This window comes from Podarcis bocagei (assembly GCF_964188305.1).
Source record: "Podarcis bocagei genome assembly, chromosome: 4".
Taxonomy (NCBI): domain Eukaryota; kingdom Metazoa; phylum Chordata; class Lepidosauria; order Squamata; family Lacertidae; genus Podarcis; species Podarcis bocagei.
In genome coordinates, this window is record NC_138128.1 from 41,920,290 (window position 1) to 42,151,698 (window position 231,409).

Sequence of the window (231,409 nt, forward strand, 5' to 3'; positions counted from 1 at the left end):
ACCCAGGAAATTTAAGGGACATCATGAATAAGGGACAGCAGCGGGACACGGTGCTGGGATAAGGGACTGTCCCGCCAAATAAGGGACACTTGACAGCTATGGTGGGGTGTGTGTGTGTGCATGCATACACACATGGTTGGGCTGCATGTGTGGTTGTGGTGTGTAAGGGATACCCCCAACGATTTCTCATGTTTGCAAAATTGCTCATGGCAACCCCTGTTATATCAACACAGAAGCACTGTAAGGTAGGGTAAGCTGAAAGAGTGTGGCTGAACCAAAGTCACTGTGGCTTAGTGAGAATTTGAACTATGATCACCCTGACCAAAGTCCAAAACTTTAATACACCCCACTAGACTCTTTTGAAGCTCATATTCATATTTGAATGCCAAATTGGATCCTCAGGCCACAATCCAATTAGAGTTCCAGGGAACATGTTATGTGAAAACTCCATTAAAACAAATGGGAAGGCTATTTAGTAGCTCTGTTCATTTTAGACAGTGCAGCTAATTAACAGAAATTCCTGCTATATTGGTACTCCAGTCTATATATTAATGGCTCCTCTTTTTTACAATCAATTCAATCTTTCCAAGCTCCAGGGTCTCTTACTTGGGTCCCTGAGGTCTACAGGAGACATTGAAACTTCCAAATTAACATTCCAAAATTCAGAACAGAAAAAAATTCTGTAAAACCATCAAAGATTACTTCGAAGAGTGAGTAAATACCCTACAACTCCCATCACTGCTGACCACTGGCCCTGTTGGCTGAGGATGGTGGGAACTGTAGTTCAGTAACATCTGGCACCCCAAGATTGGGAAAGGCTGCCTTAGACTAAGCAAACATTCCAGTTCATATGAAAAGAACAGAAGAACAAAGGAAATTATCCCAATTGGAAATGCTAGCCATTAACAGAACCACTTCACTTGTTTTATTCAAGCTATCCATTACAGATGCACATTAGTGCTCTAATTGCTCCCAATACATTTTAAAATGCCTTCCTCTTTTTAGAATTAGTTAATCCCAATGGAACATCTCTTTGGGCATAAAAAGAGAGAGGAGGAATCTTTTACATGTAACTATGGATTTTGCTCAGCTAAGCTTCTCATAGAAGCAGCATCAATGCTTTGTTCAAAAGACCTAGGTTTATAAATAAGCCATTTTTTTCCTGCTTGAGAAAAAATGAAGGATCTAGTGACCAACCTAGATATTTACAGAGTCCTGTGTGCATCATCCCCTTGTAATATCTGACTTTGAGCACCAACATATTGTGCATATGTTGACCAGGAGTCCTTAAGTCTTCTTTTTGCTCTGCAGCTGGGGAGTGTAGCAGCCAACAGCAACCAAACAAAGGATGTGGTGCAAAGGCAACAACCTTATAGAACAATTTTCCTGAACCTGGAGCTCTCTAAACATTTTGGACTCCAACTCCCATCAGCCACAGTCATCACGGCCAATGGAAAGGAACAACCACAGACTAGAGAAAGCTATTCTAGAGCAGTGTTTCCCAACCTTTTTTGGGCAAAGGCACACTTGTTTGATGAAAAAATCTCAAGGCACACCACCATTACAGCCCCATGACGTCAGCGCGCAGCGTCACGCCGGGAGGGACGCACGAAAGTGTAAGTTTCAATTTTTCCCCTCCCCCTTGCCGGGGAACCTCCAAGCTTTGGGGGGGGGAGGAGGCAGCAAAGCGAGGCAGGAAGGAGAGCGCGGCTTGGCTGGGTGAGCTTTGGCAGGGGCAGGGAATGAGAGCCGCGAGGCGGGCGCTGCGGACGGAGGCGCTGCCCGCCGAGCTCTCAGGCAGCCAGGCAGGCAGACGGCGAGAGCCCCGCGCTGGGCGGCCTCTCCTTGCCGCCGCCGCCCCGCCTCTCGCCGCCCGACTCGCCCGCCTCCCTCCAGGCAACATCTCGCGGCACACCAGGCAACATCTCGCGGCACATCAGGCAACATCTCGCGGCACACTAGTGTGCCACGGAACAGTGGTTGGGAAACACTGTTCTAGAGGACCCTGATGTGCTTCCTTCCTCCAGTCTGATCATCAGCCTCTCCTTGTTGGCACAGAATTGCATAGCCAGGTTCAACAATGCTTTTTATTTACATGTTTGCCATGTTCACATATAAAGGGGTGTGTATAGTTAAAGCTATGGTTTTCCCAGTAGTGATGTATGGAAGTGAGAGCTGGACCATAAAGAAGGCTGATCGCTGAAGAATTGATGCTTTTGAGTTATGGTGCTGGAGGAGACTCTTGAGAGTCCCATGGACTGCAAGAAGATCCAACCTATCCATTCTTAAGGAAATCAGCCCTGAGTGCTCACTGGACGGACAGATCGTGAAGCTGAGGCTCCAATACTTTGGCCACCTCATGAGAAGAGAAGACTCCCTGGAAAAGACCCTGATGTTGGGAAAGATGGAGGGCACAAGGAGAAGGGGATGACAGAGGACAAGATGGTTGGACAGTATTCTCGAAGCTACCAGCATGAGTTCAACGAAACTGTGGGAGGCAGTGGAAGACAGAAGTGCCTGGCGTGCTCTGGTCCATGGGGTCACGAAGAGTCAGACACGACTAAACGACTAAACAACAACAACAAATTGTTTTTTCTTTTTAAAATGAAATGGAGGATGCAGGTGATGGAAAATAAGTTCGCTCCATTTCCTGCCTTTCCCCACTGGATATTGAGCACCTCATGCCAGTGTTTTATCATCCTCTCTGGCTCTCGGTCCAGTGTGGATTCCAATTCAAGATATTGGATGTGGCTTTCAAGACCTTTCATGGCTTGGGGTTAGGTATGAAACAACAGATGAACTGAAAAGCGTAGCCATCCTTCAAATTTTACCCTTCTCTGGGCTTCCTGTTCTGCCTGCGCCAGGCATGGAGGTCTCCCTCAACATTGCAGGGAGAAACAGACAGAGATAAACAAAGAACGATGGGGAAACTCATTTTTTGAATTCCTCTGGGTGGGAGAGGAATGGGCTCTCACCTGCGGATTGTCCGGAGGTCTGGCACCCGCTTCCCTATGGAATGCGAGGGCAGGCAAAGGCACTGAGTGCATGGAGCACTCCAACTGCCATGACCCCACCACCACCACCCATTCCTGGAAGCAGAGGATATCCTGCTAATTGGGTTTTAATTGGAGTAAAGTACAGGCGCATGCTAGAGGCAATGAGAAGACAAACTGCGGAACATCTCGGCTACAAGGATTTAAAGGTTGGAAATGAGATAAGGTTTCATTCGGTGCCAAAGACAGTGGGGAAAGGGGATCCTACTGTTGTTTTTTCAAAGTGTTCCTTCTACATTTCTGATTTGGCAACCCTTGCCAGAATGGTTTAAAATAACACATGCTTAAGTAGAAGTTCAGGAGAAGGGAATGTATTTGCTTTTCTGCAACATGAAGAAGCATGATTGCTGCACAGGGAGCCATTTCATGCCACACATAAGACTAATTGTTCCATGTGGGATAAGTCTGAGTGTACATCAATCAACATCACTTACTGGGTTTCTCAGTGTTTGACAGTTTATTCCCCCGTTGTTCCTTATTACATTCATATATTTTGAAAGGCAATGTTTGAGCCCTACATTCTCTGCCAGGAGAACTGTTATAAAAGAGCTGCTAGATCTACCCCCCCATTCTATTTATTTATTTATTTATTTCACATATTTTACTGGCCTTACAACCAATGGTTCCCAGGGCATTCTCAATAAAAAAAGCAGAATGCTATAAAATCCTAACAAATAAAAAATGAATAACAACAATAATAATAATAATAATAATAATAATAATAATAATAATAATAATAATAATAATAATAATAATAATAATTTATTATTTATACCCTGCCCATCTGGCTGGGCCTCCCCAGCCACTCTGGGCGGCTTCCATAAAAACCAAAAATACAGTAAAATGTCACACGTTAAAAACTTCCCTGAACAGGGCTGCCTTAAGATGTCTCCTGAATGTCAGGTAGTTGTTTATCGCTTTGACATCTGCTGGAAGGGTGTTCCACAGGGCGGGCGCCACTACCGAGAAGGCCCTCTGCCTGGTTCCCTGTAGCTTTACAGATTATGCCAGCAGCTTGATGTTGCAATTCTATACTCACTTGCCTGGGATTAAATCCCACTAAATTCAGTGGAGCTTATTTCTGATTAGACACAGACAGGTACAGCATTGCAAAAAATACAAAAGTCAAAATTCCATTTCTGCCCAAGATTGCCAGGTGGCCAGAAAAAGAACAGTTGGCTGTGTTCACAGCATACATTTAAAGCACATTTAAAGCACCTCAACAGAATCCTGAAAACTGTAGTTTGCTAAGGGTGCTAGAGACTGCAGCTCTCTGGGGCAAACTACAGTTCCCAGGGTTCAGGGTGTGTGTGTGTGTGTGTGTGTGTGTGTGTGTGTGTGCTTTAATTGTATGGGACATATGCAGCTTAGCCAGCTCCTCTGCCTGTAACAAAGGTTTAATGTGCAGACATTATAATTTGTTAATTGATGATCTAACTGCTGCTACCTCTATCCTATATCCCCCTCCCCATTGCTTAGCTGTCAGAAGACTTATCTACTATTGCAACATATGAAAAAAAGCTACCTTCAGCAGGTGGAAAGAAGAGAATAAACACTTAGATACTGGGGGTCTGTACCTGGAATTGTTTGCATGAAGTTCCCATCCCAGCAGACTCTGATGGAGCCTTTCCCCACCCCCTTCCCCCTTTTAGTTTTGATTATATTCACTTTAACTGTAATAATAATAGTAATAATTAATACCTTTTTTTAAAAAAAAGTCCTTATATCCCCACAAAGGACAGCTACAGGACGAAGCCTAACAGTTGGCAACACCATTTCTACCAAAGAACCAAAGCAAAATCTAAGCACAGAATGAGCAAGGCTGTTGGATGCATTACATCCATTACATTATTATACCACCCCTGGAATAATGGTTTAATCTCACAGCAGTCTGCCCCCACCCCACCCTTCTCCCCAAGGAAGCCATTTATAATCTGGGCTAGGTGATAAATACATTATATAACACATGGTACTTTGCTGGATGGATGACAGTTCGCCATATATGGGCAAAGGTCTGAACGCCCTCTTGTGGCCAAATGGTTATTGCCATGCCTGTGTTGATGTCCCACTGTGTAGAAATTTGCAAAGCCTGTTTTCAACGTTTAAAAGGTGTTCCGTACCAGAATAGTTATTCAGCGTCAGAACACTTCTGTAAATATTTTGTTAAAATAAAATACCAAAAATATTCTAAAATCTTCCTTTAAAAGTACAGTATCTGCTTTATGTGTGTGTGTGTGTGTGTGTGTGTGTGTGTGTGTGTGTGTGTACACATGCACACATCACTTACATATGCACATAGGCATATCTTGTCTATTAAATCTTGTGACAGCCACAGCAAGATGCTCTATGCATTTTCTCTGAGTAATTGGACATTATGCTCTTGTCAACAGACAATGGAGACTTCAGACTGAATTGCAGAAAAGAGACTATCCCAAGGTTTTGAGCTTCCCCGCCTCTAGGTATGGCCTAATTCCCTCAATCAGAATGAAATATTACAGGTGCTATGATGAACTAAATCTGATGTTCTGCTTTATGCTTGTTTTGGATCACTGTCTCAGGGACTGAATTGGTCTGTTGCTGTACAGTGCTGCTTCCTATAAAAACAGTGAGCAATCTATAGCGACTGTGGCGTTTCACACACACACACAAAACATACAGGCGCGCGCACACACACACACATTTTGCAACCTCCATTCTGGTAGCAGCGATTAAACAGAAGGGTGAATTCCCTGTGGAAAATATTTTTATGGGGTTCTTAAGTGACTGACAGGAGAGTCAATGACAGATCAGGCTTGGATAGGTTGCTGTACTATCTCAGAGATAATACTAAATGTCCTTTCCCAAAATTCTCCCCAGCATTTTTAAAGCTAATTTTATTCTATGCTGTGGAACCACTGTTTGAAACACATGTCTAAATAATGCACAGAGTCTTTGCTATCTGCCGGGAAACTTCAGATTTTACATGAATTCTACTGATCTGCCTATGTCCATACCCAAAATAGCACCTTTGCTTGAAAATCAAAGCACACTATGGAACCTCTTTGTCAAAGCTCTCACCCATGTCTGGTCTTGCCTGGCAGCCTCATACATTCATTGAACAGGAGAAGGGATAAGATGGGGCCTCTTGAGTTTCCCTGGGGAATTGCTGGGAGAGGATGAGTCTTCAGCCTTTCAGCAACCCTGAGATGTTTCTACCAAGAATAGCTGTGGAACCTCTCAAATCAAGAGTGACTTTATAAACACTTGCCAGTTCTTGCAGACAAGTCACCAAGGCTTCATGGTTCAGAGAACTGAAAGCAAGAGACTAGTCTAAAAGAGAGAGTGCAACTGTATGCATGTCTTGCTTGTGGGCTTCCTATAAGCATCTTGTAGGCCACTGCGAGAACAGAAGGTTGGGCTGCACAGGCCTTAGTCTGATCTAGCAGGGCAGGTGGGCATCATCAACCAAACCCACAAGCCATGTTTGGGCCCAGATCTAAAATGCGAACAGTAACCTGGTGAGCTCTAATTCCAACACAACCTCCCCCCAAAAGGAAAGTTGGAGAGAAGACATGAAATGGCTGCTGAATTTATATAATGATATGGCTTTTTGAACAAGACAGTGGATACATGGATCCACTATCCATTTGAAGCTGCCTGGCACTTACTCTTAGTTTACCCCAACCAGTAGGAGGGACATTCTGGAACTGGTTCATAAGTGGCTGTTCAGATAGCCCTCTAAGTGCACCAGCTGAAACTAATTGGTTAAAAACAAGGCAAAGCTGATACCTCAAATTCTAATACTGTAATTAAGCAGCTCCCAGGCAAGCCATATACAAGCAATTTTGCCCAAAAAGTGGGTGGTAGGTTCATCACAGAAGGCAGATGTTGGCTCATTTGCTAATGCTGTATACTAATTAATGTTCATATATGCCAGCCATGTTGCGCTATACATAAAAATTAGCTGGCTAGAAATATAAGGAGCTTACACAAAGGGACCACAAGAAGTTAAAGGCCTCTTACCAATCCTCCAAATTTTCAAGCAGGCATGGTTGGGAGCAGGGGTGAAAGAGAGTCCATACATTGCTAACAGGGCCATTGAACGGTAGGGACCTATGTTTTCACAAGGTTATAGTTTGATCTTGACAATAGCGTCTTCTCAACTCACCCTCAGTCACTGGACAGGGAACAAATTCAATTCACATTTAAAGGCAAACCTGCAGAATCTGCTCTTTTCAAAACAATATGTGATCCAAAATACAGTTGTCCTTCAAAAATTCACACTTCTCTGAATTTTGCAGGGAGTTCGCCTGCTGTGTACAAAATGCATATACTAGGGTAAATTGTGTATAAAAATATATTCATGGAAATAACATCATATTAGGAGAAATTGCATGCAAAATATGAGCTGCTGAATTTTCATGAGAACTTTTTTAAAAAAGCCACAAATGATATGGAAATGTGGAGAATGTAACAAGACGGTGAAAAATAAAAAGCTGGGAACAACCAACATGGTCAGATTCACCCTTCCCTATCATTGGAGCACACATTCACAACTTAATGAATGTTCTGTCACATACCTGTATGTCAGTCCATTTATTATATGGAATAATTCACAATTCTCACAAAAGCCAGAAGGTCCTGAGATTTCCCTCTAATATCAGCCTTGACCAACATGCTGAAATCCTCCAACATGTCCGGGACAAGGGCAAGAATCATTTGCACAATTTCCCCACTACCAGCAACAGCTTGTATTTGTGGAGGATTAAATTATTTCTCCCCTCTCAACAATTAGCTGCGGCAAAGTCTAAGACCCTCCTGATATTTAGTACAGTGGTGTACAGTGGTACCTCGGGTTACATACACCTCAGGTTACATACGCTTCAGGTTACAGACTCCGCTAACCCAGAAATAGTACCTCGGGTTAAGAACTTTGCTTCAGGATGAGAACAGAAATCGTGCGGTGGCAGCGGGAGGCCCCATTAGCTAAAGTGGTGCTTCAGGTTAAGAACAGTTTCAGGTTAATAACGGACCTCCGGAACGAATTAAGTACGTAACCAGAGGTACCACTGTACTGAGGGAACATAGTAAGCTGCCTTATACCGAGTCAGACCATAGGTCCATCTAGTCAGTATTGTCTGTACCAGAGGCACCAGCTTACGCAGGCAATTGGGGGTGGGGGGCAACATCACATGTATGATGTTGTGACGTCCCAATGTCACGCGCATGGCATCAGGATGTCAGGAGGAGATGGTGGCTCCTCCTCCTCTAGGCGCTGCCGGCCACCATGGTCAGCTCCACACTTTGCCTCCATACGAAGGTGGGAGGCAAAATGGTTTGGCCCCCTGGAGCTGGCTCCCCTGCTTTCTACTGACTGGCCATGGCTCTCCAGAGTTCCAGGCTGAAGTTTCTTCCAGGCCTACTTGGAAATGCCAGGAATTGAAACTGGGCCTTTCTTCAGGCAAAGCAGATAAAAGACAATTGTGTTTTAAGTCAGAGGTGTCCGAGGACAGAGAGACATGCAAAATGGGGCAGGGGGTGGGCTGGAGGGAAAGGGGGAAGAATGCTATGTTGACTAGGGTCAGATTCATTTTTGGACAAATGAGGCTGCAATGCAAACTGTACCCAATAAAACTGGGCAAAGCTGGTGGCTAGAATGGGCTTCCGTCTGATGTGGGCTGTACCATGGCACAGAGGGAGGGGCCAGGGAAGTGTGTGTGGCATCTCTCTCTCTCTCTCTTGATTTCTATGAGGAAGTTCAGCTCTGTTTCCTTTCCCTCTCTCTGCACAATTTGAAACAGGAAGCTGAGTGAGCAGCTGCTTCTGCTTCTGAGCACTACACACAGACAGCTCTGGGATCTCCACACAAGTTGCCGGTTGGGTGGTTATCGTTATTTTTAAATTAACATTTGTTTTCATTTCGTTTCGGGACGGGCTCCTTCCCTCGCGAGTCAAGGCATGGATCAGTGCTGGTACCACGGAACCATCACCCGCTCAAGAGCTGAGGACCTGCTCTCTAAAGTAGGCAAGGATGGAAGCTTCCTTGTGCGGGCCAGTGAGTCCATCCCCTCAGCATACGCCCTGTGCTTGCTGTAAGTATGGCTTGTGCCTCCACTGTACTCAGCGGCTCTTCTCCTCCTTCTGCAGCAAGGCGTGCATGGAGCTAAAAGTACGGTCTGATCTCTCTGTATGTGACAGGTGATGCCTGTGCTCAACTGGAGGCAGCAAAAGAACTTGGGTGCATGGCTGGCATGGCAGAATAAGCTACATGAGAAGAGTTGCTACACATGAGCAGATTTAAAGAGAGACAGTGGCAAAAGTGCAATTTCTTAAACAATTATGTAGGTAGGAGTAAGGTTTCATCTTGTTGCACCTATGGTTTGCCTTGTTTTGTTTTTTAAAAAGGTTTCCATTAATTCACTGAGGCTGCAGTCCTTTACGGTAAGCGCCATTGAACTCAATGAAATTTACTTCTGAGTAGGCGTGCACAGGATTGGACTGATAATTTGGAGTCCACCAGTTCATTCTCTCCCTCTTTGTCTCTCTAGTTGATATAACGATAACAGGTGTGTTGTTGTTGTTTTGCATAAGGGGTACTACAAACATGCTGGCTTTCTGAATAACTCCTCAGACATATTTAGAGGATGTACGTAGTCTTGGAGGCTACTGCAGTGCAGAGGCATAGCATGAGGGGTGTTGTGGGTGCTGCAGCCCCGGCCGTAATTTTGAGAGGGGCGCCTTGGCTGTGGCACTTGTGCCCGGCGCAGGTCTGCCCCCAGGTCAGGCCTGACCGGATAGCGCACAGCAGGATGAGATTGGGCAACAGTCTCCTACCCTGAACTCTGGCAGTGTGGGCATACGCTCCACTGCTGCTGCAGTGCACAACTGGGAAGATGTGAAGGGAACATCTGTTTACCTCATGATCATCCATAAAAACGTAAGAGCAGCCTCCTGGCTCAGGCCAATGGCCCATTTAGGCCAGCATCCTGTTCTCACAGTGACCAGCCAGATGCCTGCGAGAAGCCCGCAAGCAGGACCTGAGTGCAATCCATTTATTTGTCCCATCAGCACCATGCATTTAAAGCACTCTTGTGCCGCTTTAAACAGCTGCGGCTTCCCCCAAAGAAGACTGGAAACTATCGTTTGTTAAGGGTGCTGAGAGTTGTTAGGAAACGCCTCACAGTGCTACAATTCTCACCACCCTTAGCAAACTACAGTTCCCTGGATTCTTGAGGGGGGAGGGAGCCAAGTCTATCAAAGAGGCATGAGAATGCATTAAATGAATGTTTTGGATACTGACCCTACAGTGGGACTGGGAGATCAGCTATATGGACTGTGCAACTGTCTGTTGCTGTCAGGGATGCAAAGTAGTTGAGACCAGCAAAAGGCTGAAGCATGGAGATGAATCACAGGCACTTCCAATTAGAGTTGCAGAGACAGACACTTCCCAAGCCAAGTTTGTGGTTGTAGAGGTAAAACATGGCTTAACATGAATGGGACATTTTGCAAAATTCAGGAAGTTTGAATTAAGAATTTCTTGGACCTTAGAAACTGGGAGGTAGCACCTCAGAAGTTTGGAGAGAAATCTCCAATCATAAAGAAATATGAATATTATTTGATGGTATAGACTGACAGCTCATCAGCTGCTCCGTGAAGGGCCTGTTTGCAGTCACCTAGATGACCCACCTTTGATCTCTCCTATTCTTTTCATATCCTTAATTCAGAAGCTACTCACAGCAAAGAACATGCATCAATTTCTCCTGGTCAGTTTCTGAGCTGGAATTTAGCTGGACTGGAAGCCGTTTAGAAGTGAGTCTACACTGTTGCTTTGGGAATCTTGAGATCAGTCAGTAGATTTGTTCCCTGCTGCAGATGCCTATTGGCTTCCACTATGCTCTGCTACGTAAAACAAATATTAGAAAAATACCACAAGCTTTCTTTCATCCGTATGAAACACAACACTGTAGCATTGGGGAAGTGGAGAAAACACTATCTTAAATGTCAGCATAACCACATCTCCTTAGAGCTGCCACTTACAGATTGCCAAAGAAGAGGAAATGCATTACAAGAAAAAGAAGAAAAAGGATGAATGAGGACACAGATTTGCATAAAATGTGCACATGCTAATTTGTGTGCATAAATGCAAATTTAGAAATAATTGTTATGATAAAACTACAAATATATCTTACCACGGTGGGGGGAAATGGTGATGAGGTGTCTAGTCTACTGTCCAAGTGAGGAACTTCAAGGTCCCTGCTCTCCTTCCTTATGGCTATTTAACTTTAAATTGCACTTGGACTGGGCTCTCTTTCATGGAGTGGAATGTCGTCTGCAAAGTGCCCCCCCATGCCTTCTAAAACCCACCTGCACAAATGTAGAAGCCTAAAAGTATTCCTGTTTAAAAAAAAGGAAAACTGGGCTTCTCAGGAAACCATACTTGTGTTTTGCAGTACAGCCATAGCCATGCATTGAAACAAAAATTTCCAGTCAAGATATGAAAAAAAGAAGGCCGAAATTAGCAGCCGAAAACCATTTATAGACTCCAGAACATAAGCATATGATCTACAAATTGCTTGACGCATCAACACTTCTTGGCATGCTAACATTTAAATGTGGAGACCCTGCTTTAGGTATCTATGTTTAAAAAACTTGATCCAATGAGCAGTATATTAGTGAGGTCCTGAAATGTTAGAGGGCATATTGGGGGTTGTAAGTAATTCATTTTTTAAAAAATCCTGTAAACTAAAAGACTTAGAATCATAGAATCATAGAATCATAGAGTTGGAAGAGACCACAAGGGCCATCGAGTCCAACCCCCTGCCAAGCAGGAAACACCATCAGAGCACTCCTGACATGGTTGTCAAGCCTCTGCTTAAAGACCTCCAAAGTAGGAGACTCCACCACACTCCTTGGCAGCAAATTCCACTGTCGAACAGCTCTTACTGTCAGGAAGTTCTTCCTAATGTTGAGGTGGAATCTTCTTTCTTGTAGTTTGGCTCCATTGCTCCGTGTCCGCTTCTCTGGAGCAGCAGAAAACAACCTTTCTCCCTCCTCTATGTGACATCCTTTTATATATTTGAACATGGCTATCATATCACCCCTTAACCTCCTCTTCTCCAGGCTAAACATGCCCAGCTCCCTTAGCCGTTCCTCATAAGGCATCGTTTCCAGGCCTTTGACCATTTGACCACTTATCCTATGCATGTTTCTTCAGAAGCAAGTCCCACCAAGTTCAATGGGGCTTACTTTCTAAAAGCAATTTTTGGCATTCAGGGGGTACCCCCATCAGCTATATTATGGAGGGAGTACTTCTGGTAAATAGAAGAATATGATTATGTCTTTTTTAATATTATAGATTTAAGACATTTCATATTTCATATGTGAGGTAGATTAGATGGAGAAATAGTAACTGCCCAAATGATATCCAGTGAGTCTCATGGCTGAGTGATGATCTGAACCGGGATCTCCTCCAGCCTAGTCCAGGACTCCAGCCATCTGGAGGGCAGCAGGCTGAGGAAGGCTGGAAGAAGCTTTCAAGGAATCATTCTAACAAAGTGTTTCAATTGGATTGTGCAACCAATACTGCTTACTTGTTAGTCAGGTGGTCAAGTTATATGACTTTTATCTAGATATCTAGATTTCTAAATTCTGATGTGTGTGTCAGTTGCTTAAATTCAGTTGCTTAAATTCAAGATGTGGGTGGGAGATATCTTTGTTTGGTGATCTTTATTTAACGGCAAATGTTAAGAGTGCTTCCTGATAGCTTCACCATGAACTGCAAAATTATTTCATTGATCTGTCTAGATTAGCACTAAGGAAAGCGTATACATTGCTATGTTTCAGTTATACCCTCTACTTTTTGATACGGGACATCATAATATCCCATATAACGTAAGATGCCGTGTTTGTGGTGAGGAAGCAGGACAAAAGCTTCTTCTGCCTGCTGTTGAAGGAGCACATCAGCTGATCAAAATCAGAGGAATTAGCATTTTAGTTAGAATGACAACAAAGTAGTCACAGAAATGTGTCTATGTTTGCCTTGGCTGCTGTACAACCATAACAGCAATTTCATGTGGTCACCCATGTGGAATTGGATATATATGATCTTTTAGGTTACATCTATGATTGTGGCCAATGCTAGCCCTACTCAGAGCAGACATGTCTAAATCAGGTTCATGAATTTAAATGGGTCTACTTTGTTCAGAACTTACTTGGAGGCAAGGCATGATTTTTTTATTATTATATTATTTTATGTGTTATTTTCATTAACATACTTCTTGCCTCAACACACACATTTGTATATGCATTATTTGGTTAAACAACTGCATCCTTAAATTTGGAGAAATGGATGTTTCAAAGGTAGCTGTGTTTCACTTTGCATATTGTTACAGAAACTGCGAATTAGGTAGGCAACTTTTATCATGATAGCAAATGAGTGACACAAATATATTCGGAACTGAACAGACTGTCTGGACATTCAGTGTTTAACAGCTTGTGACATAAATCATGCTTCAATGCAGCAGTTCTTGTAAAAGTTCACAAGCAAAGCGTAAGCTAAAAATGTGGTTTCGTAACATACGTCAAAATAGCTTATTAATAAGAATTCAAGAAGGGATGAGACAGCTTGCTAACTAAACCCTTTCAATGGACTAGTTTGTCTAGCTAAAGTGTTCAAAGCTTAACAAAGAGAGAATAAAGGTCCTATAGTGCTTACCGTGAAGGAAGAAGTAGTAATTTCCCTAGCATGATCTGAGATGGAAATAAAAATTTGAATAAAGACAGATGAGGCAGATAGCTGCACTAGTATGTTCTCTGAGCTCTTCCTGTCTTTAACAGAACTCCCTGTAGCTAAATAGAAGAAGGTTGTTGTTCTTGTTGTTTTAAAAAATGTATTTATAAATGCCCTTAAGATTCATTAGCCCTTTGACTACACTGTTGTCAGGAAAGAACAGAGCATGGGAGAGGGCCACATCTGAAAGTGAATAGACATTCTAGGGCAAGGGAGGGTTTACATTTAAAACAGAACCACAGTAACTGCAAAAATATATTTAATTGTCATGTGTGAAAATACCTTCAGAAAACTGTCTGCATCAAAGCCCACAGTCAAAAGTGAGAATCCCTCAGATATTCTAATCATGCTGGTTCAATTGTTCCAGCCCCAAGCAAAGCATCCAATTAATTGTCCTTTTTGGAGGTGAGACTCCCATTACTATAGAAGTCTGGAAATTAAGCCTAAAAGCTGTTGGTTTTTGGGTTTTGTTTTTTTTAATGGCTCTTTCTGATCTTTTCTACTCTTCAGATAAAACTCTATCTTCTGCTCTTTCTTCCCTGAGTTAAAAAAATAATACAACAGAAAGAGAACAGAAGGGGAATACTCTTGGGTGGTGTTTTGATTCTGTGTTCAGTTAAGGATCATTTAATTACTTGGCAATCCATCGAGGAAAATAACCATTATAACAATGCGGACCAGAGGCACTCTATCAGTTTTTCAAAAGCATGAATGCATCTGAACTGACAGAGTGCAGCCACACACTTTCAGTTTAAGTCTCACACATTCAGAACCTAAATAGATGTGAAATGTTGCATTTGTTGAATCACATATCTGCCAGGACTGCATATAAAGGGAAAGTGGTAATAGGTCTGTTTTTTTACACAAAAAGTGTCCTGTGGATGAAATGAGCTGAACCGCCACCCCCATTATATTCCTGAAATCCATTTCTCTGAATCCTTTTCTCCCCCAGTCTGGTGCTGATACTGGGAAGTATACTGCACAGGGATAAAAGTGCTTAGGGTTAGGGGCCAAAATAAGTCAACATCCTCTTAAAAACAACAACTCTGGAAACTGACTCATGAAAGATGATGGGAGTTGTAGTCCCAAAACATCTGGAGGGCCGAGTTTGCCTATGCCTGCTATAGTTGCATCCCTAAAACCTCATAATCCACATTTTATTATTCTTAAAGTTGCAGAAACAGCTGAAACTCTTTGGATCTGGCTGAGGCAATGCTGTTTCCACACCCATGTTGTTCTTTACACTTGGATGTCTCTCTGTAAAGAGCAGTGGGTAGAATTAATCTTGGCCTGTGGGCAATCCAATTCCCTCCCTAGTCCTCAACTCTTCAGTCATATTACTTGAAATATACTCGAGTGTGGATTTCATGCTCTTTATTCAGCTCATAGTAGTGAGGAAATGAAAGTTCCCCCCAAATATCTGCTTTATATACATTATTTACACAATGGGCTGCACGTGATTGGCTAATTCTGGGATTCTCCTGTAGGCCAATCAGGTTGCAGATTCACTTCCACCTGGAGCTGGATTGGGTAGCTCCTGCGGACCAATCATACTGCTGCATTGTTCTAGGACCAATCAGACTGCTGCATTCTGAATCCTATTGTTCTAGGACCAATCAGACTGCTGCCTTTTGGATCCTATTCAACTCAGTACATAACACCACTGATGAGCTGTTGAGTAGGGATGGGGGAAAAACTGGGTTTGGTTTGAACTTCAATAAGAAGAACCTACCTAATTTTCAGTTTCTGAAACAATATGCAAACTGAAACACAGCTACACTTCTTCAAATTTCATGATGCAATTCTCCAACCAAATAATGTGTATAGAAGTGTGCATACATTAGTGAAAATAGCATATAAAATGCATTTTATTAGGGGAAAATGCCAGCAAAAACGTGCCCATTGGGAGAAATTTGCACAAAAATGCTGGCATATTTTCACAAGGACTTTAAAAATAAATCCACAGAATGATGCAGAAATATGGAGAACTGAATATAAGATTAAAAAAGAGAGTGAGAAATAGAGAAAATGAAATCGACAGATTGATCTACTTCTAGTATGGTGTAGTGCAGGCTTCCTCAGCCTCGGCCCTCCAGATGTTTTGAGACAACAATTCCCATCATCCCTGACCACTGGTCCTGCTAGCTAGGGATCATGGGAGTTGTAGGCCAAAAACATCTGGAGGGCCGAGGTTGAGGAATCCTGGTGTAGTGGTTAGAGCAACCTTTCCCAAACTTGGGTCCCTAGCTATTGTCGGACTGCAACTCCTATCTTCCCTGACCACTGGTCCTGCTAGCTAGGGATGGTGTGAGTTGTAGTCCAACAACATTTGGGGACCCAAGGTTGAAAAAGGATAGGTTAGTGTGTCAGACTAGGATCTGAGAGGTTAGGGTTCAAATCACCACTCAGTGATGTATCTCACTGAGTGACCTTGAGCCAGTCACTATCTCTCAACATAATTTACCTCATGGGGCTTTTGCGAAAATAATGGGGGGGGGCATGCGTGCAGGGAGAACTACTGTATATATGCCACTTTGTGTTCTTTGGCAGAAAAATAGGAGATAAATAATTTAAATGAAATGAATTATTTCCAATTCTCAGCCTAAGGTTGTAAACCTGGAAATAAGCCCCGCTGCATTCAACGACATAAACTCCTGAGTGGAGCAAAACATTAAAGCACATTTAAGCAATAAAATAATTAATAGTAGGCAATCATAAACAGAGATTTACAGTGAATCGCAAGAAAAAGAATGCTTGAATTTATAGAAGTTTTTTTAAAAAAGAAAGAAGCAGCAGCAAAATGAGTTTATCATAGAAAATAAGCACCAGCACAAATACACTAGGGGCTTTCATCTAGCCCCTGCATAGCTCCTTATCCAAAGGACTTCTGGCCCTTTCCTTTTCAACAACCAGAGGTTTTAATTAAGCTCTCCTATTATTAGGCACCTCAGAGAAAGAGCCAAACGTCTTTAATGCCATTCTAGTTCCTCCCAGTGTATACAGCAACAGACCCTTCCATACTTTCCCCCTCATTTACCTCAGCAGCTCACAGATAGATGGGAGTGCTCTAGTAGTGAGCAGGGGGAGAAGCATAGTCTGCTATGGTTCATGTGGGTATTAAGGCCACATCTACACCATACATTTAAAGCACAAAAGAATGATGGGAACTGTAGTCTGTTAAAAGTGCTGATCAATGTAGCTTTGTGAAGGGTAAACTACAGTTCCCAAGATTATTTGGGGGCAGCCAGATGCTTAAATGTGCGTTAAATGTATAGTGTGGATATGCTTTCTGTGTGAGAAGCCCTTTCTTTACCCATGTCTCAGAAAGTGAAACCCACTACAGACTTCACTTTTAGGGGATCTTTGTTTTCAGGGTTCATCCTGGTGGATATGCCTCTGTTTTCGATCACACTGGGAAAGCAGCAGTGTTGGAGAAATATATGTGTAGAATGTTTTCCCATGACATTTCTGAAAACTGTCTTGACAAATCCTGAGATGATCTGCTTGCTCTTATTTTCTGGAAGTGATGAAGAAGCAAATAGCATGGTCTCTTACGGAACAGCTAGTCATTCTCAGCAGAAATTCTGCTTTGCCTCTGAAAAATTTTGCAGAAGACAGTGTCTTTCAAAATATGTGATTATGGCTGGAGACAGATGATGTACCTTATGAGAAGTGGCACATTCAACAGCTAGTATTTTGATTAGAATTGATGCAACCACAGACATTTTTTCAATTATATGTATGTCTCTGCTGCATAAGAGATTAGTTTCCCATTTTGAAACAAATAACCTCCTCTCTCCTTGCTAAACAGCGGTTTCTGTCCTAAGTGACATTGCGATTTGATACTTTTATGCTTAAGCATGACCATGGCCAAAAAAGTGGCGGATGCAAAAATGGTCTTAGGTTCTTTGGTGGATTTTTGTAAAGTACTGGTAATCTGTCTTTCTGCTAATTCCACTTTTTGATATGATGGAAACCTGCTCTCCCCCCCCGCCCCATGTCTGTGGGCATCATAGCTTTGCAATCAAAGGCACAAGCCCTTAGAGGTTATGTTTTTTAAATGGAAAATTTAAAAGAGAAGGAAATGGATGGAGAGAGATAAATGCCAAGTCCAAGCCAGAAACCATTCCACCTGTCCTGGAAGCCCCAATCCATAGAATTCCAGGCCAACGAGATGTTAAAACTCAAATATGTTAAAACTAATACATATGGAGCCATTCCAACACCATCTCTCTTTTCCCCTCTTACTGCTAACAGCTTGCTGAACATTTCCTTGTCCCCAGCTCAGTTCATTAACTGTCATCTGTGGCATAGGAGAAACATGATGACATCCACTCTTACTTGATATAACACTAGGCATTATCAGTGGAAATGAGAAAGAGAAATACTGAACAGCTCTGTAGCTTGTAAAGTCTGATTAGGCCTTCAGACTCAATATTCCAGGTATACTAAGAATTTTGGAATCCCAGAAACAGCCTTTGAAATCTCAAGATGGACTTGAATAATGGTGACATTTGAAAACACAATAAATGTGGGGTCACTGTACAACCTTCCTGATGATTACGTATCGATGTGACATTTTCAAGCTTATTTTTGCAACCTCAAGAGCCAGGAATGAGGCAAGGCAGTTAGATATCAAGGGGAAAATAAAAATAAAGTTTTCAGACTGATCAAGTTGGCTGTGTATGCTTCAGACCAGAAGCGGGGAACCTTTGTTTCTCCAGACATTGCTGAATTATAACTCCCATCAGCCATGATCATTTGTCATGCTGGCTGTGGCTGATGAGAGCTCAACAACATTGGGAGAGGCACAGGTTCTCTACCCCTACAGACTATCAACACAACAATAAACACTGTGATCAACATATCTTGCCAGACTTGCCTTTTCTTCTTCTAACATCCTCTCCTCTTATGTGTCCCAGGTATCGGAACTGTGTGTATACCTACAGGATTCTACCAAATAAAGAACATAAGCTAGTTATCCAGGTAAGCCCTCGTTTAATGCTAAATATGGCACTTTAGTTTCACATTCTATTGTCTTATATGAGAAATATATCATAAGAGGGAGGACAAGGATGATGGCAGCTTTAGTCCAAGAACATCTGAAGGGCTACAGATTTACCATTCGTGTTGTAGAGGGATGTCAAATAGGATACTAACCAGAGACAATAGTGAGTGGTATGTTGGTAAACAAAATGTTGAGGAGTGCAGTGGAAGTGCACTGTTGCCCTAGTGTCAGTAGCTCTAGGTATTTTTATTCACAGTGGATTCCCTAACTGCGGGCGGCTGATTGCCATGGAGATGTTTCCAAGGCTATGCAATAAATGCTGCTGATTGCTCAGGAAAGCCATATGCAGTCTCATTTTACACTCTACTGCACAGCGTGGAATTAGAAGGTACCTTTGAGGTCACCAAGTCTAACTCTCTGCTCAGTGCATAATGCAATGGAGAGCCCATCACTTCCTGAGGCAGTATGTTCTGCTGTGAAACAGCTCTGTCTTCTGCAGGACAGTCTTTCACATGTCATTCTTGCATTGCAGGGAGTTGTACTAGATGACCCTTGGGGTCCCTTCTACATTTCTATAATTCTGTGATTGTAGAAAGACTGCTATCAGGGAATCACCCAGTTGTGGTGATTCATGCATTGGTAACCTCAAGACTTTATGACTGGACAAAATGCTGCAGCTAGACTGTTGATGGGGAGAGACAATCACCAGCACATAAAAGCTTGCACTGGCTGCCCATATGTTACCAGGCCAGGTTCAACATTCTTGTATAAATTAACCAGGCCCTTAATGGTATGGATCCAGGGTATCTTAAGGGACACCTGTTGCTGATCCACCGAGACCTTTAGGGCATTCTCTGATGGTGGTCTCCCATGGCTCAGGTGCAGAGCTCATACCTACCAGAAGCCATGCATTCAGTGAATTGGGCCCAAACTCCCAACTGAGATTTGACAGCAGGGACCCTCCTTGCTGACCTTCAGGTGAATGGCTAAAACTTTCTTGTTCCAGCTGGTATTTTAAGGTAGCGTTTGGTCTTTTGATAATTCTTTATTGCTTTATTCTCCCATTTTCTGTGGATTATTTTTTATGCATGCCACTTAGAAATTCAAATAATTAAGGAGCATATAAATGTCTAAAATAAGTAAGTGTAAGCCTATAAACTTCTCTTCTCCGGGCTAAACACAAACAATCCTTTCAACCATTCCTTGTAGAACCATCCACAATCCTACCTTTTCCCCAACATGGGACATCAGAAACCACTGACTACACTTGGCCTCTGATTTCCAGATGCAGCATTTTCTTCCCTTTGGGGAAGGCCTTTATATAATCCAGCTTTTCTGCTCAGTGAGTCTTCTGGGGGAAGGAGAATGCCTGAGGCACATCCTAAGGGCAATCCCATTGAGTAAAGGGGAAAATTATATTATTTTTTTATTTTTTATTTCAAGGTGTCTGGTCCATTTATGTGAGATGGGAAACTACTTTACCTGTTGCCATGCATTGTTCTTCTTCCATCATTTGACCTAAAGCAGGGATGTGACTGGGCTGCTCATACACTTGAATGCTGGGCCTTTTATGCCCAGCATTATTCATAAGCACTTCATTCATCCAATGTCGTCTAAGGATATCCTTCCCATTCCTGGCATGAAAGGGCTCTGATTTTGCTCTCCTTCAGCACTTCCTGACCTCAAGATTCCACAGTAGTTTCTGGCCTTGCACAGACTGATGAAAGCTTTGCGCATCTGGTCACTTTTTTTCCTGCTCCACCTCTGAGGTCGGGACTCTGTGTAACAGGAAATCGATGACACACAGTGCGTAGTTCGAAAGCAGCCCAGCAACTGTGACTCATTGCTCACTAGATGAAGCTGAAACTGTAGGATGCTTATGCATTCTTATCACACTAGAAGCTATCAGCTTACTGGAGAGTTGATGGGGCCTGATAAACATGAAGGTGCTTTTCCTGTTGGAGTCCCCACTGAAAACATAAGAAATGTGCCGCATGTTAACAAGGGCCAGGCTGCAAGTCGCATTGTAATAAATGGAGCTTGTGTGCAGAACCTATTTGGATATCTCTCTCTCTCTCTCTCTCTCTCTCTCTCTCTCTCTCTCTCTCTCATACACACACACACACACAGAGAGAGAGAGAGAGAGAGAGAGAGAGAGAGAGAGAGAGAGAGAGAGAGAGAGAGTTCTCCAAATGAATGTTCTGAATAACTCAGGTTTAGGCGCACTAATTCCAGTTATGTAAAAAATAAATAAATTCAACCCCATGCCTCTCCACAGGGAGGTAAGAGCATAGAAGCATAGAATTAAAGAGTTGGAAGCGACCACAAAGGTCATAATCTTTTTTGCCCATTGTGGGGCTCAAACCCACAACCATGAGCGCTGAGATTAAGAGTCTCATGCTCTACCAACTGAGCTATATAGCCACAAGGTAAAGAGAAAGATAGCATGATGCTAAAGCCATGAAGTCAGCCGTTGTAACTGATGTTTTATGAGAGTCCTGGAAGGGTCTTGCAGACATATCAATATTAGCATCCGCTAGGTAGGATGCCAGAGATTGGACATGGGACCTTCTACCATGGAGCTATGGCCCTTCCAATTTATTAATTTTAGTATTTTTAAACTTTAAACTTCCTTGGGTACCTTAGCAGAAAGGTAGTATACAAATGGAATAAACAAACCAACCAACCAAAATACATTAAAATATAAAACATACAGAACATAACTTACAAAACAGCTATAAAATTTTGCTCCTAAGTAAAAAGATTCAGTCAACAATCACACCAGTTTTCCCCCCTCCTTGTCTGTGCAGATATATGTAGTATATTCCCCTAGTATGATTAGTATGGCAGCTTGGAATTGATCCTGTATTTCCTGCAACTGGCCTTGTCGCAGACGTCATAGACAGAATTTTATTTTATTTTCCTGTGCAAATGAGACACAGTGTCAGGTCTCCAGTGTCAGTTCTATGTGGAAATGGGAATAAGGGCTATACTGGGAAGTATGCCAGTTCCTGCACTGGAATTTTTGCCAGCCCACCCTCCCTAGCTTGCTGTTCTAACCATCTGATAATGACCTTAGGAAGCTTTCCTTCCATTGCTTAAAAATTATGTGACCTATCCTGCACACAGCTGATGGCTGTTTGACATGAGATAATGTAGGGCTGCCATACGTCCAGAATTTCCTGGACATACACAGAATACTGTGGTCAAAAGCAGTGTCTGAGCGGAAATCAACTATATGTACACGAAATTCCAGACATATGGCAAGCCATGTTAACAGTGCCGTTTTTGTCGATTCTCGTAAATAATAGTTCAAAATACAGTGGTACCTCAGTTTAAGAACAGTCCAGTTTAAGAACGATTTGGTTTACAAACTCCACAAAACCGGAAATAGTGTATTGGTTTGAGAACTTTACCTCGGTCTAAGAACGGAATCCAAACAGTGGAAGGGCACTGGTGGCGGGAGGCCTCATTAGGGAAAGCGTGCCTCGGTTTAAGAACAGTTTTGCTTTAAGAACGGAATTCCAGAATGGATTAAGTTCGTAAACCGAGGTACCACTGTAGCTCGAAGACTTTTTGAAATATGGCAACTCTATGTAACCTTACAGTATGTAGGAGCAGTAACTGACTTGACTCACACCATTATTATTTGTTAAAGCAAGTAGTTTTGATTCTCTCTTGTCACACCTTCATGGTGACAAATGTAATATGGCGCCCAGGCAAGCAAGAAATTCCATTTCACAATATTTGCCCATATGAGCACAAACACCTGGAAACAACTCTGTTATGCTCCCATAGGGAGCCCGAAGCACTGTGTTAAGCAGTTTCATAATTTCAGTATTGAAAACCAAGAGTTCATTCAGTTTTCAGCTTATGTGTATTGGCATTCTGTTCCATCATTTTTGGAAATGTCATATTTGAAAGCCTTTTTACGCAGCCACCATTTATGCACATTTGCTTACATGCTGTAGGAGCAAAGGAGAACTGAAGTGAGTGGAGAAACTCACCTACTCACAGCAAGACCAAGATCCCCTGGCTTATCTCTCTTGCGGCCTGGGGAAAATATCCATGTAAAAGATGAGTAGGATCCATCCCTCTGGTGGGTGATGCACAGCTCCATAGAAGAACATAGTGAGCTGCTAATGGCCAAAGAGAATGCATGGCTGATTTTGGCTTTTAAAGATTTGCATGACCCAAGGCAGGAATATAAAGAGGATTGCCTTTCTCGCCATGAGCCTATATGTCAGTTGGGGATAGATGTATCAAATTGTTTGCATTCTGTGTTACTTCTGGTTTTTTTTAAATAAATATTTATTAGAAATTTTCCATTTTAAAAAGCCAAAAGAAAAAACAAAAAGAAAAATTAAAAACACATACAATTTGCAATCCTTATTTTCTATAACATCTTTCCCTGACTTCCCCACACCTCCCCTTCTTATATTCCCATTCGAATTATAAATTCAACAAGTTCTTATCCCCAGTTTTTAACCTTTTTATACTTAATTCATTTTAAAAAACCAATTTTACCTTATAAACCTCAAAATTTATACCTCAGTACTCATTCTTAAATCCTTTTTTCTAAAGTCGACCCAAATTCATTTCCACGAATTCCCCACTTTTCATACTGATATCAAAACAGAGTAAAAGAAAAAAACAGATTATATTTATACACCCTTTGGATCCCCAAACCCCACCCCGTCCCCTTTCCCGGTTTCAATCCCCAACAAATGTCCATCAGTCTTAGTCTGCTATCAGACTGGAGATCTCACATCCGAGGCCCTTAATTGTCTCTCAGTTCCTCTCTGCCGGATTTTTTGATAGTCCTTAATATTAAACACCAGATCTCGGAGATGCTCTAATCCAATGGGGACAATGCTTCCTCCAGCCAGACCACCATACTTAAAAGTGGAGCCCAAATCTTGTTTCTTACTCCTTTCAAATCCAAATGTCCCCAAAGCTCCAGCTTTCACCTTGATCAAATTTATAATCCTTGTATCTTCAGATCTCCACATATAGAGATCTTTCCATTCTTCAGTCTCCAATTTGGACCAGGTTTTCATCATCCAATTCTTATTTTCCTTTGTAGCCATCATGTCAGGACTCTGGCTCTCCTTTGTCATCTGCAACACCACATCTCCTCCTTCCCTTTCCTCAGAAGCAACATATGTCTCTTTTTCCACACTCTCAAAGTTCTCAACTTTCTCCTCTTGTCCAGCTGCATGAACTTCCTGGATCAAGTCCTTATCAAATTCAATGCACTTGTTTACTGTTAAGCCCAGGGTTGCAACGTTAGTAGCCAAAACATCAATTTGGCCTTGTAACTTTCCCAAGAGAAAGAAAATTCTGTCCAATTTAGCTTGAGTTTTCCCTCCTTCAGCCATTCTTGTAATGTCCCAAAACCCCCTCTAGAGGGATTTTGGTTACTTAGTATTCCATCCAGTTCAAATCCAAAAATCAAGTTAGTTGTATCGGTTCTTCCTTGTTTTCAACAAAATATAACCAAATTGTAACAAATATATCCAGCAGAGACAGAAAACAAAGATCGCTTTTTCCGTCTTGACAGCTAGTTTGACAGCTGTCAAGCTCTTCAATATCTCTCCAACAGGCTTTCTCGTGGATCACTCCCGGGTCCGGGTGGGGGGTGACACTTCAGCTCCAAAAATTAACTCTTGTCCTCCAGTAAAAATTACTTAAACTGCCAAATCGTGAAATTAATATCTTTTGCCCAATAAGAAGGAAAAAATCCTCTCGACCTTAGTTAGTTAGTCCTTGCTTTAGGTTATTTATAAGACGGGGAGACTGACTTCCTGTTTACGCCTTCCCCGATCGTGCCTAATTCAACAAAAAAATTTCCTTTGAAAGTCCAATTTCCATACTACTCACTGGTTGCTGCTTTAGAGTCCAATTGTTCACAAGAAGAAGTCAGCGCTCTCCGACCATGGCATGCGGCTTCACTACGTAGGAGAAGCAGTCGACTCACAGCACCGCGCCACTCACCCCGTCTCCCGTTCCGAAGCCTTTAAAAAGGCTCCTTCACGGGTCGGGGGGCGCAAATGGTGCCCGCCGAGTCACCAGGTTCACAGGCTTCCCCGCCTGTGATTTTTAAGGGTCCCCGCGTCGCTGCAGCGGCAAGACCCGATCCTACGGAGCCGATTCCCTCCGGAGCTCAGAGGGAATCCGCCATTAGTCGATCGCGCTAACCCGGAAGTCCTCTCTGAATACACTCAATCATAGGTCTGTTCCACCCTGGGTTTGGTGGGGGCGTTTTTTAAGCACCAAAAATGCATTAAAATTGTATGCATTTTCTACACTTTTTTTTGCTGAGAATTGTAAGGATACCCCTATTCACTTCCCAGATCTATAATTCTCAGAGTGGTTTAACAATCAATCCCTGGGAATTCTGGGAATTGTAGCTCTGTGAGGGGAACAGGGGTCTCCTAACAACTCTCCACACTCTTAACAAGCTACAGTTCCTGGAATTCTTTGGGAGAAGCCATAACTGCTTAAAGCAAAGGTCAGCAAACTTACCGTGGCTCGGGCGGTGTCTCCAGCGCCGATTGTGTGGCGGGCTGGAGGGCGGGGGAGCGCGTGCCCATATGCGTGCGCACACGCTATTTCTGGCGCACTTCCGGGTCAGAGGAGCACCAGAAATAGCTTGTGCACATGTGCACGGGCCTCTTCTGACCTGGTTGTGCACCGGAAATAACACTTGTGCATGCGTAAATAATGCTTGCACATGTGCACAAGCTATTTCCGGTGCTCCTCTGACCCGGAAGTGGGAGCCGCACAGCGCAGCACCAGTAAGAGCTGGCGGCAGCAGCTGGCGGTGGGGTCGCCACAGGCCGGATAAACGAGTCCCTTGGGCCTTATCTGGCCCGCGGGCCTTAGTTTGGGGACCCCTGGCTTAAAGTCATGGAATAGTGCTTTAAATGCACAGTGCAGTTGGGGCCTAGGGATAGATATACTAAAGAAAAGAAAACCTTGCACAGCTCAAACTTTCCTGGTTCATGTAGATTTAGGCTGCTGTTTCAGTATGACAATCTTGCAATAATAATCTTTGGATACTGACTGTGTAAATAATCTCAAAGTGCTTTCGGAAGATGCTTCTGTCTTTTAGGAGATTCAATTGATTACATATGTCACTGTGCATTACAGCTATTGTTACTACATATAAATCTTTTCATGCCTTGCATTTAGGAGTTCAGATTAACAGCATGCCAAAAAACCCGCCCCACTGCTATTTTAGCTTTTCAAATGACAGAACCGCTTGAAAACGCAAAGAGTGGTGTTACTTGTCTTTATGCCAACACTTGTTGGAAAGAGGAAGTACCATGTGTTATTTAATTACAGTATGTTTTTTAAAAATTAATTACCCATTCCCTAAGTACAGTATTTTAGACAATGTCGGCATGGTATGTTCCGTAAATGCTGTGCGCTTGTACTATAATGCATATGTTGGCAGATAATTATTTTTCAACTACACGCATAGTCTCCTGCATAACTGTTTTAGGGCATACACAGAATAGAGTGTTCTAAATAGCTTATTTTCAAATTTTAGGTGCTTATCAGAAGCATGCAAGCACCCATTTTCCTGGTAACCCAGGGCAACTAGAACATTTTCATAAACAACGGGATGTTGTTTGGAAACCTGTGAAAAACATTTATTTTAAAAGCAAATTTCTGGCATTTATGAATGGGGAGGAAATGCAGTGTGTACCACTAACAACAGCTGCATGTGGCTACCCCTTGGGCATCTCTAATGTCAGGAAAAGGAAAGGTAGTGATGGTAATCGTCAATATTAGAGAAACCGTGAAAAGAGAAATTAGCTAAGATATATATTCTACATGATGTACTCTTAACAGGAAATTTGAAAATGATAGAAGATTATGACATGCAATTTATTTTAGTAGAAAACAATGGTTTGTAGCCAACAAAATCCTCCCACTAGCAAAAAAAACCCAAACCATGTGCAATGGGACTTCTCCCTCTTCATTCCCCATACATGCACCCCACACCTCAGATTTGCTCCAGAGGGTTGGGGGAACCACTAGAATAGAATTCTCTGGAGCTGGGGTGGCATGGGAAGAGGAATGGGAGAGGAACTCCTATTGTTCAGGTAGAAATCATTGCACTAAGGGTACAGCTTTGTTGCACACAATCCTGTGAACATGATTATTGTGAATACCTGAAGAAATAAAACAGCACCAGCATTGATAGATTAATGTGACTGCCTGTAAATTATGTCCCCAAACAAAATCAAAAGGGAGTTTGTTGCATTCTCTATCTTTCTCTAAGATCTCAATGGCTTGTGTCTTCAATATTGTGTTCTATAAGGACTTAGGAATAAGAGTGTCCCCACTACCATTGCACCCAAATAAAACCAAAACCCTGGAACTGATGCCTTAAAGAAACACTTACTGCATTAAAAAAACAAACCTCTGGAGCTGAAGAAAATTACCAACAAAAATGTTATTTATAGACCTTTTATTTATAGACTTATTTATATATTTATTTATTTATAGACTCAGTGCTATTGATGAAGGCTTGAAGCAGTGGAGGGGAACAGCAGGGGTCTGATGTGGCCCTCCAAGCCTCTTGATCTGGCCCTTGAGACCCTCCCCTGATTATGTCTCATCTCCCCGGGCAATTCACCACCCCTGCTCTGTGCTATCACCTGGCTAGAATGTATATTTGAACTGTGATAATACATTTTAACTTGTCTGCGTGGGTGATAGAAACCTCTGCATGGCTAAAAGGTACTAATGCGCAAAGATGGGAGGCACATCTGTTGCTCAGACCACTTTTTGCCTCTGGCCTTGCCCCCCATGGGCATCTGCTCTTTGGAAGGGAGGGAATGCAGCTCTGAGACTAAAGCAGGCCCAGATTAAATATGATGTTAAAATGGAGAAGGGCTGTAGCTTAGAGGTATGGTATATGTTTCATGCACAGAATGTCCAGGCTTCAACCCCAGCATTTTCAACTAGGGCTGGGAAGGTCCCCATCAGAAAACCTTGGGAGCTGCTGCCAGTCAGTGTAGACAGTACTAAACTAGATGGATCAATGGTCTTATTGGTATAAGGCAGCTGCCTATATCCCTCTTTAATGTGAGCATTTAAAAAAAATGCAAGTAGTCATCACAGCTGGATCCTAGGAGCACTGGGGGCCACAGCGGACAGGGAGGAAGAGTTTAACTCTTACCAACCCACACCCCGGTTATGGTCCCAGTTAAAATCACATTCCCCCAGCCCCTGGTACTGTTTTTGCACTGTGAGGAAACATCGTGTTTCGTTTTATCCCAATTACCATGAACAGCAGAGGAGGTAAAAAATGCTTCCCGTCTGTGCCCACTTCAGGTTGTCCATGCAGGTCGGGGGTTCATATGACAGACTTTTCCTGCATACAAAAATCCCCTCCCTATCAAAAAATTAGATGTCAAAGGGAAGATTTCTAGCCTAGACTTCTTTCTAGAAAGCTAGGTTTCTATCTAAAGGGACATTTTCGTGCACTCAGTCATGAAAACTGGCACCTCCAGTCTACAGTGGTACAGCCCAGAAACAGGTTTACCTCATCTGCTGTTAGTGAGAATTTTTGTAGAAGATGAACATGAGATTTCGACACATTGGCTTTTAGGAACAGCTAAACCTCGGTACAAGTAATGAGCACAGCTTGCTGTCAGCCACACTAACAAAGCTCACACTCCCCCTGTCATCCTCATTCAGTTCCACTTTCCTTTCCACCCGCAAAGTTGCATTTAAAATAGTCTAAACTTGCGGCTGGCTTGTATTTTGGGAAACAGCTTTTTCTTCCAGCTGCAAGTCCCATCTTAAGGTCACATTACTGTGATAGGCTTCTGGAATTGCTTTGCCCAGAGTGGGTTTCAGGGCTTTTAGATTTAGTAAATGATGTTTACAAAGCATACCTGGCAGGGGACGGGGGAGCAGGGCCTGCATAACCTTTTCTCCCTCCCCAACAGCTTTCTCTCTCCCAACCCCCCAGCTTCCTTGCTTCACAGGCAGCTATAGGTCCTTCCCCCTCACCCACTCAAACACACACTGAGGCCGCACACTCACCAGACTAATGCGCATGTGCGTTTTTGTGCATGTTCACCCACACATGAGCACTTCCAATCAAATGCTATCTCATTGTTTCCCACCCACAGTAGGGAGCGGAGCTTGTTGCACCTAGGGACTGCCTGTCCCTTTTAGCCACCTGAGGTGAAACAGGAAGCTGCCATCCCACCACTGTCCTGACACCACCGAAGGCCCCTCGGCCAAAGCCTCCTTTATATAAGTTGTGGGTAGTGCTTGCGAAGCAGTGGCTATGACAGCTATTTTCGGTGAGATCTCACTTCTCCAGCTCTTGGGGTTCTGCTCAAGGGGCTTACTGAGGTCTAAAGTGCATTCTCTGGCCTGTGGTGCAGTAAGATAATTTTAAACTCAGTGGCCTTACTCAGGGAGGGATTTTTTATTTTTTTACAAGTTAATGTGTATTGCTTCACTTCAGAACGTTGTATGACAGCTCTGCTGCATTTGGGATCCCTCCTGCTTATTCTGTTAAGGGGAAGCCTAACTTCAGTCTTGTCCTGCTCTGACAGCATCATGTCTGTGGCAGTTTAGCTACACTCCACAGAGATGATATTTGGGGCCATGGAAACTGGCTGCTAGTGGACACCTCAACTCCCCACCCCATTCTATTAAAATTTACAGTGCAGGTCTCAATGATACAGAGAGTGTGGAATTCCCCCTGCCATCCATCCAGTGACCACAAGGGCAGAACCACACCATGCATTTAAAGTACATTCAAAGCACATATATTTTCCCAAGAATCCTGGGAACTGTAGTTTCCCCCTCACAGAGTTACAGTTCCCAACACCCTTAACAAACTACAGTTCCCAAGATTCTGCGGTGGGGGGGGGCATGTGGTGTAATGTGTGGAGCCATGCATTTTACATCTGCACTGAATGGTAGTTTCTGTACCAAAACCCGGTTTGAAGTCAGATTGAAAGGTCTGGATAATGGATAGTGAATCCAGTGAATCAAATGTTGGCATTTGGGGAATTTGGAGAGCAAACCGTGGCATGTAGAAAGGGGGGTGTTACACAGTAAGTAGCTGGAAACCTGGGACTGCTACTGAAGAGCTCTTAGTAGGCATGATGTGGTGGAAGAGGGGCATATTGGGAGTGGGCAATGATGAGATTTTTTTAGTTGCCAATCAGTGCGTTCTGCTAATGGCTCCCAGCTCCATGTGGCAAATATCCCTATGCATGTCTGCATCCCTATGCAGGTAAGGAGTGTGGACCTTCACAGTTATATAGTGATCCACACATGGCTAGCCCAAGTAAGTCATATCACATCCAAAACATACATTTAACACACATGGCTTTCCCCAGAGAATCCTGAGAACTCTAGTTTGTTAAGGGTGCTGGGAATTACAGCTCTGTAAAATACAGTTCCTAGGATTCCTTGATGGAAGCCATGTGCTTGATGGTGTGATCTGGCTTACTTGGGCTAGATGACCTTAAAACACATCAGTGAAGCAATTCCCCCTGATCTGCTTCTCTGTGTTAGCTTTAAGCCTTATTCTACACATTGAGCAAGTGTGCTGTGCCCATATATTTGGGCTTGCATTTCAAACATGAGCAGAGGGGGAGAAAAGAGACTGTCTTTTGAAACTGTGATTTTTGACTACTAAAGATAGTGACTCTCATGGACCTCAGCCGTCATCCCAGCTTGCTTTCTGCGGTTGTGCATTTCTCACTTCTGCTTCCACTGCTTGTTTCCACTTCTGTTCCTCATTAAATTTAAAAAAGTAAAAACACCCAGAGCCAGAATCCATGTTGTTCACTTTTCTCCTCAACTTCCCACATTCCTACATAGATGGTTTATATTAAATGTAATCAATATTTTCCCCAAGATTTTGCTGCAGCCCTGACGACACTAATAGCACTTTTTGGTATTTTCACTGGGTCTGTATGGGATAAATATTGCTATGTGCACTCCAGTCTCCAAGCCATACTGAGGAAGGACTGATCTCTCTGGTGGGGGTGGGAATTCAGGGGTGGCTGGTGCCCATTGTGACTGGTAGGGTACAAGGCAGGGAGCCCAAAAAGGAGGTGGAGCCAGACTCAGGTTGCTTTCATATTGTTCTTCTAAAGCACCATGATACCACTTTAAACAGTCATGGCTTCCCCACAAAGAATTTTTGGAACTGCAGCTTGTTAAGGGTGCTGAGGGTTGTTAACTTACAAGATGCCTATTCCTGTCACAAAATTACAATTCTCTTAAAAGTCCATCTTGCTTACAGGGAATTCTGGAAATTGTTTAAATTGTTTAATTGGTTTAAAGTGGTATTACAGTGCTTTAAATTTATGGTGTGAATGTGGCCTTAAAGAGAGAGAGAGAGAGAGAGAGAGAGAGAGAGAGAGAGAGAGAGAGAGAGAGAGAGAGAATAAACTAATTCTAGTTTTGTCCCCATCCTCTTCGCTTCTACAAGGGTAACACTGAGACTAGGAAGAAGATAAGTAGGAAGAAAGGAAGATAGATGGGGACTGGCTGAGGTTGGTAGAGCAGTACCCTACTTTCCGTAATAGATGGGCTGCCGTTGCAGTGATTGATATAGGAGACACACACCATAAGCAGGTCAAGAATGTGTGCTAGAAAAAATATTGTCGCGGTTAAAATCCCCCAAAGTGCTTTTGCCAACAGTCTACAAGCTATTGTTGTGTAGGGATGAACCAATGTAAAGGGGAAAGGGATTGGCACTGAAGGTTAAGTAGGGTTAATATTTTTGAACCAGTAATTTCAGAAGAAATGTGGCAAGTTATTTTCACACACTGAAAGCAGCTACTCAGTTTCTACAAGTCTGAGAGACAATTCTTTTAAGGTTTCATATGGATGGTGCCTCTTGGCTACAAAATTAATTACGTTTTGCAGAATGAATGCAAAGATATGTTGTATATGTAGCCTGACTCATCTGAAGAGAAGCTTTTGCATAGGTTTGTATCATTTGAAACACAGGAGTGCTTGTCTGGTCTGATGTACCTACAGTGCAATCCTGTCTCATCTGAAATAAGCCCCATTGAGTTTAATGGGGCTTTATGCTTCCAACGAAAGAGGGCAGAGGGGTACACTATTGATCTTGCTATTTGCTTATGAAGACAGAGTTCCTCTGTATGTAAGTAAGTTAACCACCTGCCCATTGTTTAAAACTGTTCCTGGGGAGGCAATGGGCTATAGCTGATAATAGTCATGCTTGGTCTGCATACACACAGACCATACCTTTAAAGGACATTTGAAACACATTCCTTCCCTCAAAGAATTCTGGGCACTGTAGTTTACCCCTCACAGAGCAACTCTTAACAAACTGCAGATAATTGGTTACATAACATTTATGGACTAAAAAAAATTAACAATAACAAATACTGCTTGTATTCATTGCATTATTTCCATTCCTGACTCTAGAACATGTGAATTGTGGCAGTGGCTGTTTCTGTTTCCATTTCTGATCATCCCTAGCTGCTGTAGTGCCAGAGACTTAATTGGAAAGATGACAAAGGATGTGGCATTGTGCGGACTGAGCTTTCATTTTACTATTCTCCACCACTATATGCTCTTTCTTTTGGTGGGAATGATATTTAGCAATATTTGACATCTGTGCTTTGTGGGGTGTTTTCAGGCATCTGAAGGTGTTCCGGTGCAGTATTTCAACAACTTGGATGATTTGATAGAGTTTTACAAGAAAGAGAATATGGGTCTGATCCGGAGCCTTAAATTTCCAGTCCAGAAGGAAGAGGAGGAGGCAGCAGAGGAGCCAGAGGAGGATATGGGTAAGAAATTCAAAACACAGAAGATTGTGCTCCCAAGATTGTCAGTTTATTGGAAATAACAGTGTTAAATTGTCCAGACCTAATCAATAAAACCTATCAGTTGAATAAGGAATTGTAAATTCTTAGCCTTTGCCCCACTATAAAGGCTGTCTTTCTTACACACACACACAGACACTTACTTCAAGGAGCAGGTGGGCAGAACCACAAGTCTATAAGCCATGCCAGTAGAAATTTTGACTCACTGAATTAGAGGTAGTCTACCATCATGTATGGTGACCAGCCTCTTAGGTGCTCAATAGATGTCCTGATTTTGCTGCTTGCTTGCATTCACCTTGCACAAGTTTTGTGCAGGTCTAGGCAATGATGTTGTTGTTGTTGTTGTTGCAGGTTTGCAGGACAACAGCTTAAACTGTTCTTAATTTTCTAAATATCTGCCCTCTTGACCATTGCTTAGACTCATTGCTTAGGGTAATACATAATGTTATACAACAGCTAATTGCTTTAAGTAACAGGAATAAGCTGCTACATATCCTATAATGGATTTAAGGTTCATTGGCTGTGCATTTTAAATCCTCTATAACAAAGGCGTATTTAGTTCAGTACTTCCACAGAGGTGTCGTTTTCAATTTTCTTTTGTTGCATCTATAATTCTTTTCCTAATTCCAATTTTTCTCATTCACTTAGCACACTCATTGTTCTTTGTTCATTAAAGTTTCTTACTTCAGTTTTAAATGTTCTTTTGTGCTTCTAAGCTGCAGAAGGCAGCTTCCGCACCAGAGTCATTTAGTACTGCTAAAACATAATTTTTATACAGTACACTCATTTGGAACTGCAATTAAAACAGTTGTTTCAAATGTTGTTTAATATTTTGTTTATGTGTCCTACCAATGTGGGCCTTGAGTTACTATTTCACCATTTTAAAACAAAATAATAAGAATAATAAAAAAATTGGAAAGCAATAGTTCAATCACACACACACCCTCCCTCTTCAGGAAGAGAAACTGATTAATTGAGAGGCAATTCAGTATTGCTGTGCCCTCATGGAACAGAAAGCAGTTACAGGATCAGAAGTCACGAAGACAAAGCTTATATAGTTAAAGGCACAGTAGTCCTGGAAAAAACCCAGTAGTCCTGGAAAAAACCCAGTAACAGTTTGCCAGTCTGTAATGAAGATGCTGACACTGCTATTGCATCTAAAGTGATAGCAAGCACCACAAATCAGGTCTGAAAAATGACAACACAGAAAAATCTGGCATAAAATGGGTCATCTAGATTCTGTGTAAAAAGTGTGTAAATGAAGCTTGGCAGTTGCTGACAAAACAGCTAAGGCAGAAGCAACCAAAGTTAGCTGGGGAAAGAGTCTGAAAAGTAATACCACACTACTTTAAAAATGCCATATTGCTTCCAGCTAAGTTTTCATAACCATGGCTGCAGTTCTTGATAATTAGAATTCAGCAAGATCATTAAAAAAAATATCTAACCTACTACTTAAATTTAAATGGTTCAGTTTCTTAATATGCCAGTTGTATTTTGATTGCTCTGCAAGCATAAAGAAAGGAAGCTGATAATTAAGGTTGTACACTTCCACTTTGGTCTGAAGGTGTACATTGTACATGAAACCTCTTCAAAGCCGCACTAGCTCTGGTTGTGAAATTTGTGAATTCTTCATTGATATTTGGTTCCCAAGAGAATGTATTTTGCAAGGATGTAAATTTTTCCACTGCTTGCTGGGTGTGTTTACTGATGTCAATCCACCATGAGATGTAAAATGATTTATTTCATTTATATCCCACCTTTCCTCTAAGAAGCTCAAGAGTACATGGGGTGTTCCCCCAGTCCTTGTATCCTCAGAACAGGGGTACCAACTTGAATAAAATATGGGGGGGGAGGTAAGTCCCACCCTGCATAATTAATCACATGATGTGGTACATGCACACCATTTCAGTGGCAATGCCCATCAACTTTGGGGGGGCTGGCCCCCTCAAATATTTTAGGGGGGGGCGAAGGGACCTTGGCTCCTAGCAGTTGGCTCCTATGCCTCAGAGCACCCCCGTGGCATAAACTTGAGAGACAGTGACTGGCTCATGGTCACTCAGTGATTTTCATGGCTGAGTGGGGATTTGAATCCTCTTAACAGTGCAATCAAAACCCAAGATCTTCGAGGATGAGCGAGTTTGGAATAGGCAGATACTGGGCTGTCTGGCTCAGCCAGTGCTTAGCCAGTGGAATCAAAGCCTGTGGAACCTATGGGTGTAACTGTTTTGGGGGTGTGGCAAGGGCGGGGCAGGTTAAGGAGAGACTTGCACCTATTACAAAGCTCTTTCAGTCCTATCACATGACCTGGCAACCTAGCAGAACTTAGGCCAGCCCAAAGGGTGGTATAAGTAAAACTCTTAAAGGTTTGTTCTCCCGCTGCCAAGCTCAGAACATCGGGGCAACATATGCTGGCTTAGTTTAAGCCAACATAAATTCTGTTGATTTACACAGAAACAGCATAGATACCCTCAGAATAGCACCCAACTGAAAATTCAAAAAGCCATTTAAAAGTAGCATGGAAAGACAGCTGGAGAGCTTTTGGATCTTACTCTTTCCTTCCCCTTTGCGACAGATCCTATACCTGTGCCGCCTCTATTACCTCCACGCAGCATGTCAGTACCACCTCTGGCAACTGAGGCAAAAGAAGATCTTTCTCCAAATGAACATGCCCAGATGGTGGAAGTGAGCAAACCATCCCTTTCCGAGACGCTGCTCCAGCGATTACAGCACCAAGACACCAGCAGGTGAGATCTAGCCATTCATTTATTTGAGGAAGTAGAAACAGTAAGTCTAGAAACGTATTTTACTGTGTTTTGCTTATCACAGCCATTTTGAATAGGGCTCCCAAGGGAGATCCTTTTACTAGATGCTGCAGTAACAGGAGGCGTTGCATGCGGTGGAATTCTCTTTTTTTGTCCCTATATAAAAGGTACAGGAGGCTGTCAACCCTAATAGTGCAAACACAAAAATCTGCCACCTGATAAGAGGGTGGGGCTCAAAATTATTTTGCAGGTGGCAGCTAAATGAGCTGGCTGGGAGTCCTCTCAGGAAAAGGTTAGAAGGGTTGTTTTTGTGTGGGTTGCAGACAGGAAGGACGCCTTCCTTCCCTCAGTATAAGGAGTTACTCATACATAACATAGTAATGAACAAGAAAGAGATAAATAGCTGGTGGAGCATCATGGTCACAGCTGCAGTCGTCTGTGTACATGCTTGGGAGTCAGTCCCATTGGGCTCAGTACAACTTACTTCTGAGTAAAGGTTCATAGGACCAAGCTGTGCAGCACTGAGCTACAAATCAAGGTGCCCCTGCTTTAATTCTTGCCTACAGCACGAAGTTTTTTGTTCACTTTTTATTGCCCCTGTTATCTGCATTATTTACCTACCTTGAAAATGTAGTTTGAACACTCCCAAAATCACTATATGATTGTGAGTTACCATTACAGAAGTGGTGTTGGCAGCTCCCCCCCCCCCCGACAGCTCCCTTCCTTAGAAAAAAAATCATCATTTTTTAAAGGATAAGCAGCAGAATTGGGACCTTCTCCCTGCCACAGCTGCCTCCCCTGCTTCCCTCCCTCCCCTTTGTTCTCAGGTCTGATATCACGCTAGCTCTCATTCACTAGGATATTTTGCCCATTTGCAAGCTCATAAGCCTTAGTAATAATAATAATAATAATAATTTATTATTTATACCCCGCCCATCTGGCTGGGCCTCCCCAGCCACTCTGGGCGGCTTCCATAAAAACCAAAAATACAGTAAAATGTCACACGTTAAAAACTTCCCTGAACAGGGCTGCCTTAAGATGTCTCCTGAATGTCAGGTAGTTGTTTATCGCTTTGACATCTGCTGGAAGGGCGTTCCACAGGGCGGGCGCCACTACCGAGAAGGCCCTCTGCCTGGTTCCCTGTAGCTTTGCTTCTCGCAGTGAGGGAACCGCCAGAAGGCCCTCGGCGCTGGACCTCAGCGTCCGGGCAGACTGATGGGGGTGGAGACGCTCCTTCAGGTATACTGGACCGAGGCCGTTTAGGGCTTTAAAGGTCAGCACCAACACTTTGAATTGTGCTCGGAAACGTACTGGGAGCCAATGCAGGTCTTTCAAGACCGGTGTTATATGGTCTCGGCGGCCGCTCCCAGTCGCCAGTCTAGCTGCCGCATTCTGGATTAGTTGTAGTTTCCGCGTCACCTTCAAAGGTAGCCCCACGTAGAGCGCATTGCAGTAGTCCAAGCGGGAGATAACCAGAGCATGCACCACTCTGGCGAGACAGTCCGCAGGCAGATAGGGTCTCAGCCTACGTACCAGATGGAGCTGGTAAACAGCTGCCCTGGACACAGATTTGACCTGTGCCTCCATGGACAGCTGTGAGTCCAAAATGACTCCCAGGCTGCGCACCTGGTCCTTCAGGGGCACAGTTACCCCATTCAGGACCAGGGAATCCTCCACACCTGCCCGCCTCCTGTCCCCCAAAAACAGTACTTCTGTCTTGTCAGGATTCAACCTCAATCTGTTAGCCGCCATCCATCCTCCAACCGCCTCCAGACACTCACACAGGACCTTCACCGCCTTCACTGGTTCTGATTTAAAAGAGAGGTAGAGCTGGGTGTCATCCGCATACTGATGAACACCCAGCCCAAACCTCCTGATGATCTCTCCCAGCGGCTTCATATAGATGTTAAAAAGCATGGGGGAGAGGACAGAACCCTGAGGCACCCCACAAGTGAGGGCCCAAGGGTCTGAACACTCATCCCCCACCACCACTTTCTGAACACGGCCCAGGAGGAAGGAGCGGAACCACTGTATAACAGTGCCCCCAGCTCCCAGCCCCTCAAGACGGTCCAGAAGGATGCTATGGTCGATGGTATCAAACGCCGCTGAGAGATCCAGCAGAACTAGGAAACAGCTCTCACCTTTGTCCCTAGCCCGCCGGAGATCATCAACCAGTGCGACCAAGGCAGTTTCAGTCCCATGATGAGGCCTGAATCCCGACTGGAAGGGATCCAAATGGTCCGCTTCTTCCAGGCGTGCCTGGAGTTGTTCAGCAACCACTCGCTCAATCACCTTGCCCAGGAATGGAAGATTTGAGACTGGGCGATAGTTGGCCATCGTGGCCGCATCTAAAGATGGTTTTTTAAGAAGCGGTTTAATAACCGCCTCTTTCAGCGGGTCTGGGAAGGCTCCCTCACGGAGGGAAGCATTCACCACCCCACGAAGCCCATCGCCCAGTCCTTCCCGGCTAGCTTTTATAAGCCAGGATGGGCAAGGATCCAGGAGACAGGTGGTTGGTTTCACTCGTCCAAGCAGCCTGTCCACATCCTCGGAGGTAACAGATTGAAATTGATCCCACTCAACTTGACTAGACAGAACTCTAGCACTCTCCCGCCCCGGCCCTGCTCCCACGGTGGAGTCTACTTCTTCCCGAATCTGGGCGATTTTATCTGCAAAAAACTTTGCAAAATCATTGCAGGAGAACATGTGGCCCGTACTGGGCCCCGATGTTGCAGGTGGTTCCGCTAAATTGTGAACCACCTGAAAAAGTCTCCTGCTGCTGTTTTCTGCAGATGCAATAGAGGCGGTGAAGAAATTCTTCTTCGCCGTCGCTATCGCCACTTGGTAGGCTCGACGTTGAGCTCTAACCTGTGTCCGGTCAGATTCGGAATGAGTTATCCGCCACCGGCGCTCTAGCCGTCTCAACGATTGTTTCATTGCCCTCAGATCCGTGGAAAACCACGGGGCTGTCCGGGCTCCATGCAATCGGAGAGGGCGCTTCGGAGCCAAACAGTCAATAGCCCTGGTTAACTCCACATTCCAGCGGGCCACCAGGGAATCGGCTGAAAGGCCATCAACATGGGATAAAGCATCCCCTACCACTCTCTGGAAACCATTTGGATCCATTAAGTGGCGGGGGCGGACCATCCGAATTGGTCCCACCTCCCTGCAGAGGGGATGGGTCGCAGAGAAGTCCAGTTGCACCAGGAAGTGATCTGACCATGGCACTTCTTTCATTTCGCTTTTACTTAGTGTCAGATCACCAACATCCATAGAGGTAAACACCAGGTCCAAGGCATGTCCACGGCTATGGGTTGGGCCAGACTTATTCAGGGACAGCCCCATGGAGGCCATGCTTTCCACGAAGTCCCGAGCGGCCCCTTGTAAGGTCGTGTCGGCATGGATGTTAAAATCCCCTAGGACGACCAGGCTAGGTGTCTCCAGGAGAACATCCGCCACGACCTGAAGCAGCTCGGGCAGGGAATCCTTGGTGCAGCGGGGAGGTCGGTACACCAAAAGGAATCCTGTACTGCCCCTATTGCCCAACTTCCAGAACATGCACTCAGAAAACTGGGTCTTCCCAATAGGACGCCTGGTGCAAACTAATGACTTCCTAAAAATCACTGCAACCCCCCCTCCCCGCCCACATGACCTGGGTTGCTGTGCGTAAGAGAAACCTGGTGGACAAGCAGCGGCAAGGACAGGCCCATCTGCTTCATCCAACCAAGTCTCTGTTACACATGCCAGGTCAAATCCTCCATCCATGATCAAGTCATGGATGGCAGTGGTCTTACGAATCATTGACCTGGCATTGCACAGCAGCACCTTCAGGTCATGTGGGTATCCCTTGCTGATTCTAGTATCCATCCGGACAGGACCAGACCCGGAGGCAGGGATAGTCCTCAGACAACGACTAAACCTGCCTCCTCTGTAATGACATGGTCTGGTCTTAGCGTAACTCCTCCTCCTACCCGTGATCACTGAGATCGGTTGTCCCAGTGCATCCCCCCCTGTGGAACATGCCCCAGCCATTTTGTGGGCTGGGGGCCACTCCCCGGCAGCCCTGAACCCTCCCCCTAAAAACAAAATAACACCTTAAACAAACAAACAAAACCAATAAAACAATACAAACAAAAAAAAATGTAAAAATTACAAAAACATCAAAATAAAAAAAATAATAATTCCCCAAGCCCAACCAAACATCCATCCCACCCCCACCCCCCACATACAAAAAATCCAAAGAAAATTTTTAAAAAAACATTTTAAAAACACTCTGTGCCTCTCCGGCAGTAACAACTGTCCTAGTGAGGCCTGTCAGGCCCCGCCCCGGGCCAGGTGGTAAGTGGCAGGGAGGAGCAGGGCCCTCAGGCACTCACTCAGGGGACTCCTCCTGGGCAGCAGGCCGCAAGCAGCACGCAGTCCTTGTGAGGCTTCAGGCCCCGCCCCAGGCCAGATGGTAAGTGGCAAGAGCAGGGCCCTCAGGCACTCACTCAGGGGAGTCTTCCTGGGCAGCAGGCAGCAAGCAGCACGCAGTCCTTGTGAGGCCCCAGGCCCCACCCCAAGCCAGATGGTAAGTGGCAAAAGCAGGGCCCACAAGCACTCACTCAGGGAGTCTTCCTGGGCAGCAGGCCGCAAGCAGCACACAGTCCTTATGAGGCCCCAGGCCCCGCCCCAAGCCAGATGGTAAGTGGCAAAAGCAGGGCCCACAAGCACTCACTCAGGGAGTCTTCCTGGGCAGCAGGCCGCAAGCAGCACGCAGTCCTTATGAGGCCCCAGGCCCCGCCCCAAGCCAGATGGTAAGTGGCAAAAGCAGGGCCCACAAGCACTCACTCAGGGAGTCTTCCTGGGCAGCAGGCCGCAAGCAGCACGCAGTCCTTATGAGGCCCCAGGCCCCGCCCCAAGCCAGATGGTAAGTGGCAAAAGCAGGGCCCACAAGCACTCACTCAGGGGACTCCTCCTGGGCAGCAGGCAGCAAGCAGCACGCAGTCATTGTGAGGCTTCAGGCCCCGCCCCAGGCCAGATGGTAAGTGGCAAAGGCAGGGCCCACAAGCACTCACTCAGGGGAGTCTTCCTGGGCAGCAGGCAGCAAGTAGCACGCAGTCCTTGTGAGGCCCCAGGCCCCGCCCCAGGCCAGATGGTAAGTGGCAGGAAGGAGCAGGGCCCTCAGGCACTCACTCAGGGAGTCTTCCTGGGCAGCAGGCAGCAAGCAGCACGCAGTCCTTGTGAGGCCCCAGGCCCCGCCCCAAGCCAGATGGTAAGTGGCAAAAGCAGGGCCCACAAGCACTCACTCAGGGAGTCTTCCTGGGCAGCAGGCCGCAAGCAGCACGCAGTCCTTATGAGGCCCCAGGCCCCGCCCCAAGCCAGATGGTAAGTGGCAAAAGCAGGGCCCACAAGCACTCACTCAGGGAGTCTTCCTGGGCAGCAGGCAGCAAGCAGCACGCAGTCCTTATGAGGCCCCAGGCCCCGCCCCAAGCCAGATGGTAAGTGGCAAAAGCAGGGCCCTCAAGCACTCACTCAGGGAGTCTTCCTGGGCAGCAGGCCGCAAGCAGCACGCAGTCCTTATGAGGCCCCAGGCCCCGCCCCAAGCCAGATGGTAAGTGGCAAAAGCAGGGCCCACAAGCACTCACTCAGGGGACTCCTCCTGGGCAGCAGGCAGCAAGCAGCACGCAGTCATTGTGAAGACCTTAGTGGTCTTCCAAGCAGTTTCCCCCCTTTCCTTCACAGTATTCCAGAAGAGCACTTCAAACTCATCCAGGACTATTTGCGAGTTCATGTCACCAGTGATCTTGAGACAGTACAGCAAGCGCCTTGGAATCTCCCTCAGCTGAAGAAATTGCTTGCAACACTTTGCAAAGGACTTTTCAGGTAAACACAAGTTAGTCTGGACTCTGGAGGCACATTTCGACTGGTAGCTAACAGGGAAATTCTGTGTGTACAGAATTTGTATGTTAAGCCTTTCCTGAAGGCTAGTTTACTGAAGCAATCCTGCTGCAAAACCATGTTCCTTTTGGTGGGAGACTACTCTGTTTGCTGCAGAATCTGACCGACAAATATAGATGTTCCTTTCCCTTTTGAGCACACATGGGAATTACTATCAGCTTAACTCTTGTTATCAGTTCTGCAGTTCTACCCACACAGTCACATCCTGTATTGAAGACCTGCATTTTTTTTAGAGCTTCTTGCTTATTTAGCAACGCATCCTAGAACTAAATTCAAGTTTCTAAAGACTGGCCTTTGCAGCTTGTGCTACAGAAAATCAGCATGGCATAATTTCTAGCAGACTCCTTTGGGCTGATTAGCAACAGCTTGTCTGTCTAGCACTACACAGAGAGGTTCTTATGACCACAAATCTCAAATTCATATCTTTCTGCTTTCAGTGAGGTGTCTCGGACTCTTCCTTCTCTAGAGTCCTTACAGATGGTGTTTGACCAGCAGCTGCCTCCAGGGCTCCATCGACATTCTCAGGTATGATCTGCTGGAGGAGGCAGGAGGTGGAGCAGGTTGAAATGAGAACATCAAACTGGCAGGCGATGTGGGAAAGCACTTACTGCATAATTATGCCAAATAACTTGTTTCTTGACTCCAAGGGATGGAGCACACTGCAGGCTTTGGAGCAGGGTCAGCTGCACTGCGCTAACATTTGTTTTCTCAGTTTTATAAGGTAAAGTGCAGCAAGGTTCCTCAGGCCCAAGACTGCAAGTTTGTTGTTACATCTCTCAGTGTATAGTTTTTCACCACCCTTTTAGGGGAAGGGATATAGCATACCTTCCAACATTCGTCAGATGAAAATAGAGACATTCTGTTCTACAACAGTGTCCCCCATGCAGGGGCAGAGGAAGTGTGTGTGTGGTGGGGGCGGGCCGCCCTGGGTGTCACCATTGAGGGGGGTGACAAAATGCTGGGTGGCACTCACCGCGGGGCCTGCAGCGCGCCCAAGCCACGCGTCTCTCCTGGGAGTGACATGGGGGCTTGGGTGCCCGCAGGCTCTGCGCTGCCCCGAATGGTCCACCTGCCGCCTCCTCCTCAGCTGTAGGGCCACTAAGTAGGAGGAGGCATGCAGACTCCTCCGAGGCCCTGCAGAGCATCCTGCCCCGGCTCACCTGCCCCATAGGGGGCTGGCCCTGCTCCTGGGTGCAGGGCATGCACCCCACCCCAGGCACCCAATTGGCTTGCTCCACCGCTGCCCCCATGCAGCCCCTACATACATGTACAGTGGTACCTTGGGTTACATATGCTTCAGGTTACATACGCTTCAGATTACAGACTCCGCTAAGCCAGAAATATTACCTCAGGTTAAGAACTTTGCTTCAGGATGACAACAGAAATCGTGCGGCAGTGGCACAGCGGCAGCAGGAGGCCCCATTAGCTAAAGTGGTGCTTCAGGTTAAGAACAAATTAAGTTCTTAACCCGAGGTACCACTGTACTGCCAGTGGAATAGGGAAAAGGGTATGCTGGCTGAACTGCCCCAGTGGCTGTTGCCAAGAGGAGTATGTAACAATACTGTACCAGCAAATGTCTTGGAACCTTAGATGATATATGCTAAAACTGTGAGGCTTCCATCAGCAATGTAGTCTCTACGGTTGGCAGCTATGACCACTGCCACTGCGAGGGGCCAGGCCACCTCCTTCTCCTCCCCTTGCCCCTGCCCTTTCCCACTCCCTTTCCCCTTTTGGACTCTGCATGACATAGTGAGAAGCCATGGCGGCTTAAGGGTTTTCATGATGGTCCCAGCATTTTCAGGGCAGTTGGAGACTACACAAAGCAGATGCAAAAGGTTCTGGATCCAATCCCTGGCATCCTCATGTGTGGTCCAACCTGTGTGTAAGCAAATCAGGATGCATGTTAAATGAGCAGGTTATCTGAATGGGCCCTCTGCATTCCTCTGGCAAGACTTTCCTTCCATCAGCCCACATATTCCAAGTACTTCTTCCACCTGTGGCTCTGTAAATGTCACCATTTCAGTTTTCCCACGTGGCTTGGCTCTAGACTGCCTTTGCATCCCTTGCTAGCCTCCTCTGCCCAACATGCCAAGTTTGAAATGCATTGTCTTTGATTTATCTGTCCAGCAAATTTGCTTAAATTCCAGGCTGCCGTGTTTCAGGATGCAGGAGACTTGCTGACATAATATAAGGCACTCCAGTGCTGGCTTGTCTTTCTTTTTTCTGACACGTATCACAGATGATCTATGCTTGTGGTACAATTTCAGGCTTCCACTGAGGAGGGAGGGAGTTACTTCACTGGTACCTAACACTTTGCTTCTTCTGCATTATTTCTACTAGCCATCTTGTGACGCCACCCGTGGAAAACTTGTCCAGTTGACTGGCTTGCTTTCTTCCATTGAAGACAAGGTATGGCAATGTTTGTTTTGATTATTTTTAAGTGCTTTTAATACTGAACTTTCAACTGTTGTAAGCCACTCTTGGAGCAGCTGCTGAAGGGCAAGTAATGAGTTCAACACTGGAAACAATAATTCTTCATTGCTCCCTCTTTATTTTCCAGTAGCTTTATTCACACACCTGTCATTCTTATGTCTATGTTTTCTTTATCTGTTTTATTCTGCTAGCCAGGAACTAAAAGTTCTTGTAAGGTGTCTAGCCTCCTTCCTTTCAAACAATGCATAGGTCAAATCCCCAAGCTTCTCCTTTCCATAGATCTGGGCCCCAACTGCATTTAAAGCAGTATCATACCACCTTAAAGTGTCATGGCTTCCCTCCAAAGAATCCTGGGAGCTGTACTTCCTTCAAGGGTGCTGAGAATTGATCCTCTTACAGAGCTACAATTACAAGAGTTCCATGGGAAAAGAGATAGATGGTTAAAAACCGCTCTGGGAATTGCATCTCTATGAACGGGTCCCCTAACCACTCTTAGCATCCTTAGCAAATGACTCTCAGTTTCTCATTTTTTCCAATCTTATGTTCAATTATCCGCATTTGCACATCAGTTGATCACTATTATTTTTAAAGTCCTCATGAAAATTCATCAACATTTTAGTGCAATTTTTTAGTGCAATCTATACATTTTATGTAATATATACGTTTTTGGAAAGCAGTTTCCCCAAATGTAATGAATTTTTGTATTCTAGTTTCATTAATAGATGCATTTTAATGCCCACTTTACATTAGTATGTATTTTTGTATATGGCCTTTTAAACTGGAGTTGTTTTTTATTTATATTGTGTTACATATTTTTGCGTTCGTATATCGTAAACCTCCCTATGAACCTTGGATGAAGGGTGATATAGTAATTTAATCTCAGTAATAATAATCTCAATTTCTTCCTAATTAATTTGACAATCTGAATTTCTGTTGCTAAATCAGAGTGCTTATTTATCGTTGCTGATCTGCACAGTACGGCATGGATTGTCTTAATCTGGGATCTCTCCAACTGCAGTTTAGGACTTTCAAATAGAAATCTATGTGCTTGCATTTTTACAGGTGAAGAAATTGTTGATTGAAGGGCCCGACTCAACACATCGACGTTCGCTTATCCCTCCTGTAACTTTTGAGGTGAATTTTATTTCCCCCCTCCAGTAGTATAGTAAGTTTTTATAATGCTATAGAGAAACACCATGACTGTCAGAACAGCACATTGAGTGGTATTAAATGTCATTTGTGGGTTAGCACAAGAATTAGGACTAGCATAAGAGGGCCCACCGTTGCTTCCCCCAGGATGTGTGCCCTGCTCTAGACCCAAATCTGTTCTGGAGGCTCGGAGAAAACCACAGAACAAATGGGGGTGGGTGGGAGAAGAGGGGAGGTCATTCTATAGAATAATGATAAATCTGTGTGCTGATGGAGCAATCTGCCTAGCCCTACATTGACTATAACCCCATGTTTTTAATTCATGGGTACAGTGCTCTCCTTCTTAAAAAAAATAACATTCCATGTTCACTCAACCAAAGTTCCTCAGTACAATACAGTGCCACAAGAAAATCTGCATACTGGATATATATAGGTGTGTGTGTGTGTGTGTGTGTGTGTGTGTGTGTGTGTTTGCATGTAATTATGCAGTGTTAAGAGCTAGTTATCTCATTCAGAATGGTAGGGGGGATCACTTATGAATAATGTTTTCCTTTTCTCATAGGTGAAAACTGATTCTCTTGGAATTCCATCCAAAATACATCTTAAGGTTGATGTTGAATTAGGAAAACTCATTATCAAGAAAGCTAAGGATGGCCCTGAAGACAAGTTCTACACTCACAATAAAAGTAAGATGGGCTCATTTGAGATGGGTGAGAACGCTGGGATTCACTGAATATTTTTGGTGATATTCCAGAGATCTGGCAACCAACCGTACAGGAAATGTGTTTTACAATGGCACTTATAAATTCTCAGTGCAAAATTTTTAACGTTGTTTACTTGTGAGTTTTCTGGATTTGAGAAAATCTGAGGGACACACACACACATCCCTCCATTCATGAGTGCAAAGGAAATAGGTAGAAACACAGCTGAAAAAGAAATGAAAGCTTTGAGGAAGTAGTGGAAAGGGGAGAGCAGAAAGGGAATATTGAGTCCCCCCCCAACACCCTACCCAGACAAATAATCTGTGACACTGACTAGAGCAGTTCAGTACCTGGTTTTCCCCAATTTATTAGCTGCATATCAGATAAACCCAATTTTACAGGAGTGAAATGTTGAGGTTGAGGGTGTCATGTGGACTAGGCAAATTAAAGAGGAATGCAAACATTCAGTAAACAGCTGCAAACACTCAATAAACTCTAGTGTGGGCAAGCCCTCAAGTGTTTGGGGCCATAGAGCCTACACAATATTCCTTTGTGCTGAGCAGCTTCAGTGTTTCATGACCAGAAAGTGTTCCAGCAATAGTTAGGTCTTGAAACCATAACAAACTTGTACCTCAGGCTCAGTCTTAAATTGCTGTCATTTTTTAAAAATCTAACCTTATTCATCATAGACCAGGAGGTTATAAATAGCACTGGAGTTTACAACTTCATATACACAGACATGTATCAGCATTGTAGTACATTTCATTTCAGAATTTGTGCTGCCAGAACCAGTGTTCTCTTCCTTCTTCTTAGTCCTACAGCTCATCAAGTCTCAGAAGTTTCCTAACAAGCTGGTAATTGTACTGGAAACAGAAAAAGAGAAAACACACCGAAAAGAATATGTATTTGCTGATTCTAAGGTAAATTCCTCACTATGGGTACTTGTGCAGGCAAGGCATTGCTATTTATGACATTATTTTGCTATTTTTAAAAAAGAGAAAAATGTAAAGAGAGAAAATAATCAAGTTCTGTCCCCATCCCCAGTAAGAGAAACTGGCCAGTGGTGTAGCGGTGGTTGTCAGTCCCCGGGGGGAGGAGGAGGAGGAGCTTGCCACTGAAGCCACACCACTTTTGGTTCCAGGCTTGGTCTCCTCCACCCCATTTGAACATTGTGGGGCTGGCCCCTTCCCAGAAAACATTGGGCCCCTCAAAAAAGGTTCCGTTCCTAGGAGATGGCACCCCTACATGGTATTCAATAACATATTCCATATGTGAGTTTCTGGAGAAGAATGTTGGCATCTTTGTGTGCCTGTGCCCTGTGCCAGCAACATGGTACTCTCCCATCATCTCTGACCATTGGCCATGCTGACTGGGCTCATGGAAGTTGTCGTACAGCAACATCTGGAGGGCACCACATTGGCTCCCCCTACCCTATACCAAAGAGAAAACTAAGTGAATTATTTTAAGGGCTCTCATCCATTCAGTTCAAATAAACCTAGAATATATCCAGAGAACGTTTCCTAAGCATAAGTGAGTCTGTAATAAAAATTATGCAGTAATATGAGTCATGCTTATCCTTTGTGTTTGCACAGGGTCAAGGAAATTGGCAGATTAGATCTCAGTCATTCATTGTAATAGATGAAAGGAGAATACAAACTTCAACTCTGGAGCAGCTTAGTGGAAATTAGTTGAACTGCCTTCAATATTCACGTAGTTTAAGTAAAAGAATGACTGGAACGGATGCATAGCTAATGTGGTACTCTCCAGATATTGCAGACTGTAATAGTCATTAGACCTCTCCCGGATGGTGAGTGGCCAGCAGTGATGGGCACTGTTTTCCACAACATCTGGAGGGCACCATGTTGGCTGCCCCAGACCCAAGCATTCACATACTTATCCTGGTTTTTAACTTCAGAAGAATCCGAATTTTTCAAAATTCAGCACCAGCATGACTAGTCCTTGCCACATGGCACGCCACCATGTGGGAGGAATTTGCTCCAGCCTCCGTGTAACAAGTGTAATCTTATTAGTTAGGTTTCTTTATGTTTTGCTCTTCCATTTTTAGAAGAGAGAAGGCTTCTGCCAACTTTTACAGCAGATGAAGAATAAGCATTCTGAGCAGCCAGAGCCTGATATGATCACCATCTTCATTGGGACCTGGAACCTGGGTATACATTTTAGTTTTGTGTCCCAATCTTTGCTGTTTAGATTCCTACAAGTTTCATCTCAATGCATTTCTGATAAAGTTTAGCATGTTTGTGCTGCTTGGTTCTAACGTAACCATATCACAGCTTTGCCAGCTACCCTCATTGCTATACTCCTTTATTGCTTGAACATCTCTGTCATTTAATGTATTGCCTTCTTTTGTATAAGAGAATCATCAGATAGGCAGATTCATCTATTCCTGGAATATCCAAACATGGTGTTTGCCAGATGTTGTGGGACTTCCATCATCCCTGACCACTGACCGTGTTGCTGGGGCTGATGGAAGTTGGGAGTTCAACAACATCTCAAGAGCACCTCAATGGCTACTCCTTTTCTGACAGAGGATCCTATTTCTAAGAGCTGGGTGACAGGGTGGGGGAATCAACAAGGACAACCCCACAATATTTTTTCTGCTGAATTAAATATCTGCTAGGAAAGGAGGTGGTGACTTGTCCATCATAGAAATGCAGATAAAATGTGGCACAAAGCATATTATCCATGTGTGTATGTCCATGTGAGATTCTGCATGTAGTAAATCATATAAAAGCTATCTCCTCGTAGGCTAGTGGAGAGTTGCTGGACAGCTCAGTGGTGGAGCTCTTGCTTTAATAATAATAATGATAATAATAATAATTTTTTATTTATACCCTGCCCTCCCCAGCCAAGGCCGGGCTCAGAGCGGCTTACAAGCAATAATAAAAACAAGTTGAATGATTACAACTTAAAAACAAAATTAAAATACAACATTCAGAAGGTCATTAGCACCTCTGAGAAGGGCTGGGGAAACGTCCTGTAAACAATACTGCGCTAGATGGATCAGTTTCATATTGGTTTTGGATTTGTCCATCTAGGTGATGCTCCTCCACCAAAGAAGATCAGCTCCTGGTTTCTCTCTAAGGGGCAGGGGAAGACCCGAGATGACACAGCTGACTACATTCCACATGACATCTATGTGATTGGCACACAGGAGGACTCCCTGGGAGAGAAAGAATGGCAAGAGATTCTAAGACAATCCTTGCAAGAGATTACAAGTATCAGCTTCAAAGTGGTAAGGAAAGACATTTTCATTCTGACACTTAAAGCAAAACAGGGATAGTAGACTTCACTAGCAATGCACCATATTTTTCGCCCTATAGGACGCACTTTTCCCCCTTCAAAAATGAAGGGGAAATGTGTGTGCATCCTATGGGGCAAATTCAGGCTTTCGCTGAAGCCTGGAGAGCGAGAGGCGTCGGTGTGCACCGACCCCTCTCGCTCTCCAGGCTTCAGAAAGCTATCTGCAAGCCTTGCGAGCCCGGCGGGAGTTCCCGCGGGGTCGCAAGGCTTGCGGGCAGCAGCCTGCAGCCCGAAGCATGGGGCGCCCTCCGGAGGACGTCCCGTGTTTCGCGCAGGTGTCTGCAAGCCTTGCGCGCCCAGGGGGAGTTCCGGTGGGCTCACAAGGCTTGCGGGCAACAGCCTGTTCTGGGGTCGGGGGAAGCTCGGGCTTCCCCCGCCCCCAGCTCCCAGCCCTGCAATCAAGCTCCAGGAGCGATGGCAAGGTTGCACAACCTCGCCATCATTCCCCGACCCGTTCTGGGGCTGGAGACGGGGGAAGCTTGGGCTTCCCCCACCCCCCGCCCCGCAAGCAAGCTCCGGGAGCGATGGCGAGGTTGCGCAACCTCACCATCGCTCCCGGACCCATTCAGGGGGCTGGGGTCGGGGGAAGCTCGGGCTTCCCCCGCCCCCAGCCCCGCAAGCTCGCCTTCTCGCCTTCCCCCGCAAGCTCGCGCAACCTCGCCTTCGCTCCCGGACCCCCAGCCCCGAGGCTAAAAACAAAGCCAGGACAGCGAGCGGGATCCATCCCGCTCGCTCTCATGGCTTCTTTGCTCTTTGGGGCTGGGGGGGGGGAAATATTTTTTTTTTATTCCCCCCCCCAAAAAAAAATAAATAAATGCGTCCTATGGGCTGGTGCGTCTTATAGGGTGAAAAATACGGTATATCAGCCACATTGCCTGCATACTTGCTTCTTGAAGAAAATTTTGATGTTATTTCTGAAGGCTGTTAGATATATTAGGTAAAGGTAAAGGGACCCCTGACCATTAGGTCCAATCGTGACCGACTCTGGGGTTGCGGCGCTCATCTTTCTTTATTGGCCGAGGGAGCCAGCGTACAGCTTCCAGGTCATGTGGCCAGCATGACTAAGCCGCTTCTGGCAAACCAGAGCAGCACATGGAAACACCGTTTACCTTCCCGCTGGAGCGGTACCTATTTATCTACTTGCACTTTGACGTGCTTTCGAACTGCTAGGTTGGCAGGAGCAGGGACCGAGCAACGGGAGCTCACCCCGTTGCGGGGATTTGAACTGCCAACCTTCTGATCGGCAAGGCCTAGGCTCTGTGGTTTAACCCACAGCGCCACCCGCGTCCCGTTAGATATATTAGATACATAATAATAATATCCCACCCATCTGGCTGGGTTTCCCCAGCCACTCTACAGCACATATTTTAATGGGGTCAAAAATCTTTTGCCCCTAATTATTGTTCTACGCTGGATGTTAAAGATCAAAATTGATTCTGCTTCTCATCTCTAATATTAGGTAAAATACAGTTTGGGTATAATATGGGGGGGCACCCTGTGCTTCACTTGAATTTATGCTATTGCTATAAATGCTGTTCCCCATAAGCAGAAATATGCTGTGCCAGTTGTTATTGAAAAGCAGGGCATATCTTGAACCCAACTTCCATTCAGTAGTTTATTTCTGTATGCAATGAGGGTCACATCCACACCCCACATTTAAAGCGCAAAGTTTCCCCTGAAGAATAATGGGAACTGTGGTTTACCCCTCAAAGAGCTACGATTCTCATTCACATTTTACAAACTATGGTCTCCAGGATTCTCTGGGGGAAGTCATGTGCTTTAGCATGGATGTGGCCTACAGCTCAGTAGCATTCTCATTTGGGTCGCATGCTTAGACAATAGAAAACTGCCTTATACTGAATCAGACCATTGGTACATCTAGCTCAATGGTGTCTGCACTGACTGGCAGCAGCTGTCCAAGGTTTCAGATAGGGGATATTCCCACCCCTACCTGGAGATGCCAAGGGTTGAACTGGGGCCTTCTGCATACAAAGCAGGTACTTGGTCAATGAGCTACAGCCGTTCCCCTAAAATGAGAACCAGAGGTATGTTTGAGGAGGATTTAGTATAGACCTCTGTCTGTCATAATACAAATAACCTTTTCTGTGGCTTTAGGCTATATTACAGTTCAGCTGCATCAAACTATGTGACAGCTGACTTCCTTTTTCCTGATTAGGTAGCAATCCATACCCTCTGGAACATCAGGATTGTTGTCCTGGCCAAGCCAGAACATGAGAATCGCATAAGCCACCTCTGCATTGACAACGTGAAGACAGGAATTGCAAACAGACTGGGTAAGGCTTGGACAAAATGTACTTGACAGACACTCTCATCGCAACAAGTCTCCCAAGGTTGAAAGATATGCAGAGAGGTGTTTTCAGTACCCGCTTCCCAGCGATGGGATTTCCTGCCCTAAAACATGCACCTGAGCCCAAGGTTCATTTGTGCACTATTCTAAGGGTGTGATTTGGGGTTGTCTCTGTGTGTGAAGTGGCAAGACCACTGCCAAAGCCTTGCTGTCTTACCAGGGCAGAAGGTATGGAGGGCAGGCTTACCCTTTTTTGGCCACATAGATCCTTTTTAAAAAATAAAAATAAAAATCCTACATTGGATCCCAAAGGTTATACATTCAAATAAATGAGAGGAAGCCAAAGACTGAAACAGAATATGAAATAGATATGCTTCTTTTCAAGACCACTTTTGAAAGTCACTGCTTCCTCTTTCAACTTTGTCAGCAAAATTACTGATACTGTATGGTATGTATCCTTTGGAAATGTACTATAATAGCTGATAGTGTACTATAGTACTCGCATGCAATAATGTACTCTCAGTGTTAGAGGTGTGCTCATCGATGTGCTCCCACAACTCATTCCATTGATACTGTCATAAGTCAGATCAGATGTGAGTATGATGGGAATTCAGGAATGCCTTGCATCCTTGCAAATATATATAAATCCTTTTCCCACTACAATGTTATTCACAGGAATAATTTGCAGGAACTGTCCCATCAATGAAAACCGTAGGGTTTATTGCTCTGCTGAAAAATCTGTAACTGGAAGAATAGAACTTTGTTCAATTGCAGAGGGAAATTCATCTTTCACTTTCTTTCCTAAGCTTTGGGAAGAAAATAGTCAGTGGAACTCTGCATTACACACGTGAAGTCCTGCTGTTCTGGTTTCCTCTTCTCAGGATCCGCTACTCCACTTTAGAAGTCTTTTGCTGTTCTAGTTAGCCCTGGGGGTTGGATTGATTTCTCAATCTCTCTGTTTCTTGTTTTGTTTTACTCAGGCAACAAAGGAGCTGTTGGGGTGTCATTCATGTTTAATGGAACCTCCTTTGGTTTTGTGAACAGCCATTTGACTTCAGGAAGTGAGAAGAAACACAGGTAAAATTCTGAGGGCCATTGGAGAGCCTTGCAGTTGCTGACAGAGAGGTTCCTATCAGTACAAATATTCAAATTAGATGTGACAGCTTGGTAGTGGTGCTGGTTATTAATTGAACAAGAAAAGAAACACATGGGAAGGATTTCAAATAGTTACCCTTGCATGTCTTATCTTTAGGCATTTAGTAAGTAAAAGTAAAGGGACCCCTGACCATTAGGTCCAGCCGTGGTTGACTCTGGGGTTGTGGCGCTCATCTCGCTTTATTGGCCGAGGGAGCCGGCTTACAGCTTCCGGGTCATGTGGCCAGCATGACTAAGCCACTTCTGGCAAACCAGAGCAGCGCACAGAAACGTCGTTTACCTTCCCGCTGGACTGGTACCTATTTATCTACTTGCACTTTGATGTGCTTTCGAATTGCTAGGTTGGCAGGAGCTGGGACCAAGCAACGGGAGCTCACCCTGTCACAGGGATTCGAACCGCCGACCTTCTGATCGGCAAGCCCTAAGCTCTGTGGTTTAACCCACAGTGCCACCTGCCAATTTTAAGAATACAATAGCATAAAGGGGCCCCAGCTGGAGCAAATCAACAATCCATCTAGTTCAGGGATGAGGAACCCAATGGAAAGGGATAATCCTTTCCTCTGTTTACCTCTTCACTAAAGGTGCTGGTTTCTGCAAATAGCACATTTGGACAGCAAATAGCACCAGGGTGTGGGGTGGAATTTTGCACAGGGAATTTTTTTTTAAAGAAAAACTTCTTCCCATGCACTGCAGTCCCAACTGGATTGGGGCCCTGAGCAGCTGCTTTTTCTGACAAAGGAAAGTGGCCAGTGCTAAGCATGCTGTTAATGACCCTGAGCTGCATTCTTTGGAACAAGAAGCCCCACTGAAGTACGGAACACATAGAATGTATTCAAAAAGCTTTTTTTTCTATACAAAGAGGCACAGATTATTTATCTTGGCCCAGATGGTTATTTGGACCAAAGACCTGAGGCTGCAGTCCTGCTGGTGATGTAAACAAAATTCACAAACATTGGCAGATAAGTAAGTCCTAGGCACCTTAAACATGTCTTCCTTTTTCTGGGGTGAAAATTTCAATGCACCAGAGAGTTGCTATACAGCATCTCCCCACCATGTGCAACTTAACAGTGATACACACACATGGGCATGGACACAGGCTACAAACTGTAGCTAGATAGTTGAAGAATCTGTAACTGTGATTGTACAGTTTCTTCTTTTTCTAAAAACAACAAGTGAATAGCTGAAGATTGGGTTTCCATTGTTGTTTCTTCCTGTGGTTTAGAAGGGAACATTCCAGTAAAACAGGAACAGAGGGGTTGTAACTGTTTGTGCTTACAGGTCTCGCTTGTTTGTTGACTCAATGTATAGCCCTCCCTTTGCTGTGTGCTCCAGAAATAGAAACCATGCAAACATGCCAATATAAAGCAGAAGAGTCGAGCTGTGTTATATCGCAGTACTTTTCCGTCTTCACATGCCCCAATTTTTGCTTCCTGAAGCAGTTGCAAATTCCCATGGCAACACATACTTCAAGGTCTTCCTTCTGTCCTCCGGCACACTCATAGATTGCAACAAGGTACCCCAGGCGTGGCGGTTGTCCCGGATTATTTGTTTGTGCAAGGCCCAATGTTGCAGTAGCTCTGAAGGTATTGAAGTACTCCTGACTACTTAGCAGAAAATAAAGACAAACAAATAATAAATAAATTCACACAGAGACAGTATGTATGGTAAATTAAAGCTGCCACTTTTTCTGCAGATTTGAATGGAGGATCTTATTCCCAGAGCCCTTTTGGTTGTGTAGAGGCAACAACTTTTCAGAGATTTGGAAGCAATAATGTTGAATTGCTGCTATACGCATTTCTTTATGCATTGTACCATATTCTCTGGCCAATCAGTTTAAATCAAGGTATACCTGGAAGCCAGCAGGAGGCAAATACAAGAAGCTCTCAGAAATGCAGCTAACACTATTGCAATGCATTGTATGCAGATGTTTAAGACAGCTGTTGTATAGTGCTACTGGTGGCAAATATGCACATGCAGTCATAACTTGGAAGTTGAACGGAATCCGTTCCGGAAGTCCGACTTCCAAAACGTTCGGAAACCAAAGCGCGGCTTCTGATTGGCTGCAGGAAGCTCCTGCAGCCAATCGGAAGCCGTGGAACCTCCGTCGGACATTCGGGTTCCAAAGAATGTTCGCAAATCGGAACACTCACTTTTGGGTTTTTGCGGCGTTCAGGAGCCAAAACGTCCAAGTACCAAGACGTTCGGGATCCAAGGTATGACTGTACATACATATACACACAGACCTATTTCCAAAGGTTTTTCTTAATTTTTGCGTTTCCTACAGTGAAATGTGTATATATACATCCACTTAAAGATGCCCCTTTTAAAATACTGCAAAAATAGAGCAAGGTTTCCTTCTCTTCCTGGCATTTAAATAGCTCTCACTTTTTATTCAATACATTTAAGTAGTATGTGCTTTCTCTTTTTTCCACAGTGAATGCCATTTTTTTTTTTAAAAAAGCTTTCCTTTAGAGGGAATGGACTATATCACAAGCTGCTGACCCTTCAAGTTTAGACCAGTTTCACCAGTCGGTTAACTATCAGTAGGAAACAGAAAAGCAGAACCCATAAACCTTTTCTTCTGGCAACCACACAGCTACTTCTTCCATTTAAATGTGTACAATGCCAAGCTAGTGAATCAGATAGTTGGGTCAGATAGTTCCATAATAACGCACAGAGACAAGTTACTCCTATAGCTATACAGAACTGATTGTCTGGCTGTATATTGCCTTTGGGAATCTGAGGCTTTAGCCAGAGCCAAGACAGGGAAAGATTCAGGGAAAGAGAGCCAGTGTGGTGTAGTGGTTAAGAGCGGTAGTCATGTAATCTGGGGAACCGGGTTCGCGTCTCTGCTCCTCCACATGCAGCTGCTGGGTGACCTTGGGCCAGTCACACTTCTGTGAAGTCTCTCAGCCCCACTCACCTCACAGAGTGTTTGTTGTGGGGGAGGAAGGGAAAGGAGAATGTTAGCCGCTTTGAGACTCCTTAAAGGGAGTGAAAGGCGGGATATCAAATCCAAACTCTTCTTCTTCTTCTTCTTCTTCATGGGCTTATCTAGTCCACTGTTGTCTTGTGGCAACTCTCCCTGCTGATAATGCTGCTGGTGAGAGGCCATATAATAAAATGGTATACTGAGCTTTGTTCTTGTGTTTTAATAGGCGGAACCAGAACTACACAAGTATTCTGCGGTTTCTGTCACTGGGAGACAAGAAGTTGAGTCCATTTAACATCACCCACCGGTTTACTCATCTCTTTTGGCTGGGAGACCTGAACTATCGCCTAGAGTTGCCCACAGCGGTTAGAGAGCCTGTTTATTTACTATTGCACTTTATTATTACATTTCTATCCCACATTTCCTGCAGTGAGCTCAAGGTGGTGTACGTGGTCCTTGTCCTCCTAGTTTTATCCTCCCAGCAAACCTCTGAAGTAGGTTAGGCTGAGAGAGAGAGTAACTGGCCCAAGGTCCCCCAATAAGCTTCATGGCTGAGTGGGAATTTGAACCCTGGTTTCCCAAGTCCTAGTCCAGCACTCTGCTACTAGCTAATAGTACTTCGCATTTATGCAGAACTCTTGTGAGTGTTTGGAGCATTCTACATACATTAACCAGGCTATCCTAACAATAACATTGCAAAGTAGACTTCTGTTATTATATTGTTACAAAAGTTGGGCACTACTTCCACTCTCTGCTGAGCAGTAGCAAAATTCCAGGGGGTTCCAGGCACTCACCCAGAACCCATCCTCCTTTGAAGCATTGAAGACGTGGCAGAGATGGTCGTAACTTTTAAGAAATATGGTTTATTCATATGTTTACACCTTCACTCTGCATGGAGGGAGTTCCCATCTTACAGCTTGGCCATCTCAAGAGGGGCTTGTTCCCCACTGCAGTTCAGTGCTGGAGTCAAAGGCATCTCTCTCTCTCAGCCTGCCCAAGATGGACCTCTCTCTCTGTTCTCTTCCTCCTTCTTCCCAGCACACATTGCTAAAGGCACTCTTTTCCTGTCACCTCACACCCACACAACATCACCTTGGCAATCTTTGTCTGCCCAGGCCCAAGATTCCTCTTAGATGGGCCATCAACACCTTTCGTAGGGCTAATGCCTCTGTCCCAGATGAGGCACTGCTTGTATTTTTCCACTGGCCTACAATCTTCCCTTCAATATGCCAAATAATCAATTTTTTAATTTCTGGAGTTTAGAGAGGTTCCCCCAACATATAACACCATCCTCACATAGCAAGCAAAGGTCTGAAACTGAGAGAATCCCTGTCACCTAATGAGTTTTTGGGTGGGATGAGATTTGAATTAGGTCACACTCTTAGGGTTCATGCAGACATTCATGATTTTAGTGATGAACCTACGTTAGAATCATTCTCCATACATTTGGCTCACACATACACCACCCCCTTGAGCTTGGGTGAAACCTGTTCTTCCAATAATCAGACTTGTGTTTTCTCTGGATATGTGGTTGCTACTGAAGTTGAAGCAAGCAAGTATCATGGAGCCTAAAAGAAAGCATGGCTATTTGCAGCTGCTGAGTAACCAAGCCGGAAGAAGACTTGTTAGGGATATGTGGGGAAGCACCAAGGGATGGTTAGGGGTGTTACGATAGACGTAATGGGTGCTGATACTGGGTGCAGTGTAATCAGGAGATCAATATAGCAAATACATTTTGGTCCTAGGAAACTAAACACCTGAGGGCTGAAATCCTATATCCACTTTCCTGGGCGTAAGCCCCATTGAACTCTATTCCATTTTTGATGGTGTATTTGCAACTAGGGATAGGAACTACACAAAACACAGGGAAAAACTGATAGATTCTTAGTTTGTTATTTAAAACTCGCTACAGGAAGCTTCAGATGGAATCAGAGCAGGAACACTTTGGGGTGGCTTTTTAAAATCCTTTAAAATAAATAAATAAATAAATAATTTTATTTATACCCCGCCCTGCCCAGCCAAGACCGGGCTCAGGGCGGCTAACACCAAATATAAAAACAATTGATTGAAATACAGCTAAAAAAACAAGATTAAAATACAACATAAAAACATTAAAATGCAGCCTCATTTCAGTGGAAACTCAAATCAAAAACTTTTTTGGGGATGAAAATGTCAAGTCTTCACCAAGGCTAACTATCCAGACTGGTCCTACATGGGCCAGAAAAAAGCCAGGGAAGTCCCCAAATAGGAGTTTCAACACAGAAGGAGAAAGGAAAAAAGAAAGAAAGAGGGGGAGCGAATCAAACTGATTCCAAGCCAAAGGCCAGGCGGAACAACTCTGTCTTACAGGCACTTAAAAATCCTCTTTTCCTCATGTCATTTTCCTGATCTAAATCACTCCTGTTCCAAGTTGCTCTTAGCCCTTGCAGCAACTTTGAAAAATGTATGTAAATTGGATTGGAAAATGTACCGCTGCTATCAACCAGTTTTGAGAATCAAAGTGTCAGGAGATCCAGTTGCGTATCAGATGTAGTTGGGCCTCAGTAACAGATTTTTGTGGCCTCAGATGCTAGTGTGCTATTTATTAACCAGGAAGGTTTTTTTGTTTTTTTTAAGAAAAGAGAGTGGTACATCTGCCATTATGACATTTCCTTGTTATCAGGAAGCAGACAATATCGTCCACAAGATCAAACAGATGCAGTACACAGAGCTACTGCCTTACGACCAGCTTCTCATTGAAAAGAGGGATCAAAAGGTGTTTCTGCAGTTTGGTAAGTTCTGCTTCTATTCCTTTGCCTTTTTTTACTCTGCCATTGAAAAACACCCTTCTAAAGGGGTAATCGCTGAGAGACTAATCTCAGTAGAGAGAGTGATTACCTGCTTTAAATTGCTCTGTATAGAAACTGACACATGTGGTAAATGTTTTGTTTGTGACAATCCTTTTTTTCTTTGCAATGCAATTGATTTCTTTGCATTAAGAAAACTGCCCAATCCATATGGTGAGAGACCATATATACTAACAGATAACTGTGTTCTAGGAGTTTCCCCAACATTGATTTGAAGTAACCTGCATGATGTGCTTTGACATGTGTACCCAGGTTTTGGTTAAAACAATAACTAGCCATCTGTCTCTTTCAGAGGAGGAAGAAATAACATTTGCCCCAACCTATCGCTTTGAAAGGAACACCCGGGAGCATTATGTCTACACCAAGCAGAAAGCAACAGGGGTATGCCATATCTTCCAGCATATTACGATGTTTCAAATGGTGTCTGTTGCCAGAACTGCTCCTCTTTCTATAGAGGAGCACCGTGAAATAACTCTAATTGGGAACAAGCTGCTAGCTTTTTGGCACCAGAGCTTTCCTTCTTGTGGAGTGATGTGTTTTCGATATTGATTCTCCTTTTGTCTGCAGGTGAAATACAATTTGCCATCCTGGTGTGATCGAGTGCTCTGGAAATCATATCCCCTGGTGCATGTGGTGTGTCAATCTTATGGTGGGTAGAGAACAGATTGGGAATAGCAGCAAAGCTGGTTTAAACGGAAATGATTCAGAGCTGAATCTGTAGCATTGCCTTTCGCTGCCAAGTTCTCAGCAACGGATGCACCCTGTCGTTTCTGGCTTGGAATGCTTGCTCCTAAAACTTGGATGTGTAGCGGGGAGAGAATCGGCTGTGTGATAACTGGGAATGCACCTTGCAGATGTTAGAACACCTTCTTAGCCCGCTGTCACTAAGCAGGAAGAACCTCACTACCATCAGTAACCTGTAGAATATCCCATTTTTCCTGCGTCAAAAGCTGTGTAGCATTAGAGGGCTGCTGGTGGTTTAGTGCTTTTTAATCCTGGTTCCCAGTTCCGGCCTCTGGGTTTGTTTGTCTTTTAAATGTATTTTTAATGTGTTCCCAATCAAATGCTTATAAGCAGCTCTTCGGCAAATGCTGTCGGAGTCTTACCAAAATGACACACATAAAATAAAATCACAGTTAGGAAATATTTTATCAAAATCATGATATATAGCAAACTATAACATGAAATGCCGTAAAACTATAGTTCTACAGCAAATACTCAATCTGAGGTCATTTTGACTTGGTGATGACAGGAAAATTAAAACGGGTATAAGATAAAGCTCTCTAGGGAAGGGATTCCAAATGTGTTGTGCCAAAACAGAGAAGGCCCCGCAATTGGCCGCCACCACCACCTATCTTATTTCAGAGAGGGGTGAAATCTGAAGAAGGTCCCCAAGGCTCACCTGGACTGATTTGTTCAGGAACATGTGGTGTTTCAAGTAACCATGTCCAAAGCATGGTGTCAGAAAACTTTTGTGTACTAGATGGACTGATCCATCTAGATGGACTTATCCATCTAGTACACAACCCCCTTGAACAGATGGGGCTTCTTGTTTCCATAGATAACTCTGAGTATAGGACAGACAATTGCATTCTTCTCTCCATCCTTGGGAGGTCAAGAAAAACAGGTGCTTAGAATCTGACTTTCCTCTTAGGATGCACCAGTGACATCATGACAAGCGATCACAGTCCTGTCTTTGCTACGTTTGAGGTTGCTGTCACCTCTCAGTTTGTCTCGAAGAATGGTAAGCAAATGCAATGCAAGCTTTCCCTGCCCTTAATAAAGAAAGATGTAGTAGAAAACAATCTCATTCATTGCTTAAAAACTATTATCTTTAACCTGAACAAGTGTCCTCCTTTCTCCAGATGATAAGTACACAGACTCCCTGGGACAGATTGAGTTCCTGCGCTGCAGTGCCACCCTTAAGACGAAGTCTCAGACAAAATTCTACATTGAGTTCTACTCCAGCTGCCTAGAAAGTACTGTTTCTTCCACCTTTTGTCTTTATTATACAGAAGCTCTAATGATGTTTAGGTTATCCAGAAGGGACAATATTGCAGAAGGGGGGCTATTGACAAACTCAAAAGCGGGGAGAGAGAGAGAATCAGAATATATCCACTTTGTCTTTTGAAATACTTCATTCTTTGTTGTAGTAACTCTTTGGTGTTAATTGCTGTATTTTGCCAATTTTTATTTGTTGCTTTCCCTTGAAATTTCATCATCAGGGCTGTTTCTCTTGTTATCACTTAAGTTTCATACGTGCAGTATACCTTTAAAAAAAGCCCTATAATTTTATTATCCAAAGGGCACAAGCCAGCCAGGCAGCTGATACTAGCCACAGACCCTGCAATTTAGTCTGCTGCTGCTGCATGGCAAATCCCTATATTTCTCCATAAATCACGTATTTTAATTTATGTTATACCATAGAAGGTGATATATATAGAGCTCTCAGAGGGTTGCCTCCCATTCTGGCGCTCACCAGACCTATTGGCTTCAACAAGGTTGCTGCATCATGCACCTTCAGACCATGCTCTGGAACTTACCACATAGTTATTGTGAGGGTTAAGAAGAGAGGGGGAAATACTATGCATGCTGGTCTGAGCTTGGAAGAAAATGTGATGTGGGTGTAGTCCATCACTGCTATGTTATATTGGACATATACCAAGTTATTGAACCCATTTAAGGTAGCATAGTGCAGTCAATAGATGTCATTTCTAGTCCTAAACCTAATTCTGTATTGTACAATAGTAGTACACAGCATTTGGTGGAAGGACTATATTCACTGTAGGAGAATGAACTTGTTCTCTCTCTCTCTCTCTCTCTCTCTCTCTCTCTCTCTCTCTCTCTCTCTCGTGTGTGTGTGTGTGTGTGTGTGTGAGAGAGAGAGAGAGAGAGAGAGAGGTCTTTTTTTGCTTTTCTTGACTCCAGATTGTATAGTCTTTGCACAAAACCTCTCTACCTTAAATTGGAAGGCTTGCAATGGCATGCAAAATCAGTTTTCTATCTTCATAACAAGCAATTCAGAGCCTCCTTGGGCAGAAAAATATTAGGGGTAGCCATGTAAATCGATTCTCCCAAGATTGGGAGAATTGCCTTGTATTTTATCAGAACTTAAATTGGAATGCTGCAGCTTAATCGCATTGTGAATTGCAGCCAATAAAAACAGTTGATGCCTTGGGAGACAATCATTTTGTTTGTTTTGTAAGCAGAACTGTACATCAATGCTGGAAATGGTATGAATTCCTGAATCTGAGCGATTTATGCAGTGAGAGAGTACATGCCCAAAGTCTGTTGACTATTCTTTCCTCTGCAAAGAAAAATAGCATGCCTCTACTGTACTCTTATTCACATATCACAAAGATCGATTAATCCAGCTCCACACACAAAAAATTGGGGGGGGGGAATATACAGAGATTTGCATACATTTCTATGGAAACCATGTGTTAGGAATCTTAAATTAGAATTTCAAAAATGTGCTATCTTGAGTGGCGTAGGAAGAGCTGTTATGTTCTCCTTATCCTCTTGTCCACGCATGCACTGAGACTTCTAACACCTTTATTAAATGAAAGGAAATAATAAAATGACAAGATAGTAAGGTCATTCAGTGGACTCAATAAATGGACTTTGCAAACATTCTGATAGAATCAGATTCTTGTACACACAAATGCTTCCCATTTTTGTGTCCAGAAAGCAGAATAATTAGCAGTTTCCATTTGCTGCCAAGTTTTTTTATTTTAGTGTGTGCTTGTTGTACATTTCTCAGCTGGCAAATGATTTTTCTTTTCTCACACTTTTGCAGGCTTTGTAAAGAGCCAGGAGGGAGAAAATGAGGAAGGAAATGAAGGCGAACTGGTGGTGAAGTTTGTTGAAGCCCTTCCTAAGGTAGCCTTGCAGTTTCATGCTTATTTTAACAAATGTCTTTCATCTGTAGCTTTGCTATAGTTTATATAAAAGCATAAAAGATTGTGCAAAGTTCATCCTCGGTCACCATTGTTGCTTGTACAATCCTTCCACATGTCTCTGATTGTGCTACATCCAGTACTCATTGGACAGACAAGGGAATCATCTTGCTGCACAGAAATGTTTGTGTCACTTTCACTTCCCTGCTGCTGAACAGCAGGGAAGTGGAATTGACCAAATTCTTTTTTAACATTCAGCAACAGAGGAGGAGGTGCACAGGAAGTTTAAAAAATAATTAGGGGGGGGGGGAAATCCTCAAAATTACAAGGTCGTTTTGCTGAGTGTATAGCACCACTTTTGTTAGTTCAGCAAGCACCCTCCCCATTGCTTGAGTGCTAAAGCAGGGAAGCATTTTGCCTCTTAAGATTGCAGGGCCAGATGGAGGATATACTGAAATAAAAGGTTCAACAAGGTACACAATGAAGTTACATAAATAAAATTAACACACAATCATGTGGAAGAGATATTATTATGTCACGAGTCACTCTTGATGAGCACTTCCTAGTGCATCTAAGTGTTGGGATGACAAGGTTGGGGTGAAAGTTGCATTTTCCTTGCACCAACATTTTGAGATTTGACTTCTGTGAAAATGCAGTTCCCCCAAAACAGGAGCCCTACTTGGGAGAAAAACTTCTAGATCTTCTTCAGCAACCCACAGTGCAGATCCATTCTAACACTATGGTTTTATGATTCCACATAATCAAAAGCTCAGACACCCCAATTTTTGAATTTCTCTCTCTCTTCTAGATAGGCTATAGAATGCTTTCTTAGGCGCCCTGCTCCAAATACTTATACTAAATGAACATATGGGTAATTAAATAGTTTGGAAGAACATGTTGAAATGGCATTCCAGCTGGTGTCCTTAAAAGGACTTGCAGCTAAGGGCTGCCAAGAGAAATCTAGTAGCCCCAGTTAGCCGTTTGTCGTGTGTTACATTCCAGACTCCTACATAACAAGCATAAGAAGGGACAAGACCTTATGGCTGATTCTCCCTTCTACTTTAACAAGATGGTATGATGATGACACCCTGTGTATGATGTATTTTTCATGTATGATGGCCATACATGGTCTCACCTTCACAGATTTTCAGTTCAGAAACTGGAGTTGGGCATCGCTTTCAGATACAGAACCCGTATTTGTAACCAGATGTTCTAAAAACCTGAAGAATATATTAAAGCAGCTACAAGATGAAAGAGATTATATGATGCGGCTTCAAATAACAGGGATTTCTTCCTTGAAAACCATTGTTGGTCAACTGGAATATTTGTTTCCACCTTTGCTAATACATGTGTTGTAATATCATCAGGGAAATTCTAGCATTCTTTTATCACAGCGTTAACTGTGTCTCATTGAAAATGTTATATTTTAACTTAAAATTGCTTTAGAGTTGTAATATCAGAAGTGCACATGCAAATCATCCTAAGTCATTAATGTCAGACAGAATCGTACCAGTGGTTTCTTAGAAGGCAGACAGAGATACACTAATACATTTGCTTAGCATTCATATAGTGTGTTTTAATGTCCAAAGCACGTTGCATAACTTAGTCAATTATTATTTTATTATTTTTATTTATTACTATTAAATCACTTCCTATGAAGATTAGGGTTACACAGCATGTATAATAGTTGCATAGATAAAAATAGCTTAAAGAGCTGCACATATAAAATCAGTTAAAAACAAATATAAAAATAAAAGCAGTTTGAAACAATAGCAGCACATGCATAAAAGCTACTCAAATCCAAGAGAAATCAATTGGGATAAATATTTTAGAAGGCTTGTCCTTGTTTAGAAGGAACGTCTTCAGCAGGTGCTGAAAAGACAATAGAGAAGACACCTTTCTGCTATCAAGTGGGAAGGAGTTCTAAAGGGAAGGTAATGCCACACTAAAGGCCTGATTCCAACATGGCGTGAAACAGTGGCGTAGCGTGGGGGGTGCCAGGGGTGCCGGCCGCACCGGGCGCAACATTTTGGGGGGCGCGTTTGGCCGGCCCCCCTCGAGGAAGCGGGAACCTCTCCAAGGCGCAGCGCGCCGTCAGTGGAGGAAAAGAGCCGCGCAGCAGCAGCAGCAGCAGCAGCAAAGCCGGGAGGAGGAGGAGGTGGAGCGAGCACTCATGCTTGCTTTACAGCCAGGAGGAGGGGGTGGAGCTGAGGAGGAGGGAGGGAAGGAGAGCCATGCCAGCAAAGCGGGCAGCAGCCGCTTACACGCGAGGAGGGACAGACGGGAGCCATAGGGACCCGGAAAAAGCGCCGCGTAGCCAGCAACAGCTGCTGCAGCCTCAGCTTGCAAAGGTCCGTGCGCTCTCTAAACGGAGCAATGAGGCTGCAGAGGGACGGCAGGGCACAGGAGGGCTCTGAGCCACGAGCGCAGTGAAAACCAGTAAAAAAGTTTTTTAAAAGGCTGCTGGGGACAGGAGGGCACGGGATGAGGGAGAGGGGGAAATTACAATTCTCCCAGCGTCTCAGCTGATCCGCTGAGCAGGACTTGGGTTGCAGGGGATTTGCCATTAGCTGTGTAAAGCAGCAAAGAGGGAGAGAAGGAGCAAAGCGGGAGTGGAAAGGAGCTGCTTACACTGCTGTAAGTGGCTGCTGTCCGGTTGGCTCCTTTAAAGCAACAGTGCTCTTTCCCTCCCCCCTCCCCGCTCAGCTCTCCGAAAAGCTCCTTCTCCACCCACCCCATGCGAGCTCCTTTTCCCCTTAGACCCCCCTCCTGCATTATTAGCCACATCCTTCTCCACCCACCCCACGCGTGTTCCTTGTCCCCTTAGCAGTGGCGTAGCGTGGGGGGTGCAGGGGGGGCGGCTGTACTGGGCGCAACATCTGGGGGTTAGGGTTAGGGGGCGCAAATCCACGGGTTAGGGGGCGCAAATTGCTTGCCTTGCCCCGGGTGCTGACAACCCACGCTACGCCACTGGCGTGAAAACAGTCATCCCGATAAGATGGTATCTGCACAATGCCCTCTACAGGGAATAAGATTATCTTTTAGGTGTACAGGTGTTTTCAGCAACCCTCCAAGATCTTCACATTTCCTGACATCTCTACCTAGGACTACCTTGGGACTTCATCTCACAGAGGCAAGGCTCAGACTGGGATCTTCCAGCTTTGTCTCTTTCCCACTGCACTAGCTCTATACCTTACAGGATTTCCACCATTCCTTTCTCTGAGAGCTCCTTCATATCCCATATTTTTAGGTGTACATTTATAAGCATGTACACCTCAAATGCAACGTATGAACGTATCGGAAAACTTGTATGTTATCTAAATGTAGTAATCGGAGATACAGGACTGGCTTCAACGCCCCATCAAGTGTAGGTCCTTCAGTCGTTGTAATTTTTGTTCAGCAAGTAAAAAATTGTAACACTGGAATTCAAAAGCAGCTCTGATATTACCCTTAGGCTAAGATCCTGAACATTGTTTCTTGAGAGTAAATCCCCTGATCACAATAGGACTCACTCCTATGAAAGCGCAAGTAGGATAGCAACCTTAATTGCAATTTCCAAAAGGGTAACGAAAACCATAGCAAGGAATCCTCTGTCTCTGAGCTTTGATGGCATAAGCTTTGACTGACTACAGAGACTAACTTTAACACAATTGCATTTGTAAGGGAAATGTGCTACTTTCTGGGATATATATTGTATATACAGCCCCCTCTCTGGTATTACTGACCTTTCTGAGCTTTCTCTTGCAGCTGACTCCAATTATTTCAGATCCAGAGTACCTGCTAGACCAGCACATTCTGATCAGCATTAAATCATCAGATAGTGATGAATCCTATGGTAAGACTTTGCCTCTAAAGCTTATACATGAGTCAACCTCTCCTTACATTTCCCCCTCCCCACAAAGTTGTTTAATGTGTGGGAGAAAATGCGTGTATGAATTTCTAGGTTTCTAGGATCTCTTTTCTACGATAGCAACATTTTACAACAGCATATATTTTTAAAATGTAATGTTAAGTATTGCTGAGGACTGTGGTTCTTTACAGGAGGAACATAATCACTATGGATTTATCCAGTCTCCCTCCCACAAGTTGCCTGTGCAAACCTGTCCTTCTGGCATGATCCGTTCCCTTGTCTTTCTCTAGGTGAAGGCTGCATTGCCCTTCGAAGTGGAGCTACAGAATCCCAAGTCCCAATCCAAACTATGCTCACACACCATGGGGAAAAGACAGGCATCTTCCAAGGTGAATTCAAGCTGCAAACATCTGAAGGAAAACAGAGAGAAAAACTATATGGTAAGGCAAGTTACATGAACAAACAATGGGCTCATGGGCTCTCCCCCCTCTCCTGTTTCAGCCTGTCTGCAAGAAGATCAGCTTTCACTTCATTTTCAGTTAACCATAGTTTAGTGTTATGCCCAAACCCTAAACAGTGGCTAATCTTAACTAAGGTTTTATGAAAATAAACCAGCTTCATAAACCATAGCTTGAAGTTGACTTGTTTTGGTAATCCATAGTTAAGCCTAACCACAATTTTTCTGGGTTCAGACATAATGCAAAGCAAGCAAGTTAAAAATAATAATGAAGTGAATGCTTCTGATCTTCTTCTCATAGCTGCACCAGCAGGGGAGACGGGATTAGGGAGGCCATGAATCCAAGGTTCATTCACAAAATGGCAAACCATTGTTTGTGTGTTACATCCATAAGCAGAAGATATGTGACGGGTAGCATGAGTCTTTGTCTGCTAAAATCGCTTATATGTGGCAAGGGAGAATTTCACGTTGCCATATATATATGTGTGTGTGTATATATATATATATATATATGGAGAGATGTTTTCCTGTGTGAAGGTATTCTCCTTGTAAGGAGAGTATCAGTGTGTGAAGAAGCCTTATTGTGAAGATCCTGAAGATTGACTCTGATAATGGAGAGTTTAAGCATTAAAAAAACAAACCACTGTGGCTTTTGGGGTTGAAAAGTAATTCCCGCCCCCACACTGTGGTATAAACAAATATACAGGAGATCTACAGCATAAAGTTATAGCTCTTCTTTCCTGCTTCCAACCAAATGAACAGCGAGAGGGAGCCCTCTACCTGACGGTCAGCAATATAGATTTCACATGCTTCTGCTTTATTTTCACTCTGTATTATATGAATGATGTGATTAGCAGCCATGTCATAGGCTTTTAAAAATTTAATAACAGGCATGTGCTGGGGGTGGGTGGGCAGGGGGGTTGTCATCAGCATCACAAGGGAGGGGTGGCTTAAATTTTCCCTCCCTCACCTATATTGGTAAAAAATAACACACCCCCATGCACAGCAATTAGAATGAGGAGGAAAACCCACAATGCCCTTTAGACATTTTGATATTTGAAGGGGGATATGGAGATAATCTCCTTGTAATGGGAATATCAGTGTGTGAAAGAGAAGAGCCGTAACCACTGTGAAAATCCTGAAGAATGTTTCTGGTAATAAGCATTTTTTTGGGGGGGGGGATTCTATGTTCCACTACCTCCAGTACTAATTGCTGCAAGTGCAAGGAGCTCTGTGTGATTTTTACTGAGAATTTGGCTGGGGCGGGAAGGTTTCAACTATCCCATGTGCTGTGGTGCCAATCGCAATCCAGGGTGTAGTATTTAATTTTAAAAAAATTAAATGTGATTGCTGTTCAGGCTCTGGGAGCAGGTCTCTCTCTCTCCCTCTCTCCCTCTCCTTCTCCTTTTCATCAGATATGTTGAAAAATGGGTACCAAACTGGCTGTAAAATGCAAAGATAGCTGTTGTCTTTTTGAAAATATTAGTGGTCTTTGGCATTGTTGATGCGGATGTCAAATATAATCGAAATAGAATTAAAATCCTGATAGAAAAGCATTGATATCAAATATCATTCATGGAAGAGAAGTAGCTATGCTTTGTTTCTTCTTGAGAATAAGTAATATCTTTGTTTAAATGCCTTATAGTGCTTGGAAAGACCTGCAGATATCAAACCTTTTTGAATATTCAATCTGTACCTTCAAGAAATACTTGGAGGGGGACTTTTTCCAAGGTGCAGCTGTTCCTGTCTCTATAGTGCCAGTGGCTCCAGCATAGCGCCATTTCACTAGTTGTGGTTTTCACAATGTTACTGTAGCTTGTGAGGGGTTTCACTTTACAGCAAGTGAAAAGGTATTGGCTTAGGCATTGGATCACGTCACTTGACTCCATCCACTCGGAGAGGGGTGAGTCTAAAAGGGGGGTTTATTCAGCAGTAGGTGGAGCCTGTTGATGCTAATCCAACTATAAGCTCTCCCCTATGTCACCGAGGGTCGTGCCATAGCCCCCCGCCACACAGGCATCGGACAGGATCCACGACCGCCGGATTCCTTTAACGGAATACCCAAAAATTGAAGGCATAGGCGATGGCCACACCCAGCCCTTCGACACACCACAACACATTATTCCAATGCCTAACCTACCCACCAATACCACAAAAGTTGTGACGATTGCTACGAGGTAGGCGAAAAAACCAAAAAGCCTAATGCCAAATGGAAAAATTCCTACCAGGCCCCCTGGACAACCTGGGCGACCAACCTAAGGTCCATAGCAAGGCCAAGAGAGAGAACTAAACCCTAAGCTCTAAGGGAATGGAGGGTAATGAGGCAGAATGGCTGGCGCAGCAGTAAGTTACTGGTAAACGGCAAACCACGCCCCTCCAAGCCGCCCGATTGGGCGCTTACTTATGGGCGTGGTGCGCCAGCCAGGTGAGTGGGTGGCAGGGGGCTAACGCCCCCTGCTTGAGGCGGGGATCGGATCCCGCCCACAACCCCTCCCCTCTTGCAGGAGGAGAGTCTATATCAAACCTTTTTGAATATTCAATCTGTACCTTCAAGTGATACTTGGAAGGGGACTTTCTCCAAGGTGCTGCTTTTCCTGTCCCTGTAGTGCCAGTGGCTGCAGCATAGGGCCATTTCACTAGTTGTGGTTCTCACAATGTTACTGTAGCTTGTGAGGGGTAGTGGAGGCAGTGATGTTTTCCTGGCAGCAATGTGCTCATCATGACAGAGATGGGGCAAGGAGAGGTGGTGTGGTGAGGACTGAGGAACTGGGTTTCGGTTTCGGCAGGGAGGGCGGGATATAAATAAAATTTTATTATTATATGATTATTATTTGCAGTGCCAACCCTGGATCTCACCCGCCCCCTTCACTACATTGCTTCATCCTGGCCCTAGTACCGCCAAGAGAATGCCACTGCCCACTAGGATGAATGAATTATTATTATTTTCATTTATGTAACTCTTAGCAAATACAGAGACCCTCTCAGGATTATGTAGGCAGCGAAGGAGATGAATTTAGCTAACCACCCAAATTCCACTAGAGAATGAGGCAGGTGGGCCTGGTCTTGCAACCCACCTGTTGGGACTCCTGGAACAGTTTTAGGAGTCACACAGGTGGAGGAGAGGCTGAGGAAGTTCCATTGCATGGTTAAAATTCCTTGTGCTTGTGGAACTGTTTAGTTGGAGACCGCATCTCAGGGATTTAGAACCTAAATGTTACAAACTTGTACTGCAGTCCTAAGCACTGTTATATTTCTTTTGTGTCTTTCTTCTAGACTTTGTGAAGATTGAACGGGATGAGGCTGCTGGCCAGAAACCAGTGAGGGTCTCGAGCTGTGTAGACTATGCCAAAGAGTGGGAACCGGTGAATAGGTAGGATAAAGGCAGTTAATTTATGTGTGCAAAGATGACTGACATGTTGGCTGGTGACGTGCCCTCAGGCAGATATGGATCTGCCAGAGCTTGTGTGCATTGCAGAAAAAACAAGAAAGTTGTTTACATGTATTATTCCCCAGCACACCAAGAGAATATAATAAGAGCATTGAAAACTATCTCCAAATAAAGTAACAGATGTGAAAAATGGCTGCAGGGAGAAAATGCTACCATTATGCTTGAAAATTATTAGATTATGGAACCTACTAACGCACTGTCTTCCCCTGAAAGGGAGCCTTGTTCCAGCAGAAAATCCACTCACATAATGGCCAAAGAAGCAGCAGCTATTGCCCGCTATCGAGGAACGGCGACAACTTCTCTAGATGAACCGAGCAAGACTGATCCTTTGCGGTAGTGATTTTTACCTTAGTGTGCTTTGCTGTGTGCACTAAAGAATTCTTCCTGCCTAGAAGAAGAGCCTGGAAATGCAGGCAGCCTCCAAATATTGCTTGACTCCCAACTCCCAGCATCCCTGACCATTGGCTGTGGTGGCTGGGGCTGATAGGGAGCTGAGTTCAGAACATCTGGAGAGACCAGGTTGGGAAAAGCTGCTCTAGATAAAAACCTTGCTTCTCTAACTTTGTATTAAGAACACAAGACTGCTGGATCAGGCCAGTGGCCCATCTAGTCCAGCATCCTCTTCTCACAGTGGCCAGCCAGATGTTTGTGAGAAGCTTATAAACTGGACATGAGCGCAACCTGCCCAGCTGCACTTCCCAGCTACAGTGGTGCCCCGCAAGACAAACGCCTCGCAAGACGGAAAACCCGCTAGACGAAAGGGTTTTCCGTTTTGGAGGCGCTTCGCAAAACGAATTTCCCTATGGGCTTCCTTCGCAAGACGAAAGCCCATAGGGAAATCTCCGGGACAGCGGGGAAGCGCAGCGCATCTTCCCCACTGTCCTCTGACCTCCTCCGAAGGCTGGCGGTGGGGCGGAAAGCCCTTCTCCCCGCGCCAGCCTTCGGAAGGCTCCTCCGAAGGCTGGCAGTGGGGCAGAGAGACCTCCTCCCCGCGGCAGCCTTCGGATGGCTGTCCTGAAGACTTGCGGTGGGAGGAGGGTTTTCCTTCCCACCGCCAACATTCAGAATGCTGTTCTGAATGTTGGCGGTGGGGAGGAAAACCCTCCTCCCACCGCAAGCCCCGGGAACAGAGGAGAAGCGCCGCGCCCCTTCCCCTCTGTTCCCGTACCTGTCCTGAAGGCTTGCGGTGGGGAGAAAAGCCCTTCTCCGCACCGCCAGCCTGGCAAGCGGTTTCCATAGGAACACATTAATTGATTTTCAATGCTTTCCTATGGGAAACCGTGCTTCGCAAGACGAAAAACTCGCAAGAAGAAAAAACTTGCGGAACGAATCAATTTCGTCTTGCGAGGCACCACTGTACTGATATTCTATGCTAAGGGTTGGGATTCGCTTCTCTAACTCTGTATTCTATGGTCCTGACTGATTTTCTGTCTTCTGCAACTCTTTCTCCTCAGAAGCACGGTGGCCACAGATATCAATAATCCCAGCTACTTACGGATGGCGGCTGCCTCTCAACAATTCCCTGCAACAGGCCAACTTAAGCAGATCCCTTCACCAGACCAACTGCCTGCTGCATGGAACTATGACCTACAATCCAAAGACAGTACTTGTCTGATGGGACTAGAGTCTCCCACCACACCTTCCACCCAGTCCCCCGGATCTCCAAGAGCACCCACTCAGTCTACAACTCATCGAAAGGATCAAGTGTGAGTTTTTGCACACCCTCTAGAGATGTTCTAATTCCTCCTCATTCACCTTCTCTTTAGCAGAGTAATTCATTGGCATTTGAGAGATTGACTGGGTTGTAGGTACCAGGTGTTAACAGAGATTGGGAACTTAGGACACTCCAGTTGTTCCTATCTATTATGCCAGACAACTGGCTATGCTTGCTGTGGCTAAGAAAAGCTGTAGTCGAACATTTCGAGGACATCAGATTCCCCACCCATGAACCACAGAAACTAGAAAATATTAAGTGAGGTGCCACCAGCATCACCACCTTCCTGGTAGGCAGACACAGTAACTTCTCTGAAGTGCATAGTTGGTACATCTAATTTCAACAAATCATTTCCAGCCCAGCTGAAGGCACTTTTTAAAATCTGAGCACCATCTGTTGTGGTGGTGAACAATACCACTGCTATTGTATAAAGTTCAGTCTTCACCAGCATTTTATTCTCACGTATTTTATCACAGTCATTTTGATTACTTCCCAGCCTCTTTTAATTTCTTTGGTTTAACCTGTCCTTGCTTTCCCTTTGATATTTCCCCCGCTCCTTCCCCATTGCAGGTATGCTGAGGTGAGGAAAAGCATGATAGAGCCATTTCTGCCAGAAGACATGTACCCTAAACCAGAGATGGTTGATAACCCACTTTATGACTTTGCAAAAACCAAGGACAAAGTGCCGTCCAAGAGAGAGCAGGAATTCTCCAAGATGTCTCGAAAAGAGCTCCCAAATATCCCTGACCAGAGCTTCCCTTTCCCCAAGTTACCGGAGCCTGACAGTAGCAAATCGGCATACAAGCAGCAGTCTTCCCCGCCCTTCCCAGTCCCTGCATCCAGAGTTCGTTGTCACACCTATTCCACCCAATCCGAGGGAAAGACTGCAGTACCTGAAAAGACTTTTGGCAAGCAGAAGCCCTGTTCCAACTTAGACCCCCTAGTGCCACCACTGAAGAAACCTGTCAAATTCTCAAGGTCTGAAGTAGGACACAGCAAACCACCTCTTCCATCCAAGAGTCAAGTGGTGCTTGACATGCAGAACACCAAGGGGAAAGATTATCGAGACAGCTCAGAACTTCCACACCACAGAAAGCACCAAAACGACAATGGACCTGTAAGCCGGACAACGATGCCGGTACGTTTAGGATAGGGCTGCAGGAAGTGGCAGCTGCTATGCAGTGCGCTTCAGGCAGAGATTTTTCCCAGCCCTACATGAAGATGCTGTGGGCTGAACCTGTAGCTATTTGCATAACAAGCAGGTGCTCTGCCACTGAGCTTTTTGTCTGAGCTTTGCTTTTTGTTGTTGTAAGCCAGTGGGATGCATTGCGGTTATTAGAAGTGTTGTATCGTTTGTAGTGAAAGGGACTTACCATTTGTTGCAAATGTGCTTCAACAGCCTGCTGAAGTTTTGGGGCCAATTTTTAATTGGGCCAGGATGCTGCCGTGCTTTGGTGATTACTTTTGCTGTAAGGCCACACAGAACCAAAAGGTTTGACTCTCATTTACCACCAGTGTTTGCATTTTTAGTTACTTTATAATAGTTATTATATATTTATCCTGCCTTTTTCCATGTCAGGACTCAAGGCGGCTTACAGGGATCATGAAAAAAGTTGATAGAAGTAAAACTACTGCATATGCATATATAAAACCTATTAAAACCATACCAATAATTACAATAAAAACAGCGTAACACCTGCCCTTTCAATAAAAGCAGTCAGTTCCCTAAACCCAAACCCGCTTAATCCTTTGAGTGGTAAATGAGAGTCCAATTCATTTACTACCAAAGAACAAAGTGGTTTTGGGCTGTGAATAAACTAATAATGCAAATATTAGACTGATAACCGGAGACACCATTGTTAAAACTTATTCTGAAAAACATGTTAGTAGTAACAGGCAGCGAGTTTAGGGACAAGATAATGCACCCTGCTAAAGTGCTGGTGTTGGTCCTTTCCTTGATTTTAGAGAAGATCCTGATTGCAAGCAGGTCTTCTGCTGCACTGGTAGCTTTGGGGTTGTGAGAAGAAGATAAAGGAGAATACTTTTTAGCTGTATGCCTCAATGGCACCAGAGACAACTGTTAAGCATTTGTTGGCTGCTTAAAACTTTAGGAGCTAACGTCTTATATCTGAGGGTCCCTTTGTGCAGAGATACAGTACCTGCTGAGGTATTACACAAGAGCATCACCAGAGCAGATACAGATAGTGCTTTTGCAAAGCAAACAGTAACTTGGGCTTAATGCAAAATGCATCCACCAACAATGGCTCCCAGTGTCATCTACTACAAGACAGATATTGCTTGAGGCCAACAATGTCTTGGTGGAGAGCCTGGCTTAACATTTAGAATTAGGTTAAGATGTAGGGTCCTTGCCTTTGGGCAGTGTAAATGCTATATAATTATTCTGTAGGTAAGCTGAAGAGTGGATGTTCTTTTTGTCTTTGCAGTGAACAACAACTCCACAGATGAGACCTTGAAACGAGTCCTGAAGTGAACCTGCATGGACATTTCCGAGAGTTCATGTCTATATCCTCTGATCTGGTTCACAAAGCCCTGGAATTCTTTTTAATTTTTTGAAAGAGATAATCTCTATCTATCAGTACACATCTCCTGAGACATCATGCAAGACTACTTTAGACGAAGATACACGAAGATGTCCGATACCAGCAAATGCCGTAATGGTTAAAATAATAATAATAATAATAGATTTTTTACATTGCAGCTTTGGTAATTCTTTTGAGAGCAAAGGAGTTGTGAACATTTGTGTTACAAAAGGTACTAAGGATGGGAAAAGGGGAAAAGCACAAGTTAGGTACATCCAAAAAGTGCTCTGCATTCACAAGCTTGTAGGTTACTGTATTTCAAACCTGAATGAGGGCAATTCTTTCTCAGCAGGAACCATCTTGAAATTGGCAGAGCTTCATGGCATTCCTCCCCTCAGTGGAGTGGAAAAGCAAGAACAAACAATGCTGTCAAAAGTGCTATAACTTTGTATTTTTCACAGGATTAGGGCAGAAAGAGTATGGATTTTCTGGTAGTATGTGTGTCCCTTGAAACTGCAGGTCTATTAATAGTAATCTGCCACCGAGTTTTTCTTCCAATTAGTTTGATGGGTAGCATGGATTGGGATAAAGGGGTTCCTTACTAGGTACAGAAAGATTCCTAGGTAGGTATTAATACCAGAAGAGCCTTAGCAATCTGATCTGTCCTTGTGGTTTTTTTTTATTAGTAAGTAGGAAAAAATGTGGAGGTTTTTTAAACTATCATTTTTAAGTACAAATGTGAAGCAAATTAAAATGACCACTAGAAGTTAGTCTAGCATTTTTTTAAAAGTCAATCCTACTGCAGAGAAGACTGTCTTCCTGGTTGTTTTAGTGGCATTAGATACATGCTGACTTCATTGAAGATGACATCAGTGATAATGTTTAGTTTCTTTTTACTTGTCTCTCTCAGACCCTCGTGCACAGCTTTGTCATAAAATTATGCAGTTTCTGATGTCTACTTTGTTAAAACGTGTTGCTAAAATAAAAAAAAATGATAATTTGTTTTTATGTGCTGATAATTATAAAGGGTCTGCAGCTACCACCTGGGTGCTCAGGGTGCAGTGCCTTGGGAGAGAAGTTGGATACAAAATATACTGAATGATCAAGTAAGTAAATACAGGTGTAGCATTATTTGGGTGCTGGGAAGCACGCTTGCCATGTTCTATCCAAATGAATTGTTTTCTCTTCACGGCTGAACTTGAGAAAAGCTGGTTCTGCATGATGGAACAGAAGCATGGAGGAGAGGATTATCGAAGGCTATGATAGCTGTGCTATCTATGCCTCTATAGTAGGAAGCAGTATGCTTCTGCACGCCAGTTGTTGGAAGCAAAGGCGGCAAGAGTGTTATTGTCCTTGGGTCCTGCCTGTGGATTTCCAAAAGGCATCTGGCTAACCTATCCCTGGAGCACTTCTCCAGCTTTTTGTGAAACGGATTGGCTTGCATCCTAAGGCACACAACGTAATGAAATTCACAGGACAGTTTCCTGTCCCTCTTTCTTATCCCACATCATTCATGTGATCCCCCAGACCTAGCCCTGTAGCCAGTCTTCCTTGTTAAGTGGGACAGCCACATTTCTAGGTAAAGCATTTGAGGGGCAGACTCGCAGTACTAGCTAATGCCACACCCCCATACTGGTAGAGAGGATGTGAGGGCCAAGGCAGGGAAAGGGAAAGGCAGTGATCTTCCCTCTCCTCCATGCAGAGAGTGTGTTAACTTACCTAATGGGCTATGTAAAAGTTACATTAACAGCAAATGTAGTGTGAACACCAGGAATTAAATGACTGGCATGAAAATTATGAATAATAATAATTAGCTGCTTTACTAACCTAGAGGTTACCATAGCATAAGGTAAAGGTAAAGGTACCCCTGCCCAAACGGGCCAGTCGTGTCCGACTCTAGGGTTGCGCGCTCATCTCGCTCAAGAGGCCGTGAGCTGGCGCCGTCTGAAGACACTTCCGGATCACGTGGCCAGCATGACGAAGCTGCAGCTGGCGAGCCAGCACCAGCGCAGCACACGGAAACGCCGTTTACCTTCCCGCTATAAAGCGGTACCTATTTATCTACTTGCACTTAAGGGTGCTTTCGAACTGCTAGATGGGCAGGAGCTGGGACCGAATGATGGGAGCTCACCCCACTGCGGGGATTCGAACCGCCGACCATTCGATCAGCAAGTCCTAGGCACTGAGGTTTTACCCACAGCGCCACCCATGTCCCTGGGTACCATAGCATAGACAACATAAATTAGTCTATTACTATCTAGGCATAGCTAGACCACCAGCCAAAATGAAGGGAAGGCACTCAGCGACTGAAGCAACCATGATGGATACAGAAGGACCCCCAATCTACATATCTGCTCCTTCAGAGGGGAATGCTATCTTTTGTGGGACCAACATTGACTAGCCAACCCCTTGACAGCACAGCACTTCTAGCTGATTTGGAGGGAATCCAAAGTTGTGTTGAAATTAAGGGAAATTAGGTAAATGGAATGCCATTTCAAAATAAATTGAATGCATCAAGATCACAGCTAGCTATATATCGTCATGGTTCAACAAACCTGCTGTCACCTGTGCTATCAGTTCCCAGCCCTGCTGAGCATTTGTGCCTCAGACCGAAAGATGGCAGCCTCTTGCTAGCACTCATTATTTAATATCTCCATAAGCTTCCTAAGTAATGGCTTTTAAACTAATTGACACCCCCCCCCCAGATGGTGATCAATATTCATTTAAAATTTATTTCATTTGCTTACACAACTTGGGGGAAAGCATGGGGAAATAAACTGTAGAGCTATGGGGAGGTAGTTTCTGGAGGAATGAGGGGTATGGGGAATCTTAGAGACCCCACAGATCACAAAAGTCAGCTCTTCTGAGAAAGGTATTAACCATGGATCTCCCACAAAACGTGTAGTTTGGGCCGAAGGCTCAGTACCAGTAACATTATATCTATAAATAGCCCTGCTAATACACTGTTGGCTTTGAAAAGAAGAAGGTAAACAGCCAACCGGCAGATCGATTAGGAATCTTTCAAAGTGCCACCTGAAATCTATATTAAGGACAATCCGTTTTCTTTCTTTACTGCTGCTTTTTGCCTAGAAAGGTCATATCTGATTGAGAGGAGACTCAGGATCAAATATCACTGATTTTGCCACACACTCCCACCACTTATCCCAGCCATTTCCCTGTTAAATTACTGTGAGTGCTCTAACGCAGTTTGTTTCCCACAGATACACTTCCCAACTTTAGCCCAGTTCTTAAAATAGCTGTGTTCTTTCAGTGTGCTGTATTTCCATGGAGATCCAGCTGTCAGGAATGCTTGAAGGTTTTCAGCTACAGTTTGTAACATGTAGAATGCAATGACATTTTAAAAGCATGATTGCTTTCCCCCACAGCAGAGATCGCTCGCACAGCTTTTACCTGTCACTCTCAGGTCAATCCTAAAGAATGCAGGTCCCAGATTTGATTGCCAGTCAATCTGAAACACTTAAATGGTCCATTTCCTTTGTGAGCTGTGCCATCAGCTTTATCTGTGAGCTGCCTGATTTTACAGCCATATCTAAAACTCAAGGATGGGGAGCTTCTTAAGCAAGGTCCTATCTAGATATCTATTTGCCCAGACTTCTGGCTGAGTGCTGCAGGTAGGGCAGGAAAAACAGGAAGTGTCCCAAAGATAAGTCAGGTACCTTCTTCCTAGGACACCACTGCAATCGCTGTAGGAGCCTGCCGCAATTTTCACTGTAAGTTGTGTGGATCAGCACAGACTCAAGCATCATTCATATCTGGACTGTAGGGTTCAAAAGTGTAAAAACTGCACCCTTTATAGGACAACAGATGCCACAGTTGGTGCATTGTTTTCTTCAGGTTCAGAATTTTGTGGGAATTCCTTACTGTTCTGCCTATTCAAGAAAACTCCAGTTTCCATCTCACGACTTTAGTTCCAAAGAGATATCCAGTCTCGCTCAGTTTTTCAGAGACCCTGTGTGCCAGAGGTCCCCCAAATCAGATATCAGACTTGACAAAGCAGTTGTAGAGCATGGGGCTATGTTTTGAATTTAGAAGATTTAAATCAAATCCCTTGTAGATTGCAATGAATTTTAATACCCTCTGTGCACATGTATACAGGTGACATTTTCTAGCGAATCGTCTTGCCCCCGTTTCCTTATCGCTCCAGCTAAAGTGCATTTCTGAGCAGCACACTTTTGTTATTTTGTTTAACCGGGTAGGCAGCTTTAGAGATAACCATGAAGAGCCTAATTACTTGTGCTGTTGTGTCAACGATTTCCAGGTAAGTCAAAAATGGTTCTCGAAGAAAAATATCCTCAGGGAACATTGCAAGCTAGTTTATTCCTTCTTCCACTTTTCTATTGCAACACAATTGTTTGCTTTCTTGGACTCAAATTACAGTAGCAGCCCATGCAGTGAAGTAGGTGGGGGAACCACTGCTCTGCTGGCTTCTGAATATGACATATTGTTGGCACTTATTGGAGACAGAGGGGCAAGGTGTAGGGAGTGAGGTGCTGTGCAGACACATGAGCAAGAGAGTCAAACGGGCTGTGCCACACCACACAGTACCGAGTGCCCCATGTCTCGTCCCTCCCCTCTGCTAAGGGCCATTGTGATCAGAAGCCAGGCAGCAGCAGTGGCCCATCTGTACCACCACACACACTGCTGCTTAATCTGTAGGAACTACCACTGGTGGTATTAGTCCAAGTGATTAAAAAATTATTATTATTGGACTGGCACGTGATCACTCTCAGGCCTAGTGAGAATTTTTGAAGTTCTCAAAATAAGAAATTGCTGGCTATGAGAGAATAAAAAAATCTACCACACTGTTACCCTTTCATCCAATAAATGCAGGAAGTTCTGTTTCTGCATCTCTATCCATTACAATGTATTACAAATACACAGATGGAACTTAAAAACAAGGACAAAAAGAGACTGGCTCTCATTTTACTAATTTCACGCTCTTCAGAGTCCCTAATGGGGAAAGAGGTAAACTCTTCTGATGGAAAACCCATTTTCTCCCATACTTGGCAAGTGTCGTTGCCCAGTCCAAGCATTCATGTCGCCAGCTATTACTGTGAGACTTAAACAGTGCAAGGGGAAGGGAGGGGCTTTAATCACCAGTACTGTTTTGCAGTGAATGGTTTTTTAAAAAAGTCTGGAAGCTAGTAATTGACAACCCACCCCATAAGAAACAACTGATAAGTTACAGAAAAATTAAGGAACACTGTGCTGAACAGAAGTAATCAGGTGAGTTGGAGTTGGAAAAAGGAAGCTTCTAACTAACGTTGCAGGGGACCTTTGCTAAATGAGACGAGAAAATGTTATAGAAAGATTTTGGACATGAAGATAGATATTAATAATGTGCTATATTAAAAGCCATGTAGAGCCACTGTTTCCAGCTGATTGCTGAAGTATTTCTTTTCTCCATTAATAGCAAGCCCTTTTCTCCGTTAGTAAAGAGCTCCATTTAAAGTTTCTCTCAAGAAGCTATGCAATTATTCATAATAACAGTTCAGTGTATAGGCAATTTTCAGAGACTTCCTCTTGGTTGCTTACTTCAGTTGATGAAAGCATCAAAGAGTTTTCTTAGGCATGTGGAAAACCTTGACATAATTTAAAAGACAAATCTTATGCCACATTTGTTCAAAATATATTGTTGTGAAAGCATTGCCCCCCCCCAAATTTAAGGTGTAATCTTGCTCTGTGTCAAATACTGCAGAAGCATATAGTCAGTATAGTACAACATAGGCCAGGACACAAAACTAATCCACACTATAATTGCTAATTTGTACTTCTTTTCCTTGTAAATTTTATTTACAATTCACATCTACGGTAGATTCAATAAGCAGCACAACAAAAGCTGTGAGAATGACAATAAAAGCATTCACACAATACAAGCTATTCACCCACACAGATTTATCTCCTTGCTTAGAATGATATGTGCATGAATTTATGCTTAATTACAATTGTTCTTTTCTTTCTCTGTTTTTATTTTTGTTTCAGCTCCTAACAAGCAAAAGCAGTTTTGCCCCAAGTAACTCAATTAAGGATATCATGCATGCTAGAGCTTCAGTATCATCAAAATCACACAACAATTAACATAAAAAGGAAGTGTAGTTCAAAGCTATTGTTAAAAAACACTTAAATTTTGACAGAAAGACTGTATATAAAAGCAAGCATATGGAGCACTCTGTCATGCCTGAGCATATTTGTCCTAGTCATTGATTTAAATAAATAAATTTGAAACATGCACACGCACACCTCTGTCACTACACTTCTACCATTACAGTACACTCCTACCATTAGATCCATTGGTGAAATGAGAGCTCCATAATGGCGGAGACTACCTTTACACCTAAGGAACTTGGCTAAAAAAGAGAATTTGCAATATATTTGCAGTCCATTAACTGGCATGGCATGTCATCAGCAGAGTACAGTTAAAATATGCATAACTTAAATTAATTTACACGATCAGACTTAAAGGTGGTGAGTCCAGGTGCCCTGAAGTCTAATTGTAAGGCAAGCCCTCAGTTTTAAGATTTTTCCTAAAGCACTTCACTTCTGGTTGCAAATAAATTATGGATCTTGTACTTCTAATCTGCAAATTGCTTTATTTTTAGTTATCTAGATTTCTCCTCCTAGCACTAGCCCCAGGGTTAAGGCTGACAGGTCTATAATTTCTTGGACCTATTTTTTAAAAAAATGAAATTATGTTACTCATGCTGCACTCATCCAGCTGCAGCCCAAAATGTGAAATGCAGAAGTGGAATGGATGCAAAGGGGAAGATGCTACAGAGTTACTTCCTTGCTTAATTTTCCACCTCCAGGGCTCTACCCCCTCTCCAAATCTGCCCAGAACTGCTGTAGTGGATTCCAGTGCCATATTAGCACTGCTGGGCATGTCGTTTTTCCAACCAAGCAAGATTTATTGTCCAGACCCAAACAACAACAACAACAACAATTTATTATTTATACCCCGCCCATCTGGCTGGGTTTTCCCAGCAACTCTGGGCGGCTTCCAACAAAATATTAAAATACAATAGTCCTTCAGATATTAAAAGCTTCTCTAAACAGGGCTGCCTTCAGATGTCTCCTAAAATTCTGGTAGTTGCTTTTTCCTTTGACATCTGGTGAGAGGGTGTTCCACAGGGCGGGTGCCACTACCAAGAAGGCCCTAACTTCACTTCTCTCAGTGAGGGAACCACCAGAAGTCCCTCGGCGCTGGACCTCAGTGTCTGGGCAGAACGATGGGGGTGGACACGCTCCTTCAGGTACACTGGACTGAAGCTGTTTAGGGCTTTAAAGGTCAGCACCAGCACTTTGAATTGTGTTCGGAAACATACTGGGAGCCAATGTAGGTCTTTCAAAACCAGTGTTATGTTGTCTTGGCAGCCGCTCCCAGTCACCAGTCTAGCTGCCGCATTCTGGATTAGCTGTAGTTTCCGCATCACCTTCAAAGGTAGCCACATGTAGAGCGCATTGCAGTAGTCCAAGTGGGAGATAACTAGAGCATGCACCACTCTGGCAAGACAGTCTGCAGGCAGGTAGGGTCTCAGCCTGCATACCAGATGGAGCTGGTAAACAGCTGCCCTGGACACAAAATTGACCTGCGCCTCCATGGACAGCTGTGAGTCCAAAATGACTCCCAGGCTGTGCACCTGGTCCTTCAGGGGCACAGTTACCCCATTCAGGACCAGGGAGTCCTTCACACCTGCCCGCCTCCTGTCCCCCCAAAACAGTACAGTGGTACCTCGAGTTAAGTACTTAATTCGTTCCAGAGGTCTGTTTTTAACCTGAAACTGTAACCTGAAGCGTATGTAACCTGAAGCGTATGTAACCTGAGGTACCACTGTACTTCTGTCTTGTCAGGATTCAACCTCAATCTGTAAGGCACCATCCATCCTCCAACCACCTCCAGACACTCACTCAGGACCTTCACCACCTTCACTGGTTCTGATTTGAAAGAGAGGTAGAATATCATCTGCATATTGATGGACATGCAGTCCAAACCCCCTGATGATCTCTCCCTGCGGCTGCATGTAGATGTTAAAAAGCATGGGGGAGAGGACGGAACCCTGAGGCACCCCACAAGTGAGAGCCCAGGGGTCTGAACACTCATCCCCCAACACCACTTTCTGAACACGGCCCAGGAGGAAGGAGCAGAACCACTGTATAACAGTGCCCCCAGCTCCCAGACCCTCAAGATGGTCCACCATGTGGGGAAGAAGAAAAGATGCCCAAACAGCCTTCCCAATACATGCACACACAATTTATTTATAAAAACAATTATATGTACTGTGATTTCATGGGGGGAAATCAGAGCATAACATACTGTATATACAATAAAAAACAGATCAAAACTAAAATAATGCACCACTAGCTAACATCTCTCTCTCTCTCAGCCCCTACTCCAGTGCCCAGCCGCTACTCCAAAAATATTTGGGGTCACAAAAGAACTGAACCCCCAAGAGCTGGCCCCCCTGCCTACCACCAGCATACAAACTTGGAGCCTGGCAAGCTTCCATGGGCAAAGGAATTTCCCCCACTCCTTGCTTTCAGCTACTAACAGCAAGCAAATTTCCCCCCCAAGTAACTCACAGCCATTCCTATTTGTGTACCGTTGAGTTCATTTGGAGTTATTCAAAGGTAAACAAACTGCAGCTTCTATTAACGTTAGCATGCATGTTAGAGCTTCAGAAATATCCAGAAAAACGGGGTCAGTGTTGACAAGGCCCTGCTGTCTCCCCACATTTGCAATGCCTTATTTGCAGGTTGCCTACAAGTATTTTTGAGAATATTTTAATATTATTACAGACTGAAAGTAGCAACAAAAATCCCCAGCTCCTCTGAAACTCATGGAAAGTAACACATGCTTCATGGTACACATGCATTTAGCTATTTATTGCACTAAACACCCATTAAACTGTCATGTACTCTGACTCTGCTGTGCAAGACAGTGACAATGCTTTTGTTGTGCTCTCAGAAAAGCTATTTATACACTCTGAGTCATGATTCTTGAAATGGTGTTCTTTCACCACCTATTAAAAATTAGAAGCATCATTAATTCCTACAAAAGCCACTGCATGTGCTCACTGTTTGGCTCCTTGGAGAAAGGAAACATTTTCATTGTTTCAGAGTCCTATTGAAATTACAAAGATTTCAAAATCAATATAGGGTGCAAGTGTGTTCACCCATAGCTGGGTATACTGAATATGATGAGCCTTGCTTTGCAACAGATACACTTTAATATTTCCTTGCACATCACAGGACTCATTTTGCAACATTCAGACTCATTTGGCAACGCTTTTAGAAATGCTTCACCCTTTCCTCTGTTTAAGGTAACTTTTTGTTTGGCAAATTAAAAATGCATGCACAGTACAATTCTAGTATACCATTTTACACTGACATAAATCTGTGCTGGGTTGCCAAGGATCTAGGTGTGTGTTTGCGCACGCACACACACACACACACACTGTCCAATCCTTTGTTTGTGTTCTATCAGGCTTTCTTGCAGTTAACACTTAAAGGACTGGAAGCTTCATTTTACCCAACAGCCTATAAAAAGATTCCTAAATGAAGTCCAATAAGCTTGGATATGTAACAGAGAATCCCATTTTATATTAAATGTTTGGCCTGGTCCCTTCTTAAGAAACTACAAATAGTGGCTTGGCCTGGCTGAAGACATGCAAAGAACAAGATCGCGCCTTTGCTCCATTCCACATACAGAAACCTACAATACTGGCAGCTGAGCCTTCTTTCAGTACTGACAATGGGACACTCTTCTCCACCACATTTGAGGGCAGCAGACTAACTCAAGGAGAGCACAGCTCTGTCCTCCATCATCTCACTACCATTATCTGCAGCTCAGCTTCTGCTGCCTAATGACTGCCTCACTCACTAATGCAGGAGTGGGAAACCTCTGGCCTTATGAGCCTAACCAGGCCTTCCAGGCCAAGTCATGCCCACCTACCCTACACCTGACAGCCTAAAAACACAGGAGCCTCAGGCCAATAATGCAGAACTTATGTATACTTTTGTATACATACACATTCCCATCTATCAGCCCCTCTGTAACTGACCTTAAGGTAGCCAAAGAAAAATTAAAGTGAGAGACTGTGGCATGAAACCATTGAGAGCACCATTTCAATGCTGTAATTTGTTGTTTGAATTGGCACAGTAGGTTTTTATTAAACTACGTGTGCTCATTAGCTTGCCTGTCTTATCCATTACAGTCATACTTTGGAAGTCACATGGAATGCGTTCCAGAAGTCTGTTCAACTTCGAAATGTTCAGAAAGCAAGGCGCAGCTTCCAATTGGTTTCCGATTGTGCAGGCACACCGGAAACAATAGTGGAAGCCACGGCAGACTTTTGGCTTCCAAAAACTGGAACACTCACTTCCGGTTTTCGATCGTTCGGGAGCCAGAACGTTCAACTCCCAAGACGTTCAGGAGCCGAGATACTACTGTACTGTACTGTTTTGATGTGAATGCCACTGTTAGTGCAGCCGCAGAGACCACATAACACTGGTCTTGAAAGACCTACATTGGCTCCCAGTACGTTTCCAAGCACAATTCAGAGTGTTGGTGCTGACCTTTAAAGCCCTAAACGGCCTTGGCCCAGTATATCTGAAGGAGCGTCTCCGCCCCCATTGTTCTACCCGGACACTGAGGTCCAGCACCGAGGGCCTTCTGGTGGTTCCCTCACTGCGAGAAGCCAAATTACAGAGAACCAGGCAGAGGGCCTTCTCAGTAGTGGCGCCTTCCCTGTGGAACGCCCTCCCACCAGATGTTAAAGAGAACAACTATCAGACTTTTAGAAGACATCTGAAGGCAGCTCTGTTTAGGGAAGCTTTTAATGTTTGATGTATTATAGTATTTTAATATTTTTTTGGAAGCTGCCCAGAGTGGCTGGGGAAGCCCAGCCAGATGGGCAGGCTATAAATAATAAATTATTATTATTATCTGTAGTTTATGGCATTTCATTTCCTTCTGACCCCACTGTTTACAATCTCTCTCCCCCGCTTCCCTAGTGTAAGTATGTACCTGCAACTCAAGACAACACTTTATACATCTGATTGTTATGTACTGAAGTATATCAGACGACACAGCAATTCTTCAAACATCTCTTCTTTATTCAGAGGCCAGAACAGAACTGAACTGAAGGGCTCAGTCAGCCTCCTTATATAGAGCTCCAGTACCATGTTACTGTAACAACTTTCTAAAACTATCCAATCACTGAACGTCACTTTCGATCCTTCATTTGCATAACTATCTACAGTATCCATCCAATCACTGAACGTCACTTTTGATCCTTCATTTGCATAACTATCTACAGTATCCCCCTGCTGGCCCAGGGTGAGAACTTCAGTACATAACACCCCTCCCCACCGAGATAAAGCGTTAGTTACAATCGTAATGGTTTCCTTATATACAGCACTACACGTAATGGTTCAATTAGGCACAAAAGCATATTGGTTACATTTCACATACTTCCACATACTTAGACCAACAGTGTAACATATCCAACAACATAGTCCTTTAAATAAGTTGGGCACTTGGAAACTCTGCCAGACTGCCGGGGAGCAGTCCAGTCCGGTGGGCTGCCCGATTCTTGCTGAGGCTGTGGCGCGACCCTAGGTGGCGTTGAAACCAAGTCCCCTGGATCCGCTGCTGTGGGTGTAACCTCCACGAGTGGAGTTGGCGGAATGTCAGGCATGGCAGTGGTCTGAGTCTGTGGGAAGTCCGGCAGACCCTCTTAAGTGGCTTGGTTCGGCTCCATGCTGGCAGTTTGCGAGGGAGGTGTAGGTGAAGCCTCGCCATCTGTAAGTGACTGTTCCGGAGCCACAAGGGCAGTTGACACGGTGTCAAAGTCCCCAACCCTGCGCCTAAGCTGGTCTATGTGCCGGCGCCACAAGCTTCCGTCTTCGAGTGCCACCTGGTACAAGCGAGGTCCCATGACTCCCACTACTGTGGCTGGCACCCAAGGAATGTCCCCCACAAAGTTCCGGGCAAAGACCTGGTTTCCTGGAACAAATGACCGTGGCGCGTTGGCACAGCCTGGGGGTTCGGCCACGGCAAAGTCTGGGTGCAGCTGGTCAAGCGGGGACCTGAGGCGGCGGCCCATAAGCAGTTCGGCAAGACTCTGCCCTGTGGCCGCATGAGGGGTGATGTGTTGCACGAACAAGTATTCGGCAACCCGCTCGTGCCAGTCTCCCCGGTTCAGGTGCGCCAGTGCCTCTTTTGCCGAGCGCACCATTCTCTCCTGTTGCTGGATGGATGAAAGGGTGCCGTTAGGGCATGGTGGATGCCCAGTCCCAAAAGGTACCGCTCAAAAGTGCCTGATGTGAACTGTGGTCCATTCTTGGAGACAAGGACATCAGGACACCCATGCATCGCAAAGAGGCCTCGCAGCACCCGGATGACGGCCTCGGTAGTGGTGGAGGGCATCAGGGCCACCTCCAGCCATTTGGAATAGGCGTCCACCACTACCATAAAGGTCCGGCCGCGAAAGGGGCCAGCCAGATCTATGTGCACCCTCGACTAGGGTGTCTTGGGCGTCTCCCAGGTGTGTCCCTTAGCTGCCGGTGGCGCAGGCCTCGATTCTTGGCACGCTTGACAGGTGGAAACCCAGGCAGTGATGGCATCGTCCATGTTAGGCCACCAGACGTAACACCGAGCCAACGCCTTCATTTTGACTATTCCTGGGTGGCCAACGTGCAGAGCCTAAAGGACACGTTGACGAAGTCTTTGGGGAATCACGACGCAGTCTCCCCACAGCAGACAGCCGCGATGAGCCGAGAGTGTGTGGCTAATGTGCAATGACCTGGGTGGGGATGGAAAAACTGCTTCCTTCTCTTGAGGAGGATCAGTGGAGCAGCTGTCTGGGCTCTGAGCCTTTGGGCGGTGCAGTGCGGGGGTGTTAACTAAGAAGCATGTTTTGAAACGGGGGAAATGTTGCCCGGCTGAGATGGACAAGGCACAGCTTTCATTTGCAGACGGCCAGAATACGGGCGAGGCGAAGAACGTGTTGAAATTCCCCTATTTTCGCCCCCCTCCATCATTCAGTTTTTAATTCATTAATATTTGTAATAACAAATATTTTTACAAAGGGGCGAGACTGCACAGCACAAGACAGAATTCCAGCCCTGATAATGTGGCAGGTTGGTAGGAAGAGACCATTCTGGCGCTTGAGAGTTTGATACAAGATTCAGGGTTGTACCGGTAAGATTGGAGCTGCTTCTCTTTACAGGCCGAGCTTGGTCCTCCTCCAGTGTCTCCTCTTGGAGTTGTACCTGATTTTATTGCCAGTTTTCATGCGGATCCACTGCGGGATGGGCCGGTTCTGCTTCTGCTTCTTAGCGAGAAACCGCTTGATCTTGAAAGTCTTGTGGGAAGACATACTCCAGCTCCACCAACCGCTCACCACGATGGCTGCAAACGAAAAGAGCTTGAAATGCCCCTATTACGCAATTCTCCACACCCTCAAAATCTGTTTTGCCCCCCCGATTCCCGTCCTAAGATGGCGGCTTCGGAGACGCCTCTTCCCAGGATCCGTTCCCAAGGAGGAGGTCGGTGCACAGACTATTAAAAAAGAAAACAAAAAACGGAGCAGCTTAGGAAAGCCCTCTGCCCGCGGCCATTTTTTTTACAGAGTCGACCTGCGCATTTGCCAGTCTCTTAAATCCACTCTCCTAAATGAGGCAGAGTCTCAGCAATGTTTGGAGCGCGTGGAGGAGGGAACACAGTGACAGAGAAAATCAGGGGCGTGCAGCTACGGCGGGACGACGCTGCTAATGTCAGTGAAATGGTCAGTCAGGCGCAGCGAACTAGGATGTGACGTCATTAACCTGCGACTCCGGCGTGGAAGGTCCCTCTTGACGCTATACGACCGGGACCGACAGAGCGCCTGCGGGAAGTTGCCGTGGGGCTGGATGGGGGCTGCGGCCCGGGGGAAGAATGGCGAAGGGCCCCTGCAGAGGAGGGAAGCTCCGCGGCTGCGCCATTCCTCCTCAGTAGCCGGCGGTGAGCTCTTCGCCCGTCCCTCTCCCGCGGGCCGCCCCAGTCGGCTCAGGGTAGCTGGACGCCTCCCTTTCCCCTCCATGCTTTCCCCATCCCGCCGCCTTCTCCTGGCGCTTCCTCTTCGCTTTTCCTTTTCTCTCTTTTCCTTGAACCGACCGCCGCGCCCCTTGATTCATTTTCTCCTCTTCTGTTTCTTAGGGCTCGTCGTTTCGCTTTCATAGAGCCCCTCGCAGGGGGGAGAAGGTGTTGCCAGGCCGGCGGCTCAACTCTTGAGAGGCTGAGAAGGCAAGATGTCTTCTGGACTCAGGGCAGCGAGCCTCCCCGCCTGGAAGCGGCACATCCTGGACGAATTGAGGCGACGGGACCGGCTGCAGAGACAAGCCTTTGAAGAGATTATCTTGCAGTGTAAGTAAAGGTTTTGGTGGCTGCTTGAAAGTCTCCAGCTTAGCCCCAACAGCATACATTGTTCAAAACTGACTGCCAACCAAATGATTGTGCGTGAGAGGCCATAGTGTGTGAGGAAAGTTATTCTTGCAGGATTGTAAACAACTTGTGTCTGGGTGAGAGTCTCTTGAAATTTTCTTAGTCAGATTGAAGTAGCGAGCCCTGTTTTAATGGCCTTATACTTATGAGAGCATGTATGGAGAATGTTGCTTTTATAATGTTGTTTTCCGGTGCAAAGGTTATAGTAAGTAAAACATTATCATCTTATTGATGGATTGTAAAACTGGTGGTTTCTTTTGTTTTTAACTGAACTCCTCATTAGATAACAAGCTCCTGGAGAAGTCAGATTTCCATTCAGTGCTGGCTGACAAGCTACAAGTGGAAAAATATGACTTGCCAAGCCGGCATGAGATCAGGTACTTGCTGAATCAGTACAAGTGATGGTTACTGTGTCTGGTGTTGTTCCTTTTCCACCAACGATGGCTATTTGTCATAATGGCTATGTACTGCTTCCAGTATTAGTGAGAGAGTGCTGTTGCATGCATGTCCTTCTAGGGCTTCCTATAGACCTCCGGCTGATCACACTGAATGCAGAATGCTGGAATTGATGGGTGTTTGGTCTGATGCAGCAAGGCTTTTATGTTCTTAATATATGAATATATTTTAGCTCTCTTGTATAGCAGTTATTAAAACTACAGTCATACCTTGGGTTGAAGTTGCTTCAGCTTGAGCGTTTTTGGGTTGCGCTCCGCAGCGACCCGGAAGTAACGGAGTGCGTTACTTCCGGGTTTCGCTACTCGCGCATGCACAGACGCTCAAAATGACGTCATGCGCAGAAGCGGCAAATCATGACGTGCGGACACAGGTTGCATTCGCTTCAGGATGCGAACGGGGTTCAGGAACAGATCCCGTTCGCATCCAGAGGTACCACTGTACTGCTAAGAACTGCTATAATGCTCATTGTCTGATCCCTGTACATATTTTCTTGGATGTAACTTCTCAATACCATTGGGCTTACTCCCAAGGAACGGTGCATATTATTTAATATTATTTAATAACATACGCTAAATGTGTTGGTAATACTAGGTTTTTGAAAAGTTTAGCTAGTATGATTTTGAGCCATATAGGATATCTATAGGGTATGAAGAGAGAATGGATGCTCACTATATCTGCAGGAACTGTGGGCATTTATCTTGGAGATCAATTCACCCATAGCTAAAGTGGTCAACAAAGTACATAAAATCACTGGTGTAACGAACAGGAAAAAAGAAAATCTTGATATGGAGATACGGTGCTCTGCTTATGTAATCTAAGTTCTACATTGAAACATTAATTTTACTCTTTTAAATGAAGTTAAATATGTTAAATATAGGGATAGCCATCTGAAACAAAAATTTTGATAGAAAAATGGATTATGGAAATTGGATAAAAAGTAGTTTGAAATGCTTTGTGAATTAAAAACTTAGAATTTTTCTTTCCTCATCCTCTGGAAAATTCCAGTCCAGGACATGATGGTGCAAGGAATGATTGTCACATGCAAGAAATAGCGCAGCTTAGAATTAAGCATCAAGAGGAGCTGACAGAGCTGCACAAGAAACGTGGCGAGGTTAGGAGCACCCATTTTATCCATGTGTAACATTTCAATACTGTTCTTTTGCAGTGGTACCAGAGGAATTCTAGGCTTACTGTGGGATTCAGAAGTTTGAAAACTTAACTTCTGTACAGTAGAACCTCGGTTTTCAAATGTAATCCATTCCGGAAGACCATTCGACTTCTAAAACTGAAAGCGGAAGCCTCAGTTCAATAGGGAAACTCAAAACAGAAGCCGCATCAGACGTTTGGGTTCCAAAAAACATTCGAAACCAAAGCATTTACTTCCAGGTTTTTGGTGTTCGGGAGCCAAAGCATTCAAAACCGGAGCTGTTTGAGAACCAAGGTTTGACTGTATACTAATATTGTGATATTGGTTAATAATTACGCAGGTATCTCTTCAAGGAAAAACAATAAAGACACTTAGGTTGTATTCAGCTAACTTTTACTCAGAGTAGACCCATTGAAATCAACAGACCTATGTCATAGTTATAACTTTCGGTAGATGTATTCTAAGTGAAAATTAGTTACATGGGTCTAGCAAATATTCCAGATGTTTTCAAAGACTAGAGTAAATATTTGTAATAAATGTTTTAATAAATATTTAATAAATAATAGTACGATTTCAGCATGCATGAAATGTTATGCTAAGTTGGCAGGTGTATGTATACTTGGGTGTTCAGGAAAAAAATGAAACACTGAGGTTAGAGGAAAATCAAACACAAAAAGTAGACTGTATTAATAGTTGCTTTCCCTCAGTAACATAGTTTCCTTCACAGTTGGCCCAATCTGTGATTGACCTGAAAAACCAAATACAACAGAAGGACAGTGAGATGCAAACAAATAATACAAAGTGAGTAGAACCCATTTACTACTTACAGAATTTGATTTTGGTGCTGGATGCCAATTTTTGGTTGAATTCTCATTAAAACTGAGTGTCTTTGCCCACTTTAGGCTGGTGCACGTGCTCTGCCCTTTCCCGGGGAAGCCAGACCTGGCTGTGGTAACACATGCCTTGGTTACACTGGATTATTGCAAAGTGCTTTACATAAGGCTACTGTTAAGAGTATTCAGATGCTTCAGTAGTCCAGAATGTGGCAGCAAGGAGGCTGGTGGGTGGGTGCCCTTGGTATCTTACTACACCTGCCTTGCATAGCCGACACTTGCTACCATTTTGCTTCTGGACTCAATTAAAAGTGTTGGTGACTATTTTTAGGGCCTTAAATGTCTTGGGTCCATCATAAGTGGAGGGACTGACTTATTTTGTACTCACCTGTCTGTTGTCGTAAGAACAGCTGAAGAAGCCCTTATTTATATCCCACATCAGAAGCACGGTCTGTAATAATGTCAGGGGGTTTTCTCAGTGGCCACACCAACTTTGTGGAGCATTTTGCCCTTGTGAAATTTGGATGCCCCCCTCTCCTGCTATCACTGGTGGGTGAATACCTTTTTATTCTGACATGTTTTTGCCCTGACAGGTAGCTGGTGGCTTTTTTTAATACTGTGCTTTATCTGCCTGCCTGCCTGTTTTTATTTCCTTCAGTTTTGTTATACTATTTAAGTGATCTTTAAGTGTAGTGAGCTACCTGAGTCATGTTTAAGAATTAGACTGGGGTAAAGTAAAGGTAAAGGGACCCCTGACCATTAGGTCCAGTCATGACTGACTCTGGGGTTGCGGCGCTCATCTCGCTTTATTGGCCGAGGGAGCCGGCGTACAGCTTCCAGGTCATGTGGCCAGCATGACTAAGCCACTTCTGGCGAACCAGAGCAGCGCATGGAAACACCGTTTACCTTCCCGCCAGAGCGGTACCTATTTATCTACTTGCACTTTTGATGTGCCTTCGAACTGCTAGGTTGGCAGGAGCAGGGACCAAGCAATGGGAGCTCACCCCATCGCGGGGATTCGAACCGCCGACCTTCTGATTGGCAAGTCCTAGGCTCTGTGGTTTAACCCACAGCGCCACCTAAATAATAAATATATGGGTTGCCTCTCTTAAAGGATTGTAGAATATTTGCAGAAGATATCTGAACTAGAGACAGAGTGCCAGGACCTGCGGAACAAGCTACAAGATCTTGAAAGAGCCAATCAGACTCTTAAGGATGAGTATGATGCACTCCAGATTACCTTTACTGCCCTTGAGGAAAAACTGAGAAAGACTACGGAAGATAACCAAGAGCTGGTAACACGCTGGATGGCAGAGAAAGCTCAAGAAGCTAATCGGCTCAATGCAGAAAATGAGAAAGATTCCAGGTATGATACCAAACCTTTGAGTTGAGCTTAAATATGCAATAGAAGCCCCTCCCCAAAATTTATTTTCCCCAAATGTTATCCCCATCTTTTCTGGGTGAACATAGAAACTCTGTGTCTCTGTGTGTAGATCTCAGTATTTTTTCCAGTAATCCTGGCCACTTAACGACTCAATGAATCGTGGCGAAGGGCATTTTTTGAGATTGAAGTCGACCTGAATGTTAAAGAATGGTTTATGTAATACAGCTTGTGTCTGTTCAATTGGTCCTCATTTGCATGCATGCTTGTAATGCTAATCTTGTCTCCTGAGTGAAAGCATTGGGTGAAGTTTGGAGCTGGGTACCATCTGATGACACCCAGTTGTATTTCTTTGTGCCATCTGAGTCAGGGAAGGCTGTGTGAATACTGAACTGATGTCTGGGCGCTGTAATGGGCTGGAGGTGGGGCAAAAAACTGAGACTGAATCCTTGTCGGTTGGTGATTCTCATGTCCCAGAATTGGACAGGTGACCTTCTGAAAATGGGATTGAACTCTACCTGAAAGAGCAAGTGTGTTGGTTGGGTGCATCCTTGGTTCTCGCTATGTCACTGGTGGTACACGTGGTTTCAGTTGCTTGGAGTACTTCTTATTTCTTTATTTAAACAATTTCTATGACACTTAACTACAAACATCTTAAGTGGTACACAAAGATACAATGCAAAAAATGGTGAACATCGGCTGAGCCTCCTTTGGGAGAGAATTCGAAAGGCAGTAGAAATCAATATGACATAGAGATATTTATTGAAGCACTTCTTGGTGATTGTGCTGAACTCAGTAAGACAGTTGGGATTTCAACCTCTGATTATTGGACCCTTGATATTTTTGAATCATTTGCACACTCCTTAAGAGAATGTCAGCCAGTGACAGGATTTCCTAGCATTTCTGTTTTCCCTCATAGAAGACGGCAAGCCAAGCTTCAGAAGGAACTAGCAGAAGCTGCAAAGGAGCCGCTGCCAATTGAACAGTAAGTCTTCCCTCACCTCATTCTTCCCTAATGTCTACATATGCCAGTCCTAGGAAGCAGACACAGACCCCACAATGAACATTACTGGTCTGTTCAAGCTTTGAATGTTCTTCATTAAATTTTGACTATAGCATTCTGCGCTTTGAAGTGTGCGGTCAAGTGGGGGGAAAGGTTCTTAATTTTACCTGTAAGAGAACGGAGGAATGCAAAATAAGCTCACAGCTTTTAAGTTGGCAGTGTTGCATTACTTGATTGTAGAAATGGATGAGATAGATAAGAGATGGGGAGGGTTTCCCTGTGAGGTCAGGAAACTGGAGGTCCCTGCATTGTGAGCATTAGGGAATGCAGTGGGGAACCGGCAAAAAAGGAAGCGGGCGAGCTGTTGCTGTGGTGCGTCTCCTCCTTCAGCAGCCTCTTCGGAAAAGAGGAATGTTCCACTACATCAGGGGTTCTTAACCTGTGGTCCATGCACACCTCTGAACCCCCAGCCAACCATTCTGGGCTATCCTTGGCTTGCTGATTTGAGAGAATTCACAAGGCAGTGGTAGGGAAGACACCTCAAGCTTCCACATCAAATTGAATTTCCTACTTTCCTGGAAAGTAACAAGCTACTGTTAGTTTATACTTACTACAGGTTTTTTTTTAAAAAAAACCCACCTACAATCAAAAATATTTTTAAATATTGATCTAAATTACTAGTATGTGAAAGCTGATCAGTTCTGTGCTTGAGGTTACGTCGACATAGAGCCCAGATTTGCTTTCTCTCATTTTCTTTTATTATCCCTGGAGTGCACAGAAATCACACTTTGTAAAATGTAAACTATGTATGCGGGCTCAGCTTGAATTTCAAAGGCAAAATTTGACTGAAAGGATGGGTAGAATCCCGCCTTACTTAGATGCTCAAGGCAACTTAGGTTTGGATTGGGCAAAACCAACGCTTCACAGTAAAAATACTCTAAAAATCAACAGGCAATAAAAACAAAAAAGCAAATAAAACATCAGTGAGTGGCAAAACTCTCCTTACTGTTAGGCTAATTATTCCCATAATTCCTTAGTGCGCATAAAGAAGGTGTCTGTAAAAGTGCACTTTCCCTTTAGCCATATAAGGAAGCAAGCTTATGAATTCTGTTGAGAGGGCAGGGAGTTGCTTAGCCCAAATGCCTGAATGTCCTTCAACTCTCAAATGATTCAAAAAAGGCACGGTCCTGTCCTCCAGGGATGACGATATTGAAGTGCTGGCGGATGAAACCTCTGACCCTGCTGATGAGACATCTCCGGTGCGCGCTGTCAATCGAACAGCCAGGTAAGAAGAATGGGGATAAAATAATGGATCCCCTGCCCTGATCCACAAGAAGCTAATAAAGAATTTCAAGGGTGGAGAAAGGAATTGCACATATCCTTAATGGTGTAGCGGTTTGAGAACTGCTGCTTGTTATTTCCAGTATGGATGTATTTGTGATTTCTTGGCTAACAAATGCCAGCATCTGAGGAAGCAATGAATGTACTTGAGTATAACTCCTATACAGTCCCTGTTAGGTTGGAGTTCTGTGTTCCCGTTCATTTCATTGGGAAAAGGTCCTTGAACTATGTCCATGCCATTCAAAATATGAGTAGTTGTGAAACCCTGTGAAGCATCAGAATTGTTTTTAGTATGAGTGACCTCTCACTTTTCCACAGAACCTTTTTTTAGCTAGGGAGATCTCTTTTTTTACAATATCATTATACTTTAATGGAAGTATCCCAGAACTACAGTTTCCTGACTTGTAAGTTCTCCCAGGAAAACAGAGTATGAGCAGCTGCTGCCTTGTTTTCCACAAATTCCCTTTGCCATGCTGGTTCTTGTTCCTGGAACTGGAGGGAACACTGCACGCTAATGCAAGGGAGGCCAAGAGCTGGCGGTATGGTCAGGTCTGTGGTCCTGTTCCAATGAAGAGGAGGCATGATGTGGAGCTGTTGCAGACAGTTCTTCTCTTGACTGAAAGGACCATGGCACAGCTACCTAAATTGGCTCTCACAGCTTTGGAGAGCTGTAATTAACCCATCACTCTGTGTCTGGGTGTGGCAAAGCCCTGTGATAGTGGCAGCAACTGCAGGTGGAAGGGAAGCAGGAAGCAGGCTGGCTTTAAGTATTTGGGAGACTGATAGACAGAGAGAGTGATGGAGACAGATCTTTATCTCCCCCACCCTTAGTGGGCCAAAGCTCTTATCACAATTTTTATTTTCAAAATAAAAATATATCCTTTTCTTATGGAGCTACTCTTTCAGTTTCATATTCGGCTATGAAAATATTTCTGTATAAGCTCCTCTTCTGGATCATAACCACCTGATTGCTTTGTTTAGCTCTGAAAACTTATTTCTTAATACAAATTCTTAATTTTATTCTCAAAATCTAAATGGCTTAAACCTCTGTAAGGTGCCTCCTCTTCCTGCTGTTAGGCCAACATGAATTGCGCTCAATTCATAATTGGTGATGCGAGCATTTTTATTTCTTCAGTTCCAACGTGGTGACTTTTTTGACTGTCCTGAATTTGAATTTCCTGCTTGAAGTTGGGGTTCGAGGAGAAATGCTCTCCTTGTTGCATGCTGTGGGCTATGTGTGTTTTTGATCTCTGCTTGAACAACAAGATTTAAATCTGTCCTCCCCTCCTCTTTAGTAAGCGACACTCCCAGCCAGCTGGAGGCCTTCTGGACTCTATCACTAATATATTTGGGTAGGTTAGAATACATTCGCCTCTTTTGTTAAATATCGGTACAATATGCACCAATATTACAGTGATGCAAGGATTGCAAACAGTTGTCCTTATCTCAGCCTTTTTTTCTAGCTTCTGCCTCCCCACCCCCTTTTTTTCTTTTGTTTTCAACTTCCTGTTCCTTACATCTGCTGTGTGCTGACCTCTGATCTTTCCCTCCAGTCTGTCTGAGTCTCCCCTTTTGGGACATCACTCTTCTGATACTGCCAGGTGAAAATTCGCTTGAAATTATTCACACTTAATCCAGCATGTGAGTGAGGGATGTTGAAGTAACTGCCTTGTTTTGATGTTGTTAACTTTAGCAGTGAAAAGACTTCCCTGTTAAAAGGTGCGCTTTACCCTCTTAGATGAGGGCTGGGTTAAAAGCGAGAGCAAAATTAACTGTAGTTGCAATGACTGTGCTGTGGCCTTTCATTGTAGTTCCTTCCTGCACTGAGCTGAGCATCCATGTCTAGGTGTAGAAATGCAATGTGAGCTTTTAGACTGAGGAGTATATACCTTTGCAATTCAGTGGGATTTACTTTATATGGGAGAAAAATAAACATTTCTTTAAAATAAATTGAAAAGCTGCAGGACTTGTCTTAGCAGTGATCTTTGAATTGATTAGTTTTAACTCAGGACTCCATAAGGCTGCTGTAATGTTGGTGAGTCCTTCCCCAGGCCAACAGCAACCTCAAGTTACCATTCCATCCATCAGGTCCATGGGAGAAGCCAGTTGCAAAGATTATAGCAGCCAGGGGAGTCCCAACCATGCAAAGCCATCTCTGTGGGTGTAACCACCCAACTGCTGTTATACCTGAATCGGGCTGAAGTTTCTCTGCCCCTTCCCTCCCATTCTTACCCTATTGTGTAGTCGGGATCATCTCCCTGCCTATAATTTGAAGACACAGCTGGTTCCCAACTGTGCCTGACTATATGCATTGGTTGTGCCCTTTCTCAGGAGACGCTCTTTATCCTCATGCCCCACCCCTCAAGATAACGTGGAGGCACATCCAGGCGCAGGCAAAGAGGTGCGAGTCCCTACCACCGCTGTGTGTGTCTTTGTAAGTATATTTGAGAGACATTATCTTTAGATGTAGAACTTGGTAGCTTAACTTCTAGGTAAATCTGTTTTTTGTTTACTGATGTCGTCATTATGTAATTGTAACCATTTATGCAGATGTCCCTCTCTTGCTTTCACATCTTCACTCACCGTGCTTGCAGTGGTGAGTGTCCTACCATCCGCTGGTGAGCCCGACCTGTTCCAGCCTGCCTTCTCGCAACTTTGGAGCAGCAGAAGTGGGAGGGAATCCCTGACCCCTCCCCAGCTCCAAGATTGGGAGGAAGGCTAGAGGTTAACCTGGCTGCTGTGCAAAACAGGCCTGGAGCCTAGGAGAGGAGCCAAGTAATTGCCCATGGCAGAGGGAGAGGCAGGGTCCTGATGCCCACCATAATTGACTTGGCTGACAAGGGGAGCCCGAAATTGGGCCCCGGTTTTAGAGTTTTCTAAAACAAGTCACAAACTCGTTCATTAATAGATATTTTGCTGAGGTCAGTGATGATGTCATAAATCTCTGATTGCACTGGTGAATTGCACACCCGCTACTTTCTCAGCTCCCAGCAGCTTTCTGCTTTCTGTCTCCCATCCACACTTTAGTAATGCTGTGAGGTGTTACGAGGCTGCTGACAATATGCGGATAAAGTCAGTGCATGCTGCCAAAGTGTAAGCGGCTTGGCACCGACTGCTATCTGACAAAATGAGTCAAGGAGCCGGTAGTTGGGATGTGTCTTAATGTGCATGATCTTTAGTTTTCAAGCTGAGACCTCGTGATTGTGAATGGTGAGAGGAGAAATTTGTTCCATCTGAAAAATAATGGGCAGGAGTCCCCTAACCATCTTAGCTGGTTGAGAGACCACAGCCATTGTTCTAGGGATGTTTATTCTAGAGATCTGGTTGTTATATATGATTGGTTTCATGTAGTTGAAATCAAACAGGAAAACAGTAGTTTTGACAAATGATCCACTTGGTGTTACACTGTGTGAGTGTGGTTCATGCTTCAAGCTTGCAGTATCTCTTGTAGGCTGGAGTGTCTCTTGATACTATCTATAACTGTTCATGTCCTGTTTCTTTTCCATCCCCCTAGGATGCGCACGATGGGGAGGTGAATGCGGTGCAGTTCAGCCCTGGCTCCCGGTTACTGGCAACAGGAGGCCTGGACCGGAGAGTCAAACTCTGGGAAGTTTGTGGAGGTAAGTTCCTTAAATAGGTACAAATGAGCTTCCTCCTAAGATTGATCCCATAGTTGACATCTTCAAAATAATTGTGAAGATCTGCAGCTACAGTGCAGAACGTTTGAAAGAGCCATTCTCATATGGTGACTAGGATGTTGGGTTTGGATGTAGGAAACTCATCTTCAACTCCCCACTCAGCTGTGATGATAAATGTCTTCTCCAGAACTGTTTGCTACTCAGAGAAGGGAGAACTCATCATTCCAGTGGGACAGCATTTGCTTTGGATGCAAGAGGTTCCAGGTTTGGTCCCAAACATTTCTAGTGAAAAGGCTATTGGGTACCAGAACTGGGAAAGAGTGCCTGTCTGTGTTGTCTGTCTTTCTATCTGTCTCTTTGACCAAGACTCTGAAGAGTCACTGTCAGTCAGACAGTGGACCAGTAAGCCAGAGGTAGTAGTCTGTCTTGTTTGCAGATCAGCTTCCTATCATCAAGAAAAGGTATACGACTTAGTTGTATGTCACTGATCCTGAAATATCAGATCTGTGTCTTTTCATTATTATGTTGCTTTTTTCAAATACTTTTCTTCAATATCTGTATAACAACATCAGAAATCATCCCAAAGTATCCCTCCATAATGATACATGACTTGATAAATTGATTTATTGTGATGGTTTGATTTTTTTCAGGCCGTTTTATTGTGTATTTTTGTTGCACCCTGCCCTGACATTTCTTTGAATGAAGAACTAGTTTTAAATCCTCTAAGAAAATAATGAAATGAAATAAATACATGTTACTCTTGCTTTTGGCTGAATGAAATAGACATGGGTTCAATCTTTTTCCTGCCTCCTAACTCTTGTTTCTTTTTTCTTGCACCACAGAAAAGTGTGAACTTAAAGGCTCTCTATCTGGCAGTAATGCAGGGATTACAAGCATAGAGTTTGATAGTGCGGTGAGTATTTATTATAGCCCTTTTTTTTTGCAACTGTTTCCCACCGCACTTCCCAAACCATGTCTCTGAAATAAGCACAAAATAGATAAGGGAGGAAAGGACACAATCGTCCAGAAATAGGTACAAAATTTGAGCCATTTTAGCACTGATTAATACTGTCCTTTTCGTAAGATTGACTTGCTTATGCCTTTTGTATATAACATGCACTGATTTTTTGCCAAGGTATGAAATGTCACAGTTTCATAACTCGTGAGGCACATGGCATAAATCTCTGCTTCTTTTGAGATCTAACAGTGTTTTGCTGAGGTCAGTGATGAACAGTAAAAGGTCTGATTTGCCCAGTGGTTTTGCCTCCTTTACCATCGCAGCTCCCAGCATTTTCGCTTCCATCATACTCTAGACATGCTATGATTGGGAGAGTATTTGCTGATAAATAGAGATACGTTCAGTTTGTGTTACTCTAGAGCACTGGGTAGACGTGACTGGCATTGTTATCCAACATAAACAGATAATGGAGTTTTTGAGGTATTGGAGCCACTTTATGGGTATATGATCTCAATTTTTTAGCTGAGACCTCTTTTGCAGCAAAACATCTTTCTCAAGAGCTCTTGTCAAGTTATCAGCTGTGGCAGGAAGAAAGTGGGAGAAGGAATGGGGTGGGGTGGGGCACTAAGTGTGAAAAGATGGAGCAGTGGTAGATGAGTAGAGAAAATTGGGTGAGAGGTTCTTTAACTTCGGGTAAGAAGGTGAAACAGAAAGCAGCTTAAAGACAATACAGAATCTTAATGATAAGGGTACTCACTGTCTCAACATCAAAAGAGGGGACAGGAAGAGACCTAATAGGAGGTCAAGAAGAAGTAGCAGGATGTGGCAGTGATCTGAAATAAGATGGTGACAGACGGATACAATATTCTTTTGATGCAGATGACCACACAGTTGGTAGTGGTTCTAGAAAACATTGCTACAACAATGAGAGAACTAGGTCCCCTCCAGTTGGTGGTGGACCAGCGTGGACAGTGGGTGAGGTCGCCTGGAAGTTGTAGTCCATACAACATCTGCAAGACCAGAGGTTCCCCATCCTTGTTCTACAAGAAGAAAGATCATATTGAAAGAGTTTAAAATTGTGTTTCCCCAGGGTTCTTATTTATTAGCCGCTTCAAATGACTTTGCCAGTAGGATCTGGACTGTGGATGATCATCGGTTACGGGTGAGTATCTTTTCCCCACAGGTGTGGCATGTATGCCTGCTTCTCACTTGTCTTCTAAATATCAAAAAGTGTTAGAAATTTGTATGGATGTGCTGCAGGATTTTAACTGCAGCTCTTGACACCTTTCAAAATTGAGTGGCTCGTTAATCTCTTCTGATTTTGCTTAACATTAATATTAAAACACTGCTGAAGAATGATATTGGCTTTGGTGGAAGCAGACCAGTTCTAGGTTGGTGAACAGATAAAAGTAGCGTATTTCTCCTTTGTATTTTGAAGTTGGTCTTTGTAAGCATAAAGACACATTTCACGTCCATCTCTTTCACTCTCCAGTTTGCTCCCTCTCTGCCATGCAAACTGCGTGCAGATGGTCCAGCTTCCAGCAACTCCAGTTCAAAATCTTCTAGGATAGGATAGCTGCAATAGCCTCCACTGTTAGTTGGAGTTGACAGTAGACTAGAGGCTCGAAGGGACCCAGTAGAAGGAGCTTCATTTAACTGTAAATACTAATATGTGTGAACTTGCGGGGGGGGGGGGGAGGCCTCAAGATTCTAGGAATTGCTTCCCTGAAAGACTGTGACTCTATGCTAGAGCACCTGCCTTGCATGCCGAAGGGCCCGAGTTCCATCCCCAGCAAGTCCTGGTAGGGCTGGAGAAGTTTCTTGCGTGAAACCCTGGAATGCTGCAGCTAGTCAGTGTAGACGATACTATGCTAGATAGACGAATGGTCTGAGTTGGTATAAGGCAGTTCCCTATGGATCAGACCAAAGTCTAGCTAGACTTGTATTCCTTCTCCAAAGATGGCCAGCCATATATCTCTGGGAAGCAGGACAAAGTGGTGAAAGCCATCTCCTGTTGCATATCCCTGGCACCAGGTAATTTGGGATATACGGTACTCCCACTGAAGACTTGAGTTTCCATTTAGCAATCATGGCTCATAGGCCCACCCTCTATGGTTGCTGACACCTTACCCAACTAAGAGATGTGGATGCGGTCTTCTATACAGCAGGTGCTTGGCAAACCAGCATTTGGCACACCAAACTAGGATTGTTTAGATCTCATACTGGGTTTGTGTCTGGGTAACATTATCAGCGATCAATTCCAATCTGTTACCTCTGAGGATGTGGACAGGCTGCTTGGACGAGTGAAACCAACCACCTGTCTCCTGGATCCTTGCCCATCCTGGCTTATAAAAGCTAGCCGGGAAGGACTGGGCAATGGGCTTCATGGGGTGGTGAATGCTTCCCTCCGTGAGGGAGCCTTCCCAGACCCGCTGAAAGAGGCGGTTATTAAACCGCTTCTTAAAAAACCATCTTTAGATGCAGCCACGATGGCCAACTATCGCCCAGTCTCAAATCTTCCATTCCTGGGCAAGGTGATTGAGCGAGCGGTTGCCGAACAACTCCAGGCACGCCTGGAAGAAGCGGACCATTTGGATCCCTTCCAGTCGGGATTCAGGCCTCATCATGGGACTGAAACTGCCTTGGTCGCACTGGTTGATGATCTCCGGCGGGCTAGGGACAAAGGTGAGAGCTGTTTCCTAGTTCTGCTGGATCTCTCAGCGGCGTTTGATACCATCGACCATAGCATCCTTCTGGGCCGTCTTGAGGGGCTGGGAGCTGGGGGCACTGTTATACAGTGGTTCCGCTCCTTCCTCCTGGGCCGTGTTCAGAAAGTGGTGGTGGGGGATGAGTGTTCAGACCCCTGGGCTCTCACTTGTGGGGTGCCTCAGGGTTCTGTCCTCTCCCCCATGCTTTTCAACATCTACATGCAGCCGCTGGGAGAGATCATCAGGAGGTTTGGGCTGGGTGTTCATCAGTATGCGGATGATACCCAGCTCTACCTCTCTTTTAAATCAGAACCAGTGAAGGCGGTGAAGGTCCTGCGTGAGTGTCTGGAGGCGGTTGGAGGATGGATGGCGGCTAACAGATTGAGGTTGAATCCTGACCAGACAGAAGTACTGTTTTTGGGGGACAGGAGGCGGGCAGGTGTGGAGGATTCCCTGGTCTTGAATGGGGTAACTGTGCCCCTGAAGGACCAGGTGCGCAGCCTGGGAGTCATTTTGGATTCACAGCTGTCCATGGAGGCACAGGTCAAATCTGTGTCCAGGGCAGCTGTTTACCAGCTCCATCTGGTACGTAGGCTGAGACCCTATCTGCCTGCGGACTGTCTCGCCAGAGTGGTGCATGCTCTGGTTATCTCCCGCTTGGACTACTGCAATGCACTCTACGTGGGGCTACCTTTGAAGGTGACTCGGAAACTACAACTAATCCAGAATGCGGCAGCTAGACTGGTGACTGGGAGCGGCCGCCGAGACCATATAACACCGGTCTTGAAAGACCTGCATTGGCTCCCAGTACGTTTCCGAGCACAATTCAAAGTGTTGGTGCTGACCTTTAAAGCCCTAAACGGCCTCGGTCCAGTATACCTGAAGGAGCGTCTCCACCCCCATCATTCTGCCCGGATGCTGAGGTCCAGCGCCGAGGGCCTTCTGGCGGTTCCCTCATTGCGAGAAGCAAAGCTACAGGGAACCAGGCAGAGGGCCTTCTCGGTAGTGGCGCCCGCCCTGTGGAACGCCCTTCCAGCAGATGTCAAAGCGATAAACAACTACCTGACATTCAGGAGACATCTTAAGGCAGCCCTGTTCAGGGAAGTTTTTAACGTGTGATATTTTATTGTATTTTTGGTTTTTATGGAAGCCGCCTAGAGTGGCTGGGGAGGCCCAGCCAGATGGGCGGGGTATAAATAATAAATAATAATAATAATAATAATAATAATAATAATAATAATAATAATAATTATCTGTTCTTGCTAAATGGTTGGATGGCATGGCTAGAGAGAGCAACTGTTGCCAAGCCTTTTCACTAATAGGATGTCAATCTCTTTCTAGCACACGCTCACGGGGCACAGTGGAAAAGTCTTGTCGGCCAAATTCCTATTGGACAATGCGCGCATTGTATCTGGGAGTCACGACAGAACCCTCAAACTGTGGGACCTGCGCAGCAAAGTCTGTAAGGAAGCTATTCCACATATACAATAGCAGTTCCCTTGCTTTTTGTGTGTCTCGCATGTGTTAAAGGGCACAAGAGCAAAACTTTTATTGACTTGTTATTTTTCAAAAGTGTACAAGCTTGGTACTGATCACCCTTCTATTAAGATTCTGATAGCTACTTGGAATCAAAACTAGTTTGTTCAACCATGTTGTATTACCATAATGCTCAGCAAGAGGGCACCAAATCATCGTTCTACTTGAGATTCTTGTGACAGCGTGAGGTTGCTCACAACATCTTTGGAGCTACTTTGCCTGTGATTAGAGGGGTTGGCTTATGGGGCTGGCATTCTTACTGGTCAGTCACAGTTCTAGTGAAATTGGATTAAGACAGTAATTGTCTTTGGTGCATGAGTGATGGGTTCAACTGTTTTTTTGCTGAGAGAAGAGTATGGTTGGAGTGTGGGGGTTATAGTTGTTGTCTTCTTTTTTTAAGGTATAAAAACAGTGTTTGCTGGCTCCAGCTGCAATGATCTGGTCTGCACAGAACAGTGTGTGATGAGTGGACACTTCGATAAGAAAATTCGCTTTTGGGATATTAGGTAAGTTTGAGATAGAGGATGTGCTGGGGTAAGGGGACATTGAAAAGGCCCTCTGACTTAGCTTTGGTTCATTTGTAATGGGCAGCATGATCAGTGAAGTTCCGCTGCTTCCAGGGCATGGGAGATTCCTTGAGCTGTGATTTATTCAAATAGTTCAGACTGCACAGTTCCCTGCAGGATGTTGCACAGCTGTGTCTGAGTTGTTATTAATGTCAGGGGTTGCACGAAAAGGAGGTGATAATTTTTACTGAAAACAACATGAGCTAGGGAGAGAACCCTTGGAAAATAGATGAGTTTTTCTGGAATTCTCCAAGAAAATTCGTAGATGCTGATCCAATTCTGAATCAAACTGAGATGAGCTCACCTACCACTACTTAAAATACTCCTCTGCATGCATGAAGATTAGAAATATGATTGTCTTTAAATTCTTGCTCACATGCTTGGAAAAACTAATTCTGTTCCAGACTGCGAGTGGTACAGCGCAGAATTTAACGAATCCTGTGTATAGCATGTGAACCATGATATCTGGCTTCCATCCCTTATTATAGTACAGTGGTACCTCAGGTTAAGTACTTAATTTGTTCCGGAGGTCCGTACTTAACCTGAAACTGAAGCACCACTTTAGCTAATGGGGCCTCCTGCTGCTGCCACGCCGCCAGAGCCCAATTTCTGTTCTCATCCTGAAGCAAAGTTCTTAACCTGAAGCACTATTTCTGGGTTAACGGAGTCTGTAACCTGAAGCATATGTAACCTGAGGTACCACTGTATGCTGCTGCTACTTAGTGAGGCTTTGCATTCTGGGAGCGCTGAGCAAGGCACTCTTAAAAGAAATGCTAACTCTTGTCATCTTCTGTTTTTTAGAACTGAGTGTGTGGTACGGGAAATGGAATTGCTTGGTAGGATTACAGCTCTAGATCTCAACCCAGAGAGAACAGAACTCCTCACCTGTTCACGAGATGACCTCTTGAAGATTATTGATCTCAGAGTCAGTGCTGTCAAACAGACTTTCAGGTGAGTACTGCTTTACAAGTGGGTTGTGGAGTTATAAGCCTGCTGTATGTGTAGCGTTGCTACTAGGACTGCAGGGTTAGCCATGATGATAACTGGCAAAGGTAGTACCGTATTTTTCGCCCTATAGGACACACCTTTTCCCCTCCAAAAATGATGGGGAAATGTGTGTGCATCCTATGGGGCGAATGCAGGCTTTCACTGAAGCCTGGAGAGCCCCAGCACCAGCCCCACAAGGTCGGGGGACAGCGGGGAGGCGGAACACCGCCATCCCGCTGTCTCCCGATGTGGTTTGGAGGCTGACGGCGGGGAGACGCGTGCTTCTCCCTGCTGCCGGCCCCGCAAGCTCCGGGGACAGCGGGGAGGCGCAGCACGTCTTCCCGCTGTCCCCGGACCTGGTCTGAAGGCGGGCGGCGGGGAGAAGAGCTTCTCCCCGCTGCCGGCCCCACAAACACCGGGGGGGAGAATAATATTTTTTTTCTTTATTTCCCCCCAAAAAAACTTGGTGCGTCCTATGGGCTGGTGCGTCCTATGGGGCGAAAAATACGGTAAGTAGGCTAGTCTGGTCCAGGAAAACCTCTATTTTGTACGTCTCATACTAATATAGAAGCTTGTTAAATCCAGGAGTGATCCAGGTTTGTGTATCTAAGGAGTGCTGTGAGGAGTTCCCTTGTTGTTGGGTTAATAATATTTGGATCTGCAGAGATGAAATGTCAATTATTTAATAGCTGCCCTAAAAGTAAAATGTGAAAGATAGAGTTTTATTTAACATTTTTTTGTTTTGTTTTGTTTTTCTTCCAGTGCTCAAGGGTTTAAATGCGGGTCTGATTGGAACAGAGCTGTATTCAGGTAAACAGCAGTGTTGGTTGAACTACAGGGCACTTGAGGGGGATGTGTGATACTTTCCATTTTATGCACTCAAGATCCTGAGTAATCCTCTTTATTAATGTTGCATTTCATGTCCAAGTAACCAGAGTTCCAAAATAATTTTTTATTCTAAGAATTAAGTTATCCAGTTTTAGCTTCAGGACTTTAACTTCCTTGTGTGAATGTTATTATTTTTGCACACGCTGCTTACTGGGTTCTACATAGTGAAAGATCTGATCAATGGGTGGTGTTGATGATGATGATGATGATGATTGTTGTTGTTTATTTGCACCCCACCCATTTGACAGGGTTGCCCCAGCCACTCTGGGCAGCTTCTAGCATATATAAAAACATAATAAAACTTATTAGCAAAAGTGGAGAGATGAACTTGGTACTCTCCCTTCAAGGTAGATAAGGGGTTCTGTATGAAGCTTTGGTCTCAAGATTCTGTTCCCACTGATTAGTAAGAAGAGATTTTAGGTTGAATGTCTCGTTAAACTGGACTAATTTTCCTGAAAAAAATTATGAATTATAGAGCCCCTAAGCTAGCTTGCAGTGCTGGTGAGTGGAGCACACTCTTTATGGTGCTCTAGAAAAGAAGAAAGTAATTTAGCACCAACTCTTCATTGCATTGCAACTAAATGTGTGCTTTCCCCCACTTCCCCAAGCTGACAGAAGGGGTGTCCCCATCATTCTATTCCTTTATGACACTTTGCCACCTGGCTAGACAAGCAGCTGTTCTACCATAGTCACATTGGCGGGTGGAATTTTGGAAACAGTGCAGATTAATTGCCAAATATCTGCAACATGGGTACCTTGCCGCCTTTCATCTGCTGCAGTTTGTGTTGAATAATTTGTGTTGACACCACTACTATAGTCCTTTCTGACTCTCTGAAGAGAGTCTGTTTAGCTTATGACTTCAAAGCTCTAGTTTAATCTGTGGCTAGAGTGCTGCATTTCTGGGAGGCTTTGGGTGGGCTGGCTTACATAGTGATTTTGCATTATGAGCACAGTATAAATTAGTGGTGGAGGCCAAAAAGGTAAATAAATGAATCTTTTTCTGCTCTTTCCCTGAACCAAACTCATGATTCTTCAGCCCTGATGGAAATTATGTGGCGGCTGGCTCAGCAGACGGGTCACTCTATATTTGGAATGTGCTTACTGGGAAAGTGGAGAGGGTACTCTCCAAGCATCACAGGTGAGGCAAGATGATGCTGTCAGAACGCTAGAGATCTTGTGTGATGGTGAGGCAGTTATATAGAAGCCTGTAAGCTGAAGTTTAACACTCCCTCAGTGATTGGTTTAATGACTAAGGCAACAGTCCTAACCCCACTTACCTGGAAGTAAGCCTCATTTAATTCAGTAGGACTTAAATCTGAGTAGACTTAGTTAGGATCACCCCGTAATTCAATGTATCATTGGTATGCATTGAGATTAAGAAATGACATCTGAGCAAACTTGAGTGGCTCAACTAAGTTGCAGCACACGCTTAAAAAAAATGAATCAGCTGAGACTGAATAGCATTTCTTTCTTTAACCTGGACTCTGAGTGTATTCCGCAATCTAATAAACTGATTTCATGCTTCGTTTCAGCAACTCAATCAATGCTGTGGCATGGTCGCCATCTGGAGCCCATGTGGTCAGTGTGGACAAAGGAAACAAGGCTGTGCTGTGGTCTGAATTTTGACGTGAAAGCACAAAAACCAGCATGCCAAAAACCTGCATGGGAGGGCAGTGGTCCGCATCTGTCTGGACAGGGCAGAAGTCCAGTGCCTAACTTCAGGCAAAAGTCTTTTGCTAAACACAAAAGTTTGGGTCTGGGAAAGAGCTGCTGATGCATCAGCCAAGGAAGAAAACCCCTTCCCATCGAAAGTACGTTGCTAGCATTCAACCTCCGTCAAGGATTGACTTCATTGGGTGGAGTCATTTAAGATGTATCATCTCTGCATTGGAAAGAGTTTCCACACCAGACAGCAGTGCCAAACAATTCCTTACTTTCCAGTGGCACTTCAAGCTCTGGAGTGTTCTAGCAGAGTTCCTGTTTGTCCTGATGTTATGCATGTGCTGTCACCTGTGTTCTCTTCTGTGGGCTGGCTTAAGATGCGATGTGAAGGATCCTGAAACATAGGAAGGGTGGGGGCTCAGCTGTAATCTCACGTGAACAAGCCCATGACATTGGCAGTTGTGTCGAGGGAGACACTAGCATTTACTAAATCACAGCACCCTGTATCATCTTAACTTGCCATTGAGGGAATTGTCTGTTCTAGGGTGGTTGTTTTTTTCAGAGATGCTGCATCCTCCAAAGGCTTTCCAGGTGGCAGTGGAACGGAAGCATTTTAATGTGACCCAGTTTGTATTGGGTTTTAATTGTGAGCTAGAATGATAAGCGCTGCTGCTGTGATGAAGAATGTACAACTAGCAAGACTTCGGCACCAAAACCAAATACACGGTTACTTCTGCTGTCCTCCTTGTATTGGAGCCTCTTGAGTGCAGAGGAGCAAAGGTGGGGGGGATAGAGCCCTGAATGTAAATGTCCTGGTGCTGGCAAATTCAGATCACTTGCCACTGAGATAATGTGCAATATTCTTCCTGTGTTCAAGCTCTCTCTCTCTCTTTCTCTCTCTTCTCTGCCATGGAGCAGGGTGGTTGGCTTGTGCCCCTCGGCATTCAAATGCACAATATGGTTTGGGGAGGGGCTAGCTTGTGGCACTGAACATTGATGCAGCCAAACACTCTTTCCACATCCAGTGGGCTGTGAGACAAGCCACCAGCATTTAATTGCCTTTTAATTTGCACTTTATAATTTTGCTTCCTTCCTAAGCTTGTTTTTGTAGGGAAGTATTTGTATTGAATGGCAGAGGTGAGCAGGAATTATTCATGTCTGGGGGTTTTGCCAGGGGACCCCTCTTGTTTTGACAACTTCTGCAGAGGAAAACAGGACACGGGACAAAAATCTTATTTATTGTATTAATCCGCCCACTAGTACTTGACCGGTTATAAATAAACCTGTGTCCTGCTTCTAAATCCACACTGGTTTCCCTTTCTTCTGTTATCCAGTTTGGGCAGGGGAAGTGTAGAAAATTATCTGAACAGATGGCAGAAGGCTTTCTCTTAAATAGTATATTGTGGCTTGCAAATCTGTGGTGGGATACCATGGTGGTGGGAAGCAGGAAGCTCTTTACATGTGGGCTCTGATTGTTGCTGCTGACCGTTGTGTCTTGCTGCTGTTGGAAGGTGGTGGAGGCAGAAGAAGGGATGACTCAGGTAATTTTCACCTGAACGTAACAGCCTAGCTAAGCATTCTACCCAGGAATCTGTTTGTAAGGAGGTCAAATGAGTTTTTCGTTTAATACTGCAAAGGGGGAAGTTCATATCACAGCTTTCAGAGGTTTAGCATCCTTTCAGTGTAGTCTGCACACATCGTGCCTCTTTTTAATTTCTCTCCCTCACGTCTACACAGCTGATATTTAAGAACTGACACGAATTCATGACAAAGTTCAGGTCTACTGGAACAGACAATTCCACACACAGAGCCTGGAGCACCTTCCCTTGATCCAAACCTCTACGAATTGGAGCACAGCAGGTTTCCAAAGCAAAGCTGCCGAATTATTTTCACATCCTTTCCCAAAGACCATCAACATGGCAGTATCCAGAGTAAAAGCTGCTCGCTGCAAAAAAAAAAAAAAAAAAAAAAGGTTGAGCTGGTCTGTAAGTGAGGTTGGTGGGCACCTGACTGGTGTCTTCTCACAGCAGGAGTTCCATATGCAGCAGTGGCTAGGAGTGGAGAGAGTTAAACCTGGTAGAGGTTTAAACCCTCCAGGTTGAGGAAGGGCTAGGAACAGCGGGGGAACAAAGTTGCTGCTGTGGACTCCCACAGTGTGACTCCTTTGTCTTTTCACCTGCTTAACAGGCTGCCTGTTGCTTTTCCAATGTGCGCAGAGCCCTTAGCGGCTGCGCAGTAGTAAAGAGAATGCCAGTCTTCCCCATTTAGCAAGAGGATCCCCCCCCTTTCTCATTTGTGCAATGTTTCATGCCGCTGCTGAGAAACATGGGGGTGCGGTTGGGCGTTCCGTCTTCCTCCTGCTAGAGGAGGAGTGGGGACTTTGGGCCTGAGAGCCTAATCCCACCAGGATGTCAGGCGTGGGGCAGGTGAAGAAGCAGTCACCTGGAAAGACCCGTGTACTCAGTGATTGTCAGGGTTTGCAAAGTGCATTGCACAGAGCTCTGCAAGCCCTGACAACAGACCTGTTACAATGTTAGATGGATTTAACAAAATGTCTGCAGTTGCCTCCTTTCCATGGAATCTATGTTTGGTGCCTTGACGCCTCATGTAGTAAAAAATCTGACATCTGCATATCCTGGCTAAGAAAGCATCAACACAGAATGCTGCCTCAAACCGTTGCTCCATCTAGCTATTGTACACTGACTGGTGGTGGCACTTGGGGGTTTCGTGTGGTTGGGTGGGGGCTCTCTCAATTCTAGCTGGGGGTGCCGGGAATTGAACCTTTGACCTTTTGTAAGGAAGGCATGTTCTCCACCACTGAGCTACAGCCCTTTATCATCTGCACTCTGCATAGTTGACCTTGGGGATCTAGCAAATACCCAGGACAGTTCCTAGTGCTGAATCAGTGGGATGAAGGATTACTTAAGGATTATGCATTGTTTCCAAAGGAGGAGAATGGTGCAGGCAGAGGTGGGAGTGGTGAGGTGTAATGTAATAAACAAGGAGGCTTAGTCTTGTGCTACAAAACTGAGGATCTAGCGAAATGGAGGCCCAATGCAACCTTCCATAGGGAGAGTTCTGATTATACGTCCTGCCTCCACACACCACCTCACTAAGGAGCTGCGGCTTTCATTTTAGAGAAAGTTAAAACTGGAAGGGGATACTGAGCATATTTTATTGTTCAGTATTATTGTTTAGCCTTATTATGATTGAATTTTAAATTATATTAAATACCAGCAACAAGCCTTGGAATAAAACTCAGAAGAATTGAGGTCTGCACAAACTTGAATGCTTAGGAATATGTCAAATTGCTCCCTCCCTATGGAAATTTTGTTGTTTGCGGTAATTAGAAGGAGCTTCCCTCCCCACACCCCCGGGCTTAATACATTTTCGCCATGAGTTAAGTCATATGTGCCTTCCATAGAATTGTCGTGAGACTTATGACACGGGGGGGGGGGGGTTTAAAGTGAAAGACTCCTTCAAAATAATCTTTGAACATTAATGCCACTTCCAATTTGTTTGCAATACAAAATACTATTCCAGCCACTGAAAAAATGATTAAACTATACATTGAGGAGTTTAACGTGTACTTCTCAGATGTGCCATCCTCCTTATCAATCATCACTTTTGGGTTGCTAGCTATTATTCAGCTAATCCCAAATAGAGTGAATTATATTTTTACAGTTTCTGTGCATTCTGTTCCTCAGAATGCTTCACACTGTCTCAAGCAGTCATAAATACAGTGGTACCTCAGGTTAAGAACTTAATTTGTTCTGGAGGTCTGTTCTTAACCTGAAACTGTTCTTAACCTGAAGCACCATTTTAGCTAACGGGGCCTCCCGCTGCTGCCGCGCGATTTCTGTTCTCATCCTGAGTCAAAGTTCTTAACCCAAGGTAATATTTCTGGGTTAGCGGAGTCTGTAACCTGAAGTGTATGTAACCAGAAGCGTATATAACCCAAGGTACCACTGCATTAGAAATTAAACATGTCACTGCAACCTCTTTTAGTGAAAATTTGGGCCGTTATTAAAGGAGTTTTAGTAGATTGCATTTCTAACCAGGTTGTGAGGTGGATGAACACCTTCATCCAGAGGGGGCAGTTAACGGGGACCACATGAGATGCCGTGGGGTGAGGAAGAAATGCTGTCTATGCTGAGCACACCCAGATCTATTTTTGTAGTTCAGCTTAACGTGCACAGCAGCCTCCAATATGCACGTGCAGAAGATGTATTTCAGAATGTGCTCTCCGTTGCTCCCTCCCCCCCTTCCTGGCCTATAGCTAATGACAGTTCCACACATGTGCAGCAGTTCTTTGCTTCCAAATCCACTGTTGCGTGGGCAAACTGATAGCTATATCAAGGAGGCTGCAGGTGATTCAAAATGCTCTATCATTCACAGAGAAATGTGCCACATTCATTTCCAATATATACTAAAAACAGTTCCTGGGTTCTGTCACGTTCTGCTGTAACAGCCTATCAAGACACAAGAAATGGAATGTATTGTAGGCTTAGCACATGGAGCCTGACTTTGCTCTCCATAGCACCCATTGAGTTGTAAAGGAGAAATGTTCTTACTGTTCTAGTCATATTAGAACAGGGAGAACACAGAGCCATGAGGTACATAATAGTTCTTGCCCTGATGTCCCCACAAACACACTGCTTTACTTTCTCTCATACTAGGTAGGTGGCTGCTATCCTCTCATACGTGGAAATGAAAAATGCTGTAATTAATGGGAGACAGCATTGGAGTGAGATGAAATTGGCCATTCACATCTGACACTAGATGACTCGGCCTCCTTCAGGCCTTACTTCCCTCTCCCTGAGGGCTTCACATTCCTCCATTTTTATGTCTGCGTCTGAAAAAGGTTATTGCATGCATACATACTTAGCACAATTTTTTCATTTCATAGTATCCAAAAGGCATTGCACCCTATAATTAAAAAGTATCACTTTGTTGGAAAATTCAGTAAGTGTATGGCAAAGCACTCAAAGCCATTGGCCTAGCTTACATGTCATAGTTTCTTATTGCAAGCAAGAAAATGTGTGGGTTTCTGAAGTGAATATTGTGGCTGTTTTGCTTCTCCATCCTGCTTCTGCTGCAAGCTTAGTGTTGCAATTTAAGACAGACTTTTGATTTGGAACCTTCTGCGCGGAAGGCAAATTCTCTTACCACTGAGCTATAGCCTTTCACAAGTCGTGTCACAAAGACTTGTGTTCTTTGCTTCCTGTTTAAATCCTCCTAACCATGAGCCACTAACCCAAAACATGGGAACAGACCTGGGTAATGTGGCCACAAGTAGGACCAGAGGAGGTGCACAGCAGCTATAATATTTCATCTAGGAACTGACATGTTTGCTTGCTCATACTAAGCCATGTTTCATAACGCCATATATTGGTTCAACCATTTTCCATATGCTACAATCCTGACACATTTTCAGTACAGTATCTGGAATACAGTATTCCAGGAAAGTGTGCATAAATGGCAGCTTTAGAGATTGGAGGTTAGATTACACCTGACTGCACTAGTGAACATTGTGCTAGGTTTACAATAATAGCTACTAGGCAGCGGCCTAGTATGTGGGGAGAAACTTGATTCAGTTTGCATTTATAGCCAAATTTATCAAATTCATATTTTCTGAAACAATAACCAAATCATGGTCATCCTTCAAAATTCACACTTATCCAGATGTTATGATGCAGTTCTCCAATCAAACAGTGTCCACAAAAATACATGCATTATAGGCAAGTGTGCATAAAAGTGAAAATATGTGTGAAAATAACATACAAAGGTATCTTGTATTGGGGGAATTGCTTGCATAAATTTGTACATAAATGTACATAAACATAAAAATATGTTTATTAGGAGAAATTCACAAAAAAATGCAAATAATTTTCATGAAGATATATTTTTTTCCATAGCAAACTGCTGCAGAAATGTGGATAAATCAATTTAAGATTGGAAAAACGAGAAACGCAAACAAAATAGGAGTTTTTGGTTTGGGGAGATGGTAGTGAGGCACATACAGTTCTATAAGGTGCTTGCATTTTATAAAGGCATGCTATAACTATTACAGAATTGGTAATGCACAAACAAGTGCTTATCTTTAGCTCATTAGCAGGCTGGGATGATTTTCAGCCCTAGTAAGGAAGAGATAAAGAGGTTTAAAATAAAGCTGCTTTCAATAACCTGCTTGCTAAATCTTCTGTGTGTTGTCTATGTGCATTGTGAAATCGGGAAGCTTGACATTGTAGAATTGAGGTCCCTTAGGTAATGCCCAGCACCGCTGATCTAACCAGTTTCCAATCTGATAATCCAGGTATAACATTCTGGCTCTGGATTCGCTATTGGAAACTTGGCCCCCTAAGCACTAAAATCCCTTTTCCAGATCCGCTACAAATTGCCACCCTGGCCTCTAAAGGGCCTAATGCTTCACCTTCTTAGAGAACAGAAGACCAAGCAAGCTCTTATCAGCCTGGATTATGTTGTTTTGTATATTGGGTTAGATTGGGTCTTCATTTTACTGCTCCTTGAAGTTTCTCTTTCCCTCAACCACTGGGGTATTTGGAATTCCACCAGGTATGATATTTTGTTGTTGTTGCAAATTTGCTACCTAAGGCACCATTCCTAAGAATGCCTCCATTGAATTTAGTGGGCTATTTCTAAGTAAGCAATGTTTACAATTGTCCTGTAAATGTCCTACTCTTGATTTCTTTGGTGTGAGCAATGCTGCTCTCCAGTGAACCCATTGAGACTTGGGCTGTTTCCAGGCTGTTGCCATTTTCCATTTGCATTCAACCACATACCGACAAATTAAGGTTTGTGCTGTTATAGTTGCTTGGAAGGCCTTGTGGAACAATCCTGTTTCCCCAGAAGGTTGGACTTTTTTGCTAAAAGGGAAGTGATGGGAAAAAGCATGGGAAGTGTGGGATAACACTTGCTTTGACACAATGTCTTCTAACCTCCCTGCAAACAAATGTGGATGAATGCTCTAAATAGGTAATCTGGAAGCACCTTTACTTCAGAAGAAGCATGCATGGGATGCTTCTGTAAGAAATCTTGTGATGAAGTTGATTTATAAGATAATGTGAATATAGAATCAGTCAGGGGCAAAGGAGTCCCCACAGAGACACCCCTGTCTGGCTCACCTGGACAGATGGAAAGGAGGTGAGAAGCTCATTTCATTTCTTGAGGATCATGCCCTTGATAACCAACAAGATTGCTTCCATCTTGGGACGGAGAGAGAGGGAAAATGACAACATGTATACAGGTACTAATGGTTCTCCCCGCCCCCTTACTGAATGTACGGCATTGACATAAGGGGTGGGAATTAACGTATTCTATAAATCGTTGTACTTCACTTTTTCAAAAAGAGTACCGGTGTCTTTTATAATATTATCTAAACTGCTTTTAAATCCAATAAAGAATATATACGGGGCAGGTATGAGATAAGCATGTAAATGCATTTTAAAAGCGAACACAATTTCTTATTGCTATGACAGTAACACTGTTTGGTTAACCAGTTGTATGCTAATAAGATTATGTAATCATATCAGAATTGTAATTAATAGAATTGTAACAGAAAGATAATGTGTTCAGAATTGCTTAATGAGTTTTGCTCCATCATAATTGGACCTTAATTGGAGCATAATTGTTGAGCCAGCCTGATGACATCGCTCAAGAAATAGCTCCCATTAAGGAGGAATAGCTGTTAGACAAATCATTGCTAGCCAATAGCGAAAACAGCAGCTCCTGGCTCCAGTATTCCATCCTGACCACTGCAGTTAGCTCCCTTGGTGCCGAGCGGCGGCACAAGGGTCATAGCACTCCTGTTGGATGGTTCCTATGAGATCCCAGCAGGCAGTCACAAATTCCTCAAAAGCTGTTTTGAGTATGTTGTCCTTCCAAAATCTGTGTGTGCTAATTTATATATATACAAACCTTCCGTGTTCAATGGCATTATTCTGACAATAAAATTTCTCACTGTGACAAAGCAAGCTCCAGCCCTTCTGCAAACTGGGCTATCACTGTAGTGTAGACTATAAACAGACAGTGCTCATATGGTATTGGAGCAGAGCATAAGTGCTGCAGGATAACTGAATTTTTAAGGTTGCTTCCACATTACCTGCTTATTGAGCAGTTAATAAGATTTCTTGCCGCAGAAGTTCTACAACTCTCCATTATTCAATTGCCATTCCACACATTCAAGTGCATTTCTACCAGCCCCTCCAGACTTTGGGGTGGGGGGAGCTGTGGGCGTATTCTGCAACATGTCATTCATGCAATAATAGTGCATTAGTAATGGATTTGTACAGGACTGTCCACACATCATTCTCCTTTGAAAGTTGCTTTTCAATGTTTCTCCAGTTTTTCTGCAAAACATTTGCAAGCGCAGCCAGTATTGAAAGTAGGATTGTGTATAACCACCCAAATACCCTCATGAGCACAATTCATCAGGAACACACCACAGAAAGGACATTTGGTTGGCCACCTCTCAGTTGCCTGACTGGAAAAAAATAATTTAAAAAATGAAATGGGTTTAATGGCACAAACCTACATTTGCCGGCTTTATTGAATCCATCCTGCAAAATAGTGATAGTCTGAAAGCAGCCTAGGTTAACATTTCAACAGCACCACTCAAATCTCAAGCTTGAACCTTTAATACAGGGCTGGCTAATCCCAGCGAAGGAGTATGATCCAACTTCCCAAGCAATTTTTTCTGTCTTCCCACTCCAGACTCCACCAATTTTGGTTGTGGCATCAAAAATAAAATTTATATATATGAGCACTGCAACCCCAGAGTCATCCAAAACTGGACCTAATGGTCAGGGGTCCCTTTACACACACACACACACACACACACACACACACACACACACACATATAATAGATAGAAGGTTGAGGTTGGTAGAGCCCAGCATCATGATGGGTTTACAAATTGCCTCCTTCCAATGACCTGCTTGCTCATCCGAGAAGCAAAGAGGGAATTGTGTGCATGCAAGTATGTGTACAAGAATGAGGTGGGGTGGCATGATATGCCACAAGTGAGTGTGACCCTCAGGCCAAGAAAGGTCAGCCACTCCTGCTCTACATGCTATTTTGACTCACGGGCCACCATTGAATGCTTCACAAAAGGTTACTAAGATTTTCTGTATGCCCTCAGTATGCTTTCAAACCACCCTCAGCTTGCCTTGTAGCTGTGTGTCACTGATCTAATGATCCCTTAATGCAAGAAACATTCCTTCTTACCAGGTCACGTAACCGTATTGATGAGCTGCCCCGACACTCCAAAGATGGTCTCTGTTTCTGAAATTTCTTTGAAGAATGTTATGCCTTTTAAGACTCATGTCTACAAGAAGACCTCTCATGACAAAGCTGTGAGTACTTAGCACGACGATTGTTTTGGACTGGAAGCAGTGTGTTGTTTCAGTGGTAAGCTTCTAATACAGAAGTGCTTCTTTCTAAGAGACAAAAGTGCATGTGATGCTGCCTTGTCAAATGCAAGGGCACTTTTGGGATTCAATGACAATAACCAGAGCTGGTTCACCCATTAGGCAGGGTGAAGCAGCCACCTCAGGTGGCAGAAACACAAGACATGGTGCCCCACCAATTTTGTTGCCACCAGAGAAGCAATCCAGGTAAGGGAGGCGTCAGTGGCAGCAGAACATTCTGCTGCACAGCATTGCCATTGGTCTCTCTCCATCGCTAGGGGTGGAGGCAGGCCAGTGGCAAAGCTCTCCACAACACCTCTCTCCCCCCAATACAACAAGATGGAGGTGTTGCAGACACACTTGTAGAGTTTGACATACCCCCCCCCCGGTGGTAAGGCTTTACAGAGCTTCATCACGTCACCCCATTACAGGGTATGTTTTACCTCAGGAGCCAAAGTGACTTTGGCCATCATCATCATCATTTTTTATTTGTATGCCGCCTTTCCACAGTAAAAAAACCAATGCTCAAGGTGGCTTACAGCATAACAAGATTTACATAATTACATAAGTCATAAACAATAAATAAACCACATCAAAAAAAATACACAACCAAATGGGAAACAATTTCCACATAAATCAAAATCTAAAACTAACCCCTGGCAAACAGCAGCACAAATGGAGGGAACCTCGGTGCTCCTATTAAAGAGACAGCACAAACAAAGCAGTCTTTAAGCGAAACAACACAGCAAGAACCAGATGGTATACTTCTGTTATCAGGAGCTCCAGAGTTTGAGAACAGAGAGACGCCAGTTGGCCAGTACACAACACACTCTTGATCAGAGCCTAGATTGAAGCTGAAGGGTCAGACCCATCTGAGAGGTGTATATACTCCAGGCCCTTAGTGGCCTCATGTGGCCTGGGTTAATAGCTCAATTCCTCCCACCTGGTAAGTTAGGCCAATATACCTGGTCAGCATAATCAGCCTTCCAGCGCACTGCTACCTGCAAGCCCTCAGCCAGCAGCTAGACCACAAGAGGCTCTCCCCCATTCTGCTGCTACTTATCTCTGGAGTCCAAACCACAAAGCAAACCAAGCCCCAAGGTACCAATAAGCAGGGAGGAAGAATCATACAAACTGATACCTGTCCTCAAGCTACAAAATGTCTTCCATGTATGTTTCCCCTACAGATGCTAAGCTTGGAAGCACACCAGAGTTGTAAAAAAATTAAATAGTAGGCATGGGGGATTTTCATTCAGATTTCAGTGTGCAGCAAGGGGAGGTTTGGTGGCAGCAGCAGGGAGAGCCCATTGGCACCAATTGAGGCTTCCTCATCCTCCATGTCAGACCAAGACAATCTTTGATACCAAGCCAGTACAGACCAAGCCGTTCTTTAATTTATTCCAAGGAGAACCTACTGGTCATTCCACAACCAGCAGATTGTCACTAGGTGAGAGCATGGAAGTAGGCCTCCTTGGTGGAAGCACCCATCCTCTGAAATGTTCTCCCTCAAGTAATTTGTGGAGATAGTAATGACCATCTTACAAATCTGTATTTTTAACCATGTTTTCCTGGACACTGATTCTTAATTTTAAATACCGTATTTTTCCGTGTATTGGATGAGATTCTTTGACTCAAAAATCACATCAAAAAACTGGGGTCGTCCAATACACAGATAGTGGCATGGGGGGGAGGAGAAGCGCCGCACCGGCAGCCAGCTCGTTGTGGGGAGCATAACTTCCCCAGATGCTGCACGCGGCGGGCTTTCCCTGGGTCATTTCCTGCATGCAGCAGCGGCATTGGGAGAGGTTGCGCTCTCGGGGGAGCACAAATTTCCCTGATGCCACTGCGCGCGATGGGCGTTCCCTGGGTTGCTTCCCACACATGGTGGCATCTGGGGAGGTTGCGCTCCCAGGAGCGCAACTTCCCCCGATGCTGCTGCGCACAGGAAACGATCCAGGGAGTGTTTCCTGTCCGCAGCTGCGTGGGGGGGAGAGGCTCAACAACTTTGGGCCATCTCCCCACATTTTCCTAAAAATGGGTGGGGGTCTTATACATGGGTGCGTCCTATAGACGGAAAAATATGGTATTTTGTTTTGTACAATGCATCCGGACACTCTACTTTTATTACATTTCTGAGTCCTGATGCATCAAGAGGTTTGAGTAGTCTTGTCTGCTCTGAAGGTGCACTTTTTGGTTGGCATTGGTTTACAACTGAATGACATCCTTAAGTTGAGCTATGAAGCGGCCTTGTCCAATCATGAGTTTCCCTGTCTTCCAGGTTACGATCTACATAGGCAAGCGAGATTTCATTGACCATGTAGATGAGGTGGAACCTGTGGGTAAGCCCAGCGTGATTTCAAATTTTTAAAATCTTTTTTACACTTCTTTTTACAAAGCTTGAGTATTCAGTGTCCCAGAACGGCTCCTTTCTGTGTTTTCTCCATACAGATGGTGTGGTGTTGGTTGATCCTGATATTGTAAAGGATAAAAAAGGTCAGATGACTTAATTGGTGTTTTAGAGATTTAAGTATTAATATCCAGCTTTAAAGTTAAAATGTCTTTATATTTACACAAATAAACTCCACTCAGGAAAAAGAAGGCCCCTGTTGGTTACCAAGCATGTTTTCAGAGGTGTTTAAGAGTTATGTCATTGGACCAGATATATACGTAATTCCTCTAGTCCCAAATGTTAGTATAACCACAGTAATTGGTGCCAAATGCATTCACATGTCCATTTTATACAATCTTCTGTTTGCTCCTAGATGCAGGATGACAGAATCTTTATTAAAATCAGGCTTGAAAGAAGCATTGTATTGCAGCCAGTATAACAGATTGCAAATTGTTCCTGGCTGCAGCATGTGTGTGTTGTGCCCACGATACCTTAGCTGGTTTGCAAATGTGCCCACTGGCCTAAAACGCTTACTGAACCCAGCACCTTGCACTCCCCAAGAGAGCAGTGGAAAACCACAGCCACCAAATGAACCCAGCTTCTTCTGACTGTCTTTTGCTAGACAGCAAGCTTGTTTAACCTTGAGCTTTGTCCCAGGCCCTCAGCTTGCAGGTGCCCACTCTCAGACCTTTAAGCACATACTTTCCAGATGATAACCCTAGTTGGTTTAGCACAGTGTTTGTAACATTCGTTGTGTCTTCTTCCTAGTGTATGTGGCACTGACTTGTGCTTTTCGGTATGGGCAAGAAGATATTGATATAATGGGCCTGACTTTCCGGAAGGACCTCTATTTTTGCATGGTACAGGTATACCCATCGCTAGAAAAACAGAGACCACTCTCCAGCTTGCAGGAATGCCTACTGAATAAACTGGGTAAAAACGCACATCCTTTTGTGTTAACAGTAAGTATTCTGCGGGGCTGCTCTCAGTTCTGTGACTTGACAATTTGATAGGAAAGTGGTTAGCAATAATAAATTTTTTGAAATGATTGATTTAGCAAAATTGACAGCAACAATTAGAATGCAATCTAATCAAAATCTCAAACAGGAATGGAAATGTGTAGAAGACATACATGACCAAAAGATGCTCCAACAATAATTTATTGATATGTATAGACTGATTTCACAAAGTTAAGTTAAATTAAGCTAAGCAGATATATAAGATTGAATGTTTAATTATTAAAATACAAAATTACAACCTCAATAATAAAGTTACAAAATAATAACAAGGAAGTCACGTACGGGTGGAGGGAAGAAATAAGAAATGGATAAATGTTGGTACATAATGAAATGTGAAAATATGAATTTACGAATATAATGTATATGTATCAATATGTAAAGATTTCATATATGTATTGCAACATTAATAATAAATAAATTGAGTGGGGGGGAAAGGAAAGTGGTTAGAAAGTGGCTTTACAGCATATTTTCACTTTAAGTGTCTTCTTACATTCATCCCCGCCCGCCCGCCCCCCATATCAACTCTTCACTTCATATCTAGCAGCAGAATACACGAGGTGGGCAGAATACAGGAGGTGGTTTGAGTAAGATTTGACCTTCGGCTGGGTCTTTCGTATTACCTAAGGCAGTGTGCTTTGTAGCACCTTAAGAATGTAAGAAGATCCCTGCAGGATCAGGCCAAAGGCCCATCGAGTCCAGCATCCTGTTCTAGTAATGACCTACTAGGTGCCCACTGGAAGCCTGAAAGCAAGACCTGAGCGCAAAATCACTTTCCCAACTTTTGATTCCCAGCAAATGGCATTCAGAGGCAGACTGCCTGCTGCTTCTGACAGTGGAGAATGTGGCTTTCCCTCAAGAACTAAACTTCTGTAGCAGCTAAACTAACTGTAGCATGCAGTTGAATGACCTGTGTCCAGTGTCTTTTGTCTTCTCACCCTTACAGTTTCCAGACTATCTACCTTGCTCAGTATGCTTGCAGCATCCCAAGGATGTCGAGAAGGTGAGAAATGTGGGAACAGGATTGTATATATTTACTAAGAAAGTAAAATCCAAGAATTAGCATCTGCTCCCATGTTTTCTCACTGCTGATGAGGTGACATGATGCTCCCTAGTGGAAGTTTGTTACAGGGGAACTGTTTTCCAAGTGGATGTTGGACACAGCTGGTCCCACACAATTAGACACAAATAGCAAGGAAGACAATAATGTTTGCAGCACTCTCTTAACAAAAAATATCAGACAATACTGGAAAGGAACATGTAGTGTGAAAGTTCGTGTATGGTAATAGATAATATTGTAGGTCTCCCTAGGAAAGTGTAGCTAAGCAAGGGCCTTTTCCCTGTGTTTGGTCTGCATCTCACCTTCCCAGGCCCAGCAAAACAAGCTCATGTGTAGGTACTCTGTGATGTGCTCAGGTGGAGTACAAGTTTATAAAAACCAAGTGAGCACGCCCATTTTTAAATACATCCTATCTCCTTCCAGTTAAGGCCCAATGGCATGTCTCCTGCTTTAGGCAGAAATGGTGTTGGGATTTCTCAGTGAATGTGCACCTGTATTGAAAAGGTCTGTGCGTATGACCCATGGCAGATGCATAGGAAGCTTTTCTTCCTGTGCAAATCGAAAGTGTGGGGCCCCTGACATGGACTGGGGCCATACTGGGGTGCAGAGAGTTAAAGCACCCTACCCCTACCACCACCACCACTAGGGCTGCCATATGTCCGGACATTACAGGAATTCCCACAATGGCAATTTGGTTGTTTGTTTGTTTAACTGCACTTAAAAGCACAGCTACATAGCTAATGTAACACATAGTTTGACTCTTAAATTGGCTATTGGATGGGTTCTTTTACGTGCTGATGCTTAATATACTCAAGCCCAACAGCCATAACCAGTCACCCCGTCTTTCTTTGCAGTGCTGCGGGGTGGATTTTGAGGTCAAAGCGTTTTCGACAGAAAATGTGGAAGAGAAGGTTCTCAAGAGGTAACATATTGTTGGAAAGATGTTGGATGGAAAATGGGGGAAATGGAGCAGTTGAATAAGGAGCTATATTTAATTAACAGCCTGCTCTGAACCTCTGGGTAGGGGGAGAAGAGGAACTGTTACTTACTTTGTGTACCACCACTGGCGGAGGAAGAGGAGCGCAGGGGGAGTTCACCAACCCCAGCACCGCGATCCCAGTGGGGTGCCAACGTGGCTGCCTCCCCCTGCCAGTGCTGGGTGCCACGCCCCCTCAGATGGCATGCCACGCCCCTGTGGGTGGTGCATCATGCCCCGGGACACGTGCCAGCCCTGCCCCCACCTGCTCTCCGCCCCCTGGTGCCAGAGCATGAAGCTCCGCCACTGTGTACCACTCCCTGCACCCTAATGCTGCTTTACCAAGGATGACTTGTAATGGCAGCAAAGACCTTCTGTCACTGCCCTTGGGGCTACCTCTTTCATCCCTATTTCACAGCTTGGCACTACTGCTCCCACAACTGCTCGCCACCACCAGCAGTTCAGCACAGAAACAAACCTGTTTCCCCCCCTTAGGAACTCCGCACGCCTGCTGATCCGCAAAGTCCAGTATGCTCCAGAAGTGCCAGGACCCCAGCCTCATGCAGAGACCAGCTGGCATTTTTTCCTGTCAAAGAAACCATTGCACCTGAAGGCATGCCTCAGCAAAGAGGTGAGCTGGTTTTGCATTTGGAAATTAATGTTCTGGCTTTTAAAAAGTGTGCATTTTACATCTCTGAGTTATTTGATCTCCTATTTAAGAAACCACCGCTCAAGGGCTTTGAGACTATTTGCAACAACAGTTCTTCTTGGGAGAAACTGGGGACAGATCCACAGCATACATTTAAAGGACATCCAGTGCACATTTAAAGCACATGGCTTCCCCTAAAGACTCCTGGGAACAGCAGTTTAAGGGTGTTGATCATTGTAGTTCTGTGGGGAGAAACTACATTTCCCTGGACTCTTTGAGGGGGGAAACCACGTGCTTTAAACATTCATGGGATATTCTTTAAATGTTTGGTATGGATCAGCCCTTGAATGTCTAGTGTATTAAAGCCTTCTGCTGACTCTCAGGAGATATAAACAAGGCCCAAGGCTTTCCTACAGAGACTGACCATGCAAATGCATCGAAGGTGAAAGATGTCTTATGTAGACCAGATGAACCCACCTGCTAAGTCAGTCCAATTGTTCCAGGTCTTTTACCACGGTGAGGCAATTCCTGTTACGGTGACTGTGATCAACAATTCTGATAAGGTGGTTAAGAAGATCAGTGTGTCAGGTAAAATGCTAATTTTCCCCACAATGCCATGAGATGTTTGCTATCATGTAATAACAGGGTAGAAGGATAGAGCATCCACAATGCCCACGATGCTATTGAGGGAGTCACACATAATTCCACTTTTAATATGGTTTGCACCTGCAACATTTGGGGGTTGTCACACTGCTCCATTTCCAATCAGTGTATATCCCATAACTTCCTCCTGATATCCTGTAACTTTTTATGCCACAAATGTTCTGGTTTATTTTTGTCTTGCTTTTGTTGCACTACAGCCCCACTGGACAGCCCTAGGGAAGCATCAATAAACAAAATAAAGCAGAATCAATCCACCACTAATGTACTATTATGGTATTGTGTCAAGAATATGTGGCAGAATACATCTGCAACAAATCAGCGGTCTAGAGGGGTCCATAATATAATAATGGGCAGTGATGGTGGGGTTGGGATAACCCAACACTTTCAGTCTGAAAGGATCTCCACTTAGTTTTGCAAGAACTGCTATTGTTATTGCCTTGGAAGCATGTTTCCCTGCACTCTGCCAAAGCAAAATTACTACCAGTCCATAATTTTGTAAAAGATGCCACAAACAAGTGAGTTGAGGGGAAACAGAGGCATAAAGAGAAGTGACAACTTCCTTCAGAATGCCCAGAAGAATTATGGGAAATAGGCTAGACCCTCTTGGTTTTCCGGTTGTTAATTTCCCATCTCGTTCCCTCCTCAGTGGAACAAGTTGCCAATGTGGTCCTGTACTCCAGTGATTTCTACACCAAGACAGTAGCTCTGGAAGAGGCAGAGTGAGTACATCCTAAGCTGCTCTGCCAGTTTCCCCCTCTGTTACATTCCCTTTAGCTGCCTACCTCACTAGAACATAGAAATTCACTCCTATACATTGTGTTGCTTCCTGATTTCTCTCTGGCAGAGGTCTAACTTTGCATCTTTCTGCTAAGAGGTATATCCCCCTCCCTCCCTTCTTCATCTGTGGTCTCATGTTTTGTGCCCACTCATCTGGATCCTACTGAAGTTGGAAGGCTGAATTTTGGCCAGCTATTTTTCTGTTCCAGAATTAAACTTGTATTCTATTTAATCCCCTGCAATGTGTATTCCAGGGAAAAGATACAGCCCAACTGCATCATCTCAAAGACTATAACAGTTCTGCCTTTGCTGTCAAACAATCGAGTAAAACTAGGCCTAGCCCTGGATGGGAAGCTAAAAGATGAAGACACCAACTTGGCTTCTAGTACAATGTGAGTTGAATATGTATAGACATATAACCCATTTGCAGCAGAAAACTGTAGGTTTCCCCCCTCAGTCTGGATTCATTCATGCTCATCCTCAAGATGCTGCTTTCCATCTAGATTAAATCTAGATCCTGAGTATGCTACCTTGATATGCATTTGAAAATCTTCCCCTTCCTTAAGTTACCCACACCTTTTTCTCCCTGCACGTGCCACAAATGGAGGAAGAAGGACTTGATGATTATGATCTTGGCATATCACTTGGAGAGCCAGTGTGGTGTAGTGGTTAAGAGCGGTAGACTCGTAATCTGGGGAACCGGGTTTGCGTCTCCGCTCCTCCACATGCAGCTGCTGGGTGACCTTGGGCCAGTCACACTTCTTTGAAGTCTCTCAGCCCCATTCACCTCACAGAGTGTTTGTTGTGGGGGAGGAAGGGAAAGGAGAATGTTAGCCGCTTTGAGACTCCTTCGGGTAGTGATAAAGCAGGATATCAAATCCAACCTCTTCTTCATATGACCACAACATCATTGGGTACCGTCATTGGTACCGACTACATCCATTTTCAAATGGACACACAGCAGGGTAATGCAAAATAAATGTTTATTTTCAAAATGAAGCCAGTTTCCTCAGAAGTACTTTTCATGGTCAAAAAATTAGATCTAAATTGTTTGTGGACTACATACAAAAAAAAATTACTCAATCCCCACTGATTCTGGAATAAAATGTTGCATATATACAACCTGTGGAATATGGAAATAGGATATCTTCTATTGTTGTGTTAAGCAAGAAATGTAAGTGCAGAAGCTTCCTGTATGCTTAGTTGAATTCACCCTAGGATTCCTCTTGCCTTGGAACCTTCTCAATTAGTGTAACAGCCCTGGGAGGATCCTCCTTCCTGTTGGACAGTAAGTTGCTTCAATTGCATGTCATAATCCTACTCTTTTTATCCCCAATAGTATTAAAGATGGGCTAGACAAGACAGTTCTGGGGATCCTGGTTGCTTACAAGATAAAGGTGAAGCTCACTGTCTCAGGGTAAGAGAGGTTTTCAGTATCCTGTAGTTAAAAGTTTTTAGATTCAGGTAGGTCTGACGCAGTCGAAATATATATATATATAAAATAAATTGTCCAGTAGCACCTTAGAAACCACCTAAGTTTGTTCTTGGTATAAGTTTTCGTGTGCAGGTATCTGAAGAAGTGTGCATGCACACGAAAGCTTATACCAAGAACAAACTTAGTTGGTCTCTAAGGTGCTACTAAGGGACGCGGGTGGTGCTGTGGGTTAAACCACAGAGCCTAGGGCTTGCCGATCAGAAGATCAGCGGTTTGAATCCCTGCAACGGGGTGAGCTCCCGTTGCTCAGTCCCTGCTCCTCCCAACCTAGCAGTTTGAAAGCACATCAAAGTGCAAGTAGATAAATAGGTACTGCTCCAGCGGGAAGGTAAACGGCGTTTCCGTGCGCTGCTCTGGTTCGCCAGAAGTGGCTTAGTCATGCTGGCCTCATGACCCGGAAGCTGTACGCCTGCTCCCTCGGCCAATAAAGCGAGATGAGCGCCGCAACCCCAGAGTCGGTCACGACTGGACCTAATGGTCAGGGGTCCCTTTACATTTACCTTTAAGGTGCTACTGGACATTTTTTTATTTTTTTATATATTAAAAGTTTTTGTAATAGGTGCTTTTGTTTTGTTAGAGTAAGATGAGTCATGGCAACAAAATGAGGATGCGGCATCCTCATTACTTTAGATTATACAGTGGTACCTTCGTTTACAACCATAATTCGTTCCAGAGGTCTGGTTGTAAACCAAAACAGGTTGTAACCTAAGGAGCTCTTTCGCCAATGGGGCCTCCCCCCAAAATTGGTTGTAATCCAAAAAAATGGGCACACACTTTGACGTAGTTGTAATCCAAAACGGTTGTAATCCAAAGCGGCTGCAAACCAAGGTACCGCTGTATAGCCAATTCTAACACATTGGTTCCATGCTTAATAAATTAGCTATCTTGTAAAATGGTGAATATTTGTATGAATGTTCTTCATTAAAAGTAAGTAGATGCTGCTAAGCCAAATGAAGAAGGAATACTTGAATGATGTGGAATGGGATAATGCATTGCAAGCATGGATAATTCTGAGCTACATTCTGTATGAAGAGGATATGAAATATGTCTGACTTTGCTGTGGAATTTTGTAAGCTTTGATTGTTTTTATTTTATTTGATTATATCTTAGCCTGCTGGGAGATTTCATTTCCAGGTAAATCTGTAAGATTTTCTCTGTCCCCCCCCCCCATTGCTCTTGCAACATTTGATTATATTGCTAGGCTTATCTGAAAATGGATCTTCTCTTTTTACTCTTATTATACATTATACCTTTTAAAGCACATTCTTAGCTGCCGCCACCTCCGAGAATTCTGGGCACTATAGTTTGTTTAAGGGTTGCTAGGAATTGTAACTCTGTGAGAGTTAGACAACAGTGCCCAGAATTCTTTGAGGGAAAGAATGCACTTCGAATGTGCTTTAAAGGTACAGTGTGTTCACAGTCTTAGCTTAATAACTATGAGCTTCCACCACGGACTAGCCCCAATATTCTGTGTATGAGGTATGTTTACTCACATAGGAGTGAACACTAATACTTCTACAATATACCTTTTCTCTGAATTCCCATCCTTTGTTCACTTCCTTTTATTGAGCATCCAGATCATTGACTTCCATTGTTGTTAGGCGAGTTTCTTTAGTGTGTTCGCCTTTCATGCCCTCCCCAACAGGACACGATTTTCTGGTGGGAGTTTCTTGGGTAATAAACGAAAACTGCAGTGCCAGCCCCTTCAGTGGTTACAGACAGTGTGGAAAAGTGAAAGTGACAGTCAAGGTGGAACATTTCAAATTGCCTACTGTATAAGAAATTGCCAATAAACCAGCAAGAGCAGAGTTATTTTCAGTCCTTCATGCTAGTAGTGGTTTTCGTCAAATTTAGCTGGATAACAAGTATTCTCGTTTGTTAACCCATTGTCAGCACTTGTGTAGTAACAGAAACCAGGCACTGGTCATTAATTATTGTACTACAGTATCATTATTTACTCACTTAATGCATTTATATCTTACCTTTCTATAGTAAAATTCACACTGCTTTCAAATAAAAATATAAACAACATCAACAATTAATAGCAAAAGAATGCAGCAGGAGGAAAGCAATCATAATAAAAAAGTGTTAGCAACAATCACCTTGGGAACAATTTGATTGAAAGGTGGGGTAGAAATAGACCCAGGGCCTTTCCCATCTGCACCCTGGACTCTTATGCCTTTACAAGAAACACTTTGCTGATTTTCCAAATACTTGTGGAGGATTATAGGTATAGGGTAGCATTCAACAAAGCCAGGCATAGGCAAACTTGGCCCTCCATATGTTTTGGGACTACAACTCCCATCATCCCTGACCACTGGTCCTGTTAGCTAGGGATGATGGGAGTTGTAGTTCCAAAATCTGCATCTGGCGTGCCGAGTTTGCCTATGCCTGAACTAAGCTTTATTCAGAGCAGGCCCACTGGAATTAATGGACCTAACTTAGTCATGTTCATTAATTTCAGCAGGACTACTCTGAGTTAAATGGCCCCCATAGATTTAGATCTGGGTAATCCCTGGATAAAGGGGCGCGGGTGGCGCTGTGGTCTAAACCACAGAACCTAGGGCTTGCTGATCAGAAAGTGAGCGGTTTGAATCCCTGTCATGGGGTGAGCTCCCATTGCTCGGTCCCTGCTCCTGCCAACCTAGCAGTTCGAAAGCACGTCAAAGTGCAAGTAGATAAATAGGTACCACTCTGACAGGAAGGTAAATGGTGTTTCCGTGCACTGCTCTGGTTCGCCAGAAGCGGCTTAGTCATGCTGGCCACATTACCCAGAAGCTGTATGCTGGCTCCCTCGGCCAATAAAGTGAGATGAGCGCCGCAACCCCAGAGTCGTCCGTGACTGTACCTAATGGTCAGGGTCTCTTTACTTTTACCTTTAATGACTGGATAAACCAAATAGTGTGGGGAACTGCTAAGGTTGTTTGGTGCTATGTAGGTATCATCCTACTTTCTTTCCTCTCTCCACAAAGTGAGGTGGCCATGGAACTGCCCTTCCGTCTCATGCACCCCAAGCGAGAGGAGGAAAACACAACAGGTCAGTAGGATATCATTGCCCTTGCTTGGGGCATTGTTTATAATATTCTGATGATACCCTTAAGTCTTTTTGAAAAGCTAGAAGATTATTCTTCCATTGAAATGGTAATCAGCTCTAAGGGAGATTTTAATCACAGGGAGGGGTGTTTTCAGATGGAGTAGAAGGAGGGATGCTGTTAGGTGGTTCTCCTTTCATATTTCCCAGCAGAAGTTCTTGTGCTCTTGAAGCACAATCCTATGCATGTCTCTGCAAAAGTCCCATTGAGTTCAGTGGGGTTAGCTCTACCCTGAAATCTTTTGTGTATGTGTGCTCTCACATTTATGCTTGCAATAACTTTCTTATTAAGAAAAAATCAGGTGCAGGGAACCTTTGACGCTCCAGATGTTGTTGGACTCCAACTCCCATCAGCCACAGCTAATGATCAAATATATGAGAGGCATAGTTCAGCAGCACTTGGAGAACCAACAATTGTCTAGCTCTGCTCTAATTGCATCGCAGAGCTGGTGGAATTCAAACTTCAATCGATCAATTCGGAATCCAGTCATATGAGCAATCCCAGCTTGTTTCATGTTTCCTCTAGAATTACTTTCCACAGTTAGTACCAAAACTTAGTATGACGTTGGACAAGTCAGTTAGGTTTCAGTTTGCATCTGTACAATGCACACAATAACACCTCCTGCTTCAAAAAAACAGAATGGAATGTTCAAAGTTTAATAAAGCAATAATTTTGAGGTCTACTACAAATCAACTAGCACAAGGATTAAACTGAACCTTTGTTTTGTAATATTTTGGCTGGCATGATTAAGGTATTGCCCAAATATGGTTTTTGAATTTTTGTTGATGGTAAGGAATATTTTGGTGCAGTGAATGCAGCTGGACAAGCTTTGAGACCACTACACACTGCACCAGTGTGGTGTAGTGGTTAAGAGCGATAGACTCGTAATCTGGGGAACCGGGTTCGCGTCTCTGCTCATCCACATGCAGCTGCTGGGTGACCTTGGGCTAGTCACACTTCTCTGAAGTCTCTCAGCCCCACTCACCTCACAGAGTGTTTGTTGTGGGGGAGGAAGGGAAAGGAGAATGTTAGCCGCTTTGAAACTCCTTCGAGTAGTGATAAAGCGGGATATCAAATCCAAACTCTTCTTCTTCTTCTACATGATTGCCATAAATTTGTGGTTCAATGAAAATCCATTGAAGAGAATGAAACTTCCTCCGGCTAAAAATTTGCTTATTCTTAGGACTTTCTTTCTTTCTCTCTTCTCCTTTCACCTCAGTGCACATAGAGGGACAGATTGTTATCTCTCCTTTCCAAGCTTTATGCATGGCCCGAGGAGCCTGGGTCACTGACTTATTGTCAGGTCACACACCTGTTGCATAGTTGTACCTGCAGGGCACTGTAACTTATATTTTCCCCTTCAAATGGACTTTACAATATTTGCCAACTACTTTAAGGAATCAAAATCAAGACAACGTATTTAGTTAAGCCTTTCTCCCGCTTTTCTTTTCAATGCGCACCAATGACTACAGGAAAAGAAAAGTAAGTATTGTTTCATTATATTTCTAGCCAACTCTGCCCTGAAATCCTTATTCCTTCATGAGCAATGACTTTGTTCATAAACAAACTTTATTAAAGTTGCAGCATGAGGACAGTGGAAACTGATTCTGTTTCTCAGCTGGATTCAGCTCAGAGCTTTGTGCATTTTAAGGCATACAAACACTGAGAAGCTACAGCTGTGTGATATAGCAGAGTGAAGTATTTGCAGCTATTTTCTCACAAGATGTTGATAGATATTATATAGCTGGAATCCTACATATGTGTACCTGTAAATAGGACCTATTTACATGAATACTGCAAGAGATGCTAAAATGCATTTTTGTGTTGTGTGAAAATGATGTAAAGTGTAAACTGACTGTGTGCTGGTCTAAAAGTTCCAAAGAAAAACAGAGCTTCACAATGCAGAGGTATCCAAATACTAAGAAGAATGCAATTTTGAAAGCAGACTTTATCTTTTCTTAGTGACCTCATGTTTGAAGAGTTCTCTCGCCAGCAGCTGAAAGATGAGGATGAGAAGGCGGAATCACTAAATGATGAATGACAGAAAAAGGAGGCTGAGCCAGCTATGGAAGCCACACAATTTGTGTCTAATGGCAAACACAGAGGGAAGTAATTCTATTAAACAGCAGGAGAGTTTTCTTTTTTTATGTCACTGGTCTTCCCTCCCTTTTTTAGAATAAAGAAACGGAATACTTGAGATGATTGTGGTGGTGGTTTTTATTTAAATCAGTTGCCTCACTATAAACATCTAGTTGCAGCATTAAGAGTGAATCCAGTATTATTTGTTTAGAAAATAAAAAACTGCTTAGCATAACAAACCCATGTCCCTGAATTAAATGGAAGGCTGGGGGGGGGGTGCTACTTTGTTTGCTTGAACTTTAAAAAAGAAACGAACTGAAACCATTCACCCTTCAAGAAAGAACTTGAAAGTGCTTCATCTATTACATTTTGTATGTGTTCATATAAAAATATTAAATATGTGGAGGCAATAAGCATGTGTTTGTATTGATCATCGGCATTACATCTGTCGGTGTGTGTGAGGGAGCAACAATTGACCACAGCACCTTGCTTTATGTACATATAGTGGCAAATATAGGTTTGCTGCTATTTAACTTGTAATGCAACCATTCTGGGCCTAGTTCCCAGCCATCTCTTATGAGGTAGAGGTATGGAGTATTTTACTGTGCGTAAAATGCAAGATCTGGAAGAATCTATGTGCTGGTGAATGAGGGCAAGACTGTATTCAGTGCCTTACAAGCCCGATCTATAAAATCCAGTAAAACAGATTATATGTTTGCATGCACTGTTTTTTTAATAGCACATAAATGGAGTGAAAATAATCTTTGTAAAAACAACAACACAGCATGTCAGTTTTTGTATCTGTTTGTACTATAAACAGGCTGGTCTCCCTAGCTGAGAACCTCCATTTTAGCAGTGGTTTCAAGGGAAACGCTGTGGTTTCAACATATGATGTCAGGTGTGGAGTGGATGTGCACGGTTTGGGGAAAGTGGCAGTGCAAGCCAAACTGGGACAACTGATAAGCCCTAGCTGATGCCACCATTTCCCCTTTTTATGTTTGGAGGGAAGGTGAGCAGGTTAATGTACACTAGGAAGCTGCTATAGTTTACACTATAAACATCTGTCATGGATGCTTTAGTTGAGATTCCTGCATTGTGGGGGGTTGGACTAGATTACCCTTGGGACCCTTCCAAGCCCTGGTTCCCAACATGGGGCACACACCTCACAGGGGGGCAATTAGATTTTTAAGGGGGGCAATTTAAGAATTAGTTATTAACAGTTAATGGCCTTTTAGGCTTCCTCCATGTGAATAGGAGTTCTCTTTTTGAATAATAAGGATTATATGTCACGGGGTGGGGGTTTGGAATCAGGATTTTAGAGATGCTTAGGTGGGGCATGGGCAAAAAAAGGTTGGGAACCACTGCTTCTAACTCTTCAATTCTGATTCAGGTTTAAGTCTCCGATTCAGAAGTTGTGGTATTCATGGTGTGAACCATACAATGCCTGTTGTGTCAAGTGCCCTTTCATGCTGTTTGATGAATGCCATGTACTTTGTGAAATTCCTACACAGAAGACACTTCTAACATGCAGCATATGTAATAGCTGCATACACTGCAAAATAAACATGTATTGGTTGTTGGATGTAATAATCTACAAGCAGGTTTTTTGCCTGCTTTTTCGGTTTTATGTGCTAAAAGATAATGACTTGCAAGTTCTGAAATGAGCATATGAACACAGGGTACAGTGCCATGCCTTCATATATCTATTTTACAGAGGAGCTATTGTAACTATGTGTGTACAAGGCAGTGGGACAATGGAGGTGGCCGTGACATGCTCTGTACCTGAAACCAGAATGATATGGCATGTTTCTGAGGTGGCAGATTACAGGTACAATAACTTCATTTTTAATGCTCCCTTCTGTTCGAAACAAAATGCTGCTGTTAGCAAAAGAAAAGAAAACCCAGAACAAATTCGAGTCCGTTTTATCCACTTTCCCCTCATGCGCTAGGTCTTCTTTAATGTATATTTATTTTTAATATGAACTGAGTTGTAAAGGCGAGCATGGTTTATCACAGGGGGAGATTTTAAGCCAGGGTGAAGTAAATAAATGGGGCGAGGCTTTATCCCCTGAGTCCTCCTACGCCAGATTCAGATCGATGTGCTGCGACGTTCACTGATGACACGACAATATTTTAACATGGTCAGCAACCCCTCAATACACCCGCCCTGCAAAAGATGGGCGAGTAAGACGGCTGTTTGCGCGCGCGCGGGGGGGGGGCGCATTCTTAATTCCCCGCGTGCGAACTAACAGCCTTCCCGAGAGGCTGCCGCCGTCGCATCTCTTTTCGTCGCCCCTATTCGCTTCAAGCCACTTTAGGGGCCTGAGGAGGTCGCCTCAGGACCAGTGCAGAACCGACCCGCCAGAGGGCGGCCACGTCCGCTGCGGACGCCTCTCCGCTCCCCACAGCAAGCTCCCCGCCCGCCCGCGCTCCCTCCTCCCCGGCTGCCGGCTTGCACCGCGGCGCTTGCGGCGCTAGGTGGTGCTGCCCGCCCTGCTCCTCACGGTGCAGCATGGCGGCGGCGGGCGCCTCGCAGCCCCAGGCCGGGGCCACCGCCGCTGCCCCTCCGGTGGCGACTGAGGAGTCGTCGGACAGCGAGCCGGAGCAAGAGCCCGGCTCCCCGCAAAAACTCATCCGCAAGGTCTCCACGTCCGGGCAGATCCGCCAGAAGGTGAGCGCTGTAAGGGTCGGGCCTTCAGGGGAGAGGAGGAGGAGGAGGTGGTGGTTATGCGCTTCCCCCTCCCCTCAGCCTTCTTCCCATCCTCCATTTCATTCCCACTCTCTCCTCCCCAGACCAGCCCCGGGTAAACGGCGCTGCCGTGCAGGGCCTGGGTTCTTCAGCAGCCCTTCAGCGCGTTCCCCTAACCCGGCCCTCTCGTCAGCAGCAGGGGTGGCACTTCCATCGCCCTTTGCCCTTCCCCTCATGGTCTATGCCAAACCCCCCCCCCCCATGGCTACTGCGCTTTGCAGGTTTTATTAGGGCCTTCGGCAAAAAAATATATGCCCGTGGTGGTTGTGGTGGGGAACCCCTCATCCACCTCTTGCATCCTCCCATCTATCCCAGTTGCTAGGTCTCCCAATGAGGGAGGGCGAGAGGGCACACAGGTGAGCAAGGGCCAAGGCAGCAGCTGGTCCTTGCGCTCCCCTGGCATTTCGTCCACCTGAGTGAGCAAGGTGCGGAGGTGGGGCTGGGGGAGAAGATGCTTCTGCTCCTTCTCCCGAGCGAGCGCACCCTTCTTGAGTGGCGCAGGGGTTGGCAGCGTGCTTTGCGACACCCAGAAGGAGGGAGTCAATAGGGGTGGGTGGCTCCGTGCCACCACCCCAACCTTCGCTCTCTGGGTAATGCAGTGGTTGGGATTGGGGCCCAGGGTACTTGTGTATCTATGTATTTCGTTTACGAACGGCTTCCCGTGGAGGCGGTTTCACCACACAATAAAAAACCATATACAAAACAGCTGCATATATAAAATATAGTATAGGCCCAGCCCTTGCTGTCACACTGAATTGAGGGAGAAGGCAGAAGAGTGAGTGAAGGCAACTATCCCTGCAAGGAGTCATCATTTCAGCTTTCTTACCCGAACATGCTCTCTCACTCGTATTTCTCAGTGGGTTGTGTGGTGGGTTCAGCTCTAGCCATCCAGAGAGAGAATGTAAGTAAACCATTTACCTGCACGCTATCTCTCTCTCTCTGATGTGGCAGTAATACCCCAAATATATTGCCCAGAAGGGCTACTAAGTAAGCAGGTGAGAGGTGACAAGGCACTGTCTCTTTCTCCTTCACTCTCCTTATCTAGGTAGTAAGTTAAGAAGCTTCCATGTCACCCAAAGTTCGTGCATCCAACTTTGGTGCAGCCCATATGCAAAGTGTAAGCAACTAAGTGGAGTTGGTGGCCGTCTCTGCTTTCTTGCCCTCCACTGGGCAGAGGAGGACTTTAAGAAAGAGTAGAAACAGTGATCAAGGGGAGGCACAATCTTTCTCTGGGCAACATGGTGGTTGTGATTAGGCCTAACAGAGGTATCACTTGGATAGGTGAGCAACTACTGACATTGGTAAGGAGCAATGGTCTCATCTCACCTGGCTGTAAAAGGGCAGGTAACTTGAGTTATGTGAAGGTGAGAAGTTATGGTAAGCAGTCATTCCAGAGAGAGAGGGTGGGGGTCTTTGCTGGCAGATAATGAGAAGTGAGTGCTCCTTTCAGGTGGCAGCAACTAATGCGACCTCCATTGTATGCTCACCTAGCATACAATGGATACCTAACATTCATCCAGCCTAGCAAACAAGCAAGCTTTGTTCCTTGGTAACTTGAGAAGGAAGGAAAATGGCAGGGGCTCAGGAGGAATGAAGGAGGGGTGTCACCTCACTCTGCCTTGATGGTAGGTCTAGTCCAGCTCCATTCTATTCTCTCTCTCCCTCTTCTGGGTGGTGAAGTGGAAAGGAACAGCTACTTCAGCTCTGTACCCTCTAGTTGTCTTAGGGGTCCAATCTCTACTGCAGCCTAGAAAAAGAGCAGGTGAGTGAGCAGAGGTGGCTCCTTCTTGCAACTGTCACATTTTTGCTTTAAGTCATGAGTGACTCTGGGCAGAAGGGTCTGTGTGGAGGTGGAGAAGAGGTGTTTCTGCAAAGAGACAAGGAGGAGGGACTCTACCTATCCAAAGGTGATCCAAACCTCCCAAGGGGGTTTCCTTCTGTCAGAGGTGGCAGTTCTTCCTCCGTGAGAGTTGGTCAGTTCTCATGTTCTCTCCCAAAGTACGGTATCTTGGGGCTTTGGCATCTTCCCGACAGTGCTGAGACCTGATGCTAGCCCTATGTCTTTGTCATACTTTGTATGTGCGCACACACACAAATTCCTCTGCTTCATCAGGATGCTTAGAGCTGCTTAAATGCCCCCACTTAACCCTCCCTAGGCCTTCCTGCAGTGTCCCATACCCATTTTAATTTTACTACCACAAAAACTATTGTTCCTTAATGAATTTGGAAATTTAGAAGAGTGTTGCATCTTGTGCTTTGAACTGTGCATCTGCAGTCCTTGCTGTGTATCTCATGAACATTTCCATTATTCTGGCATGGGTTTGATTATTTTGAATGACCAGCAGCAATTCAGCCAGGGAAGCTTTTCCTATTGCTGCATCTGGTTGCCAGGAAAACCTGCAACCACTGAATTTCTACATGTTGCAACATGGTTATGAAGCCATACTAGAAAAAAAATAGAATCTTATTGGAGTTTCCCCTGGTATCTCTCAGAAGTCTGTAAATAACGGGTTATGTTTCACGTTGTGAACCCAGCATTCGAAATCCCTATTGTGCATCCTGGGAGCATTTGCTGCCTGCAAAGCTTCTGGGATGCTACTTGTATCTTTGACGCAGTGTTATATGTACTTCAACTGGAAGTCTTCATACCGTATGGTTGCATAGCAATAAGAGCAAAAATGAAGGATGAAAAAATCATTGCCTTAAAGGTTCATCATACAATGTCGTGTGACACTGAAATGGCTCAGCAATGTGTTTCATATTCAGGAGGAGAAAAACTCGGCTGGTTCACACATAATGCTAAACCAGGAATGGGGAACCTATTTCCCTCCAGATGTCGTTGGACTGCAACTCCCATCAGTCCCAACTAGCATGGCCTTTGGTCAGAGGTAATGGAAACTGCAACAATCCAACAGCATGGTTTAGTGCTGTGTGCATGATTTGGAATTGGCTGGAGTGAAGTCTTGGGCTCGCTCACCCCTCTCCCTCTGCTACATGGATGAACTAAGGACTTGCACAGTGTTCACGTTTCACTTTCCACTAGTATTTCCTTGTTACGTACAAACCATTGATCTTGGTTTCAAACGTTGATTTTGGTTTCTGCAGAAACTGATGGGCTGCAGAATAGGAGGAAAGAAGAGGCATGGAAATGGGGGTAGTGCCTACTGTAAGAAATGACAGTAGAGGAGGGATGAAAAAGGGTGTGTGCAAAGGGGGAGTTGTAGAAAAAGGAAGGAGGAGTTGGCATAGGTATGGGAGTGAAGATGAAAGCAGGGATACAAAAGGGGCTGCAGAAAAGGAGGGGACGGTGGCTTCATTACTGGGTGAAGGTAAAAAGGGTGCTTGGTAGTTAGAATGTATGGAGGAGGAAGACTCTGGGGTGGACTCTGGGATAGGGGTTGCAGAAAAGGGTGGGGAGAAGGCATGGCTATGAGAGGAAAGGTGAAATTTGGTACAAAATGGGGCTGCAGATTAGAAGTGGAAGGCTGGGATGATTGCTTGATTAGGCACAATATTCAGCAAATGGAAGTGCATTAGTGAGGGAATGGTGAGCAGAGCCCCATAGTTAACATATATTTGGAGAGAACTCTGTGGGAAAACTGTGGGTTTCAACCAATATTAAGTTTCTGAATGACACATTTTTTTCTTTATTAAGTCTGGAAACAGCCTTAAGTTTAAGATAGAAAAATCACTTCTAATTTCTGCTGCATTGGTCAAACTTATGAATACATAGTATATATAGATTGATTGATTGATTGATTGATTGGTTGATTAATCAAACAAAGAAACAAACAAACAGGAGGAAACCTCATAAAACATGTAGTTAAGCCTACTATTGACATTGTAGTATTAATGCTGAAGTATTTTCTTCCGGGGTACTGATTTAAAGTTACTGGCAGTGACATCATAAACTGTTAATTGATTACTTGCTTTTTACCTCAGGTAGCCAGATTCTTTGTATATGGAGAGCTGCTATCTATACTTTGGTGATTATGACATTTACATTTGGAGAAAATTCCTGAACTTCATCTTGTTTGAAGATAGACATTTGAAATTCTGCTTCCTTAAATGCTTTTATCATATTTAAATAGTACACTTGAAGTGACTCCCTTAGGAATAGGGAAGGATCCAGCAGCCTCAGATTTGGACTCATATTGGTGTGAGTGAGAAAAACAAAGAATGAGCCTTTCCCAATTTAGAATGTTTTAATTGCAGTAATTAGAGATATGACATGGATGGATACGTTTTATATTTTGCCATAGTTCATATAAGGCCAAACTCCGCTCTGAATTCCCACTTAATCACTTGCCATGCTTTGCATCATTTCCTACGTCAATGTGGTTGTAAAAAGCCTAAACACTCTGCTTGTGCTATGTGAATATAAACATTTTAAGTACAAGGATTATAAACAGAAATTGTGTATAGCCATTAAGCTTCCATTGCTTTAATCTAACAAAAACCTCTAGCTAAGCAGTACTGGATTCTCAAGATAACAATTTTAGAATTACCAATTGCTCTGTTTTGTGACTTGCTATCTTAATTATGTATACATTTCTTCATTTACTTCCGCTCTAGCTTTTGATCACCTTTTCTTTTCCAATGAGAGATGGAAGACAAATGCATGATTAATGTGTATACTGTGCATGTCATTTTGAGGGTTTTCTTCAAAACTGACTTGGGTTGCTTCCGTACTAGAACTCTTTAATGTTGCTGAGGAATTGCGTTTCTGCAATTAGGTGGTAGTGGAAGTGAGGCAGATTCTTCACAGCACGCAATATAGCATTATGTTATCCAGTATCTTGGCCAAGATACTTCTTTAATGTCTACTCATATCGAAGTTCAGCTAGCTAAGATGCTTTACATTGCTAATAGCAAGCTTTGTGTTTGCTGGTTCAGACATGTTACTGCTTTCTGGGAAGTGTGGTTTGGGGATTAATACTCATTTGTTCCCTGTTTAGTTAGCCCCCACCCCCTGACGGTAATATGTGTTAAATTAATGACTTCTCTTCCATTGTAGCTTTTTATCTTTTCTTTCCATTACAGTAAAGTATTGCTGTTTTACTATAATGAAAAGAAAAGAGTGGGGAATGGTGAGAAACCACTAATTTAATGCACTCTTTGGGAGTTGGGAAATTGGCCAAATGGGCAATTCAGCACTATTCCTGCAGCTGCACTGGCCAGGGTAGAAATGGAATGGGCTTGAACCTGCAGACGGGAGCTTTCTGTTTAAAGGAACAGTTACCCTTAAAAGCTCTAATTGCATGTTGCCTGTCCATGATGAACAGGCTGCTGCTGCAAAAAGAAAAAGCCACAAGTCGGGCCTGAAAAAACACTGGGCAACAACACAGAAAACAGTGGAATGTAATAATCTGAGAGTGGTTTGTGAGGATTCCCCATGAGAAGTGAGTGAAGAAAAGATGGCAATTCCAGGGAAAAGGACAACCCTGATGTTAATTTGAGCTTTATAGCTGCTCAGTCACATAAGGTTGACTATTTAAGATATAGGAAGGTTCAACAGGTCCTGAACAATAAAAGAGAAATATGCACATGACAGTATGCTTCCAGTAAACCACAAGAATATATTCTAAACATATATTTCCACATAGGTACCTTAGGTTTGTTCTTGCTGTTACAATTACTGGCCTTGAGGAGTTTCTGGAATTCTAATAGTGTTAGTTCTCAGCTATGAATTTAGTCTCCTAAATCATCCAGTGAGTTACAGTTTAAGTGCTCATTGCAATAAATCTCAAGTGCTAAGGCACTGCTTTGCTTGCATCTCAGCCATTGGCAAGATGATCTAAAGTATCCTGAAGCCCTGAAACATGACTAGCCAGAAGATTCTGTTTTTACTTTAGTTTCTTATTCACGCTCACAAAACAATCAAAGGTTCCTGTTATTTAGCAGTGTGCACTAAAGAACAGGTGGTACCATCCCTAGCTAACAGGACTAGTGGTCAGGGATGATGGGAGTTGTAGTCCCAAAACATCTGGAGGACTGAGTTTGCCTGTGCCTGCTCTAGCATATAACATTGCTGCTTAAGATCCTTTTAGACTAAGCCCAGGCCTTGCTTAGTGATGGAAGCAGTAAACTGAAGGCAGACTGGCTGTGTTAAAGAAAACTGTGAATCTGAAGTACAATACTTTAATAACAGAGTTTTGTGTGTGAGAGAGAGACTCAGTAAAAGTGTAATATTGCATTATACATTAAAAGCTGTACTATGCACTGTACACTATATATAGTGTATAGTGTATATACACTATGCACTATACTATACTATTCCAGCAGACCTGTAGAGAGAGACAGGATTTTGGGAGAGGTGTTAGGTGTTATGAAACACTGAATTTTGTATTACAGCCTGCTTAGTATTACTCATACTCCTGTCTTTACTGACCTTTTGCTGATGCTGGAGGGAAAAGGATCGGCAAAGACTCAGATTTTCCCAAAGAGAGTTCACTTTACAAGTTGACACCCATGGCTCTCTGTGTTTTCCAGGTTCCAGGAACCAGAGAAGCATTTCTGTGAATTGACATGAATGTTTAGGAACTAATTGTACAAAGTTAGTTATAGACACAACATTGTCTCCATGTTGCTCCTGACTTCCCTTTAGTCGTTGGCTGAGTTTACTTACTATCTGGAATATTTACAAACTACTAAACATTACAAAATACCATAGCAAATGTATAATGACAATAAAAATATAACAAAATAAATCAGATACAACAGTTCATAATAACATAAAAAGAGCCTACTGAATCATGCCAGTGGCTCATCTAGTCCAGCATCATGTTCTCACAGAGGCCAACCAGATGCCTGTAGGAAATCTGCAAGCAGGATTGGAGGACTAGAGCACTCTCCCTGCTTGTGGTTTCCAGCAACTGGTATTCAAAAGCATTTCTGCCTTCACATTTTCGAAAGGGGAATCTGATGCTGCCCACAAATATCTGGAAAAGCCTCTCGAGAAACCCTGTGGAAGTAGGAAATATTTTCGCATCAACACAATATATACAATATATGTTGGAGCTTGTCTAACTTAAATGGGCAATGTGTTGCAGAAGCCAGGTTCCATTGCATTGAGGTTGTCATGTTGTCACACCATGGCTGAGATGCATAGATTTGAGGCCAGGGATCTTCTCCGTGCAGATCACGTGTTCTGTAAGTGTGTCTTGGCCGTGGTTCAAAATAGAGGGTAGGATTGTATCCTAAGCATCAATTACCCATCTAGAATGTGGGAATAATGATTACTTCCCTTGCATGGGAAGGTAAATATTATGAAACATTTAGTGCATTAAAATATATAAATGAGAAATGTGAATGCAGATTTTTAAATAAAATTAAACCAGTATTAATTATGTTGCATAATATTTTACAATCTGCAGTATTTTGCTGCTTTAGAATTCAGTGTGTTTTCTGGCGCTTATGTTGTTTTATTAAGAAGAAGTCTTCTTTACATCATTACTTTGTCCTATTTTTAACAGTGCGGTTTACCTGTAGTTTGCAGTGCAACAGGACGTGGTGAGGACCAGCAGCAATAAAGACCTTAAAAATAGTTGCCAGCTAGCTAAAAATAGAAATGTGAGAAAAGTAGTTCAGACAATATATTTTATTTAAACTGCTGTATGTGTGTTGTTGACCAGGGCTAATGAAGCAATGACACATTCAGTCATATTTGCTCCAGATTTTCTCAAATGGTTCCTCTTCTGTAGAAGTGTATTTTCAATTCATGATTAGAAAGTGGAAAAAATGACCAGATGCAGGCATAATATGAAACCGTGGTATGTGCTAACCATAGTCAAGTAACAGATAGGTAGCCATAGTCAAGTATCCATTGTTTGAGCTTCCAGATGTGTAGCAGACAAACCATGGTTGCTTGTATGCTTGTTTCCCACTTGTTTCCCACTGGCTCAGCATCCAGCTTCACAAGTTCACTCCTGCCTCCTTGTTGTAGCAGCCTTTTGAGGCAAAGCAATGATCCTAATTGATTTGTTAATAGTATATGAATTCAGACATAACAACAAACCACAGAGGACCTTTTCAGTAGTCCCATTTTCTCCCTGGTTTGTGGAATGCTTCACCTGGTGAGACCCACCTAGTGCAGACTTTGTCATTTTTTCAGCCCCAGGTCAAGATGTTTCTCTACTCCCAGGTGTTTGATGTGCTAATGGTGATTTCCTCATCCATCAACATTATGCATAACATGCACCTGCATTATGTGCAGATCAATTAATGTTTTCAGGGCACATTACAATCATTTGGAACTTGACATCCTTCAGAATGGATTCACTGACTAGTTTAAAGTGTTTTGGTGCCTCTTCAGAAGGTTATGACATCAACTTGCACACCTGAAAAAGAAACATGAAAATTTATGTATTTAGCATTTATGTTATATAAGAAATAAATAATGAATGCTAACAGACAGCTCACCCCATCATGGGGATTCGAACCGCCAACCTTCTGATCAGCAAGTCCTAGGCTCTGTGGTTTAGACCACAGTGCCACCTGTGTTCCTACTAACCATGCCCTTACTACCATAAAAAACAAACTAGTAGGGAGTTTGGGGACAGTTCATTTCAGTTGAGGAAACAATTCCCTAAAATATTCTTTGATTTGTTCAAATGGGCAGTAGACAGTTGTAATATTTTGCAGCTACATGGGTACTCCAATAAAAATGCACCTAATTTTCTGGTCTTGTGCTTTGCCACTCACTGTAGCAGAATTCCATAATTCCAAACTATTTTTAACAACAGCAACAAAAAATTAAAGCCTGCAGCACAGGGCAAGAGGCCTTACAGGATTAGAGCCAGAACCTACACATGTTTATTCAGAAGTAAACACTGCTATTTTTAGTGGAATCTCTCCTTTCTAATCCTAGACATGTGGTTTGGGGAGAACAGAATTCTCATGTGCCTCTTGTTTTGCAGTGTCCCTTCCATTTGAAGTTCTAAGCGCCTCAAGACATTTACTTATTTTACAAAATGCGTAATATTAGAATTGTGTTCTTCAGGGGAAAGGACCTGCATTGCGGGACAAGAAACAGCTCTGTAACTGAATCTGTAAAGTTTGTGATAGAGAAAGGAGGGATTTTCCCAGCATATCATTTCACCTACCCCAAGGTCAGCTCCTCCCAATGTGGCTCAAAATTCGAAATTTTTCTGACCACAACTGAGAGATGTTGCTCTTCTATTTCACTCCTTTACTCAAAGTCAGATTTTTTTGATAAGAAAAAAGATGAATGAGCACTGGGAAAATGTATATTTATGGAATGATGACTGCATCATGTGGACCCCCTGTTAAATATGAGTTAACAAGCCATAGCAATTGCACAGTAAACGTCGTCTGGAAGCAGACATTTATTTTTATGTTCACAATTGGATTCCTCCAAACTCACAAACAACATGGGGTTGGATCCAGACTTGCATTTCTGTGAACAAAAACAGAAGAGACTGAGCTTTGGTGAAGGCTCCTGCTGGAGGAAGGAGGGAAGACAACTTTCTCTTATAGTCCAAAACTCCATCTCCCATGCTGTTCTTGCCAGAGCATGTTTTCAAGGTCTGCAGAGGAAAGGGGGAATCTGCAAAAATTGCTTCTCCTCCAGCACAGCATCTTGTGGAGTTCTATCCATAGCTAGTCTGGATCCTGCTCATAGTGTGCATTCTCATTCCTTAATATGGAAAAAAATAAATATGGAAATATATAAAAAAAGCTGCCACCGGATTAATTTCATCTGTAGTACATCTTCCAAGATGTCATCATATCTGAAATCTAATATTTAACTTATCTTTACCCCACTGCAAAAAGGGACATTCTTATCATAATTTCAGTTAGTATGCTAACTGTGAGTCTCCTTTAAAGATTATGTGATGCTTAGAGTAATGATTCCTCATTGCCTGAAGACTTAGTGATAGCTTGAGAATTAGTTGATGAGTATAAATCCCATGCAGCCTCTGTCTCTTGGTTCACATAGGCCACTAAGCTAACAGAAAGGGGAAAGAAAGCTGTTTTCATGACTGCAGTTGAAAGCTAGTGAGGTGTATGTAGTTGCTGCAGTGTTGGACTTGGATGTGGAAAACCCAAATTCAGAACCACACATGGTTACAGTGTTCAATGGGTAACTTGGTGCAAGTTACAATGTCTCAGCCAGTTTACTTTAAAGGGTTGTTCTGAGGACAAAGCATATCTCCAAGCCCCCGGGGTCCATAAGTTTTGGCTGGTCTTGCTGGCCAAGCCAAAAATTGTAGTCTCCAGCTCATCCACCCTAATTTTTTCCTGAGTGGCAGAAGCTTGGTGGTGGGGGAAAGTGTGTGCTTTTGCATACAGCATCCCAGAAGTGCTTTGTAGTGGCATCCATTCATTCTTGAAGATAAGGCCACTGTGGAATGTGTGTTACTGAGTGCCAGTGCTCAAAGGTACACAGAGCACCTTCAGGTCACCGTGCCTAATACTCCCACTCCCCACCTTTCCTGCTCCAAAGCAGGAATACGGGAGTGGAAAGTAATTACTGGTTTGGCCCTGTGTAGCTAAGGATCTTCAGGAGCCTTCCCCTTGGAGGTGCAGGACAATCCCCAGCCTTCCTTGCACCTTTGGAAATGACAGGGATTGCCACACAACCGCCTGAATGATTCCACCCTCTTCTATATCTAGGTGGAAGGCTTGCTGCTCACCATGCATGCCAGAGGCAGTACTTATTGAAGTATGTTCACTTTTTAACACACTTATTCACAACTTTGGTGTATTCTCAGTTTCATTTTACACATCTATCACACGTGTTTGAATGGACAGGCTCTTCTTAAAACATGGTCGTTTAGATATTAGTACAGTAGTCTTTTTGTTGTTGTTGACTTCAGGGTTAGTGTTTGGCTGGAAAATGAATAGGTTTCAGCTGTCAGTTGGAATACAGAATCTGCCACCCCCTTTCTACAACTCTCCCTCTTATCACTACAATGTTGCCTCTACATTAGCTGGACAAGCAAAGTCCTGCAACTCAACTGGATATTGTTGATAAGATGTGTATAGCCAGTAATATGTACATGGGTCTACAAAAACCACCAGCTGAATCAGAGCCATCTGACTTGGTTAAGTTTAAGATTATCCTGATGACTCCTGTGCAGATGGCAGAAAGTGGGACCTCATGGACCTGTAATAATAAAATAAAGAAAGTAACCATAGATCCTGCGCATTGTCAGGAAGTGGTAGAAGGCACAAATCCCATGCAGCCTCTGTCTTTTGGTTCACATAGGTCACTCAGCTGCCAGCAAGGGGAAAGAAAGCAGTTTGAACAACTCTTTGCAACTACTCATTCCTCTTTTAAGGAGTCATTGCATCCTTTGGGAGGGAAGTGAGGTTATTGAATTCCAAATTAATTCCTGGTAATTGTTTTAACTTTCAGTTGACTAGTACATGCATTTATTCCCAGTAATGATGCAGATAATTAAAATATCATTGCTTCATATGACTGACTGGTTGCTATGGGATTTAAGAATAAATTCCTATAATAAGAAAGATTATTTTTGAGTGAGGAGGCAGAATAAGATTTCTCCCTTTATCCATTTGCTGTGGATCACTGTTCACGTAATAATACATGACCAGATGTTGAAGATAGATTCTAAGTTCTTGTAAGGATTGTAAAGGGAGGATAAGGAAAATGTCACGTTGCTTTCAACCGTTACCATTTCATCAGATCTCATTGCTCAGAAGCATTCACCAGTATCAGAAGGACTGAGCAATATGCTAGCTGGGAAGTGAACATCAAGCCAAAGAAAAGCAGCAATGCTTGAAAAAGAAAACATGCTATAAAGTCATCTTGATCTTATCTCAAGCCCTTTCCGCCCAAACCCACCAAAGTCTTTACTAAGCTGTCTGCCTATAAATAGAACAGCAGCTCTCTTGCAGAGATGGGCAGCTGTAAACTACAGGCTTTTTCTCTCCCCCAGCAGCATCTGTGTTGTGTGAGAGGCAGCCCAACAACTATGTCAGGTTTTTTGGTTTTTTTTGCTAGCCTTTCATGTTTAAGTCGTGTACCTATGAGGTTCCTGTAGATAGTCTAATGCAGGAAAATGCATTGGTTTACTTTGGGGGACAAGAATGTTGGCAGCCTTTTTGGGTGGTGTTGTTTTCTTTGAAAGAGCATTCTTTAAAAGAGATGGAGTGCTCATCATTTGCACAGGTGAGTTTGTTCTGTAGGTATGAATTCAGTCCCTGAATAGACTGGAAATAGGGTTGGGGTATCAGTTCACAAATATATGAATAAAAAGAATAGAATGGGAATTGAGTACAGAGCATCAGTCTTACAAACTTGTGCTTAAACTGCAGGTTGATTAAATACAAAATCAAACCAGCAGTCTGCTGGTTGAACCTGAAATATTTCTTTGATCAGGATGCATTGGTAGGAAAGTTCCAGAAAACAAGCTAAACTGTATAATTTAGGATCTGTTGTTACCCTTTGGGGGGCTGATATTTGTTTCTATTTTAGTTCATCAAATCATGAACCATTCAGTTGTACTCCCAGTAGTTCTTCAAACTATTATTCATGTTTACCACACAAACCTTGCCTATATTTAGCCTGTTTTTAATTCTTTGGACTATTGGATAATAATTTTCAGTTGTTTCTTTAAGAGCCTCAGTGGCATTTATCTTATTCTGCAGACCAAGTTTGGGACTCTGCATAATTTCCTGAAGCCGCATATTCACAGGATCTCACCAATAAAAATTCTCAAGATTTCTGCCCAATACTTTTTTTTTCTTTTCTGGAAGATATCCATTTTTTCATGGGTGTAGGGTATGAACTAGGAGATGTGTTCAAACCTGCCATAGTAGTATCTCTGTAACTTACTTGATACCTCATGGAACTCACAAAATGGCAGTTCCACCTCCAGTAGCCTATCACTTTCATTCTTTGATGTAGAGTCCATCACTGCCACTTTTTCAGTTCTTTCATTTACTTTCAGCTCATTATCTTTCTAGGAGTAGCAGTTTGAAGGCACAAACTCTCCTGATCACTTAGGACTCCCTAATTTTATTTATCATCTTTGATATTGTAGAGCTCTTGTGAAACTCCTCTGCCATGCTGTGACTGATTTGAGACAGGTATAGGAAAATTAGGTATGGTTAAGCTCAGCTGCTGTTCTTCTGCTTCTTCCCTGTAGTGCATCAATTGGCTCCCTTGCTTGAGTCATATGCAGCTGGTTTTTTTGTAGAGCACCTGAGCTTTGATTGTGGCATGCCATTATGTGGACTGACTTGTGGGAGGTACTTATGATCCTTTTTGATCCCTTTCAGCTTTTACTGGAGGTAGGAAGATGGGTTTGCTGAGCCAGTGTGGTGTAGTGATTAAGAGCAGTGGACTCGTAATCTGGTGAACTGTGTTCGATTCCCTGCTCCTCCACATGCAGCTGCTGGGTGACCTTGGGCTAGTCACACGTCTTTGAAGTCTCTCAGCCTCACTCACCTCACAGAGTGTTTGTTGTGGGGGAGGAAGGGAAAGGAGATTGTTAGTCGCTTTGAGACTCCTTAGGATAGTGATAAAGTGGGATATCAAATCCAAACTCCTCCTCCTACTACTCCTCCTCCTCTTCTTCTTCTTCTTCTTCAATTTTTGGATTTCTGCTTTGCGAGGTGCTGAAGTATCAATTCCTGAGGCTGTGGGGGATGGAGGCAGAACCTTTCTGTATGGAAACCATGCTTTGATACACTTTATTTACCCCAATTATTATGCTAAAACGTTTTGAGGACTCCAGTGATTTTATTTATTTATACAAAATATATTGTCCTCTCTTTGTTAAAATAATCCCAGAGCAGGTTATAATATAAAAGTAAATACATAATACACAAGGATTGATATCTAACATTAGTTACATTCAAAGTAGAGTCACTGAAATCAGTGAACTTAAATCCATTGATTTCGGCAGAACTGCTCTGAGTATGACTTAGTTGGATATTGCTTTATAAAAGTATAGCATTATAATGAAATACAGTAGTTCAGTAAATCAAGGAGGGCAAGCTGCCCAGCTCCAAATCCAGTTTAGCTACAGGCTGGATGGATAAATGAGTTGTTAACTGACACTGAAAACCTATTTGGGTTGGTGTGGTACCTTTACCTTTACCTTAGTCAAATATGTGAGAGGAGAGCATTCCACAGTCAAGGTGCCAATATTGAGTGATTCCATCCTCCAGAGATTATTGGTTCTATCTTCCTATATTATTTCAGAATTTACTTGTCTGCAAATTGTTTTGTATTTTTCTTTGTAAAGTGTGTGGTAAGTGTGTTGTACCAAACCTTTCCGATTTCCTCACTGTATATCTGTTGAATCTCACTGAAAGTCATAGGAAAACAGTAAAAATTTCTCTCGCAATTTCACTTTATAGTTCAGGTCATTCTGATTTTGAAGAGAGAAGTTCCATGCTAGGCCAAGATGACATTTTTTGGCATATAGCATTTTGCTGATGAACAGCAGTTTGGCAAAGGAAAATATGAAAAAGCATAAATAAATGCAAGTGTTAGGGAGGGGGCAGGCACTTTAAGTTAAGACATCCTATGATTGCAAATAGACATTTGCCTAATAATCTGTGGTGAACAGGAATTGCCTCTGACCAGCTAGGAAGGAAAGCTTTTGCAAGTTGGAAAAAACTTGACTTTTGATTTCTAACAAGTAACTAACAAAGGTTTTGGGGGGCAATCTGACTTTTCAGCAGACTTAGCTACTTCAGCTTTTAATATCTCTTGAAGAATTTTCAAATCACTCAAGTGGGATGTTAAGTTAGTAGGGACTGTATAACAAGGTTATTATTGTATCTTGATTGTCATACTGGCTTCCAGTGAATACATTTAAGAACACTGCTGTGCTCTATATACAGTATGTTGCTTTTGTAGCCTTTGGTTACAGAACGACCTAACGGACAGCTTTATGATATCCCTGCAGCAGTTTCTCCTAATGATGTTTTCCTACATTGAACTACTTGAAGTACTTGTAGATGGTGCTTTCCTTGGAAAAGGGGCGTATTAAATGGAGCATTAAAACCCCATATTATGACACTTGCTACTGGCAGGAGCTATGTATTTGTAGTGAATTAAAGCTCTAACCTTTGCTTTCGTTTTGTAGTCCTTCAGTTATTGTTAAGATTCTGTGTTGGGAGCATTTTAATGTATCTTTTGGTATTTATTACGTTCTTCAGCTGGGTTAACAAATGTGTATCATAAAGAGCAACTAAATGAATGTCAGCTAAACATAGCCTTGTAGCCTGGATATGCATATTATGTGAATGATAGTGTGTTGGGCTAGATGTGGAGCAGTGAGAAAATGTCCAGAACTGTGTGTAGACAGACTTGGCACTTTAGCCTTGGGAAATGGCAGCCAGCCAGCCAGTAAGCAGTGAGTCAGAGCCAAGAGTATCTGAAAAAAAATACCAAATATAAAAGCTGGAAGGATTATTCCTGTCTTTTTATTACTGCCCTCCACACTCCCTTAAATATGCAGACCGTTTCCTGTGGTAGTCAGATGCTGATAGCTTTACAGGAGATAGGCTCCTGTGTGCTCACTTTAGTCAAACAGGTGAGATCAGAGCCGTAATTGGACAGGACAGAGCTCTGACTTCAGACACTGAGGTTTTTCTTAAAATGTTTGCTGTATCTTCATCAAAGCTTGATAAGATCATCTTGACTAGTTTGAAGAATTGTATCCTTCTCACACCAAGATAATATCTCTCTCACACAGGAAAGGAATCTCTGCACTGTGTGTTTGACTGTTGTTTATTGCACTTGGGTATAGATAAGATCAGCAGCTCAGTTTTATGAATGTGTTGGATATTTCCAGCAGAGGGCAGTCAAACAATAAGGAATATTGATATCAAAGCCAGTACTTTCCTTCTTTTTGTGGTTGGGGAGGGGTAAGATCAGAAAAATTGGCTGTTCATAAAGAAATGCTTCATGAGTGCAGAGGAGGGTGACCAAGGTGATCAAAGGTCTGGAAACTAAGCCCTATGAGGAACAGTTGAGGAGGCTGGGTAGCCTGGAAAAGAGGAGACTGATAGGAGATAGATATCCATCTTCACATATCTAAAGGGCTCTCACATGGCAGATGGAGCAAGCTTGTTTTCTCCTGCTCCAGAGGCTAGGACCCAAACCAGTGGATTCAAGTTACAAGAAAGAGGGTTCCAACTAAACATCAGGAAGAACCTTCTGACGGTAAGAGCTGTTCAGCAGTGGAATGGACTCCCTTGTAAGATGGTAGACTCTCTTTCATTAGAGGTTTTTAGGCAGAGGTTGGCTGGCCCTATGTCCTGGATGCTTTGCTTGAGATCCCTACTTTTCAGGGAGTTGGACAAGATGATGACCCTTGGGGTCCCTTCTAACTCTACAATTCTTTGATTCTATGACTTGATATTTTCTTGACTTCTAGACTATTATAAAAGAGGGCATGCTGATGAAACAGACCAGCTCATTTCAGCGCTGGAAGAGACGTTACTTCAAATTACGAGGACGAACTCTATACTATGCCAAAACAGCAAAGGTATGTGGCTGTCCATGAAATTATGGGAGGGTAGTAAGGAATAGGACTCATCCAGTTTGTATGACTACAGCACAAGGGTTACTAGCTACTAAGAGTGCTTACTCTCACAAACCTGCTACTTAGGAGTTCAGGGAAGTTTTTAATGTATGACATATTAGTGTATTTTTGGTATTTGCGGAAGCCACCCAGAGTGGCTGGGGAAACCGAGCCAGATGGGCAGGGTACAAATAATAATAATAATAATAATAATAATTTATTAGGAGTTCATAATTGTTGCTTTACTTTGGTAAAACTATTAACTATTCTAAAATAGGAAATGGTTATCCCTTACTTAAGTACTGATAGATTGTTTTTCTTTGTGTCCATGAGGGCTAGAAACACAGGAAGCTGCCTTATACAGAGTCAAGTCATTGGACTATCTAGCTTTGTGTTGTCTACACTGACAGGCAGCAGATGAAGTCTCTCTCAGACCTACTTGGAGATGTTGGGGATTGAGCCTGGGTCCTTCTGAATGCAAAGCAGATGCTTTACCGCTGAGCAGAATATTAATGCCAAAATTATTACAAAGATATGATTAAATAATAAAAACTGGCATCACATTTCTATATGTAGTAGAAGTTCTACATATATTAAAGGGGGCCTATATTGCTAAGAGCGAAAGGAGGCTGGATCTCCCCAAAGTTTTTTTCTACATAACATTGGTTGACACTGATCCTAACACCCATAGGATCAGAAAGGATAGGTGTCTCTTGTGACTGGATAGTGAAAGCACTTGATATACTGTACATGGATTTCACTGAGAAAGTTAGTACTCAAAAGAGCCTCAGCCAAAACTATGTATACCAAGTGTGTCCATTACCAAGCCCAAGGATCATTTTGCTGCTTTCTCTCTTGTTTTATTTTCTGCCCCTTGCTTTTATCTTCTCAGCAGAGATCCTCAATAGCAGAGGATTAGGGTGAGGATTAGGATTCAGCCAGAAGGAGATTTTCCCTGCTCCCTTCCTTGGTAGGTCATATTGACTCACCTGTCAAGCACCTGATGTTACTGTTATGTCAGGTCACCTGCTTCTCCTTTGCAGTGTGACTTGAGTTCAAGCCAGGATGCAAGGAAAAAGGTTCATTTGCACATGCAGGTTGGGTTTAAGCCATGTTTACAAAGAAGCCCTTCTTGCAAATAGGGGTTGCCTGCGTGTTTGGCACCAAGGGCTGCTTGTGTTTGGCACCAAATTTAAAAGGTGTTGAATGCAAACTCTGCTTGCCAACAAACTGTCAGGAGCACATTTTAAGGCTTGCCATTAGTCTACTTCAGCTGTGTCTCGCACCTAACATCATTTATGTCTAATGGGGAACAGGTGATTGTGCCTTTGAGAATACGGCCTCACAGGCCAAATCAGGATGCTTGCCCAGGCCTAATTTGACCCATGGGGTGGAGGCTCCCCATGCTTGAAATAGACATCTCCTAAAATGCCCCCAGATCAAAAATTACATAGCCAATTCAATTTAATTTTAATCAACGGGCTTCTTTGTACAGTGGTACCTTGGGTTAAGTACTTAAGTTAAGTACTTAAGTTAAGTACTTAATTCGTTCCGGGGGTCTGTTCTTAACCTGAAACTGTTCTTAACCTGAAGCACCACTTTAGCTAATGGGGCCTCCTGGTGCTGCCGCGCCGCCGGAGCACGGTTTCTGTTCTCATCCTGAAGCAAAGTTCTTAACCCGAGGTACTATTTCTGGGTTAGTGGCGTCTGTAACCTGAAGCGTATGTAACCTGAAGTGTATGTAACCCGAGGTACCACTGTACTTAAAAGCATCTGGCAGATGCTTATTTCTGGAGTTCCTGTGGAATAATGAATAGTTATTTCTTCAATTTCTTGCCCACCATGCACCACAGGGTCTCAGGGTGGGTTACGGCTACTTAAAAATGCAATATTAAAATCAGTTTAAAACTATATATATATAATGAGGTCAGAGGTCAGGGTAAAAAGGTGCACCTTCACTGTGCAATTTGGGAAGTGCAGGAGGCCCTCCAGTTTAGAGGGATGGCTAGTCATGTCAGGAATTCCCCATACAGCAGTGGCTTGACAGGGAAATGGAGTGTTATAGGTTGCCTCTATGGGAGATGCTGTGCAAATTCTTCGCCTTGCCCTCATCCACACACAGCATGCAGGATTTTGAGGAAGCTCCGATTGTTTGTCTTGCAGAATCCATCTTATTCTTTGCCAGCACAAACCACCAGAGGCAGTTCTTTTAACCCTTCATTATATATATTTGATTTGTAGCAGTTATGAAATAAACAAACAACCTAATTGAAGTTTTACATTTATTTTTCCTTTTCCCAGTCAATCATTTTTGATGAGGTGGATCTGACAGATGCCAGCGTGGCAGAATCCAGCACTAAAAATGTCAACAACAGCTTCACGGTAGGATTGCTCATCACTTTGTGGAATGAAATTATAAAAGTATCTCAGTTCTATTCACAATAATTCCATTGTTGATAAAGTAAAAGTGAATTTTAGGCACTATTCAAATAATATACAAATCTGTTATGGGCAAATATTATTGGAGTGAATAGGAGATAGTGGGAGCAAGTGGCATTGATATTGATGTTTGCCTCCTAAGTGCAGAATGGGAACACTGGGTAGCATTTCAGGAAAAACGGGAAGATGTTCCCTGTGCAACATCTTTTCCCAGCTAATTTTCCCAATTTTAATCAATAAACACTTAGACTTGATGGTAGGGAAAGTGGTTAGGGCAGAGAGTTGTAAAGAAAAAAATAGTAGATGAGCCAGGGTCAAGTACACACCTGCTGTTTCTCCCCTGGAAATTACTTGGGGCCCCCACTTTGTACATGGGAGCTGGAATTCTGTGTGTGCCACTGAATGTTCTGGTTCAGGTGCAACGCTAAACCACATTTTAGCATTGCAAAAATGAGTTCAGGTCAATGGCTAGTGAAAGCAAGCTTAACCTCAAACCATCATTTATGAAAATGGCTTATTTTACCTAACTAGTAAAAATTACTATCGTTTAGGATTTGGACACACTATAACTGGAAAGTCAAAAGTGAAAGCTTTCAACCGCCTTGTGGCCATGTCAGAGGAGTGAGGAGGGCTAAGCTCATTTTCACGATAATAAACCATGCTTTAGTGCTAGTCATGAATTCCATATAGACAGACATGAATTCCAAAGAATTTTACATAATACTTTTTGCATGTTGATTGTGACATATCAGATGATTTTATGTGAGATGAAAAGAGTTAAAAGCTTGGCCAAAATGTACCGATATTCACTTCTGTAAGAGGACAGCATCATTTCCTGTTGCAGCAAATATTGGATGGATCTTCTTGGGTTGTGCAAGAGACAGAAATAAATTGACATAGCAAGCCCATTTGGCCATAACCTCTGGGAGTTTCTTGGTGTCCACAGATAGACAAATGTAAGCAGCAAAAGCTAGAAAAAGAGAAGGTACTTGAATTTTCCCAGCCAGTTCAATATAGTCATATTGTTAGTTTCCATTTATGCTGGCAGGAAATTGGTTTAGTTTATTCTGCTTTTATCTCTGCCGCATTTGAATGTTCTGCATGCCTTTGGGATCTGTGCAGTATATATGTATTTTAAAGGATGATGGATGGAACTATTTTTATAGTATGTAGAATTTTGGAGGTTCACAGACCAAAGTATATTGTAAGAATACTTAAGGGATAGTTTATTCAAGTTAAAGGCCTATTTTTCTATAATCCTGTGGTAGACCATGGCATTGTGCATTTGTATTGTTAGTATATTTTGTTGGTTAACTGTGACACCAAAGCTGATGCACACCTGGAAGACATGTCCAGAGCACATCTGGTTCAAGTCTATAGAACCAATTGCAGTTGCTGTAGCCTGATTATATGGATAGGGTGGCCATTTTGGGTTTTGAAATCTAGCATAGAGCAGTTGATTACAGGGTGGCTCCAGGGGATGGGGAATAACCTCATGGAGGGAGAGCATGAGCCAGCATGGTGTAGTGGTTAAGAGCGGTGGACTCGTAATCTGGTGAACCTGGTTTGCATCTCCGCTCCTCCACATGCAGCTGCTGGGTGACCTTGGGCTAGTCACACTTCTTTGAAGTCTCTCAGTCTCACTCACCTCACAGAGTGTTTGTTGTGGGGGAGGAAGGGAAAGGAGATTGTTAGCCGCTTTGAGATTCCTTAAGGGGAGTGAAAGGTGGGATATCAAGTCCAAACTCCTCCTCCTCTTCTTCCTCTTCCTCTTCTTCTTTCCTATTTGAGGGAAGCATGCAAGACTAGTTGGATAACTACTGCTAGTTGATAACATTCCTTTTAGGGCCAGCTTAGCAATATAAAATTTCCCCCCAAAATGGAGCTTTTATGGGGGGGGGGGAGAGAATAAAAAAATGCAATACTGTACTCTTTACATACGGAAAGTCACTTTGTTACTTTAGGAACATAAAATGCATTAGTTTAGCACGGAATTATCTCTCGTATATTAAATGTTCATTTTATTCAGACAATATTTACAAATTCTTTTTCTAAGTTATCACTATCACTTCCTGCTTCTTCATATTTCTCATCATATTGTTCACCCATGTTGTAAAAAGCTTCTACCATTTCAGATTTATTTATTATTTGTTTATAAAAATATTTAGACTGCTGTGTTGCCAATATGGGGATGATACTCACCTCTATCACTCTTTTATATGCCATTCAGAAGAGGTTGTGTAGGTGCTGGATCATGTCTGCAGGTAGTGATGGGCTGGGTGAAGGCCAATACACTGAAGTTCATGGAATTCACAAGTGAAATTAAACAGCTCTCAATTTGGGCCATTGTTACACATCATGTTAAAACATATTTATTCATCCAGACCCATGGGGTCACAAAGAGTCGGACACGACTAAACGACTAAACAACAACAAAAGAGCACTGATTGGCACCATGTTGGGTTCTCCAGAACTCTACATCGATATTAAAAGTAATTTCTAGTGTTAATTTTGGAATTGGTAGAATATTCTTATTGAGCTACTTCTGCATTGCTGTTCATGGGACTCTCTTAGAAGTAATTGTTTGTGGAGAGAAAGGGGAAAGTAAACCAAGTTTACTTTTTTTCTTGACTGGTGAGCTTATCAAAATAAATTAGAACACTGGATTTCAGCTTCATAGGGCATGCTAAACAGATATTGTCCCTTGGGCTCAGAGATTGAATTCTCAGGTGGGGTTGTACTATAGCCTAGATGGCACCCATTTCATTTGGCACTGATGTAAGTTAAAGGCTTCACAGAAGTTGTGACTCTTGAACTGGGATTTAAAGTGAGAAGTAGCACCACATAAGTGTTCTGGGTAAGGAGTTCTAGTTAAAAGAGGCCGCATGGAGGAATGGGCAGAGTTTGTTTAAGAGAACAGGAGACCTTTGTGCAGCTAAATATATTTCCAGCTATAAGATATTTTTAAGCACCTGCTACAAATAGTGGGTGAACCAGATGATCATTTAATCCAGCATCAGATCCTCATCTGAAATAATCATTTTTGGCGATCACTCTAAAATATGATTCCTTCAAAATAATTCAGCAAAACATACTGTCTGGAATGCAGTTTACTCTCCATTATAAACTATTTTAAAACAACATCAATTTCACATTGACATTCTCTGATGTTGGAGATTATGTAGGAGAAAGCTCCCAGATAAAAACTGAGACATGTAGTGAGTGAGTGGGCAGGATAGTTTGCTTGGTACTCCTGTGCTATTTGGAGTTTGCATATGCATGGCATGCAGCAGATCTGTCAATAATCATAATTCTTACCTTAGACCTATTCTCTAAATACTGAGTTGGTGAAGAGGTGGAGTTCAGACTCCTGGAGACTTCCATACACCCTCTTGAGTTAGGAAGTGCCTCTTAGCTCTACCGCAGACCGGAAACAGCATGTTTTCACAGTCAGTGCCTGTCTCCTGAGTTTGCTGCCAGTAGGAGCAAATCTGTCCCTGCTCCTCCTTAAGCAGACAGCTAATCAGCTTCTGGGGAGTTGCACAGAATTCCTCAAAATTGGCTGAATGCAGGAATAATCCTATTAATACCTCCATCAAATTCTGAGGAACTTGCTCATTGTGAAGAAGAGATATAGATGAGGACAGACATGTGGATTAGAAAAATACTGTGTGTGAGATGGTAACAAACAAGTCGAGAGAAGTGGACTGAAAGTACTGTACCAGACGCTGCTGAAGACTGCATCTGCTCTTTATTATTAGAAACCATCAGAAATTCAGATACTTTAGAGTAAGTTGATCAGGCTCTTTCTGACTCTTTTCTGTTTATTTGTAGTTGGTTAATAATAGAGACACATTTCACTCTTCTGTACAGTTGCATAAGTAAATGTTTTTATGGGCTGAAAGTACACAGGAACAGACCTTGCTGCCCGAGGTAAAATTAGAAATGTTGTCATATTTTCCAGCACAGGAAGGTTGTAGATTTGGGGTTTGGTGGTCTCTCATAATGTAACACTGGTTATGCAGTGTTATTTGTTTCTTCTCTCATACAGATGAGATAAAGTTGAAGAGTTGTTTTTATAGATTTAGAGGTGTATGAAAGTATCTATAAAATAGCAGAGTCTTGGGGATGAGAGAGCTTCCTCATTTGTGGAAAGAAGTGTAAGTAAAAACATGTGGCTGTTGTTTTCTCTCATTAGAATTTTCTCATTAGAGTTGGTCCTGCTCTGGAATTGCTCTCCCTTGCTTTCTTTTTGCAGGCTTCCCATTATCTTCAATCTAGTAAACAAAATGTCTGCCACAGTCTTAGTGGTGCTAGAAGTGGGTATATCTGCCTTGCAAGTAAATATCTGCTTCCTTACTTGAAACTGAAGCTGTACTTTGACATGCTGTGTCCCGTCCCTTGTTTCCCTCCCCCATGAGGCTAGTGGGTGAGTACACTGTACTTCACTCTCTGAGAGTGCAATCCTATGCATGTTTACTTGACCGTATTCCCAAGTAAACAATGGGCCTTACTCCCTGGTAAGTATGTACAGTGGTACCTTGGGTTAAGTACTTAATTTGTTCTGGAGGTCTGTTCTTAACCTGAAACTGTTCTTAACCTGAAACACCACTTTAGCTAATGGGGCCTCCTGCTGCTGCCGCACCGCCAGAGCACGATGTCTGTTCTCATCCTGAAGCAAAGTTCTTAACCGGAGGTACTATTTCTGGGTTAGCGGAGTGTGTAACCTGAAGCGTATGTAACCTGAAGCGTATGTAACCCGAAGTACCACTGTATAGGTCTGCAGCCTGAGTTTTCTGGAAGTACCTGATCCTGTAGCATTGTGTTAATAATGCATTAGTGGCAGAAAATAATAATAATAATAATAATAATAATAATAATAATAATAATAATAATAATATAATAATAATTTATTATTTATACCCCGCCCATCTGGCTGGGCCTCCCCAGCCACTCTGGGCGGCTTCCATAAAAACCAAAAATACAGTAAAATATCACACGTTAAAAACTTCCCTGAACAGGGCTGCCTTAAGATGTCTCCTGAATGTCAGGTAGTTGTTTATCGCTTTGACATCTGCTGGAAGGGCGTTCCACAGGGCGGGCGCCACTACCGAGAAGGCCTTCTGCCTGGTTCCCTGTAGCTTTGCTTCTCGCAATGAGGGAACCGCCAGAAGGCCCTCGGCGCTGGACCTCAGTGTCCGGGCAGACTGATGGGGGTGGAGACGCTCCTTCAGGTATACTGGACCGAGGCCGTTTAGGGCTTTAAAGGTCAGCACCAACACTTTGAATTGTGCTCGGAAACGTACTGGGAGCCAATGCAGGTCTTTCAAGACCGGTGTTATATGGTCTCGGCGGCCGCTCCCAGTCACCAGTCTAGCTGCCGCATTCTGGATTAGTTGTAGTTTCCGCGTCACCTTCAAAGGTAGCCCCACGTAGAGTGCATTGCAGTAGTCCAAGCGGGAGATAACCAGAGCATGCACCACTCTGGCGAGACAGTCCGCAGGCAGATAGGGTCTCAGCCTACGTACCAGATGGAGCTGGTAAACAGCTGCCCTGGACACAGATTTGACCTGTGCCTCCATGGACAGCTGTGAGTCCAAAATGACTCCCAGGCTGCGCACCTGGTCCTTCAGGGGCACAGTTACCCCATTCAGGACCAGGGAATCCTCCACACCTGCCCGCCTCCTGTCCCCCAAAAACAGTACCTCTGTCTTGTCAGGATTCAACCTCAATCTGTTAGCCGCCATCCATCCTCCAACCGCCTCCAGACACTCACACAGGACCTTCACCGCCTTCACTGGTTCTGATTTAAAAGAGAGGTAGAGCTGGGTGTCATCCGCATACTGATGAACACCCAGCCCAAACCTCCTGATGATCTCTCCCAGCGGCTTCATATAGATGTTAAAAAGCATGGGGGAGAGGACAGAACCCTGAGGCACCCCACAAGTGAGGGCCCAAGGGTCTGAACACTCATCCCCCACCACCACTTTCTGAACACGGCCCAGGAGGAAGGAGCGGAACCACTGTATAACAGTGCCCCCAGCTCCCAGCCCCTCAAGACGGTCCAGAAGGATGCTATGGTCGATGGTATCAAACGCCGCTGAGAGATCCAGCAGAACTAGGAAACAGCTCTCACCTTTGTCCCTAGCCCGCCGGAGATCATCAACCAGTGCGACCAAGGCAGTTTCAGTCCCATGATGAGGCCTGAATCCCGACTGGAAGGGATCCAAATGGTCCGCTTCTTCCAGGCGTGCCTGGAGTTGTTCAGCAACCACTCGCTCAATCACCTTGCCCAGGAATGGAAGATTTGAGACTGGGCGATAGTTGGCCATCGTGGCCGCATCTAAAGATGGTTTTTTAAGAAGCGGTTTAATAACCGCCTCTTTCAGCGGGTCTGGGAAGGCTCCCTCACGGAGGGAAGCATTCACCACCCCACGAAGCCCATCGCCCAGTCCTTCCCAGCTAGCTTTTATAAGCCAGGATGGGCAAGGATCCAGGAGACAGGTGGTTGGTTTCACTCGTCCAAGCAGCCTGTCCACATCCTCGGAGGTAACAGATTGAAATTGATCCCACTCAACTTGACTAGACAGAACTCTAGCACTCTCCCGCCCCGGCCCTGCTCCCACGGTGGAGTCTACTTCTTCCCGAATCTGGGCGATTTTATCTGCAAAAAACTTTGCAAAATCATTGCAGGAGAACATGTGGCCCGTACTGGGCCCCGATGTTGCAGGTGGTTCCGCTAAATTGTGAACCACCTGAAAAAGTCTCCTGCTGCTGTTTTCTGCAGATGCAATAGAGGCGGCGAAGAAATTCTTCTTCGCCGTCGCTATCGCCACTTGGTAGGCTCGACGTTGAGCTCTAACCTGTGTCCGGTCAGATTCGGAATGAGTTATCCGCCACCGGCGCTCTAGCCGTCTCAACGATTGTTTCATTGCCCTCAGATCCGTGGAAAACCACGGGGCTGTCCGGGCTCCATGCAATCGGAGACGGCGCTTCGGAGCCAAACAGTCAATAGCCCTGGTTAACTCCACATTCCAGCGGGCCACCAGGGAATCGGCTGAAAGGCCATCAACATGGGATAAAGCATCCCCTACCACTCTCTGGAAACCATTTGGATCCATTAAGTGGCGGGGGCGGACCATCCGAATTGGTCCCACCTCCCTGCAGAGAAGTCAAGAAGTCAAGATCAGTGGTTGCTTATTTGTTCAAAAATGTTAAGTACGTTACCTTTTTAAAAATAAACCTGAAGGCATACAGATATCTTTGTTACTGTTTGTTTGCTATAAGTCTGACTTAGTTTTAAAAAAATTTCTGCTTTAAATATAGGGTGTGGTATGTGCCTTGCTACACTCACTGGGACTTAAAGAACTGTCATGTCTCACCTCAGTCTCTCCCTGTGAGAGTAAGGTAAAAAAGGTAAACGACCCCTGGATGCGCAAGTCCAGTGAAAGGCAGCTATGGGGTGCGGTGCTCAACTCATCTTCAGGCTGAGGGAGCCAGCATTTGTCCACAGACAACTTTCCAGGTCATGTGGCCAGCATGACTAAACCGCTTCTGGTGCGACGCAACACAGTGTCAAATGCCGTTTACCTTCCCGCCCTATTTATCTACTTGCGGGTGGCACTGTGGTCTAAACTACTGAGCCTCTTAGGTTTGCGGATTGGAAGGTCAACTATTCGAATCCGCGCAATGGGGTGAGCTCCTGTTGCTCTGTCCCAACTTCTGCCAACCTAGCAGTTCGAAAGTACACCAATGCAAGTAGATAAATAGGTACTGCTGCGGCAGGAAGGTAAACACTGTTTCTGTGCTCTCTGGCTTCCATTATGGTGTTCTGTCATACCAGAGGTGGTTTAGTCATGCTGGCCACAGGACCTGGAAAGCTGTCTGTGGACAAACACCGGCTCCCTCAGCCTGAAAGCGAGATGAGCACCTCACCCCATAGTTGCCTTTGACTGGACTTAACTGTCCAGGGGTCATTTACCTCTTACCGTATGAGAGTATACTCTGGGCTTTTAACAATTTGCTGTAGGAAAATATTTGTATATTTGCAGAAAGGCAATGAAATTGCATTTTGGGGGGCTTGGTTATCCTGGAGATCAAAGTGGGCCCAGGGCATCTTAGAATACCACTGATATCCTAGCCCACAACTTCTAAGCATAAATGCCAACTGAATGTGGGTGGAGCTGGACCCTTTAAGACAGAGCCAGGCACTGAGGTATGCATGGGAATAGGGAATGGGATGGTGTGAAACAGGCTGTGAATAGGGTAGACCATTGTGTTGTCAGACAGGAGCAGGTCTACCAGTTTGTGACTCCAGCTGTAAAGTGCTGTAGCAAGATATATGAGAACACATCTAGCCCTCAAAAGATACATGGAGGAAGAATGGTCTTGCTTAGCCATTCACTCTCTATAAGGTGCTTCACCCCCTTACCTGTCACCAATGGCACTCAAGTATAAATCTGGACCAGAATTTGCTTGCCTCAGTATGCCCAAATCTCACTGCAGCAATGAAAGCAATCCCAACATTCATCAAGTGGGGGAGATTATAAGAGTTGTAACATGTGATAGAATAATAGTCCTCCATTATTACCAAACACTTGGGAACCCAGCCACTTCCATAGTATGCAGTTTGCCCTATTTTAATATACCCGTATTTTTCGCTCTATAACACGCACCCGACCATAACACGCACGTAGTTTTTAGAGGAGGAAAATCCGTAGGCATGCCACCCGTAGGCATTCCCTCCATAACACGCACAGACATTTCCCCTTACTTTCTAGGAGGAAAAAAGTGAGTGTTATGGTGCAAAAAATACGGTAAGTGGCATGCCTGCCAGAATACTAAATTCTTTATTCTAGCTGTTGCTATTCAACTGAAATCCTTCAGTCTGCCCACATCCTGTACACCACCAAAGACTAATGCACATTCCAATACCTGTATGTTTGCCAACAGGGAGGGGCGTGCATTTTTACTTCCTGCAGAATTACCACTCCGGCCTACAGAGCCAGTCAATCTCAACAGCATTTAGCTGACTTCCATATTCTGTAGGAAAAGAAGGAAACACACCCACACCATTGAAGCACTACCCCCTGAGCTTGAGTTTCCTACCTCATCCTCTGCAAAATCTGCTAAGAGGCCAATCAGTAGTCCTTGACTTGGTAAGTTACCCACTTGATAATCTTGAAAATGTACAGTCCCTGGGCAGTATAGGGAGAAATCTGAGAGAAACAAATTTTGGAAACAGGCTGAGCCCAAAGCTATACTGGTACCTATAACCACTTGTTGTAATATATGGAGAAAATACATTCTTAAAATATACCTGCTAAGAAGTAGGGATCAGTGGTATATATCACTTGATCTGGTGGCTACTATGGAGAGGTTGTTTTTAGTGATGACACCTTATAAATCAGAGTGGGGTAGGCTTACACACACACACACACACACACACACACACACACACACACGATATCCTGAACTGCCCTACCCTTTCCTGAACAGATCTGTGAGGTACCTTCTTTTCTTTTAATTTAGACACTAGATTTTCTGTTCAATGTGGCTTTTAACTGGCCCCTAATGATCTAGGTTTTAGTGCATTTTAATATCAACTCTTGATTGGATTGCTGTTTGCTATTTAAATTGGTCCTTCCTTCCTTCCTTCCTTCCTAATGCTTGATTTTTAGTATTTTAATCATATAATGTTACTGGTTTATCTTTTTGCATGTCACTTTTAAAATATTTTTCAAAATGACTCACAAATGCTAAAAATAAGCAATGAGGTGACACTTAGGCTATTTCCTTGGTGTCTGACTGTTTGACTACTTTTGTGTTAATTTATTCCTACATTGGGTTAGGCATTGCGTCTGTCAATTTCAGAATCTTGACTATGTTCAAACACTTATTTGGTGAGGGTCTACTTTTGTTTTGCACATTTGTTGTTAAGTAGCCATAGTTTTAGTTCTGCGTAAGGAGCTGTAGCAATCAAATTTGTTACTTTCTCCCTATCTTGAATAAGTTATATATTGCTTTATTCTTGGACTTAGGCATTTTTGTTTTCACTGTTTATCTTATCTTGAATGTAATTTAACTAGGTAAGGATGAGGTAGGCAATACTGTATAGTATATTGACATTTGAATTAGACCTTGGTCTCTAGTACTTCTCTGATGAAATGGATATGTTCTGCTTTGTTTGAAGAGAAATCAAATACTGAAGGTTTCTTTCTTTATGTTAAATAGCAGCACCGAGCATTAAGTTCTGATTTCTTCCATTGTTTCTGGCAAATCTGGATAATTTGTTTTCAGGCTTGCAAACAGCACATTTCTGTACGAATTAGTACACTCGTTGTTTATGCTTGGTTATACATATTACATTTTTTCTTTTATTTTGTTGTTACAATTGTATCTCATTCTTCCAAGGAACTCATAGTAACATTCTAGTCTCCCTTATAATGTAGCTTAGGGTACTTTATGGGTTACCATGTGAGGTAGGTTAGTAGCTTACGCGAGGCCACCCAGTGAATTTTAACCGCTACACTACCTTGGCTGTTGTGACTCAAGTATCGGCTCTGCCACCATGAAACATTTATACTTCTATAGAATCTTAAATGGACATTGCATACCTTAAATTAGTTAAACAAGCAAAAATCTTTTACAGTTAGAAAAATCAGAAGCAGTTCTGATTTACTACTCCAGAAATATTATTGGGGAGCTGGGGAAGGGGGACAAGGAAGGGGTGGAGCTGGCCAGTGAATCGACCTAATTCTGGGAGTGTAGAGATAGTAAGTGGTCCCTTGCTGCTCAGAAGCCAGAGGCATTTTTACATTTTCCTGTTCCTTTTTAAGTCCATAAACTAGTTCTCCATTTAAAAATAAAACTCCTGTGAAAATAACATCCAAGTGTTTTATCCCAAGAAAATATGTATTATAGTCTCTCCTGGAGAAAGAGAGAAGATGTAAGGTAGTTTTGACAATATGGTAATGTTATATAGAACAGTACTGGACAGGTTATCGATTCTTGGATGGGAGCACATTCTGCCCTCTCTAGTGTGGGGAGGGGTCATCAAAAATGACCAAGTTTCATAATAAATTTGATGCCATTGGAGCCTCTGTGGTCAGGCATAGCATTGTGTACACATAAAAGGGTAAAGGACCCCTGACAGTTAAGTTCAATCGTGAACAACTCTGGAGTTGCGGCACTCATCTCGGTTTACAGGCCGAGGGAGCTGGCGTTCGTCCGCAGACAGTTTTTCTGGGTCATGTGGCCAGCATGACTAAGCTGCTTCTGGGGCAACAGAACACCGAAACCAGAGCAGCGCACAGAAACACCATTTACCTTCCGGCCGGAGCAGTACCTATTTATCTACTTGCACTTTTTGGCATGCTTTTGAACTGCTAGGTTGGCAGGAGCTGGGACCGAGCAATGGAAGCTCACCCCGTCGTGGGGCTTTGAACCGCCGACCTTCTGATCAGAAAGCCCAAGAGGCTCTGTGGTTTAGACTACAGCGCCATCCACGTCCCCTAAAAATAAAAATATTTACATATTACAAACTTGCTGCATTCAAATTTGAAAGATGGATGTAACAGCAAAGTTGCTTACTACCTGAAAAATGGCTTTAATTCAAAAAGAGTAGAGCCACTGGGAACCACAGAAAATTGCCTTTGAGTGTGGACTTGATTTCCAAGTAGGTAATCCTTTATGTTAGCATTAACAACTTCAGTAGTAAGATATGCACAAGATTTTTGTCGTCTATAAATAATAGGGCTAGAAATAGATGACTTCATCTTACACAGTCAGTGCAGGTGGCTTAGATTCTGGTAAATCTGAGTATTTCTAGATATTGTTTTATCATTTGCATAGTCTCAATAGCTCAGTGTTTCTGTTGAAGGTGTAACTTAAGAGGCAGACCTTTGGTAAACATATTCTAGTTTCATGAGTTAAGGTTGAAATATTTAATCAGTATTTACCAAAGAATTGCTCTGCGGATTATTTTAGATCTCCAACAATAGTACTTTATGGAATTATTTACTGTTGAAAGGGTGTTTCTGTACAGTTTACTATGAATGCATATCCAACTTGCAACTCAGAATCATCCATTCTGACACATTTCAGGAACAGTCAAACTGAAGAAGAGATGGATCATGGTTATTCATCACTGAGTAAAGAAATGGGAAGGAAAAGGAGATTGAGATTGTTTGTAAAAAGATTTTGTTCTCTTGGAAAGGAAAGTTGTTTTACTGGTAGAGAATTTAACACCCAATCTTTGCCTTTGTTCATGGCTGGTTGGTTGGTAACCTATGTTCAGCATAATCTGCTTTAATGTACTTCAGTTTTTCAAAACATTTGGTCCCAATTGTTTGCTTATATGAACAGGTGAATGTAATGAAAATTTGGAGTTCTTTCATCAGGCAACAACTAGAATTTTGAGACAGAAATGCTACAATGATGGCAATAGATTTCTCTTTTTTCCAAAATGTTTTACATATTTTATGTAAAACTTTTTGTATTTTACAAGATTGAGCAAAGCAGGAAAAGGAGATTTTGCTTTTGGTTTCTGCTTCCTGGTTTCAACTAACCCCATTTTATTAATATTTCCAAACGGGAACATATTTTTATTAGTTTAATTAAGGTTTGTCTGAACAAACCAGCTTCAAACTGGTTTACAATCCTGGCTTGTTCAGATAAACAGTAGTAAGTACTACCTGCAGTTCCCAGTTTGGACATAAAATTGAGCCGTTGAAAATGGAAGCAAATGCTTATTGATCATCTTGTGGCCATGCAGGATGGAGTAAATGAAGAGAGATCACCACTCTAAACAATTATTTACAGTTATGTCCAAATGAGGTAAATGCTGTGCCCCAGTGGTTTTTGTTACAAAAGTTTGGTTGAAGTTACAAACCATATTCATGTTCCACATTTCAGCTATCTATTGTCTGTTTTGCATTCTCGCCTATTCATTTATACTCCATTGGACCACGAACCCAAATATGAAGTCCTGAGTTGTTATTTTAGGAGTTATCCATGTCTGCCACATTTTCTGTTCAAATAAACCTACTACCCATAAGAAGGATGCCCAGTAAATCAATTAAAGATACATGTAAGATACCATAACACCTCTTGTTCTGAACCGTAATGATGTTTGAGCTTCGGCTTCTCTGAGCTGACAGTGAAAGTGTTTTCAACAGCTCAACAACACTTACTAGCACTTGATTATGCCTGATTTACACAGCAGGCAATCTTCTATAACCAGTACCAGAGGACTTCATCTGTTAAGATCCTGTGGCCTGGTGGTTTGGAATCATTGTCCTAGGAAGTACAAAACAAATGTCAGTGATCTGTAATGCTGGCCATGAATGCTGGAAGCAATAGGTTGTTATTATTTATTAAATTTCTATACCGCCCTTCACCAAAATATCACAGGGCAGCTTACTACACACACACACACACACACACACACACACACACACCATAGTAACAAACAAAAACAATACCCACCACAGTTTAAAAGGCCATTGATTGTTTAATTAGCCAAGCGCTTGGGAGAAAAGGAATGTTTTCACCTAGCACCTAAAGATATGTAACAAAGGCCCCAGGTGAGCCTCTTTGGGGAGAGCATTCCACAAGCAGGGAGCCACTGCAGAAAAGGCCCATTCTTGTGTTGCACATGAAGAAGGACCTCAGATTATGATCACAGGTCTGGGTGGCCACCTCATGGTCAAGGGCTGAGATTAAAAGGAGAATGCAGGAGGGATGCTTATGAAGTGTGATGATGAATATGTCACATCTAAGTCCATTAAAAAAAAACCCTGGTTGGCCTGTGTTACTCAGACTGAGTTGCAAAATACAGTTTGGGGACTTGAAAATGAAATTTTAGTTTCCATGGATAGGGAACAGTGCAGTTGCTTTTATCTTTTCTTTTTTTGCTTTGCTAACTTCTCACTTTTCCTTGCACTTTTGCAAATACAAATCTGTTGTTGGATTTGTTAAAATTCTGACTTGTTCAGAATAAACTTCCAGATGGAGAAAGGAATTTGACCCTGGGTTGGGAGATTACTTTTTTCCCAGAGAAAGCAGTCTCATGTCAGCTGTTCCACGGTAACCTCAGAAAAGATAAAGAGACAGAGACAGCAAGATGGAATATAAACTTTATCTGTGGACATGACTGACATATAAATATTAGCAAGGGAAACAACCATAAAGTTACTTCACTTGTTCCTAGAATGTCTTAAGAAAACTGCCTTTGTTTTTCTGCCAGTGTGCAGATGATAACTTTTTAGAGACCTGAAGGTAGCATTGTGCAGCCCTCATTACTTACTGTTCAAACATTCATTTCCCCTTTGTCCCGCCATATTTTCAGTCAAACCAGTTTTGCAAGTTTATGCAGCATTTCAAGCAGTGCCTTGAAGAAAAAATGAAACTACTTCGCAGCAGTGTGTGGTCAGCAGTGCTGAAATAGATGTGTGTAAAAGCTGTTGTGGGCACCTGTTAGCTAGCACTTACCACATAAATAATGATGAGTAACATAAGGAGAGATCTCATTACAAGCAGAATCACTTCTTCTCTCAGTGCAGGCCCAGATGCCTACCAATAGCATCCTTTATGAGATGCCACCCTGGAGGGCCTCCCAAATTTTGTGAAGGCTTTTTAGGAGGTGTGGGGTGCTGCTTCTTAGAGGAGGCAGCTTGGAACCTCTTGCCCACAAGTAGAATGACCACATGCCCTGGTCTGGATCCTTCCCAATATTACCTTTCCTCTACTTTTATTTTATTTTTACAGTAAGCTAACATCTTGCGTGGGCGTTACAGTCTGGGGATTGCGCCTAAAGCCAAAATCACGGATAGTCAAAACACATTGGGTTAAATGGCAGGTGGGATTGCCCAAGTCATTTTTCCCCAGAACCTCTCCCCCCTTTTTATTTTTATTTTTCCCCCACGTGCATAAAGCTGAATGCCCACAATTTAAATGTACACGCGCTGTGGGCTTACTATATATTGCATGCATCTGTTCCATTGTTCTAGTACCTATGCAGCACTCATAGCAGCTTACAACAATTTAAAATCACAATGCAATAAAAATATTTAAATGCAACAATAAAGCACACAAAATTTGAAAGTGACAACAGCAGAGATTGCAAATGACCTTAGCAAGCTAGCTTGCCAGAATAAAAATCTTAGCCAGAGGAGGTCAGGCAGAGTGGGGGTGGGGGGCATCCATGCTTCATGGAGCAAAGTGTCCCACAATATGGGACAGGTACTGAAAAGACCCTTGACACCAGCAGTGCCTCCACCTTAGGTGGGAGACGAAGAAGGGCATGTGTCTATCACTGAACCTGAATGAGGCAGTCCAGGCTATCCAGTTCCACTGAGAAATGCTCTGCCATTTCCATTCTCCTATATTTTAAATTTTGTTTTTATTTCATCTTTTCTAGTAAAGCACACTACTAACCCAGAATCTGCTTGTGAATTGGTATGGTCAGTTGTTTTACTTGTGTATAACCAGGGAAGCAGCTGTATTTAGAAAACAGGAAAACAGACGTATCTGGCTTTTCCACAGACACAGCCAGGCTCCCCTTTTTTCTTCCCCATTATGTTTGTACAGTTCTCAAGCTACAGGTACTGGATCAGGGTTTGTGCCATGATAGCACAGAGGGGTGGCCTATAAAGTGAACAGGAGTGGGGGAAAGAATCCAAGCGCTACAACTGATTGATATTTCTTGGAACATAAAGCCCCAAATGAGTGAAATTTTGAACTGAATACTGATTTCATACATGCTATTTAAAGAACTCTTGCATGTCTCATCCACTGTTAGCATGCCTTGTGAAAACAGAAATTCAATTTAATTGTATTTGTATCATCTTTTTAAATCCGCCAGTAGCTATGTGATTTGTATGTCACCTGTGAATAAAAGTTCTACCTGTGACAACAGTGCTTGCAATTGCTTTGCATTGCTAGGAACAGTAGTTAATATGGAAAGACAATATTACACATTTATAGGATTCTGTCAGAGCCCAGACCAGCTGTGAACAAACATCAAGGTTAAATTTAGTGGGGTGCATTCAGATTGAAAGCATAACTTTTGCACGATGGTAAGCGAAGCTGCAAATTTTCCCAAGTGATATTAAAGTGCTTTGTCATATATATATGTTTTTCACCTTGTAGTAACAAGCTCCTGAGCCCTGTTAGTATTAATGAGATCTGTGAACTGATTTTTAAATTTTTTTATTTTTACAAAAATAAGCAGCTTCCGTTATGCTTCTTGCTGTTTATAAATACTTGACAGTCTCTTGGGGAGCTCAAGGTTGACAAATTGTTCATAGGGCTGTTTTCAAGCAGGATGTGAGTAAAGAGGAAACAGCTATAGTTATCAGTCCCTATCACACTCCAGTGTTGGCTGCTTGCAAAAGAATGCTGCATCAGGATAGCTATATTTAGCAGATGCACTGAGACCACCTCTATCTCTTGGTATGTGTCTGTGTATTTCAAGCTAATCTAAAACCCAGCCAGTATATCATTAAGTTATTTTTCTGTCTGTTGTGGTCAATGTGACATCTATTCTGATAAACGGACATTTCACTACACGCTTGGCCAAAGTCACTGCTTCATTTTGAGAGTTTTCAGGGCAGCTGAAAAATGTTGGGAAAGACCTGGAGACAACAATGGGTAAGGATTCCTTTTGATATAAATCAAGTGAGGAAATTAATATAAACAGCATAGCGAAAATGAGTGAAGGAAAAGGTAGCAAATACCAGAGAGATTGAAGCATGGGGATTTACGTAATGTTTTGGAATAAAAACAGCTGCTTTCATGAATTTTCATGCTTGCAGTTGCTCATTGGTGAAGAAGACCTATTCTGCTCTTAAGTAAAATTAGTTATTCCTTATTTTTGCAAGTTGTTATCCAGCTTATTTAACCTATTTATTTTAACATGAGAATACTTTTGCCAAGAGCAGGATGCTGTGTCTTAATACCGAGAGATAACAACTAGCCAGGAGAAGTGAGAAAATCAAATTGTTAGTGCATACATATATGAAGATTAGTTCATTGTGGGCACCATCTAGAGAGACAGGACTTTGCCTAAGGCAGGGGCAAGGCAGTCCACTGGTTTACTGCAGGATGGATTGTGGTAGACTTCTGACCCTTCCTTAAATGCAGCTTTCATATCATGCTTAGTGATGTATCCTAAACCTGATCTCATGTGAGTTCTGACCCTTGCAAAGGCACAGAAAGGGTCAGATAATTGCAACAAATGCTATTGGCATTGTTGTGAGCCACTTTGAGATCAATATTGTGGTTGGGAAAGTGAGATACAATTATTATTATTATTATTATTATTATTATTATTATTATTATTATTATTTAATTCAGATATGGGAGCATGAAGAGCTTACATACATATCATGTTGAGCTTAGTGGCAGTGGTGGTAGCAATAGCTGGGCAGGTCAGTAGTAGTTTTATGCAAGCTGCCTTGTCTGTGATTGGAGTTGTGGGCTTGTCTTCCTTATCTGTGATTGGTGATGCCAGGGTGAGCGGTGAGTGGAGAGTGAGCTATTTCTGGACATTTTAGTAATGAAGAGAACTGCGGCAGCTTGGCAACTAGACAGTGGCAAAGAAAACAGTGAGTAAGCTCTCTTCATCAGTGTGTTGTGTATGCATGTTTGTTGCTCACGCACTGCTGCAGCAGTGGCTCGTGAGTGGGAGAGGTGACAGTGTGTCATCCCACCAATTTTACTGCACTCACCAGGACAGGATTGGAATTTTAATTGTACTTGGAAATTTTGATAATTTATATTATAATAGGCTTGATTATTTTGATGCTTTTTTTGATAGTTTCAGCTAGTTTTGGATTGTGTTTATTCTGCAGAATGTTTGTGTCTCTATGTTTCCTGTGTCTGTGATGTCTGCTGAAAATAGGAGTGGGAATAGTGATAAAGGGCACTTATGTTTATGTTTTAGTTTTCTATCATAGATTCACATTTTGAGGTTGAGAGTAATCTCAGCCATAGAGTTCCATATCTGTAAAGCAGGAAAATATTTCCTAAAATTTGTTTTTTGTCCTGAATTCTGTGATGATATGCATTGGCTATATGCATATAGCCATCATATAGATCAGTCAGTACAACATGAGACTCTTAATTTCAGGGTTGTGGGTTTGAGCCCCACATTGGGCAAAGATTCCTGCATTGCAGGGGGTTGGACTAGATCAGGGGTCCTCAAACTACGGTCCGTTGGCCAGATGCGGCCCACCAGGGTCCTGAACCCAGCCCGCCTGGCAAGTGCAGAACCTGCCACTGTCTAATGGGTCTTGGCCCAAAACTTTAGTGGCACAGGAACATGGTGTGCGGCGCCAGGGAACACGCGGGTCCAGAGGGCTGGGGAAGGCGAGGACCCATCGGCCGGGAGAGAGGCTGCTCTAGCTTGACGAGGTATGGAGGAGCCCCAGGAGCGGCGAGGCTGTTGTGGACTGAGCCCCGAAGTTTTCTCTCACTCCACGCTCCTTTCTCCACTTGGCACTTCCCGCCCTCCCCGCTTTGCTTCCTGGCAGTTTCAACCGAAAAGCCTCTCCTCTTGCTTCCCTTTCTTTCCCCGGTTTCCTTTTCTTCGTCTTTCTTGTGCAAAGGCACTTTCTTACTCAACTATTCCCTCAACAGTCATTTGGTTTTGAGCGCCACATTTTGCTTTTCATTCTCCCATTTCCCGTCATCAGTATACGCTTCTACCCACCAAGCCCGCTTCCCTTGCTTCCCAGAATGACTATTTTTTTTAAAGCTGTTTTTCACACAATGTCCAAACTCAGTGGGGGTTTTCCCCCTTTTGTTTGTTCCGCTTGCAAGCGCTGGGTCCCTGGACCCTCAAACTGAGGATGTAAATTCTCTTTAAGGACTTTTGGTCACGTGAGACTTTAAAGGGCTTTGGTCTGGGCCACCTATGCATGTTGTTCATCTTTAAATGTCTCTCAGCTCCATGTGCAATGCCTTTAAAGTACCACACATTTGAAGCACATACTCTTAGAAGCCATGACCAGGTTTTAAAATGGGCTTCCCCGTGTTTAATGTGCATCATCACTATTAGTCATTATTGCTGTTAAATTGTTTTTGTAGCTCTGTATTTTGTTCATATTTTTTTCAAACTATAGTCTGGCCCCCAGCAGTGTCTGAGGGACAGTGAACTGGCCCCCTGTTTAAAAAGTTTGAGGACCCCTGGACTAGATAATCCCTGTGGCCCCTTCAAATCCTACAATTCTATGATTCTGTATTTCTATATGTTCTGTATGCATTATCCTGCTTTCTGATTGTGCAGGTCTGATGTTCTTATGTGGATGGCATTTTGTGGCCAGAGTTACTCTTCTCCAGGCTGTGGTTTAGCATATTTCCATTTCCCCTTGTCTTCATTCTATTCAGTTTTCAATGTAATGTTACTGCAGCAGGCACACAATATGCACTAGTAACCCTTTGTATGGGAGTTGTTTGCTTATGTTCGTAGAGGTATTCTCCTTTCCTTGCATTTATTACCCTACTCCTTCAAATGATTTATCTTATCTTTACCCCATTAACAGCTCTAAAAGAAACAGTAGCTGCTTTTATTCAGTTTGTGAAAAGTGTTAGTCTGCCTTTCATAGCCATGGTTTCATTCAACATACTTGGCTAAAATGATGTTGCTAAACCCATAATGCCCTATCATAGATGCTGAGAATTCCATGCAAACCCAACACATTTTAAATAAGAAACATGTCCATAATACTAAATATTTTTTGCATGATATTATAAACAGTTTTTATTTTGTTAAGTTATAAATAAGAGTGCTGACTTAAAATGCTGCTGGGGGGAAAATAAATGGCGAGAGGGGTGGCTGCTGCCATGGATTAAGCTCTTGGATTTGATTTAACATTTATCTCTCAGTGTTGGTGATCTGCACCTATGAAATGATAGTCTTACTTGTTTGCCTATGACCAAGTTTTGTGTGGCTTTCCTAATCTGTATTAACAGAGATGTGGATTTGGTTTGCTGCATTGTGATCAGGTAACTTTGATTGGCATTTTGTGGATCCTGGTTCATGTGGCAAAAATAAAGGAAAAAGTCCACAAACCGGAAGTCTGCTCACTTCTGGTTTGAGGGGTACAGTGCATACTCCTCCAGCCACTAGGTCACACGATTCTGTTTAGGTTCTTTTGGGTTTTGTACCTCATGTGCTTTATAAAACTAAACTCAAGTCAGCTAATATGGGGACTGTTACAGTTTTTGTGTTTCCCTACCCTATAAAGGACCAGTATATCTCACTGGAGGAAGAATAGGCTAGTAGTAGATCACTTACTTTGCCTGCAGACTTAATACCATATCCTCAATACATTTTTTTTCTTTTTTAAAATGTATTTTTGTATATGGTTTCCCTGCGATATGAAGCCTCCTGTAGTATCAATAATAGTTGGTGTTAATTAATTGTATTGTTTTAGTGTTCCTGATAATTCAGTTACTCTGTTAATTTTGCTGTTTTTAGTTAGGTCTACACAATTACAGTTTCCCCTCTTTGATTGTTTGTTAGTTTAAATCTGTTTTAGCTGAAAGCGTAATAGGCACCTCTGCTTCAGCTAATTACAAGCCTCCAATTGTCTTCGGAATGGCTGGGAAAGCTTTGGGCACTTGGGGGAGGAATGGGACAAAAGACACAGGACAGCTGGGAATGTTGTGAGTACATATTAGCAGGGACGCGGACTTATAAAAAATATTGGGGGGGCCCGGGAAAGCTCATGAATAATAAATAAGCTCATGAATATGCAAATAAAGTGGCGCCGCCTCCTCGTGAGCGAATAGGGGAGAGCGTGCTGCGCCTATTAATCAGCTCCGAAGGAAATTGGGTGGAGCTTTTGCTCGGGAGGGAGGGCAGGAGGCATGCAGCCCGACCCTGTGCATTTTGGGCTGGGAGAGGGGCGGTGATGGCACTCTGCTGGAAGGGCGCCGGAGATTATTGGGGGGGCGGAGCCCCCCCAAACGAATTTTTGAGGGGGCTCGGGCCCCCTCAAGCCCCATGGAGTCGGCGCCTATGCATATTAGACAAAAGGCATCCTCTCCAACTAATTCTCCAACTAGCCATGCTTCCTTAGGCCACACTGGACAATTTGTCCCACATAACAGCAGGGACTTTTAATTGCATAGCATCTCAGACCTATAAATTTAGGCATTTGGTACAGCAGCAGTCATACCCAAGAGCTAGAAAGCTTCAGCTTTCAGTGTATATAAAACTGCCGTTTAGAACTTGTCATTTTCATATTGGGTAGAAAAGACATTTAATTTTGTAAAATATTGAAATAAACTTCTGAGCAGGGTATGAATGCTACCAACAATAAAGTGTGTAGAGAAAGTTCACAAGAACTCTCTCATTGGCTTTTTGAAGGATTTGTTTGCAGTTAGGAGTCTGGACATTTTACACAATCTCTAATCTAACCAGAGCCTTCTTTTAATGCTTTCCCATTAATTATATGAGAACAAAAAACCCATAATGGCATTACTGATGGGTAGATTTTAGAACAAATCAAAATAAATCTGTTGTTAGAGCTCTTAATATCACTTGGCTCAATATCCTAGGTTGACTGTGTGTATGCAGCTTAACTATGAAATAAAGATGTCCAACTTGCATTGTCTTAGATTAAGAAACATCAGGAGAATAATGTGCCTATGGCAAGTTCTTCAGTCGCTCAACTACCCCAGAGTAGCTTTTCCCAACCTTGATTCCCCAGGTGTTTCTGGACTACAACTCCCACCATCCTTAGCCTGCAGAGTTGGTAGTCAGGGTTTATAGTAGTTGTAATCCAACAACATCTGGGGAACCAAGGTTGGGGAAATCTGTGCTAGAGTTAAGAACTTTAATAATGTTTCAAAGTTAGGACATCTAGAAGACTTGAATAGACTCCTTCAGTGCTCATAATTTCCATAAACCACATAGCATCAAAGCACAGAGAACCATTTTTAAAGTGTTTTGGAATATGTGGTCTCTGGCACAGGATTTTTTATTTTGGTCACCTGGAAAGGCCCTAGGTTTTATTTCCCTTTTGTTGCTCAATTGCAAAGCTTGGTTCTCTACCTTCTCCTGCATCTGTTGAAATAGTCTCCTGTCTCCAGAAACCTTTAAGTCAGAATGAAACAGTCATTATTTGCTATCCTCCTCTTCTGTTAGTATCTCAGGGAGTTAAGAGTACCAGACTATTCTCTTACCTTACAGGTCATTACTCCATGTCGGAAACTCATCTTGTGTGCAGATAATAGAAAAGAAATGGAGGACTGGATTGCAGCACTGAAGACTGTACAGAATCGTGAACATTTTGAGGTAATGAAATAGGTTAGGTATAGATTGTATCTGCCCTTTATTTTTAAATGCAGTGACAGCCTCACCCCCAACGCATACACTGTTTACTGTTCATATGTGCTGCTTGTTTCAGCAGTTATAATTAAATATTCTCTGAAGTCAGTGGTCATCAGAACATGTATATAAACTGTCTGAATTTAAAGTGATTGCTCACTTTAGGCATTCAGACCTTGTCATCATGAGTAATCCAAGATCAGGAAAGAAAGTTGCACTTTCCCATAAGTGAGTACTACGTGGAGTGATGTCTTCAATTTTGCAAGAGTACAAACAGTAAAGTAGCTGGACTGTGATTAGTACAGTTATGATAAAGAGTTGGAACTTCAAAAGTACTATTTTTATTTTGGAAACCACCACTTCTAAGGTACAGATGTGATTTTGTAATGGCTGCTGTTTTTTTGGAGTGTCCTCGGTGGAAAAAATTATAGATTGATAAATAAAAATCAAAAACATTCATAAAAAATTAAATTTACATAAATTAAAAAAAACAGTAAACACACACACAAAACTCCAAGCAGATAAATGCCATGAGAATTCAGGTCTTAAAATACTTAAGATAGTAAAAATGTTTAACGTGTATGAGAAAGAATACAATATTTGAATATTGTGTATTGACACCATTTCTCACTATTAATATGGGCAAAACTAGGCAAGACTCCATGCATGCAGTTAGCAAATTGCAGGTGCAGAGTACCTGATCCATTTCAGAACCTTGATATGGGGGTTAGGTGCCTTTGCGCCACTCTGCAGTACATGTCAGTACTGGTGCCCTAATGCCTGCCATTTGCAAGAAAGGAGATTCCGACTAAAGATTAGGAAGAACTTTCTAATGATAAGAGCTGTTCTACAGTGGACTGGACTGCTTTGGAAGGTGGTGGACTTAGCTGTCAGCTGCGATTCCTACATCGCAGTGGGTTGGACTAGATTAGCTTTTGGGTCCCTTCCAGCGCTACATTTCTATGATTCTATTATCTTTCTTTCTTGCTTGCAGCTGGCAAAATTTTGAATTACCAATCCAGACCATTTCAAGCCGATTTTACTCCATAGTTCTATGCAAAAATGCTTGGTGGGAATTTCATTTACATTTCTTACAGCCTCCAGACTACATTCCTCTCATTGTGCTTGTACCATGTGGGATGAAGTTTACCATTTCACCCCTTGATGTACTTTTCAGATTGTTGCTTATTTCCCCACCCCCACATACAGCAGGGCATTCTTGTTCCTCTGTTCTTCCGTGGTTACAATGTTCCACAGATTATACAGGTGTAGATTCTGCCTCAGAAATATATAGTTTGCACAATTTAATATCTCTATCAATGTCCCATTGGGATGTCATCTTCATTTGTTTACCATAAATTCATTTTCAGTCTACACAGTACAGTATGGACCATTTCTCAGGGATGCATAACTGGTACGCCTGTTCGCATGCTCGGCCAACATACTGCAATGTGTGTCGGGAGGCACTATCTGGAGTCACGTCCCACGGACTCTCCTGCGAAGGTAAAATCCTTTCATTATTTTGTGCTTGGAACATAAAGCTGTTAGGCTTCCAAGAAGGCATTGGTCAGACTCACACCCCATTGGTTGGTCACCATTCCAAGACGGGAATAACCGTATGATCCTGAAATGTTCCGTGCCAGACTTTGACATCTTGCAAATGAAATAGGCCTTGATCTAAAAATCCTGCTTATGCAATGACTGAGAAAAATTATATCAAAACAGGATTAGCTACAGTACAAAATAAAACTGGTTAAGTTTGATTCTACATTTATTGTGCTTCATAACTTTTGTTAAATTATAGGAGCCAAGAATCTTATGAATGAGAAAGATAACTTCTTTTTTTTTTAAATTATCTGAACTTTGTTGGCATATATAAAAGATTCCAGGAGGGTTCAGTACAATAAAATCAGTAATAAAAAACCCTGCATCTAACATTTAAGTTAATGTTATATAACATTCACAAATCTTCATTCCGTGTTGCAGAAACCTGGCTACTAAAGATATCTGTGGTTGGGCTTTGTGGTCAGCGACCTCTCTCAGGTTGGGTGTTGTAATCTGTTTTTAAATAAACGTAGATCCTTAGAGGGTGTTACATGATATAAGGGGAGAGAAATACATCTAAGGGCCACAATTAAATTCAAGAATTGTTTAGAAATATGACATTAATTATTTTTTCTCTGCAGGTAATTCATCAACATAACTATTCCCTACTGGATTGTTTTAGAATATTTTTCAGAAAATACGTCTGATTCAAATAAAATTATCTGTAGTTTGATAATGTGTATGTGATGTTTCCTAAGGATAATTAATTCCTAATTAGAACAGGTTTAAGATTTCCTGTACATGCCTTGTTTAGATTAGACTGGTTAGTGATGCTAAAAGCAGAAGAAAAGAAATGGGTTTTGTAACACTGGGTTTCGTGTAGATTTAAATGGAGTGTTCGCTCAGCTCACTTCATATCTACTCTTCTCTTTCTTTCTTCCTTTCCCTCTCCTCCTGGCTTTTCTAGTCTGCAAATTTAAAGCCCACAAGAGGTGTGCTGTCCGGGCAACTAATAACTGCAAATGGACAACACTAGCATCTATTGGGAAGGATATCATTGAGGATGAAGACGGGGTATGTATGAGCCCATTTCTCATGTGGGGAAGGTTAACAGGCATATAGAAGGCATTTCACTTAAACCTCTGCTTCTGCTAAGATTTTCTAGATTCTCTAGAGACTTCAGAGAGGAGCATGTATACTTACTTTTAAAGTATGGGGGTGTTATTGGGTTGTTGTTTTTATTTTGATTATATATTTTGTGGTTTTATATTTTGATTTTGTTCTGTGAGCTGCCCTGAGACCTCCAGGTATAGGGCGGTATACAAATTCAATAAATATTAATAATAATAAAGCAATGGGAAGGGTGAGTGTTGCTCGGTATTTCAAAGACGGCATAGAGTCTAGTAACGGCCCTATAACGAAAGTGATTTATTTTCTGCTTGTTTGCAGATTTCAATGCCACACCAGTGGCTTGAAGGAAACCTGCCTGTGAGTGCCAAATGCACAGTGTGTGATAAAACATGTGGCAGTGTACTGCGCTTGCAAGACTGGCGCTGTCTCTGGTGCAAAGCAATGGTCAGTTAATGTTGCAACGCTGTTCAATTTTACTCCCCTTTTCTGCACTGTGCCTGTGTATTCTGATAATGCTACTATGTAAGGAGAAAGTTTTAGCGGCATCCCACTGAATTTATTTATTTATTTGCTAATTACGGTAGATTTCAACTAAAATAAGCCAGCTGTTAGATATTTTTAAAAGATTTTATGCTGCTTTTGCCAATTTCCAGTCTTTTACATAGTCGTGGATAAGCATAGCAAAATGTGTAGCCATCTATAGGCTCTTTATCCACTGATTCTAAGATGGGTAGAAATGTCAGTGATCTCTCATGATGTTACCACAGCAGCCTAAGGAAATTTCACTATGTTGAATAAACAGAATTAGATTAATAGAGATTGCTTGCTTACTGGTCCTTTGCCAGAAAATAAAGGTCACATCTGAAAGCAATAATAAATGTATTACAGATCTTTCTGATGCAGAATGTAGAGTCCTAAATATATGCTCTTCTTGTATCCTGGGAATCGCTTATTAACAAGCCGTATATTATTTTGGCAAGGCCTGCCTTTCCTTGACAGTCAAGCAGAATAGCACTGAATTATTTTGGATACTTAACTGATTCTTAAGTGTAAATCCTAAGGATAATGAATTTCTTGGCATTCTGCATGCACATGAGTGTGTGTGGAAAATGTATTTGAAATGTAAGCAAATAGCCAGAAAGGCGTAAGATATGCAGATAAACCATTTGGCCTCTGATGTTTTATAGTTGTTCACAGAATTATTTAAGGAAAATGATATGCAATTAACTGCAAAACTTTTGAAAAAACCTTGGGCCTTTGTGAAAGATCAGTTGTTTTTCTGTGCCTGTTGTTTTAGGTACTGCTCTCATTATTTATTCTTGTCGACTGTAGAATTTCTTGTTTACGCCTACATTTTCATCAGTGTTTCCAGTTTAACAAACCTACTCTTTACCAATCTCTGGAACCATAAGTCAGTATTCTTAGGATACTTTCAGAATCAAGTGTCCCAAGTATTGTAAGAAGGGAACTGATTTTATATTCCTTTGAGCTGGATAGACTAAGGGTTGATATAACGATTTCATCCTGCGTTATGCACACAGGTTTGTAAATGCATGCAAACAAAACACTACAGGGCTAAAGCCTGTTCAGATGTAATGGCCCTGCTTTGGGAACTCCCACCCTGCTCCTTTCCTTGTGGGCTTCCTTAGGCAGGTTTTGTGTTGTGTCCCAACTGGAAACTGTGGTTTAATTTTGGACTTGTAACCACTGTGTTTCACAGATCATAGACTGGACTCCCAAGATTAAGCTAGTTTGTGATTTCAGTGTATATTTCTTTTCCTTTCCATTCCTGTGAATTTCTTCATTAAAACACCTGAATAGAAGCAAAACTTTAGCTAATATATTTTCCTCCCAGGTACATACCTCATGCAGAGACTTGTTACCAACCAAATGCCCGCTTGGCCTTTGCAAAGTTTCTGTCATCCCTCCTACAGCTCTCAACAGCATTGATTCAGATGGTAGGTATCAGCTAATGCTTTTCAGTGTTTCTTTCACACTTTGCCAATCAAGCAAATAGCTCAGAAAACCAACGTTGGCATAACGCAGTTATTCTCATTATAGCACCTAATATTCATTATGTGCACCATAATCTTTTTCTCTTTCCTTCTTCCTTGTTTCGTTCCTTATCTTCTTTCTTACATTCACAAATACGGGAGACCTAGACTGCAAATTTGTAGAGCTCAAATTTAGTATAGGTGTTGTCACATTAAGATATTGGAACAACTGTTAGGTACTTGTAAAAGTGCAAGGTCCGCAGATCAAAGCAGTCAAATAACCACATTGGGGCAATGCAATACATGGCCACTAACCGTTAAAGACTTTATATGCCATTAGTAAATCCTTGAACTTGGCCCAGTAACAAAGCAGCAGCCTGTTCAGATCTTTGAGCAGGAATGTCATATGCTGAGAGAATCTCAATCCTATCAGCCATCATGCTACAACATTCTGTACTAAAGGCAACCTAGTGCAGCCACTGTGCTAATAATGAACCCATTCTCCAAATCTTAAAAGTCAGAATTAAAATGTCACCATTGGAATATTTCAATTTTTTAAAAAAGGGGGAAAAACAGTTAGTATATTGAAACAGCCATATAGTTCCATGTAATATACTGGTTAAAGATCACTTAAAGACCTGCAGGCTGTTAGCCACCCTGTGGTAATAGAGCTCAATTATTCTTAATTTTTGCTTTTCCCTCTCAGGGTTCTGGAAAGCCACTTGTCCCCCTTCTTGCACAAGCCCTTTGCTGGTCTTTGTTAACTCAAAAAGTGGAGACAACCAGGGAGTAAAGTTCCTACGAAGATTCAAACAACTGCTGAATCCTGCACAGGTCTTTGATCTTATGAATGGAGGACCTCACCTCGGGTAAGAGATGCTCTCTTGATGTACAGATGCCTGCAAATACTTAGAGTGGCCCTAGGCATGAGGGACAAAGCATGAGCTTATATAATGTGGCAATATTGGAGAAAAAGAATGTGTATACAGTGAAACCTTGGTTGTAGAACGTAATCCGTTCCAGAAGGCCGTTTGACTTCCAAAACGTTTAACAACCGAGGCGCGGCTTCCAATTGGTTGCAAGATCTTCTTGCACTCAAGCGGAAGTAACGTTGGATGTTTGGTTTCCGAAAAACATTTGAAAACCGGAGCATTTACTTCTGGGTTTTCGGGAGCCAAAACGTTTGAAAACGGAGCCATTCGAGAACTGAGGTTTGACTGTATTACTTGAGGAGGAGGGGATCAGAGAGAATCCTAATGCTCACAGGGTGGGTGCTCTTTATAATGTCGGTATAGAATATAACCTCTAATGTATCCATCTGTGATTGGTGCCAATATTCTCAAAATCTGGGGTGTAGGTATCTGTTGTATATCCATATTGATTAACATTCATGTATCCATGCTTTTGTTGCTGCTTTCAACAAAAGTTATATGAGGATTTGATTTCATTTTATAAGTAGATTTGGAAGCTACTATATCCGGGGACGTCTTCTCCACTTAGGATTGTTGTGTTCCTTGCATGAAAATTATATTGAAAGTCTTGATGCCTGAGTGTTGTACGATAGGTCCGCAACTTAAGTTGGGGTTACATTCTGGGGGTCTTGCCTAAAGCCAAAATGCATAATGTCAGAACCCACTGGATTCAATGGTGGGTGGGATTGCCAAAGTCATTTTTCTTGGAACCCCACCCCAGGGCAGCAGCTGAAGAAGGAGCAAAAAGGGTTATCTTGTGTGTGTGTTTCTTTGTGGCTGTTTAGCTGCTCTCCCTGTGCAAAGGTCAGAGGGGGCAGGGTTTCTGTTGAGGCAGGTGATTAGCTGTGGGAGGAGCTTATCAGAGCTTGCAGGGCAGCAGCTGAAGAAGGAGCAAAAAGGGTTTTTTGTGTGTGTGTGTTTCTTTGTGGCTGATTAGCTGCTCTCCCTGTGCAAAGGTCAGAGGGGGCAGGGTTTCTGTTGAGGCAGGTGATTAGCTGTGGGAGGAGCTTATCAGAGCTTGCAGGGCAGCACCGCGCGCTGCTAGGCGCGCACATTTTGATCCGTCTTTTAGATTTAGGGGAGCTAGTCTCAAACGTTTGTTGGGGGAGACCTAGGTTTTTTTGGGGGGAGGAGTTATTTGTCCTGTCTTCACGCTTTTTATGATGGAGGACCGCTGTAGCCACCCCCAACGACACGTTCTCAAGATGGAGGGGGAGGGAACAGCTGCAGTCGCCTGCGGTTCCTGCACAATGTTTGCCATCTTGCCAAAGGTTGCAGGCAGCTTTACCTGCAGCAATTGCATGTTGATTGCCCTCTTAGAAGACAAAGTCCAGCAACTGGAGGAACGTGTAGCTACGCTCCAACGAATTAGAGAGCTGGAGCTCTTCTTGGAAGCAACAGAGCACACCATCTCCACCAAGGAGGAGACAGGGGACTCCCCTGAGAAGGAGGCTAGTTCACCAACACAGGAGCCAGACATATGGAGAAACGTGACTCAAAGAAGTAGGAGGCCCAGGGTTCGCTCTGATTGTTTAGAACTACACAATCGCTTTGAGGTCCTCTCCCCTAGCATGGAAGACGAAGAGCAGACTCCATTTGAGGATCTCTCCTTCATTACAGTCGATCAGGTATATGAAGACGAGCAGCAAAGTCAGTCCTCAGGGAATGTGCAGGCGACCTTGGAACGGACAGCTCACGGAAGAACCCCGACCAAACCTAAGAGGAGGCGTGTAGTGGTGATAGGGGATTCCCTACTGAGGGGAACAGAAGCAATGATCTGTGGGCCTGACAAGATGTCTCGGGAAGTGTGCTGTCTCCCCGGGGCTAAGATCCAAGATGTAACTGAACGACTGCAAGGAATCATAAAACCCACTGACAAATACCCCTTCCTCTTGGTTCATGTGGGAACCAATGACACTGCAAGCAATAGCCTCCAGAAGATCAAAAGAGACTACGAGGCTCTGGGCAGGAAATTGAAGCAATTAAATGCACAAATTGTCATCTCATCTGTCCTCCCAGTTGAACGACGTGGCCCAGGGAGAGAGGGAAAAATAGTGGAAGTGAACAGCTGGCTTCGCAAATGGTGTAAACAGGAACGGTTTGGATTCTTAGATCACGGACTGCAGTTTCTTGAAGATGGACTTCTGGCAAGCGATGGGCTGCACCTCACAACGGTTGGGAGAAATGTTTTTGCCAAAAATCTCAGAAACCTCATCAGGAGGGCTTTAAACTGACTAATGTGGAGGAGGGAGACAGTGCTCCTGAAGGTAGGAGTCTATCAATTGATGAAGATGATCATCCAAATGTCATAGACCAAATGGAGCAAACAGCACGCAGACCTAGTGGTGGGAGGAAAAAAATCCTTAAATAAGAGACACGGGGGAATGATTAATAGACTTCAATGTCTGTACACTAATGCACAAAGCATGGGAAATAAACAAGATGAGCTTGAGCTCTTGGTACAGCAAACTAAATATTACATAATAGGCATCACTGAAACCTAGTGGGATAAGTCCCACGATTGGAATGTAATAATGGAGGGATACAATCTATTTCAGAGAAACAGACCAGACAAGAAAGGAGGAGGAGTGGCGTTATATGTCAGGGATGTGTATACCTGTGAAGAGATCCAAGATTTAGAACCTCAAAGCCAAAGTGAGAGCATTTGGGTCAAAATTAAGGGAGAGAAGAATAACAGTGACCTCATTGTGGGAGTTTACTATAGATCCCCAAGCCAAACGGAGGACATAGATGATGCCTTCCTGGAACAGATGGCCAAGCATGCAAAAGGAAGGGAGATAGTAGTAATGGGGGACTTCAATTACCCGGATATTTGTTGGATGTCAAACTCAGCCAAAAGCATAAGGTCAAACAGATTCCTCACTGGCCTTGCAGACAAATTCATTGTCCAGAAAGTGGGAGAAGCAACAAGAGGAACAGCCATTTTAGATCTGGTCCTAACCAATGTTGATGACCTGGTTAGTGGGGTAGAAGTGGAAGGATCATTAAGCGCGAGTGATCATGCTCTTCTGAAGTTTACTATACAGCGGAAAGGAGCAGCCAAGCATACTAGGACTCAATTTCTTGACTTTAAGAAAGCCGACTTCATAAAACTTAGGGAAGTGCTGGGTGAGATCCCATGGACAGTAATACTAAAAGGAAAGGGAGTTCATGATGGCTGGGAGTTTGTTAAGAGGGAGATACTAAAAGCACAACGTCAGGCAATACCAATGAGACGGAAACATGGAAGGTGCCTAAAGAAGCCAGGGTGGCTATCTAAAGAACTTTTAACTGAGTTAAGATTAAAAAAGGATGTGGACAAAAAATGGAAAAGGGGGGAAACCACCAAAGAGGAATTCAAACAAATAGCCAGCACGTGTAGACAGACACGCGCACAGAATGAACTCAGGCTTGCTAGAGAGGTTAAAAGCAACAAAAAGGGCTTTTATGGGTATGTTCATAGCAAAAGGAAGAACAAAGAAACAGTGGGGTCACTCAGAGGAGAAGATGGTGAAATGCAAACAGGGGACACAGAAAGGGCTGAACTCCTCAATGCCTTCTTTGCCTCAGTCTTCTCCGATAAAGAAAACAATGCCTGACCTGAAGAATTTGGAGCAAATGATTCAGCAAAGGAAACACAGCCCAGAATAACTAAGGAGATAGTACAAGAATACTTGGCTAGTTTAGATGTATTCAAGTCTCCAGGGCCAGATGAACTGCATCCAAGAGTATTAAAAGAATTGGCAGATGTGATCTCAGAACCACTGGCAGTCATCTTTGAGAATTCCTGGAGAACAGGCGAAGTCCCAGCAGACTGGAGGAGGGCAAATGTTGTCCCTATTTTCAAAAAGAGGAAAAGAGAGGACCCAAATAATTACCGCCCAGTCAGTCTGACATCAATACCAGGGAAGATTCTGGAGCAGATCATCAAGCAAACAGTCTGTGAGCACCTAGAAAGGAATGCTGTGATCACCAATAGTCAGCATGGAATTCTGAAAAATAAGTCATGTCAGACTAACCTGATCTCGTTTTTTGACAGAATTACAAGCCTGGTAGATGAAGGGAACACAGTGGATGTAGCCTACCTTGATTTCAGCAAGACATTTGACAAGGTGCCCCATGATATTCGTGTAAAGAAGCTGGTAAAATGCGGTCTTGACTATGCTACCACTCAGTGGATTTGTAACTGGCTGACTGACCGAACCCAAAGGGTGCTCATCAATGGTTCCTCTTCATCCTGGAGAAGTGACTAGTGGTGTGCCACAGGGTTCTGTCTTGGGCCCAGTCTTATTCAACATCTTTATCAACGACTTGGATGATGGACTCAAGGGCATCCTGATCAAATTTGCAGATGACACCAAACTGGGAGGGGTGGCTAACACCCCAGAGGACAGGATCACACTTCAAAACGACCTTGACAAATTAGAGAACTGGGCAAAAACAAACAAGATGAATTTTAACAGGGAGAAATGTAAAGTATTGCACTTGGGCAAAAAAAAATGAGAGGCACAAATACAAGATGGGTGACACCTGGCTTGAGAGCAGTACATGTGAAAATGATCTAGGAGTCTTGGTTGACCACAAACTTGACATGAGCCAACAGTGTGACGCGGCAGCTAAAAAAAGCCAATGCAATTCTGGGCTGCATCAATAGGAGTATAGCATCTAGATCAAGGGAAGTAATAGTGCCACTGTATTCTGCTCTGGTCAGACCTTACCTGGAGTACTGTGTCCAGTTCTGGGCACCACAGTTCAAGAAGGACACTGACAAACTGGAATGTGTCCAGAGGAGGGCAACCAAAATGGTCAAAGGCCTGGAAACGATGCCTTATGAGGAACGGCTAAGGGAGCTGGGCATGTTTAGCCTGGAGAAGAGGAGGTTAAGGGGTGATATGATAGCCATGTTCAAATATATAAAAGGATGTCACATAGAGGAGGAAGAAAGGTTGTTTTCTGCTGCTCCAGAGAAGCAGACACAGAGCAATGGATCCAAACTACAAGAAAGAAGATTCCACCTAAACATTAGGAAGAACTTCCTGACAGTAAGAGCTGTTTGACAGTGGAATTTGCTGCCAAGGAGTGTGGTGGAGTCTCCTACTTTGGAGGTCTTTAAGCAGAGGCTTGACAACCATATGTCAGGAGTGCTCTGATGGTGTTTCTTGCTTGGCAGGGGGTTGGACTCGATGGCCCTTGTGGTCTCTTCCAACTCTATGATTCTATGATTTTAAATGCTTAAATCTTGGTTTTTTGCCATGTGCATACAGCTGAATGTGCACAAGCTAAATGCACACAAGTTGCAGACTTACTGTAATTTATGCATCTCTGTGTCTTTGAATAAGAACGCATTTAAAGTTTAGAAAGCTGCCTTATTAGGTCAGACTATTTGTCCATCTAATCCACTATTGCCTACTCTGACTGGCAGTGACTCTTTAGGATTTGGGGCATAGGTCCTTCACATTACCAGCTATCTGCTGCTTTAACTGGTGATGCCAGGTGAGTGAGCCTAGAGACCTCTGGATGTAAACACCTGCTCAACCACTTAGCTGTGGTCTCAAAATATACCGTATTTTTCGCTCTATTGGACGCACCGGACCACAGGACGCACCTAGTTTTTAGAGGGGGAAATCAAGGAAAAAAATATTATCCCTCCCCCCAGCCACAAAGAGCAACGGACAGGCTGTGCGCAGCCTGTCTGCTTCTCCCAGAGCTTCTTGGGGCTGCGGGGGAAGCCCGGGTTCCCCCACCAGCCCCAAAGAGCAAAGAAGCCAAGACAGCGCACGGGATCCATAGCCGCGCAACCTCTCCAGCCAGGAGCTAAACCTCTCCAGCGCGGCTAAAGAAGAAGACAAGGCAGTCCAGGGCAGGCACCCACTGCCCTGGCTTCCTCTTTAGCCTTGCACAGCATCTTTAGTCTTGTGCAACGGGATGGATTGCGCCCGCTGTCCACCGGGGCTGGACTAGATGACTCCTGGGGTTCCCTTCCAACCTTGCAATTCTATGACCTCGGAAGGTGTTTGGGGTCTCCACCACTGGAGGCTTTTAAGCAGCGGTTGGGGGACCATCTGCCTGGCGTTCTTTAGCTGTGATTCCTACATTGTGAGGGGGCTGGGCTAGATGACCCTCAGGTGGCCCTCCCAACTCTATACAGTCCTACAGTTCTGCAGCAGGAGATCCACAGCCACTTAGAATCATAGAATCATAGAATTGGAATAGACCACAAGGGCCATCGAGTCCAACCCCCTGCCAAGCAGGAAACACCATCAGAGCACTTCACACAATGCCCACTCCCAATTTTCATCTGAGAGACATGTGGCTTCAGTGTCTAGGTAGGTACCCCCCTACTTGCCACACTTCCCCCACCTCACTTAAGCTGAGGGAATTCCTGCCCAGAGAAGCTCCCAGGTGAGGCAAGGGTTAAGATCTACCTCTGGTAGATCTCTTGCGGCTGGAGAGGCACGCAAGGCTAAAGAGGAAGCCAGGGCAGTGAACGGGATGGATCGCGCTCGCTGCCCTGGCTTCCTCCCACCACCCCCCACCCCCGGAGAGGCGCGCAAGTCCAAAGGGGAAGCCAGGCAGCGAACGGGATGGATCGCGCTCGCTGCCCTGGCTTCCCCTTTAGACATGCGAAGCCTCCCACCCCCCCCCCACCCCCGGAGAGGCGCGCAAGTCTAAAGGGGAAGCCAGGCAGCGAGCGCGATCCATCCCGTTCGCTGCCTGGCTTCCTCCCACCCCCCCCACCCCCGGAGAGGCGCGCAAGTCTAAAGGGGAAGCCAGGCAGCGAACGGGATGGATCGCGCTCGCTGCCCTGGCTTCCCCTTTAGACATGCGAAGCCTCCCACCCCCCCCACCCCCGGAGAGGCGCGCAAGTCTAAAGGGGAAGCCAGGCAGCGAGCGCGATCCATCCCGTTCGCTGCCTGGCTTCCTCCCACCCACCCCCCACCCCCGGAGAGGCGCGCAAGTCTAAAGGGGAAGCCAGGCAGCGAACGGGATGGATCGCGCTCGCTGCCCTGGCTTCCCCTTTAGACATGCGAAGCCTCCCACCCCCACCCCACCCCCGGAGAGGCGCGCAAGTCTAAAGGGGAAGCCAGGCAGCGAGCGCGATCCATCCCGTTCGCTGCCTGGCTTCCTCCCACCCACCCCCCACCCCCGGAGAGGCGCGCAAGTCTAAAGGGGAAGCCAGGCAGCGAACGGGATGGATCGCGCTCGCTGCCCTGGCTTCCCCTTTAGACATGCGAAGCCTCCCACCCCCCCCCACCCCCGGAGAGGCGCGCAAGTCTAAAGGGGAAGCCAGGCAGCGAGCGCGATCCATCCCGTTCGCTGCCTGGCTTCCTCCCCACCCCCACCCCCGGAGAGGCGCGCAAGTCTAAAGGGGAAGCCAGGCAGCGAACGGGATGGATCGCGCTCGCTGCCCTGGCTCCTCTTTAGCCTTGCGAAGCCTCCCACCCCCACCACCCCCGCTGGAGAGGCGCGCAAGTCTAAAGAGGAAGCCAGGGCAGCGAACGGGATGCATCGCGCTCGCTGCCCTGGCTTCCTCTTTAGCCTTGCGAAGCCTCCCCCCGGCTGGAGAGGTTGTGCAAGGCTTTTCTAGAGGAGGGAGAAGGGACTGACTGGCGGCGTCAGTCCCTTCTCCCTCTTGGGGAAAAGCCCGCAAGAGCCGCGCGAAGCTTGTGTGGGGCTCTTGAGGGCTTTTCCTGCCTGCCTCCTCCCTGCATTCGCTCTATAGGACGCACAGACTTTTCCCCTTAGTTTTTAAGACGGGAAAAGTGCGTCCTATGGTGCGAAAAATACGGTATGTGTTCATTCTGTTACATTTACTGCAGGGATACGGTACCCCTTATGAAGCTCCATAGAACCTTTCATTTATTTCTTGAATTGCAAACCACTCTCTGTGGTTCTTGTTCTGGGAAGAAAGTATCTGCTTTAAAAAACCCAAATACTCTAGTACCCAAACTTATGTCTTTGTGTTGCATAGATGGCTAACTGGTACACTGCTGTTACTTTGCCCCTGCAAATACAGATTCTGATTAATTTGAAGTCTTTATTACTCCTGTTGAATAGATTTTAGTTGTTAAACTCTCTCGTATTTTAATAATACATTACAGCAGATACACCTTTTTTCCCTGTGCAGTTTACGTTTATTCCAGAAATTCGACACCTTCCGAATTCTGGTATGTGGTGGGGATGGAAGCGTTGGATGGGTTCTCTCTGAAATTGACAGCCTTAGTCTCCATAAACAGGTAATTTCTCTAAGTTGCCATTCTACATGTGTATTGGCTAAATGACAAAAGAGAGCAAGGAGGAACTTATGAAATACAATTTTGCCTAGAATAACGAAATATCTAAGACTGAAAGTTTGCATGACAAACATGGGATTCCCAACTCTGTGTTTACTGAATGTGAGTAAGGTTCATTTGCAAGAGAGCAGCAGTAGGTGTTGCCCCCACCTAGTGTTTATCACAATATCTTCCCCCAGCCAAATAACTTTCCGGTCTCAGGAAGTCTTAAATGGTATAGTCTTTTATGTATTTGTTTGCTTAGGGCTGGTTCACAAGGCCCTGTTTAAGTCCAGCATAGCAACTGTTCCGCATAGCAACTCATTCATGTGTAGATGTTCACCATGCGTAACTTTCAGCTTTCACTATGCCGCTGCAGTCTTCCAACCCTTTATTCCAATTCACAGTTTCATGGCACAAACCATGTAGAGTAGCCTCTGTGCAGGCAGTTTTGAAGTTATTGTTGGGCTGATACTTGATCATATAAATCATGCCTAGTTCTTGAAATAGCTATTTGCTTGGAATGGAAGTATTGCCTTTATGATAACAAATAATTCTTGTTTCAAAATGGCAATAGCACCACTTTGTGGTTAACTGAAATACTGATCTTTAACAAAGCCTTCAACTATTGTTCAATGTCAAGGATGTAATTGAACTCTGTTTCTCACACTTTAACTTTTTAGAAACAGATTTCTTATCAGCTATTTTTGACTGTTGCCAGCCCTACATTGCATCCTTCTTGTTGTTATTGTTGTAAACTCCAGCAGTGGGTCTCCATATTTTTTTAAAAGACCTGTAGATGTTGAAAGGCAAGATTTGAAGAAAAAGTAGATTTTAAATAATTGCTTTGAATAGGAGTAAGCCACCATTCCTTGTAATGGAAAGCTGGGGAAATATATATATATATTTAATGGGTAGGAATTCTTAAATAAGGATCTGGCGTGTGGCGACTCCAATCTGCAAAAAATAAAACAACAAAATAATTTGAAAATGGTGAAACAATATGGGTGAAATATTAACGACATAGTTTCTTTTTAACTGGACTCTTTACTGTGTAATTTTCTCACATCGTCTTTACTGTAAGAAATCAACTAGAAAACATTCAGTGGTCAGAGTTGGTGTGGGCAGTGAATCCCTTTGGGCTAGTCTTATTTTTATTCTCCCCTTCCTATGTAGTGCCAGTTGGGAGTGTTACCCTTGGGCACAGGCAATGATCTTGCCCGTGTGCTAGGCTGGGGATCTGCTTGTGATGATGACACTCAACTTCCTCAGATACTGGAAAAGCTGGAAAGGGCCAGTACCAAAATGCTTGACAGGTAGGTGCTGTTCTATGATTCTGCTCCTGTTCCCTAACACAGTGATAGTCAGAATCACCAAATGTGCACATGGAAGTCCCTTGCACTTCTGGAGCTTTAGTGCTAGATATGGCCCAAAGTCTGAAGTTTTTGTCAGTGGGCCTGTTTTACTCTGCCCTGAGTCTGTTTAATGGGTTGTGGGTGTCTAACGAGCTGTGTGCTAAAGCAGTGGAAAAGAGGAAGGCATCTCTGAAAGATTTTTGTATGGCATTCTTTTAACAGCAGCTGTTTTCTGTATCAGTCAATATAGTAATAACTATGCTGAATAGTTCCTCCTATGTATCCCAGGATTCCCTAATTTTAGGAGGAGTTGCTTTTACAGGAACGTTGCTCTCCTTCCTTCCCAATAGTTTAAAAGTATTTTTGTGAGTTTGAAGAGATGAGATTTGTCTCTGTGTGAAGGCATCCTGCTGGCCCTGCCTCATTGCACATGTTGCACCTGAACAAAAAAAAAAGTCAAAAGGATCAATTTCCTTTGTTCATTTTTAATACAGAGATGTAAGAAGGGAAAGTGTGTTCCTTCTAGAATCATCTGCCTTAAGCATCCACTTCCTGTTGCTTCTTCATAAACAACGTGTGCCCTTTTAAGGGTATCTAATTTGTATTAAATGCTGTGATGTCTCTTTTTCAATAGGTGGAGCATTATGGTGTATGAAACAAAACTTCCTCGACAAGCATCTGCTTCTACAGTCACTGAAGATTTCAGTGAAGATTCTGAGGTAGTTGTATACATTGGGGGGACCATGAAAATGAACTAAGAAAAGTTAATGATAGCAGAGCAAAACACCTATGAGATAGATACATGGGGAAATAGCTCTAAGGGGAGGCATGGCTTCTATACTCAGATATGTAGAAAGGACTCAGAGAGACAAAAAACTAAAGCATTCTCCAGATTAAAAAATATTTTTAATTGTTTTCATAGCTCAAACAAATGTTAAGTTTTACTGCAATCATTTCCCTTGTCTGATGTCACAGTGAAGTGAATACCAAGTTGCTTGACTTTTTTTGTATGTTTTGTGAGTGCTCACTGTAGAGTAAACTGAAATCATGGCTACACCTTTATGGGGAGCCAAGAATACAGCATGTACTGCTCCATGTTGACCCTGTAATGTGCAAGTCCAGATGATGTGATAACAATTATCCATTTCTGACTATGACAAGGTGCAGCAGATTCTCTTCTATGAAGATTCTGTGGCTGCTCATTTATCCAAAATCTTGACATCCGACCAACACTCAGTGGTCATTTCATCAGCCAAGTAAGTACTCCAGAGAAAGGTGGTATAAAGAAGTCTGCTATATTATGCGTGTTGGGGAAATAATTATTGCTTATCTTTTCTATTTCACTTAGGGTGCTCTGTGAGACTGTGAAGGATTTTGTGGCTCGAGTAGGGAAAGCCTACGAGAAAGCACCAGAAAGCTCTGAGGAGTCAGAAGTCATGGCCAGAAAGGTATTTGGGGGGAAAGGAAATTCAAATCTCCCACCCTCTCTCTCCAAAACACACACACACACACACACACACACACACACACACTTTATACAATTTCTATAAAACTTTATGCTTTCTACTTGCAGTGCTCTGTTTTGAAAGAAAAGCTTGACTCCCTTCTGAAAACACTGAATGAAGAATCTCAAGCTTTGTCATCTTTGCCAAACCCGCCTCCTACCATAGCAGAAGAGACAGAAGAGGGCGATGGTTCAGGCAGCGCTTGTGATTCTTCTAGTGAGCGTTCAGTAGGCTCCTCTTGCACTGCCCGTCCTCAGATATTCCGTCCACGTGAGCAATTGATGTTGAGAGCCAACAGTCTGAAAAAAGCTATTCGTCAGATTATAGAGCATGCAGAAAAAGGTAAGGACTAGAAAATCTTGAGTGCGCCTCAAGTGCTATATGAAAGGAAATATGCTACTGTATTATCAAGACATACAAGAATTGAGATTCAACTACTGCATTTTTAAATAGGCTGTATAATTCCTTCAAAAGTCAGAAATGAATTCTGTAGACTATGTATGGTTTTCACCATGAAGCTGCCATTTTTTCTGATGTCAGAAGTAAGAAAAACACTTATCAGATCACCCTTTTCAAACATGTTAACTGACTGACCATGTTCACCTGTCATGCTAAGTCATAAACAAGCAGCATGGTAGTGCATGCAGCTGAATGACTCCCATTTCACTCTGTTCAAATTGGGAGTAACAAACCAAGAGTTTATTGTAACATGTGAATCAGTGCTTATGGTTTTTCCTTTCTTTCAGTTGTGCATACATACATGCATAATTTTATTTGTATGCTGGCTTTCTGTAGCTAAAACCATGCTCTGTGGTTTTTTGGGGTCTATTTTATTTTACTCTATTCTACATATTTGGAGTATGTGTTTTATGTGCTTCCTATTTTGTTCCCTTTTGTTTTGTGATGGTCATTGACCTTAACAATAAATATTTGAAAACTAAGGAACTGTATTTCTAAGCTTGGCTTAGGACCAGGTTCACATGACTTTTTCTGTCATCACACAGAGGTTAAATAAGCAGAATAAATCCTTTTGTTCCTTTAGTGTCCTTTATTTGTTTTCCACTTTTTAGTATCATTTGTTTGGTTACCAAATGCTTCTTGCAAATAAAGGCAGTCGTCTGGAAATGGCTTTGGTCACATGAGAAATATATCCTTGGAAGTTGCACCTTTTTCCATATTGGTAGAACCATTTTAATTTTGATTAGAAAGGCTCCTATCTCCTGCAAGTGTTCCTTATCTTCATTCTTGAACATAGATGCAGTTTGTGGGCAGGAACTACAGTGCGAAATGTGCAAGTCAGCTGAATTACTCTAAAGTAATATTTTATAATGGTACAGTGGAACCTCAGTTGTCAAATGCTTCAGAAGCCAAACACTGACTACCGGAAGTGAATGCTTCCGTTTTCGAACGGACCTCGGAAGTTGAACGGCTTCAGAGGCGCATTTCTCCATTTTTTAAAAGGAAATTGCTGACCGGCAATTGTGCCTCAGTTGTCAAATGTTTCAGAAGTCGAATGGTCTTATGGAACGGATTGTGTTCAACAACCGAAGTTCCACTGTAGTTACAGTGGTAATTTGACTTCTGTTATTTATAAACAATATTGAAGTTACATTGTGACATTGAAGTTGAGTGGATCATGATGCACTTTCATCAGAACATGGGTTACAGATGTATGTATGAATGCTTTGCTGTGTAAATTTTATATCCAAATTGGTTATCTATGTTGAGAAAAGATATGTGAATAGGAAGAATTTTAATACTTGTTCATGGGTCTTTCCTAAAGAAGCTATGTTTATAACCGCTCTCTACAAATATACCTTGACAGCTCCACTTAGCATTTTATGGTGTGCCTAGACTGTCAGCAATTCTCCAGTGTTGTCCCTGACAGTTAGTAGATTGTAATCCAAGTGCTTTACTGAAACATGGTATGTTCTGAACAGTCTAAAGTTCTTTTGGTTCTTTTTGCTGTTTTTTTATAACAGGTGTTGCAAAAATAAGATGAGCAGTGGCCTGTGTGTTTTACAGAATCTGGGAAAGCCATTTGATGAAGGTTCTAGGATGAAAATGTAATAAATAGTGTTGCTGTCTTCCACTTACCCAGTTCCCTCCCTCAGTGCAGTGTGATATAAGTACCAAGCAAGTCTGTCTGACTCTCTTACTGCTTTACTGTTTAGCTGTCGATGAACAGAACGCTCAAACCCAAGAACAGGAGAGCTTCCTCTTGGGTCTCTCTACCACTGAAGAGGGAAAGGACTTAAGGAATGAAAATAAAATCTCCTTACAGTCTTCACACACTGGCAACTATGGATTTCCAAAAGGGAGGAGCCATCGGAAAGGTAAAAACCTAGTTAACCTTTGTTGAAGGCAGCATCTTTATATGTGTCTTTCTGGCGTCGCCTTGCAATTTGTAATATTTCCATAGCCCTGGGTCTGAGATCTTGTTCCAAGTGTTACACCATCCCTTATCAGTTGGATAGTGAGATAAGCAAATAATGACATACAGCTTTAAATTCTCAGTTTTTATGCTGTTTTAGCAATAGATCATCTCAGCCTAGAGTTCCTGAAGCACCTTGTAGTTGTTGTTATTATGACCTTAGGTATAGGGCTAGGAGCTAAGCTATTAGGATCCAGAATTTGCAGTACATAGTTTAGTAGCAGCTGTTAATAAGCTCAGCTGTGTTTCTCCCCGAAATACTATTGACTCACTTTATTCTGAATAACCATAAATAATTTTAAAATGCATTGGTCAGTAGGGCAAAGGAAGCTACAGAAGTTAGAAAAAGCTTCTTTTCAAAAGCATCAAAATTTCACAAAGTCTGTGGAATTCTAAATATTTATAACAAACTTAAGTAATTAATAGTCCTTTCATAAGTCCCTTTGTTTCATTAAAAGCATAACTTAGTATAGTTTCCAAAAGAACCCATTATTTAGTTTTTAAAAGAAGCTTGTCCTCAATTCCATATACTTACAGATCTCCTTGGACTTTCAGATATTTTAATTATGACAACGATCTCTTTGATTGAATGTACAGTATTTTAATATTGGCTACAACATCATGATGGGTCTTTCTTGGAACACTTTCAGTGTTGGCTAGAATATGTTAGAAAATAACAGAAGGGCACAGGAAATCATGGCAGAGAGAACTGCATAGTATTTGTTAGTTTAAGTTTCTTTTATATTTTGAACTGGGAGCACTTCAGAACATCTTTATTCCAGCTAAGGCTTGTTCTTTGGCTACAATATAAAAACCTTTAAAGAATCTGCCCAGATTAAGAGTACCTAGCTGAAAATGTTGGTTTTCATAGCACAATTTGTAACTAACAAACAGTATGGCCCACTACACCTAAGTTTTCTCTGTTCATCGTTTCATAGCATTCTAATGGTACCTGTGATTTTTGTTGTATTTTGTAGTTATCAAGTCTCCTTGTGAAAGATTAATAAGTAAAGGAACTTTATCAGTGGGAAGCTCTGCCTCTCTTCCTCCCCAGGCAGGAAATCGGGATAATCTGCCAATGCTGAATGCAAAGATCATCTACCCCAGTGAGTGCAACAACACTCTTCCCGTCTAGCTAAACCAGAGATGACCTCTTCTGCCACTGAGGACATAACATGGTTTTTCTGTAATCCATTACTGATAAATCAGCTTCTTCTACCACCCCAGAAAGGCAGGGAACACAGCCAACTTTTGGGTCCTAGACTAGGTTAGCTGACTCTGCTCCCAGTTTGTTCCCTGCCTTGCCCAGTACAGCACCTCTCTCTCTCTATTATTATTTTATTTATATTTTCATTATGTATTAAATGTATATACCGCCCTTCGTCCAAGGATCACAGGACAGTTTACAGTATAACAAAAATACATAATGTGATAACAAACAAACAGTTATCCCCCCCTTTTGTTTAAAAGACCATAGATCGTCTTTTATTATCCAGAGGCCTGGGAATGTTTTCACCTGGTGCCTAAAGATATCTAATGAAGGCACCAGGTGAGCTTTCTTGGAGAGAGCATTCCAGAAGCTGGTACCCACTGCCGAAAAGGCCTGTTCTTGTGTTTCCACCTTCCAGACCTCTTGCGGCGGGGGGACACAAATAAGTTCCTTTATATTTTTTCCTTTTGTCTCAAACTTAACCCCTGCTCCTATTATATCTGTCTTCTCTGTTAGCTTGAGATATTTTTTCTGTATTGTCTCCCTTTATCTACCACTAGAAAAGGGGCATGTATGGTAAAGCTAAAGCCCATCTGTGAGAACAAGTATGGAATTAGGGTATACTGCTTAAAACTTACAAATTTTCAAAATCTTACTCCTAAGATGAACTGATCATCACCAGGAAAGCTAATTGTTGTTCAGAGAGAAAAAAGTAAACAAGGTTTTGAACAAGAGCTATGCTATACGAACAATGAGGTCTGTTATTCAGTATTTAGAGGCACATGTCAATAACTGCAGGATAGAAGCAATATTTACAAGCTCTGCTTTATAGTGGCCCATTTTACTTACATCTCTGTTTTGGGACCACATTCGTGCACTTCCATATAAATTCTGAGGATTTTCCTTATAGGAGTTGGGAAGCTGAGTGGGTTCCACTTCAGAACAAAATTTTGAGCATATTTTTCCTAGCTTTCTAACCAAACTAGACATAAGTTTAAATTTGTGTTTGCATTTAATGTGCATTTAAAAATGTGGATGGCTACTGAAGAGGGAAGGTGGCTAATAAATGTGGGTTGCAGCATACAAGGATTTTAGGTCATTCGGGGGTTAACCCTTTCGTCCCTTCTGTGGTCTTGAAGAAAACTTTTCATTTGAAGTTGCTATATGTATTGGAAGGAAATCTACCATTGGCACCAGTGGAGGATTTGCCCCCCATTGCAGCATGAAAATTATTTTTGTTGGGACCACAGTTGGAGAAGAAAGGGTTAAACTCCCCCTTCTCCATGTACTGCCCAATAATTATCAGCTGCTGCCAATCTAAATTTTCTAAAAATATGCATGTTAAATATAAAAAACATACGTATTTAATATCACATCTAGATTGATATCATTAAATCAAAATATATGGTAGAGAAAGTTCTGTTTTTTCTCAGGCACACATAAATTGTTCATAGGAATTAGAAAACTTCTTTGCTTGAATCTGCTTCTGTGTAGGATTTAAGGACTAAGGCTGGAGTTACTCGTAGGTCTAAATTCCTGTTTTTTCCTCATTGTTCAGCAACAGTGAAAGTGTGAGATAATGTTTCATGCTCCAGAAGTGACATCCTGTTGATTTTGGAGGTAAAATAGATCCTGTTTTGCCAATTGAAAATATGCTGTGTCCTGTGTGCTTCATAAACTCCTTGCAGCTTCCTGTAAGTTTTGTATTCTGTTGACAGATATCCGTGCTGGGGCATCTGGTTCTCTACCTGGAGGTTCTGTCATCAGCCGGTTGTTGATCAATGCAGACCCGTTTAACTCTGAGCCAGAAAATCTGTGAGTATTCAAATAAGAGAGAAGGGAATTGAATTCCCTTTGCCACTGTATTACTGAGTAATAAATCATTTTAACAGCAAGTGGAACCAGTGGCGTAGCGTGGGTTGTCAGCACCCGGGGCAAGGCAAGTAATTTGCGCCCCCTAACCTGTGGATTTTAGCACTCGAGTGCGAGCGCGCCCCCCCAGATGTTGCACCCGGCCCCCTGCACCCCCCCACGCTACGCCACTGGGGCTGTGGGCAAGCGAAGGAGCCAAGGACCCCCCCCAAAGGCTCAGCAGGAATTTATTAAATTTATTATTTGCGGAGCCCCCGCGGCCGAGGCAGCCGAAGCCCCCTCCCCTCGGGCGCCTCCCCGCCCCCTCCTCTCCTTGGGCTGTAGGTGGAGCTCCAGATCCGGGCTTGGCGAGCGCCTCTCCTCCTCCCGGCCGGGTCCGGGGGCTTCCAGCCGTGCTCCATCCTCGCCCACCCACTCCCCGCGGCTGAGACTTGCGCTGAGAGCCGGAGCCAGCGGCGCCCCCTTCTGCCGGGAGACCCTCGCCCGCCCGCCGGCTTCCTCTCGGAGGGTTTTGGGGAGCGCAGGGCGCGGCGAGGCCCCTCGGAGCTCTCCTCCCTCCCAGTCGGCAGAAGCAGCCGCCGCCTGTGGCTGGGCCGAGGGGATGGCGGCGTCGGGGTGCGGAGGCTGCCCGTGCCCGGCCAGGCGTCGGTGGCGGCGTCGGCGCTGCAGCAGCGGCTGCTCCTCCTGCGAGCAGTGAGTGGAGCGCAGCCGCAGCGGGGGCGCGTGCGCGCTAGGGCGCAAGGCTGGCGGTGGCGGCGGGGAGCCCGGCGGAGGAAGGAACTTGTCCCTTCCCTCTGGACTCGCACCCCCCCCAGATGTTGCGCCCGGTGCGGCTGGCACCCCTGGCACCCCCCACGCTACGCCACTGAGTGGAACATTTTTCTTACAGTGTAGACAAGGCAAGACAGTCTCTACGAAGCTTGTCTAGTATTTTGATTTTGCAGAAAGTGGTAATACTGAAAGCAGCCCTGTTTTTTAAAAGAGATGACTTCACTTACTAACATGCTTATCTGAATTCTAGTAAAGTCTCCCTCCATCATGATGGCTGGTCTCATATTAAACATTACGTGTGGGTTTGGTTCCAGTCCCCGACAAGCATACACAAAACTGCCTATAATAGGGGGCACCCTGGAGAGTCCTTGTGGCTCATGAGGAGACCCACCCCAGAGCCTCTTCGGTCTCCAAGGTGGGTCTCCTCACAAGCTGGAGGGACAGCAGGGCTTTGTGGAGCTGCTCAGCCTCACCGCCTAGCAGCTGATGTGAGGGATAGCACAGCAACAGTTGCCACTTCCCTGCATGTCAGTTGAGGAAGCCCTGTTGCCCCTCTGGCTTGTGCGGAGACCCTCCCCAGAGCCCAAAGAGGGCACCTTCTTCACAAATAGAAGACACAAAATAGAGCGCATGTATATGAGGAGTTGCCTGTAATATGTTTCAGTGTTTTTTAAGTGACAGTTGGGATGAGAAAGCTGGCTATGTTCTTCTGGCTGAGAGGTTTCTAAAACTTTTCCTAGAATCATAGACCCTGAGGATCATCTAGTTCCCCGCCTGCAATGTAGCTGTCCCATACGGGGATCAAACCTGCAACCTTGGTATTATCAGCTGTCCCATACGGAGATCAAACCTGCAACCTTGGTATTATCAGCACCACACTCTAACCAACTGAGCTATCCAGTTATTTTTGTACCCAAGAAGGAAATGGAAAGGAATTTTATTTTGCTTCTCTTTGTTTTAGGTTCTTGAGTCATTTGTTATTGAAATAGGAGACATAATCCAGAGGCCCCCTCTGACAGGCTTTATTCCTAGTGCACGGGTGGACAGCTCATTCATATACAGTGGCCATATTGGGCACAGGGGCATATGGAGAATGCTGAAATATCCCACCATTTTACATCAAAGGTGTCTCTCTTGCTCTTTATAGTGATTGTTATGTAGAGAAATGTGTGATGAATAACTATTTTGGAATCGGACTGGATGCAAAGATCTCTTTGGACTTCAACAACAAGCGTGACGAGCATCCAGAAAAGTGCAGGTAATCAATCATTTGTGGAACTGTTGTATACATTTTAAAAACCTGTATCCTGTTGTGTCAACTACAGTTATAAATCTCCTTCACATTTCATCAAGCTACTTGACTGTGTCAATGCACCATTCAATGGTAGCATTTAACTAAAAAGAAATTTCAGCATACTGGGTAATTTGTTTCTTCATCTTCTTCATAACAAGCAGGCTTTGATAGGAATTGGATGCAGCACTTCTTTTATTTCACAACTGCTTTGGCAGATGTGCTTATAAGGCCACTTTTACTTCTAAAGAACTGCAAACCATAGGCTGAGTGCTTTGATGATTTATGTTGCTAGGTCCAACAATTTTTTCCCCAAAGTTATTTCTTTCCAGAGAAACCAATTATAATTTACCACATTTTTTGCTCCTTTAATACTTCTTGCTGTAGGATAGTGGATAAAATATTTCAGTGTCTGGCTTTTGTTTTCTTTCAGGCAGCGAGGTTTCATCTGAACATCATAGTATAAATTACAGTGCAATCTGTGGTCCATTGCACCACTTGATTCTTTGCTTTCCATTTTCAGAAGTCGTACGAAGAACATGATGTGGTACGGAGTTCTTGGAACAAAGGAGCTGCTACACAGAACTTACAAAAACTTAGAACAAAAAGTTTTGCTAGAGGTAATGAGTAGCCCTTAACCTCCTTGGTTTATGCAAACATGAAATTATTTGTTTGCTATCATGCACCATTAGCCTAACTTGTATGATTCATGCTTCCCTGCTTCCCAGCCCTAGAGCTTAGCTCCTGAGTTATGAGTTATTACAGGATTTGTCTGCTAGCACAGCAACTTCACTGTTCTCTTACTAGTCTGAGCTGCTTTAATTAAATAATTGAATGGGTGTTATTTAGCCTCTTGTTGATTGGTTGTTTAACTTGCCCTGATACTTCATCAGCTGGGGCTCCCTGTTGCTTGTGAACTCTTCCCAGCTGTGTACCCACACACTCAAATCCCCATACTGCAATTAGGTTTTAAAAATCCTTTCTATTCGCTACAATAGAAGGTTTCTTTCAAGTTTAATTGTAATGGTGGAGGAACTGTTTTGACAGTGGTGGTCACAGCTGAGGAGGGGAGAATTAATTATCCCTTTCCAGTTGTGAACCCCAGATCACCCTACCCCAACTGTAGTTGGGTCTGAAATAAGTCTTCTGTTGACTGCAATCAAAAAGGGGTTTTTAAGTCTAATTGTTGCAGGTGGAAGGTTCTTCTTGAATAATACAGCTGGGAATGGAGGGAATAACCACCCCCAGATGCAATTTCTAACAATATTCCCCCTTGCTATTAAGCTTTAAAAAGCTTCCAAATGCTCTAAATAAATACATGCTTTTTTCAAGTCTAATTGCCGGGGGGCAGGGGGTGGTATGTGTGGGCATGTGCACTTTGTGTGTGTATATACCTATGCATTGAGGGAGGTTTGACCACACCCACTTTTGTCTAAGCAACAGAAGCCATGAAGCCCTTGGAAGGTTGGCCAAGAGAAAACGAGGTCCTGTGTCTGTAAGAGGTTTCTCACCCTGAGATAAACTCTGATTAATTGCTAATCTCTTAAGCACTTTTAAAGGCTAGTAACCTACTGATCCTTGAAACCTGTGGAATCTTACATACTACAAACAATTTTATTTATATCATGCAGTGTGATGGACGTCCAATTCCTTTGCCCAGTCTTCAGGGAATTGCCGTACTCAACATTCCCAGCTATGCAGGAGGCACCAACTTCTGGGGGGGCACAAAGGAAGATGATGTGAGTACTTTAATTTTTTTTTTTTTGCAAATGAAGGTGTCATTCACCTTCCATTTATTCTTCTTTGTACCAAAAACCTTCAGATGAAACACTCATAGCTAGATGGTTTTAGATACATGTTTGTTTTAATATGAGTGCCACATTGTAATGTTATCTATGGTGATGGGTTAAGATTGCACAAATGTTGTTTTTCTCCTGAGGAATTGGTTGCACGATTTTGCCCTATATGAATATACAGTAATTCAGTGTGTGGAACATCCACAGATGTCATCAGAGTTGGGGCAGATGATCCTGGGATGTACAGGCACACTCTCACTTGCCTCCACAAGATGAGTCAGATTGAGGGGAATATATTCACCAGTCCAGCCAAAGGTCTCCTGGTTTTTAATGCTGATATGTTCGTTGTACTCCACTATTATTATTCTCCACCAGGCAGCAACACTACTTGATTTATTACTATACTAGCAGCAACTAGGATGGGGTGTGGGAAGAGAGGGATGTCAGGAGGACATATAGCTGTATCTTGCCCTGACATTAGTGAGAAGCAAAGGAGGCCATTATAACTGAAGGTCAAGCTGGATTAGTTTCTCTTTCTTTGTTTCTCTTAGACATTTACAGCTCCTTCTTTCGATGACAAGATCCTGGAAGTGGTAGCAGTGTTTGGTAGTATGCAAATGGCTGTCTCACGTGTGATTAACCTACAGCATCACCGAATTGCCCAGGTATCTGTCGGGAGCTGGAGTCAGGCATAGGTCAGCAATAAAACACCCAGTGTCAGTGAAGTTAACTCTTTATTCAAAGAAACCAAAAGAGTGCAGGCTTGGTGATCACAGCAACTCTTCCCAGTAGGTCTTGCCCCAAGGAGGGAGTTGTGAGGACTGAAGGTCCCAGTCTTTCCACCGCTCCTTAAGACTCTTCCTCCCTTGGGTCTTTCCAAAGAAATCTCAGGCTCCTTCATCTATTCTCTCATTGCTCCGCTCTCTTCATTCCTCTATGTGTTCTGGGAGACCGGAGGGGAGGGGAGCTGGTTGCAGCAGGAGAGAGAAACTCCCTGGATTCTTCAGCAGCCTGCCTCATCTCTGTCTCCTGGCCCTCCGCCTCTCCTGCCTCTGATTCTGGACTGATCTGCCCAAGCCTCTTCCTGCACACTAAACCCTGTTGCCTTTTCAGCTTCTGACACCTCCTTCTCCTAGTCTGCCCCTTCTTCTCCCTCTGACCACTCATTGTTGTCCCACCACCAATCCCCTGGCTCTGAACCTTCTTCCTTGGGTTTCCTTTTGGGTTCCCCTGCTGGTGCATCTAGCCAGTCCGTGCTGCTTACTATTCAGCTTGTGGTCCACAAGAGATTTTGCATATTACCTGTTTTTCTTTGAGAGAACCAAAGAGTTGTTGCCTGTTTTATAAAGCCTATAGCTTATAACTCTGCATTCAGTGGTTGATATAAGGTTCAAGGCTAATAAAGGCAGTGATCAACAGCATTCAGCATAGACTGGTTTCTCAATATTGCACTGAGCTGGGTAGAACTTACAAATTAAATTTCTCTTCTAGCAGCACCAGAGGAAACAAGCTGGGGAAACTGTTAGTTACTGTGGGACATAGGGGAGATACTTGGGCTGCTGTAAACAAAACATGACATGCTGTATGATTTAGGATACGTTTAACACAAGGATTTTTCATAGTGCCGGACAGTGAAGATAGCAATCTTGGGAGACGAAGGAGTTCCTGTGCAAGTTGATGGAGAGGCCTGGATCCAACCTCCAGGATATATTTGGATTGTTCATAAAAACAGGGCACAGACACTAACCAGAGATAGGGTAAGAGGAACCTTCTTATACATTGAGAGATGAACCTGCCAAGCAAAAGAGAAATCTGAGCTCCTCCACTCCAAGGCTGATGTGGAATATCGTCAGTCCTGGACTCTGTGGTTGGGAGGGCTGCTCTTGTCATCCTGCCAGGGGGCTTAGCCTGCTGTGTGATACTGAGGGAGAGGACCCTGATTGTGCGATTCCCTTCCCATGGAAGTGTAGATGGAAACAGTTTTGCTATGTTCTCACTTGGTAATGGAAGCTTATCTGTTCTCCCAGGCCTTTAAGGGAAATTAGTGGATTCTGTCTAATATTTTAGGATTTTCCTGTAGTATTTTATTAATGATTGGTTTTAAGCATTTCATATTATTGTTCTTGAATGTGATATATTTGTGCTGAATGGAATAAGTTATTTTAGAAACTACCCTGAGATCACTACATGTGATGAAGGTTGGCCTAAAAATCTGGTAAATAAAATCATGATAGATTTTACAGAGATGGGGGGGGGGGGAATGTTTCTGTGCATGCAGAAAGTATAATATAAAGATATCAGTTTCTCCTAAATAATCACGAATGGCATGGAATAGTGATAGCCCCCCTTCCTTTTTTCCAGGCATTTGAGAGCACCCTAAAGTCCTGGGAAGACAAACAAAAATGTGAGCTGCCCCGCCCTGCTTCTTTCTCCCTGCATCCAGAGATTATATCTGAAGAAGAGTCCACCCAGATCAATCAGTTTTGCCAAGCAGCGGGCACTCTGATTCACAGGTGAGGCCATTTTCTTTTTTTCTCAGGTTCATTTGGAGGTGGTGGTGCCAGAATGAGACAACAGTCCAGAAAGTTTATGCTATTGCTTTCTTCACCCCACAGCATTCGGGAAATAGCTCAGTCGTACCAGGACATGGAACAAGAACTTGCTCATGCAGTCAATGCTAGCTCCAAGTCTATGGACAAAGTATATGCCAAGTCCAAGTCTACAGAGGTATGGGCGGGTTTCTCTTTACCTGAACCCAACTTGTTCCTGTAGCTTGGGCTATGTGACTATTTTATTTAGTTTTATATTGGTTTGGAGTTTCAGACTTCCAGTCCTTACGCTTATTGTCTTTCCACAGGGCCTGAGCTGCAACCTTGTTGTAGAGATGGCGAATAATATTAAAGCCCTGCATAATGAAACAGAACTGCTCCTGGCTGGCAAAATGGCCCTGGTAAGGGATAAATGTTAGGAAAGGTGTTCGTTAGTTATTTCTGTTACTTTTTTGCCCTTGCTGAGAACATAATTCTCCCTGTTTTTTCAAGTCCACAGCTAGGCACTCACACAGTTGACAGTGCCTTTACCTCCCTCATCCAGTCCCTAAATATTGTTGTTTCCTATTTCTGCAATTTAGCAACATTAGATCCATGGTTTTATCTTCCATGATGCAGCCAGCACATGCTAGAGCTCTTTAGAAGAATAGATACCAATATATTCTAGAAATATAATTCCATTTGTCAGAAGAAAAATAACAGCAGTCATTTAGAATAATAGTTTGCCTGGATATTCAATAAACAAAAATGTGTTTCATTGCTAACCCTTTTGGGCCATGGGCACATTTGAAAACCATAGAAACTTGTGTACACACCACACACACATTGGAACCACATGTATTCCTCCCATTGCCAGAAGTTAGGTTCAATGGGTGTGTATTCTGCAAAATGTAGTGTAGTGGAGGAGTGATCTTCTTGGACAGTGCAGCTGAGAAGTCCAGAGTTAACCTTTCCTCCACTCCAATCTCCAGGAAGATCACACACCCTGCAACAATTAGGCTTCTATTGGAACAAAAGAAAGCTTCTTCCAAGCCTAATTGTGGCAGAAGTGTCTTTTGTCCAGAAGAAGGGATGACAGCTGGGGAAGGGAAAGTCAAACCCAGCTGCTGCAGCACCCCTCCACCCAGCAAAATAACATCTCCATTGTAATTGGGCTTGACAAAGTAGAAGGGTGGTTTTTTTTTTAAAGCCAAATTACAGCACGAGGACGTGTGTTAACATTTGGACAATCATATCTTGGCTAAGATGTGAATAAGGCTTTTGCCTGTGCACAGAGCTCCTTCAGTCCTTCCTTCACACAAGATGCAATTAAAGTATAGTTCCTTGTTTCGTTTAAACCAGGAAACTATAGTTACCAACTTTTGAACAAGCCTGATCTTGAAGTTGGTATAAAATCCTGGCTATTTGAATCTGGTAACCATATTTTCCCTTGTTTAGACAAAATAGGAAATTACAGTTAATTAGGGACTCTCTGGTTGTCTTGATAGTGGTTAGATCTCCATTAATCTGTGCAGCTCTTAGGTGCGCTTGTGTGCTTTATTTCTGATGCAGCAGTTGGATCCACCACAGAAGGAGCAGCTCCTAGCAGCGCTGGCAGAAATGGACTTTCATATGAGGAAGCTAGCAGACATTCCTTGGCTGTGGCAGCTAATGGAACCCAGTGATGAAGAGGTAACATCAGATGAGGAGGGTAGACCTATTGGGAGCCTTTCGTTGTGATTTGTTACTGGGATAGCACAGGAATGTGAGAGTAATCGGCTTGGTGCCTTCCTCTTTCAAAGCATCCTGAGCTAATCTAAATAAAATTAATGTAACTAAATTGAATTAAGCTTAATTAGCTGAGATGGCAATTTTTCACTTCTCTCCTAAAAAAACCTTACTCATACACATTCCTTATCATGAAATATCTATATTGTTATTTTCCCCGCCCTGCAGAACCAAATGCTGGATTATTCTAAACGCAGCCGGAGCGGCAAATTTCGTCTGGTGACAAAGTTTAAGAAGGAGAAGAACAACAAGAATAAAGAAACTCGTAGCAGCTTGGGATTGCCGGGTACCGCCAGTCTGTGTATTTCCTCTTCGCCCTTCTTCACACATGTAGCCATATGTGCACCTGCACATCTGCGCCCCCACTAAATGCAAAACCACTTCTCTTCTGCCTCTCTCTGAACACTCCCTACTTCTCCTCCCACACTCTTTTGTGTTTGACCCTTTCATTTATTTTATCTATTCCCATAGCAGTATTTTCCCCTTAGCAAAAATAACACACTTGCTGGGTTCTCTCCTAGAAGTCGTACAGCACTAAAATATATAAAAATAACTGAGAACATCCTTCAAAGAGACCTTCAGTGACTTTCAAAGGCAATTCATTCAAGGATTTGTAGTTTTAGATAGCAAAAGGACTGTGGAGCCCAAGTCCGCATAACTCCAGATCTCCCACTGCTAATACTCACTGATTTGGTTAATGATTTTCTCTCATTGATTCACTCTCAGTCTTCAATCAAGTCCTCATGTCTAAATGTCTGGGAATTCAGCATCATCACTGGTGCATCCCTAGCTTTAATCCTTATTGATTAGTATGATATTAAAAATATCCCCTTGAAATCAATAATTCAAATGGTATCAGAGTACTTCCTTTCCAGCTGGTTTAGTTGATTTGTTGACTTATATTCTTTCTTATGAAAACATTCTGGCTTTTACATCTGTAAATTCTGTTGGTTCCATGGTGCTAATAGTACCATCCTCTCTCCCATTAATTTTGTGGCATATCCGTATTCTCTCGCTTTCCTCTGGACTTTAAGGTTCTATTTGCTCTTCTCTTATTTCGAGGCTAGTGGAGAGGCTGTGTGTGATCATGACAAAACTTCTTTCCCTTTAGAGGAACAAAAAGGCATTGCCACTATGCCTATAAGGGACGCAAATGAGTTTGCTAACCAAGAATATGTGCAACAAGACTTACTGCCTTGAAAAGAAGTGACAAAAGTATCAGGGTTTCTATTTCCTTTATTCATGGGCATGGCATTAGGGAACAGATGGATTGGGTATCTTGTCTTAATAAGAGGTGTGTGTGTGTGTGTGTGTGTGTGTGTGTGTGTGAGAGAGAGAGAGAGAGAGAGAGAGAATGATCCCTTTCCCCGTGCATGCAGTCCCTTCTCTTCTCCCTTCACAGCACACCAGAATAATATACCCAAGTCTCCAGTTGACTGTAGCTTCTAATTAGGAAGCATCTGTTCTAACCAGGAAACTATAGTTACCATCTCTGGAACAAGCCAGGATCTGAACCATAGTATGAAATTGGTTTAAGATCCTGGCTTGTTCAAAAGGAAGGGGAAGGGGCTATATTCATGGACAATAGACTTTTTCTTATCCCAGCTTGTTAAGCTAAAATAGAATAACCCAAGCACAGCCACTGTGGCCCAGGATGACTGGATAAAGGTAAACTTTTTTTTAAAAAAAGTTAGTTTACAGAAAAGGCAAGTAACAGGATATATATGATAACAGTGTGCAATATTTGATTATACATGATGTGCAGAAAGTGGATTCTAGAACTAAGGGTCACCTGATGAAGCTGAGTGTTGAAAAATTCAGGACAAACAAAAGGAAGTACTTCTTCACATAGCACAACTACGGAGACCACTTCCACAAGATGTACTGTAGACATCAACTTTAAAAGAGCATTAGACAAATTCATGGAGGATGCCTCTGAATACCTGTCTCTGGGGACTACAAGTGTGGAGAGTGCTGTTGCCCTCAGGTCCTGCTTGCAGGCTTCCCATTCATTTGCCCTTGTGAAAACAGGATGCTGGACCAGATGGACCTTTGACTTGGTCCAGCAGGGCTTTTCTTACTTTCTTGAGTCTAGTTCTGCTCCCCTTCTCCATATCTTATACTATAATTTGAGGTTTTTCTCCATTTGGGCATTGCGTTCCATGCAGGTTAGGGGAGGAAGGCAGGCAAGAAGTTGCATAAGCCTGAAACCAGGTTCTGTTTTCACTGTGCATAGAAAATCCAGGGTGTATGTTTTTGTATCAATTTGAACAGACCCAAAGGTGCAGTGCACACATTTTTAAAGATGGGATTTTGCACTATTTCTGTGAATGTCCAGATTTGTCTTGTGGCAAACTGATATTCACCTTAGCTGAATTACTTGATAGTTTAGTGCACATTCACACATTTTATCCTGTTAAGTTGCTGGTCAGACTGTGTGGCAAGCGTCCATTCAGGCATACTATCAGTAGCATAAAATCAGTCCTAGGTAAAAACAGCTTCCACTACATCCAGCCTCCATTTAAAACCACGTCTTGGATTGTAATCTTGCTTCCTTTCTCTTGCTCTGCAATTGTTGAATCACTTGTCATTCCTTCTACTGTGAGGTTTAGTATTGTTTCCCCTTCTCTTTTTGATCTGCTTCGGTGTTTGCTGGTGATCACCTTTTTCTCTCCTCTGGGCTTTTGGGTACTCAACACACTCCTGCTTTTCCATCTCTGACAGTTCACCTCTGGGGAACGGAGGAGGTTGCGGCCTGGCTTGAGCACCTCAGTCTTTGTGAGTATAAGGATATCTTCATCCGGCATGACGTCCGGGGCTCTGAGCTCCTGCATCTTGAACGGAGAGACCTCAAGGTACTTCATGAGCGACTTACCAAGAATAGCCATCTGCATTTGCATGGCCGTCTGTGCTGACTGTGCTTGGAGCTGGTCTGCGTACTCTCCGTTCTAGGTGGCTTTAGACAGAGTAACAAGAGTATTTTACAGCTGTGGGCTAGCAGGGTCAGATCAGACAGGAAAACTCTTTGTCCAGAACCCAAGCCTTTTAAAATCCACAAACCAAGCCTTCTCAACTTGTAGACAAGGCCTGCAGTTAATCATTGAATTATATGATTTGAACTTCTGAATACTGTTACTTGAAAGATATCAATATTCTGGCCTTCTTTCATAAATGTTCAAATACAGTTTTGCGTGAACTGAGGAAATACATGGCATTGGAGCCAGCAGTGTCTGCACTGGTGCAAACTATGGCCAGTGTATAGTTAAACTATGGAGCCCACTCCCCCAGGAGGCAGTGGTGGCCACCAATTTAGATGGCTTTAAGAAAGGATTAGAGATATTCATGGAGCATAAGGCTGTCAATAGCTACTAGGCACAATGGTCATGTTCCACCCACTGCCAAGAAGGAGTGTGCCTCTGAATACAGTTGCTGTGAATCACAGGTGAACTGAGTGCTATTGTGCTCAGAGCCTACTTGACCGCTCTGTTTGACGAAGCATCTGTTTGACCACTGTGAGAGCAGGATGCTGGAACTAGATGGGCCATTGGCTCCTCTTATGTAGAACAGTTTCAGATTGGAGGCATACAGAGTTCAACCGAACCTGCATAAGCAGCAGGATCCACACAGCAGCCCAGCACAACTGCTAATGTGATTTATTGTTCCAGGATCTGGATGGTTTCAGGAATTGTGTGGACCATATGCCCTGCAGTATCAAAGTATCTTTTCAAACTTTGCTTCCACTGCTTATGATCAAGCAGTGGCAGCAAAAACTGCAGACACAACTTTAGGCGATACAGCACTGGTTCCAACGAAGCATTCTCTGCTAAGCTTTATCTAGCATTGGGGAAATGCTGTTTCTGCTAGAGGAGATTAACGTGATGCCCTTCTGATGTGGAAGTAGAACTGTCTAATGGAAGATGTGTGTAATTACAAACTGTATATTGTATCTGTCATGTGTCTCTGGTACAGGAGAAACTGTATTTTAAAATACATTTTTTGAATTGTGGGTTGTATTCAGTGTGGCTCTAAGGCTACAGTTCTGTCAGCGCAAGGATTTTTCCTTGTACAATGGACTGTTGTCCCCCCCCCCAACATTCTGGAGCATATCCAGGAGTGGTGTGAGGGTGTGGCGTAGTCCCGTTGCAGTAGTGGTCATCCTTCTGCTGACTGGACTGTTTAGTTGACTACTGCCCTGTGTTTTTGGTTGTGCTGGATTTATTTCTAAGATTTGTGCAAATCATCAAAGCTAGTAACTGAGTTTTGCATCTATGAATATCTGTGTAGTCTGGATGATTTTTGCTGCTTCGAGCTTATTCCATAATTATTTGCTACAATGTCAAGCTCTATGACCTTACTGCTTCGTGTTTGAGGTACTACATTTGTCATGTTGTCATTTATCTCGAATTCCATTTTTAGTATTCAGCTGTGTAGTGTTCTGCTCTTGACTAGCTCTTTGTGGGCTAAGATTATTATTCGCATTCTTTTTCAGGACCTAGGAGTGACCAAAGTGGGCCATATGAAGAGGATATTACATGGGATCAAGGAACTGAGCAGGAATATTCCTGCCAGCGAGGCTTAACTTCTGTTTTCAGAGCCTGTATCTACCATTCCCCCTGATGTCTGCACAACTGACACCTCACAGAGCAGATTTGATCAGAATCGTCTCAAGGGATCAGCCAAACGCTAGCAGTGTTCAGAGCTCATATCCAACTTCTCTTGGTGCTACCATTCTGATGTGGGGTATACCACAATCCACTCAAGTGGTACCTTGTATTCAAAGCCAGTGTTACTTTGTCCTTAACAACCACCTCCTCAACACCTTTACTCAGGCCTGGGCACACTCACTGCATGCTAGACTTCATTCAGCCAACCCCAGTATACTAGCCCGTGGACCAAAAACTTTTTGTGGACCGTCACAGAAGCAAATGTTACCCTATGATCTAAGGATTGTGCCAGATATTAAGAGCTATGAAAGCACTTGTGCATGCAAGATGATAAAAATCAGCTGTTGAGAAGATTGTAAGCTAACTGTTTGGGACAACCTCAAATTAGGAAGATTCTTTTTCAGTCTGTGCTCGTTCAGTGGTGCCAGATATAGTGGCGTGATATATCAGTGCAGAGTCTTTTTTTTCCCCTTTCCAAGGATATGTTATCCTTAAACAAAAACATTCTCAGTTTCCTGTGTTCCTGCTCTGTAATGCTTGTGGATGCCAAAGGAGTGGGATTGCATGTTGTTCTGGCTTAAAACATCAAGTGCCTAGAAATACTGAACAATCTCAGAAGTACATCCAACATGGGAGAATATACTAATTCCTTATGACATTGCTTTGACTCTGATTCTACTAAGTTTTTAAAACATATAATAGGATTCTCACTTCTGGAAACAATGAAGGAAGTTTCTGTGCATAGATTTAGGCAGGGTAAAATAATGTGTTTTTTTTCATCACTGTTTCCCAGACTTTGCAAAGCCAGTGTATCGTTGCTTAAGATATACAGTACATAGCATTTTCTCTGTTTTAGGAGAACCACTGCCAAATTCTGATGTAGATCCACTGAATTTTACAGATTTCCCCCTTATGTGGTTATTTTATCATTCCATCAAGTCTTGCTTCTTTTGGGCCATTTCTTTAACAGTACAGGAGAACACTGACTATAGCTTTCTATAAAGAAGACAAACTTGTAATACGATTTACAGAGGAAATATTGAACCTGGGTTCTACATCTCTGGCTCTGTTCCATTACCACAGTTTTGCAGATACAGTTTGCCTTAATGATGTAGATTACTCTTCCAGTACTGAATCTGGAGGATTGTAAATTGCAAGACACACAGGTATTCACTCACCAGAAAACTCAGTCTCCCAGTGCTTTCATTTTCTATTATGCTAATGTAGGTGTGCATTTGCCACCATCAAACAGAAGATAGTAAAAATTATTCCTGCACTTTATTAATGGTGATAACCACATGGAAGCCTCTTTCATTTCCTGGTGAACTTCTCAGGGAGCAAAACCATCATATGATAACTTGGGAGAAAGATGCAGCAAAACAAATGGATATTTTCTATTCTTTTGTTGTGGATGAACTACAGTGCTTGTGTCTGTGCTTCTCCTAGAAATCTCATGTAGAAGCAAAGATGCTCTCGTTATTAGCTCCTGAGTAGATAAATGGCTTAAGAGGACCAGCTTGGCTATAGTCCCTTGACTCGGATGCAGTCTGTATTGCAGCCTAGTGTCATCACCCTTTGATAAGAGCTATATTTGCAAGGAGTTCTGGATTGCATCATTGCAGTGCTCTCAAGGAATTAACTTTCTGCACTTGCATTGCCCCTTCAGCACATGCATTTCTTTGTAAGGATCACTTGACATTTTGGGTCTAAGGGTCAGGAACTTCCAAGACACATTCTAACTCTATATTAATTGCAACTGGAAATATGGTGGTCTCTTTGTGCAAAACAGGAGTCCTGGATCCCAGACATTTTATAACAGTGTCAGTGCATCAGGTTGGCAAAATGAGTAACTACCAAAAGTTGTGCCTCTGGTATCTAGAGAGATTGTATTTATTGAAAGATGTGTCTGCTAGCTAAGCAAATACTATGAAAAGACTATGGAAGAAAGGCACACTGTTCACAATGGCATGGCAAGCTCGACATCTCACCTGTGAGAATTCAGAATTTCCATTATATAGTTTATGATTCTGTAAACGATGACACTTGAGGCGTAAGGTGACTCTACTATCTGGTCATCAGACATTTTACATCTTTGAAATATTTTGAGTTGGAAACAAGGCATGGAGGAAAAATACAAAACTTAGGGTGTTTAATGCCTGTTTTGCTTGGCGCTACACTGGAATTATACCTGCTAGTGTTTTGTATTGGGTCCATTAAATTTCATTAAGCGTATATTGAATATATGTAAAAGAATTTATCCAAGAAAGTGCTAATCCTGAACTCCTTTGGAAAAAAGGGATTGTATCTTATTAGCATGGCTCAGTATGTTTTTTTTTAAGCTGACATTACTTTTTAGTGCCCAAAATATCCATCTTTAGCTCAGTGCAGCTATTAAACACTAGACTTATGTCCAGTACAATCCTATGCATATTTACTTCAGAAATAAGTCCTGCTCAGTCGGATAGTTCTTTCAAGTAAATGTGCATAGGGTGATTGTAGCCAAAGTTATTTATTCTGTTTAATCAGTGGGATATATTCCCATTTTCAGTCTATGGACACTCAAGAAATATTAATTCCACTAGATTTTGCATCTCTGATAGGAAATGTAAAGAGGCACTTAGTGCCAGTATCTCTTGAAAAGAAAAGCTCTGACCACCTATATCATATTAAAATTGTTTTGGTTGTTTTTTTTAGTATTATTTAAAGGTGAATATAGTATGTGTGGTAAATTAAATACTGTTTACACAAAACTCCTTGTATCTTAACAGATATTTGTGATGTAAAAAAAAAGAAGAAAAGAAAGAAAAATGTTTTTATAAGTTGTTGTCCACTGATGACTGTTCCCTCAGGGGTGTTGTAACCATTCCGGTGATCTGTCAAAAGCATAGAGAGGCATTTCAATCCTGTACAGTCTTGGGAAGAAGGTTTCGTGCCTTAAGAATAGAATGTGCTATTTATTATTTTAATTTATACAGTGATTACCATGGAGACACCTCTTGTATGTACATATTTTGCAGCTGATTGTTGTAAATATATTGTTCTTGTATATAAAGAAAATCCTGTTTCTGAGCTTCCTATCAATAATGGATCTGTTGCTACGTTTATCAAGCAGGGAGTAGAATTTAATAGCAGCTTGTAAAAAAATGAGACCAATCCCAAACTTTGTGCAGGGGGAGTTTATTTTCAAGTGAAGAAATATATTTTCTGTGTTTGGTATTATAGCTATATTTCATCCAGCTGATTTTGCTGAATTGGCAGTATATGGGTGGCAGCCAACTAAATGTTACCCTGACAGATCTATTGAAATTAATGAATTCAAGTTCACAATGTTCAGAGGGTCTGCTCACAACATTGGATACAACTCTTATATGTTTAAAACCTCATGGTCAGAACCATAAAACCACCATTCTGATTTTAGTAGTTTTTTGTAGTCTTCTGCATAACAGAGAACTTGAGAGTATATCTTGTCCCTTTGGGTTTTCTCTTTATTAATTAGATTAGATTTATACCCTGCCATTCCTCCGAGAAGGTCAAGGTAGCATATATGGTTTCATCTCCATTTTAATCTTCACAACAACTTTATGGGATAGGTTTGGCTGAGAGGAGTGACTGGCTTAATACCAGCCACAGCACTTCATGACTAAACAAGGATTTGAACCCAGGCTTTTCAGCCCTAGGCCAACACTAACCACACTGGCATGAAGCAAAGACTCATAGAATTGTAGAGTTGGAAGGGACCCCGGGGACCATCTAGTCCAACCCCCTGCAACGCAAGAATCTCAACTAGATCATATATGACAGGTGGCTATTCAACCTCTGCTTTTAAAGCCTCAATATTCCATATTTTCATATCAATAAAACAGATGAGAAAAGGGTTGTCCAAGTGCCCCAAAGAAAGGTTTATTGTGTAAAATCCCCAGTAGGTTTCAGAAGAACTTTTCCTTCTTTAGAAACTATCTAAGACACATACAAAAACATTTGTTTTCTTTAAGGCTTTCCCCTCCTTTTCATATTTTTTCATCACCACCCCAGGAAACTCTGGTAATTGAGATGTTAGGATACACAGAAATCTCCAATAAATATTAATTCTTATCTCTGTCTTTACAAGGGCTGCAGCCATAACATACGGCTAATTTGCACCTACACTGAGAAGTAGACAGAGGTACAGAATGACTGTTAAATGAGAGCTGGCATATCCCTCTCTTCTTGTGACTGTTGCCCATCATATGAGATGCATTATGAGATTACCATAAACATATAAACAAAATTGAGGTAAGTCATGAATAGCAACAAGAGGAATGAGGTGAGGTGTTGCAAGTTGTCCATAAACGTTTAACTACAGTGGTGCCTCGCAAGACGAAATTAATTCGTTCCGCAAGTTTTTTCTTCTTGTGAGTTTTTCGTCTTGCGAAGCACGGTTTCCCATAGGAATGCATTGAAAATCAATTAATGTGTTCCTATGGAAACCGCTTGCCAGGCTGGCGGTGCGGAGAAGGGCTTTTCTCCCCACCGCAAGCCTTCAGGACAGGTACGGGAAGAGAGGGGAAGGGGCGCAGCGCTTCTCCTCTGTTCCCGGGGCTTGCGGTGGGAGGAGGGTTTTTCCTCCCCACCGCCAACATTCAGAGCAGCATTCTGAATGTTGGCGGTGGGAAGGAAAACCCTCCTCCCACCGCAAGTCTTCAGGACAGCCATCCGAAGGCTGGCGTGGGGAGAAGGGCTTTCCGCCCCACCGTCAGCCTTCGGAGCAGCCTTCCGAAGGCTGGCGCGGGGAGAAGGTCTTTCCGCCCCGCCGCCAGCCTTCGGAGGAGGTCCGAGGACAGTGGGGAAGACGCGCTGCGCTTCCCCGCTGTCCCGGAGATTTCCCTATGGGCTTTCGTCTTGCGAAGGAAGCCCATAGGGAAATTCGTTTTGCGAAGCGCCTCCAAAACGGAAAACCCTTTCGTCTAGCGGGTTTTCCGTCTTGCGAGGCGTTCGTCTTGCGGGGCACCACTGTACCTTCATTAGGACTCATTTCGACCTACCTTGGACAGCTTTTTGTCTACTTTTGCTATGATGCACTGTAGTAGGAACCTGCTCTTCTGAGGAGTAATCAGGGACAGCACTGATGCATTAAGGCAGTTTTTCCACAATGAACTACAAAGTTTAAGAATGGTATATACCAAAATCTTAATGTGATAAGATGCACCCCACTTTATTATGTATCCTATTTAAATCCTACCCATCCTTCCAAAGGAGTCCAGGGCATCAAACACATTAAAACAGTTATCATTAAAAACAGTCTTTAAACAGTTTACAAATAATTGCATTCTCTCAGCCAGTGATTTCAGGGTTTTTCGGGAACAGTATCTTTTCAGCCGTCAAATGCCTGGGTAAACAGGAATGGTTTCTAATTCTTCCTGCAAGTCGATAATGAAGGAGAAGGGTGTACAAGCAGGAAACCACCACTGAAGAGGCCCTGTCACAGGTCAGTGCAAACCAGACAGCCCCCACCACCAACAAGGCCTCATCTACCAGTTGAAGGATGTGAGGTGGTTGATATTGGGAGAGGTGCTCTTATAAGTAGAGCAAAGGGTCACTTGTGCAGTCTGACTTTACCATTCTGTGGACAGAGCTGTTGCCTTCTATGTCTTGGGCATCCTTGCTTTCAACATGTGACTGGAAGAGAGAGTGCCAAGGGCAAAGCTTTATACTTAAGCCATCATCACAAGGTGCTTCATTTGATTCCTCTTCGTCACTCTTAAATGTCCTGGGATGAGGCATGTCACTCCTGAGGTTCAATGTGTCTCATACTGCTGAGAAGCTCCCTTCTGCAAGCCATTTCACTGATGCTTAATGCATATTCACATTTTTCCTGCATGCCATGGTCACCGAATGTCGAGAGCAACCCTTTTATGAGTGAGGATGCCTTGTGCAATCTGACCATCGGTTCCAGATGTTGCATCTATGGCCCTTTAGCAATGCAAGACTTCCATGCAGTCCAGGATGGAGTATGACCTTTCATAATCCTACCCTGGATCCAGTATTAGTAACTGGATCATTATATAGATGTAACTGGTTGTACCAAGTAATTCACTCACTTCAGTTTTTAGGACAATACTTTCTTTAAAAATCCACTATCCTGTTGGTTACCATTTGTTTCTCCTGACTGCAACAGTTTCAGTACCCACTTCTATTTGTCTGCCTTCTTCCATCATTGAATACAGACAAATTGAGGGGTTTTTTTTAGCATATAGAAAATAATGCATTTATTTCCAGGAGCCAGCATGGGTTGATCAAGAATAAGTCATGCCCAGTGAATGTTTTGTCTCTCTTTTTAAAGAAAGGTTTACAGGTTTGGTAGATAGTGAAAATAGTGTTGTAAGTTTGGGCTGTTAAGATGTGTGCTGGGCTCTCCTATTCCTTGGATCAAGCAAGTGTTAGAATTTAATCAAGGGTTTTAATTTTTGGAACGGCCAAGGTAGCTGCCTGCTGAGGGTGATAACCTGGGTGAGGGACCATTAAGGGGCTCGGTGTGAGACAGCAAATGGGTGGGGGCCACTCAACAGATAAAGCCAGAGAAGAGCAGTTATGTGACCTAGGAAGGAAAGCAGCAAGCTGGAGAGATAGGAGGAGAACAAAGTTAAAGAGCAAAGTTTGATGTATATTTGGGAGAAACAAGACCTCCTTGGGGTGTTGGTGCTGTGAGCTCCTCCATTGTAGCCTCCATATATCATAAAGACACCACAGTCTCCACTCTGCCTCTTTTCCAAAAGGAAAGACGACCCTGGGTAAGTGCCTGGAACCTCTGGAATCTTAACAGCACTTGGAGATTGGGGTGGTGTGCAACAATACTGTGAGAACAGTAAAGCATTTCCTATTATATCTTTGTTTACACAATGATTAAAATGTAGACTGGACAGTATTACTTATAGGTTGATCCAAGGCTGATTGAACAACCATTCCCAGTGAATGTTCATGGCTCTGCATCAGCCGGGAGCGGAGGTCTTGAATGGAGTGCCACGGTGCTCAGTCCTTGGCCCTGTTCTGCACCACGTCAAATGGTGATGACGTAGAGAGGGTATACTTATCAACTGTGCAGATGATGCAAAGCTGGGAGGTATAGCTAACTCCATAGAAAACACTGGGCCAAAACTATTAAGATTAAACGCTACAGAGAGAAATGTAAAAGGTATTAAAAGTCAAGGCACAAGTATAGAATGGAGCAGATCTGGTTTGGTAACAGTACATGTGAAAGAGATCTAGGTGCCAGCAATATGATGCAGCTGCCTTCATAGAAGCACAGTGTTCAGATCCCAAAGTAGCATTTCCACTCTGTTCTGCATTGGCCCGTCTGCTTCCAGAGCACCATGTCTAGTTCTGAGTATCACATTTAAAGAAGAACATTAACAATGGTCAGGATGGTGAGGGGTCTGGAAACAAGGTTGTGTGAGGAATGGTTAAAGGAGAAGGTTAACTTTATCTCAGGGAAGATAAGTTTTAGGGGAAGCCTCATAGCCGCCTACAAATACCTGAAGTTCTGTGATGCAGAAGAGAGCAGGACTAAAACCAATGGGTGGAAATTGCAAAGGGACAGGTTTTGGCTAAACACTTAAGATCAGGTTACTAGTGATAAGAGCTGTGTGAAAATTCAACAGGGGGCTTTCCTTTGCCAAAACACTGAACAAGTGAACATAGTAGATAGGAGAACCAAAATAAAATGGTAAACTGTTTTGAAGGCAATAAAAACACCAGGGGAGGGAAGAAGGACAAAATAGAGACCAGTACACCAACATCAATCTTTCACAGGCATGGGTGCCATTCCAATGCCTTGAGGGAAAGGATGTAAACGGACAATTGTAGCTCTCTAGTGCTCCCTTCTGGTTTCAACTTGTAATTGCTTGGTGGATAAAGATGGAACTTCAAATGATTAAAATGGAAATGAAGTGGATTAGGTTTCTTTCTTCTAAGAAGGAGGAAATCCCACAAGGATTATGAGCATAGCTGTGTTCATGGAATGCTAACATTTACTTCAGCTAGTCATTTACTTTAATTGGAGAAAAAGGCCAGAGAGGGGGGAGAAATGTTTGAAAGCAAGTGATTCCTGGTCTTCCTTAATGCTCTGTAGAAATACCATAGAAGCAGTTTTTGTTTGACTGAAACAAAGGCTCTCTGAGTGTGTGTCTGAGTAAATATTTGAGGTTAGGGATTAACTAGCATTCTCAGAGTCTGATGGCAGAAAAGTAGACAACTGTGATTCAGCTGGTGAAATCAGTAAGTCTTTTGGAAGGGTTTTTTCCAGTACTAATTCTCCTTTTTAAAACAATTTTTTTAACCTAGTCAAAAACAGAAGAGGTAAAAAGTGGGAGAGATAACAGTGGGAAATCTGGAAAGAGAATCAGCAGTACAATTAGTGTGGCGTTCTCCCCCAAATACATGAGTGTGGTGTTCTTTTTGCTTTGGGAACACACAATGATATTAAAGACAGTAAAGCAACTTTGTGTTTTGCATATATATATATTTTTAGGAGGATGAATGTGCTACTGTGAAGGCTAAACATAATTTAGTTAAATATATAATGGGATCAGGAGTGGCGGCTGTGGAAAAAATGTTCCAATGTCTGTAGAGTACATAAGTCTAAGTATGAAACTGTCCACCATACTATATATATGCCTGTGTTATAAATGTGGAACTGTATTAAATCTTAATACAAATATATAGTGTTATAGGAGCTTGTATTTCCTTAAAACAAATGGTCAGATCTTCGGTGGTTATTCTCTTAGGTGTGTGATGTGTTGTGCAATGTGGAGAATCTTTACCCTCTCGGTGTTTTCAGCTGCCTTCATATTGCCTAGTGGACATGAAGGCTCAGGTATATCCTTCTTCTTTCCTACATTACTCTTTATCAAATACACTGTGTCCTATGAAATTTCTGTGGGTACGATAGTAAGGGCACAAGCCCCAGAGACTGTTGCGTTCTCTCTCTATAGAATTCTCTTCAAAATAGTTTCAGATTACATAGGGAGTTAGAATGTCGGTGCTTTCACTTGACATGGAAGCCAGTCCGGGCAAGGAGGGGTGTACAATAGAGTATATCTCATTGCAAAGCATTGTTAGGTAGGCCCCAGCATTCATCAACACCATTCTGATAGTTTAGTGGCAGCCGTGGCTACCAGTGTGTTTCTGGGCCTAGTTCAGAGTGCTGGTGCCCTAAACAGTTTGGAACTGGATTATTTTGAAGATTGCTTTTACCCATATGTCTCTTCTCACTGGTGAAATTAGTTATGTTGGTGAACACATGAGGCAGGGCCTTCCTGGTGTTGGCCCTGCAGTTGTGAAACATCTTTTCAGTTAATATTTCCCTGGCCCCTTCAGGTCTGGCATCCAAGACCTTAAAAACATTTTTCACTGTTGACTTCCCTTAAGAGAATGTTGGTGATCTAATTCAGCATCTTTCATATGTCTATTTGACTCCATTCACTCAGTGCTTCATACTCTGATTGCTGTTTCATTCCTTTTATTTCTCTCAGAGTTGCATCTCTCTGTGAGGGTTTAACCCTGAAAAGTGACTAATAAATAAATAAACTGCTAAAGTCAACATTATTTTCTCCTTTCCAAGTTTTAATAATCCCTCAGTATTTAGTGTTTACTATTTTAAAAACTCTTCTCCCTCTCCTCTACTTCAATTATATAAAATAAAAGGGGAATACACTGTGAATAAGTGTCTGCACATAGCATGATGTTGCTATAAATGGCCCAGATGGATATTTTTGTTTTGTTTTCTGCCTGAAGTATTTTATAGCAGCCAAGAAGCAAACCAAGTGCTGAAAATCCAGAAGCGGGCAAATAGTTTTTTGGAAGAATTAAAGCAGGGCTCATTGGAACGGGAATGCCGAGAGGAAAAATGTGATTTTGAGGAAGCCAGTGAGATATTTGAAACCAAGGAAGCAACAGTAAGTTATTGCTAAAGACTGGGAACTAAGCATTGAATCCCATTGCCACTTGAGGTAAAACAGAAAATGGCGCCCCCTGCCACTGCCACCTCCTCCTCCCGCCCCCCCCCCCATTGCCACCTGAGGTGACTAGATGCAGGCCAGGGAAGCCCCAGCACATTGTAGGTGGCGGTAGCTGTGGCCCCGCTTTTCCAAGTGGCAGCTGTGAATGGCAAATGCAGGAAATGGCAGCGGTGTGTTCCTTGTGGGCCCTGATCTCGTGCCCCTCCCAGCTTGCCTTGCCACCTGAGGCAACTGCCTCACTGAAGCTATTGGGTCGGCCATCCTTGTAAAGCAGTAATCTATTCAGCTGTCATGTTTTTTGTGCCAAATTGGGTAGGTGGTCTCCAATAATAATTCGTTCCAAGGAGGTTGATTTTCCTATCTGCACTGAAATGTTGTGTGGCAGAATCCATATTGAATCATGGAGAAGACTCCATTTCAAGTATTAACCTCGATTTTGTTTCTTTCAGCTGGAGTTTTGGACAAAGTACACTGGTAAGTCAAGAAGTTTCACCCCTTTGAGTGTAGTGGGAACCTCTGTCTCTTTTTTTCTACCGTGTATTTGTGTGTCCTCATATTTAGATATGTTTTATTAGGACTTTTCTACACATTTCCTTAATAGCGAGGTTCGCAGCACACCGGATGATCTCTACAATTTAACCCTTGGGGGGGAGCACTGAGGTCACAGATTAGCCTATTATTTCTGTAGCCTGGAAGCAGAATTTCACTGTAAAGTTCCCCTGTGTCCTAAGCAAGTAAATGCTTTTGTGTCTGCTAATATTTTCTGTAGATGAAGCATAACCAAGAGAGGAAGTTTATATAATGGGGTGATGTAGTTAACTCTTCCCTTGCAAAGAGACATACGACATATGGTCTGGGTTTCCCTGCAAATGTGTTTTCAGATGGAGATATGTGTGAATCCAGTCCATGTGTCGATGGATCCTGTCGAGACGGCATTGGACGATTTGACTGCATTTGTAACAAAGGCTGGGAGGGGCGCCAGTGCCAATATGGTAATATAATCTTCAATTCTCCATTTTACTATCAAAATGCAACTGTTGTTCTTGTGTAAGGGGTTTCTCTATTCCTTCGAGTTCAGATTGATAATACAACAATTTCGTATAGAATATGCATGCTGTTCTAAAGCCCCTTTCTTGATGTACACAAACTACAGAACTTGCAAATGGAAAAGTTATGCTTCTTTTTAAGTAGTGAGAAGTTAAGGATATTCCGCCTGCAGTCAGGTTTACTCCCTCCCCTCCATGAACAGGAGACACACAGGCTAACATACTACTGGTGCTCAGTTATCAACACGTACTAGCTCGCTAATCCACCATTAGTAGCGTGTCAGCCTGTTCCCAGGGTATAGCAATACAGAGGGAAAGGTCTTACTTGTTTGGCACTTTTAAAAAACAAATAAGCAAAAGGTTTGTGTTTGCTAAGGGCTATGTGGTGGCAACTTTCTTCAGTGTAAGAGGTGTATATTGTGACTGGTATTCCAATTCATTCAGTAAACATGCTTCTTCATATATAGGCTGTTAAATCTATGTATGTATTGTATTGAGGCAGGAGCCACAGACCCACTAAAAAGTAGAAAGCAATTCTCCAGCCTGAGAAGAGTTTTGAAACTACAGATTGAGCTATCTGACAGCCACCCGATCCTAGCCTGACCCACAGTTCAAAGGTGCCCCTCATTAGGTGGGTGCCTGCCTGTAATGAGGAGCCTCTTGCTTCAGGTGAGCTTGGAAGGACAAGCTATGAATCTGCAGCTCATGGTGACAGAGGTTCACACAGTGATGTTTCTGTTTGCATATTGTTTGGGAAAGTGAGGATTCAGTAGTTTTTGCCTTTAAATGCAAACTACTGTATTTTTCGCTCTATCAGATGCACTTTCCCCTCCTAAAAAGTAAGGGGTGTGTGCATCTTATGGAGCAAATGCAGGCTGTGCAGCTTTCGCTGAAGCCAGGAGAGCAAGAGGGATTGGTGCACACTGATCACTCTTGCTCTCCTGGCTTCCCTTCGCTGGAGAGGCGCTGCACGGCTTTCCCTCTCTGCGCAGCGCCCCTTCAGCGAAGCGGGAGGAGAAATGGAAGGGGCTCCATTTCTCCTGCCGCTCCGCTAGAGAGGTGCCGAGCAGAGAGGGAGAGAATATATTTTTTCTTGTTCTCCTCCTCTAAAACTAGGTGCGTCTTATGGTCGGGTGTGTCTTATAAAGCGAAAAATACAGTAAATCAAATTCCTCCCCTATCTCCAACTGCAGCACAGTCAGTCAAGTTTGTTCTCCTGTTGAGTTTGGATTTTCTTCCCCAGTAGTTCACTGCGAGGAGATGTCATTATTTCCAGCACAGAAAGTTAATGCTTTGTCATAAGAGAGGAAGGAGACAAATGTTCAATAATGAAAAGAATAAGTTCGGTCATCAAATAGTTCTGTTTCTGCACAGTTTAAGAGGAGAAGGTCGAGTGACATAAATAGCTCCTTCAAGGAAAAGGACTGCCTCCTTTCAACATGTACTTTACTTCTTTTGATGCCCAGTGGTTGACTACACCAACTGTTCAATTTCCAATGGTGGCTGTGAACATTTCTGTAATGAGGGCCAACAAGACAATGACCAGTACCGCTACTGCAGTTGTGCTTCAGGCTATCGGCTGGCTGATAATTATACTTCTTGTGAACCTGTTGGTAAGAAAGATGGATAAGCACGAGCTTGGCTTTTCAAATCAGAGGCAGCCACATTATTTAAGGCATAATTTTATAATTCAGTCTCTTTGCAATATCAGGTTTGTGGGTTCCCCCCCACACACCTTCATTCTTCCTGTACAGTGGCCTGTGGCATAGTGGAATAGCCATGTAGTAGTAGTAGTAGTAGTAGTAGTAGTAGTAGTAGTAATATAATAGTAATAATAATTTATTTATACCTCCTCTATCTGGCTGGGTTTCCGCAGCCACTGTGGGCAGCTCCCAACAGAATATTAAAAATACGATCAAACATTAAAAACTTCCCGATACAGGGCTGCCTTCAGATGTCTTCTAAAAGTTATGGAGTTCTTTATCTCCTTGACATCTGAAAGTGGGGGGGCGGTGTTCCACAGGGCAGGCGCCACTACCGAGAAGGCCCTCTGCCTGGTTCCCTGTAACTTGGCTTCTCGCGGTGAGGGAACCACCAGAAGGCCCTCATAGCTGGACCTCAGTGTCTGGGCTGAATGATGGGGGTGGAGACGCTCCTTCAGGTATACTGGGCCTCTAAATACTATTCAGTAGTATTGCCTCTCTAGCTGCATTCACAAGTATTTAATTGTTACTATGAAGTATAAGAAAGGAAATGAGGGCAGTCCTACCCTTAGGCAAAATGAGGGAGCCAACTCAAGTGGATGCCAGGTACCCACCACCCATGCTATGCTGCTGTGAGAGCGTAAAAAAACCATACTTTTTTTTTATACACACAGCTTTATTGTGGTCCATAGACCCAAAATACACAGTACAACAATAGAGTGTGGGGTGTGTATATGTTCAGGAAGTACAATGCACTTAGATTGGGGGGGGGGCTGCCATTTTGCAAATAGGAATTAGCTCATGCTTAGATAAGTTCCATGGCATCCTAAACATGTGTACTAGGGCAGTAGTTGCCAACATGGTGCTGGCATGTGCACAGGTGCCCACAGAGGTCTCCCCTGATGTCCACAGTGTCCCCTCTCCCTGCTGAAATTAGATTTAAAAGAAGGGTGGCATGGTGGCCTTTAGTGGAGTGGGATCTGTATGTCCTGCCTTTTATCTGTATAGCTGTGTTTTTAGAATTTTATTGGATGTCTTTAATTTGGGTCACCCTGTGGGGGAAAAAACCTAATAATAATACATATAAAATTAGGTTGTAGATTTCTGGACTCTACCATCTTCAGGTGGGGTAATGTATTCCCCCACGTTTCTATTAATAACAAGAACAACAACTTCCCTGCATGTGGTAAATTGGCACATTCGGGTGATGGGCTGTTGCTAAAAATATCTCCTGACAGGTTATGTACAATATGCAATTAGATTTTTTTAAAAAAATGGGTGCATTGAAAATTATTAAAGTCCTCATGCAATCTGAAGTGGTAGAGTCCAGAATTTTACCACCATGTTAGTAATAATAATTTATTATTACGGTCAAAGACCAGTTCAGAAGCACAACTGAGACTGCTTTCACAAGAGTAAAATAGATATTTAAAGCAATATACAATAAACAATAACAGCTTATAGATTAAAATTAAAATAGTCGCATGAACACAAAAAGACCGAAAGTTAAACTAACATGCAGATTTGAATGGCTCTGAGGCATATTTCACATTCTCTGGATTGTGGATGCTTCCAAGTGGAGGTTCGATTTGAGAACCAAAAATTGGACACCAGGTTGTCATGTTGTTGTTTTTACTTACTTGATTTCCCCCTGAAAGGGCAACTCTGGGTTAAACGGCCATCTGATGACAACATTGTATGGATGCTGGTGGCGGGGGGACCGCTCACATGCATGAACCCAACAGATCATATAATAAATGTATTATTGTTTTATTTACTAGATTTATATCCCACCCTTCCTCCCAAGGAAGCCCACAGCAGCAAACATATGAACAAAAAAATGTTGTTATTTGGCATAAAAGAGGCTAAGATTCTGTATATTTTGGCATAACATCTAATTCTGGCCTCAAAGGTACCAAAGGAGTTAAACAAACAAACAAACACAACTTAAAACATTTTAGTGTGTTATATTATTGCTACAGATTACTTACAAAGCCAAAAGAATTCAGGATTTCCCACAGCTTGAGCTAATGAGAAATTGGGAAGGAGATAGCTTAGATAATTTATACAACTTCTAGAAATCAGCAAAGTAGCTTTGAAGGCTGGGCTGGATTCTTTTTGACGTAAAGTGATAGAAATTGTACAGACCTTCCTAGGTTATCCTTCATCTTGCCTTTCTTTTTTCTTTCTTTTACAGTGGAGTTTGCCTGTGGAAAAGTCCATAATTTCAACTATAAGACTGCTAAAGTAATTGGGGGAACACCTGGAAGAAAAGGACAGAGTCCCTGGCAGGTAAGAACTAATAAAAATATTCAGCCTTTGAATGGGTTTGTCAGGCCCTGCTGCTTCTGTCAGTCTCAATGATTGTCAGAACCCCAGAGGTGTCTCTTATTTTCAGAGACCCCCTGGTGAGGCCTTGTTCTCATACTTCTGGCTGCTCATATCATCATTGATCCCACCTGTATGTATTATTTCTTCAGGTAAGTACTCTTTTTTTACCCTCTCCTGTCCTGGCTTTCACTGGTGGATGCAGTACTCGGAACCAGCTCAGTTTTTGCCAAAGACTTTAATGCATCAATCTCTGTAAGTAAGTTTATGATGTGCATCAGAAAGCCATATGAAAATGTTTGTCATTCTAGACCTAGAACAGTAACTTGAGTATATGGGGGATTCCTCCAGACTGTCAGTATTTTGCTGGTGGAATTCATACGCATACTGAAAATTTTAGGTTTGCACAATTATAGTAAATTAAAGTGTTCTGTCGCCCTAGCACAACAAGCCTACTTTTAAACAGAAACAGACTTTTTGCAGTTAGGAAATGCATTGAAAAGTGTGGGATGAACAAATGATTAATGGGAAGACATATAAACACTTTGCAAGTAAATCAGAATAAATGAATGATGATGAATGCTCATATAACCTTCCCACAAACAAATTGAAACAATTGCTCAGTAAAGGTCGGATACAATCTAAACTCCACAGAAGCTTTGTGCAAGCAAGTCAGGAGGAATGCTGCATAAATAGCTCATCTGGAGGAACCTAAGTCAGTAGAATAACCAGCACAGATGTATTGGACACACGCAGTCAAGGATGGATGAATGAAGTCAATAGCTTTCTTTCTCTTCGTTGCAGGTTATGCTGAGCAATAGTGCAGGCAGATTTTTGTGTGGTGGTGTTCTCATTCACCCCACCTGGGTGTTGACAGCTGCACATTGTTTGAAAAGCCTACGAACAGTCAAACTGACATTTGGTAAGGAGAATCATGACTGCATTTCTTTTTAATATGGGACAACAAAACCCTCAATCAATACTATTTAAATTCTTTCAAACTAAGTAATGTCCAAGCTATAGATGCAGGGAGTATGGTCCAGTCTAGACTGAAAAAACTAAACGTGGTGACTGGTACTAACACATGTGAACAGATATAAAGATCTGGTCACCTCTTGCTGAAATTATGGAAGTTAGCATACTGCAAACCTGATATATGGAACTGACATAAAGGGAATAAAAATTCTATCTTGGGTTTGTGCTGCTTTGGAGTAGGGATGGAATTTATACATCAGCAAATCACATGGTAAAACATTTCCTTTGGTTGCAGCTATGGGTTCTGCATGCTGGCATGACTCCTGGTGCTGGTATGACAAAGGCCTTTTGAGTTTAGAGGAAAGACAAGCAAAGGGGGGCATGTTAGAAGTTATAAACTTTTGCATGATGTAGAAAGGAGAGAGTGTTTCTCCCTCTCTCAGAATAGTTCAGTACTTCTTTATACAGTGCATCTTCAAACTATTGAATTCACTCTCACAGGATGTAGTGATAGCCATCAACTTTGGTGACTTCAAAAGAAGGTTAAACAAATTCATGTTAGTTAAGTCCTCCCTCCATTGTAGAAGCCAGTATACCTCTGAATACAAGTTGCTAGGAATTGCAGCAGGAGAGCGTGCTGTTGCATTTAAGCCTTGCTTGTGGTTTTTCAGTAGGCATCTCTCTGACAACAGGATACTGGAATAGACGGGCCTTTGGCCTATCCAGCAGAGCTCTTGTTGCATCCTGATGTTCTCACAGTTAAACAAAACAAAACAAAACAAAACAGTATTTCTGGAAGACAGCTAGTCAGGCATTTCTCCCCGATGTATTGCTTTCTATATGCAGGAAGGGCACATTCAAGCATATGATCTCTGACCTCTAGCCCTGCAGTGCACAAAACCATTCTTCTCATTCACTACTTGCTTATGAACTGTAAGAATCCTCTCCCTGGCCATGATTCAATCCAAATCTGGAAATATATATTTGCACTCTCTCCTTTTCTTCCTCTATGTGCTTTTTATGGTACAACCTCACTGTTACAAGTACGGTGTGGTATACAATTCTGCTGAATGTACACAAATTCTGCAGGGACACGAGCCTTTTATACTCTACACATAAATTCTGCAGGCATACAGGCCCTTTTTTATACTGCCACTTGTTCCTGTTACGGATTTGGATTTTGCTGAGCCTGAAATGCAAGAAAGAAATACTACCTCTTCTTTATGAGTTCTGCTAAAGTATTTTGAGAGAGGTAAGGTTGACTTTGATCCCAAGAGAAAGGACACTTTCCAAGTTTCCCTATTGCCCTTACAGGTAAATATTATCGCCGGCGAACAGAAGAAAGTGAGCAAACTATTTTTGCAGACAAGTTATTGCCTCATGAAAACTACTCTGAACTTACCTCTGAAAATGACATTGCACTGCTGCACCTACAACGCCCAGTTCTTGTCAACAAGTTCACAATTCCTATTTGCCTGCCTTCCAAGAATCTGGCAGGGCACTTGGAGAGAGAAGCGACACAGGCTGTGGTGACAGGCTGGGGGAGCCAGAGTGAGGACTCGAAGGTGAATTACTCCTCTGTTCTCAACTATATTGAAATCCCTGTGGCACCACGGAATGACTGTGTCAATTCTATGTTGAATTCTGTCTCGGAAAACATGCTCTGTGCCGGGATACTGGGAGATAACCGGGATTCCTGTCATGGAGACAGTGGTGGCCCTATGGTCACCAAATTCAAGAACACCTGGTTCTTAATTGGACTTGTGAGCTGGGGAGAAGGCTGTGGAGCAATTGATAACTTTGGAATCTACACCAAAGTCAGTGCATATCTTGACTGGATCTATCAGCAAATGAAAGACAGCATAATCTCACCAAACACTGTCACAAAAGAAGGATGAGGGAGTACTTTGGCAGTACACTCGGTATGCCCATTGTCCTCTGCTAATAAATACAGAATATACAAAGTGAGTATGTGTGGTGTGTTGCATTTCTTAAATCAGGAGGTGGACAACTTGTTTGGTTCCAAGGCCACATGCAGGAGTGGCAGGTTGTTGAGAGCCACAGGCCAATCACTGCAGCCACAGCCACCCACATAATAACACGTGTGGGACAGAGTTTGCTGCTATTGTCCATGACACCATCTCTTTAACCATAAACCTCTTGACCTTGGAACAGGCTTAGAAGGTCTGTTCTGCCACAGAGACAGATTGGAGATGCTGCTGTTCTACTGACCACGCTGTAACTCATTGGCATCACTGGTCAGGCTGACCAAGGTAGTCTCTTGTGCACTTTCAGCTTTATGTGCCTGGCAAAAAAAAATTAAAAATTAAAAAGGAGGAGAGAATTGGGTGGGTGTCTGGGAAAAAATGACTTTAGCAATCCTACCTGCCATTGCACACAGTGTATATCGGCTATATGTGAGTTTGGCTTAATGCGCTATTCCTGGAACGTAACCCCCATGTAAGTTGCATGTTTACTGTACTTAAAGAACTGTGAGCCCTGTGGGGAGGGCAGAAGAGGGGAAGGTCGGATTGTTCCTGAAGAGACTGCCAAGAGCCAAAATAACTTTGTTGTCTTAATGTTTACATTTTGCATTTTTTGTTGCTTTTTTTTGCATTTCTTGCTTTCATTGTAGTATTTTTAGAACTCTCTCTCCCCTGAGAGGTTTGACTGGCTCCATGATTATTCTCTTTCTATTTGCCTGGGCATTTTTAATTTTGTGATTTGTTTTTATGCTGGATTTTTATTGCCTGTTGCAATTTTCTATGTTTTCCAGTTGCTTAATCACTGAGCAAGCCTCTGAAAATGCTTTGAAAATAATTATTAATATAATATAATATAAATATCTGCCTTGAGCGCCTGAGGGAAAGACTGTGTCTCAGCGCACAGTAAATAATATATTCTGTCCCCCAGCTCCCAAATATCAAATATTTAACAGTGTGGGTTTCTGCTATAAGCAGAAAATATAAAAATAAATAACTGTGGCTCTGGGGAGGAAGTACATTTGCCTTCCAGAAAACATCTTTTTTGCTGGCAAATAGTATATGCGTAGAAAGTTTGGTGCAAAAGTTCACAATGCCTTCAGAAGACCTGATTGTGGAAAGCATTTCAGGCAGTGGTTTGTTTATTTATTTAAAGTCTTGATATCTTAATCATATTTCTAGAGTGGTTCACAAAAAAGAATCAAACAATTAAAATGTAAATACCAAAAGAAGCAGCAGGTAAAAGCCACCAAATTATAATAACACCATAAAACTGAGGGAGGTGTTAGCAACCAGCAGCAGTCAAACTTAGCTCGTTTAGCGGGGAGTTTAAAGGGGGAGGCCCAGAGTTCTGTCACTTAGTGTGCATAGGACCAGAGACATGGAGGGCGAGGGAGTTGCTGCAGTGATATGTAACACCTGTGCCATGTTTGTCATTCTGCCAGAGAACAAGCAACAGTACACTTAAGTGCAAGCTGGTTGTCTCGCTGGAAGAGAAGGTGCAGCAACTTGAGGCCTGCCTAGCTACACCTCAAGCAACAGGACAACATGCAGAGTTACTTGATAGAGTTGGGTTGACTGAGATTGAGCACCAAGATAGATGGGAGTGCACCCAAGGTGGAGAAAGATCACCCATTGCAAGAGTCTAGTACAGTGCACAGAACAATTATTCCCACCCCCACCCCAGTAGATAAAGAGACAGTAGGCAATGGATTTGGAGGAGTCTTTTTCCATTCTTGATCTAACCCTATCAGATCCAAGGCTACTGACCGTGGATGAGTGTGCTGATAACGTACTTGCTACCTTCTGTGGAGACGACATTAGAGAAACGGAATTGCAGCCTTGAGATGACAAGCTGGGAGGAAGGAGTAGGAAATACTCAGACCTTAAGTTTGTAACTTATCCCAACAATATCAAAATAAACTCCAAGAAACAAGAGGGGAAGACTCGAGAACAACAGACGCAGACCTCAGAACACTCCAAGCAGCCTTTGGAAGGCCTATCCCATAGAATGATTCCCGCTACTCCCCAGAGGAGGAGGAGAGTGGTGGTGATAGGTGACTTTCTACTGAGGGAAACAGAGGCAGTATTGTGTGGAGGAAACAGGATGTCACAGGAGATGTGCTGTCTTCCAGGTCCAAAGATTCACAATGTGACAGAGAAGTTCCCAAGTCTTCTAAAGCCCACTGGCCACTATCTCTTCTTTCTGATTCATGTGGGTACAAATAATACTGCCACACATAACCTGCAACACATAGTGAAGGGACTGTGAGACACTGGGAAGGAAGCTAAAGAGATTTGGGGCACAGATAGCCTTTTTATCACTCCTTCCTGTTGAAGGTCGTGGCCAACGAAGAGAGAGTAAAATACTTGAGGTAAACCACTGGCTGTGCAGGTGGCATATCAGGAAGCATTTGGCTTCTTGGATCATGGTTTCTTCCTTGAAGTAGGACTTCTGGCGAGAGATGGGCTGCACCTCACAACAGTTGGCAAGAATGTGTCTTGGGAATCTGATCAGGAGAGCTTTAAAATAGATCTTGAGGAGGCGAGAGAAAACTATAAGAACGACAAAAGAGCACCTGGCACAGGGGATAATAGTTTCATTGATGCACAGGAAACGGAGGTGGCACTCCAGAAACCTGCTAAAGGGCAAGAAACTACAGGAAGGAAGCAGCTGCAGGGAACAATTCATGGTTTCAGTTGTCTCTACACAAATGCACAGAGTATGGGAATCAAACAAGATGAACTGGAGCTTTTAATACAGGATGGCAAATACGACCTGGTAGGCATTACTGAAACCTGGTGGGATGAGA

General features: G+C 43.3%; 6 protein-coding genes across 19 annotated transcripts; 5 read left to right on the forward strand and 1 right to left on the reverse strand.

Annotated features, from left to right (window-relative positions):
• Window positions 1-5,494: 5,494 nt before the first annotated feature.
• Window positions 5,495-75,148, forward strand: INPP5D (inositol polyphosphate-5-phosphatase D). 2 transcript variants are annotated; one of them, XM_081191220.1, is made up of 29 exons: window positions 5,495-5,512; window positions 8,989-9,124; window positions 18,744-18,807; window positions 32,505-32,655; window positions 35,264-35,435; window positions 41,178-41,318; window positions 41,831-41,918; window positions 43,734-43,802; window positions 44,889-44,960; window positions 45,538-45,661; window positions 46,490-46,596; window positions 47,742-47,844; window positions 48,733-48,929; window positions 51,174-51,291; window positions 52,286-52,382; window positions 55,619-55,757; window positions 58,055-58,163; window positions 58,531-58,619; window positions 58,806-58,887; window positions 59,893-59,982; window positions 60,104-60,217; window positions 62,038-62,120; window positions 65,885-65,972; window positions 66,278-66,427; window positions 69,718-69,814; window positions 70,106-70,225; window positions 71,347-71,598; window positions 72,177-72,744; window positions 74,051-75,148. In XM_081191220.1, exons 2-29 carry the CDS (start codon window positions 8,991-8,993, stop codon window positions 74,051-74,053), a joined length of 3,621 nt encoding a protein of 1,206 aa, XP_081047346.1. In that variant the 5' UTR covers window positions 5,495-5,512; window positions 8,989-8,990; the 3' UTR covers window positions 74,054-75,148. The 2 variants fall into 2 exon arrangements, with proteins under 2 accessions (XP_081047346.1, XP_081047347.1); XM_081191221.1 differs by lacking the exons at window positions 5,495-5,512; window positions 8,989-9,124; window positions 18,744-18,807 and adding an exon at window positions 31,259-31,386.
• A 12,054-nt stretch (window positions 75,149-87,202) lies between these two features.
• On the reverse strand, window positions 87,203-87,604 carry LOC308586167 (large ribosomal subunit protein eL39). The gene has a single exon (XM_081192455.1). It carries the CDS (start codon window positions 87,544-87,546, stop codon window positions 87,391-87,393), a length of 156 nt encoding a protein of 51 aa, XP_081048581.1. The 5' UTR covers window positions 87,547-87,604; the 3' UTR covers window positions 87,203-87,390.
• Window positions 87,605-88,001: 397 nt separating this feature from the next.
• On the forward strand, window positions 88,002-109,058 carry ATG16L1 (autophagy related 16 like 1). Of its 5 annotated transcripts, none has more exons than XM_081192449.1 (20): window positions 88,002-88,219; window positions 88,365-88,571; window positions 88,933-89,026; window positions 90,111-90,216; window positions 90,980-91,053; window positions 92,200-92,451; window positions 93,386-93,451; window positions 94,668-94,754; window positions 96,106-96,162; window positions 96,364-96,411; window positions 97,142-97,244; window positions 98,325-98,430; window positions 99,291-99,361; window positions 100,497-100,568; window positions 103,456-103,576; window positions 104,051-104,156; window positions 105,018-105,167; window positions 105,966-106,013; window positions 107,128-107,229; window positions 107,624-109,058. In XM_081192449.1, the coding sequence occupies exons 2-20, from the start codon at window positions 88,457-88,459 to the stop codon at window positions 107,715-107,717; spliced, it is 1,872 nt and encodes a 623-aa protein (XP_081048575.1). In that variant the 5' UTR covers window positions 88,002-88,219; window positions 88,365-88,456; the 3' UTR covers window positions 107,718-109,058. The 5 variants fall into 5 exon arrangements, with proteins under 5 accessions (XP_081048575.1, XP_081048574.1, XP_081048577.1 ...); XM_081192448.1 differs by having other exon boundaries at window positions 88,003-88,169; XM_081192451.1 differs by lacking the exon at window positions 96,106-96,162 and having other exon boundaries at window positions 88,004-88,169.
• A 2,738-nt stretch (window positions 109,059-111,796) lies between these two features.
• On the forward strand, window positions 111,797-131,773 carry SAG (S-antigen visual arrestin). The gene is made up of 15 exons (XM_081191418.1): window positions 111,797-114,329; window positions 117,003-117,127; window positions 119,460-119,520; window positions 119,630-119,674; window positions 120,339-120,532; window positions 121,533-121,589; window positions 122,501-122,568; window positions 123,118-123,253; window positions 123,775-123,859; window positions 124,581-124,653; window positions 124,966-125,103; window positions 126,051-126,128; window positions 127,317-127,340; window positions 129,179-129,243; window positions 131,261-131,773. The coding sequence occupies exons 2-15, from the start codon at window positions 117,020-117,022 to the stop codon at window positions 131,296-131,298; spliced, it is 1,170 nt and encodes a 389-aa protein (XP_081047544.1). The 5' UTR covers window positions 111,797-114,329; window positions 117,003-117,019; the 3' UTR covers window positions 131,299-131,773.
• A 2,109-nt stretch (window positions 131,774-133,882) lies between these two features.
• On the forward strand, window positions 133,883-213,639 carry DGKD (diacylglycerol kinase delta). Of its 8 annotated transcripts, none has more exons than XM_081192078.1 (30): window positions 133,883-134,048; window positions 150,515-150,625; window positions 152,963-153,043; window positions 175,305-175,409; window positions 176,813-176,945; window positions 177,955-178,061; window positions 178,437-178,562; window positions 179,974-180,076; window positions 180,819-180,981; window positions 189,212-189,320; window positions 190,533-190,672; window positions 191,346-191,433; window positions 191,873-191,967; window positions 192,060-192,159; window positions 192,285-192,558; window positions 194,391-194,552; window positions 195,628-195,756; window positions 197,579-197,675; window positions 199,651-199,761; window positions 200,318-200,414; window positions 201,426-201,533; window positions 202,142-202,255; window positions 203,213-203,347; window positions 203,952-204,103; window positions 204,206-204,317; window positions 204,448-204,540; window positions 205,691-205,810; window positions 206,075-206,192; window positions 208,631-208,761; window positions 210,396-213,639. In XM_081192078.1, the coding sequence occupies exons 1-30, from the start codon at window positions 133,890-133,892 to the stop codon at window positions 210,483-210,485; spliced, it is 3,663 nt and encodes a 1,220-aa protein (XP_081048204.1). In that variant the 5' UTR covers window positions 133,883-133,889; the 3' UTR covers window positions 210,486-213,639. The 8 variants fall into 8 exon arrangements, with proteins under 8 accessions (XP_081048204.1, XP_081048200.1, XP_081048198.1 ...); XM_081192072.1 differs by lacking the exon at window positions 133,883-134,048 and adding an exon at window positions 146,267-146,286; XM_081192073.1 differs by lacking the exon at window positions 133,883-134,048 and adding an exon at window positions 146,267-146,286 and having other exon boundaries at window positions 191,346-191,430.
• Window positions 213,640-218,653: 5,014 nt separating this feature from the next.
• Window positions 218,654-228,582, forward strand: PROC (protein C, inactivator of coagulation factors Va and VIIIa). 2 transcript variants are annotated; one of them, XM_081189326.1, is made up of 9 exons: window positions 218,654-218,820; window positions 219,330-219,418; window positions 220,339-220,499; window positions 221,012-221,036; window positions 221,444-221,554; window positions 223,075-223,221; window positions 225,509-225,603; window positions 226,444-226,561; window positions 227,929-228,582. In XM_081189326.1, exons 2-9 carry the CDS (start codon window positions 219,337-219,339, stop codon window positions 228,510-228,512), a joined length of 1,323 nt encoding a protein of 440 aa, XP_081045452.1. In that variant the 5' UTR covers window positions 218,654-218,820; window positions 219,330-219,336; the 3' UTR covers window positions 228,513-228,582. The 2 variants fall into 2 exon arrangements, with proteins under 2 accessions (XP_081045452.1, XP_081045453.1); XM_081189327.1 differs by lacking the exons at window positions 218,654-218,820; window positions 219,330-219,418; window positions 220,339-220,499 and adding an exon at window positions 220,839-220,874.
• Window positions 228,583-231,409: the final 2,827 nt, after the last annotated feature.

Bases quoted from the DNA above. Each gene is read 5' to 3' on its own strand.
- INPP5D (XM_081191220.1), top strand. From the start codon at position 8,991: ATGGATCAGTGCTGGTACCACGGAACCATCACCCGCTCAAGAGCTGAG. The intron at 55,758-58,054 runs GTTAGAGAGCCT...CCTTGTTATCAG, and splicing joins GCCTAGAGTTGCCCACAGCG to GAAGCAGACAATATCGTCCA. The intron at 66,428-69,717 runs GTAAGGCAAGTT...TCTTTCTTCTAG, and splicing joins ACAGAGAGAAAAACTATATG to ACTTTGTGAAGATTGAACGG.
- LOC308586167 (XM_081192455.1), bottom strand. From the start codon at position 87,546: ATGTCTTCCCACAAGACTTTCAAGATCAAGCGGTTTCTCGCTAAGAAG.
- ATG16L1 (XM_081192449.1), top strand. From the start codon at position 88,457: ATGTCTTCTGGACTCAGGGCAGCGAGCCTCCCCGCCTGGAAGCGGCAC. The intron at 92,452-93,385 runs GTATGATACCAA...TTTCCCTCATAG, and splicing joins GAAAATGAGAAAGATTCCAG to AAGACGGCAAGCCAAGCTTC. The intron at 100,569-103,455 runs GTGAGTATCTTT...ATCTCTTTCTAG, and splicing joins TGGATGATCATCGGTTACGG to CACACGCTCACGGGGCACAG.
- SAG (XM_081191418.1), top strand. From the start codon at position 117,020: ATGAGCTGCCCCGACACTCCAAAGATGGTCTCTGTTTCTGAAATTTCT. The intron at 119,521-119,629 runs GTAAGCCCAGCG...TTCTCCATACAG, and splicing joins AGATGAGGTGGAACCTGTGG to ATGGTGTGGTGTTGGTTGAT. The intron at 124,654-124,965 runs GTGAGTACATCC...TGTGTATTCCAG, and splicing joins GTAGCTCTGGAAGAGGCAGA to GGAAAAGATACAGCCCAACT.
- DGKD (XM_081192078.1), top strand. From the start codon at position 133,890: ATGGCGGCGGCGGGCGCCTCGCAGCCCCAGGCCGGGGCCACCGCCGCT. The intron at 153,044-175,304 runs GTAGGATTGCTC...CTTACCTTACAG, and splicing joins ATGTCAACAACAGCTTCACG to GTCATTACTCCATGTCGGAA. The intron at 205,811-206,074 runs GTAACATCAGAT...CCCGCCCTGCAG, and splicing joins TGGAACCCAGTGATGAAGAG to AACCAAATGCTGGATTATTC.
- PROC (XM_081189326.1), top strand. From the start codon at position 219,337: ATGTGTTGTGCAATGTGGAGAATCTTTACCCTCTCGGTGTTTTCAGCT. The intron at 220,500-221,011 runs GTAAGTTATTGC...TGTTTCTTTCAG, and splicing joins TTGAAACCAAGGAAGCAACA to CTGGAGTTTTGGACAAAGTA. The intron at 223,222-225,508 runs GTAAGAAAGATG...TTTCTTTTACAG, and splicing joins TACTTCTTGTGAACCTGTTG to TGGAGTTTGCCTGTGGAAAA.